Source organism: Nicotiana tabacum, chromosome 16, assembly GCF_000715075.1.
Source record: "Nicotiana tabacum cultivar K326 chromosome 16, ASM71507v2, whole genome shotgun sequence".
NCBI classification, from domain to species: Eukaryota; Viridiplantae; Streptophyta; class Magnoliopsida; order Solanales; family Solanaceae; genus Nicotiana; species Nicotiana tabacum.
This window is the reverse complement of record NC_134095.1, coordinates 160,755,807-161,016,018: the sequence shown is the minus strand read 5'-3', so window position 1 is coordinate 161,016,018 and position 260,212 is coordinate 160,755,807. Positions and strand designations below refer to the sequence as shown.

The window sequence follows — 260,212 nt, the reverse complement described above, 5'->3', positions numbered from 1 at the left end:
TATTTACAAGCATGCTCCGTTATTAAATAATACAGTATCACCCCAATGAGGCTATAGGTTGGAACAATATAGCACAGGCAGTTACTAATTCTAACGGTAAACCCTGGTTAGGGCAACTTAACCGGTAGTTCTCGGTGGATTCATTTTAGCCAAGATGGGCGTTGAAGAGTTGTGAGAAGGACCGTGGTTTAGGGTATACTGTTAAAATTATGACTGGCCAGGAGCCCAGGACTGGTGTTCTTATAATTTATTTCCTGAAGCCCCATTGGTAGCGATCATGCATATCTTACCGGTAAAATTAAAATGGTAAAATGGTATCAGAGCCATGTGAAACAAATAGTACTAGATGATAAGTTTAACACTATTTTCTTAATGAATATCATTAGGAGAAAGTCTACTGTTAAAAACAGTAGAAAAGAAGAATATGAATTGCCCCAACAATTAGATCTTCTAAATAAATGGATTATACCATTAATCAAACCTAAGGTAATATACCAGTTAGGAACCTTCGAAAAGATAGGATTTAAACACGTAGTTAAAACTACTGAAGAAACCATCACTATAGACAGTGACCATGCCACTTTCAGATTATTATCAGAAAGTGATTTAGCCCCTTATAGGGAATCACGTATATTTATACATATAGGTTTAATACAAGTTGCTTTTAAGCCACTTACTTTAAGAGGCTTACCTAAAAGCTTCATAGCAGCTCTCAGGGATGGCAGAAACCAGAATAGGAAAAAGTCTCTCATAGGGATTGTGCAAACCAGTTTGGCTTATGGTCCAGTTTATTTTAATGCTCATCCAAATTTGCAGATTCCTCTGATTGATGAAAACTCTTTAAATGCTTTAATACTAAGTATCAAATTACATGGTTATGATTATTTACCTGGTGCAGAAGTAATATGCATTTGTTATAGGATTTATTATAAACCTTTATATACTTTGAATCCTATGTGCAAAATTATAGATTTCAGAAATGAGACTATTCTTATAGAAACTAATTTTGGTAGATCTAAAGTCACTACCAGAAGACCTATAAAATGGGATGAAATAGATTTTCCCAAAGAACGGATCATAGAGGAAGCAGTGGCTCCTCAAAACACTGGTAATACTGAGGTAACAGAAATAGAACAAACCTCAAATGGGACTATTAAAATCAGGTTCAACGAACCCGTTCAAACTGATAATATCAGTTTAGCATCTAGATTAACTAGATTACACTCTTCTTATATTTCTCCAATTGATTATGTGGTAAATTTTCCATCTAGAGCATCCACATCACAAATTAGAGAAAATAACAGAATTGATAATATAAGAATTAGTCAAAGATAACATTGTCAAGTTTAATTCAGGCCCTGACCCAATTGCATCTGAAATGGATTTCTCAAATGGTGTAGATGATGGTTGAAAACCAAATAGATTTTAGTCCGAGTTCACCGGCAAGAAAAATGATTCTTGAAGAACTTTTAAAACCTAGATGGGATATTTTCAGAAAATGATTTTTTGAAAATTTTAATGAAGAATTAATACAATTCTTTAGACAAGCGTTTTATAATGACATAAGCAAGAAAAATAAGATTATTGCTTTTGTTCCTTGGTTTATGTCTAAACATGTCTATAATTACATTTCTACATTAGAAAGAGATATGCTCACTAGTGACAAAATAACCAAATTAGTTTTTCCACTACAACAATCTTTTCAAATAGGAGAAAAGGATAAAATAGTATATTTTACTGCTTTTTCAAAATTATTTGAAAATGATATAGCTACTATTACAACTAAATTTGAATACTATGCTCATACAAAATAATTATACTAATATGTATATTAGTATTCTGGGTGAACAGATTATTACAATACAAGAAAAAATGGACAAGCTTATAGCTGAAAGTCCAAAAAATTCAACAAAAAAGAAACTAAAGGTAAAGAGCAGATTGCTACTACAAGTATCCAACCTCCTCCTGAGGTAAAAGACTTTAAATTAAAAAGTCTTGATGACATTGAAGAACTTCTCAATAAGAAGTTTGGTGAATTTAAAGTTAATCCTTTAAGTTTAGAGCATATGTCTGATAAAAGTCTAAGAGTGGATGACGAGATTAATAAAATCTCTGAGAAATATGCTCGCAAACCATACCAAAAGATGTTCTATTATCCAAGACCAACCCCACAAGATGTTCTAATAGAAGAACAAGACAATGACCACTACCACCAAGGTTATAGTGGATCAGACATCTATGAATGGAGCATAGATGGCCTTGCTGATAGGCAAATTTATATGGCAGTACATAGAATGCTTGTGTACAGTACTATCTGTAAAGTTAATAAGAATACAGATAGGGCTATTGCTAAAATGATCATAGCCGGATTTACTAGTCAATTAAAGGGCTGGTGGGATAATTATCTCACCCACGACCAGCGTTTTCAAATTATGAACGCGACAAAGATAGAAGATGATAAGGTTGTTCAAAATTCTGTCTATTCTTTAGTTATGAATATTATAGAATATTTTTCTAGAAGATGGTCTGACAATAGTAGGACTATTAGGACTATGCCCCAAAATCTAAGGTGTAAAACCCTAACATCTTTTAGATGGTATAAAGATGTTTTCTTATCTAAAGTAATGGAATTACCTGTCACGACCCTAACCCCGAACCCGATCGTGATGGCGCCTCTCGTGAAGGCAAGGCCAGCCAATCAAACCCAATTCGCTTTTTAAAACAGTTAAACAATATAAAAGTAGTCTAAGCATGATTTAATGATAATAAATAGCGAAAATACAACCCGACACAACCGTAACGAGGGTGTCACAAGTCACGAGCATCTACTACGGTATAAATATAACTGAAGACCTGAAGTGTACAAATACGGACTAATGAAATGAAGAGAGAGATGAGCAATGTTGCGAACGCCTGCAGCTACCTTACTAAACTCCGATGACCCTGCCTCCGATCAGCCAAAACCCGCTACTGGGTGCATAAATACCTAAATCTGCACGCGAGGTGCAGAGAGTAAAGTGAGTACTCCAACTCAATGAGTAATAATCATAACTAAAGTATGAATGGTAAGAAATCACGTAAAGCATATCAAGGTGCCGTATAGAAGCAGTTCAAAAACCAGTAAGAATGCATTGAAGCTGTAAAAAAATCTCTTAAAACATCTTAGCTCAGTTTAAACTTCTTTGAAAATGACATTTTCAACAGTTACGCAAATGAATGCAAAACATTTAGTGCAAATAAGCACAAAAATCCGCCCCTCGGGCACAAATCCCATAGTTTAACAGGTAAATGACAAGTAAATATGAAAGATAAACACATAAAGGTTCGCTCATCGGGCACAATGTCAACAACTCTGCCCCTCGGGCAATATCTCAGAACAATAACAGCCCCTCGAGCAATCACATAGAACGGTACCAGCCCCCCGGTCAAATCACATAGAATAATACTAGCCCCTCGGGCTATCACATAGAACAATATCAGCCCCTCGGGCTCAATCTCACATCACAATGCGTACCCGCGCTCACTAGGGGTGTACAGACTCCGGGAGGGGCCTCTTACGGTCCAAGCGCAATATCAAGCCACCTTGTGGCATCATAAACAGGCCCTCGACCTCATATCAATATCAACAAGCCATCTTGTGGCATCATAAACTGGCTCTCGGCCTCATATCAATATCAATAAGCCACCTCGTGGCGTACATATCTCAGGCTCTCGACCTCATAATCAAATCAGTATCTCACCGCTGCGGCGTGCAGCTTGATCCAGAAGTATCCTCACCATACAAGCCCTCGGCCTTACTCAGTCAAAGTCACATAAGCCACTCGGGCAATAGTAAAACATGATGCTCAGCCCAAAATATTATTTGAAATATAATTTCAAGTGTTAAAGCAAAATAAACTTGGCTGAGTTTTGAAAATAGTGGAAAAATACATGACTGAGTTCAAGTATAAAGTCAAAACAGTGAGAAAATATCAACAAAAATCCCCGAAGGGTTCAAATAGTTGGCACTAGGCCCAAATATGGCATTCAACCCAATTAATGATGATAGCAAATAGTTTTTTTCAGTCAAATACGCGGTAAAATCATCAATCGGGGTGGAACAAGTCACAATCTACAATAGTACACGACCCCGCGTTCATCATCAAGCGTGTGTCTCACCTTAATATAGCACTATGATGTGCAAATCCGGGGTTTTAAACCCTCAGAGCATCATTTACAATCATTACTTATCTCGAACCGGCTAAATCTCTAGCTCGCGACATCTTTGACCCTCAAATCGGCCTCCACGTACGTTGAATCTATCCAAAATCAGAACGAGAACATCAAAATATGCCAAGGGAACAAAGCCCAAGCGAAAACAATCGAAAAATATCAAAAATCCCGAAATTAGCAAAACCCGAGCCCCGGACCCACTTCTCGAAACTCAGAAATTTTCACATCATTAGATTCCTTATCTCCCCACGAGTCTATGCATATCAAGAATACCAAAATCGGAGTTCAAATGACCCCTCAAATCCTCAATCTAAGGCCTCTTAAACTCAAGCCCAAATCCTCTATTTTAGCCCTTAGATTCCTTTAATTTCAGTCTAAATTCATGAAATACCACCATAGAAATGTGTTTTAGGTCCGAAATTTCTTACCTTAACGAAGTCTCTTGATTCTCTCTTCAGAATCGGCCCAAAAGCTCCAAGGTGGAAGTCAAAAAATGGTAGAATAACTCAAACTCACGAAATGAAATAACTTACATGTTCTGCCCAGGCCTTTATGCATCTGCGGTACTTTAACCGCATATGCGGCCTAACCACCGCTTATGCGGTCCTTCACTTAAAACCCACAATCGCATCTGCGATAAGACTTCCGCATCTGCGGCTTCGCAGATGCGGCCACTTGACCGCTTCTGCGGTGACCAGCTTTGCTTCTGCGACCAACTATCCGCTTATGCGGCGCCGCACCTGCGGTCATCAAACCGCCGGTGTGAAAATACTAGAAGCAGCAATATCAGTTGCTGCAACACAAATTCCAATTCTCTGTTAACCATCCAAAATCACCCTGAGGCCCCCGGGACCTCAACCAAAAGCACAAACATAACCCAATACCTTATTCAAACTTGCTCCAATCATCGGAACGCCTCAAACAACATCAAATCTACCAAATCACATCGGATTCAAGCCTAAGTTTCTAAAATCTTCCGAATTACACTTTTGATCAAAAACCCAACCAAACCATGTCCGAATGACCTAAAATTTTACACACACATCCCAAATGACACCACAAAGCTACTATAACTCTCGAAATTCCATTTCGACCTCTATATCAAAATCTCACCTACCAACTGGAGAACGCCGAAATCTCAATTTCGCCAATTCAAGCCTAAACCTTCCACGGACTTTCAAAATGCATTTTGATCACGCTCTTAAGTCCCAAATCACCTAACGGAGCTAAACAAATCATAAAAATTCTGATCCGAGATCATATACAAACAAGTCAAATATTGGTCAAACCTTTCAAATTTTAAGTTTTAAACTGAGAGTTGTTCTTCCAAATTCATTATGATTACTCTGAAAATCAAAAACAATGATTTACATAAATCATAATACACCACACGGGGCAAGTCATGCCCGAAAATTGGTGATCAAAGATGTAAAAGCTCAAAACGACCGGTCGGGTCGTTACATCACTAGAGACTAATAATACTCATTGGAAGTCTAAATTTATAGATTGATTCCCTTCTTTATTTGCTGAAAGGGTTAGAAAAACCCTTAAATGCACAACAATGAGTGTTGATTATAATAATTACTCATATGGTAAATTGTTTAGTATATGCACTCAAGAAGGTTTAGATTTATGCAATGAGATCAAGCTAAATCAGCAGATAAAGAAGCATCGTCTCACTTAGAGACAACAATTAGGGGAATTTTGTGAGCAATTTGCTATTGATATCCCTACTAGTAGGAAAAAATTGCATAAGAAAAAGGGTTCTCATGAAAAATAGTATGCAAAATCTCAAAGGAGAAAAGCTTTTCATAAGGCTAGAAAAGGGTTTATAAAATAAAAAAACAGGCATGTTACAAATGTGGTAGAGTAGGACATTTTGCTACAGATTGTAAAATCAAGGATAAGATTAAAGAACTTGATTTAGATGACAATATCAAAGATTCTTATATAAGATTCTTTTAAATTCCTCACCAGAAATATCTGATAGTGATAGGGATGATTCATCAACCAGTAAAGACTTACGAGTCTTTTGAAAGGAAGATTATATTTCATCTTCTGAAGATGAGCAAGAATCATGTAATAAGGAACAATGTTGTAAAACTGATGATGATCTATATAATATTTATTCTCAGTTCAAAGACTTGAATATCAATGTCTTAACCAATGATAGTATTTTAGAACTATTAAGGGTTATTAAAGACCCTGAATTAAGGTCCCAAATCATTGATAAATTTCCTACAAATTCAGAAGTAGGAACAGAGGTAGAAGAAGTTCTATCTCAAAAAGGGCCTTACACTATGTCTGAAATCATAAGACTTATTAAGAATAACTCCCAGCCTGATAAACTGGCTACTATCCAAGATTTAAGTATTGAGATTAATTACCTCAAGAAAGAAGTCTCAGAGTTAAAGGCTTCTAATATATCTTTGGATGAAAGAATTTTGAGATTAGAAAATTTTGACACTCAGATTAATAAAGAATTCAGTACTAATATTACTTAAAAAGATATTGGTGCATGTACATCTGAAGGCAAAGCTGCTAGTAAATTACTAGGAGCTATTGATTATGTTGAAGATAAATTTTTACAAAAACTTCAGTATTTTACTACTTAAAAGTTTTTAATAAAAATAACTCTTTCAATTGATTATAATTTTAAAAGAGAATTTACTGTTTTATTTGATAGTGGAGCAGATTTGAGCTATATAAAAGAATGAGTAATACCTTCCAGATATTTTCATAAAACCACTCATCGATTAAAAAATACTAGTGGTAGTCAAATAGGTATTTCATATAAATTACCTAGGGCTTATATTTGCCAACATGATGTGTGTATACCAGAAAGTTTTATTTTGGTAAAAGATATATACAATTACCTTAGAACCAATCAGGTATGATCTGAACTTGTCGAATGCGAACACCACAGCCAGCATCTCCTTTTCAGTCACATTGTAGTTCAACTGGGCTCTACTCAACGTTCTACTGGCATAGTAAATTGGGTGCATTATCTTGTCTTTCCACTGTCCTAGCACTGCCCTCACTGCATAGTCACTGGCGTCACACAAGAGTTCGAATGGTTGCTCCCAGTTAGGGGCAACAATGATGGGTGTTGTGACTAGCCTCTTTTTCAACTCCTCGAATGCTGCCCTGCAATCATCAGAAAACATGAAAGGGTGATCTTTTTCTAATAACTTACTAAGAGGGTTGGCAATTTTTGAGAAGTCTTTGATGAATCTCTAGTAGAAACCGGCATGCCCGAGGAAGCTCCTGATTGCCTTGACTGATGTGGGGGTGGCAGCTTTGCTATCACATCAACTTTAGCACGATCCACCTCGATTGCCTTGCTTGATACCCGGTGTCCCAAGACTATACCCTCTTGTAACATGAAATGACATTTTTCCCAATTAATTACAAGGTTAGTCTCTATACACCTTTTCAACACTCGGGTCAGGTTTGTAAGGCACTCATCGAATGAGTTTCCTACCACTGAGAAATTGTCCATGAACACCTCCATTATGTCTTCAACCATGTCGGTGAATATGGCCATCATGCACCTTTGGAATGTGGCGGGTGCATTGCATAGGTAAAAAGGCATCCTCCAGAAGGCATAAATCCCATATGGACATGTGAATGAGGTCTTCTATCTGTCCTCTGGTGCAATGGAGATTTGATTGTACCTTGAGTACCCATCCAGAAAATAGAAGTGGGACCTCCCTGCCAGTCTGTCAAGCATCTGATCAATGAAGGAAATTGGGAAGTGGTCTTTCTAGGTGGCCAGATTCAATTTCCTATAGTCCATACAAATTCTCCAGCCGGTGACGGTTCTTGTAGAGATCAGCTCATTGTTATCATTTTTTACCACCGTCATACCACCCTTCTTAGGAACACATTGCACTGGGCTAAACCAGTTGCTATTAGAGATGGAGAAAATGATTCCCGCATCCAACCACTTAATAACCTCCTTCTTCACCACTTCCTTCATGTTGGGGTTCAGCCTTCTTTGGTGCTCCCTAGTAGGTTTGCGCCCCTCTTCCAGCAGAATTTTATGCATACAATATGTTGGGTTGATCCCATTAATGTATGTCATGGTCCACCCAATGGCATTCTTGCACTCCGTGAGTACTTGCAAAAGTTGTTGTGCTTGCACATCTAACAAACTAGATGAGATAATAACAGGTAATGTGGAGTTAGGTCCTAAGAACGCATACCTGAGATGGGCGGGCAGTGGCTTCAACTCCAGCTTTGGTGGTTCTTCTATGGATGGCTTGGCTGGAGGAGTTTCTCTTTTTTCTAAGTGCAGGGGCTCGAATTCAAGTGATCTCTCCCAAAACCCTCTACCCTCGAGAGCCAGCACCCATTATGCCAATTCTTCCCCATTCACCTCATCTAAATTCATAAGACATGCAACAAGAGGATCCTCAATAGTCAATGTCTCATCATCTTCTTCCACAATTACATTCACGACATCAATAAGAGAACAATTGGTAAATTCACTTGGTCGTCTCATAGATTTCTACACATTAAATGTTATCTCCTCATCGTTCAACCTCATCTTGAGCTTCCCAGTTTCACAATCAATGAGGCTCACCCTGTGGCCAAGAACGACCTTCCCAAAATTATGGAAATTTCTTCATCCACTCTACAATCCAGAATCACAAAATTTGCGGGGAACACAAATTTCCCTACCTATATCAACACGTCATCCAAAATACCTGAGGGTCTTTTCATTATTCTGTCAGCCAGCTGCAACAACATAGACGTGGGTCTAACTCTTCCAATCTCTAAACTCTTATAGATCGCCAGGGGCATAAGATTTATACTAGCCCCCAAAATCATAGAGTGCCTTGGCAAAGGCAAAGTTACCAATGGTGCAGGAAATTGTGAAACTCCCCGGTTCAGACAACTTTTCAGTAACTGGTCTAGTCACCACAACACTGCATGTCTGAGTTAGAGTCACTATGGCCATGTCTTCGAAGTTGAATTTTCGGGACAACAAGTCCTTCATCATTTTTTCATAACCAGGCACCTCCTTCAAAGCATCAATCAACGGAATATTTACCTGGATTTGTTTCAATATCTCCAAGAATTTCTTGTATTGTTCCTCTTTCTGGTATTTGGCTAGCCTCTGTGGGAATGGTGTTGGAGTTCTCTTCTTCCTAGTAATTTGGGTTTTCTTTTTGTTAGACACCACCTCAACTACCGGTTCTTGGGCTGTCTCAGTTTCTTTCTCAGCCTCAATCTGTGTGTTGGTTTCTTCCTGGGCAGGCTGTACTGTCACCTCTGTCAGTTTTGCTGAATCATCTAGCTCAATGGGCACTAGTACAAGTGTCTCAGCCTGTCTACTTTCTCGAGCCCTCTCTTGTTCCAAGACTAGATCTATGCCATTATGTAGACTCACTGTCATCAGCTGCTTCGAGCCTTGATCTTTTGGATTTACCTGAGTGTCTGCAAGCAATGTCCCATGGGGACGATTATTCAAAGACATCGAGATCTGGCCCATTTGCACTTCAATATTCTTTATGGCTGACTCATGTGCATCTACTTTTTCACTCATTTTCGCATTTGACCCAATAACCTGCTGCATCATTACCTCGAGTCTAGCAAACCCATCTTCCTGTCTCCCACCATGTTGCTGCTGAGGAGAATGATAACCATGCTGCTGATTTTGGTTGTTATACCATTGTGGCCTTTGGTAGGGCGCCACATTATTGTGAGTTCGCATGGCTCCCATAATTCTATTGGTGTGTTGTGGCTAGACTGGCCTGTATGACTGATTCTGTTGGCCCCAATTCTGACCACCCTATCTCTAGCCCTCATAATTAGACACATAATTCATGTCCTCAGGGTAATGATGATGATCACTTTCTACATTCCATTAGTTTCCAATTGGCTGACTAATGCAAAATATGCATAAGCCCCCATTGGTTGTATCTACAATGTGCACTTGCTGCTTCTGCCCTGAATCTTCCATCTTTTTGGTGAGTATAGTCATTTGTGTCATTAAGGTGGACATACTTTTAGCAAGAGTGTTGGCTGGATCTAGGGGCATTGAGTGAACTACTGGAGTGATAGGTGCATTACTGGTTGTCCACCCCAAATTCTGTGCCATCTTGTCAAGCAAGATCTGGCTTTCTCTCCATGATTTACTCAAGAATGCTCCACCAGCTGAAGCATCAACATTAGCCTCCACGCTATCTGTCAGACCCATGTAAAATTGTTGCCCCAACATCTGCTTTGGAATACCGTGGTGCGGACATATAACCAACATCCCTTTGAATCGTTCTCATGTTTCTTGCAATGTTTCCATTGGTTTCTGTCTGAAGCTCAAAATTTCATCAATTTGCTGATTAGTCTTATTGGGTGGATGAAACTTATTCACAAATTGCTTGACTAACTTCTCCCAAGTCGTGATGGAATTAATAGGGAGTGAATTTAGCCAAGTCTGGGCAGCTCCTGTCACTTAGAATGGAAACAACAACAACTTTATTGCTTCCTGAGTTACGTTGGGCTGCCTTTGGATTTTGCAAATTGATAGGAAATTCTTCAAGTGCTGTTGAGGATCTTCAATGTATGACCCCGAAAATAGTCCCTTGTTTTGCAACAAGTGCAACATGTTGTTTGTGATTTGAAAAGATTCAGCCTGTATCTGCGGAACTAATATCTCTGTGGCCAAATTCTCTGTTATGGGTTGCGCCCAGTCATATAGAGGAGCCTCTGGCACAAGAGGCTCTACTACTTGCGCAGCCGAGTCTACCATGTTATTCCCCATGTCTGGTTCAGGATGTTTAGTTGATTGTTATTGTTTGTCCGGTTGGCCCGATTCAAGGCCTTGAAAAAATTCTCGGGATCTGATAATGCTTCAAACACTTCACCAGTTCTCGATGAGTTTCTAGGCATGCACTTGAACAACCAAGTTAACAAACGTTAAAATTTCAATGTATGGGTTGAAGATAAAGAAAACTGACTACACTAAAAAAATTGTATTTCTTTCAACTGTAATTAATAATACCGTTAATTCCCCGGCAACGATGCCAAAATTTGATCACGCCCAACTATGCCTTATAAAAAGGACAAAGTGGTCGTTGCAAATATAATCTGAGTATTTAGCCTAGAGTTGAATCCCACAGGGAATTAACCTACCAACTACTTTTGTCAGATTCACTGAATTCTCCGTAATCAACTTCCAGATATTTTGAATAACACTTGTAAGCACGTGATTTTAGCCCTATGAGAGAATTACTCCCAAAAAATCCAAAATAAAATAATTTTCCTTTGTGTGCAATTTTAAAATTTTTGTGGCATTTTTGATAATTATTTGTATTTCTGTCTGTGCGTGTTTATTGGTTAAATTAATAAAAAAATTACAAAAATATGTCGCATTTGCATTTAGTATTTATTTAAGTTTGTTTTACAAAATCATAAAAATAATGTACGTTGCATTTTTAGCATTTAACGTCTAAATTGTGTGATTTTTATAGTTAATTTCAATTTAAATGTGCGATAATTGTTATTTGGACAGATTTTTGAAATTATAACAGATTTTGAATCAGGGCAGTAACAGTAGTTTTAGGGGTAATACGGGAATTAACAAATTGCAGATTATTTAATTATGGTGGGGACAAGACATAATGATAAAAGCAAAAAGGAAAAGGTGGGTAATAATGTCTTCTTTTCAAAAAGAGAGAACACGGGGGCCCACTTTGACTACTTTTCAAAAGAGGGAACACGGGGGCCCACTTTGACTACTTTTCAAAAGAGGGAACACGGGGGGGCCAGTTGACTACTTTTACTAAAGTAAAAGTGTGGGTAATAATAAAAGTTAAAGGGGAAAGAGGTAAAAGGGGGTCTTGCTTTGTATATAAGAGGAGAATTTTGGGAGAGATTTGGGGGGGGGGGATAAATTTTTAAAAGAGGAGGAGAATTTTTAGAAAGAGGGTTTTTGGGGAGAACATTTTTGAGAGAGGAATACATTCTAAAAATCGGAAGAGAGAGTGATAGAGTTTAAAAAGAGAAAACAAAAACAAAGTGAGAAACGAGTTTAGTTTCGGGTTTTAATACACGCGTGGGTTGTTGCTGTTTAGTTTGTTTACATACTTTTTGAGTTTGTTCTATTGAGTTGTTCGATTTTTCTTCAAAGTTTTCTGGGCCTTGAATCTGGGTCGAATTGCTGCTGGGTTGCTGTTGTTGCTGTGTATTTACACTATGCTGCTTCTACTGATCTTCATCTTCTTTCCTTGCTTTCCAAATACCAGGTACACAAACTGATATACTGGTTCATCTTGTAAGCCACTCGAAGCATGAATGCAAAAATGAGAAAGATTTGAAGTTGTAGTTTAATGTAGTCTTTTCTTTCTTTTACTGTCTGTATATAGAAAATTATATCCGTTGTCCATGTAAACTCTTTAAACGACTCATTTTCGAAACTTGACTATAATAACTCGAAAATATGTAAATAAAGTAGGACCTTTTCTTCATTTATTTTAGGAAACGAACTTAATAGAAAAAAATGTAGTCACTATAGGTTTATCCTTTTAAATAAAATGAGACGAGGCTCGCCCAATAAAACGCACCAATTGCGGGGCCCTCAATAAATGTTTAATTGAATACTTAGATTTCGAGATGGGTCGTTTAGCAAATTTCACGGTTTTCTCCAAAGTAATAAAGTGTTAGATTCTTTAGGCATGATTTTAATAATACTACATCCCTAAACTCGGGTGCGCATTTATGCGGCCCAAATCCAAATCTCAACGGAGTCAAAACGTGTCAACAACCATGGGTGCATTTATTGCGGTGTGGTTCGAAACGCATTTTTACGACGTTGCAATTCTAAATAATAATAATAATGACAAAAGCGGTTAAGAGTTAAAACTTGCACAGTAGCGCATAATTGTATAAAATCAAATAAACAAGCCGAATATGACAGTTGAGCGACCGTGCTAGAACCACGGAACTCGGGAATGCCTAACACCTTCTCCCGGGTTAACAGAATTCCTTATCCGGATTTCTGGTACGCAGACTGTAATACAGAGTCATTCTTTTCCTCGATTCGGGATTAAATTGGTGACTTGGGACACCCTAAATCTCCCAAGTGGCGACTCTGAAATAAACAAACAAATCCTGTTTCGATTGTCCTTTAATTGGAAAAAACTCCTTGTACCCTCGCGGGGGCGGAAAAAGGAGGTGTGACAGCTCTGGCGACTCTGCTGGGGATAAACCCAGAACCACTGGTTCAGGGTTAGAAATTCAAGCTTAGATAAATTGTTATATTTGGCTTTATCTGATTTTTACATGTTTGAGCCTAATGTGCTAGATGCTGCTTTTTCCGCTTTGATATTATTTGACTGCATATATAAACTGTGCCGAACCCTTCTCTCTTCACCTCGGGGGATGTGCTTACTGGTTGAGACTCCCTATTCTTTTAGTGTCATACCCTGAAATAAGAAAGAGGTGGGACAAGTTACGAAGCCGGATGGCCTTTTGGTTCCCGGTAAGTTGCCTCCTCCTCGACTCGAGTTGTCCGCTCGGGTACACAGTCTAGTACACTAACCCAGGTTTTGAATATAGAATAATGTGACTTCATGCCGGATCCCTAGTAGGAACGCTTATTTGCATCACGTTGCATTTGACTTAGGGGACTCAACACAGGGGTTGGGTCCGTCTAGGACTAGCAACCTGAAATGAAAAGACCATTCTGATGCATCCTACTTGCTCTGTACATATATTTGTTTCGAACTTGCATGTTGACCGGTTTCTGAATCTCGGGAATGTTGGAAAATTGAAGAAAAAAAAAAAAAAATATATCAGTTAAGGAGTTAATTGATTATTTTAGAAATAAAAAATCAATGACCAATTACTGGCGAAACTCTGCCGAAATTTTGAGAAAAAAAAAGGGGAAAATGTTTTATTTTGTTTTACTAAAAAAGAAAGCAAAGAGAAATAGAAAAAAAGAGTCTTTTATTTTTGGAAAGTTGGTTGTTGAAAAAGAAAAGGATAAGAAAAGTTTTTGTTTTAGTTTGAAAAACATAAGTTGTTTCATTATTTGTTGAAAAAGGAAAGGAAAAAGAGTCTTTTATTTTTAGTTTCGAAAACAGGTTGTTTTATTGTCTGTGGAAAATGAAAAAGAAAAAAAAGAGTCTGTTATTTTTATCTTGGAAAAATAGGATGTTTTATTTGTTGAAAAGAAAAAAGAAAAAAGAGAGTCTCGTTTCTAAAAATATTTTTTATTCGCTTATGAAATGCCAAAAATAAAAATGGAAAAGAGTCATGTTTTAAAATAGTTCGGTTAAATTTGCCCGAACTACGCGGGTTTGATTCTCACCGGATGTGAGATACGTAGGCAACCCTCATCGGGTCCAACCCCCCTTTTTTGCTAAAATAGCCAAAAACCAATAAATAAATAAAAAAACGTGTCAAAATTTTAATTTTTGTCATAAATAAGTCGGGCGGTATCCAACCTCCCCTTTTGCTAAAAAATAGCCAAAAAAAATATGTCAAATTTTAATTTTGTCATAAAGAAGTCGGGTGACGCTGTTTTATCAAGACATAGCCGAATGTTCCCGAAAGGGACGCCGGAAGGCTGACTTTGCATAAACAACCACCTTTGGGTCATTTTTTTTTAAAGATTTGGTCTAGTTGACCCACACAGCCTTAAAAATCTTCGTCCCCGAGGCGTTGAAATGTCGTGTTTGCAATGTTGAGTTTTCTATTTTTGAAAAATGATAAAAAGAGTCATAAATAAGTCGGGTGATGCTGTTTTGTCAAAAATAGCCGAATGTTCCCGAAAGGGGCGCCGGAAGGTTGACTTTGTATAAATAGCCACCTTTGGGTCTTTGTTTTAGATTTGGTCCAATTGACCCACATAGCCTTAAAAATCTTCGTCCCCGAGGCACTGAAGGGCCGTGTTTGCAACACCAGGTTTTTATTGTAATTTGAAAAAAAAGAGTCAGCGGTCAGGTGAATACCTTTGGGTTTTGTAAAAAATAAGCCAAGCCAGCTTCGGCCGCGTCTTAAACCGTTCTTGCCGAAATAGCCTTAGAGTATCTTTCAATTGTCAGAAGGTTATTTTCGTAAAAGAACGGACAAGTTTGTAAAAATGTCATAAAATAATCCTCCCCGACCTCAAAATTCATGTGGAATTTGGAAGGGGCCACGTTTGCAAAAATAACCGTTCGGTTGCATTTGTCAAATGGAGAAAAGGAGCTGGCCATTTGTTTTGGAGTTTGTAAATCTTTTATTAGAATATGTGGGTTGTTTGATTTTCGAGTTTGTAGGTCATCTTCAAACTTTTGAAACCCAGTTTGTTTTAAATTGAAAAAAAAATGTTTAGTATTATTTATCTTTTATTGGTCCGAACTACGCAAGGTCTGATTCATGCGGGGTCATGATACGTAGGCAATCTCCATAAGATTCGACCACAACAAAAAATGAAAGGAAAAAATGAAAAAAAAAAAAGAAAAAAAAATCGAAAAAAAGGAAAAAAGAAAAAAAAATCAAAAAAAGAAAGATGTTGTTAATAATGAGGACCGACTGAGTCCATTCTAACCTATTTTGTTTTGAATCACAAAGAAAGTTAAGGTGGTTGGTTCGTGGTAAGCCGGAAATACAAGACCCAAAAGCACACTTTGCGGGGATCAGGCCTGATAACAGAAGCACTCGAATCCTATTGGGACTTGTTGACTAAAGTTGATGATATTGAAGCTGGCAATGGTCTGGACAATACTGATGCGAAGCTCAGTGGCTAAGATGTCAATTTTGATAAAGTAGGAGGACGCTCCGTTCCTTGGTTAGCAAGAGAGAAGCTTGTGGTGGTGTATTTTGTTGTCATTTCTATTGTCTGGATTATTCTTAGGGTTGTAATCTGGATATTGTCTTGTGTCAAACCTTCTTATCTTTTCATTTTGTCATAGCGGTCTGTTTAAGTTTTGTCCAGTTTGTTTAAGATTTTATTCTGGTTTGTTTTGTTTGTCTTGTCATTCAAACCATTTCACCGGTAATCTAATGCAAAATCCGGTCCTTTTTATTTCCAGTTTTCTTTTGTTTAGTCCTTTTATCATTTTTATTCAGCGCCGATTCTCGTGACATGACATGCGCACACAGTTTGAGCCTAATTTTAAAAGTTAATCATAAGACTCTGGGAAGGTGATCAAAGCATTTAAAGGAAATAAGAACGGTTTGGGATTATTTGAAGCCCGAGTCATGTGGAATTAGGGAAAGTTAAACACAAAGAAAACCGTTAAAAGCAAGATTCGCCAAATTGGCATGAGGGTCGTTCATGATAATGAGAGTGTCGACCAACGGTGCTTTAGAAATGACAAAGGAAAAATAAAATGTTTAACATAATTGTCAAAGTCCAGCACCATCGGAAGAGACTATAAATCTATGTTTAATTGTGTTGTTTGCACTGGGCATGTTTTGAAGACTGAAATGACGAAGGCATTTTTTCTGCTACCTAAACACTTTATCCTTCGTTACCCCTTTTGTGCCTTATTTATTTTCTTTCATACCCCTCGTTCGGAATCAGTAGCAACGAAAAAAAAGAAAAAAAAGAAAAGAAAACAACAAAACGAAAAAAAAGAAGAATAAAAGAAAAATAGAGGAAGAAAAGAGAAAAAAACGACGAAAAGAAAGGAGAGATGAAAAAAAGAAAATGATAAAGAAAAGAAAAATGATAACAAAAAAAAAGTGAAATGAAAACAAGAGGAATTGGGAACTACGTTTGACCTAATTCCTCAAAGAGGATACGTAGGCGCCTCACGGCTCGGTCATAGGGTGCATAGTGTGCATGGTGTAATAAAAAGTAAATAAATAATAATAAATAAATAATCCCCAAGCGAGAAACTGGGGCAAGGGTTGCGCTTGTTGTAAACAAATATGATTTCGAAGGTTGTAATTTTGAACCCCAAATTTATTTTGTTTTTTGAGCCTTTAATACCCTTTCTTTCTAGCCTATCCTAAACCCACATTACGGTCCAAAGAAAGACCTTCTGATCAGTCTTCAAAAGATGCCAAGTGAGACAAATGAGAGTCTTACCGGTGAACATAACATTCTGTTCCACAGCAGAAAGGACTCTAATCTCCAGCAGTGAGAGTCATACCGGCAACACTCCAAATCCCCAGCTGGAAAGTGATACAAATGAGAGAGTCTTATCGGTGAAAATCTTTACGGACACCGTAAGGCGATGAAAGCTGAGAGAAAAACCAAAATGAGAGAGGCTTGATAGTGAAAACCCTTCGGGCACTACAAGTCGAATAAGATTGAGAATCAGATGGGGAATTGCCATTTGAAGGTCTTGAAAGACGATTGAAGGCGGAGGATAGGCCACATGTGCATGTCATGACCATTAGAGTTGGTATCTACGTTTGATAGGCTTTTATTTATGGTTTCTTTTGTTAAAGAGTCGTCTTTTTCCTTTGTCTTTTATTCGGTTCCCCTTTTGTTTATCTTTCTCCTTTCATAGAAAAATTCCCCAGTAGAGTCTGTTTGGTCAGAACAAGTGAGAAATGACTTCAAAATCTGCCATCAGCTTTCCAATTATACAAGATGAGATCTGACTAATACATCCAAGTGGTATAGTCAGCAAGGAACAAGCGCGAGGCCATTGTCAAGAAAGAATATCTCCAGCAAAAGGAGATTGACAAAAGGATCAACGAGTGTCAAGAGGGATATACTTGCCAAAATCAAAGGTTATTAAACCTCAAGGCCAAGGCCCGTGGACGAACAAAGAGAGAAATGAGCATGATTTGGGAAATTCATGCGAGACTAAAAGGTCGGAAAAATGCAAGTTTCCGAGCCATGCCACGAGAGAAGAGGGATATCCCAAGCAGAAAGGGATTATCCCCAACAAATAATATCATCCCCAACAAGTTTTGGAATGCAGAGCAAGAAAGGAGAAAGGGAAAAGCCATCCCAGTAGGAGCATCACAACCAACCACCATGTTTTAAACTAACAAATTTTGTTTGATTTGAAACAGGTAAAGGAAATGGCATTGATGACCGAAATGCATGCCACAAGGGAGATTATCAAACTGGGGCAGAAAATTTTCCTTTCATTTAGAAAATTTTCTGGAAGTCAGGTACCCATTTGGGGAAGAATAAAGATAACACCAGTCTTAAGGGAAGTGGTCTTTGAACCAGTTTTACCCCAGCATAACAAGTTTCAATGGAGGAGTTGTTCCCCAGCGGATAGAACAAAGGGATGAAACTTGAGCTCAGAAAAAGCAAGAGGCCAGCATCATTCCCAACAGCCTTCCGAAGAGTGAAGCACTAGTTCTGAAGGAATCAAAATCCCCCAGCAGTGTTATCCTCGACAGCGTTATCCCCAGCTGATAACATTCTATCCCCCAACAGGTAAGTAAATAATTCCCCAACAGGGTTATCCCCAGCAGTTTCGAGGAGTCCGACACAAGTTTGGTGAAAATCGGTATCCCCAGCGGTTCCTTTCAGGGAAAGGCAAAACGAGTCTCAAGGGAGGTAGTCTTCGAAGGAAGAAGCTATGCAAAAAACAAACAAAAAAAAAGAAAAGAAAAATAAGGGAAGTAGTTTGCAGAGGAATGAAGCATCCTACTTAAAAGGAGGTAATTTTGGAAGGAGTAAGATAACATATTTACTCAGCAGAGTTATCCTCAGCAGTGTTAGCCCCAGCAAGGTTACTCAGCAGTTCGCAGTGTTATCCCCATCTGATCATCGAGATGTAGAAGCATCCTCGACAGAGTTTCGACCAAGTTTCAAGAGGGTCGGACAACCCAGAGTGGGTAAGGAAGAAAAGGAAAATTCATCCCCAGCAAAATAATCCCCAGCAGTTTCGAGGGAAGACAACACAGGTAAGTAAATAATTCAGGAAGAAGGAAATGGTTCACGCATAGGAGACGCACTTCCTAAGTTTAAAGTTTCACCCATAGGAGATGCCTTTCCTCCTAAATTAGTTTTTACCCACAGGGGAAGCATTTCCTCCTAAATTAGTTTTACCCATAGGAGATGCATTTCCTCCTAAATTAGTTTTACCCATAGGAGATGCATTTCCTCCTAAGTTTGTTTAGTTTCTCCCATATGAGATGCATTTCCTCCTAAGTTTACTTTTACCCATAGGAGACACATTTCCTCCTAAGTTTAGTTTTACCCATAGGAGATGCATTTCCTCCTAAGTTTATTTTCTCCCATAGGAGATGCATTTCCTCCTAAAGTTTATTTTCACCCATAGGAGAGGCATTTCCTCCTAAGTTTAGTTTCACCCATAGGAGAGACATTTCCTCCTAAAGTTTAGTTTTACCCATAGGAAAGACATTTCCTCCTAAGTTTAGTTTTACCCATAGGAGATGCATTTCCTCCTAAAGTCTATTTTTACCCATAAGGAGATGCCTTTCCTCCTAAGGTTTGTTTTTACCCATAAGAGATGTATTTCCTCCTAAGTTTATTTTTACCCATAGGAGATGCATTTCCTCCTAAGTTTGTTTTACCCATAGGAGATGCATTTCCTCCTAAGTTTGTTTTTACCCATAAGAGATGTATTTCCTCCGAAGTTTAGTTTCACCCATAGGAGAGGCATTTCATCTTAAGTTTAGTTTCACCCATAGGAGATGCATTTCCTCCTAAGTTTATTTTATCCATAGGAGAGGCATTTCCTCCTAAGTTGTTGTTGAAATCAGGAGTCCGCCTGGAGAATAGAGACATTCAATTTTAAATTTAGCAATCAGGAGTCCGCCTGGAGAACAGAGACATACTTTTCAAGTTTGACGTCAGGAGTCCGCCTGAAGAACGGAGACATACAGTTTAAATTTCAAAAGTCAGGAATCCGCCTGGAGAATAGAGACATCCAATTTTAAATTTAGCAATCAAGAGTCCGCATGAAGAACGAAGACACACAGTTCAAGTATTAGTTGAAGTCAGGAGCCCCCCTGAATAACAGAATGGCGATTTATTGGTTGAAGTCAGGAGCCCGCCTGAAGAGAGGAATGACGTTTATTTTTAAAGTTGTTGTTGGAGTTGGGAGCCCGCCCATAGAACAGAGGCATACATTCAGTCTTTTCATTTCAAGTGTTGAAGTTGGGAGCCCGCCCAGATAATAGAGGCATACATTTCAGTCTTTATATTTCAAGCGTTGAAGTTGGGAGCCCGCCCAGATAACAGAGGCATACATTTCAGTCTTTACATTTCAAGCGTTGAAATTGGGAGCCCGCCCAGATAACAGAGGCATACATTTCAGTCTTTACATTTCAAGCGTTGAAATTGGGAGCCCGCCCAGATAACAGAGGCATACATTCAGTCTTTACATTTCAAGCGTTGAAGTTGGGAGCCCGCCCAGATAACAGAGGCATACATTTCAGTCTTTACATTTCAAGCATTGAAGTTGGGAGCCCGCCCAGATAACAGAGGCATACATTTCAGTCTTTACATTTCAAGCATTGAAGTTGGGAGCCCGCCCAGATAACAGAGGCATACATTTCAGTCTTTACATTTCAAGCATTGAAGTTGGGAGCCCGCCCAGATAACAGAGGCATACATTTCAGTCTTTACATTTCAAGCGTTGAAGTTGGGAGCCCGCCCAGATAACAGAGGCATACATTTCAGTCTTTAATTTTCAAGTATTGAAGTTGGGAGCCCGCCCATACAACAGAGGCATACATTTCAAGATCAAGTCAGAGGACAATTTGGGAGCCCGCCCATATAACAGAGGAATACATTTCAGTCTTTACATTTCAAGCATTGAAGTTGGGAGCCCGCCCATATAACTGAGAAATACATTTCAGTATTAATTTTCAAGTATTGAAGTTGGGAGCCCGCCCATACAACAGAGGCATACATTTCAAGATCAAGTCAGAGGACAATAAAACAGAGGGTTACACCAGGAATCCCCAGCAGGAAACAATAAAACTCCCCAGCACTGGGAAGCAGAAGTTTGCAACAAGAGGTCCCAGTACAAACTCAAGTGCATGTGTCAAAAGGAAGAAAAGCACCGGAAGAAACGCAAGCAGACAAGAAAGCAAGGCAACAAGAACAAATTGCAGTCTAGCCTAGCTTCTTGTTTTCTTTTAAGCACGGTGTAACAAGGAGATCGGTAAGTAGTGGTAATAGCATGCAACAACAATAACATTGCAGTCCCACGGTAGTCCCAGCTACCAAAAACTTCTACATTAACCTGATTCCCCTTTAGCCAGGGATATGTAGGAAACCTTTGAAGCAAAGGTTCGGTTAAACCTTTTCAAAAAAAAAAAAATCTTCACACGGAGTATTCGGATGGGCAAAAATCGCTCACTTTATCTTTGCACGAAAACTCTTCGTGTCTTCGGGCAAAGAGGGGCAGCTGTAAGCACGTGATTTTTGCCCTATGAGAGAATTACTCCCAAAAAAAATCCAAAATAAAACAATTTTCCTTTGTGTGCAATTTTAAAATTTTTGTGGCATTTTTGATAATTATTTGTATTTCTGTCTATGTGTGTTTATTGGTTAAATTAATAAAAAAATAACAAAAATATGTCGCATTTGCATTTAGTATTTATTTAAGTTTGTTTTACAAAATCATAAAAATAATGTACGTTGTATTTTTAGCATTTAACGTCTAAATTGTGTGATTTTTATAGTTAATTGCAATTTAAATGTGCGATAATTGTTATTTGGACAGATTTTTGAAATTATAACAGATTTTGAATCAGGGCAGTAACAGTAGTTTTAGGGGTAATACGGGAATTAACAAATTGCAGATTATTTAATTATGGTGGGGACAAGACATAATGATAAAAGCAAAAAGGAAAAGGTGGGTAATAATGTCTTCTTTTCAAAAAGAGGGAACACGGGGGCCCACTTTGATTACTTTTCAAAAGAGGGAACACGGGGGCCCACTTTGACTACTTTTCAAAAAAGGGAACACGGGGGGCCACGTTGACTACTTTTACTAAAGTAAAAGTGTGGGTAATAATAAAAGTTAAAGGGGAAAGAGGTAAAAGGGGGTCTTGCTTTGTATATAAGGAGAAAGAGGGGAATTTTGGGAGAGATTTTGGGAGGAATTTTAAGAGATTTTAGGAGGAGAATTTTTAGAAAGAGGGTTTTTGGGGAGAACATTTTTGAGAGAGGAATACATTCTAAAAATCGGAAGAGAGTGTGATAGAGTTTAAAAAGAGAAAACAAAAACAAAGTGAGAAACGAGTTTAGTTTCGGGTTTTAATACACGCGTGGGTTGTTGCTGTTTAGTTTGTTTACATACTTTTGAGTTTGTTCTATTGAGTTGTTCGGTTTTTCTTCAAAGTTTTCTGGGCCTTGAATCTGGGTCGAATTGCTGCTGGGTTGTTGTTGTTGTTGTTGTTGTTGTGTATTTACACTATGCTGCTTCTACTGATCTTCATCTTCTTTCCTTGCTTTCCAAATACCAGGTACACAAACTGATACACTGGTTCATCTTGTAAGCCACTCGAAGCATGAATGCAAAAATGAGAAAGATTTGAAGTTGTAGTTTAATGTAGTCTTTTCTTTCTTTTACTGTCTGTATATAGAACATTATATCCGTTGTCCATGTAAACTCTTTAAACGACTCATTTTTGAAACTTGACTATAATAACTCGAAAGTATGTAAATAAAGTAGGACCTTTTCTTCATTTATTTTAGGAAACGAACTTAATAGAAAAAAATGTAGTCACTATAAGTTTATCCTTTTAAATAAAATGAGACGAGCCTCGCCCAATAAAACGCACCAATTGCGAGGCCCTCAATAAATGTTTAATTGAATACTTAGATTTCGAGATGGGTCGTTTAGCAAATTTCACGGTTTTCTCCAAAGTAATAAAGCGTTAGATTCTTTAGGCATGATTTTAATAATACTACATCCCTAAACTCGGGTGCGCATTTATGCGGCCCAAATCCAAATCTCAATGGAGTCAAAACGTGTCAACAACCATGGGTGCATTGATTGCGGTGTGGTTCGAAACGCATTTTTATGACGTTGCAATTCTAAAAAATAATAATAATGACAAAAGCGGTTAAGAGTTAAAACTTGCACAGGAGCTCATAATTGTATAAAATCAGATAAACAAGCCGAATATGATAGTTGAGCGACCGTGCTAGAACCACGGAACTCGGGAATGCCTAACACCTTCTCCCGGGTTAACAAAATTCCTTATCTGGATTTCTGGTACGCAGACTGTAATACAGAGTCATTCTTTTCCTCGATTCGGGATTAAATTGGTGACTTGGGACACCCTAAATCTCCCAAGTGGCGACTCTGAAATAAACAAACAAATCCCGTTTCGATTGTCCTTTAATTGGAAAAAACTCCTTGTACCCTCGCGGGGGCGGAAAAAAGAGGTGTGACAACACTTGGTGATATTTCTACTAACTATAACTGGAAAAAATAAGTAAACTAAAAGATAACTATGACTGAGTTGTAAACAAATAAGAGAAGGATCTAAGGTTGTGATTTCCCCTATTGATGGAATCCCTTCCTGTATGTTTCGCATAGACTTGCCTAATCGTCTCTATCGATCATGAGCACACTTACTACCGTAAATCTCTCCCAAGTAATTACGACAATTTACTAGACGCACTCTCCTGAGTTACGCTAGCTGGCTTTTATTATAGCTCACTTAGATTGCACCCAAGGTTTCGTTATCCCTAATCCCACCTTTAAACCCTCAGTTATTAATTCCTCATATACTTCGGGAGTGGTGTTGTTCAACATCTACCTAAATATGCACTCTCTCCCGTGTAATACATATTAAATAGGCACACTTAATTGAGGATCCTATCAATTAACTACAACAAGAATGTAGTTGAATAAATAGAGATTAAACTGGGCAAACTATATTAACACAACAAGAAGGTCATCCCTCAACAGGTTCCATCAAAATCCTAGACTAAATAATTAGCTACTCATAATTGTGTTCATAATAACAACAACAAAAATCATCATGAATGATAAATACAAAAGGAAGAAAGGTATAACTCGATGTCGAATTATCCTCCTTGCCTTTTGCCTCTTCTTGCCTTCAACAAAGCTATAAAAACCTTGGTATCCTCTTTTTGGGCGAGCTGGACCTCTTATAGGTTAAGTGGAATTACCCCAAACTTCCAAGTTTACACCAAAAATTTCTGCGCTCTGGAGTGACTAGCGCGGACGCGCTCAAACCGCGCTAGTGGCTGCGCATATGGCCAAGTACACTGTCCCGTTTTTCTGCTCTAACGCGGCCTCAACATTCTCTCTCTTCTTTTCTTTCTTCTTTCACACGTACTCAACTCTGAGGGGCTTCTCTTGCTTTAATTTAGCTCCAAACACTGTCCAAAGTCCTCATAAGCACAACTTGCTCCTGTAAAACATGACATTCACAATTAGAGCCATTTTATCGTCATCTAACCTTCCTAGAACGGTGAAGCATAGTTAAGTTAGGGCATAAATAGTCACCAAACTACATGAATCTAGCCTATTATCAAGGGGATACATAGGCAGTCACTTGGGTTCGGTCATATCATATAAAATTTTCATTTTCCCTCGAAACCAGAAACTGGGGCAGAATTTTGAGGAGGACCCTCAAAATTTCGGAGCAAGTCCAGCCGACGCCATCATATGCTAGAAAGTCAGAAATTGGTTAAGAAATTGGGGAAAATTTTTGAGAAGGATTCTCAAAATTCCGAAGAAGGTTCAACAAGTTTTGTTACTCGCAAACAGCCGAAGGATCATTTACCAAACTGGGGCATAATTTTTAGGAGGACCCTCAAAATTCTAATACGAGAAAGTTGTAATGTCTCTGAAATGTGTCACAGTCACTAGTTCATCTAAATTTACTTGATATTTCACTATGTTTTCTGAAATAACTCTACTTTCATCAATAAGTGCATATTTTTGAAAACTCTATTTCCGAGACAGCCATGTGTTACCTAGGGCAACTCAAACAAGGCCTCCATAATGAAGCAGAGCAAAGCCAGCAGACGAAGGCACGAACCAACCTCCCCTTACAAAATCTACAATTTTTCTTTGAGCACAGGCACGTCTAACGTAACAGTAACATTCGCAAATACATACACGCAGCAAAAATCCCTATCAATCGGGCCACCAGACACCGAATATATCTCTAACTAAGGAATACTTTACTCCTATTTGCTACGTGTTCACTGCATAAGGCTAAGCATTGCCTTCTTTTGCATAAAGCTAACCCCTGCCTCCATATATGTATAATGCTAAGCATTGCCTTCTCTTTGCATGGGACTAAGCCCTGTCCTGAATCTTGCATGAGACTAAGCTCTGTCTTCATCTGCATAAGTCTAAGCACCACCTTCTCTTGCATGAGGCTAAGCCCTGCCTCCATATCTGCATAAGGCTAAGCACTACTTCTCTTTGCATGAGACTAAGCTCTGTCTCCCAATCTTGCATAAGGCTAAGCTCTGCCTCCATATCTGCATGAGGCTAAGCCCTACCTCCATATCTGCATGAGGCTAAGCCCTACCTCTATATTTGCATAAGGCTAAGCACTGCCTTCTCTTGCCTGAGGCTAAGCCCCGCTCCATATCTGCATAAGGCTAAGCACTGCCTTCTAATTGCATAAGACTAAGCTCTGTCTCCCATCTTGAATGAGGCTAAGCCCCGCCTTCATATATGCATAAGCATAAGCACTGCCTTCTCCTACATAAGGCTAAGCACTGCCTTCTCCTTACATGAGGCTAAGCCCTGCCTCCACATCTATATGAGGCTAAGCCCTGCCTCCATTTTGCATAAGGCTAAGCTCTGCCTTCTATTTGCATAAGACTAAGCCATGTCTCGAATCTTGCATGAGGCTAAGCCCTGCCTCCATTATGTTTAAGGCTAAGCTCTACCTTCCATTTGCATGGGACTAAGCCATGTCCTGAATCTTGCACGAGGCTAAGCTCTGCCTCTTATTTGCATACGGCCAATCATATCCTCTATTTGCTCCTCTTTCGGGCTAAGCTCTGCCCTCTACCTCACAAGACTAAACCTTGTCTTGTTGATTTTAGCATCATATTATTGAATATCATGGGCTGAAATATCGCCAACTTGTCCAAAGGCGTCATTGTCTAAAGGCATAATCCTCATAGCTAGAAGACACCATACGATGGCCTGAGGATCTCTCAAATTTGCATATCATTATTCAAAGACGTCATGATTCGTAGGCACCATTTCATGGCACAAGAACATCATTGCATGGCTTGCGAATCTCCTATCTCACAATTCATGGCCCAAGACATCATAGTCTAAGGACATCATGCACCGTCCAAAGACAATATTTCATGGTCCAAAGGGAATTTGCATCACGTTTAAATTCTCGCAGTAATCTATGTACTTGCATGCATCGTATTTTGAGTTTTGCAGGTGATCCCGGAGGTAACCGTTTTTCAAACAGGGCCTTCGCTCCAGTTTCCGCTCGTACCATTTTTTCACTTTGCCATTCATAACCGATTCTCATCAGTTACCGATCCTACTCCATGATATCCAGCTATCTGCCATATAATACATCCGATACATTCCAGATTCGCAACCATAACTCTATCCGGCCTCACCCTTCGCAAAAAGGACCTTTTGATAAAACTAGCTACCATTCCTAGAATAACTCCGTCGGCTCCATTCATCGATGGGTCCAGAACTACACATGACCTAATTTCTGTAAAGCCAAGGATATGTAGGCAGCTCAGAAACCAGGGCCCGACCACTATTTTTTTCAAAACATCCCAATCAGTCAAAATTGGCAATCATTTCTTTACCCGAAAACTCTTTTATCCTTTCCGGGTAAAGAGGGACAGTTGTTGATACTCAATTTTTTCTCTATAATATTTTTTTCAAATGCATGAATGCCTTCAAAATTATGCATTAGCATCAATTGATATTTTTCCATAATTTCTACATTTTTAGGGATTTTTAATTAATTTATTCCAGTATTTTATTTATATAAATAAGTACAAATTGCATCATAAATAACTTTATAACAATTTCACGGCTTAATATTGCTATTTATATTAATATTAGGCTCATATTATTGCACAAATAGCCACATTTTACATTTTAGGTTACGATTGCAATAGCTTTGCAATTACAGCCCATGCATGCATTATTATATTATTTTACCAAAAAATAGCTCATTGTATTTTTATGATATTGAATAATTATTTTGAAGCATTTCTATGCACGAACATTATTTTTTGTAAGATGTTAATTATTTTAAAAATTATTTTATCAATTAAATGGGTATTTAACAGATGACCCTTTTTTATTTCGGACCTAGCCTAATTAAATGGCCCAATTTCAACCCCAAATCCCTAACCCACTAAGACCAGGCCCAAATCGAATTAAAACCCGCCCCCCAAACCTTTCAATCCTAGTCGTTGATTACAGAGATCAACGACCGCCGTTCACTCTTACCTTTTTAACATGAATGACCAACTAACCTAATTCGTTCTTACCAAACAGCCGCCCTAGAATCCCTAATCCTCTTTGTCCCTCTGAGACATAATCCTAACCCTAGTTGCTGCCACCCAAAACCATCCCTAATCCCTTTGATTCCTATTCGATCCATGGATTTCCATGGTTGTTTGAGACTTCTCTTGTCTCCATGTCTCCTGGTTGCTCGTTCTTGCGATCTTATGGAAATATCTCGAAGAGATCTAGTCCAGATCTTGTCCAAGACTCTCTGAGAGTTCGCCTATGGTCTGCGAGTTCTTTTCTATCAATGTTTTACGGTGCAAATCTCTGGTTCAAGGCTAGATTCTCTTTACCCTTTCCTTTTTCTTCAAAACCCTAATGTTTAGGCTTAAATTTGTCCATATCTTTGTAAATCTTGAACAATTTTGAGTTCATCACTGACTTTTTCTTTAAGATTCTCTTATTTCTCTACTGTTAACCGATTTTTAGCATTGTGCTACGAAGGGTTTCTGTTTTCCTTGTTATTTGTTGTCCGAATCTCTGCATATTTAAAGTGTTTCAAGTTTCCATGGCTGTTTTCTTTATGGTTCAATTGATTGACTATGCATTGTTTGATTGCAAACTCTTGTCCATTATTGTTTGAATAATTGACTAATTAGCCTAATTATCTAGGGTTTCATTTGTTTACTGAAGTAATTTACTGATTTCTGTTTGTTTCCCTTAATCCTAAGGTTCTTATTTACGTCTCTTGCCTATTTATGGGTTAATTGACCCTTGATTGGTCTCTGATTACCCGTGTTGCATTATGTGTGAAATTGATTACTTGATTTAAGGGTTCTAACCCTAATTGACTGATAAACCCATTTCTTGCCTTTTTTAAAATTCAACCAGAGTTATTTATGGGTATAACTCCCTAATTTTCTATCCCCTATCAATCAGAGTTATTAATTCAATCAAGCTTACGGTCGGCATAACTTTTTTGCCTGGACTGAGCTGTACGAAGTCTATCCTGAAGGATCTTAACCTTATCCAAGGCATCCTGTACTAGATCTGTACCCAACAACCGAGCCTCTCTCGGCTCAAACCATCCAACTGGCGATCGACACCATCTACCATATATTGCTTCATAGGGAGCCATTTGGATGCTCCACTGATAGCTGTTGTTGTAGGCAAACTCCGCTAATGGTAAGAACTGATCCCACGAACCTCCAAAATCAATAACACATGCTCGGAGCATATCCTCCAAAATCTGAATAGTGCGCTCGGACTCTCCGTCCTTCTGAGGATGAAATATTGTGCTCAACTCGACCCATGTACCCAACTCACGTTGTACTGCCCTCCAGAAATGCGAGGTAAACTGCGTGACCCAATTAGAAATGATAGACACGGGCACACCATGAAGACGAACAATCTCCCGGATATAGATCTCAGCTAGCCTCTCTGAAGAATATGAGACTGCCACAGGAATGAAATGCGTTGACTTAGTCAGCTTGTCAACAATAACCCATACTACATCGAACTTCCTCTGAGTCCGTGGGAGTCCACCAACGAAGTTCATAGTGATACGCTCCCACTTCCATTCAGGAATATCAATATTCTGAAGCAATCCACCAGGTCTTTGATGCTCGTACTTTGCCTGCTAACAATTCAAACACCGAGCTACATATGCAACTATATCCTTCTTCATCCTCCTCTACTAATAATGTTGTCGCAAGTCCTGATACATCTTAGCGGCGCCCTGATGAATGGAATAACGAGAACTATGGGCCTCCTCCAGAATCAACTTACGAAGTCCATCCACATTAGGCACACAAATACGACCCTGCATACTCAAAACTACATCATCTCCCACTGTAACCTGCTTGGCACCATCATGACGCACTATGTCCCTAAGGACAATAAAATGGGGATCTTCATACTGCCGATCTCTGATATGCTCAAATAATGAAGAACTGGCGACTGTGCAAGCTAAAACACGACTGGGCTCAGAAACATCCAACCTCACGAACTGATTGGCTAAAGCCTGAACATCCAAAGCAAGCGGTCTTTCACCGACTGGAATATATGCAAGACTGCCCATACTGGCTGACTTCCTACTCAAGGCATCGGCCACTACATTGGCCTTCCCCGGATGATACAAGATAGTGATATCATAGTTTTTAAATAGCTCCAACCATCTTCTCTACCTCAAATTTAGCTCCTTTTGCTTGAACAAGTATTGCAAACTCTTGTGATCCGTGAACACCTCACATGACACACCATATAGGTAATGCCTCCAGATCTTCACCGCGTGAACAATGGTTGCTAGATCCAAATCATGAACTGGATAATTCTTCTCGTGGATCTTCAACTGTCGCAAAGCATATGCAATAACCTTGTCATTCTGCATCAATACTATACCAAGTCCAATACGAGATACGTCATAATATACTGTATATGGACCTGAACCTGTGGGCAAAACCAATACCGACACCGTAGTCAAAGCTCTCTTGAGCTTCTGAAAGCTCGCCTTTCACTCGTTCGACCACCTGAACTAGGCACCCTTCTGGGTCAACCTGGTCATCGAGGCTGCTATAGATGAAAACCCCTCCACTAACCGACGGTAATAGCCTGTCAAACCCAAGAAGCTGCGGATATCTATATCTGATATGGGTCTAGGCCAGTCCTTGACTGCCTCTATCTTCTTCGAATCCACCTGAATACCCTCTGATGATACAACGTGACCCATGAATGCTACTAAACTCAAATGTCACGGCCCATTTCCATTATAGGTCATGATGGCGCCCAACACCATTGTCGGGCAAGCCAACGCGGAAATATAAATAAGTTTTCATTTTACTTTTTACCAAAATAATTACAGTAATTTCTTAAGTTAAAGTTAAAACAAGTAATAACCAATAATGTACCAAAAATAATTATACAATTCCCAAAAGAATAATCTACTAAAGTGTGTGCCAAGACCCGGTGTCATAAGTTGTGGGCAACTAGTAGAAAATACAAAAGAATAAATCTATCCTACTGTCCGAAATAGAATAGACAACAAAAACATAAAGAGGGACTCAAGTTGCTGAATGGCACAGGAAGGGAGCAGCTCATCGTGAAAGTCTCGGAATATGCTTAGGGATGCGCACCAGTCTGATAACCAGATGTACCTGCCTCAGATCCTGTACAATTAAGTACATAAGTGTAGTATGAGTACATAAACAATATGTACCCCCATAAGTATCCCGTCTAATCTCAAAGAAGTAGAGACGAGAGGTCGACTTGATACTTACTAGGGTCAAATAATATAATATGGTATTATGCTAGGCGCAGAAGTCACAAAAATTTAATAGTTGTGGCAAGAAGTAATAAGTCCCATCCTTAACAATATCACAATTAGCCATTTACATTTCAAACACTCAATAAGCAAGTCATGAATAAGGTTTCATATAGATATCATGCACACATTATGCCGAGGTCGACGACCTGATCCAATAGAAAAAGAAACTGTGCACTGCCAGAGGGTCAAATGGCGCGAACCATAGATACATCTATTTTTGCCGAGACGATCGGCCCGATCCACAAATATCAATTATCATCAGGAAAACACATGGAGGCGCATTTATATTCAAATAAATTCATACAAGTGTTCAACAAGCATATACGTTCACTTATGTTCCTTTCCAATTCTCTAGCATATCCTAAGTGATCACATTAGCAAGAAAATATAGGCATTTGCGATTATGGCATGATACAGGTCCTAAACTACCCGGACAATTAATATAATAGTGGCTACGCACGGACTCTCGTCACCTAGTGCGTACGTAGCCCCTATATTTAGTAGCAAATTATTCAATTATTACACCTATGGGGACAATTCCCTTTTACAAGGTTAGAAATGAGACTTACCTCGCTCCAAAGTGTACTTTCAATACCAAGAACGAGCCCGAACTCTCAATTTGGAGCCGAACGATCCAAAACTAGTTAAATGGGGTAGGAACTAGTCAATACAAGCTCACAAGATCGCATTCTAACTATTAAAGCAATTTCCCAACCTTAAACACAAGTTTCCTAAAATCCGACCCCGAGCCCACGTGCCCAAATTCCGAAATTTTTCGAAGAAAGTTGTTCTTTATAACCTAAGGATCAATAATATATGATTTCTACTTCATTTCATAACCAATTCCGTGGTAAAATCTAAGTTTTATCAAAACCCTAGTTTTGCTCTAACCCCTTGATTTTTTCTAATCTTTATGTGTCAATCTGCCTAAAACTCGAGTATTAAACTTAAAATAAGGGGGATAAACTTACCTCAAGGTGCTATGTGGAAATCTTCTCTCAAGATCTCCAAATTTGCCCAGTACACGAGTGCAAAATGGGCAAAAAAACTGACTGGAAGTCGTATTAAATGAAGCTCACTACTTCAGTTATTTCTGGGAAAAGGGTCCTAGGCCGCACCTGCACCCACCACATCTGCGGAAAGGAGCCTACTTCTGCGGAATCTCGCTGGGCCGTATCTGCAAGAGGCAAGTCGCATTTGCGGCTCCGCTTCTGCGGAAAAATAGCCGCTTCTACGGCTTTGGGCCTAGCCTGGCTTGGCCGTATCTACAAGGGGTTGACCGCTTCTGCGGTCTCGCACCTGCGGCTGACCAACCGCAGGTGCGGTTATGACAGATAACTGGAGCTTCAGCTCCTTCCCAAAATTTCCAATTTCACTCGAGCCTCGTCCGATTGACGCTCGGGGCTCCCGGGCCCCGCCCGAACATACCGACAAGTTTGAAATCATGAAACAAACCCGCTCGAACCTTCGAAACGCCCGAAATAACGCTAAATCTAAGATTCATCCCCTAAAACCGATTGGATCAAACTTATGAACTTCAAGTTATTCAATTCACTTCTAATGTGCCGAAACGTACTTATACTACTCGGATTGACACCAAATTTTGTGGGCAAGTATTAAATGTTATATTGGACCTGTACTGGGCACCAGAACCAACATACGAGCCCGATGCCAACGTGATCAATCATTATTTAGTTTCTTTAAATCCTTAGAATTTCAGTTTAAAATTTTTTAATAAAAATTCATTACTCGGACTAGGGACCTCGGAATTCGATTCCGGGCATACGCCCAGGTCCTATATTTTCCTACGGACCCTCCGAGACCGTCAAAATGCAAATCCGGGTCCGTTTGCTAAAAAATATTGACCAAAGTCAAACTTAGCCTTTTAAGAAAATCTTAAGGAATCAAATGAGCATATTTCAACCCAAACTCTTCCAAATCCCAAACCAACCATCCTCGCAAGTCGTAAATTAGTTAAAGAAAACGTGGGAAGTTTTATTTAGGGGGACGGGGTTCTAAAAAAACAAAAGATCAGTCAGGCAGTTATATTCTCCACCTCTTAAATAAATATTCATCCTCGAACGGACATAGAAAAGTACCTGAGGTGCCGAATAAATGTGGATATCTGCTTCGCACGTCCTCCTCGGATTCCCAAGTCGCCTCCTCGACTGGTTGGCCCCTCCACTGGACCTTCACCGCTGAAATCATATTGGATCTTAACTCGCGATCATGTCTATCAACAATGTCAACTGGCTCCTCCTCATAACCCAAACTCTCATCCAGCTGAATAGTACTGAAGTCTAACATATGGGACAAGTCGGCATAATACCTCCGAAGCATGGACACGTGGAATACTGGATGAACTCTCGATAAGCTAGGGGTAAAGCAAGCTCGTAAGCAACCTCTCCAACTCACCTCAACACTTCAAATGGGCCAATGAATCTTGGGCTCAACTTGCCCTTCTTCCCGAACCTCATAATACCTTTCATTGGCGAGACTTTCAAGAGGACCTTCTCGCCAACCATGAATGATACATCATGCGCCTTCTGATCCGCGTAACTCTTCTGTCTGGACTGAATTGTGCGAAGCCTCTCCTGAATCAACCTTACCTTGTCCAAGGCATCCTGCACCAAATCTGGACCGTATCACTTAGCCTCACCAGGATCGAACCACCCGATAAGAGAATGACATCGCCGACCGTATAAAGCCTAAAATGGAGACATCTTAATGCTGGACTGAGAGTTGTTGTTGTAAGCAAATTTTGTCAACGGTAAGAACTGATCCCACTGCCCTCCAAAGTCAATCACACATGTTCTGAGCATGTCCTCCAAAATCTGAATTGTCGGCTCCGACAACCCGTCAATCTAATGATGGAATGCTGTGCTAAGCTCTACACGGGTCCCCAACTCATTCTGAATGGTTCTCCAGAAATGGGAAGTGAACTGAGGGCCTCTATCTGATACGATGGAAACAGGCACACCGTGCAACCTGACTATCTCTCAAATGTAGATCTGAGTCAATCTCTCTGAAGTGTAAGTAGTCACAACTGGAATAAAATGCGCCGACTTGGTCAACTGTCAACAATGACCCATACTGCATCAAACTTCCGTAAAGTCTGGGGCAACCCAACTACGAAGTCCATAGTAATGCGCTCCCACTTCCACTTTGGTATAGGCATCTACTGAAGTAGGCCACCCGGCCTCTAGTACTCATACTTAACCTGCTGGCAATTCAGATACTTAGCCACATACTCCACTATGTCCTTCTTTATTCTCCGCCACCAATAATGCTATATTAAGTCACGATACATCTTCGTCACACCCGGATAAATGGAATACCACAAATTTTGTGCCTCCTCTAGTATCCTCTCCCTTAGACCATCAACATTAAGAACGCATAGGCGAACCTGGAGTCGCAAAATACCATCCTTGCCAATAGAAACCTCCTTGGAACTACCCTGAAGCACTGTCTCTCTGAGAACCGCCAAATGTGGATCATCAAACTGACGGGCCTTGATATGCCACAATAATGAAGAATGAGCGACAACGCACGCAATAACTCAACTGGGCTCTGAAATATCCAACCTCACAAGTCTATTAGCCAAGGACTGAATGTCCAAAGCTAGTGGCATCTCCTCTGCTGGAATGAATGCCAAGCTACCCATACTCTCTGCTTTCCCGCTTAAGGCATCCGCGACCACATTTGCCTTGCCCAGATGATAAAGAATGGTGATGTCATAATCCTTCAGTAACTCAAGCCATCTACGTTGCCTGAAATTGAGATCCCTTTGCTTGAACAAATGCTATAAATTGCGATGATCAGTATAAGACTCACATGACACCCCATACAGATAATGCCTCCATATCTTAAGAGCATGAACAATCGCGGCCAACTCCAAATCGTGCATAGGATAATTCTTTTCATGGATCTTCAGCTGACGCGAAGCATATGCAATAACTTGACCCTCTTGCATCAATACACATCCCAATCCAGCACGCAAAGTGTCGCAATATACCGTATACATTTATGAAATGGAAGGCAACACAAGAACTGGTGCTGTAGTCAAAGCTGTCTTGAGCTTCTGAAAGCTCACCTCACAATCATCAGACCAATGGAAAGGAGCACCCTTCTGGGTCAATCTAGTCAGAGGTGTTGCAATAGATGAAAAGCCATGCACGAATCGTCTGTAATAATCTGCTAACCCCAGGAAACTCCTAATCTCGGTCATTGAGGTAGGACGTGACCAACTCTGAACTGCCTCAATCTTCTTGGGATCCACCTTAATACCCTCTCCTGACACAATATTCCCCAAGAATGACACTTACTCTAGCCAAAACTCACACTTGGAGAACATAGTATACAACTTTTGCTCTCGCAAGGTCTGAAACACTACTCTCAAATGTTGCTCCTGCTCCCCTAGGCTACGTGAGTATATCAAGATGTCGTCAATGAAGACGATGACAAATCAGTCAATATAAGGTCTGAACACCCTGTTCATCAAGTCCATAAATGCCGCTGGGGCATTAGTCAAGTTAAAGGACATCACCAGGAACTCATAATGGCCATATCTAATTCGAAATGCAGTCTTCGGAACATGTGAGTCCCGAATCTTCAACTGATGGTACCCTGACCTCAAGTCGATCTTAGAGAACACATTAGCACCCTGCAAGGTGGTCAAACAAATCATCGATACGAGGCAATGGATACTTGTTCTTGATGGTGACTTTGTTCAACTGGCGGTAATCAATGCTCATCCACATAGTCCCATCCTTCTTCTTCACAAATAACACTGGTGCACCCCAAGGTGATACACTAGGTCTAACAATCCCTTTTGCTAACAACTCCTCAAGCTGCTCCTTCAAATCTTTCAACTCTTTCGGAGCCACATAGTACGGTGGAATAGATATAGGCTGGGTGCCTGGAGCCAAATCAATACAGAAATCAATATTGCATCCGGCGGCATGCCAGGAAGATCAGAAGGAAACACATCGGCAAACTCCTGGACTATTGGAACTGAATCAATCGTTAGAGACCCTACGATGGTATCCCAAACATAATCTAGATAAGCCAAACACCCCTTCTCGACCATATACCGAGCCTTTAGAAAAGAGATAACCCGACTAGATGTATCAACTGTGGAACCCTTCCACTCCTACCTTGGCAACTTTGGCATTACTAATATAACAATCTTGGCATGACAATCTAGGACGGTGTGATATGGAGATAGCCAATCCATGTCTAGGATGATCTTAAAGTCGATCATATCAAGCAACATGAGGTCTGCTCTAGTCTCAAAACCACAGAATGTAACCACACAAGATTGGTAGATCCGATCTACAACCACATAATCGCCCACATGAGTGGACATATGAACAGGAGTGCCCAAAGGCTTAGGTGAAATAACTAGGAAACAAGCAAATAGAGACGATACATATGAATAGGTAGACCCTGGATCAAATAATACTGAAGCATATCTACCACAGACAGAAATAATACATGTGATGACGACATTTGAGGCTAATGCATCTGGCCTAGCCGGGAGGGCATAGAATCTGGCTGGCTAGCCCCCACCTGACTGAGCGGTAGCTGGCTGACCTCTCACTGTCTGGCCTCCACCTCTAGGACGACCTCTACCAGCCTACCCCCACCTCTAGACGGTTGGGCAATCGGTGCTGAAATCATGGGCTACTGACCCTGCTGTACTGCCTTGCCCCAAAGCCTAAGGCAGTATCTCCTCATATGACCAAGGTCTCTACACTCAAAATAAGCCCGCGGTGAGGTGACTTGCTGCTCTGACGGCTGACCCTGATGGCCTGTAAACCCACTAGAAGAAGCCTGGATAGTCGGTGGACGGTATGAACTCTCCAGCATAGCACTGAAATAAGAACCAGAAGAACTTTGGGGACCTGAATACCCACTGGAGGAACCCTGAATAGCTGTCGGGAGGTAAGAACTCTCTAGCATGATGCTGAAATAGGGGCACACTGGAGCACCCCGAGTAGGTGGTGGTGCTGAATATGAGGGTCTGCTGGGATGACCCCTCCCAAGCTGACCTCTACCCCTAGCCGGGGCACCTCTAAACTCTCCGGAGAATCTAGCCTTCTTATCCGGCTGCATCTGCTCTCTACCCCTTAGATGGTAGCCCTCAATCCTCCGAGCAATCTCCACTACTAGCTGATAAGGAGTCCTCATCTCCACTTCTCAGGCCATGTTGGACCTGATGCCAGAATGCAACCCTGTAATGAACCTTTGCACCCTCTCTGCATCAGTAGGAAGTATCATCAATGCATGGCAGGATAACTCAGAAAATCTCACCTTATAGTCGGTCACGAACATCTGACCCTACTCAAGCTGCTCAAACTGATACCGCAGCTCTTCCCTCTCAGAGGGTGGAATATACCTGTCCAAGAATAGCTATGTGAAATGACCCCAAGTGATGGGAGGAGAACCTGCTGAACTGCCAAAAACATAGGACTGCCACCATCTACGGGCCTTGCCCTCTAGCTGGAAAGTAGTGAAGTCAACCCCATGCGACTCCAATATCCTCATGTTGTACAGTATGTCCCTGCACCTATCGATGAAATCCTGGGCATCCTCATGACGCTCACCCACGAAGACAGGAGGGTGAAGTCTAGTCCATCTATCCAATAACTTTTGCGGGTCACCATCCGCAGTTGGTATGGGCTCGGGCACCACTGTAGCAACTGGCTGAGCCCCATTTGCAGGTAGTGCACCCGGAGTTTGATACACTGTAGCTGCATGACCAGGAGACTGAGCAGTAGGGGTTTGTGCTCCCCCTCCTGCCTGTGATGTAGCTAGATCTGTTGGAAATAAACCAGCCTGAGTCATGGTGTCCATGAACCATAACATATGACCCATGACCTCCTGGAAACCTGATGCTGTCATAAAGTCCGCTAGAGTAGGCTCAACTGCGGGCACCTTGCCCTACTCATCAACAATAGGATCTCCCGCAGGATCTGCTAGTGGTGCTACTGGGACAACTTTGGGATGCCCTCGTCCCCTACCTTGGGCCGATACCTTCCCCCGGCCTCTACCTCGGCCTCTAGCAAAGGGGGGAGCAACTCCTCCCGGGTCTGGAACATCATCCATACGTGTCCTCACCATCCGTGAGAGAATAGAAGAGGGAAATTTAGTATACCAACCACTGCACGATAGAAAATAAATAAAGAGTAGTTTTCCTAACACCCTATAGCCTCTCGAAGATAAATACAGACGTCTCTGTACCGATCCGTAAGACTCTATTAGGTTTGCCCATAACTTGTGAGACTTACGTGAACCTAGTACTCTAATACCATGTTGTCACGACCCATTTCCATTATAGGTCATGATGGCGCCCAACACCATTGCCGGGCAAGCCAACGCGGGAATATAAATAAGTTCTCATTTTACTTTTTACCAAAAATAATTGCAGTAATTTCTTAAGTTAAAGTTAAAACAAGTAATAACCAGTAATGTACCAAAAATAATTATACAATTCCCAAAAGAATAGTCTACTAAAGTGTGTGCCAAAACCTGGTGTCACAAGTTGTGGGCAACTAGTAGAATATATAAAAGAATAAATATATCCTATTGTCCGAAATAGAATAGACAGCAAAAACATAAAGAGAGACTCCATCAAGCTGCTGAATGGTACAAGAAGGGAGCAGCTCACCGTGGAAGTCTTGGAATGTGCTCAGGGATGCGCACTAGACTGATAGCCAGATGATACCTGCCTCATATCCTATACAATTAAGTATAGAAGTATAGTATGAGTACATAAACAATATGTACCCAGTAAGTATCCCGTCTAATCTCGAAGAAGTAGATATGAGAGGTCGACTTGATACTTACTAGGGTCAAATAATATAATTATGGTGTTATGCTAGGCACAGAAGTCACAAATAATTAACAGTTGTGGCAAGAAGTAATAAGTCATGTCCTTACTAATATCACAATTAGCTAATTACATTTCAAAACACTCAACAAGCAAGTCATGAATAAGGTTTCATATAGATATCATGCACACATTATGCCGAGGTCGACGGCCCGATCCAACAGTAAAAGAAATTGTACACTACCAGAGGGTCAAATGGTGCAAACCATAGATGCATCTATTTCTACCGAGGCGATCGACGCGATCCACAAATATAAATTATCATCAAGAAAATACATGGAGGCACATTTATATTCAAATAAATTCATACAAGTGTTCAACAAGTATATACGTTCACTTATGTTCCTTTCCAATTCTCTAGCATATCCTAAGTGATCACATTAGCAAGAAAATATAGGCATTTGCAATTATGGCATGATACGGGTCCTAAACTACCCGGACAATTAACATAATAGTAGCTACGCACGGACTCTCCTCACCTAGTGCATACGTAAGCCCCGCATTTAGTAGCAAATTATTCAATTATTACACCTATGGGGACAATTCCCTCTTACAAGGTTAGAAAGGAGACTTACCTCGCTCTAAAGTGTACTTCCAATACCAAGAACGAGCCCAAACTCTCAATTTGGAGCCGAACAATCCAAAACTAGTTAAATGGGGTAGGAACTAGTCAATACAAACTCACAAGATCACATTCTAACTATTAAAGCAATTTTCCAACCTTAAACACAAGTTTCCTAAAATCCGACCCCGGGCCCACGTGCCCGGATTCCAAAATTTTTCAAAGAAAGTTGTTCTTTATAACCAAAGAATCAATAATATACGATTTCTGCTTCATTTATAATCAATTCTGTGGTAAAATCTAAGTTTTATCAAAACCCTAGGTTTTGCTCTAACCCCTCGATTTTTCCTAATCTTTATGTGTTAATCTGTCCAAAACTCGAGTATTAAACTTAAAAATAAGGGTATGAACTTACCTCAAGGTGCTATGTGGAAATCTTCTCTCAAGATCTCCAAAATCGCCCAATACACGAGTGCAAAATGGGCAAAAATGTCTGGAGCCCGTATTAAATGAAGCTCACTGCTTTAATGATTTCCGGGAAAAGGGTCCTAGGCCGCACCTGCGCCCACCACATCTGCGGAAAAGATCCCACTTCTACGGAATCTCAACTGGGCCGCTGGGCCGTATCTACTAGAGGCAAGTCGCATTTGCAGCTCCGCTTCTGTGGCTTTGGGCCTGGCCTGGCTTGGCCGCATCTGCAAGGGGTTGACCGCTTCTGCGGTCTCACACCTACGGCTGACCAACCGAAGGTACGGTTATGACAGATAACTGGAGCTTCAGCTCCTTCCCAAAATTTCCAACTTCACTCGAGCCTCGTCCGATTGACGCTCGGGGCTCCCGGGCCCCGCCCGAACATACCGACAAGTTTGAAATCATGAAACGGACCCACTCGAACCTTTGAAATGCCCGAAACAACGCTAAATCTAAGATTCACCCCTTAAAACTGATTGGATCAAACTTATGAACTTCAAGTTCTTCAATTCACTTCTAACGTGCCGAAACGTACTTATACTACTCGGATTGATACCAAATTTTGTGGACAAGTCTTAAATATTATATTGGACCTGTATTGGGCTCTAGAACCAACATACGAACCCGATGCCAAAGTGATCAATCATTATTTAGTTTCTTTAAATCTTTAGAATTTCAGTTTAACAATTTTTAATAAAAATTCATTACTCCGACTAGGGACCTTGGAATTCGATTCCGGGCATTCATCCAGGTCCCATATTTTTCTCAAAATACAAATCCGGGTCCGTTTGCTAAAAAATGTTGACCAAAGTCAAACTTAGTCTTTTAAAAAAATCTTAAGGAATCAAATGAGCATATTTCAACCCAAACTCTTCCAAATCCCGAACCAACCATCCCCGCAGGTCGTCAATTAGTTAAAGCAAGCACAGGAAGTTTTATTTAGGGGGACGGGGTTCTAAAAAAATAAAACGACCAGTCGGGTCGTTACATCAACCCTATCCAGAAGCAAAAGATCTACACGGGTCTCAGGACCCCCAATAATAACTACATACGAGCGATAGACACGATCTACAATAATAGAATCACCCACCGGTGTGGACACATATACAGGAGCACTCAAAGAATCATGAGGTGTTGATACCAAATTTTTCCCTATAATATTTTGTCAAATGCATGAATGCCTTCAAAACTATGCATTAGCATCAATTGATATTTTTCCATAATTTCTACATTTTTAAGGATTTTTAATTAATTTATCCCAGTATTTTATTTATATAAATAAGTACAAATTGCATCACAAAGGACTTTATAATAATTTCACGGCTTAATATTGCTATTTATATTTATATTAGGCTCAAATTATTGCATAAATAGCCACATTTTACATTTTGGGTTACGATTGCAATATCTTTGCAATTCTAGCCCATGCATGCATTATTACATTATTTTACCGGAAAATAGCTCATTGTATTTTTAAGATATTGTATTACATGAAATTTATTTTTTGTAAGATGTTAATTATTTTAAAAATTATTTTTATTAATTAAATAGGTATTTAACACTGTTAATCAACTTCAGGTATTTTTTAAATTAGGGTTTTGGCTTCGCAAAAGGTTTTCTGAGATCCTTATGTTTTGTTTAATCTTTCTCACATGATTATGTTTCTGGTTCAATTGACTGACTATGCATTGTTTGATTTCAAACTGTTATCCGTTATTGTTTGAATAAGTGACTGATTAGCCTAATTATCTAGGGTTTCATTTGTTTACGGAAGTAATTTACTGATTTCTGTTTGTTTCCCTTAATCCTGAGGCTCTTAATTTACGTCTCTTGCCTATTTATGGGTTAATTAACCCTTGATTGGTCTCTGATTACCCGTGTTGCCTTATGTGTGAAATTGATTACTTGATTTAAGGGTTTCTAACTCTAATTGACTGATAAACCCATTTCTTATCTTATTTAAAATTCAATCAGAGTTATTTATGGGTATAACTCCCTAATTTTCTGTCCCCTGTCAAGCTTGATTGATTACTTGATTGCTTCCTTACCTTATTTTACAATATTTACCTGCCTTGTGTTATTTACTTACACTATTCGACTCCTATATATACACTCTTGTTCTACCTTTTAGACACGAACAACAGTTTACAAACACACACACAAAAAAAACTCTGCTCTCATCTCTCTCTCTCTCTGCTACTTGTGCCCATTGTTTATCTAGTTGGTTGAAAGCCAGGACTAGACTATTGAATCCTTCTACTTTACTTTCTGCTTCTACTTCTTTAACTGGTATGCTCTCACTTTATTATCATGCAAACCCTTGTATGATTTGATTTGTGTACATCCTACCCCCAACATGTCTCTTTTATGTTACTAGATCAGTAGGACCTTCTATATCAGACTGTCTGTATTTAACTAAACCTATGTGCTTCATGCTTCTTGTTCTTAATCAGCATATGTACTGCCATTAGATTGCATGCTTCCTGCTATTCAACTTAACCTACATGACTCATCAGCATGCCCTTCTTCTGTCTTACTTGAACCTATGTGTCTACTGCAATCACATGTATACTTCTATGTTGACTAAAATAACATATCTACTGCTGTCTGATTGAACCCATGTGTGTCATGCTCACCATATGTTTATTCTTGCTTTAGTTAGACTTCTGTCACGACCCAAAATCTACCAGTCATGATGACACCTAACCCAACCTTCTAGGTAAGCCAATTAACAATTATTCAGTTTTATTTAACTTAATAAAACAATTAAACAAGAGAATTATCTAAATCTTATACATTTCCCAAGGATTGGTAGTAAAAATCATGAGCTTCTACGAATGGATTTTACAAAGCAACAATGGAAAAATTACACAGTCTATTTGAAAAGTACATAAACAGAATTTTATAGTCTAAGGCTACCGTGAACAAGAGGCAGCTACAACAGAAATGCGGGTATGCCTTCAAATCCAGCAACCATCGAATGTAGCAACATGGGCATCCGGGATCTGCACATACTGTGCAGGAAGTGTATGAGTACAACTGACCCCATGTACTAAAAAAGTAACAAACCTAACCTCATGTTGAAAGCAGTGACGAGCTAACACAGGAATGGGTCCAACGCCAATATTTCCACAACAGGTCATAACAACATAAATGCAAGTATAAAAGAGATATCTCAAAAGTAAAATACTCAGATCGTTCACAGTTCCAGAAAATGGTCATTCTTTTCAAATATCTCAATGAAAGAAAATCCCAGATCTCTTACCGAAAATGCCAAAAGTACGAGTAAGTTTGAAAACTGTAATTTTCCAAATATCCTTTCCACAATAAATAAAATATTTCATTTTTTTCCAAATAATAAGTATGAAGTGCCTCTCCATACCCACATATCAATGTATATAATAAGTCATGAATGACGTGATACTATATAGCATGAGGAAGAATGCATCTCTATGCCTGTATGTCATGTATGCATATGAATGCCATGTATCTCAGAGATGAAACATGTACTCACACTCTCAGAGTACTCAATCTCATTACCTTGCATCCTCTCTTACTAAGCTCAATACATAGCACACTAAATCACTCAGCGATGTATAATAACTGTTGCAGCATGCAACCCGGTCCATATATATATAGTCGATTATGCTCACTGAGGGTGTACAAACTCCGGAGGGGATCCTACAGCCCAAGCACTATATCGATGCGGCGTGCAACCCGACCCAATATTAATGTGGTGTGCAGCCCAATCCATATATCGTTGCGGCGTGCAACCCAATCCATATATCGCTGCGGTGTGCAACCTGATCCATATATCCTTACAATCAGGCCCTTGGCCTCACTCAGTCATCACTCTCTCTTGTCTCGCTCATGAGCTCAAAATATCATGAAGCTAGCCCGCCAACAATGATATGATGCATCAACAACAACAGCTGAGACTGAGATATGATATGAATGCATGAATATGACTAAGCACAAAATATCAATGGAAATCAGTGAGATGACAACAAGAAATAACCACTATGGGTACAAATAATATCAGCATAAAGCCTAAATATGATATTTAGCATGATTGACAGATTAATTACTTTATCACATGATGAAAACACAAATATCAACAAAATATGGCCACTATATAGGGCCATGGGAACAACAGAGTCCATTTCACAGGGTGCACGCCACACGCCCGTCACCTAGCATATGCGTCACCTCAATACCAATCACATAACACGTAGTTCGGGGTTTTATACTCTCAACACTAAGTTTAGAAGAGTTACTTATCTTAAACAAGCCAATTCCGACATCGAGCAAGCCAAGGGATGCTCAAAGAATGTCATCACGTGCATTTCGACCTCTGAACGGCTCAAAACTAATAAAAAATAACTCAAATACATCAAAAAATGCTAAAGGAACCAATCTCAATCGAAAAAGTTCGAATCTTTAACCAAAAGCCCAAAATCGGCCAAATAGCCTAATCCGGGCCCGCACCTCAGAACCCGACAAAACTCATAAAATCGGTCAACCCATTAAATTTTGAGTTCAACCATACTAGTTTCACTCAAATTCGACTCCAAATCGGTAATCAAATCTCAACAATTCATATTATGAAACTTTAGGCTAAAACCCCCAATTTCTTCTTTAAAATTCATCAACCAAAAGCTTAAATCGAAGACAGATTCATAAAATATAACCAAAACTAAGTAGAGAACACTTACCCCAATTCATATGTTGAAAAGCGCCTCGATAAATTGCCCAATTCTGAGCTTCCCCAACTCAAAATATGTTAAATGCATAAAACCCTCATTTTAACATTGTTCTGCCTCGTTCTTATGTCAAAAGATCTCGAAACTCACTTTTGATACCTCCAATGGATTCCTTGTGAAATTCTAGTCAAGATAGGCTCTTTAATCACTCTATTTGACCTTATATTGAAGGAGATATGTTGGTTTCAATATTTGAAAATAGTGCAGATTTTTAAATACGCAGCTGTGGCAATTTCGTAATTAATTTGAAAAAAAATCTGGCAACCGAATTCTTAGTAAAATGACCATAAAATCCTCATACAATGTCCAAATTTGATGATTCATTTTGTTATGGCTCCGCAATTACGACACGGATCTAATGCTTCAATCAAAATAGAAATCGGAGCTTATTTGTTCGATGTGGTACCATTTATGCTTGAATAAACGACGTTGAAACATAAGAAAAATGAGCGCAACACAACCCAAACCTATCCGAAACTAACCTGAGCCCCTCGCGACCCCGTCTAAACATACAAAAAGTTCCATATCATAATATGGACCTACTCGATGCCTCAAAACACATATAACAATATCGAAATGACGAAATGCACCTCAAATCAAACTTAATGAACTTTCAAACTTTTGACTTCCAAAGACTCACGCCGAAACATATCAAATCAACTTGGAATGAACCCAAAATTTGCACACAAGTCCTAATACATCATACGGAGCTACTCGTGCCCCCAAACTACTGAGCGAAGTGCAAATGCTCAAAACGACTGGTCGGGTCGTTACATTCTCCCCCACTTAAACATACGTTCGTCCTCGAACGTGCCTAGAATTGTTTCAAATGCCATCAAATCTCCGTGTAACCTCACTATGCACATACCAGGGGGTGATCCCATGTCACCCTATCCCATATAGATCTGATAATATAACATGACTGAAATTTTCTTAATCTAACCTAGCCCATAAGTCTTTGAACCCAATTTCCAACATCCAGAATTTTCTATAAGATCAGAATCTCGCATATACACAATGTATAGGTCTGAACAAGTTGTATCAAACCATAACTATGACCTATGACACAATCACAAGATAGCACAACTCAATACTCATAGCGATAACTTTCGACTGCAATAGTTGCTCGATAACCAACTCCACACCGGTACCTAACCTCATATCAACTAAAATCTTATTCTGAACCTTTGTACACTACCAATGATGAAAGAAACACGCAGAAACTTGTAACCACTTATTAGACCAACAAGTCATGGAACTCTCCCTCCTTCGACAAGAACTATAGCCAATTTCTAAGCCGACTTCTGATATTATCCTTCCAACTATGCTGTAATTAATTACGATAGTATCTATTCCAGGTCCAATGACCTCATCTCATCCAACACAATTATTCTAGTGACATGTCACATCAACACAATCTAAAGCCACAATCCGTGCACCAATAAGCAACAATCCAAATATACTCAAATCATGAAAAATGAATCAAACGAGAGAACTATCCCGCAAGCTTAACAAGTATTGCCACAACGAAATACTGAAAAATCCATCACCCCCATAGGACCATCACACGAATCTAACACAAAGGTTCATACCTCAACATAATTTTGCTGCAATGCGTGCCCCATCCAAACACTGATCTATGACATATACCTCAAGCCACCCTGCTCAAAATCAATAACCACTCGCAATTCGAAATCAAATACTTAAAGTACATTACCATAACCATAGAGAGCAAATAACACAATACCACAATCAGGAAAGAACATAGCCAATGTGCAATCAATCATGCAATACCCAAATACTCATCTCGCTCAAATTCCGCTACAAAGCACAAATAGAACCGCACCATATGTTGATACCCAATTTTTCCTTATTTTTTTATGTACATAGATACCTTCAAAATAGCATATACATGCATATATAAGCGTGCACAAGGTTTTTATAATTTTAAGGATTTAAATTGATTTATTTCCTTCCCTTTTATTTATTAAACCCCAATAACTATTTCCCAAATTATTATTATGGTGATTTAGTCATTTAATTTCTATATTTATGCCAAAATATATTTAATATATTTTTTATGCATTTTTATAATTGCATTTGATATTTTCCAAGTTAAATTGCATATAATTGCAATATTAGCCCATTTAATGTATAATTACATTTTATATGCGTAAAATTGGTCTCCTATATTTTTAAAATGTTAAATACCTATTTTAAATCATTTTGGTACATAAAATTATTTTCCATAAATTATTTATTATTTATTATAAATTATATAGGGGGAAAGTGGCTATTTAAAATATAGCCATATTGGCTTTCAATTGTAGCCCAAATCGAACCCCAACCCCAGCCCAATTTCAAATTAAAACACCGACCCAAGTCCTAAATCCGCCTACCTGACCCAAGACTCGCTAAACCCTGGTCGTTGATCTAAAAGATCAACGTCCCTCATAATTCCTTTCCTTTTTTAATTCTAACTACACCCTAACCCTGCCTCATTTCCAAATATCGCCGCCTTTGTATCCTCTCTTCTCTAAACCGCCCAACCTAGCCCTAGCTCCCTTCAACCGTCACCTCCTTCTCCGGTCTTCTCCGGTGACCAACCCTCAACTCTTAAGCCTCCAATGGCTCCTCTATTGCCATGCTCATCTTCTCTGAGGCCTTTAAGGGCCCTAGGCCATGCCGGCTTGTATCTAGGGTTTGTTATCTGGCTGTTTATGGCTACTCCGATATGATTTTGAGCAAAATCACATTGTATTTGTTGTGATCTTTGGGTTTCTAAACATGTTATTTCATATCTACTTGGGTTTCTTCTGAAAACCTAATTTTTGTTTACAACTCCTAGATCTGTACGATTTTTAAACAATTTGAGTCTGTTCTTTTGATGTTTTGCACTGTTGTTGAATCTCTTTTACAAAAATCATCGATTTCAAGTATTTTTTTACCTTCTTCTCAAACTAGGGTTTTCGGAACTTCTTCTACACTTCGTTTAAACCGATTCTTTATGTTTAAACTTCTATCCCTTTCATATTTTGACTGATTCTATGATTTTACTCTTTTTTCAACTCGCTTATGTTAAAAACCCTAATTTCTTAATTCCAATCTTGGGTTCTGAGTTTTGTTTGATAACGTGTTCAGTTAATCTGTATGTTTCTATGATTCTATGATTTTTGCCCTATGTTTGCTTGTTATGGTTCTTAGTTGTGGTTATCCCTACCTATTGTGTGATTTTGCCTATTTGGTTCACCAATGTTTTTGATTCTTCACTTCTCCTACCTGTATCATTCTTAGCTTACTAATTCAGACTATGCTCTACATGAATCCCTAAATTTATGTGTGATTGTTTCCCTACTCGACCTCTTAGGGTTTTGATTCTTGTCCTACTCGGCCTCTTAGGGTTCTGGTTTTGCTTACCATGTGTTTGTTCTTATAAAATGGTGCTAAATCAGTACTATCTTCTATTTTTGAATCCCTGAATCTTTGTGATTGATCCTTCACTGATTCCGCATGATATCTCTACTGATTTTTACCTTGTAGAATATTTTTTGGCCTTATTCTATGGTCAATTATGCTATTAATTGATTTCTCAAGTCTTTCCTTGAATAAAATATGCTGACCCTAGCCTCTATTACATGTTGTGTACTTGTACTATGCAGAAAATATTTCCTTATTTGTCATGTTCAGTCTTATACGATTTCCTTCCTTATTTGTCATATGTCTATTACCGTTTGAAGTTAACTCCTCAATTAAATGGAGTACTTACCTTGATTTCCTGACTGACTGATTCTGAGTTCCACAATTACTGATGGACTTTGATTTTTACCTTATTTTGCTACATGCTTTCAAACTATATATACACACACTCTCTTATCAGCACAAAGAGACGAATACTCTTGGTTCAAAACTCTCTCTCTCTCACACACACACTTAAAATTTTTTGCTCTCTTGTGTGCTACTTGCTACTACTCTAAGTTAGCCGGCTGCAAGCCAAAGCTAACCATTGTGTTCTCCTGCTCTTTCACTTTCCTTACTGTCCTCTTTACTGGTATGTTTTAGTTTCAATTCAAAGTTCCAACAACAATATGATTCTTTTATTGTTTCAATCTGTTTCTAGTTTGCTTCTATTTATGGTTTTGTTGTGAAACTTGTAGTTGATGTTTACATTATTATGTACTCCCCTTCCTTAAGAACAATATATTACCCCTCTGTGTTGTTTCTGAACATGTCTGCACCAATTATCTCTACGTGTTTACCACCATATGCTCCATGTATCCCCAAATCCCTATCACCCATGTATGTGAGTTTGTTCTTTATGTCTGATTTTGTGACCATGTCTGGTCAGTTGTTTCTGAGCATGTCTATACCAATTCCTAGACCTTTGCTTGTGTCATATGTATCCCCAAACCCCTTGACCCTTATTTTGACTACTGAAACTTGCTTTGGTTCTGTGACTAATAGCTGTGTATGAACTTGTCTTAAAGGTGACTACTCCACTCTCTTTCAAACTGCCCCTGTTGTGTTACTGAATTACTTTCAAACAAACTTACTTTTTAATAAAGTTTTTTATTAAAACCTTTCAACTTGTGTCAAGCACTTTTACTCTACTCCCAAGTCAATAAGGTTTGCCCCCTCCAGTATGTGTACTGCCTTGGGATCCTCTTGAGAACTCTCTGAACTCTGGCGTACCGAGGCTGACCCTTTCACACTACACTTATTCAATTTTGGTTACCAAGTCTAGGTGTAAGCACTCTCCGGGATCCTTGAGATCCTTAGGGAACTTTGATGCATATAGACTATGATTTTGTCTATGAAATTGGGGCATTTGAGGCTATTGGAGGCTTTTGAAATCTGGGCCTAATTGAAGACTCCCTTTAGACTAGCTTCTTATTTTCTTATTTACTTATGTGATTCATTCATATGGTCTGTAATAACTTGTAAACAAATATTTGGGTAACTAGTGAAAGGGATGGGTAGTTACATGTTTATGGGGTAATACGAGTAGAAATCATGCTCATAGGAATTTACATGTTAATCTGATTGCTTTACCAAGTAGAAATCATACTTATAGGGCTTTATATCTTGTCATCTCGCCATGCTAGAAACCATGCCTATAGGTTTCAAATAATTCCATAATAAAATCATGTCTGCAAGGTCTTAAAATCAGTTTAGCAAATAGATGCCATGATTATAAGATGTAATTTAACCTAGATTCTGTTATAACAAGTGTTTATGTATGTTTCCATGCCTACAAGCCTTTAAAATCAGTATTAAACTTATATATCATGCCTATATGGAACAATATCAAATCCTACCTATGGATCTCGCCTAAGTTTAGTTTAAATAACTTAATCCGGTTAACGTTTAGTTCACTTCTGAATTGGTTTAATTAAGTAGTTTATATTTCCTGAAATAAGTTCTTTTAAAAACTGCCTCAATCTATCATTAGACAGCATACCTATAGGATTTTTAAAGGTCTGTTTTAAAATCTGCACTGTTTTTATATAAAAATGCAGTCATCAGTATTCCGTGTATAGGCAAAAGCCTGTAGGGCGTTTTCAAAACTACATTTCTGAAACTGTTTCTATGACTTATTGCTTTCTGACCCTAACAGGCTTTAAGAAACCAATAGGCAACTGCTAAGGTCATTACTCCTGAGTTTATAAAATAATCAATTGTTTGTCTTCTGCATATTCACCTAGATAGCCTGCCTTAAGATATTGTTTAATAAAAGACCTTAATTGTGCTTGAGTCGTGCTGTGTATGTGCCTTGTTTGAGGAGGAAACTTTGAGCCCCTCTAATTGCTCCCTTTTATCTTATGTGCTAAAAGTCCTAATTGTTTTGCCTGAATTTTCACCTTTAAAACCTTAGGGGTCTATCTAGAACCACCTATAGGTAGAGGTCCTAAATCCTTCCAGGACCATTAAGAAGGGACGGGTAACAACACGCAATAGATCGTTGACCAAACATTCACTTTGCATGACCACTAAGGGGATGGGAAGGGTAGATACGGGATATGATGACTATGCGTTAATGTCACGTGTAGCCCCTTGTCAATGAGTGTTTACAGGACATTGTGTGGGATGATCCTATAGGCTAACCAACCTAGGGCTCCCCCTTTACCAAAATTCCTTTTTAAAACCTTCATTCAAAAATCTTCATCTTATTACTTGAGTTGTCTAACGTGCTTTACTTGCAACCTATTTGATTCAACTGTTTATTTATATGGACTAATTTGTGAATATAAGTTCGGTCGGGACCCATAGTTGTGGACCAAAAGGGGTGCCTAACACATTTCCCTCAAGGTTATTTCGATCCCTTACCATAATCTCTGGTAATACAAACCAATCCAAGAGTTAATTACTCTAGGTGCCCTACCGCACCATAATCCGTTAGGTGGCGACTCTTCAAATACCCAATTCCCCAAAAGGAATCAAGTTATTAACCCCATGGAATGCCAAAACCCAAACTTCCCCATCAAGAAGGGAAAACGGGTGCGCGTCACCATGTGGGCATATAACCAATGAATCACCACTCCTCATGGCATAGAAGAGTAACTCATAGATCATTTCAGAACACAAATAAGCTCAACAACAACCAAATGACACATCCCTCAACAATAGCAGTATGAAGCCAACCAATCCGACGTGGTGTAGAATACACATCCTAATTGGGCCTACCAATGGACCCCCAAATCAACTTTGGTCACCCAAAAATAGATAAATAATCCTCCGAAAGTCCACAATGACTGAATCATAACACATACTATCACCTGGCTAGCTTCGACCACACTTCACAGTCCACAACCATGCAATAATCTGCTCCTGAGAGCTCCTAATCTCCAAATCCATAGAACACATGAATCACCATATCTGATCCCAATTCCACCACCTCAATGTCTAACACATATCTCATACACGATCATCCCGCAAGGAATACTTCTATAATTCTTCTGTTCCACAAAGCAAAATTTGAACACCAGCAGTCGATCAACTAGGAGAGTGTCGCAATACCAATGAAGTACCCATAAATCAAAACACATCCCCCCTTCTGAAATATATACTCTCATCAAGCCATACCAAATAGTAATGTTATTTACCCAGTCATCTGAAACTGTCCATGTTGCCTAAGGACTCATGACCTCCCATTCAAAACTGAACCGTGATCTTACACATGCAAATCTCAATCCTACACAACACACCGCATATACTATGCCATCATACGAAAAATACGAAAACTTCATAATCCACTCCGAATCACAAGCAACTACTCACTCAATTAGCCAAGAACTTTCCATTTGATTTCATCCGGAGAAAATCACTATACATCACATGCTCCTCACGCCAGTAGAAAATATACATCTCAAACTGTGGTAAAAACTATCAAGAACTCTCCGAAACCTATTTGCACATAACCAAACCATCAGAACTAACTCTCTCTAACTCAACCAAGCCACGCAAGCCACCAAAACCCAAGAGTATCGCCACAAAACACCTATAGAAACTCACAACCTCATAAGGACCAAAAGAGCCAATCGCATCCATTACCATGCCGATCCAACCTACTACCAAGTTGTCCTAATAATCCTAGTTCCTTCTGAATTACCTTTAGATTGATACTTCTCCTTGCCATAATACCACAATCCTTAACCAAAACTCACCACACGAGACCCTAGCATAAACCATACTTCCCTAAGGCTCATAAGCGCTAAATGCTCTCTTAATCACCCCAAAAGTACCACAACTGAGATACCCACTCTAAAGAAACCTTCTACGAAACACCACAAGTCCTGACATCCTCCAATATGAATCTCAGTTTCTAGCCAAATACACATCCTGAAGATTCCCAATTGCCACGCTCAAATCTTAAATTCATTTGAACCATTCTCGAGGTCTTCCACTCTGCTCAAATCTCAATTAGACTGACCAAACAAACCGAACGAACGGTGCCCCATTAACACTCCAACATCCAAGGAAGTAACTCCACCTTAATGCAACCAAATAAATTCCTGCTCTATACACATTACATCCTTCACCAATAACAACTCAAATCGTTCTGTGATTATCATATACTCATAAAGTTTACCCAGAATTTCCTTTACTCAAGTAATCATCGATCTCACCCTCTACAGAACATAACTTATTCTCAAGTATACCTCAAACCGAAACCAATACAACACATAACCATGAAATCAACTTATTAATAACAGACTCCCCCACTTGGCTCAAAGTCATAGATCAAAACACACCATAACTCCCAATGCCTATACTTTATTACAACCATAATTTTGTAGTGAGATTCAACTAAATCCTCCATAAGTTCATGCAACACAAACCATAGAATACCTCAAATCATTTACAAATCTCGTATTCATCCTCGTAACAGTCAAGCCCACTCTCATAAGCGACCCAAACTCAAATTACAACACATAAAAGAGAACTCCCAACAACAATAGAGGGATCACATAAACCTCAGGACACTTCACAAGAGATAATTCACCTGCTTTACCTCAAGCTGACCTCTCTCTATACCCTTTCACAGTCATAAATATTACGCAATCACTTAATTTTCCTGATTCTGAACTCATATCACGACATGAAATCTACTTCACTCCTTAACTAAACAACATGAAAAGATCCTTCAACACACCCATAACTCGGGGCTATACCTCAAATCAATATATAAATCAAGCACCAAATAGTTCTTTCTACACCTCGAGCAGACCCTTCCCATTACATTCAAATCAAATGAACACATCTTGCAGTCATATCATACTCATCACGTAGCCATCCAGCTATAAATTTCCACTAATAGGGACACTATTAGACATATAAATTCAAAAGTACTTGCTCACACAATCAACACCTCTATGATCAAACCACAGTCAAAACCCGGCATCAAGTCCTCCAGACTGGACCATCATCAGCATACCGAAATTACATCTCGCACCTCTTCCATGGAATCACAACCCGTCGATATACAACTGATACCGAGCGCTCACATGCGCATACGAATGCATGGAAGGAATTCAAAGAGTCACGATTCAAACTGAATCAATGCCGCACGATAAGGAAAGAAAGATGGGAAGTATATCCTAAATGTTCTGTAGCCTCTCGAAGATCGATATGGACGTCATCATACCGATCTGCAAGAATCTACTAAACGCTTGCTCATGACTTGTAGAACCTATGAACCTAGAGCTCTGATACCAACTTGTCAAGACCCAAAATCCACCAGTCGTGATGGCACATAACCCAACCTGCTAGGTAAGCCAATTAACAATTATCTAGTTTCATTTAACTTAATAAAATAATTAAATAAGAGAATTATCTAAATCTTATATATTTTCCAAGGACTGGTAGTACAAATCATGAGTTTCTATGAATGGAGTTTACAAAGCAGCAATGGAACAATTACACAGTCTGTTTGAAAAGTATATAAATAGAATTTTATAGTCTAAGGCTACTATGAACAAGAGGCAGCAACAACAGGAATGCGGGTATGCCTTCAAATCCAGCAACCATCGAACGTAGCAATATCGGCATCCAGGATCTGCACGCACTGTGCAGGAAGTGCAGTATGAGTACAACCGACCCCATGTACTCAACAAGTAACAAACCTAACCTTAGGTTAAAAGCAGTGATGAGCTAACACAAGATCGGGTCCAACGCCAATATTTCCACAACAGGTCATAACAACATAAATGCAAGTATAAAAGAGATATCTCAAAAGTAAAATACTCAGCTCATTCACAGTTCTAGAAAATGGTCATGCTTTTCAAATATCTCAGTGAAAGAAAATCCCAGTTTTCTTACCAAAAATGCCAAAAGTACGAGTATATTTGAAAACTGTAATTTTCCAAATATCCTTTCCGCGATAAATAAAATATTTCATTTTCTTTCCAAATAATAAGTATGAAGTGCCTCTCCATACCTACATATCAATGTATATAATAAGTCATGAATGACGTGACACTATATAGCATGATGAAGAATGCATCTATATGCTTGTATGTCATGTATGCATGTGAATACCATGTATCTCAGAGATGAAACATGTACTCACACTCTCAGAGTACTCAATCTCATTACCTTGCATCATGTCTTACTATGCTCAATACTCAGCACACTAAATCACTCAACATTGTATAATAACTGCTGCGACGTGCACCCCGATCCATATATATATATAGTCGACTGCGCTCACTGGGGTGTACAGACTTCGGAGGGACTCTTACAGCCCAAGAACTATATCGCTGTGACATGCATACCGACCCAATATCGCTGCGGTGTGCAGCCTGATCCATATATCGTTGCGGTGTGCAACCCGATCCATATATCGCTGCGGTGTGCAACCCGATCCATATATCTATTTATATCCTCACAATCAGGCCCTTGGCCTCACTCAGTCATCACACTCTTCAGTCTCGCTCACGAGCTCAAAATGTCATGAAACTAGCCCGACAACAATGATATGATGCATCAACAACAACAGTTGAGACTGAGATATGATATGAATGCACGAATATGACTAAGTACAAAATATCAATGGAAATCAGTGAGATGACAACAAGAAATAACCACTATGGGTACAAATAATATCAGCATAAAGCCTAAATATGATATTTAGCATGACTGACAGATTAATTACTTTATCACATGATGAAAACACAAATATCAACAAAATATGGCCACTATACAGGGCCATGGGAACAACAGAGTCCCATTTCACAGGGTGTGTCATGACCCAAACCTATGGGCCTCGTCGGGCACCCGATATCTTACTCAACCGAGTACCGACGTAATGTATCTTTCTTGTTACATCATCATATACATGTGACATACGGGCCTAATAGGCCAACATGATCCTTTATAAGTTCAAAACATAGGCCGACAAGGCCGTACAATCTTTCACGTACACAACATATGTGTACAAGCCTCTAAGAGTACATAAATGTCATAAAGGCCGGGACAGAGTCCCGTCATACCAAACGATACACGTCTAAATCATACTAACCAAACACGCAACTCCGAAGCAAATGTAGCGCACCAACATCTCCCGCTGAGCTGATAGCCTACTTGGAGGGCTCTCAACCCGTCTATCTGGACTTGCGGGCATGAAATGCAACATCCCCAGGCAAAAAAGGGACGTTAGTAAGAATAATGTACTGAGTATGTAAGGCACATAAATAAGTACATAACAAACATAGAGGAAATATAGAGTAAATGACTCCACTTGTAAGTCTGAATAACTTTTGTAAATCATGAAACAATTATAGTATCATGCGTATGCATATGAATGTCATGTCATGCATAGGTACATGTTTCATAACATCATCAGCCTCTGAGGGCATCCCATCATATCATCTTGGCCACTGTGGGCAAAATCATTAATGTATACCAGCTGATCAGGTGGTGATTCGTATATAACGTCATAACCTCTTCTCATATCTCATATACATATACATACATATATACGCATATATAACGCCATTTGAATAATATTTCAATCACTGTGGGCAACATCATCATCATATACCAGCTGATCAGGTGGTGACGCGTATATTATACCGTAACCTTTTCCCATATCTCATATACATATATTTACATATATACGTGTATATAACGCCGTTTGGTCATGGGTCAATGCACATGTATAAATGAGTAAAATGCATGAAAAACACATAATAATCTCAATATTTCCTTTCGGATAAACTTTTCCAACTGCGTATTATTCTGAGACCCATGAACAGAAAATAATAATAATTTTCATAGGGAATTAAAAATATAGACACCCCTAATAATTTCATGAATAGAGTAATTTTTGGAAACTGTGTATTTGCTCGTTTTTTCAGTATAATTTGGACCATGCCAAAAGAAAGAAGGGATGACCTTAACATACCTGTCCCTGAAATTATTTGAACTAATTTGCTTCTGTAAAATTTACACACGAAATTTGGTTTTGGATTTTTATTGAAATTTTGGATGAACTGCTTCTGTTCTTGCTTTAGAACCAGAGGAACAAAATTGTTTTTTTTTTTTTGCATTTGAAATTTTGGACGAGTTTGGACTCTGATCTTTTACGTTTTACAAAGACAATATGTCTTTGAAATTAAGCTAAGAATAAGACTTCGACTTATCCAAAAGGAATCTAATATACTAAGTTAAACATGGCTCATTCTTATGAGTCATTAATGACTTTACACGTTCATTAACATGCAAACTCATATGACTTTGAGTCATATGTTAAATGGTGGCATACTGCCACATGGGGAGTAGGGGTGGGATATTTAATTAATTAATTATTCACTTATTAGTTAATCGGATAATATTTTGTTACCCGGTAATTAAATTAATTACATGCATAATTTAAAAATTACCACAAATTCTATTTATTTTTAAAATATTTCATATATACTTTATATATTATACTACCGTGGTCATATGGTACCTTGCATGGTACAAGTTCATAATTATTGGGTATTATCGCTCGACTCGTATTTTATTCCAAATTGACCACTTTCAACGAAACTCGTTTTCTTTAACCTGTGTACCCTCTTATTCTTCATAACACTTATTTATTTCTCGTTATAAATAGCGTAAGTACGTTAATGTCAAGATGATCTCATCTCCGAGTCTTACATCGGTTAACCGAAAACAAATTTTTAATGTACAATACTTCATGGCGCAACATCGTCGTAATTTAATATTGCGAAACGTGACATCACCGTAATATAATACTGCGGGATGTGACATCTCACTTCCGGTTTCTCATTAATTTATTTATGGCATATTTTCATGTACGAAAATATGGGGTGTAACAGGGTGCACGCCCACACGCCCGTCACCTAGCATGTGCGTCACCTCAATACCAATTACATAACACATAGTTCGAGGTTTTATACCATCAACACTAAGTTTAGAAGAGTTACTTATCTTAAACAAGCTAATTCCGACACCGAGCAAGCCAAGGGATGCTCCAAGAATGCCATCATGCGCGTTCCGACCTCCGAACGGCTCGAAACTAATATAAAGCAACTCAAATACATCAAACAATGCTAAAGGAACCAATCCCAATCGAAAAAGGTCGAAACTTTAATCAAAAGCCCAAAATCAGTCAAAAAACCCAACCCGGGCCCACACCTCGGAACCCGACAAAACTCATAAAATTGGTCAACCCATTAAATTTCGAGCTCAACCATACTAGTTTCACTCAAATCCGACTCCGAATCAGTAATCAAAACTCAAAAATTCATATTATGAAACTTTAGGCCAAAACCTCCAATTTCTTCTTTAAAATTCATCAACCAAAAGCTAAAATCGAAATTAGATTCATTAAATATAACTAAAAACCAAGTAGAGAACACTTACCCCAATTCATATGCTAAAAAGCGCCTCGAAAAATTGCCCATTTCCGAGCTCCCCAACTCAAAATATGTTAAATGCATAAAATCCTCGTTTTAACACTGTTCTGCCTCGTTTCTTAAGTCAAAAGATCTCGAAACTCACTTTTGATACTTCCACGGGATTTCTTGTCAAATTTTAGTCAAGATAGGCTCTTGAATCACTCCATTTGACCTTATATTGAAGGAGATATGTTGAGTTCAATATTTGGAAATAGTGCATATTTTTAAATACACAGCTGTGGCAATTTCGTAATTAATCTGAAAAAATTCTCGCAATCGAATTTTTAGTAAAATGACTATAAAATCCTCATACGATATCCAAATTTGATGATTCTTTTTTATATGACTCCGTAATTACGATACAGATCTAATGTTTCAATCAAAATACAAATCAAAGCTTATTTGTTCAATGTGGTACCATTTATGCTTGAAGAAACGACGTTGAAACATAAGAAAAATGAATGCAACACAACCCAAACCTATCCGAAACTCACCTAAGCCTCTCGGGACCCCATTTAAACATATCAAAAAGTTCCATATCATAATACGAACCTACTCGAGGCCTTAAAACACACATAACAATATCAAAACGACGAAATGCACCTCAAATCAAACTTAATGAACTTTCGAACTTTCGACTTCCAAAGACTCACGCCGAAACATATCAAATCAACTCAGAATTAATCCAAATTTTTCACACAAGTACTAATACATCATACGGAGCTACTCGTGCCCCCAAACTACCAAGCGAAGTGCAAATGCTCAAAACGACCGATCGGATCGTTACAACTTCTGTGTTTCCATATGAATCAGACTCATGTTTATTTCTTCTGCACTAGCATTTTATGTTCACCTCTGACCAATATGACTCCCCAACCCTACTATCCCTCTGTATGTGTTTGAATGCTCACCTAGTGATAGCTAGTAAACTAATTTGAAACTCTCAGTTACCCTGTTGGCGGGATGGCTCGAGTTCGATCCTATTCGGTGTGTGGTTCTGATTTTGGAATTGGGCTATTGTTGCATGTTATGCTTGCAACATTTTAAAGATCACCCGCAAGCTAATCTCGCCAACTTCACTGCCATGTGCGCTCTGGGTAGTTGATCGGGCACCCCCGCGAATGCTGCTTTCGGGATCGACGACCAAATTTCCATTGATGGCTGCATGTGAACTGATGTCGATTGGATGTACAGTCGGAATTCCATCGAGGCCATCAAAGGGTACAACATTTCCTAGTGCAATGTTCTCATTTTCGCCGTGGTGGCTAAGATCATTGTCAATGTGTTAAGGTGCTGATTGAGAGTTTGACATTTTTTGATCATGTAATCAAAGATACTTCAAAGAACAAGTGTAAAATAGTGTGTGTCACAAAAGTTTGTACCAGGTAATCACTATTATCCTTAGCCCCACAGTGGGCGCCAAACTGTTTATCCTAAAAATGGATAACAATTGAATTTATATATGATTTTAAGGACATGTGAATTTACTTGGCACAAAACTGAGAAAAAACGTAAATTGATATTGAAATTGACTGTAAATAGAAATAAAAACAAACCAAATGAAATGTATAGCTTAGTCCCTTGAGATAGATCGCCCTTAAACCAAACGAATATTCCACTGGAAAATGAGAACAAAGTAATAGAGTATTGAGAGATTAAGAGAATGATAGTATATTGCTTTATGTAACGTGAATGTGCTCCTCTTTACAAATGATCAACTCCCCTTTATATAGTATGGGAGTCCTACCCTTTGTACAATTCTAAATACAGTAAGAAATCACATTATTAGCTAATTAATCGGCCTCTTCCTGTTATGTTCCGAGATTTCTGCCGTGATCCTCACCCGATTGCGGATATCTTGGCTTTCCATTATTTGGCTCGACAGGTTTCCCTCGATCTTGCTCGATTTCTCTCCCGCTCGGTCTCGGTCTTGGCTAATCGCGATCTTGATCGGTCCCTGAGTCACGAGCTTGGCAATCTAACTTCGTGTCATGTCTGGTATGACATGGGGTTGAACTTTGGCCTGCCGCGCCCCGGTCTCGTTTAATCATAAAAAAGGGCAAGCCCGATTTTGACCATATACACAAATATTAACGAGACATTAAATCACCACAATTACCTAACCTGTAGAATAAAAGTTATAGAAATTAAATCAAGGAGGAAATCAAGATCAGTTCACCATATAAGAGTCCTCTTCTTGAAGTTGCATCTTTTCTTTTCGAAATCTAAAAAAGCAACAGAATGAACATATGAACATCTCATACTTACTCTATTTTGAAATAAAAAGAAAAATGCATGGTCACGACTAGGGGTGACAAACGTGCGGGTTGGTCAGATATAAGTGGGTTGTAAATGGGTAATTCAAAAAATAGATAAAATATCTGACCCGACCCGTATTTGATACGGATAAAAAATAAGTTATCCGGTAGATAATATGGATATTCATATTATCCATGGCTTCTTATATATGATCACTTTTGGAAGAATTTCTTGTATCCCAAACTTGAGGAACCCCCAATTTAAGGCTTTACAAATATAAAAGGTAAACACATTAGTTATCTGTTGGTTATCCACTTCTTAAGTGGATAATATGGTTTTATCTATATTCGACCGATTTTTAAAAAGTTCATTATCCAACCTATTTTTTAAGAATAATATGGGTGGATAATTGTTTTGTTTTAATCATTTTGTCACCTTTAGTCACGACTCAATGATAGATAAATCTTCGAGAAAAGAAGAAAAAAAGGAAAACAACTATACTGACGAATCATAGTTGCTTAATTTCTTTGTGTTTGAAGCAACACGAACTGATGTGTATTGAAGGCAGATGTGAATTCAGGATTTAAAGTTTATAGGATCCAATAGCGATTTCAGGTAACTATATAATAAAAACTAAACTCACGGTCAAATATTTATAGATATTTAATGAATTTGTAATATATTTACAGGGTTTGGTCATAAGATACACGTGAAATCATAGTTGCACTATAGCTCTACCCTGATTAAAGGAAAGAATAATGTCGATGATTGAACGAAAATCTAGGAATCGTGTTGAATTCCTGTTTTATGGCCCTAAAATACCAAAAGATGAGGAACGATCATGGCGAAAAGACAATTCTTGTTAATTAGGTCATCTTTTATGGTCCCGCAAAATTTTAAGCGATTCAGAGTTGGTCACCCAAATTCATGCAAATGGCATGGACGCACACGAAATTTTGGAAATCATCTCGAATTCCTGTTTAATAGCCCTAAAACATCAAAAACAGGGAACAATAATGCCGAAGAGATGACTATTATTCGTTAGGTCATTTTATATGAGCCCGCAAAATATTAGGCGATTCGAAGCCGGTCGCCCGAATTCATGCAGATAGCGTGGACTATGGCACATGAAAATCTAGGAATCGTCTTGAATTATTGTTTTATGGCCCTAAAATGCTGAAAAATAAGGAACAGTCATGGAAAAATGATGTTTATTTTTCGTTAGGTCATTTCTAATGGGCCCACAAAACTTTAGGCGGTTCGGAGCCGGTCGCCCGAATTTATGCATATGGCATGGACTATAGCACACGAAAATTTGAGAATCGTGCTAAATTTATGTTTTATAGCACTAAAATGTCAAAAAACAAAGAACGGTCATGGAGAAACGATGACTACTGTTTATTAGGTCATTTTTTATGGTCCCGCAAAATTTTAGGCAATTCGGAGCCGGTCGCCCGAAGTCATGCAGATGATAACATAAAAAAAATTGGGAATCATGTTGAATTCCTATATTATGGCCCTAAAATGTGAAAAAAAAAAAGAGAAACGGTCATGGAGAAGCAATGGCAATTGTCATTAGGTCATTTTTTAGGGTCCCACAAAATTTTAGGCGATTCGGAGCCAGTCGCCTGAATTCATGTAGATGGCGTGGATAACTCACGAAAATCTGGAAATCTTACTGAATTCCTTTTATGTGACCCTAAAATGCCAAAAACGAGAAACAGTCATGGAGAAGTGATTACTATTATTCATTAGGTCGTTTCTAATGCTCTAGAGAAATTTAAGGCGATTCGAAACTGGTCGCCCGAATTCATGCATATTGTTGATACCCGATTTTTTCTCATATTTTTTAATACATATATATACTTTAAAAATAACACATAAGCAGTTATAAGCATGCATACACATTTTTATAATTTTTTCTATAAATTTAAAAGCTCCAAATTGATTTATTTCTTCTCTTTTCATTTATAAAATTTCCAATAATTATCTTTCAAATTATTTTTGTGGTGATTCTTTATTTATGCCAAAATAATGTTTAAACATTTTTAGTGCATTTTTATAATTGTATTTACATTTTTACGCTAAATTGCATATAATTGCAATAATAGCCCTACTAATGCATAATTATTATTAATGCATAAAATGATCTTTTATATTTTTAAAATGTTAAACAATTATTTTAAATCATTTTAGTACACGAAATCATTTTTTTGGAAATTATTTATTATTTTTATAAATTATATAACTATTAAAAGTGGCTATTTAAAATCTAGCTTATTTTATTTCAATTTTAGCCCCCAATTTAACCCAATTACCAACCCAATCCCCAATTAAATTACCCAACCCAAACCCTGAAGACCCGATACGGCCCCAATACCCGTTAATCTCGACCGTTGATCATAAAGATCAATGGCCACAAACGATCCTTCCTAAAATAAACCCAAAAGACCCCCCCCCCAAACCCTATCATTTTACGTTACCCGCCGCCCTGAAACCCCTCTCTGTACTCAAACGCTCTCAAACCTAACCCTAATCAAACCTCACTGACACTCATCTATGACTATATCCGATGATCTCTCACCACCCCCCAGGCCTCAAATGGCCTCCCTCGCGTTAGTTTTGCCATCTCTAGGGTCCTCAAGGGACCAGGGCTAGTTGGCTTGCATCTATGGTCACTTTCTCGCCTGTTTCAGGCCATTCTAGTGTGATTCCGAGTAAGATCGTCCTATATTGACTACGATCTATGGGTTTCTTAGTATGTTTCTTCACCTCTGTGCCGTTCTCTTCGAAACCCTAATTTCTTTTTCTAAACCTCTCAGATCTTTGCAGATCTGAGATGATTTGGGCTTGTTTCATGTGAGTTTTACAACAACCTTGAGGTTCTTTACAAGAATCGTATGATTTTCAAGTGATTTTCATCTTTTTTCTAAACTAGGGTTTCTGGAATTTCTTTTACAAAATGTTTGATGACTTTTTGTGTTTAATCTTCTGCTTCTCATATGTTTTGATTGATTTTATAAGTCTGCTACAACCTTAGTTCGCTTTTACTAAAAGCCCTAATTTTTTGGTTCTTCATTTCATTTCCGAGTACTGGTACATCTGATTGTGTTCTTGCTTTGGGTTCTTGTGATTTCTCGTGATTTTCTTGTCCTAATATGCTTCTACTGAATTTCTTAGTTCAACCCTTTCACTGATGCTTGTGTTCATCCTAACTATTCATGTCAAGACCTGAATCAGTGTCGTTTAACTTTTGTTTTGTTAAAGTTATGGGGCAATTCCTGACTATTCATGTCTTGCCTTATTTTATATGCTAAACTTGCTGACTCTTTCATGACTTTCTCTTTGATTGAACCTTTGATTATTCTGAATTCCTTATTTTCTGGTTTGATTTGAACACTTTCCCTTAAACTTTCGATTCTTACCTCTCTACTCGATTTGATTGAATTACTTGCCTTAATTAATTTTTCCTTGATTTGTTTGTATTTTGCTGATTCTTACTGATTTTTTCTTAACTGAAACTTCTGTTCATTTATCCCTAATTACTTACTCTATACCCAAACCTTACTTGATCCTTTTCTTTAAATACCTAGCATGTTTTACCGTTGATTTGGTTGTCCCTTGATTAATGGAAGGACTTGCTGATTTATATGTGACTTCCCTGATTTGCTACTTAATTGATTTCTTACCTTATTTATTAAGCTTTAATTACTATATAAACCCCCTCTTATTTTTAGTTTTGAAAAATGACATAGTTCAAAAAACTCTACTCTTTACACTCTAAAGTTCTCTTTCGCTTCTGCTACTTATATGATCTAGCTGGCTGAAAGCCAAGGCTAGATATTGGAACTTTATTTGCTTTATATTCTGCACCCTTTTGTTCAACTGGTACGTCTCTAGTTAAGTTTTGAAATCCAAACCCTATGTGTTTCATTCCTGCACTAGTTCATCAGTTACGAATTCAACTTGTATTCCTGTTTACTTCTTTGCTCAGCATGTCTAAATTCTGTCCTGATCAATATATGCTTTATATTCTACACTCTTTCCTGCTTACATCTTCACCTAGCATGTCCAAACTGTATGTTCAATCCTGTTCAAGACATACCAACTATTATCTATGTCTTAACTACTAAGTCTATAAGATCCTAAGTGTTGTATGCAGTTTGTTGACTATATGTTTCCTCTATACCCTATCCATGTACCCCAATGTGACTCTTATGTGAACCAATCCTTTTATCCCCATGTGAAATCTGTTTGTTAAGTGTTCTTTTCTGAATCTGAATGTCTCTTATGACCAATTAATTGTCTGTTGTTTGGTACTCTCCTCAAATTGTTTCAGTACTAATGATTTTCAAAAGTTCTTTTCAGTCTTAATACCTTTATATTAAACTCCTTCAACTATTATGCACTCTCACTTTACTCTTAGAATACTAGGTTCTGCCCTTCTAACATGTGTACTGCCTTGAAATCCTTGAGATCTCTCTGAACTCTGGCATGTCAGAGCTGACCTTTCCACACTGCACCTAAGTTAGTTATTATTTGAGAAAAGGTCTAGGTGTGAGCACTGCCCGGGATCCTTGAGATCCTTAGGGAACTCTGACACACCTAGACACGAAATTGTCTATGGAACTTTGGCATTTGAGGCTATTGGAGGCTTGGGAAGTCATCTGGGCCTACTGCAGGCTCCCTATAGATTACTCCTATTTATTTATGTATTTTTATTCATTGGTCTGTAATAATTATTGTACACAACATTGGGGTGATTAGTGAAAAAGGGTGGGTAGTCATACATATGTTGGGTATCTTGGGTAGATACCATGCCTATAAGGTCGTGTTAATTCAAATGTGTTTACTATGTTTGCTTTACTTCCACAATATTAGAAACCATGCCTATATGATCTAAATAACTTTAATAATAGAGATCATGCCTATAGGGTTAAAATCAACTTTATAATTAGATATCATGCCTATAGAATAATTAAAGTTCAGCTTTCGTTATAGCATGTGTTCACATTCGCCTCTTTAGAAATCATGCCTATAAGTTCAAAAATCAGCTTTAATAGAAATCATGCTATAGAACTCAAAACCAATTTAGTTAAATAAATCAGTTCGATTCATGTTTGTTCATTATGAATTGGTTTAATTAATCTGTCAGTTTCTTAATAAGTTTTCAAATACGTCTTTATGTTAATACCGCTAGAAAACATGTCTATAGGATCTCAAGTTGTCCATTTAAAAACTGTTCGTTGTTTAGTGCATTCATAATCAATATAGATATCATGCTTATAGTATATCACTATTACGCCTAGGCAACCTATAGGGCGATTAAAGTCCTGCAACTATAAAACTGTGCTTTAGAGCTGCTCGTATTCACAGGTCTAAAATCAGTAGGTCTTTGAAACTTCAGTCCTAATTCAATGTTGTATACGTTCTGCTTACTTAGATATCATGTTCTAGGATTTTCTTAAATACTTGACTATTGTTTGAAGACGTGCACTTACTTGTTATATTTGTGGAGGTGAATGTGAGCCTGTAATTTGTTCTCTTTAAATGCAGTCCTAATTATTTTTCATTGACGCCTAGACTTTTATCCTTTAAAACCTTAGGAAGTTCTAGAACTACCTAAATTAGAGGTCCTAAATACCTCCAGGGCCACAAGGAAGGGACGAGTAATGCACACATAGGATATTTATCAAGACTATTAGAACGTTTTAGGCTATGACCAAGGGGAGGGAATTGGGTAGTAAGGATATGATGACTACGCGCTAATGTCATGTGTATCCCCTCATTGAGGAGTGTTTACCGGGCATTGTGTGGGGTAATCCTGTAGGCTAACTAACCTAGGACCCCTCTTTCCAATTCCTAATGTTTAAACTTTACTTTTCTCTATATATTTAACTTGTTCAAATCTTTTCCTTTTTGTTTCATACAATGTCCAAAACATGCCTTTATTTGCAAGTATGTGTTAAAATTGTTTATTTGCTAAAATAACTAATTCATATAGTATAAGTTTGGTCGGGACCCACCATTGTGGACCAAGAGGAATGTCTAACACCTTCCCCTCAAGGTTATTTAGAGCCCTTACCTTAAATCTCTGGTAATGCAAACTAGTCTAAGAGTTAATCCCTGTAGGTGCCCTAATGCACCATAATCCGTTAGGTAGTTGCTCTTTAATACCAATTCCCAAAAAGGAAACGAGTTAATACCCCCATGAATGTCGGAACCCGGACTTCTCTCTCCGTTAAGGGAAAAAAGGGGGCGCGAGACATATGGCGTTGTCACAACCCAATTTAGAATTGTGACCGGTGCTTAGGAGCAAGTGCTCCCAAGTAAGCCTTGTCGGTAATTTTACAGAAAATCGGACAGAGTTTTCCCTGTTTTTTGGACCATCCCAAAAACTTTCCTGTCTCAAATCAACAACCAAATATCCTAATATCATACCAAACAATTGACAACTTGTCAATTAACCAATACAAGTCTCCACCATAACTAAACCACCAACTAACCACTAGAAATACTAATTTATCTCCAACTATGATAAATGAGAATGATACTCAACATAAGACTATAATAACAAAAGAATACTCACGTCACAAAAATAATGACTATGGAGCGACTCGAAGAGTTCAATGAAAAGACCATAACAATAAATAAAATCTCTGTCCACGCGAACAAGTGCGAGGCTCACCGAGAAATATCAACCTATGCGCTCTAATTAACGAAATCCTCACTTGCGTCAACTACTGTCTCAGTAAAAACAATTAGCGGGGAATGAATCGCTAGCTCAGTGAGTAATAACACTTAACCACAACCGTTTTTATTGGGGACAAGTCAGAAAACATGCTAGTATATCAAACAGAAAATAGCATAAAAATGCCTTTTCAGAAACAATAAATAATTTTCAATCTCGTCATGCTTTTCTTGTAGTATAATACAATTAACAGTTCGGTAATAAGCTCGGTAACCACTGTCTAATATCTTTATTCACATTTGGGAGGTTTCAATGAACGAATCATGTAATCGGTATAACTGTGGACTTCTTCGCAAGAAGTCAAATATAACGGTAGTCCCTACTCGAGAAAAATCGGTAACGGTATGCTAGTTCTACCTTCCCACTAGCGAGGGCTATAATGGTAATCTGCAATTACAAGGTGCACCAGGTCTAACGAACCCGCCGTTAGCTACGGGATTCTTCAATGTCTACTCTCATTTATACTTGTCTCTGTAATCTGTATATACTCATAGAAAATAATTTAAAACAATATAGGGCATTTCGGTTCTGATCAAATCATATAATTTCTTTTCGATAACAGTAAATTCAAGTAACGGTAAAACAGATCTAGTGACAACGAAAATATTTAAAACAACGGCAATTTTCTCAAATAACTATTTCGGTATCACATCGAGTAAAAGACTTGTCCCACATGCAACTCAAAATAATCGGTAACATATTCATATTAAAAATTATGTGTAAATCATGCAAGTTCTGAAAACACAAATTGCGTAAGATTATTACTCACAGTACTCGTGCCGAAACACCAACTGCTTCACCTCAAGCAACTCGTACAAATTCCTCCAATCAATATATAATTACATAATATCGATCTCATGTTAATTTCCTTATTTAGGCTAATTCATAGCTATTTTAGAATACCCAATCATCTGGGTTCATGTTTGGATCTTAATTTGTGGATTTATATTTACCCCCATATGAGTAATTACTAATTTATCAACTCCAACCTATTCCAATAACTTATTACTCCAAATTTCATAAAGTTCTATTGGTTCTTTAGGAAGAAAATTCTCAATTGTGTGAATGAACTAGTGTAATTTCTATTACTCTGTAGATCGTCCAATCAAGAGAATCAAAATTAAAATCTACCAGAAGAAAAAGTTCAAGTAATACCCGTAAGAGACAATTAGTGCTTAAGATTCCTCAACAGTTATAGCTATGGCTCCAATATAGTGCACCCACTTCTTCCTCCTTCTTTTCTCTTTTCCTTCTTTCTTTCTCTGCTTTTTTTCGTTTTTTTTTTTCGTTCTGCTGAAGCTTTTGCTTCTTTCCCCTTCCATAACCCTTGTTTTGCTCTTTTTTTTTGTTCAGAGAGTGGGCTTTAGCCCTTTTGTGCTGGGATCCCTTTCCCCCTTTTTTTTGTTTTGTTTTGTTTTATTTTTTAGTTCTTTTTTTTGGGATTTATATTATTTTCTAAATGTCTAATATGCCCTGACTTAAAATATTGGGGTAGTACATCCTCCCTACCTTATGAAATTCGGTCTCCGAATTTAACTCGAGTACGTACCTATAACCTGAAATAAATGGGGATACTTCGCTTGCATATCTTTTTCTACCTCCCAAGTAGCTCATTCAATGGTATGATTTCTCCATAAAACTTTAACGAACACAATTTCCTTTGACCGTAGCTTTCTTACTTGTCTATCAACAATTGCCGTCGGCTCCTCCTCGTAAAACAACTTCTCATCAAGCGGTATAGTTGGTACTTCAAGAACATGAGATGAGTCTGATATACATTTTCATAGCATTGAGACATGAAACACTGGATGAATAAAGGACAACTCGGGAGGAAGTGCCAAACGATAAGCCACAACTCTCACTCGATCTAGTATCTCATACGGTCCTATAAACCTGGGGCTCAGCTTGCCTCTTTTCCCAAACCACATCACACCTTTCATAGGAGAGACTCATAGGAACACTTTGTCTCTAATTGTGAACACTAACTCTCTTCTTCTCTTATCAGCATAAGACTTTTGTCTGCTTTGAGCTGTAAGCAATCTCTGTCTGATCAACTGGACTTTGTCCATTGCTTCTTGTACTAAGTCGGGTCCCAATAAGTTAGTCTCACCAACTTCAAACCATCCGATAGGAGAACAACATCTTCTACCATACAATGCTTTGTACAATGCCATTTGAATGCTGGACTGGAAGCTATTGTTGTAAGAAAATTCAACTAACGGTATATAAGTGTCCCAACTACCTCTAAACTCAAGAATGCAAGCTCTCAACATATCCTCCAAGATCTGAATAGTACGTTTAGACTGTCCGTCTGTCTGTGGATGAAATGCAGTACTAAGATCTACTCGTGCACCCAATGCTTCTTGAAACGATTTAAATTGTGATCCTCTATCAGAGATGATGGATATTGGAACTCCATGAAGTCAGACAATTTCGTTCATAAATATCTGTGCATACCTGACTCCACCATATGTAGTCTTTACCGGCCAAAAGTGTGTTGATTTCGTCAGTCGATCTACAATCACCCATACCGAGTCATAACCTCTAAGGGTTCGTGGTAGACCGGTGACAAAATCCATAGTAATTCTTTCCCATTTCCACTCTGGAATCTCAATTTGTTGTAGTAGTCTTACGGGTCGTTGATGCTCAGCCTTGACCTGCTGACAAGTCAAACAACTAGAAACAAAGTTAGCAACATCCTTCTTCATACCTTCCTACCAATAAAATTTCTTCAAGTTATGGTACATTTTTGTGGATACACGAAGTATAATGTATTTAGAGTTGTGGGCTTCTTCAAGAATAGCATGTCTCAACCCATCTATGTCTGCTACACATAGCCTGTCACCCATTCGAAGAACACCATCACTTTTAACAATCATATCCTTTCTTTTACTAGCTAAGACTTCATCTCTGTATTTACATAATCGTTCATCCTCATATTGGGTGGCCTTAATGCGCTCAACTAATGAAGACTTAGCTTGAGCACAAGCCAACAATACCTCTGAATTTCCGGCACTAAATCTGATACCTGTATCTTCTAGTCTCTGAATATCTTTGGCCAAAAGTCTCTTTGTAGGGGCTATATGTGCCAAACTCCCTATAGATTTTCTACTCAATGCATCAGCTACCACATTGGCTTTTCCAGGATGATACAAAATAGAATAATCATAGTCTTTGATTAGTTCCATCCAACTATGCTGCCAAAGATTTAGATCTCTCTACTGAAAGATATACTTCAGACTTTTATAGTCAGTATAAATCTCACAAGTTTCACTGTATAGATAATGTCTCCAAGTTTTTAGAGCAAATACCACTGCAACAATCTCCAAATCATGTGTAGGATAGTTTTGCTCGTGCTTTGAAGCATAAGCTATAACACGATCATTTTGTATGAGAACACATCTTAATCCCACCCTCGAGGCGTCATAGAATACTATAAATCCTTCAGAACCTGATGGTAAGGCTAATATTGGTGCAGTTGTCAAACATGTTTTGAGTTTTTGAAAGCTCTGTTCACGTTCCTCCATCCACTGAAACTTTGCATTTTTCTGTGTTAGCTTGGTCAGTGGCACTGCTATTCTGGAGAAATCCTGCACAAAATGCTTGTAATAGCCTGCTAAGCCTAAAAAGCTGCGAATCTCTGTAGGAAAAGTAGGCCTGGGCCATTTCTGCACAGCTTCGGTCTTCTTAAGGTCTACCATAATTCCATCTTTAGATACAACATGTCCCAGAAATGATACCGATTCTAGCCAGAATTCACACTTCGAGAACTTAGCATAAAGCCGATATTCTCGCAATGTCTGCAATATAGTCTTGAGGTGATCCTCGTGTTCTCCTTGGCTATAAGAATATATCAGGATATCATCAATAAATACTATTACAAATCTATCTAGAAATGGCTTGAACACCCTATTCATTAAATCCATGAATGCCTCTAGAGCATTAGTCAGCCCGAAAGGCGTCACAAGGAACTCATAGTGCCCGTATCGAGTTCTGAAAGCAGTCTTAGAAATATCTTCATCTTTGATTCTAAGTTGATGATAACCAGAACGGAGGTCAGTCTTTAAAAAGTGGGCGGCTCCTTGTAACTGATCAAACATGTCATCTATATGGGGAAAAGGATATTTATTGCGTATTGTTATCTTGTTCAACTGCCTATAGTCAATGCACAATCTCAGGGATCTATCTTTCTTCTTTACGAATAGTACTAGTGCACCCCATAGTGACACTAGGTCTAATAAAACCCTTATCTAACAAATCTTGTAATTGTTGCTTTAGTTCCCTCAACTCTACTGGTGCCATTCGACATGGGGGTATCGATATGGGCTATGTGTCAGGTAGCAATTCAATAGCAAAGTCTATTTCTCGTACTGGAGGCAATCCTGGTAAATCCTCAAGAAATACATCAGAAAATTCTCTTACTACTGGTATATTTTCTATACTAACTGTTTCCTTTCTTGTGTCATTTACAATAGCTAAAAGACCCAAGCAACCTTTCTTCAGAAGTCATTGAGCCTTCATAAAAGATACAATTTTGCAAGTCTCTGGAACCTGACTCCCTCTTAGAATAAAACTAGGTTCATTTGGTATCTCAAGCTTAACTATCTTTGCATGACAATCAACTATAGCATATCAAGAAGATAACCAATCAATTCCCATCAGCATGTCAAAGTCAATCATATCAAGTACAATAAGGTCAGCTAGAGTATCTCTACCCTCAACCCGAATCTGACAAGCACTATACACGTATTCAACTAATAGAGCCTCTCCAACAGGAGTAGCAACTAGAAAAGGATCATTCAATAGCTCGGGTTGTCTACTAAATCTCAATGCAAAGTATGAGGACACATAGGAGGGAGTAGATCCCGGATCAATCAACGTAAGTGCATCAAATGAACAGACAGAAAGAATACCTGTAACCATTGCATTCGAGGCCTGAGCATCCTGTCTAGTAAATGCAAAAACTCTCGTCTGACCTCTACCAGCATTGCCTTGTCCTTGATTCATAGTAGCACGTTCTCCAGCACCTCGACCTCTATTTCATGTACCTATAGCACCTGAAGTATTATGAGTAGTCTGAGTTGGTGCAGCTGACTGAATAGAAGCTTGGTTGAAATTTATCGGAGGCTGAGGGCAATCCCTCAAGTGATGTCCCAACTGGCCACACCGAAAGCACTCTCCAGTTAGAACACTATATTGGCCCAAATTTGATCTACCACAAGTCTGGCAGACTGGAGTAGTGGCATATATCTGCCTAGAATTACGATGTTCGGAAGATAATGGTCCCCTATTACCTTGTCTGTAATGTGGTCTGTATGTGGACTGTGTAGACATGTGAGTCCCTATTTGAGAACCCTGCTGTTGTTGTTGTCCCTGATTTCCTACTCTTCTATTTTCACTAAAACCACCACTGAAAGCCCCTCATGTCTTGGCCTTCTTACTTAAATCACTAGTTGCACGCTCCTCACATCCCTTGTTTTCAATCTTTCTAGCAAGGTCGACTACATCAAAGTAGGATAAAGTCTTCATCTGTGGGGCTACTGCAGTGTATAGACAGCCAACCAATCCATCAACAAACCTCTGAACTCGAGCTTCTTCGGTAGGCACTAAGTGAGAAACATATATAGCTAGCTTATAGAACTTAGTGTTATATGTTGACACATCCATATCTGGAGTCTGAACCAATCTCTCAAAGTCTCTAGCATATTGTTGCATCAGACTGTCTGGAAGAAAATGATTCTTGAACAACTTAGTGAACTCGTCCCATGTTAGTGGTGGTACTCCTGCTGGCCTTCCTAGCAATACCGTTTCATACCATGTGTTGGCCATATCCTCTAGTTTGTATGCTGCGAGCTCCACGGCTCTCTCACTAGAACATCCAAGAGCACGTAATGCCTTGAGTGTCCCATCTAAGAAACTTTGAGGATCTGCTGAATTATCAGAACCTGTGAATTTTGGTGATTTCAATTTCAGGAACTCGTGTAGGGATACTTCCTTATTCCCGAAAGGCTGAGTCTGTGTAGGTGCTTGTGTCTGTAAGGTAGCTTGAGGAGCTGAACTTCCGTCCTGAGTAGGCACCAATGCCTCTAACACATTCAATAACCTTGCCACTGCATTTGTAGGTAAGGCAATAGTAGGTACAACAGTTGGCACTGGTGGTGGAGCGTTCTGAATTCCCTGCTCTTGCACTTGATCTAGCATAACAGCTTGGGTTTGACCCATGTTCCCAACTTGAGGTTGAGGAGCAGTCTGTCTTCTAGTTTGATGAACCCCAACTTGACCGCCACCCCGGGTAGCACCAAGTCCAACAGATGAGGGTGTGCGTATCCTAGCCATATGCGAAATAAATATTCCAAAGTCAATCTCAAGTTATCTCAACGCACGATCAAAAAATGAAAGAAAGGAAAACATTCCTAGATGTTCAGTAGCCTCAAGATCATAAGTATGGATGCCTACATACCCATGAACAAGACTCTACTAAACATTGCTCCATGCCTCGGCACTTAAAGCCTAAGCTCTGATACCAACTTTGTCACGACCCAATTTGGATTGTGACCGGCGCTTAGGAGCAAGTGCTCCCAAGTAAGCCTCATCGGTAATTTTACAGAAAATCGGACAGAGTTTTTCCTGTTTTTTGGACCATCCCAAAAACTTTCCTATCTCAAATCAATAACCAAACATCCTAATATCATACCAAACAATTGACAACTTGTCAATTAACCAATACAAGTCTCCACCATAACTAAACCACCAACTAACTACTAGAAATACTAATTTATCTCCAACTATGATAAATGAGAACGATACTCAACATAAGACTATAATAACAAAAGAATACTCACGTCACAAAAATAATGACTATGGAGCGACTCTAAGAGTTCAATGAAAAGACCATAACAATAAATAAAATCTCTGCCCACGCGAACAAGTGCGAGGCTCACCGAGAAATATCAACCTATGCGCTCTAATTAACGAATCCTCACTTACGTCAACTACTATCTCGGTAAAAAAAATTAGCGGGGAATGAATCGCTAGCTCAGTGAGTAATAACACTTAACCACAACCATTTTTATTGGGGACAAGTCAGAAAACATGCTAGTATATCAAACAGAAAATAACATAAAAATGCCTTTTCAGAAACAATAAATAATTTTCAGTCTCGTCATGCTTTTCATGTAGTATAATACAATTAACAGTTCGGTAATAAGCTCGGTAACCACTGTCTAATATCAATATTCACATTTGGGAGGTTTCAATGAACGGATCATGTAATCGGTATAACTGTGGACTTCTTCGCAAGAAGTCAAATATAACGGTAGTCCCTACTCGAGGGAAATCGGTAATGGTATGCAAGTTCTACCTTCCCACTAGCGAGGGATATAATGGTAATCTACAATTACAAGGTGCACCAGGTCTAACGAACCCGCCGTTAGCTACAGGAACCTTCAATGTCTTCTCCCATTTATACTTGTCTCTGTAATTTTTATATACTCATAGAAAATATTTTAAAACAATATAGGGCATTTCGGTTCTTATCAAATCATATAATTTCTTTTCGATAACAGTAAATTTAAGTAACGATAAAACAGATCTAGTGACAACGAAAATATTTAAAACAACGGTAATTTTCTCAAATAACTATTTCGGTATCATATCGAGTAAAAGACTTGTCCCACATGCAACTCAGAATAATCGGTAACATATTCATATTAAAAATTATGTGTAAATCATGCAAGTTATGAAAACACAAATTGCGTAAGATTACTACTCACAGTACTCGTGCCGAAACACCAACTGCTTCACCTCAAGCAACTCGTACAAATTCCTCCAATCAATATATAATTACATAATATCGATCTCATGTTAATTTCCTTATTTAGGCTAATTCATAGCTATTTTAGAATACCCAATCATCGGGGTTCATGTTTGGATCTTAATTTGTGGATTTATATTTACCCACATATGAGTAATTACTAATTATTCAACTCCAACCTATTCCTATAACTTATTACTCCAAATTTCATAGTTCTATTGGTTCTTTAGGAAGAAAATTCTCAATTGTGTGAATGAACTAGTGTAATTTCTATTACTCTGTAGATCTTCCAGTCAAGAGAATCGAAATTAAAATCTACCAGAAGAAAAAGTTCAAGTGATACCCGTAAGAGGCAATTAGTGCTTAAGATTCCTCAACAGTTATAGCTATGGCTCCAATACAGTACACCCACTTCTTCCTCCTTCTTTTCTCTTTTCCTTCTTTCTTTCTCTGCTTTTTTTTTCGTTTTTTTTTCGTTCTGCTGAAGCTTTTGCTTCTTTCCCCTTCCATAACCTTTGTTTTGTTCTTTTTTTGTTCAGAGAGTGGGCTTCAGCCCTTTTGTGCTGGGATCCCTTTCCCTTTTTTTTTTGTTTTGTTGTGTTTTATTTGTTAGTTCTTTTTTTTGGGATTTAAATTATTTTATAAATGTCTAATATGCCCTCACTTAAAATAATGGGGTATTACAGACGTGGACTATAGCATACAAAAATCTTAGAATCATACTGAATTTCAATTTTATAACACTAAAATGCCAGAAATGAGGAACGGTCATGGCGAAGCGATTACTATTATTCATTCAGAAATTTTTTATGGTACCGCAAAATTTTAGGCGATTAGGAGTCAGTTGCCCAAATTCCTGCAGATAGTGTGGACTATAGCACATGAAAATCTTGAGATTGCATTAAATTTCTATTTTGATGGCTCTAAAATGCCAAAAAATGAGCAACGGTTATGACGAAGTAATGACTTTTGTTCATTAATTCGTTTTCATGGTCCTGTAAAATTTTAGGTGATTCGGAGTCGGTCTTTCGAATTCATGCATGTGGCGTGGACTATAGCATATGAAGATCTGAGAATCATACTAAATTCTTATTTTATGGCCTTAAAATGCCAAAAAAATGAGGAACCGTCATGGCGAAGTGATGACTATTATTCATTAGGTCATTTTTTATAGTCCTGCAAAAGTTTAGGCGATTCTGAGATGGTCACCTGAATTCATGCAAATGGCATGGGCTATAGCACACGAAAATCTGGGAATCCTACTGAATTCTTCTTTTATGGCCCTAAAATGCGAAAAATCTAGGAAAGGTCATGGCGGAGTGAAGACTATTGTTCATTAGATCATTTTTTATGGTCCAAAAATTTTTTAGTTGATTCGTAGTCGGTCGCCCGAATTGATGTATATGGCATGGATTATAGTACAAAAATTTGAGAATCGTGTTGAATCTTGTTTTATGACCCTATAATGCCAAAAAAAAAAATGAGGAACGGTCGTGACGAAGTGCTGACTATTGTTCATTAGGTCATTTTTTATGATCCCACAAAATTTTAGGTGATTCGGAATCGGTCGCCCCAATTCATGCAGATGGCGTGGACTATATAGAACATGAAAATCTAGGAATCGTGCTGAATTCCTGTTTTATGGATCTATAATGCCAAAAAATGAGGAATGGTCACGGCGAAGAGAATACTAGTTCATTAGGTCATTTTTATGGCCTCGCATTATTTTAGGCGATTCGGAGTTGGTCGCCCAAATTCATGTAGATGACGTGGACTATTGCACACGAAAATCTGGGAATCGTACTAAATTCCTGCTTTATGGCCTTAAAATGCCATAAAAATGAGAAACGATCACATCAAATTGATGACTATTGTTCATTAGGTCGTTTTTAATAGTCCCCCAAAATTTTAGGCGATTCGGAGCTGGTTGCCCGAATTCATGCGAATGACGTAGACTATTGTCACGTCCCAAACTACCCCCTAGACGTGACCGGCACCCAGCTAACACCGCCCGCCAGGCGAACTATATCTTCATACCTTAGCCATTAATTTGTAGCATTTGATTAACTAAATAAGTATCCAAATAATCTGATAACTATTACGAACAATTAATATCTTAAAACATTACAATGAAATTCTATCCCAAATTACACACTTGACCATGGAGCATCTAAGAGAACTACGAAAGACATCATATGAATAAATAATTAAGACTTTTTCGAAGCCTCCACGAACAATGCGGCGGCTCACCTCAATAACTGAATCAACTCTAGCGAACTCCTTAGCCACTAGCTTCGTTGTCATCAACAATATCTGCATGGACATGCAAATAAAGAGTGAGTTATACGTAAATATAACCCAGTAAGATTATTGACCCGCCACTCTGAATACCTCTGGAACAAGTGTTAGAAAATACAAATATACAAAGAGCACATAAATAATATGCACATAAATTCTTTCACCATGTAATTACTCTATAAGGTACAAACAATTATTCAACAACAATACTATATATATCTCAACACAATATATACTAAGGACTTGTCATTAACGGCAGTTCAGGAAATTAACCAAACACCCCAACGAGTCCGCGGCAGCATACACAATGCCCCAAATCTACTACGACGGTATACACGATGCCCAAAATCTATAACGACAGCATACACAATGCTCCAAATTTGTAACGGCAGTATACACAATGCCCCAAATATATAACGGCGGCATACACAATGCCCCAAATCTCTAACGACAACATACACAGTGCCCCAAATCTATAACGACAGCATACACAATGCCCCGGATATATAACGACGGCATACACAATGCCCCAAATCTATTACGGCTGCGAAGAAATAATTTCTAATGCCTTAACGCCATAGCACGAGGCTACGCCACACCACAGTAAACCTTAAATCACTTATTAAACAATTTAAGCTTTTTAGAAAATAATATATATATTTGCGGCTGGTCAAAGACCACCAATTTGCCAAGCGCACGCTCGTCCCAACACATGGACCAGACAGACAAAACTTATTTTTAAAACGGGTTTTGAAAAATGCAAGCATCAAAGCTTAAAGTCTCACTTACCTCGCCAATGACAAGACCTTGCGACTTCTAGAACGCCAATGAATAATTTCTATAATTTTCGGACAATTCAAAATTGAATTCATCCCCCGGTCTAATTAATAAAAGTCTGCGCACAATTAAATGTCAAATGAGGCACTGTAATGCCGTAATGGTAACGTCCTAGAAGAACTTCACGTTCTTATACCTTTGTTTTTCTTTCTAACATACAAAGTCTAATAACTTTCATGTGATAGTTAAATTCCTACTCATTGTTCTCATCACTACTTGTTCATTACCATAATAATTTCTCCACATCCTTGTCTTAATTATTGTCAACATATATATGGTACTCATATTACTCATATTAGTTCAATACACTACTGAAGAGTAAGAGGATAGACAAATATAAATTACTTGATTACTTGGATTCTTTCTACCATAGTAAAAGACAATGAATTGTTACTGCTCCTAATTTCTCAACTCAAATTAACTTAATTATATTACCTTAAAATATAGCCTATTAACCTTGCTATGCCAACAATAATATTTAATCATCCTTTAGCCACCAATATTCTAAGACAGTAACGCCCAAATAACTCTTTCATAGATCAGTTCTTAGTTTGCAATCCCCGCTATATAATTTTACAGGCTTACGAATTATTGCTATAATATTTGGTCCTGTAATTATCACCTTAATCATTGGCTTATACACTTTATTTTGCCATCACTTTTATACTAGACAAAATAAATTCAAAGTGTATGTTAAAATTAATATTCATACCTGGAGTCCTATAAAGTTGTAAAAGATCTTCACAATAAAAGCTTTCTGAAGTGCCGTCAATATTCCCGATGTTCTTAATCTATTTTGCTTCTTCTCTTCATTACTGGAATAAGAATATTTCAATGCCCTAGTACTCTCTTAAACGTGGGCAGAAGTTGGGACTTGGGATGTCTATGCCGGGTTCTTTTATTATCTAAGCCCATGATTATCCAACCATTATATTTAATGAGACTTGATCCGCTGGCAAATTAACTATTACAATATTTTATATATTATATTAAATTCTCTTTGGCTACCTTAGTATATGACTCAGTAACTACAAAAAAAATAAAAATTAATTTTCTAATATCACAATTAATAAGTATATAAAATAATCCAGGTTATAAAACTATAACATACAAAAATCTGGGAATTGTGCTGAATTTCTGTTTTATGGCCTTAAAATAACAAAACAATTAGGAACAATCATGGCGAAGTGATAACTATTGTTCATTAGGTCATTTTTATGGTCCCGTAAAAGTTTAGGCGATGCAAGGTCAGTTGCTCATATTCATGCAAATGGCGCAGAATGTAGCACACGAAAATCTTGGAATCGTGCCGAATTCATGTTTTATGGCCTCAAAATGCTAAAAAATGAGTAACGGTTATGGCGAAACAATGACTATTGTTCATTAGGTTATTTTTTATAGTCCCGTAAATTTTAGGCGATTCGGAGTCGGTCGCCCAAATTCATGCAGATGGCGAGGACTATTGCACACAAAAATCTAGGATCGTGTTGAATTCCTATTTTATGACCCTAAATAAAAAATGTAACGACACGACTGGTCATTTTGAGTATCTGCACTTCGCTCGATATTTTGAGGGCTCGAGTATCCCTGTACTATGACTTGCGTAAATTGTCGGTATTGGTTTTCAAGTTATCTCGAATCGATTTAGAAGAATGACCTTCGAGATTTAAGTTCTAAGTTGGAAGAATTGACCAAGTTTGACTTTATAGCATTTGACCTCGGAATGGAGTTTCGTCAGTTCTGTTAGCTCCATTGGGTGATTTTGGACTTAGGAGCGCATCTGGATTGTAATTTGGAGGTCTGTAGTCAAATTAGTCTTGAAATGGCGAAAGTTGGATTTTTGGGAAGTTTGATCGGGAGTGGAATTTTTGTATCGGGGTTGGATTCTAATTTCGGAAGTTGAAATAGGTCCGTAATGGTAAATGTGACTTGTGTGCAAATTTGAGGTCAATTGGAGGTAATTTGATAAGTGTCGGCATTGGTTGTAGAAGTTGAAGTTTCAAAGTTCATTCATTTTGACTTGAGGAGTGATTCGTCGTTTCGAGGTTGTTATACATGATTTGAAGCCTTCAGTAGGTTCATCTTGTCATATAGAACTTGCCTGCAAAATTTGGCATTTGGAGTTGATTTGATATAGTTCGGACGCTTGGTTTTGATTCTAGAAGTTCTTGAAGTTTAAAGTTTGATCTTCATGCGTTTGAGTATCCAATTCGTGGTTTTAGAAGTTATTTTGATGATTTGAGCGCGCGAGCGAGTTCATGTTGTGTTTTTAGACTTGTGTGTATATTTGGTATAGATCCTTGAGGGCTCGGGTGAGTTCCGGATTGGTTTCAGAACGATTTTTCATAGTTTTTGATTGCTTGTGTTGGTGTCATCGCATTTGCAATGTTTTTGTCGCAAATGCGACAGCCACAATTGCGAACCAGCTATCGCAATTGCGAAGTCTAGGCTGCTGGCCAGAGTTCATATTTGCGAAGAACTCTGCCGCATTTGCGAACTTTTGCCTTCGCATTTGCAAAGTGAAGGGTCGCAATTGCGACCCAAGCAGGAGGCCCTCCAGTTCGCATTTGTGAGGGTCGCAAATGCGACATCTGCAACCTGTTAAATGCTGAGAATTCCGAGTTTTTGCATCATTTTCATATATTTTTAACCCTAGCTTCGATGTGAGGTGATTTTTAAAGGGATTTTCATACCAAATCATTGGGTAAGTGCCTCTAATCAATTTTCAACTATATTTCATGATTTTATAAAAGATTTAACATCAAATTCATGAGAAATCTATGAAAAAATTTGGTGATTTTGTCAAAGTTTTGAAAAATAAAAGTTTGGGATTTGAGAGTCGAATAAGACTCGGATTTGAAAGCAAAACACATATTTGGACTCGTGAGGCTATGGGTAGTCAAGACCTACCCTTGGACCCGGGGTTTGACCGGACGGGCCTGGGGTTTGACTTTTATTGACTTTTTAGAAACTGAATAAAAATCACAGCTTTATTAATTGAAATTATTTTCTCTTGCATTGTGTGATGTATTCAAGTCGTCTTTGGCTAGATTGAGCTGAGTGTCACGACCCCGGTTCGCCCTCCGTGAACCATCGTGACGGCACCTAGTCTCTACGATTAGGTAAGCCTAAATTTGCGGAAAATAACCAAACATGCGGAAGTAAAATAATTTAAAAATAGAAATAAAGCAATAACAATGTGTAAATGTGCCACTCGACATACACCATGTTTAACTCTCAACACCAAACATAAATCAAAGACCCGGAACCCCATGAATCACAAGCTAAGAAAAGAAACACTACATAGCTCTAACTCCGGAATTTGTAATAAAGAACAGAAAAGTACAAAAGGGCTAAATACTAAAGGCAAGAATAGAAAGGGACTTCTTGGTCTGCAGACGCGGCAGATGTACCTCGGAGTCTCTAAGCAGTCGCCTTCCTCAACGATAGTAGGCCTGATTAGCGGCACCTGGATCTGCACATGAAAAACATGCGCAGAAGGGGCATGAGTACACCACAGCGGTACTCAGTAAGTGCCAAGCCTAACCTCGGTTGGGTAGTGACGAGGAAGGTAAGGGCCCTACTGAGGTTAAATACAATATAAGGGTTAATAGTGTCGAACGGAACAATATAAATGAGTACAATAGTAAAATAACATAGGGTGGACAGAACAACAACAACTATATAGAACAAGGTCAACATGGAAAGGAAATACAGCTCAGCATCGATAGTAACTATCCAGTGGATCTCCCGGGATACCGTCCCGTAGTTCATCATATATATATATATATATATATATATATATATATATATATATATATATATATATATATATATATATATATATATATTCGAAGGATCTCCTAGGATACTGTCCCATAGTCCAACTCATAGTGCGCGGGGATCTACCGGAATCTCGTTCCGTAGTCCCAAATGTAAATACCCAGTACTGGGGGAATCTACCAGGTGCATACCCGTAGTTCCATATAACTGTCCAGGGGGATCTACCGGGAATCAAAAAAGTAGTCCCAAACTAAATATGCAGGGGGATCTATTGGGAATCTAACCCGTAGTCCCAAAGTAAATACACGACAACAACAGAAAGATATACAGAAATGGCAAGATTTCATATTAAGGCAACAAGTGATTCTAGCCTAGCATGCTGCACATAATTCAAGTAAGGCAGGTTAAATCAAATAAAGCAAATTAAGTCACTTAGACATGCTTTCCTAAGCTAATAATAGGCTTAATAGTACAAGAAATAGAAACAGGAAAGGAAACATACTAGTAATTACTTAAGAAAACCGGATTTCCAACAATTAGCACAAGTACGCACTCGTCACCTCATGTACAAGGCATTTCAATTACCAAATATACCAATCCTAAGGGGAAGGTCCCCTACACAAGGTTAGACAAGCCACTTACCTTGAACCGGCTTAAAATCAACTCGAAACCACGCTTTTGCCACGAGTATCCAACTCCAAATGGCCCAAATCTATTCAATTCAATTGCATATTGTAATTAACACCTCAAGTAACTAATTCTACAATTAAATTCTAAGCTAATACGCGAAATTAGGTAAAATGACCAAAACGTCCCTTGAGCCCACATATCGGAATCGGGTGAAATTTACATTTTTAGAAATCTCGTACTCTCACGAGTCTATACATAACAAGAACACTGAAATCGGAGTCCAAATGACCCCTCAAATCCTCATTTAAAGGCCTCTTAAACTCAAGCCCTAATTACCCATTTTTTCCAAATTTCTCACCACTAATTAGGTCTTTAATCACATAAAAACGAGTTATGAAGTCAAGGACGTTACCTCCAAGTGATTCCTCTCTGTTTTCCTCAAAAATCTCCCTCAAAAGCTTCAAACCCGGATGAAAATGGTGAAAGAATCCCTCAAATTCGCGAAGACAACTATTTATATGTTCTGCCTAGCGATTTCCGCATCTGCGGTCCCGCTTCTGCAGAAACCACCTCGCATCTTCGACTTTCATTAAATGCCCAAAAACCGCATCTGCGATCACCATTTTGTAGATGCACAACCGCATCTGCGGTGAACCTTCCGCATCTACGGAACCTGAAGGAAATCCAAAAATCCGCTTTTGCGGTCTCTATGCCACTTCTGTGGCTCCGCACATGCGGAACCCAAACCGCAGGTGCGGTTATGACAGGTATCAGCTGAACCAGCAATCTTTTAACTTCAAAAATCCTTCCATCAACCATCCGAAATCATCCCGAGGCCCCCGGGACCTCAACCAAAGACACTAACAAGCCACAAAACACTATACAAACTTGTACCAATCCTTAAAACGCCTAAAACAACATCGAAACCTCGGATTAATAAAGGATTTAAACCTAAGAACTCCAAAATTCTCAAAAATACGCTTTTGTTCAAAAACTCAACCAAACCACGTCCGAATGAACTAAAATTTTGCACAGATATCCAAAATGACATAACACAACTATTGCAACTCTCGGAATTCCATTCCGACCCTTGGATCAGAATCTCACTATCGAACCGGAAACTTCCAAAATTCAACTTTCGACATTTTAAGCCTAATTTAGCTACGGACCTCCAAAATACAATCCGAACACGCTCGTAACCCCAAAATCACCCAACGGAGCTAGCGAAAACATTGTTGGATTTCCATTCCGAGGCCGTCTTCACACTGTTCCAACTACGGTCAACTTTCCAACACTTAAGCTCTCATTTAGGGACTAAGTGTCCCAAAACTCTTCGAAACTCAAAATCGAACATCCCGGCAAATCACATTAGTAGAAATAAACTTGGGGGAAAGCAGTTAATAGGTGATCGGGGCATAAATTCTTAAGATGACCGGCTGGGTCGTCACATCCTCCTACACTTAAACATTCATTTGTCCTCGAACGATCATAGAGACATACCTGAAGTAGTGAAAATATGAGGGTAACAGCTGCACATATCCTGTTCGGTCTCCCAGGTCACCTCCTCGACCAGCTGGCCCCCCATTGAACCTTCACCGATGCAATGTTCTTTGACCTCAATTTTCTAACCTACCTGTCCAATATTGCCACTGGCTCCTCAACATAAGATAGATCCTTGTCCAACTGGACTGGACTGAAATCCAACACATGCGACGGGTCGCCATGATACCTCTGGTGCATCGAAGCATGAAATACCGGATGAACTCTTGCCAAGTTGGGAGGTAAGGCCAGCTCATAAGCAACCTCCCCATCACGCCTCAATATCTCAAAAGGGCCAATAAACCTCGAACTCAATTTCCCTTTCTTCCCGAACCTCATAACGCCCTTCATAGGCAAAACCCGAAGCAGAACCCGCTCTCCAACCATATGGGAAATATCGCAAACCTTCCGGTCTGCGTAACTCTTCTGTCTGGACTGGGCTGTACGGAGTCTATCCTGAATCACCTTAACCTTCTCCAAAGTATCTTGAACCAAGTCTGTGCCCAATAGTCTGACCTCACACGGCTTAAACCAACCCACCGGAGATCTGCACCGCCTACCATATAAAGCCTCATATGGTGCCATCTGAATGCTGGACTGATAGCTGTTGTTGTAAGCAAACTCCGCCAATGGAAAGAACTGATCCCAAGACCCTCCAAACTCAATCACACATGCACAGAGCATATCCTCAAGAATCTGAATAGTGTGCTCGGACTGTCCGTCCGTGTGAGGGTGAAATGTTGTACTCAACTCTATCCGAGTACCTAACTCATGCTGAATGGATCTCCAGAACCGTGATGTAAACTGGGTACCTCTATCTGAAATGATGGAAACTGGAATACCATGCAGACGAACAATCTTCTGGATATAAATCTCCGCCAACCGCTCCGAAGAATAAGTAGTACACACATGAATGAAATGAGAGGACTTGGTCAGCCGATCCACAATACCCAAATAGCATCAAACTTCTTCAAAGTCCACGGGAGCCCAACTACAAAGTCCATGGTGATCCGCTCCCACTTCCACTCCGAAATCTCTATCTGCTGAAGCAACCCACCCGGTCTCTGGTGCTCATACTTCATCTGCTGACAGTTGAGACACCGAGCTACGAATCCAACTATATTTTTCTTTATCCGCCTCCACCAATAGTGCTGCCTCAAATCCTAATACATCTTCGCGACACCCGGATGAATAGAATTCTGCGAGCTATATGCCTCCTCCAGAATCAACTCCCGAAGCCCCTCAACATTGGGTACACAAATCCGACCCTGCATCCTCAATACCCCATCATCACCAATAGTCATATCCCTAGCATCACCGTGTTGAACCTTGTCCTTGAGGACAAGCAAATAAGGGTCATCATACTATCGCTCCCTGATACAATCAAATAAAGAAGATCGAGAAACCACGCAAGCTAGAACCCGACTGGGATCCAAAAGATCCAATCTCACAAACTGGCTGGCTAAGGCTTCAATATCCATTGCCATAGGCCTCTCTAATGCTGGTAAATAAGCCAAACTCCCTAAACTCTCTGCCCAGCGACTCAAAGCATCGGCCACCACATTAGCCTTGCCTGGGTGATACAAAATAGTGATATCATAGTTCTTTAGCAACTCCAACCACCTCCTCTGGCGCAAATTTAGATCCATTTGCTTGAACAAATGCTGCAAGCTCCGATGGTTAGTATAAATCTCACAGGGAACCCCGTATAAACAATGGCGCCAAATCTTCAGGGCGTGAACAATGGCAGCTAACTCAAGGTCGTGAACAGGGTAGTTCTTCTCATGTATCTTCAAGTGTCTGGACACATAGGCAATCACCCTACCGTCCTACATCAACACCGCTCCCAGGCCAACTCCCGAGGTATCATAATAGACCGTATAAGACCCCGAACCTATAAGCAGTATCAAAATTGGGGTTGTGGTCAAAGCTGTCATGAGCTTTTGAAAGCTCGCCTCACACTCCTCTGTCCACTAAAACGGAGCACCCTTCTGGGTCAATTTGGTCATGGGGGCTGCAATCGATGAAAACCCCTCCATAAAACGACGGTAATAGCCAGCCAAACCAAGGAAACTGCGGATCTCGGTAGTTGATGATGGTCTGGGCTAACTCTGCACGACCTCTATCTTCTTCGGATCCACCTGAATACCCTCACTCGATACCACGTGGCCTAGGAATGCCACTGAATCCAACCAAAACTCACATTTCGAGAATTTAGCATATAACTTCTTCTCTCTCAGAGTCTGAAGAACAGTCCTCTGGTGCTGCTCATGATCTTCCTGACTCCGGGAATACACCAGAATATCATCAATAAAGACAATGACGAACGAGTCAAGATACGACCGAAACACACTATGCATCAAATGGATAAAGGCTGCTGGGGCATTGGTCAGCCCAAATGACATAACAAGGAACTCGTAATGACCATGCCGAGTCCTGAAAGCAATCTTCGGGATATCTGGCTCCCGAATTTTCAACTGATGGTAACTTGAGCACAAATCAATCTTAGAAAATACCCGTGCACCCTGAAGCTGGTCAACAAATCATCAATACAAGACAAAAGATAACTGTTCTTCACTGTAATCTTGTTCAACTAGTGATAATCAATACACATGCGCATAGAACCATCCTTTTTCTTCACAAACAAGACAAGAGCACCCCAAGGTGATACATTGGGTCGAATAAAACCCTTATCAAGCAATTCCTATAACTGATCTTTCAACTCTTTCAACTCAGGAGGATCCACACGATACAGAGGGAAAGAAATGGGATGAGCGCTCGACAACAGATCAATGCCAAAATAAATATCTCTATCAGGCGGCATGCCTGGAAAATTAGCTGGAAACACATCGAGAAAATCCCATACTACTGGAACTGAATCAACTGAAGGGGTATCAATACTGACATCTCTCACATAAGCTAAATATGTGTCACACCCCATCTCAACCATATACTGAGCTTTAAGAAAAGAAATAACTCTATAGGGGGCGTAATCTAAAGTACCCCTCCACTCAACACGTGGTACACCTGGCATAGCCAGCGTCACAGTTTTGGCATGACAATCAAGAGTAACATAATGGGGAGACAACCAGTTCATGCCCAAGATAATATCAAAATCAACCATGCTAAGTAACAATAGATCGACTCTGGTCTCAAAACCACTAAGAGCAACCAAACACGACCGATAAATGTGGTCCACAACAAGAGAATCTCCCACTAGAGTAGAAACATAAACAGGGGAACTCAAGAAATCTTGGGGAACACCCAAATGCGGAGCAAAATAAGAAGACACATAAAAGTAAGTAGATCCTGGATCGAATAGAACCGATGCATCTCTGTGACAAACTAATATAATACCTATAATGATAGAATCGGAGGCAACAACCTCGGTACGGGCAGGAAACGCATAGTATCTGGCCTGGCCTCCCCCTCTAGGGCGACCTCTACCTCCCCAACCTCCACCTCTAGCTGGCTGAGCAGGTGGGGTAGCAACTGGAGCTGTAACCATAGCCTGAGAATGGGGCACACTGTGGTTGAGAAGTCTGTGGAGGTGCACCCTTCCCAAGTCTGGGGCAATCCCTCACCATATGGCATGTGTCGCCACTCAAAACAAGATTTGGGAGGACGTGGTGGATGTGACTGGCTCAGGCTAGGTCTGCTGGACTGACCTCTGAAAGCACCCCGCGTAGGAGGCGCGTTAGATATCGGTGGTACATAATAAGGCTCCTGAGGTCTAGGAGGAGCTGGAACACTACTGTCTGCTGGAAGAGCTGAATGAATAGGACGACTCATATAAACCCTACCATGACGACCTGCAGCTGGGGTACGGGCACCAGAATAATGGCCCAACTCTCGAGACCTCTTGGCTTCCCTCTCCTCTTTCTCCCTAACATGCATACCCTCAATCCTCCTAGCAATGCTCACCACCTGCTAATAAGAAATATCCATCTCCAACTCACGAGCCATGCTAGATCTGATGCTGGGAGTAAGGCCCTCAATAAACCGGCAAACTCTCTCGCGAACATTAGAAACCAAGGCTGGTGTATGCCTAGACAAATTGGTGTAACGGACATCATACTCTGAAACAGTCATAGCACCCTGGCGCAAATGCTCAAACTCTGCACGCCATGCATCCCTGAGGCTCTGAGGAACATACTCCCTCAGGAACAGATCTGAAAACTAAGTCCAAGTCAATGAAGCAGTCTCATCTGGACTATCTAGCTCATAGGTGCGCCACCACTCATGGGCGGCTCCTCGAAGCTGGAAGGTAGTGAAAGAAACCCCGCTCGATCCTGAGATACCCATGGTACGGAGAATGCGGTAATACTCATCAAGAAATCCCAGAGCATCCTCCGATGCTAGACCACTAAATACAAGAGGCTTGTACTTCTTGAACCTCTCAAGCCTCAACTGCTCATCCTCAAAAGCAGCTGCCCTGTCCTCGGGCTGAGCTGGCATTGTAGACGATACAAGAATAATCTCAGGGACCTGCTCAACATGCACTCGGTGCTCAGGAGTGCGGGCGGCGGGAGTCTGTGCTCCTCCCCTGGCCTGGGAGTAGTTGCAGCAAGGGGAAACAACGCTGCCTGAGCCAAAGTGGTGTACATGCTCATGAACTGCGCCAAAGTCTCCTGAAGTGTTGGTGTGGTAGTAATAGTAGTAGGTGTGTCACGTGCCTGGACTCTGGCTGGATCCGCTGGTGGTACCTCGGTGGCAGCTCGCGCAGGTGCTCTAGCTGCACTACGTGTGTGTCCTCGGCCTCTACCCCGGCCCCGGCCTCTGACAGCTGCAATAGGGGTGCGGGTGCCTGATCATTTCGGGTAGCACGTGTCCTCACCATCTGTGAGAGAATAAAAGACAGAAGTTTAGAATGGTGATGTCAAAATATCGCACGACAAGGAAATCAAATGAAGTGGAATTTTCCTAACAGTTACATAGCCTCTCATAGATAAGTACAGATGTCTCTGTACCGATCAGCGGGACTCTAATAAACCGTCTTGTGATCCATAACTCCTATGAACCTAGAGCCCTGATACCAACTTGTCACGACCCCGGTTCGCCCTTCGCGAACCATCGTGATGGAACCTAGTCTCTACGACTAGGTAAGCCTAAATTTGCATAAGATAACCAAACTTGCAGAAGTAAAACAATTTAAAAATAGAAATAAAGCAATAACAATGTGTAAATGTGCCACTCGGCATACACCATGTTTAACTCTCAACACCAAACATAAATCCAAGACCCTAAAACCCATGAATCACAAGCTAAGAAAAGAAACACTACATAGCTCTAACTCCGGAATTTGTAATAAAGAACAGAAAAGTAAAGAAGCACTAAATACTAAAGGCAGGAATAGAAAGGGACTCCTTGGTCTGCGGACGCAGCAGATGTACCTCAGAGTCTCTAAGCAGTCGCCTCCCTCAACGATAGTAGGCCTGATTAGTGGTACCTGGATCTGCACATGAAAAACATGCGCAGAAGGGGCATGAGTACACTATAGCCATACTCAGTAAGTGCCAAGCCTAACCTCGATTGGGTAGTGACGAGGAATGTCAGGACCCTACTGAGGTTAAATAAAATACAAAAATTAACAATATAGAACGGGACATTATAAAGAAGCACAACAATAAAATAACACATGGTGAACAGAACAACAATAACTATACAGAACAAGGTAAACATGGAAAGGAAATACAGCTCAGCACCAATAGTAACAATCGGGGATCTCCCAAGATACCGTCCTGTAGTCCCATCTTTACATATCCAGTGAATCTCCCGGGATACCGTCCCGTAGTTCATCATATATATATATATATATATATATGAAGGATCTCCCGGGATACCGTCCCGTAGTCCAACTCATAGTGCGTGGGGACCTACCGGAATCCCGTTCCGTAGTCCCAAATGTAATTACCCAGTACTGGGGGAATCTACCAGGTGCATTCCCGTAGTTCCATATAACTGTGCAGGGAAATCTACCGTGAATCTAACCCGTAGTCCCAAAGTAAATATGCAGGGGGATCTACCAGAAATCTAACCCGTAGTCCCAAAGTAAATGTGCAAAGGGATCTACCGGGAATCTAACCTGTAGTCCCAAAATAAATACACAGCAACAGCAGGAAGATATACAGAAATGACAAGATTTCATATTAAGGCAACAAGTGATTCTAGCCTAGCATGCTGCAGATAATTCAAGTAAGGCTAGTTAAATCAAATAAAGCAAATTAAGTCACTTAGACATGCTTTCCTAAGCTAACAATATGCTTAATAGTGCAAGAAATAGAAACAGGAAAGGAAACATACTAGTAATTACTTAAGAAAACCGAATTTCCAACAATTAGCACAGGTACGCACTCGTCACCTCACGTACAAGGCATTTCAATTACCAAATATACCAATCCTAAGGGGAAGGTACCCCCACAAGGTTAGACAAGCCACTTACCTCGAACTGGCTCAAAATCAACTTGAAACCACGCTTTTGCCATGAGTATCCGACTCCAAATGGCCCAAATCTATTCAATTCAATTGCATATTATAATTAACACCTCAAGTAACTGATTCTACAATTAAATTCTAAGCTAATACGCGAAATTAAGTAAAATGACCAAAATGCCCCTCAGGCCCACATCTCGGAATCGTGTTAAATTTATATTTTTAGAAATCTCGTACTCTCACAAGTCTATACATAACAAGAACACTGAAATCAGAGTCCAAATGACCCTTCAAATCCTCAATTAAAAGCCTCTTAAACTCAAGCCCTAATTACCCATTTTTTCCAAATTTCTCACCACTAATTAGGTCTTTAATCACATAAAAACGAGTTATGAAGTCAAGGACGTTACCTCCAAGTGATTCCCCTATGTTTTCCTCAAAAATCTTCCTCAAAAGATTCAAACCCAGATGAAAATGGTGAAAGAATCCCTCAAATTCGCGAAGACAACTATTTATATGTTCTGCCCAGCGATTTCCGCATCTACGGTCCTGCTTCTGCAGAAACCATGTTGCATCTGCGACTTTTATTAAATGCCCAGAAATCGTATCTGCGATCACCATTTCGCAGATGCGCAACCACCTCTGCGGTGAACCTTCCGCATCTGCGGAACCTGAACGAAAGCCAAAAATCCGCTTCTGCGGTCTCTACGCTGCTTCTGCGGCTCCGCACCTGCGGAACCCAAACTCAGGTGTGGTTATGACTGGTACCAGCTGAACCAACAATCTTTTAACTTAAAAAATTCTTCCATCAACCATCCAGAATCATCCCGAGGCCCCCGGGACCTCAACCAAAGGCACTAACAAGCCACAAAATACTATCCAAACTTGTACCAATCCTTAAAACACCGAAAACAACATCAAAACCTCGGATTACTCAAGGATTTAAGCCTAAGAACTCCAAAATTATCAAAAATACACTTTCGATAAAAAACTCAACCAAACCACGTCCGAATGACCTGAAATTTTGCACATATATCCAAAATGCATAACAGAACTACTGCAACTCTCGGAATTCTATTCCGAGCCTGTGATCAAAATCTCACTATCGAACCGGAAACTTCTAAAATTCAACTTTCGAAATTTTAAGCCTAATTTAGCTACGAACCTCCAAAACACAATCCGAACATGCTCTTAACCCCAAAATCACCCAATGGGGCTAGCGAAAACATTGTTGGATTTCCATTCCGAGGCCGTCTTCACACTGTTCCAACTACGGTCAACTTTCCAATACCTAAGCTCTCATTTAGGGACTAAGTGTCCCAAAACTCTCCGAAACTCAAAACCAAACATCCCAGCAAATCACATTAGCATAAATAAACTTGGGGGAAAGCAGTTAATAGGGGATCGGGGTATAAATTCTTAAGACGACTGGCCGGTTCGTCACATTGAGCGGAGGTGAATTTGTAAAGGAAAAGCTAAATTTGAGTGTTGAGTTAGCAGAATTGAGGTAAGTATTTTGTCTAACTTTTTTGAGCGAGTTTTTCCTCCTATTTGTTATTGTTTGCTACATGCGGGGGTAATACATATATGAGGTGATGAGCATATATGTATGTGCAAGGGTTAATCATACTCGGGGGGAGGGATGGATTATGTTACATTTGTGTTTGTAGAATTTCGTGACATTCCTGCTTCATGCCTTACTTGACTCTTAAATGCTAAGAACATAATATTAGATGATAAAAATCAAGACTTAGCTTATTATAACTTGATCAAACCTAACAAAAATTCTGAGAATACATTGATGTGTCTAATTCGGTCATCTCTATGCGAAATCATTTCTACATTGCTACAACCGATATTTTGAGATGCTAGATTCCATACTTGTGTTGCTGATAAATTGTGAGATTTGTGGAAGTACTTGAATTATATGTCCCTTGAGGGTTCATTGAATCATTGTTGGCTTGGAAAGCAATGATTGAGAATTTGTGTGGAATATTCGTTTGAACACTCTCCTCAATGTTATTTATACTTCCTGCCTTGCCATTTTATTGATATTCCTATGCTTGGTAAGGAAGAGAGTAAAGCACAAAGGGTGATGTCGTGCCATTTTATATTCATTATCATGTGAGGAAGAGTGTAAAGCACGAAGGGTGATGCCGTGCCATTTTATATTCATTATCATGTGAGGAAGAGTATAAAGCACGAAGGGTGATGTCGTACCATTATTGAGAGTAAAAGCACGAAGGGTGATGCCGTGCCATATCATTTGAGAGTAAAAGCACGAAGGGTGATGCCGTGCCATTTCATTTATATTGTTATGATTGCGTATTATTGTGAGGTCATGGCACGATGTGTGCGTGCAGGCGAGGATGAGGGGCATGCATTATGTTTGATATCAGTTTTTCGTGTATACATTCATGTCTTTACCTTGAACTATTATTGTCATAATTATAGACCTGATGTGACTTGTTGCTATTGTTCTGTCATTGATCTTTATTTCAATTGTTGTTGCGTTGCTCATACCTTCTATTTGCTTAACTTGCAAAAATCATGCCTATTTCCTGCTTTTATAATTATACTCATGTTATATCTATTCTGTTGCACTTTAGTATAAGCCTTCCACCATGTTATCCATTCATGCCCTTACCTGTCAATCGAAGACCATATATTTCCATCTTATTTGTTATATTTGTACTTAGGCCTCCAATATGCTAGTTAATTGAAGTTGATATTCTTTGTTTTCCAAAGGTTGTTATTACTCACGTGCTTTTCTTAGTCTTTTACTGTTGCCACGTGTGTATCCTTGTCCATTGTTGTACTTGCATATTTCCTACTTTGTAATTTCTGCTATCCGGTTGGTTCTGTTACACGTACATTTGGAAGAATAAGTTGAACGCATGAATGGTGTTGCCTTGCTAATTGATTTGTCACTTAAATTATTTATATATGGTGAGGAAGAGATAGAAGCACGAAGGGTGTTTCCGTGCCATTTGACTTAATATCTTAGATATACTTCTCGTATTAGGAAAGATTGTAAATCTTCTACTGTGATTCCTTTTAGTAATTGTTCACTGTCTCGCAGAGTTGTGTACGGTACTTTTATCTATTATGCTTTGAAGTGCTTTTACTGTTAATCTAATGTATAAGTTATAACAATAAGCATCTTTTAACTAAAAGCCTCGTCACTACTTTGACGAAGTTAGACAAAATACTTACCAGTACATGGGGTCGGTTGTACTGATACTACACTTCTGTACGATGTATACAGATTTCTGGAGCTGAGCTGCTGTGAGGTCGGGTGCTGATTCTGAAGATGTTCGCGCATTCCGGATTTGGCTGCCTCTTGTCCATGGCAGCTTACATTTTACTATTCTGTTTATGTATCTTTCAAATAGAACATGTATTTATTTGTACCAACTTTGTAAATTTCAAGTCTCAGAAGCTCATGAGTCGTACTACCAGTTCTTGGATAAGTTTGTAAATGTTCAGTTATCTATTCTCTGTTATCTTATAATCATAGTTGAGTTGTATTTTTCTATTAGTTGGCTTACCTAGCGGGTTGAGTTAGGTGCCATCACGACCGGTAATTTTTGGGCCGTGACAAAAAATAATGTTATGGTGAAGTGATTACTATTGTTCATTCGGTCATTTTTTATGGTCCAACTAAATTTTATGCGGCTCGGAGCTGGTCTCCCCGAATTCAGCACATGCCATGAACTATAACATATGAAAATCTAGGAATCATGCAGAATTTTTTTTATGGCCCTAAAATACCAAAAAAAAGGAACGTTGATGGCGAAGCAATGACTATTTTTATTAGGTCATTATATATAGTCCGGCAAAATTAAGCGATTCGGAGTCGGTTGCCAGAATTTATGCAGATGGCGTGGACTATAACACACAAAAATCTGGGAATCATGTTGAATTCTAATTTTATGGTCCTACAACGCAAAAAACGAGAAAAAGTCATGGCGAAACGATGTTCATTAGGTCATTTTTTATGATCCCGCAAAATTTTAAGCGATTCGGACTCGGTCGCCCGAATTCATGTAGATGACGTGGACTATAGTACACAAAAATCTGGGAATCATGCTGATTTCCTATTTTATAGCCCTAAAATACCAAAAAAGGAGGAACGTTCATGGCGAAGTGATGATTATTATTTATTAGGTTATTGTTATAGTCCCACAAAATTTTAGGCAACCCGTAGCCGGTCACCCGAATTCATGCTGATGGTGTGGACTATAGAAATGAAAATCTCGGAATCGTGCTGAATTCCTATTTATGGCTCTAAAATGCCATAAAATGGGAAACGGTATTGGCGAAACAATGATTATTGTTCAATAGGTCATTTTTTATGGTCCCGCAAAATTTTAGGCATTTCGGAGCCGGTCATCTGAATTCATGCATATAGCGTGAACTAAAGCACACGAAATTTTAGAAATCATCTTAAATTCCTATTTTATGGCCCTAAAATACCCAAAAACAAAAAGAGAAAATGTTATGAAGAAGCGATGACTATTGTTCATTAGGTCGTTTTTTATGGTCCGCAAAATTTTAGGCAATTCAGAGTTGGTCGCCCGAATTTATACAGATGGCGTGGACTACAGCACACGAAAATATGAAAATCGTGTAAATTTCTATTTTATGGCCCTAAAATGCCAAGAACGAGGAACTGTCATGGCGAAGCGTTGGCTATTGTTCATGAAGTCATTTTTGATGGTCCCACAAAATTTTATGCGACTTAGAGCCGGTCGCCCGAATTCATGCAGATGGCATGAACTATAGCACACAAAATTTGGGAATCATGCTGAAATCCTATTTTATGGCTCTAAAATGCCCCAAAAAATAAGAAACGATCATGGCTTAGCGACAACTATTGTTCATTAGGTTATTTTTTATGGTCTCACAAAATTTTAGACGATTCGGAGCCGATCGCAAGAATTCATGCAGATGACATGGACTATAGCACACAAAATCTGGTAATCGTGCTGAATTCCTACTTTATAGCCCTAAAATGCTAAAAATGAGGAACAGTCATGGCCAAACGATTACTATTGTTCATTAGTTCATCTTTTTTGGTCCTACAAAAGCTTAGGCAATTTGAAGTCGGTCGCCCGAATTCATGCCGATGGCATAAATTATAGCACACGAAAATATGTGAATCGTGCTAAATTCCTGTTTTATGGCTAAAATGCCAAAAAAGAGGAACGATCATGGCGAAACGATGGCTATTATTCATGAGGTCATTTTTTATGGTTCCATAAAATTTTAGGCGATTCTGAGTCGGTCGATCGAATTCATGCAGATGGCGAGGACTATAACACACGAAAATCTGGGAATCATGCTGAATTCTTGCTTCATAGCCCTAAAATGCCAAAAAATAAAGAACGGTCATGACGAAGCGATGACTATTGTTCATTAAGTCGTTTCTGATAAATATTTTGGATGATTTGATACTGTAAAATTTTTCTTATATTGTCGGTTTAAATTGTAAACTCTTGAATAATTAAACAAAATGGTGACTCATCTATTCTATATTAAATGTACGAAGACCCTTAGCGAAATGTCGTTCACCTTTTTTACCCTTTAAAAATAGAGTTCACACTAAATAAAATAGTCATTCAAATTAATTTCCTAATAGTTTGGAATAATTATTTAATTATTTTTCTAATATTTAGGAATGTTTTAATTAATTTTCTATTATTTAGTAGTTTAAAATCAACTAATATTTACTAGAAATCTTTTCTTATTTAAAATATATAAGAAATATTAATATTTAGGACTTTAAAATTAACAAAAGTTTTACCTTATTTAAATTAACATACTTTTCATATTGAGATAATATGAATTATATTTTTTTGAAGCACATGGAACTCACTTGAGGAACAAAGAGTATGTTTATTATTTAAAACTTTAAATCAAAAGAACGCTATAAGTTATGCATTTTATTTGATTTTAGTTTTGGAAGAATTAGTTTTTAAATTTTAAAAAAGAATTCCTCTTTTAGGTTTTTGTTATCTTTTATACTTCGTATGTATTTTAGCTCATGATTACCTTTAATTATTGATATAATTATGAAACTCATGAAAAATATCAGTATTAATAGTAATATTCTCATGATAAATCTATTCAAATAATAAAAAAGACCATATTTCAGCAACATTCTTCATAAATTAAGAGAGATAATATCCAGTTGAATCTAAGTACAGTGTCACTAAATATTATGAATAAATAGCTTTTTAATTAGTTAACTATAATCCGCTTTTATAATTCAAAAAATTAAAAATGTATATGCAAATAAAAATAAATATTGCAAATATTGTTGTAATGATTTATCTAAATGCACATTGAAATTTACATGAAATGTTAATAGATTTTTATACATTTTGATAATTATATTACATTATGATACCTTCATATTGGTTAAATAATAATAATAAATATTAATTTTATGGTAATTAATTTTTTTGAAACACATGTAGTTAGGTTTAAACAATCCTCATCCAGTTAAATTTTTTGTATGATAGTTAAACCTGATAATATGGAGTCTCTTTTATTTTTTGTATTTTTCAGTTTAAGTTCCATTAAGGAATAAGATAAAATTTATATTATGTACTTGAGCAAATAGAATTTATTTTTTAAGGTCATGAAGAACATAATATTGTTACAAAATGTATTTTAGTACGAGTTAACATATTATTCAGTTATATTTAAGCCACTAATGTAAATGCACAACTCATATACCAAAGTTGATAAGACATTAGAATACTTTTGTGTGATGTACACGGTTTTTTCTGTATTAAAATGACTATATATGATCAATATTTATCATTTTCAAAAGCCTGTGCTTTTATTAGTTTTATTTTATAACTCAATTACATAAGTTAATATTATTTGTATAATTTTTAAAAGTTTATACTCATTAATATGAAGTATAGGGGCAACGCACATACTCTAAAGTTTGTGATATAAAACAAGTGAAGCTGAATATTGCGTAACTTATAACCTTTAATGCATGCCCGTAATAAGCGGACGTATGTATTCACCTTTGGCGTTAGGTTTTTCTTTTTATTTATTTTTTAAGAAAAAAACTAATCACTTAATCTATTGAGGGAAACATATCTTTCTCTCCATCTATCCAAGTAGAAGCAAACCCCTGTGGGATCTTCAAATTTAATTTGGAGAGCCACAAAAGGCTTAGTTTGTGACAAGACAGGTATATATCATCCAGGGCAAACTTTCATAGGGGGTTTCAGTTCAATCTCTTTTCGTTCCATCGAAAAATTATATTATATAAATAAGGTAAAAGTAAATTAATGCAAACGGAAAAAGTTACTCAAACTTTTTTTTACATCGTAAAATTGAATCTCAATTATCTTTGCATTTATTCAAATCTCATTATGTTATTAAAATTCCTGACTTCGCTTCTAGGTATCATTGTCGTGAAGCGGAATCTTTCAAAAAGAAAAGGCAATATGAGGCTCAACATAGGCATGTGTTTCATGGTTTTGTTCATGGCAACTCGTGTAAATAGCTTTGTGGGTATCACTTGGGGCAGGCAACAATCACAACAATTGGTTCCATCAATGGTTGTTGACTTACTTTTACAAAATAAAATTCCAGCATTGAGATTAATGACTTCAGCCAATGATATTATTGAAATATTTTCTGCTACTAATATTAGCATCTCTATTACCCTTGGACATCAAACCTTTAATTTGGTAAATAGGAAAGACCTCGCCTATATATGGGTAAATGATCGAGTCAAGGAACCTGTCAACAAAGGTGTAAATATAGTGTATGTTGTTCATTCTTTTTTTTCTTTTTTCTTTTTTTAAATCTCAACTTTTATTGCAATCTTTGTGATTTTATTATTTTTTCTTGTAATTTTTTTTAGGGAAGTAACTATTGGGTCTGAACCTTTTTCGAGATCGTTCTTTAGAGAAACTGCAAAGACCTATCAATTGATGAATGTGATAAAACTTGTACGAGGAGCTCTAAATGATATGGGTTTAGGGTATATAAGAACAACAACTTCCCATGGTATGGATGTATTAAAGCTTACAAAAATTCCATCAGAAGCCGATTTTCGCGATGATATAAAAACCCTAATGCTTGAATCATTAGAGTTCTTCAATCAAACAGGAACACCCTTTCTTTTGAACATGTTTCCAATCCAAATGGTTAGAGAAATACTTGAATGTCCAATGGAATTCGCGTTCTTTGATAATAAGAGCGAGTTCAAGATTCAAGATGGTAATATCACGTACAGAAATGCAGTGGAGTTAATGATTGATACCGTTGCATGGGCAATAACAAAAGCAGGATACCCTAATATGAAAATTATGATAGGTCAAATTGGTTGGCCAACAGACGGATATCCACATGCAAATATTGAAAATGCACGTAGATTTCACAAGGGTTTATTGAAATTTTTAGCATCAAATAAAGGAACACCTCTTAGGCCAGGGCCTATAGATGTATTTCTCCATAGTTTATCAGATGAAAATGAGTTTCGTGCTATATTTGGTGCATTTCAAAGACACTGGGGAATTTACGAAGCAGATGGAAATCCAAAATACAAGATTGATTTTTCATTACAAGATCGTGATATTTATCCAACTCAAGCTAAGGGTATTGTGACAATGCCAAATAGATGGTGTAAATTTGATGGGGACAATAGTGATAAAGATTTGGTTAATAAATATTATAATTTTGCATGTCAAGAAGCAGATTGTACACGTTTGGAAAAAGGAGGTTCGTGTGATGGATTAAGTGATGATTCTAAGATTTCTTATGCTTTTAATGCATATTTTCAAAAGGAGAAGCAAAAGGTAGAAGCTTGTGATTTTGATGGTTTAGGTGAAATTACAGCAGAAAATCCATCTGTGGGTAATTGTGAGTTTCCTATTGAGATATTGGCATTACAAGATCAAATTGGTAGAGATACTTCTATATCAATAAGAATTTGATGGAAATATCAAAAAAAATCTCATCTAAGAATCAAAGGCATCATATTTTGTGAAGAACATATGATTGTTGATCAAAGTATTTTTTCATTGTATGTCTTTATAATGGTGCCTTTTTTTTTTTTTTTGTATTTTGATAAGCGATAAATCTATAAATAACTATAAAAAGGTTATAGTGACTTTATACTAAATATATAAGAAATTAATTGCAATTATTATTTTTCCAATTTTCTTTTTTTTACTGATTATCCTTGTAAAATCTAGTATTTTGATTCCATTTGTATCACAATTTCATAAACTCTTCAAATTTGTTATCTGGCCCAGTTATTGTTGATTGTTGACTAGAACTTATTGTCTTAGTAGAATTCAGAACCCCCTATGTTTAAATCCTTGATCTAACACTAAAAATATGTGATAAAAAGAGTTGTACATATAAATTCACAAGATAAGTAGTATAATACTATTTATCTTTGTTTCGGTTTTATTATTGAGAAATTTTCAGAAACCACTATTGTTTAGTGACTATTAATTTTCTATAGTTACCATATACATAATTACTTCCTATAGCTACTATTCAGTTGTTATAGTAGTGTATTCGTTGTATTTGCGCTGTTGTATTCTGCCTAACAATCAGCATAGTCTAGATGTACGTGCATGAATTCACATGTATTCATGAATACAACAACAGAAAGCGCCTAAAATCAGGGCAGTCCAACTGTACGCACATGTATTCATCTGTTTTCGCGCTACTGTATTCATGAATATAGCAGTAAAAAGTGTCTAAAATCAGGGCAGTCCAGCTGTAAGCGCATGTATTTGCACCATGTATTCATGAATACAACAACAAAAAATGCCTAAAATCAGGGCAGTCCAGTTGTACGCGCATGTATTCACATGTATTCGCGATGTTGTATTCATGAATACAGCAATAAAAAGCGCTTAATATCAGGGTAGTTCAGCTGTACGCGCCATGTATTCATGAATACAGTAACGACAATCACCTTAAAAATATGTATGTCCAGCTGTCTAAGAGAGATGAAAAACATAAATAGCGTATTTCATGCCTCAATAGTAGTATATACCATAAATACTTATTTTGCTATAAAAATATAAAAGGTAGCTATAGAAAATAATATTTTAAAATAATTTTAATTTATAATAAATATGGTGTATATCTTTACTATAGGAGGTAAAATTCCCTTTATTATTTTGGTACAAGAAATAAATTCAATTTGGAATTTAAAAAACATTTTGGGCAGAAAGAAAAGTAAAAATTGGACGGGGCGCCCTATTTGGTCGTCCCCATTTAACCTATACCCATTTTTTTTAAAACTTTTAATTTGTACCCACTTTTTAAACAATTTCAGCCCTCTTTCTCTTCCTCAAAGTTATATCCGCCTCTTCTTTCTCAAACTTCTCCTTCTCCCTTTTCTGTAAGAAATCTGTTACGGCTATGTATATAAACTGTGAATGCAAGTTCCTTGGTGGTTGTCTGAGATTGTACAATATGGTGGAGCTACTGAATCTTTTGAATATGTCATTTTAGGAATCATTACTGTTCTTGGTAGTCTGAGTCTTTGTTGTTTTCATTTCAAAGTGGAATGTTTTTTCTGTGTTGCTTCTCTTTTACTGCATTACACGCCATTACCCTTAATCGCTGTCATTCTCTTATTTTAAAGCTGTAACTGAACCTATAAGCCAGACTTTGACTCCAACATATCATAAAGATAAATTCTCATAAGGATTTCCTAATTGTTTTGTATTTTCGAATATCAGTTGCTTAGCAATAAAAATGGCTGAGCAAAGCTGAGTGTGAGTTAGACGAAATGAGGTTGCTGCATTTAAAGCGGACGATAACATAAAAAGCTTATTTTTTCATAAAAAACTTCAGCTCTAGAGCTGAAGTTCGACAGTTACAAAACAAAAACTTCAGTTCTAGAGCTGAAGCTTACAAACAAAAACTTCATTTCGTCTAGCCAGGTAACACACACACACACTCTCAAATTCCATACTTATATATAAATTTTACGTTGTGTATTTGTATAGATAAAGTGAACTACTGTTGATGTTCATTTTATTAGGAATTGCTACTTGTTACTCGAAATTTACATATCTAGTTTATGTATATTGTATATCATGAAATTGTTTTTTTAATTCCTCCCGCTACCTGCTGCATTGTGTGTATGTGTAAATAAACTGAACTACTGTTAATGTTCATTTTATTAGGTGTTGCTACTTGTTATTCGGAATTTACATTTCTAGATTACGTATATTGTGGATCATGAAGTTGCTATTTAGTTCCACCAGCTACCAGCTCTAGAGCTGAAGCTTACAAACAAAAATTTCAGTTCTAGAGCTGAAGTTCGATAGTTAAAAAATAAAAACTTCAGCTCTAGAGTTGAAGCTTATAAAATAGAGCTGAAGTTTGATTGTTAAAAAATAAAAACTTCAACTCTAGAGCTGAAGCTTACAAACAAAAACTTCAGCAGCTGAAGTTCGTCAGTTACAAAATAAAAACTTCAGCTATAGAGCTGAACTTTAGGCCCGACTGCTAGAATGCTGAAGTTTTGTGCGATTGTCTTTGCTACTTCAGCCCCGTATGCTGAAGTTATGCGAAAAAATGGGTATACTTACAAATTTTTTTTGCAAAGCGAGCACAAGTTAAAACGTGACACAAAAAGCGGGTATAGATGCAAATGTGCCGAAAGAAAATGTATTATTAGGCCAATAGGTTTTCTTTCAAACTAATAAGCCCAAATCCTATCTAGCCGATGGGATAAGAATAATGGACCGTATAACAGATGCGAACTCCCCGTCCGTCTCTTTTTCCGGCGAGCTCCTCGGCGATGTCTATCTCCGGCGAATTCGAGTCGTAAGTTCTCTCATCGTCTCTTTAAATTTCTCTCTCTAGAATTCTTCTTCTCTGTCTCTAGTTATACAAAAACCCTAACCCCCTTTTACAAAATATTTTTTGTTATATAATACGGATTATGAATTGCCACTGTATGCTTCTTTGAGTTTTTCTATTTTATAATTTATTTGCGTACTCATTTGTCTTCTATGTGTAATTGGCTTGTAAAGTTATGATGTTTGATACAATTCGAACCAAAACTGAATCTGAAATGCGAAACTGGAGCTAAGATAAAACTAAGAAATAAGAAGAAACTAGAGATTCTCATTCATACTCTGAAAATGGAGCTCAAGCTCAATGCATATCAGATTTCAGCTCCAAAAGCGTGATTAAGGAGCTGGACTAGAAGTGACAAAATAGAGACTACAAACAGATAAATATGTAGATAATACAACTGATACATAGAAAAATATTAGGGTTGAAATGCAATCTCCCAAAAGTAATAACTAAGTCCCCCATCAGCCGTTTAGTACCCTCCCTTCGGATACACGTACTATTCACACAAGCACACACACAGTATCTACTCTCACTTCAGCTTACTTCAATGTTCTATTAAGCTGGCTTTAATTATTGCGAAGTATCTGTAAATTTATATTGGAAGAGTAAAAAGATATTAATGCCGTCAAAGATGAGAAAATTAACATTTTTTTGTGAGTTTTCAGCTTTTTTAGTTTTGGAGGTACTTAATATTTCATGCATTTGTCATCAATTTTATTCACATGGGCACTGAGTTTGATACTAGTACTTTAGGCAATGCAATAGTTATAATTTAATAGTACTCTCTCTATCAGATTAATTCTGATGGAAAAGGATATTAAAGTTATTGTTAAAACTAAAAATTTAGTTTCCTAGAGAAAACATCACGTCATTTACAATTTAAGTAGTCTAAGGAATTTGAATTCTTGAACGCGTGAAAGTTATAAACAATGAGATGATGTTAAACATTTTGGGACATTCCAAAACGACAAGAGGGACACATAAATTGGGATAGAAAACGCAGAGGAATTATTGATAGCCTACAAGGGCAATCTTCTAGATTTAGGAGAAGAGTAAAAATGTTCTTTGAGAATTTACCAGAATTTTTTTTCTTTTTAAGTAATATATGTTGCCGATTTTGCTAGGCTTCAAGCTTCCCTGTTATTGACTCAAGGTTTAAAGACGCCATACTATTTGCAAAAATGTCATGCTAGTGTGATTACAGTCAAATTGTTTTGAGTTCTCTTCTTTTGGCGCTGCTACTATTCTGTCCATCTATTTTTCGGGCAATTCTTCGGCCAGATCTATCTCCATCGAAATCTATTAGTAAGTTCACTTATGGTCTGTTTCGCTTTCTTCTCTAGGATTCCTATTCTCTGATTAAACAATAACAACAATAACAACCCAGTAAAATCCCACTAGTGGGGTCTGGGGAGGGTAGAGTGTATGTAGACCTTACCCCTAACCCAAGGGGTAGGGAGGCTGTTTCCGGGACACCCTCGGCTCAACAGAGGAGACAATAATATCAGAAAAGAAGAAAAGAATAAATCCGTAACAACAAAAGAGACCAGAAAAATAATAATCAGCATCGAAAGAGACAACAAATAAGTGGAAGGGTAATAACCCAATGCTATGCAAAATGAGAATCCTATTCTCTGATTCTAGTGAGAAAAAAAATCCTAGCCCCCTTTTACAATTATTTTTAGTGATGTAGTACGGCTTATGAGCTGCAGTGTGTGCTTCTCTGAGTTTTTATTTTCACAATTTATTTGCATTGTCATTTGTATTCTATGTGATATTGGCTCATGAATTATGATGTTCTATATATCTGCTTTTAATTATTGCAAAGTCTCTGTATACTTATAATGGAATGAGGAAAAGAGATGAATGTCGTCAAAGATGAAATTGCATGCTGTCGTCATCAATTCTATCCACACTGGCCACTTGAGTCTTGAAGTTTGTATGTTAGCAGATGTGAAAAATACTATCTTAATAATAAATACCCCTCCGTCATATATTTTTGATGGAAAAATATTAAATTCATGGTTAAAAAGTTAGTTTAATTGGGGAAAACATATTATCAAACTTAAATTTGTGTAGTTTAAGGAATATGAGTTCTTGATAGTGTGAGAGTTATATAAAAATGAGATGATGTTAAACATTCTCGGCCTTTCCAAAATGAAAAGAGGGACACATAAATTTAGATAGAGGGAGTAAACTTTTGTGTTATCATTGAACTTTAATGGCAAAATGTTACTTCATTTTGGATTGATTTATAGATCAGTTTCCCTTGGCATTTATATCTTTTCAAATTTGTAGGTCTCAAACACAACACAATAGGTTATTCTATTCGTTAATTTATTTGAGGGGTAATATTTATTCACCTTTTTTTTCCAGGGAAGTTAAGCTTGGAGAAAGCATGGGTAGCTTCTTTGTTCCACCTCCACCTATCTTTGACTTTGAATAGCTTTTTTCAAAGTTTTTCTCTTAAAACTCTCTGTAAGTCTTTCTGGCCGCTGCCTGTGAACAGATTGAGAAGGACTCATGACCGCGATCCAACTATGTGAATCGGTTGTCGATTTCTTCAAGTCCATTGGATTCACAGATGCACAAATCCAATCCGCTGTTCGTAATGTCCCGCAAATCCTCCTGGCCGATGTTGAAAAGACACTCAAGCCAAAGATCCAACTATTACAAGAATTGGGTATCACTGGTTCTGATCTGGGTAGGCTACTTTCCACAAAGGCAATTATATTAACACGTAGTGTGGAAAAAATACTAAAGCCTTGCATTGAAGTTCTCGATAAAGTCCTTATCAACGGTACTGATAATGGTGATTGGTTCCGGGTTCTGCGAAGGTGCGATTGGGTTGTTACACAAATCCCCTCACTTGAGACTGATTCCTAATATTTCATATCTGGAGAGCATTGGGATTGTTGGGTCTCAACTATCATCACTCTTGAAGAGGCAACCTCATCTTTTTGCTTTGCCTGAATCTGAGCTTAAAAAGCTTGTCTCTAAACTTATAGATATCGGATTTTCTACTGATTCAAGAATGTTGGTGCACGGCCTTCATTCGTTAGGTTGTATTAGTCATGAGTCTTTTTCAAGGAAATTGCTTTTGCTTCAGAGTTCTGGTTTCTCCATAAATGAGTGCATGGAGGTGTTTAGGAGGGCGCCAAGTTTATTCCGAAGTTCAGAGGAGAAAATAAGACTCGGACTAGAATTTTTCTTGGAAACAATGGAGTTAAAGAAGTCAACTTTAGTACAGCATCCTACACTTTTGATGTTTAGCATGGAGGATAGAGTGATTCCCAGATATCAAGTTATTCAGCTGATAAAGTCAAGAAAACTTGTGAAGAAAGAGCCAAGTTTTTATTATGTGATGTGTTTGTCGGGGCATGTGTTCTTTGAAAAGTATATATCGAGATTTACTGAAAATGCAGAGGAATTATTGATGGCTTACAAGGGCCATCTTCTAGATTTAGGAGAGGATTAAGAATGTTATGTTGAAAATTTTGCCGGCATTTTCTTTTCTTTTTTGATCTGTAAATTTTGCTACTAGGAGTTGCCTACTATTGACAAAAATATCATGCTAGTGTGATGACTATAAAGGGCAGTCTGATGCACTAAGCTCCCACTATGCGCGGGGTCCGGGTAAAAACCGGATTACAAAGGTCTATCGCACACAGTCTTACCCTTCATTTCTGTTAGTGTGATAACAATCTGGAATAAAAATGGTTGTGACAGATCTCATTATGGTTATAGCCTTCGAAAGTGCATAGTGAAGGTGCAGTCTGAACATGGAAAATACTGGATCACCTACCTAATGTCACCTTAAATTTTATTTTGTTGAGTTCACAATTCTATTTCTATTTGTTACTTTGACGAAAAATGATGCCTTCTGTGTGATATGGGAGGAGGCCTTGAACCAAATGGGTACTCACTGTTATACTCCCTTAATTTCAAAAATAATAGGCGCTATTTCCTTATTAGTCCGTTTCGAGAAGATTGACACATTCCTATATTTCTTTAATGGGAAGCATTTATGGTCACACAAATGTTATGACTTGGTTAAGATCACAAGTTTTAAAAACTTTAAAGCCACACAAATGTTATAACATATTTAAGGCCACAAGTATCAAAAAATTTCTTCTCTTTATTAAATTTTGTGTCAAGTTAAACTAGAACAAACAAATTGAAATGGGGGGAGTAACAATTAGAATATCTTTTTTTTTTTTTGGGTCTAATTCTTGGTGTGCAGAGTTATCCTGTACGTATTTTAGTATAAATGACACCAGGTAGCCACTCTAAAGAGCTGCTATTTAGAAATTAGCTAGTGCGTCTTGAATTTTATTTTTTCAGTTTAATTTTTCAAAATAAAAATGTCCTGAATTGTCCTGAAGTTAAGCTTTTTAGTTTAAAATTTTATGACAAAAATAAGTACCGAATAATCTCTAGATTGCATACCTGAGAATGACTATAGAATAACAGGAACTAATAGAATAATTAGAGTGTGTGAAAGCTAGACCCGCCGCCATCATAAAAAACAATATCATGCTAAGGAAAAAGACACTAACTAAAAAGGAAGGAGTAAAGGCTAAAGATATCATGTCAAGTAAAGCCGTTTAGATATCTATTACAAGGACAGTGTTTTGGCTGTCTCTCTTTTTTGGACTATAACAGCTGCTGAAACTGACGGCCCAGAAAGGAAGAGAAAATGAAGAATCTCTTGGAAGGGTATGATAAAAAGAACAAAGAAAAGTTGGATAAGTTTCAAATTACATAGCAAAAAGTTGGCCTTTTGCAATGATGAATGTGGACAAGAGTGTTATTTGGAGTGTTTGAAGCTTTTTGGAATCAGAAAATAAGCAAAATTACTGACTTTAAGGTGCATTATATCAGGAAAAAGAAGAAGTCTTGGGAATGTATGAACCATTACTTCATCTATATCTCAAACTAGAGAAAACATAAGATGATGGATGAAGCTTATCATGCTGGAAATTATTTTTCCTTCTAACTACTTAGGATTTGTCTTTCTTTTAATTAATGTGATGCTTATGTTTTCCTGAGCCGAGGATTTATTGGAAACAACCTCTCTACTTTCACAAGGTAGGGGTAAGGTCTGCGTACACACTACCCTCCCCAGACCCCACAATGTGGGATAATATTGGGTATGTTGTTGTTGTTGTTGTTGTTGTTCTAATTAGTTATGATTAAAATGTGGTTGTCTCAATCATATTTGATATTAAGTTCACATAGGGATATAATTTTGAGATTTAAAAAACTTCTAGTTTTAAAGAAATTCTAATTGCCTTATAGAACAAAATATATTTGATGTTTAATTTTTTTTATTTCTTTCCGTTCTTGCAAGATTTACACCCTTGGCACAACACTAAAAGTTGCCTCTGTATGACTTGGACGTCATGTGTTCAAGCCGCGGAAATAGACTCCTGTAGAAAGAAAGGTAAGACTGCGTAGATAAGACTCAATGTGGTTCGACTTTTTCTTGGACCTCTACATATAGTGGAGAGCTTAATCTTCGGAATTTGATAATGTAAATGCCCCTAAACAAAAACTCCTGGCTCTTTAAAAATAGGATGAGGACTACTTGTCTTTCCCTAATTTTTGCACTTTCTTTTCTTTAAAAATGAGTTAGCTAGTGAAGTTCACAACTTGACTTACAATGGCTGCACTCAATTTCTTCATAATCTTCACATCACTAGTCTTACCAATTGCATCTGATCCTCTGTTGTCAACTTATGTTGTCCATGTTGACACCAAAGCCAAGCCATCTCATTACTTAACTCAAGATGAATGGTATAATTCAGTGGTTGAGTCAGTTCTTGCAAACAAAATGGACTCAGATTCTACTTCTCCAAGATTGTTCTACTCATATGATGTAGTGTTACAAGGTTTTGCAGCAAGATTGACTGATCAAGAATCTGAAAAACTAAATAAATTTCCAGAAGTCATTCACATTTTCAAAGATCAGTCTAGAATCAAGCTTGACACAACACGTTCGCCGAATTTTCTTGGCCTAAACACAGGTTATGGTCTGTGGCCACAATCTAACTTTGGAGATGATGTTATAATTGGCCTTGTTGATACAGGGATTTGGCCTGAGAGTGAGAGTTTCAAGGACAATGGTATTGGTCCTATTCCAACAAGGTGGAAAGGTAAATGTGTTGATGGAATTGAATTCAACGCGACGAGTAGTTGTAACAGAAAACTTATTGGTGCTAGGAATTTCGTTAAGGGTGTTGAGAATGACTATCATCATCAATCGGCACGAGATCAAAATGGACATGGAACACATACTGCTTCAACTGCAGCAGGTACAGAGGTAAATGGTGCCAATGTATTTGGTTTTGCTAAAGGGAAAGCACGAGGGATTGCGAGTAAAGCTAGGATTGCAATGTACAAAGCTTGTGGGAGTAGTTCTTGTGCAGAATCTGATATTTTAGCAGCTATTGAAAGTGCTATAAAAGATGGCGTAGACATACTTTCGCTCTCTTTAGGATACGATGATGCTCCGTTTTATGAAAATCCAGTGGCAATTGCAACATTTGCTGCTGTTAAAAGGAACATATTTGTTGCTTCTTCAGCTGGAAATCTTGGACCTTATCCATTTTCAGTTCACAATACAGCACCTTGGGTTACAACAGTTGGAGCTGGATCACTTGATCGCGATTTCCCCGTTGAAATCAACTTATCAAACAACAAGACTTTTGTTGGTTCTTCTCTTTATCCAGGGAGAATCAGTGGTAAAAGTTACTCTCTTGTTTATATTGAAAATTGTTCTATAATGACAATCGATCGTTCTAAAGTTGAACGAAAGATTGTAGTTTGCAACACTAGTAAAATCGAAGCTCTTAGAAATGGGATTTTAATTCAGAAAGCAGGTGGTTTTGGACTGATTCAATTAAATCTTCCAACTGAAGGAGAAGGGATTAGAGCAATGGCTTACACATTGCCTTCTGCAACATTGGGTTATAAAGAAGGTATAGAGCTTCTTTCTTATATCAAATCCAATGCTAATCCAAGAGCAGGGTTCGTACGTCGAAAGGATACAGTAATTGGGAAAAAAGTTAGAGCTCCAATTGTTGCTAGCTTTTCTTCAAGAGGGCCTAATGTTGTTGTTCCTGAAGTCCTCAAACCTGACCTCATTGCTCCGGGTTTGAACATTCTTGCTGCATGGCCAGGTAACCAGAGACGGATCCAGGATTTATACCTTATGCATTCAACCTTTATTCTTTACCATTGACCCCACGACACTTTTAAACTTATGAGGTAGGAATTTTATACTTTTTGAAATTGTTGTGATTTTTCATATTGCGTGGAAGCAACCACTAATGCTTATGGTAGGATAGGCTGTCTACATCACACTCCTTAAGTGCGGCCCTTCGCCCGACCCTGCGTGAGCAAGGGATACTTTATGCACTAGTCTACCGCTTTTCTTTATTTAGTGATTCTTCACATTGTGTGTGTCTATGCAGGTGACATTTCCCCAACACGTCTCAAGATGGATCCAAGGAGAGTGAAGTTCAATATAAACTCGGGAACATCAATGGCGTGCCCTCACATAGCCGGAGTAGCTGCATTAGTCCGCGCTGTTCATCCAGATTGGTCCCCGGCTGCTATAAAATCCGCACTCATGACTACATCCACAGCATTCGACAATGCACAACTCCCTATCATAAAACACGAAGACATGGAGCTAGCAACTCCGATCAGCATTGGAGCCGGGCACGTGAACCCTGAATCGGCTATTGATCCGGGCCTAATATACGACACTGATACATCAGACTACATCAACCTACTATGCAGCTTGAATTACACAGAGAAACAAATGAAACTTTTCACGAACGAGTCAAATCCTTGCTCGGGTTTCACTGGATCTCCACTTGATCTTAACTATCCATCACTTTCTGTTATGTTCAGGCCTGATTCCTATGTTCATGTAGTTAAGAAGACACTGACACATGTCGCGGTATCTAAGCCCGAGGTGTACAAAGTAAAGATAGTGAATCTGAATTCTGAAAAGGTGAGTTTAAGTATAGAGCCAAGGAAGCTGATTTTCAATGAATCTTTACAGAAACAAAGCTATGTGGTCAAATTTGAGAGCCATTATGCATTCAACAGCAGCAGGAAAATAGCTGAGCAAATGGCGTTTGGTTCGATATTGTGGGAGAGTGAAAAGCACAATGTTAGGAGCCCCTTCGCTGTTATGTGGGTTCAGCAAAATTTCAATAACAGTAGATTATACAAATAACTTAATATGTACATTGTTGTATGTGTTATATCATCGTACCTCTAGCCTCCGAATATGTACTATGTTGTATCATCGTACCTCTAGCCTCCGAGTATGTATTATGTTGTATGTGTTGTATTATCGTACCTCTAACCTCTGAGTATGTACTATGTAGCATCATCGTACCTCTAGCCTCCGAGTATGTACTATGATATTTCATCGTACCTCTAGCATCCGAGTATGTACTATGTTGTATTATGGTACGTCTAGCCTCCCTTGTGATTTGGTAGTTGTTACAAAGACGATATCTTTATGTCTACTAAAGTATGTCCAGGTGCTAATCCACGAAAAAACAAGGGGACTATTTTGGCTAAATAAAGATAATGGAACTGAATCCAACTGTAATTTACACAGGTTTTGCTTATAAGAAAGGGTTATTCACAGAGCTGTTCAGCCTTGTATATCAGGAGCAATCCAATTTTAAAAATGAGTACAAAAAAGTACAAGGGAGTCCAACAAGTCTGGTTTATGGATTCTGCCAATTATATAAGAAAAGTATAGCTCGCATATCATAAGGTCCCGTAGCTCAGTTGGTTAGAGCGTTGGTCTTATGAGCCGAAGGTCGCGGGTTCGAGCCCCGCCGGGACCAAGGGTCGTATATATATATATGTTTTGCGAATTTTCTGCTTTCCAATATCTACAGAGGATAATCTGGTAGATTTATTGTGTGTTTTACTGTTGGATGAGGGATTTATAAGCTCCTATCAATGAAAACGTTTTATTGACGGACACAAATCGATGTTTTACTTGTCTGCCGTCCTTCCTACTGGTCAATGTCACACCCCTTTTTACCCCTCCAAAAGATATGTAATGTTATGGATTGTGGGTCTTTTCCAATTAAAGTGACAAATTCGAGTAAGGATTGTTTTATTTACAGAGTCGTCACTTGGAATTTAATTTTTTGGGTGTTCCAAGTCACCTTTTATTTGAAATCCCTATTCAAAAGAAATTTGACCATATTATTATTGGTCTGCGAAAACAAAGTCCATGTAAAAAATTCTGTTGACCGGAGAGAAGGTGTAAGGCATTCTCCGAGTCTCGTGGTTCTAGCACGGTCGCTTTATTGACTATATTTGGCTAATATTATTTTGAATAAATTGTGTTTTATTTGGTTCTCATATTTTTACCTATGCCCACTTTCATCGCTTGATTATTATTGAAAGACAAAATTACATTGTAAATAACGTTATAATTTTATTATGACTTTGCAGTTAAGGTCAAGTTACATAAGAGTGCACTCGAATTTGGAAATATGTACCATAATTATGCCACAGGAACTGTACTCATAGTCACGATAATTTATTATTGGCCGCATTTAAAGTATACCACAATATTCAAAGTAATTTAATTATTTGCTAAGTTTGGAATTATTATGAGGCTCTAAGGTTACATGGTAGAATTATGAAAAAGGTAAGATTGATTATTAAAGATTACTGGAGATGTCAATTATGCCGGGTATAGTAAGATGATGCGACTAGCAAATAAATTCTACTTATTCATTTTTTTATCTAGATTTAATTCTTGACGAAGAAAATTAATGGAATGAAATAAAAATTCATGCTAAACTCCAACGTGATCTCTACCAAATTAAGCAGTAGCTTATTTGACTTTTCCAATTCATGATTAATACTCACACCTAACATAAAGCCATAAGGACCTCACTTGACAAGAATAACTATTAAACAACATATGCACTTAGTAAAAGATTGATTCAAAACACGATAGAATTTGTCATTGATGAAACAAAGAGCAATAAACCAACTCAAACATTCATATTGATTCAATAGTTAAATAACACACCACATAATCACAACGATAATTCAAAACATGAAACTTTAGTAGAAATACTGATAAGAGCATGGAAACGAACCTGGAATATGCAACTGTTTTCAAATATATTGATAAGAAAAGATCTCTGATTGGTACATAACCTCGTTCAAAGTGAAGAGATCCAGAAACAAAAATGAGACCTTTATCGTCAACTCCTAACTGACCGCACGCCGGAACCTCGAACCAAGATCTCGTCGGAGACTTTTCCCGAACTGTTTTCACTCAATTTTTAGCGACCAAGAGTGACTTTTTTCTGTTGGTTTTGTGATGTTTGCGAGCTGGTTTTTGGAGGGAGAATCGATGCCCTTTTTTTTTAGTTTTGGAGCTGAAAGATTGGCATTAATGGAGGCAGGTTTTGCAACTATTTTGCTGCATTTTTGGGACAACTTTTGCTGTAATTTCGGGCTGCTTCTTTGTTTGTAGGTGAAGGTCTAAAGTGGATCTTGTATTTTTTTTAGAAGAAGATCGACGTGGGGAGGATGTCTTTTCTACGTGTGCTCGTTTATGTCTGAATGAAGAAGGTGAGGTTTAAGCCCTTTTTTCTTTTGAATGTGAAGGAGAGGCCAGAGTCAAAAAAGTGTGTGCTGTGCGTTATCTTTTGTGAGTCAAAAAGTGTGTGACGTGCATGGTCTTTTTGTGCCCATTCAAAAAATCACAATAATATGGTGCCTTTTAGTCAAAAACGTGATGGGAGGGAGTAAATCCAAAAGTTGTTAAAGTCCAAATGGTCCCACTAAATTGAAAAACATATCCCATAATTTGTTCTGGAAAAGATTCTCTTCTATAAAATGGTATAAATGAATTGAAGAGACTATTTTATTTTATTTTTTGGAAATTTTAAAGAATAAGAGACAAAATAGAGTAGTAGACCACGTGAGAGAGTGTAGGATTTGGAATTATATAATAAATAAATAAAATAAATACTACTACTATTACTAAATTAAAAATAATAAAATAGATATAGTAACTGTTCAATATTTATTTGGTTGAAATTTCTAACGTAGAAATCGACTAAACTAAATGGAAACAATATTTTTTTTTGCAAATTTTTCGTTCCTTTGCAAGAATAAAGTGGCTACTTAGAAAAATATAACTCTTTTTTTGTGATTTTTAATTTTCTTAGGTAAAACCTATAAAGGTGAAATAAAGATTAAATATATAAATTAGACTTTAAAATATTTATAAGTATGAAAATTTAAATATGGTCAAAAATTAGGTGCTCACAGCATACCCCTCTTTGTTTGGAAACATGAAGAGTTTTCAGACAAAGAAAATGTGAGCTATGTCACTAATTTTTGACTATATCATTATTTAAAAGGGAAGAAATAAAAGTGAAAAGAGTGCAACCGAGTCCTGGTTTTGGGCAGCCTACATATCCCGGGTTATAGGAAAATCAGGTCGCATGTAGTTCAAGGAGAATGGTGGAATGATGAGTTGAGGAGTCGAGTGAGGTTCCGTCGAAGCTCCCGTCTGCAATCTTGTTTATTACATCAAAGATATAAAAAGGTTACATTAAAGAAAAGGAAACTACAAAATCCTATCTATGTCTTCAGAAACTTGATCTTGTGTCTTGGTTGGTTCTTCATGCGGACCCTGATCTGAATCTTAATGCTTGTTAGCTGCAGGTATTGGTTCTTTCCTTTTTCAACTTCTCGGATTAAGGCGGGACATGCAAAGCTTGTGACTTCAACCATATCTTGAGCAGTCTGCATCTTTTCTCAGCTTCTGCACTTTAAATTCACTTCTTTTTGTTCTTTTCTTTATTCTGGATTGAGACTCATTCTTTTGGTCGTCTCAAACCCTGTGCCTCGATGTAAAACCTGCTCAGACACTAAAACAAACAAACGAACAAAATTTTTCTGCTCTAGTTTTCACTAGAAAAATTTCGTGAGTTATTTGTTTCTAAAATCTAAACTATTTCTTTATTTGAAAGCGATAAAATAAGAATTGTGTATCTTTGGGAGAAAGATATTAGGGAGTGGAGCCCTATATCTATAAATAACCTCAACTAGGGAGTGAACACCCTATGTTGGAGAAAGGCGACTAGTGGATGGAGACCCTATGTCTAAAAATCTCAATTAGAGATTGGAGCCCTATGTTGGCAAAATGCGACTAGGGAATGGAGGCCCAATGTCTAAAATCTCAACTAGGGATTGAAGCCCTATGTTGGCAAAAAGCGACTAGGGGATGGAGACCCTATGTCTAAAAATCTCAACTAGGGATTGGAGCCCTATGTTGGCAAAAGGTGACTAGGGAATGGAGGCCCTATGTCTAAAATCTCAACTAGGGATTGGAGCCCTATGTTGGCAAAAGGAAACTAGGGAATGGAGGCCCTATGTCTAAAAATCTCAACTAGGGATTGGAGCCCTATGTTGGCAAAAGGCGACTAGAGAATGGAGGCCCTATGTCTAAAAATCTCAACTAGGGATTGGAGCCCTATGTTGGCAAAACACGACTAGGGAATGAAGGTCCTATGTCTAAAATTTCAACTAGGGAGTGGAGCCCTATGTTGGCAAAAGGCGACTAGGGAATGAAGGCCCTATGTCTAAAAATCTCAACTAGGGATTGGAGCTCTATGTTGGCAAAAGGTGACTAGGGAGTGGAGACTCTATGTCTAAAATAATCTCAACTAGGGAGTGGAGACCCTATGTTGGCAAAAGGCGACTAGGGAATGGAGATACTATGTCTAAAATAATCTCAACTAGGGAGTGAAGACCCTATGTTGGTAAAAGGCGACTAGGGAGTGGAGACCCTATATCTAAAATAATCTCAACTAGGGAGATGAGACCCTATATGGGCAAATCATAAAAATTGAGATTGGGGATCTAAGCTACTTTTTTTTTTTTTGAATTTTTCTTCTTATCTCTTTTAGTTTTTTCAATCTTGTCTTGTTTTCTCTTCCCTTTTTTTTATTTTCATGGAATGAGTAAATGCGGGAAAAATTTGGAGGGGACTTCTCTTTTTATGGATTGTTGTTGCAAAGCTGTTTTTAGCACTTGCACATTTCTTTTTGGTTGTACCTGCTTTTTGCAAGGCTACTTTGGATTACACCTGTTTCAAGTTTTCAAATAAAGAACAATTGTTAGTTTGAAACGGTGGTTGGTTTTGTGGTCTTGATTGTTTCAATCACTCAATCTCGGCCCTTTCAACTGCAACTGGTTGCTTCCTGAATACCGACTGCATTTCTGACTCTGGAGAAACTCTGGCTTTTCCAGACTTTGTCATGATGATTGGTTGGTGGAACTCAACCTTTTCGACTTTATCTTGCCTTCGTAGGTCTTTACCTTCTGATTTCTCTTTTTTTTTCTTTTTTATATTTTTTTTTTTCATCATTTTTTTTCTTTTCTTTTCTTCGGAGCATTGGGGAACTTTCGGCTCCTCAAACTTTGCTGCAATGGCTAGTCGCGTGGGACTTAACCTTTTCCAACTTTATTTCGCCTTCGTAGGCCTTTCTTTTCTGGCTTCTTTTCTCCCAACTTTAAATTCAGAGCATTTGGGGTACCTTGGCCTTTTCAACTCTTAGCCGAGACGGTTAGCCACGTGGGACTCAACCTTTTCAACTTCATTTGCCTTTATAGGCGCTCCATTTGATATTCTCTTTCCAAGAGTTTTGGTTTCGAAGCATCGGCCGCCATGGCTAGTCGGGGTCGACTTGATGCTCGTGAAGAGGCTGGGTGCCTTTCTGCACATTAGCTCGCACCAAATGAGAACCCTATAAATCAGTCTTGCCATCCTTTCTTTGTCTTAGTTTCGGAACAATGTTAGACCGAAAGGGATTCAAAGAAAACAAACAATGGAATGAAGAATGAGTTTAAAACAAGAAGTGTCCCTTTCGGGGAAAGGAAATAAGGACTTATCTGGAGTACATGCGAACTTCAATGAACATGACATGCCTTTTGGACTGGATGCCTGGTATGTGTAAACCGTCCGACTCTTAGAAATTCATCACAATTTTTGCCTCAAAATTGAGAAACCTTGCCAGGACTCTATCGGTGCCGATGGATGTGAGGATCCTCTTTTCGATCAGGGGCGCCCTTTGCGGGTTTTCACGAGCTGACCTCTCTCATTTCTCTTCTCGCCTTACTCTTTATGAGTTTTCACTAACAAGACTCTCTCATTTTCATTTCTCTGCTTACCATCGCCTCATGGTGCCAGTATGAGTTTTCACCAATAAGACTCACTCATTTTATTTCTCTCATTTTTATTGCATCGGATCCAAGTAGCCGTATTCTTTGATCCTTGAACATTCTCACCGATTGATCGGAAAGACTTGAAAGGATTTGGGTAAAAATAATTTGGATTGAATTACAACTTTGGAACCATTCAGGCGAGATCATCGCCAGACCATTACAACATCTGCTCCAGTTTCACTTTTGGGGAAATTTACCTACGTATCCTTTCGGAATCAAGTCGAACATAGTTCAGGGAACTTTGTTTTTTTTTTCTTTTGTTTTTGTTTTCTTTTTTCCTTTCCTTTTTTTCTCTCTTTTTTTCATTTCATTTTCTTTGTCTTTTCTTCCTCTTTTTTTGTATTTTTTTTCTTTCTTTCTTTTTTTCATTTCATTTTTCAATAACACTTTTAGGTTCCAAAGAGGGTAATCAAAGAAAGGTAACCGGCTCAAAGGGTTGGCAAAAAGGATTAATGGTATTTGGGTAGCGAGAATGAAAGCCTTCGTCATCCCAATCAGAAAATATTAATGTTGCATAGGGAGTTAAGCATAATACCTTTTGATTGTATCCGCATTGATAGTTGTATCGAGGACATTTTCTTCGATGTATCCTAAATACAATGCTCATTTTGGCAAGACTCTTGTTATAATATATGGAACTTTTCCAATTTTAGAGCAAACATTTCTTCAGCTTCTTCATGATGCGGGAGGATACATCTCAGCAAGAGTTGCCCTACTTCAAATTTTCTGAAACACACTTTCTTGTTATAGGCATGAGCCATTTTTTGTTGGTACAGCTGCTTGTGGCAGATCGCAGCTAACCATTTTTTCAGCCATTCAAATCAACCATTTTAACCGGATTTGGACACAATCTTAATCCTTGATCTCGATTTCAACAAATATCCAAAAAGAGGAAATTTCAACTCCTGCTGGTATCATGGCTTCAATGCTATAAACCAATCACGTAAGGGCGGTTTCATTTGGACTTTGTTTAGGCTTACTATTCTAATTCTCTGTATATTTCATTACAAGCCTTATCTTCAATACATTCTGCTTCGTGATTCATTATTTCGGGGTCTGACAGCATTTTAGGATCTGGGCATGAAGTCCGCAAGCATGTCATGTCATTAAAATCTGCATTAATAGAACTCAAAAGAGAAGAAAAAAAAGTGACAAAATTAAAAAAAGAGACATTCCTAGACCATGAAATATTAATTTTATTTGATTTTTTTAAATTTTAAAGATAGAAGGGTTTACGTCAGAAAGTAAGATAATAAAGTAAAACATCCGGATTACACCCTGAAATAATTCGAAAGCAGAAAGGATAGCAAGATTGGCTACCGAGACTCCCGTCTGATGGAGAACTTTCAAGCTTGGCGATCGTTTTTTGGCTTTTCTTCTGTCTCGACAATGGCTGTAACGGCCTTCAGTGCCAGATCAAATTCCTCATCTTCACAAATCATTCCGACTATTGGCCCGATGTTGTGCGCAGGCAACAGATTGTTCATCACATCAAGAGCTTCTTCATCCTGAAAAACAATTCTTTCAGCTTCAATTAAATCTTCAACTGCCCTTTTGAGGGACCAACGATCCTATGTACTGTGTCCCACTGCTCCAAAGTGGTATTCACATCTAACATCAGCTCGGTGCGAGGGAGACTCGGGGTTTGGCCGGTTCGGGGCCACTGACTGCAATAGATCTAGCCTGATTAGTTTTTGGAACAAGCTTGAATACGATTCACCAATAGGGGTGAACTGATTCTTTCTGAAAGGCTCTCTTGGGCGAGGATTGTATTGGGGGTCATTTGGTTGATGATTATATGGAGCTTGGTAAGGATGGACATTTCTGGGGGGTAGAGCTTGGTTTTCTGTATAATATTGTGGCCGCGGGTAAGATTGCGCATTCATCACCGCATAGGGAGGCAGTGCCACGACATAAGCAACATCTAGATGGGGATAATGTTGTTGTAGGACCTTAGGAAGCATGTATGATTGGTTGAATGACTTGTGGCGCCCCCTCGAGCTAGAAGCTATCATGACTCCCTCTTCTCTCCTGTTTCTGTCACTTTTTTTTCAATATTTTTTTTCTTTTTTTTTCCCAATATTTTTATTCTTTCTTTTTTTTCTTCTTTTTGTTTATTTTTTCACTCAATGTTTTTATGGATATGATCGAATCCGATATGGATTGCCTACGTATGATGACGCCGCATGAATCATATCATTACGTAGTTCAGGAACAAATCAGGAATAAAGTACACAAACTAACTTTAATTTTTTTTTACTCATATACAAATAACTCCACAAAAGCTCCTAACAAGAAAAATATTTTTTGATTTTTTTTTGGTAGAAAGAAAAACTTCAAATAAAGAATTTTTGGACTTTTTTTTAAATAATTTTTTCTGAATGATTGAAAGAAAGACTTCTAAAGAAGAAATAAAAATATAATTTTTTTTTGAATTTCGACTTTTTTTATTTTATTTCGTTGTTGAAATTATTGAAAGAAAGATTTCTAAAAAAAGATATTTTTCTTTTTTTTTAAAGTTTTATTTTTGATTTTTTTTGATTTTTTGAAAGAAAGACTTCTAAAGAAGAAATAAAATATATTTGAATTTTGAAATTTTTCCTTTCAATTGTGAAAGAAAAAAAAATATTTTGGAATTCAATCCTTTTTTCTGGAATTTTTGAAAGAAGTTTTTTTTTTTACTTTTTTAATTTATTTTTGAAAGAAATTATTTTTTGAATTTTTTTTCATTTTCTAAGGAAAGATTTCTAAGAAGGGATTAAGGAAAAGAAGAATATATTTGGATTTTTCTTTTTCTTCTTCTTTTTTGGAAAATTGGGGTCGGAACCGATGAGGTTTGCCTACGTATCTCACATCCGGTGAGAATTAGACCCGCATAGTTCGATCAAAACTATGTACTTTTCCCTTTTGATTTTTATGAAAAATAAACCTTACACCTCACACAAGACTACTACAAAATATTTCTTTTAAAAGGGTTTATTTGCGCTAAACTAAAAGAATGACTCCCTTTTTTTTCTCTTTTTTTTTTAATCACACTAATTTTTAAAACCGGTCAACAATGCAAGTAAGCCTTCCAAATGATGTATCAAGTAGCACATAAGTGAACATGATGGTCTCAAAGAGGATACCTGTCTTATACGGACTCGGCCCCTGTGCCGAGTTTCGCTAATCAAATGCACGTGATGCACATAAGGCAAACCTACTAGAGACATCCAACATGAGATTTGTTCTTCTAGGTTTAAATCCTGGTGGAGAAGGTATCTAGACTGGCTTACTCGAGCGGACAACTCGAGCCGATGAGGGTTAGTGTACCGGTAGCATTGCTTTCCGGCGTAACTGGTGGTGCTCCCCGCCTAAAACATGTGTGACTAAAATCCTTCACCGGGTGACAAGCACCTCGGCTATCTCAAAGAAAGCGGGTTATGTCAAGCAAATGCCCAATTTTTAATTTCAATAAGACTCAGAGGAGTGCGTGAGAAGACAGTTTATATGTACAGTTCAATATCGAAGCAGTAAAAAGTGAATAGGTAGCACATTAGGCACGAATAAATCACAATATATACAAAATTAATAAAGCCAAATAAAAGTCAACATGTACAAGCTCGAATTCTGGTTAGTCCCCAGCAGAGTCGCCAGAGCTGTCACACCCCTTTTTACCCCTCCAAAAGATATATAATGTTATGGATTGTAGGTTAAAGAGTTTTTTCAATTAAAGTGACAAATTTGAGTAGGGATTGTTTTATTTACAGAGTCGCCACTTGGAATTTGATTTTTGGGTGTTCCAAGTCACCTTTTATTTGAAATCCCTATTCAAAAGAAAATTTGACTCTATTATTATTGGTCTGCGAAAACAAAGTCCATGTAAGAAATTCTGTTGACCGGGGAGAAGGTGTAAGGCATTCCCCGAGTCTCGTGGTTCTAGCACGGTCACTTTATTGACTATATTTGGCTAATATTATTTTGAATAAATTGTGTTTTATTTGGTTCTCATATTTTTACCTGTGCCCACTTTCATCGCTTGATTATTATTGAAAGATAAAATTACATTGTAAATAACGTTATAATTTTATTATGACTTTGCAGTTAAGGTCAAGTTACACAATAGTGCACTCGAATTTGGAAATATGTACCATAGTTATGCCACAAGAACTGTACTCATACTCACGATAATTTATTATTGGCAGCATTTAAAGTATACCACAATATTCAAAGTAGTTTAATTATTTGTTAAGTTTGGAATTATTATGAGGCTCTAAGGTTACATGGTAGAATTATGAAAAAGGTAAGATTGATTATTAAAGATTACTGGAGATGTCAATTATGCCGGGTATAGTAAGATGATGCGACTAGCAAATAAATTCTATTTTTTTTATCTAGATTTAATTCTTGACGAAGAAAATTAATGGAATGAAATAAAAATTCATGCTAAACTCCAACGTGATCTCTACCAAATTAAGTGTAGCTTGTCTGACTTTTCCAATTCATGATTAATACTCACACCTAACATAAAGCCATAAGGACCCCACATGACACGAATAGCTATTAAACAACATATGCACTTAGTAAAAGATTGATTCAAAACACGATAGAATTTGTCATTGATGAAACAAAGAGCAATAAACCAATTCAAACATTCATATTGATTCAACAGTTAAATAACACACCACATAATCACAACGATAATTCAAAACATGAAACTTTAGTTGAAATACTGATAAGAGCATGAAAATGAACCTGGAATATGCAACTGTTTTGAAATATATTGATAAGAAAAGATCTCTAACTGGTACATAATCTCGTTCAAAGTGAAGAGATCCAGAAACAAAAATGAGACCTTTATCGTCAACTCCTAACTGACCACACGCCGGAACCTCGAACCAAGATCTCGTCGGAGACTTTTCCCGAACTATTTTCACTCAATTTTTAGCGACCAAGAGTGACTTTTTCCTGCTGGTTTTGTGATGTTTGCGAGCTGGTTGTTGGAGGGAGAATCAATGCTCTTTTTTTAGTTTTGGAGTTGAAAGTTTGGCATTAATGAAGACAGGTTTTGCAACTATTTTGCTTTATTTTTGGGACAACTTTTATTGTAATTTCGGGCTGCTTCTTTGTTTGTAGAAGAAGGTCTAATGTGGCTCTTGTGTTTTTTTTAGAAGAAGATCGACGTGGGGAGGATGTCTTTTCTATATGTGCTCGTTTATGGCTGCTCTTCTAGAGTGAAGAAGGTGAAGGAAAGGCCAGAGTCAAAAAAGTGTGTGCTGTGCGTTATCTTTTGTGAGTCAAAAAGAGTGTGTTGTGCATGGTCTTTTTGTGTCCATTCAAAGAATTACAATAATATGGTGTCTTTTAGTCAAAAACGTTATGGGGATGGAGTAAATCCAAAAGTTGTTAAAGTCCAAATGGTCCCACTAAATTGAAAAACATATCCCATAATTTGTTACGGAAAAGATTCTCTTCTATAAAATGGTATAGATGAATTGAAGAGATTATTTTATTTTATTTTGAAAATTTTAAAGAACAAGAGACAAAATAGGGTAGAAAACCACGTGAGAGAGTGTAGGATTTGGAATTAAAAAATCAATAAATAAAATAAAATGCTACTATTATTACTAAATTAAAAATAATAAAATAGATATAGTAACTGTTCAATATTTATTTGGTTGAAATTTCTAACATAGAAATCGACTAAACTAAATGGAAACAATATTTTTTTTTCAAACCTTTCGTTCCTTTGCAAGAAAAAAGCAGCTACTTAGAAAAATATAATTCTTTTTTGTGATTTTTAATTTTCTTAGGTAAAACCTATAAAGGTGAAATAAAGATTAAATATATAAATTAAACTTTAAAATATTTATAAGTATGAAAATTCAAATATGATAAAAAATTAGGTGCTCACAGTCAAAAATACTTTTTTTAAGAGCCAATACGCCTGTTGACAATTACCTTCGAGCTCGTCTGGTCTCGTATGTTCATCATTAGCTTATGTTAACTTCTCAGAAGTATATATTTAAATGGTTTATTTACACCCAAAAGAAACCAGTTTTTTACCCCCAAAATGTTGTAGTGAATCATTAAGTACTACTCCATACTTCTCGGGACCAAGTTGGATTAGTCGAGCCGCAAAGCGGATACTATACACTAAGAAAACACCTTTAAATATAGTTTGAACTCTTTATTTTTTTAGCTAATGACGAAGAAATTAGACATGGTAAGTCAATACTATGCTAGATTGAGAGGAGGTAAGTCACCACAAATTTTCTGATTAATTACATAACACCATTAGCCTCAAGTAAACATAGATCAAAAGCGGCTTCTGCGGGTTTAACTAAATACATTACTTTCAATTTGAACTATTTTTACATATGCTCTCTTTATATATATATATATATATATATAAGACATGACATCCGTATCAAGAGATTTTCTACTCAGAGAAAGTAGAATACATTTTCGAACATTTTCAGAAAATGTAATAAAATCATTTCTTTAACTGAAAATATTAAGAAAAGAATTACAACTAACAACGTAAATATTGCAAGTATAGCCATAAATTAAACATTCTCTGACCGAACTAATATTGCCTAACTTTGTAAGTAGGACCATAACTAGCTAACAATTAATTTTATTGCCTTTTTAAGATGTCTTCTAGTAATTAAAGAAAATGTTTAAAATAATTAGCATAGCCAAAAAGGGACCGTAACTTCGTATATTTGAACTTTGTCAAAATTGATAGCGTTACGTAAGAGATCCCTTCAAATTCAAAGAATCCAGCACGTATGGTTTGGAAAGAGCTACAGTCAGATCTCTCAATAACAATATATCTATATAAAAATACTTCACTATAAAAGTCAAGTTTTTCGGAATCAATGTTCATGTTATGTTATAATATATGCAGAGACGGATTTAGGATTTGAAATTGGCGGGTGCCATAATTCCTTTAATGTATACTTTGTAATGACTAATACGAAATTTGTTAGAAACGCTTAATCGATTTTTTTGAGTTGATTTGGGTCAAACTAATAGGTATTTTTTTATTTCAAAATTTAAAAATTACATCTCAAATATAAAAAAAACGTGATTAGAATTTTAAAATAGGATCACGCCTTTATCATAACAACATAAGTAAAATTAATATTTTCACTGGAAAATTACATCTTTTATGTATATTAAAAATTAATTTACACAAGTAAGATAACATCTGAAAGAGAATTACATCAATCAGAATAAGAAAATTTTAAAAAATATTTTTCATAAATAAATTATACCCCATAAGCATAAATTAGATAAACTATAATTTATCATAAATCACATTTTTTTTTAAAGTAATGCTTACGAAATTATAATAATGTGATTTAAATTATATCTAACAATCATCGCATAACACAAACTTTTATGATATAACAAACAAGATGGAAAAAAAATGATCTCAATCCAGAATTCTCATTAAGACCCAAGTTTTTAATCAGAATAAGAAAATTTAAAATGATATTTTTCATAGATAAATTATACCCCATAAGCATAAATTAGATAAACTACAATTTATCATAAATCACATATTTTTTTAAGTAATGCTTATGAAATTATAATAAAGTGATTTATATTATATCTAACAACCATCGCATAACACAAACTTTTATGATATAACAAAAAAGATGGAAAAAAAATTGATCTCAATCCAGAATTCTCATTAAGACCCAAGTTTTTTAGATTTGAAAGAAGAAAACTCATAAATTTAATTAAGAGGATCGCTTATTTTATATAATTTTAAAGTTTTAGTCTCTTTTTTGAGTGTTCTTGCTAGAGGTCACATGCAAAATAATAGAATAGAGAAAAGAACAATATAAAAAAAATAATAATAAAACGACAAATAGAAAATTCGGTGGTAGACGAAAAGGGAAATGACTAGGACAAAAAGTAATAAAAGCACAAAGAAAAGAGAAAGTCAGACAAGGTTCAAGATAAATTCAACTTGAATTTTACACACAAGAAAAACTTTCAAAAAGGTCTACCAGCCATGACACCTTTGTCTAGTTTACGGTTGCGGGTGGCAAGACCAGATAATTAACCTAATTTAAGAAAATCTCAACATCGGTATATAAAAATTTTATCATCTTATCGGGTGTCATGCCACCCCTTCTTGAAGGGGTGGATCCGCCCCTGAATATATGTTCTATATAACAACACTTGCTATAATATTTAAAAATATTCGGAACAAACGAGATTGTTATAGAGAAGTTTGATTGTACTCTGTATCTTTGATGGAATGAGGCTTAATATATTATATTAATATCTTTACTATTATGTATAACAAGACAAAATTTGTGAAGAGAGTTCGTTCCTTTTTCTATTTTTAGGCTCCATATATTGTTTTGTATTCTTATCTTATTTGTTCGAAAATGACTTTGTTTTGATCAATAGAAAACAAACTTAGTTTCGTTTCCGAATTTATGGATTGAAATCATTCAAACTCACAATGCACCGCATCTACTCTAGTTGCGTTCCTACGCCAATAGCTAAGTCAAAAAAAAACGGTTACGATGTTCAAGAATATTATTGTTTGCCCTTAATACGGATAACAATTAAATTTATACTCGATTTTAAGAATCATGTATTGATTCAATACAAATAATTAAGGATGTTAGATAAATGAATAAAAGATAAAACAAATAATTAAATCAGTTGTAATGCTATGGCCCGCTTGAACTTGGATTGGGCATTAGTTTTGCCATCAACCGGGCCCTCGGTTCGGAGCCAATAGAGAATGAACAATGAACAGCAAAAAAACAACTTTGCTACATCTAGAGAGCAGTAAAAATGAAATTGTATTGCTTTGATATGGGTGTTATAATGTGTATTAAATGAAAAATGCTTTTCCTTTATATAGTAGGAGAGTTTCATCCCTAGTACAATTCAAAAAAAGGTAAAAATCCTCTTTGCTAGTCAATTACAGATTTGTTGCCGATGTCGGGCGAGATCTGTACCGTGATATCTGATAGGATGCGGATATTACGGGCCTTTGTTAGTCGTGTGTAACTGCTGTTGTGCTTTCCAAAGTCTCGGAGCTTGTTTCGGGATGAAGTATTGTCTTATCAAGTCCGGTGGCGACCGCGCCGTTCGGATGTTGGTACGAGACGTTTCGACTTTGATTCTGATCCCATGTAGTCATGTCTTCGCTTTGTTTGATCTACCGGGAATCGGGGTAAATTTGATCTCAATCCAAATTCCTACCAAGAACCGAGTTTTCTGATTTTGAAAGAAAAAAAAACTAAAAGATTTGCGATTATAAGAAACACTTATTTTATGGAATTTTTAAATTTTGGAGGTTCTTTTTTTAGTGTTCGTGCTATAGATCACAGATAAAATAATAGAATAGATAAAAAATATAAAAATTAATAAACGACAAATAGGAAATTGGAAGGTAGTCAAAAAGAAAAATGATTGGGACAAAGGAAATAGAAAGCACAACAAAAAAGAAAAGTCAGACAAGGTTCAAAATAAATTGGAACTTGAATTTTACACACGAGAAAAGCAGGCCTACAATACATGTCACATTTGTCTAGTTTGCGATTAGGGGTGACAAGATCAAATATTTAACCTAGTTTAAAAAATTTCTACATAAATATATAATAATTTTACCAACCTAGCGGGTGTCATACCACCCGTACCCTAAAGGATGGATCCGCTCCTAGTCATATATACATAGTATTATTATCCAGCGAAAAGTGTTCAATTGACCGGACTTGCTAGTGGTAGCTCCATATGTAGTAAATGTTACCAAATTTTGTCATACAATGAAAAATATAGAGGACAAAGATCTTCATTTTTACTTAATTAAGCTTCTAGGAAGATTCACATCAACTACACATGCAATTGATAAGTAGGAATAGCAACTAAATGTTGAGCTCTAGCTGTAACTAAACCAAATTTCTCAGTCATATCTAAATCTTCTGGCGCCATACCATTTGGTAGTTCCCAATCAAAGCAATGAACCAATTGCGCTAACACCAAGCGAACAATGGTGAGCCCTAATTGTAATCCGGGGCAACTCCTTCTCCCTGAGCCAAATGGTAAAAGTTGAAAATCACGTCCCCTAAGATCGATGTTGCTACCAACAAACCTTTCTGGCTTGAACTTCTCGGGTTCGGGCCAGGCTTCTGGATCTCTTCCAATTGCCCAAGTATTTACTAAAATTCTTGAACCTTTAGGTATATCAAAACCATCAACAATACAATCTTCAATGGATTCACGAGGAAGTAATAGTGGTGCAACAGGGTGAAGCCTAAAACCTTCTTTTACAACCATATCTAAGTAATCTAATTTTTCCAAATCTGATTCTTCCACCATTCTGTTTGTGCCAACTACTTGTTCCAACTCATTTTGTAATTTCTTCATTACATTAGGATGCCTTAGAAGTTCAGTGAAAGTCCAATCAATTGCTGTTGATGCAGTGTCCATTGAAGCTATTAACATGTCCTGCATAGAGAGTTTTTTTTTTTCAGTTGCTAATTAAAGTCATAGTAAGAGGTCGTTTGGTTGGAAAATAAGTTATCTCAGGATTAATTATTCCAAGATTAATTATCCCGGGATTATTATCCCACCTTTCCATTGGGATAAAAATAATACTACAATCCTGAGATTAGTTACCGCGATTTTATTCCAACCAAACGTGGGATAAACTCATCTCAATTTTAATCTCGGGATTAATTATACCTTATCCCTCGTACTAAAATTTCAGTTTTTACATAATATATATATATATATATATATATATATATATATATATGGCCGAACGGTTATTTTACTTACTATTTTGAGCGGTTACATGCGTGTAGTCGACGAATGCGTAAGCTAAAAGACTATGACTACAAGACAGGTCGGAAGTCCAAAAAGTCACAAAAGGCTTCTTGTTTGAGAAAGCATATTAAGAGGGCCAAGCCTGTATAGGAAATCCCAATAGTAAAATTTGGCATGAGATCAAAGGTTTGATTGAGAGCTATAAGTTCTAAATATTCTTGATAATATTAAAGGTAGTAAGAGTTTACGATGGGTGGGAAAGCAGGAGGGGACCCCTGTGGTTAGACTAACTAGCCTCTAAGGTTAGCGAGGTTCCTGCTATGGTGAAGTGAAAGATCTTTCACTATAGTGGGAAGAAGATAGGTGGTAAACAGTAACCCTTTCCTTGTTCGGTCTTTGGAGAGGGAGCTAGACGAGTACTTGCAAGAGAGCAACCGGCAGATCTAAAACTGCTATAGTAGAGTAGAACAAAAGTACCTCCCAAAGGTTCTAAGGTTCATGTGAAGTAAGTATTTGTTGAATCAATGATATGAATCTAAAGATTGAACCATCTAAATTTAAATTCTGAATTCTCCCCTTACCACGAAAAACAAAATGACTAAAACTAGATTAAATGAACGAGTGTGCCATTAACATTACCAGCAAAACAGCTTTGATATGGCGACGATCGAACTCGAATTCAGCTTCTCCAGATTGCATAATAGCCATCATAGTATCAACAATATCCTTGGCTTGCTTATTCTCCCTCTTGGAATCTTGAACATGTTCATCAATAATTTTCTCGAAAAAATCATCAAAAATCTTTGCCAATTTTTTCATACGTGGAACAAATCCCTGCAAATCAAACCTATCAAGAAAAGGAAAAAACTCACCAATATTTGGTGTTGCAGTTATAACTAATGTCTCTTGAATTACATCTTTAAAACCCCTTTCATCAAATTCTTCATCCATATATTTCTTCCCAAATACCATTAAACAAGCCATATTTGCACGTGATGCCGTGCAATTATTTTTATATTATCATATATTCATGGCACGAAGGGTGTTTCCGTGCATGCGAGGACGAGAGACAAACATTATATTATAATATCGTTTTGTTTTGTATACATTCATTCCTTTATAAGCAATTCTAACGTACATAATTTTCGCATATTTCGCCAATAAGGACCATATTTACCAAAAGTAAGATTTCTTTGATTATATCCAATATATTGAGCAGCTGTATTATATGGTCTACTAGCAAAAACAAGATCATGTTTTTTCAAGAATAGTTCAGCAGCATGAGGAGATGAAGCAACAATGATAGGAACTAGACCAAATCTCATACTCATTATAGGACCATGTTTTTTGGCTATTTGATAAAGATCTTGATGTAGGTTTTTGCCAATCATAAATAGATTTCCAATAATTGGAAACCCTTTTGGACCTGGAGGAAGTTTCTTTTTCTTTTTCATGAATTTGTTGTGTAATTGTTGAAGAATGTATAGGACTATTACAACTAGTGAAAGAACTTGCCAAATTGAGGCCATGGTTGGAAATTAATGTGTTTTTGCTTCCTAACTTGCAAATAATATATAGAACTTAGTTACCACCACAGAGGTAATGTGGTGCAGCGGATATGGTCGCTCGGTCTCGAGTTTGAGTTCCGAGTATGGAAAAATCCTTGGTAGGGAGCATCACCTCCGAATGGGGCCCAATCCGGCGCGAATCCGAATATAGTCGGGCTCCAATGTATATATATATAACTTAGTTACCACCAAGGAATGTGGTGCAGCGGATGAGACTGCTCTTTCATTAATCAGAGGTCTCGAGTTCGAGCCCGGAAAAATCCTTGATAGGAAGCGATATCCCCTGAATGGAGCCCTAACCGGCGCGAATCCGGATATAGTCGGGCTCCAATACGGATATCGAATACCGGAGGGAAACCCAAAAAATAAAATATATATATAGTTGAAGTTTGTTTTCAGAAGAAGACAAATGAAGTTAAGAATGGTGGTGAAAGAACTGAATTATTAGGTCCCGTGTCATAATGTCAATCAACCATATCTTTGGGATCCGCCTTCATCTGTCCAAATCAGAAATGTACAAAAGAAAATACAAAAACAAATGAGAGAAGAGGAAAGCAAGAAACTAATGGTGGAAGGGCAAAAGAAAAAAAAAAAAGAAAAGGAGTTTTCTCCCCATGTGCGTATAAAGATCGATAAAGACATCAAACTAGGACAGAGCTAGAGTATCGAGATCGGGTTCGGTCAAATCCAGTAGCTTTTGGTTCGAACTCTCTGTTAATAAATTGAATATGTATATATTATTAATTTAGAACCCAGTAACTTAGCGATTAAAATTTCGAACCCGTAAATTTAAAATTCTAGCTCCGCCTGTACATCAAACGAATAAATGCAGAATAATATGTATTCCAATTTTAATTTTTTAACTAGTAATATTAAATTATTTAATCAGATGCATACGTAAATGTACGAGTATAAATATAATATTATATGTAAAGAAAGATTCACTACTATGAATTTGATGTTTGAAATTCTCAAAGAAATTTCACAAAAGAAGAAGTATCAAATTATATTAGAAAGCATAGTTGAAGACAAATTTGAATTTTATGAGTTCTAAATTCTAGGATAATGGCATATGTTATTAGTAATTGAGTTATGAATTTAATTTTTTATATATATATTTAATGAATTTATTAATATAAATATAGAATTTAAACTAAAATTACTGAATTTAACCAGACCCATCGACTTCTAACTCCACACCCCTGTTGGGAAATATTGCAAGATTTTGCCAGATTGAAGCCATTGGTGGAATTAATATCTTTTGCTCCCTAATATACAAATAATATAAATGAAGTTAAAATTTGGTTTCAGAAAAACAAATGAAGCTAACAATGGTGGTGAAAAAAATGAATTTATGGGCTTCTGTTTAAATATCAACCATATTAATTTTTGGGAAATTTTCGTTCCTATACCATATAGGAAACTATATTACCAAATATGTTCATAGTTTGCATATTACCCGCCATGTGAATAGTACTTTTACAAAATATTAAAGGTGTTAAACGGGTGGGCCGGGCCGCTATTTTTTGGATCCGTACGGGTTACGGTCCGGACCGGTTTCGGGTTGGTTCTTAACGGGTTTAACGGGTTCGGGTTCATCCGTATAAAAATTGAACCGTAAGGTTACGGGTTGAGGGGGCCGGGCCGGGCCGGGTTTAGTGTATTTTTATTTATTTTTTTGGAATTTTGTATAACTATTGTAGATTATATTAGTACAAAGTATTAACATAAAGAATACAAGGAAGATGGGAAAAAAATGCATTTGTTGCAAGTGCTACATTTATTTTATAATTCAAACTTACAAATTGAAAGATGTACATTTTTAGCAACAAGTAAATTCAAAGGTTTTGCATTGCCTTAGTAAGTTTTTCATAATCAATATGAACTGATTGACCTTCTTCTGGAGTGTTAAATTCGGATGGGTTACCATGTGTTAATATATCTCCAAGTTCCTTGTCTTCTGGGCTATCAACATCTTCACGTCCTTGATTTCTTCGTTCCGATCTAATCCAATCTCTGAAACATACTAAAACTTCCAAAGCATTGCTTCCCAATGAGTGACGGGTGTCTCCAAGTTGTTGTCTTGCTTGGCTAAATGCACTCTTCAATGCAACAGTAGAAATTGGCACATTCAGCACGTCCCGAGCCATAGCGAAAAGAACAGAAAATTGCTTTCCATTCTCATGCCACCATCCCAACAGTGAAAATTCCTTTGTGCGAGACTCTTTTTGCTTCTGCAAGTAGAATTGAAGTTCATCAATGTTCCTGCTACTGGTTTGGGTGTTAGAAAATATAGAAAAAATATTAAAACTATCAAGGCCTTCTTCATCATCCACACTAGCAGAAGTGGTACAATGCATAGTGGGATTAACATTGCCTACAGCACGAGCAGCATCATCAATTACATTTGCATAATAATTAGATAACTGTTGTAAATAATCATTTAGCTTGTTCATAGAGACATATAAATCTGGGTTTCAGTTGGTCCAATCTCCATATAAGTATATAAAGTATTCATTAATTGGTGACAATCAAACATCTTAATAGAAGGATTTAAAACTACACCAATTAAGTAAATCGGAGGAATTGGAAAGAAATTTTTTTTGAATTTTGCTTGCATTTTTTCAACAACATCCTTATATTTTTCTTTCTTCTTAAATTCAGAGAGTAGAAAAGAAATTTCAGCTATATGTACTAAAGCCATAGTAACAGTAGGGCAATATGCTCCAGAAAACTCAACAGTAGCTGTATAAAATTTATGTAAAAATTTAACAACATCACTAATGACCTCCCAAGTACTAGTTGTTAACATACGGTTTGGATCAGTACAATGCGCATTAGCAACTTCAGTTATTGGGAATCTATATTTGTAGCAACATTTTAAAAATATATATGTATAATTCCATCTAGTAACAATTTCGTCTGGCATGAATTTGGGTTTAAGGTTGTACTGGTTTAAGGTTATACGGGACACACTTATTCTTAAATTCCTTTATTCTATATTCTCTATTATTTCCTTGAATAACATCAACTGCTCTTCTAACATGAGTAATCTCAGTTGAAAATAAATCAAGGTCACTTTTAACAATTAAATTATAAACATGACATGCACACCTAACATGAAAAATTTCATCAAGAGGTGGTTGCAAATGCAGTTTTAATATTGAAATTGCGGCATTATTGTTAGAAGCATTATCAAAAGACATACATAATACTTTTTGATTTAGATTATAAAATTCAACAACTTCACAAATAGTACTACTTATAAACGCAACAGTATGACTCTGATCTTCATTATATCTAAAAGCGATAATACGTTTTTGCATACAAGTAGTATCATCTATCCAATGACATGTAATTGTCAAATAATCATTTCCATTAACAGCATGGCCAATATCAGAAGTTAGAGAAACTCTACAAGGAATGTGGGTAAACAAATAACGTATGTATGTTTGATATTATCCATGAAGTCTAAAGATATCGGCTCTACAAGTACTTCTAGGGATACTTTTAAATAAAGGATTGTAAATCCTTTGAATATACATAATAAGATATGATGAAGAAGCAAAAGAAAAAGGTAGACAACCCAAAGCAATCATTTTTGCTAACTCCTCACGATCCTTCATTTTATCATATTTCACTAGATCTCCAGTAGTAGGGTTAATAGTTGTTTGATTTCCATCACCATCAGCGCCCCATTCTATGGGATGCTCAGTTCTCATATGTCTACTAAGCGTCCCAGTCCCCCGCTAAATTTCCTCCAGTCAAATGTTTAAAATCACATTTACAAATTTTGCATTTAACTCTATCAGTACCTTCTATTATTTCAAAAAAAAAAAAAATTCAAACCTTACTTCTTTTTCTACGATTAGTAGTCGGAGTCACAGATGGTCTACTACTAGTGGCACGACCACCACTCCTTGTAGCAACTCCAACACTACCAGCTCCAGCACTAGTAGGTGTAGCTGGTATCTCATCTTCCATTCCTATTTCATTATCTTCTATTCCAAAATCTTCTTGTAATTGTTCATAATCTATATCTATATTATCATTAGGCGATGTTTCGGAAACATGTGAAAATGATAATGGGTTATTACTATTACTACCAGATGCTGAAGGACTACCTCTTTTTTTATTTTCCCTACCAGTAACTCTTTTACACGCTCTTTTAGCAGCATTAAACATATTGTAAAAATTAAAGTATAAGCTAAAATTAAATATGCAATCAAAATAGTAAATAAGAGAAAGAGTTGGAGGGAGTGCACCGAATTCGACAATAAATTAAGCACTTGATTACGCAATTCCGATGTTACCACGAACAAACGTCAAACAAGTATTTCAATTTTGAACTTCAATTGTTCAAACTTCAAATTCCGAATGATAAAACACGATAAATTAAATTTAAGAAAAGAGAGCCAAATAAAATTAGAAGATGAATTGAAGACTTGAAGTCTTGCAAATTGGAGAATGAGAGAATGAGAGAAATTGAGATTGAGAAATAAGTATTAAGTGAAGAAATGAAGAGGGGGGGGGGGGTTGTTTATAGTTTTAGAGAAGATTAGTTTTGTAAATTGAAAAAGGGTAAAAAATAAATTAAAAAAAGGCTATTTGTGCAATTTTTTCGTTGGCCAACGGACCAATTCAAGGTCTGACCGTTGTCAACGGTTAGTGGGGCCCACCTATTTCGAAAATTAAAAAAAAAAACAAAAAAAATTCTAGCCGTTGTACCGGGCCGGTTAACCCGGTAAGAGTAACTGTTCATTGGACCGGGTTCAACCGGTCCGGTTACTCATTTTAAAATTCTAAACGGACCAACCCCTTCTACCCCTCCTACCCAGCCCAGCCCAGCCCCCTTTAACCGGTCCGGGCCGGGTCCGGGTTTAACAGGTCCGGAACCGGGTCAACCCGACCCGTTTAACACCTATACAAAATATAGACAATTCATTAAATAAGGAATCATTGTACCTGTAGGCTTCCTTATTTTTCTTCCTTCATGGAGTTTGAAAGCTTCAAACAAAATCAATTATCAAGAAACCTAGGGTCGCAAAACCACAAATGTAGCCGAGATTTCGATTTTCATTGTGTAATTTAAAATCAATTATCAGGAAATCTTCTCTCGTTATCTCAGTTCACATATTAGTTGAGTTCTAATTTTTCTTTCAACGGCTTAATTCTCTTTGACAAGTTAACTTCTTAGAAAATAAAAATGGGACGATCTCGCTTCATGTTTCATCATTTTTTCTGATTTCACAAATCAAAAACGACTAAATTTTCTACAATTCTTCTACAACAAACGCAATTATGTCCAAAATTCCAATTATGCTACAACTGAATGGGAATTGGGATAGCTACGAGAGATTTAGAGAATTTCGAATTTGAGTTTTCAAAAATCATTATTTGTTTGGATTGGGTGTTGTTGCAAATAATTGGGAATATAGTTTGGAGTTTATATCTCAATTTTGAGGGGTTTTGGTGAAGATTAGACTTGGTTTTGGCTGAATTTCAGATTGAAACTCGAAGAAAAAGAAGAAGAAGACGACATGACATACATTATATTGCAGAAATTATAGAAACATTGTAGAAAAATTGTATTTTGTTGTTTATTTATTTTTTCTTTTATTCATTTAACTATTTTATGAAAGTTGAAAAAACAAAAATTTATGATCATATCCGCTATGTATAACTGTTCGCGATTTCAATATGGAATTGAGTATCACCAATGAGAACACAGTTGCATGTTTGTGCTGTTACATTTTATATCAAATTCTGGTTGTATATAAATGTCCTACACTTTATCTACAAATAAACTACAATTTTATCTACAAATAAACTACATGTCATAGTAAATATATATCAGTATGGATTTTCATAATATCTACAAAAATTTTACATTTATTCTACAATAAAACTACATATCGTTTGAAAAATTAATATGAAATACAGAATTTCAACCTTTCTACAAATTATCTACAAACTTTCTACAAACTGTTCATAAAGAATTTATCTTTATTTTCATGTATGTTCGTCTGTAACACTAAAGTTACTTGATATGCCAACATCTCCCGTTATAGAGGAATACAACTTATCTACAACTTTCATATATTATTTCCACCCAGTTAAATACAACTACAATAACATAAAACTTACATACAAATTTTATACAATATGTCTTTTGTATATTTTGTATCTGATTTATTCATAGTAAAAATAAATTTCATACAACTAATTATATATTATACAACTTATTTACAAATTTCGTATATTATTTCTAACAAGTTATATACAACTACAATATAATACCACTTAAATACAATTTTTATACAATGTTGTTCAACTTTTATACAATAGTTAAATGAATTAAAGAAAAATAAATAAACAACAGAATACATTTTTTCTATAATTTTTCTACAATTTCTGCAATATAATGTATGTCATGTTCTTCTTCTTCTTCTTCTTCTTCTTCTTCTTCTTCTTCTTCTTCTTCTTCTTCTTCTTCTTCTTCTTCTTCTTCTTCTTCTTCTTCTTCTTCTTCTTCTTCTTCTTCTTCTTCTTCTTCTTCGACGAGTTTCAATCTGAAATTCAGCCAAAGCCAAGTCTAATATTTACAAAAACCCCTCAAAATTGAGGTATAAACTCCAAACCATATTCCCAATTATTTGCAACAACACCCAATCCAAAGAAATAATGATTTTTGAAAACCCAAATTCGAATTCAAAGCTTCAAAGCTTTTAATGGCTGTCAATGGTGGAGTTGCTGCTCTCTTTTCCTTTCCTCTTATATTACTGAAATTTGGGATTGAGAGATAGAGAGAGACGTAGAGAGAATTCTCAATTCTTTGCAACAACATCCAATCCAAACAAACAATGTCTTTTGAAAACCCAAATTCGAATTCAAAACTTTTTAATGATTGTCAATGGTGGAGAGGTTACAGATTTTCGTTGGTTTTAAAAGAGGAAATCGTGGGTGATTGAAGGGGAAATCGTGGGGATTTGGAGAGAGAAACTTGGGGGAATGAGAATATACGGTTGAGTAAAATTAGGAGACTAATTAATATCATTAAAATCCTAAAATGGTACATAAATGATAATTAGGTATATAAAAGGTAATTATATTAAAAGTTAAGCATAAATAGTAATATAGTTTACTATATGGCATAGGAATGTAAAAATTCCTTAATTTTTCGGGCCCATCTTCATTTGTCCCAACGAGAAAAATACAAAAAAGAAAAAAAAAATGAAATATGATAGAAGAATATAAAAAAGGAATGAATGGTGAAAGGGAAAGAACGGAAAAAGATTTTACAAAGAAAAAAAATAGTCCCCTCCTCTGCCTATTAAAAAATGGTTCTCCAATTCCCTTGCCTACATATTTTCATCTACAAACAATAAAAATAATTACACCTTACTCCCAAACAAATTAAAATCGCTAATATGAATTCACACTTCATTCTTTAAACTCAACCTAATCGTGTAATCATATACATTGAAGGGTGATCAATCGAACACCTTTCATCGAAAATTATATAATATATATAAGTAAAATATTATTTTTTATATGTATATATTAAATTTTAAATAACTTTCGTGAAATTCCTCACTTCGCCACTGGCTCAACATATATCATCATTACTAAAATAAAATAAAATAAAAGTAATAAATAAAGAGTATGTATACACACACTTAGTCCATTTTGATCCCTTCAAATTCAGCCTAACACGTTCATTTGACACCTTGTCGTAAACTCTTTAATTTAATGAGTTAAATATAAAAAAGGAGTTGAGAATGAAAGAGAAACAAAAAATGAATAGTGAGAACCCCGCGGAAGATCAAGTTGGTGAGCCGTGTGATGGGAAATCTTCCCGCACGGTTCAGAGAGCACTGAATTAGAATGAGATGTTTACCACCACATCATTGCATGCAAGGGGAGTTCGTTGATTCACAGATTGGTCCAACTCGTAGTTCACTTCTGACCCCGTGTTCGATAGCCTAAGTCTAATTCAAAGTAAAGGACATTCATATGCTACTTTGTTCTTATCTGGAAAATAAGTAGGGAGTACCAATTTCTGGTTTTATTTGGTCAAACACTACTGGACAAAATACATAAGTTGTCACCCGAACTATGACCCAAATCCCTGTTACACACTTTCCAGGAACGAATATTACTTTACACACCCAACCTTTCCAAAGTGTATCTAAGACACACCATTTTTTTCTTAACCAGTTTTTCAGAATATGTGCAATATCACACACCAATCAAACAGTGACACGTGTCATTTAAGAAAAAAATAAAATACAATTATACCCCTCATCTTCCTCATAACTATCATGGCCGTCTTCCTCCTCTCTCACCATCAAACACCATAGCTTCTTCCTCCACCTTTTACTTAATAACAAAGCCACCATTAATTAACAAAAATCACCAGAAAACACACCCAAAACTCCATCTTTTCCGCTGAAATTGAATCAAATTTTTTGAGCCCAGATCCAATTCATTTTTCATTACACTTCGGTAAAAAGTCGACCGCCATTAACTGTCATCGCCACAAGTCAACTATTTAAAAAATCATCCATTAATAAAATTAAAGAATGTGCAAAATCTTGAGCTAAGCTTTAATGGTTGGAAAAAATTTCGAAAAATTCTCGCTTCCTAAAAATTTGACTTCGCCATAGGTAAAGCTCAAGTTAAGCTTCTCTACAACGAGAAGAGATATAAGAAATCGTGGTATATCTATTTGCGAAGAAGGAGATCGGGTGGTGTAGCTCAAGGAGTAGCTAGAATTTTTAAAAAGGAAGAGGATGACTCAATTTAAAATTTTAAAAAACTAAAAAAAAATTGACATCTGACACAAAATTCTTCAGTTCACGTGACTCATTTGTTGGGAAAAACACGCACTATCCACGTCGGCAAAGCAGTGTGTATTAGATATACTTTAGAAAGGTTGGGTGTGTAAAGTAATATTCGTTCCTAGAAAGTGTGTAAGAGGAATTTGGGTCATAGTTCGGGAGTAACTTATGTATTTTGTCTGACACTACTGAAATGACATTTACACCAACCAATAGAAGTTAAGAGGTTTTGGCAACTAGATCTTAACCACAACCCTCACAATTAAATGGTCCCATTTCATTACAGCCTCATATATTCAATTGTACAAAATTCATCAATCTTTGCTCTTGATACTTTTGAGGAGTCATTTGATTAAATAGTTCAAAAATATTATGCTTATTCGTGCCTTTTTCCTAAAAAATTAACCCAAATAGCAAATTATAAATAGTGGCGGATGTATAATATATATATAAAATAATTGTATATAATCCATATATATCGATTAGAAACAGTAAATATTGAATCTGACTGGCTATTTGTGTAACAACTAGTTCCTAAATATTGCTTAAGATGCTTAGTCAGAATTTTGATGAAGAAAATCAAGCGTCAATGTCAATTGTGGGCATACGCTAACACCACTTAATTTTTGGTGTTCAATTGAAGAACAATTTGAATCAAATCATGAGATACCCCTTTATCTCGCCCTAATCAAGTTTGGCATGTAAATTGTATAATCTTAGGACCCGTTTGGCCATAGATTTTACCAAATTTTTTCTAAATTTTTTTTTTTTGCAAATACATGTTTGTTCATAATTTTTATCCATTTTTTGGTAAATTCCCAAAACCCAAGCTGGTTTTAGCTCAAAATATTACTATTATATTTTTTAAAAGTTGCCCCCCACCATTTATTATTTTGTAACAATGCCACTTCGTCTTCTCGGTCATTTGATAGTGTATTATGCAGTTCATTATAAAAATGATAATTTTGTACCAAATTTATTTATGTTTATAATGATAATGAATGTTATTGATGAAGGTATTGTTGGGTATTTGTGATAGTTTTTAGAACTTGTGGGTATAAGTCATATTTCATGTTTTTTCAAAAAAAAAAGTGAAATACGTTTTGAAAACTGATGTTCAAACACATTTTCACCAAACCAAACTTCACCCAAATAAAAAATTTCAAAACAAATTTGGGAATTTATGGCCAAACGCTAGCTTAGTTTAAAAGATAGCATTTCTGACTTGTCACGCTCTTTTATTAATATCCAAATTTCATGGCAGCTTTTGAGAATAAAGTTGAAGAATTAACCTAAATAGCTGCTCACACAACTGATTAAACTAGAAATAGCAGGATGTATAATCCATGTAAAATATATGTATAATCGTGTATAATTAGTATATATTATATGCATACCGGCTATAAAAAGCAAACAACAAATCTATCTAGCTATTTGTGTAAAAAATTCCATTTAAGTTCTCAGACCCTGCCAGAAGTAGCAACATGGTAAAATCTATTCACCACAAACTTAATACTGATTGGGCTGCAAATACAAGCACTGGGCTAGGGGGAATTGGTGGAGTATTCAGAAATAATAGGGGAGACTGCGTGTTGGGGTATTCGCATTTATTTTCTATTGTAATGACAAAGGTTTTTCTACTGATCCAGTGTCAGATAATTGAGAATTCGCTTTCAGCTCTTAATCTTCTTCGGGAGTCTCTTTCGAGAGAGATCCTTTACCACGCTTAACTAAATGAAAGAAAGTAAGAGAGAGCGGCCACCAATTTCTTAAATGAAAATAAAGGACTTATGAAGGGGCCGCCACATACCACAAGTATCATGGCAGAACTTCTAGCTCTTTGCCAAGGCCTAAAAATTGGCCTGGAACAAAATTTGATCCCCCTTGAGATCACCACTGATTCTGAAGAAGTGATAAGAATGATAAAGCATGGACATCTCCCTTGCATTCCATATTGATGGAGCAGCTAGAGAACACAACTATATGACATAGCTTCAAGCAGAACCAAGTAGCGAACCTCCTCGGCAAGGAAGGAGCTAGAAAGGGAATTTTTGACAGGACCGAGTTTTTGACAGTTCCCCCGATGTTTGCAAACACAGCACTGTTGTCAGATATCCTAGGAATTATATTTACCAGAAAAACCAATATCTGTGATACTAGTGATTCTAGACAATGACGATGGAATTCAAGAGAGTTTGGTCTCTCATAATAATGTAACTATTTTGAAACAGTATATATGTGTGTGTATATATAAATATATATATATATATATATATATATATATATATATATATATAATTACCCCTCTACAAGTGAATGAATATAGCTCAATGGCGAAGCCAAGAATTTCATTTAGAGAAGAAAATCAACGCATAATATATATACAGTATAAACTGACCACCCTTGAGCAGAAGTAGATCTAGTATAACTTCTGGGTTCATCCAAACCTAGTAACATTGGTTCGAATCATGTCTATGTGTTTAAAATCCAGTAAATAAGTACAAATAATAAATGTCAAACCCGAACCCATAACATTCGAATCCTGAATTTGCATTTGCCCTTGAGCCTATGTGGCTCGCCCACTGATTATATAGGTTTAGATACCAAGTGAGCAACAGTCTTCTGGTCCACAGCCTGTAAAAGTAAATATTAGATGCAAATCTTTAGAACCATAATTCTTATGAGAAATCACAACATGATATTTATTGGCTGCGACATAGTTCTGTCGATGTTATTTATAGCAATTTCTCAACTCCAAATCCTTCAAAAGTTGCTCGGTAATATACTACGATAATAGACTCTTGAATGCAGAGGGAAAATACAAAAACTTTATCTGAGCATTGCACAGACACTGGACAAGTAATTTGAGATCTTCTACAGACCTTTTGGTTTACAGTAGCCAAACCAATGTGACTAAAAAGAAAAATGCAATTGGGAAATTCCATGTCGTAGCATCGCGGAAGATATGTACAAATAATCAATTAGGAGGAGGAGCTTCAGAACTGGCAGCACCTGATATAATGTTCTATGTTCATGTTGAGAGTTTTATTGACATAAACAAGTGGCAGATTTAGCTTACACAGCATCGACTTCTGAAGGCAAAACTCCTCGAATAATATACAGGAGATCTTCTTGTGCTTCATTAGGTAGGTTCACGTAGACGAGTAGCCCATTGTGAGCTTAAAACACGAAGTCGTTCAAAGTACTCCCCCAAGGCAAGCAAGCCCTGAGCTGCTTGGTACGTATTAAGGATGCGGGACATCTGTTGGAGAGTTTCTTGGCGTAGATGATCCGCCTGTTTCCAGAAAGGCAACAGAGATGAGTCAGGAGAATGAATCAAGTATTCGAATCACGGACGTCGAAAGAATAAACTGAGTATTAGCACACCACAAAAACACATAAATGGAAGTTTTAAGAGAACTTCTATTGAAAGGAATGAAAATCCAATATGAGATACTACCTGATTTACGAACCTAACAAGAGCTTCCAACTTTTCGATGGCAGGCCCCATTTGTGGAAGAGTGTAATTTCCTTCGCCTAATCGGCCAGCTGCAACAGCCTCGGCAAGAATCTGGTGGAGTTTTACCATTCCTTGTGACAAGGCGTCTTCTGCTTGCTGACATGATTGTGTCAGGTTACAAACCTCCCGAAGTTGTTGTTCTGTCAACAGCTCAAGATGTGGTGTGAGAACCTGTAGGTTAACAGAAAATGTTGCATTAAGCACCTTTCTTAATCGAAGACAAAGAAGAAGAAAAAAAGACGATTATTCACGAGCTTAAGGAAAGAAATAACATATGTTTGGCTTTGGTGATGAATTCAACTGAATGACAAAGACAATAGACACATGGACTCAATAACGAGCGTCAGTTGGGAATTCATACTGAGGCATGCATTACCTTTAGAAGCTCGGATGGCCGAAACCCCCCAATCCACATGAAAAAGCGCTCAGCTGATGTCTTCCACATGCCAGACATGATATAGAGGACATCAGCTTTAGCAGCTGTAGCTTTCATGCGAAAGAGATCAAAGTAGTGGCTCAGATAACCATCAACAATAATGCGTAATTCCGCTTCACCAATTTGAGAATGCAAAGCACTCCTTAGCTCATTTGTTTGTCTAGTTTGCTCTTCCACCCAGTGACCATACTCCATATCAAATGCAGCAGTTCCTGTGGATTCACGAAGTTAGGTTTGAAGGGAAACAAAAAACACAAAAAACAATGTATGAAAAAGAAAAGGAAATATGTTATTAATTTAATAAATTGGTATTTTAACAGGCAATTGTGATGAACTCTAGAAAATCAAATAATTAAATAATTAGGCACCATGGCATTAATAGGTTTGCCAGAAATGATGAAATCATAGGAACTGCAAATTGCTCTCGTTTTGGTTCTATCTGACACACATTATTAATGTCTTACCACTGCGACCGTAGTTGTTTCTAACCAGCTATTCTTCATTAAGTTTCCTAGTTTGCTAAGTGATTTAGAAGAATGAGAGATACCGAGAAGGAAGCAATGACCAGAAACACTTGATAAGTAGAACAAATATGATGAATTGGAAGGTAATGAATAAGGATAAGAGTGACCCCGTTAATGTTCTAATAACAAGATACTCCAAAGCCAAAGAATTAAATGTTCATAGTAATAAGTAATGTATAAACACAACTGCAGGTGAAAGGAGAGCAGAAACAATTCCCTGAAAATAAAACAAAATATTTTCATCCTATGTTTCTTTAGTCTGTAAGTCTTATTTAAAGATCAAGCGGAATAATGTTTCCATTTTAAGTTTAATCCAACTATTATTCACTCTCAAGCAACAATGATCTAATGTATTAACTAGATCCAACGATTGGCATTTTAGGGTGATACAGTGATCTTAATATTATAGGAAAAGTAAGCAGCAAACGAAATTATGCAGAAGCTTCTTCCACTATGTACTCTATAATGAAACTAAGGTAAAGCTCTCATCTGAATTCTTTCCAAATCCAAGCATAATTTAATTGCTCCGACAAAGATCTGAGAATGAAGTTTGATTAAGTACATGACAATACAGTGTGAACCGACAAACCTGAGCTAGCGGTTACAGAGTAACTTAGCTGGCTAGCATCTAAACCACCACCTGCATACAGACCCTGTTGCAAAATGTTAGTTGATTTGTCAGATTTCTTTCGCCCTTAAAGGTAAAATATTCATCGCATTAATCAGCTAAAAGATCTCACCTTCATAAATAGGGAGAAATTCAAAAATAGCTAGATTTACAACTGGTCGTTCAAAAATAGCCCAGTTTCAAAAGTAATTGAAAATAAGCCACTTTTCATGTAAAGATAAATCTGAGCGAAAACACTGTTCAAAACCCGAAAAATACGCCAGTATATTATGCTGGAGTTCCAGCATAAGTATACTTGAACTCCAGCATATTATACTGGAGTTCCAGGATAAGTATGCTAGAACTCCAGCATAATATGATGGAGTTCCAACATAAGTACACTAGAACTCCGGCATAATACACTGGAGTTTCAGCAAGTATACCGGTCTAGCATAATATACTGGAGTTTGGAGCACCGGTGCTCCAGTCTCCAGTATATTATACTGGAGCCAGCAAAGTATATCGGTCCAGCATAATATGTTGGAGTTCATACACAGGTGCACCGAACTCCAGTATATTATGCTGGACCGGTCTCTGTTGCAGCAAAATAGTGGCTATTTTTCATTGATTTGGTAAACGCTGGCTATTTTTGAATGACCAGTCCGAAAACTGGCTATACCGTGCTATTTTTACTCATAAATAAGAATAAATATTGTCCCTATACCTGTTTTCTGGCACGTTCTAATTCTTGTTCCAATTGAATCAGCTTCAATTTACTATTTTCTAACTGCTGAACATAGGCCTAAAGTAACACAATGTAAACTTGGAAAATCAATGACACAAGCAGAGTACCAAATTGTCTTGTTTAATAAGGAAAAGTAACATTGAGTAGCAATGTTGCAGAATAAATTAGCAGAATTCAAGGAATACCTTCTTCCTCAAACGGCTTTTACGAGCAGCCTCACGGTTTTGTGCAAGACGTCTAAGTACCTGTATATCAGGTTTGGACATAAATCTTATTGCCACAAGGATTTTATACTTTTTGAGGTCTCATTGCCAAGAAAAGAATAATGAAAAAGAACATTAAGAAAAACAGGCAAATGATGAACTTGGCACTTAAAGATTTTAAGCAAGTTCTTGCCTGAAAGCAAGAAAGCCGCAAAACATATATATTGATGATATTCTTCAACATGTCATTCCAAACAAGGAAACTCCGCTACAAAATTTATCAATTCAGATGTAATGTTCCCTTCATCTCCTGTATATTTCCTCTAAAATTATTTTACATGTTTTTCTTCCATAAATCGGAGACCTTTTACCACAGATAGAATTAACTAATCAGTCTTGCTAAGCTTAGGATACTTCATCTTATTGAAAAACTCATACCTCAAATTTCTCTAATAATAATTCACATAGGAAGCAGTAAATGTAGGCATCTAAAGCTTAGCATGTATAGGTGGCCCTAATTCTGTTTTCTACTGAAAGGGAACTAAACAATTGAAAATACAAATCAATCAAAACTGCACATCTACGCGTCAGAATGTTACATGATTGTTTATCTTATCTCCAAAAAATGAATGAAAAGAAATTATCTATCAGAAAAGCAACAGCAAGGACAGCCCGGTGCACAAAGCATCCTGCGTTTACGCAGGGTCGTAGGAAGGGCCGCATCCCAAGGGAGTTTGACGTAGGCAACCGACCCTGATGCAAGCATCAGTGGCTGATTCCACGAGAAAAGCAATAGCAAACATACATCAATCTCCTTGAACACATGAACAGATGTTCTCACCAACCAAAAGGAGGCTTTTCAATTCATGAGAATGACCTAACGAACAAAACCTTCATTTTAAGATCAGTATTCTAGATACAAGATTATAAGAACAAAAACATATCTTTACCTTCTCGACGGGTTTACTTGTTTCTGGTTCATATCTGTTAGAAGTCCCTACTGTTCCATGCGAAGTGTCTTCTGTCTAGAAACATTAACTATATTAATCAGTACAATCTGCAGCATAACTAAAGCAGATAAAGTTCTTTTTTTTTTTTAATCAATAAAGCTAAAACACAAAAAGCTGTGAAAGATATTAAAACAAGAAAAGCTAAAGAGAAGAACAAACCTCGTTTTCTAGTCTTTTCTCCATAAGTGGTATCTGGTCCTCTAGGCATTTATCAACTTCTAAAATCATGGTTGCCGATGTACTTGGGAAACTACCATTGAAATCATCCCACATTCCAAGTTGATGGATCGAATCGCATATACCCATCCTTCTTGAGGCGACGAAATGGGTGTATGTTGAAGAATTCATTGTGTATGGACTGTGGTTTAAAGACACAGGTCAGCTATTGTTGACATGAAAAACTTCCATACAGAAAATGGATTGTCCACCGTGTTATCAAAGGCGCGCTTAAGCCCTGAAGCGAGGCTCAAAACATGTTGAGCGCTTCGCCTCGCTTAGCGGGCGCTTCAGTGTTGTCATGAATGCTCTAAGACATACTTTTTCTTGCCAATGAGCTTAATTCTAAAGAGGCGACACTAACCAATCGATATTTTATCGTAAATTTTTTTCAATTTCTTTGTCCATATATTTGGTATTCATGCTTATACAGGGGCGGATTTACATGGGAGGGGGTGGTTCACGTGAACCCATCCTCCTTTCCCTAAACCTTGTATAGCACCAGTAAATTTCAGCACAAAATACTTGAATTTGTATGGGTGAACCCATACTCAAGTGAACATTGAAATGCACTGGTTGAGAAGTGCACCTTCCATCCACCGGGTAGGTGGTTCGAATCCCCGCAATACCCTTTTTAAAATTATCCATTATTTCACTTTTTAATTAATAAATTGGCTACATACCCATGCTCCTGGGCCCGCAGTTTAAAGTTTCCCATGCTCTTTAGCACACACGTTCTTTTTTTCTTTTCCTCTCTTTATTACTACATAAACTGCTTCTTAGTTTTCAGTTATACTTTCAAAATCCCTAAATTAAAAATACCTCTCCACACAAAACTCTCTGGCGCTCTAAGTCTTCTGCAAATCAGCAAAATACCAACTTTTCTACAAACAAAAGTCACATATTTTTCCAGTTTCTTTATCAATCTCATTTCTTCTTTTGTTTCTTTATCTTTTTTCTTTGATTTATGAAGTTGGGTTGAAAAAAAATAACGTTCATGAAGCCAGAAAATTCAATAATGGTGTTCAAATGTTTAACATCCTTTTCCAGTGGGCTATGCAAGGGTGTTCAAAGTCTATTTTTTTTAAAAACAAGTAATAGTTTACCCTATACATAGTATAATTTTTCGGCGAACGATTGTCAGTTCATCGTACATAGCTTCGCCCTGGGTGCACCCATTCTCGTGAAATCCTGGATACGCCTCTGTGCTTATAGATATTAGTCTCGGACTATACATACATATTTGTAATTTTTTTCGATTTGTGCCTTTCTTCATTAAAGCCCACACTTCATTTGTGCTTTGCGCTTAAAGCTCCAATAAACCTTAGACCTTTTTTGCGCTTTTCACCTTTGATAAGACTGATTGTCCATAAGACAAGAAAATCTACTGATCCTTAATGAAAGCAGTCCTAATGTTTTAATCTATGACAATTTGCTGCAAAACGACTACAGATAAGCAAATTCTTGTGCAAGAAGAAGTGCAGGCGTCAAATTAAAGTAGCTTTTCGATATCCAATTTAAAATATCAAGCCATTTTCATACAAGTTTTTATATTCCTCTTCACCTCTTTGTACTATTATCATATATATACCAACAATCTGACACTACATCCCTTTAAGAAATAGATGTAGAAAACAAGTTAAAATACATGATTAATTTCATGGTTTGAATATACAAAAAAGTAAATCAAGTAGCTAAAATCCAGTAAAAAATTTAATCTTTTTCCAGATTATAGGTTCAAAACATCATATATATTAAGAAAGTTTTAATCTTTTTCAGATTATTTATATATATATATATACACACACACACCAATAAGCAATTAACATCTGCTTAATTTCTTGCCCAAAACACTTGCAATTAGCAAAAGAAAACAGTTTAAAGACCAAAGAAAAAGGGTGGAAGTTATAATCAAAACACAGTAAAATTTCAATCAACAATCAAATTAACTTCACTTTCAACCCTTTTGACTTTAATTAATACTAAATAAGATCTCTTTCATTTTCTTATTTTGTTTTCTTTTCCAAAAATAAACCAAACAAACAGTAGAAGAGAGAAAAATGGAACCTTTAAAGCCAACGGCAAAATCTTGAAGAACTTTTCCCGCTCAATTTCTCAGCTCTCTAAACATCACAAACTGAAAATCCAATCTCCTCCCAATAGCTTTTGTTTGAAGAAGAAGAATAGAATATGAAAAAAGCCAAAGTCTTATCAAAATTCCATTAGAATCAAATCCAATGAAACATAAATCCTAAAACTATTTACAATTCTGTATATAGCCAAAAAAATCAAGGGTGTGCAAGTGCAACATCAACTTATATACATACATTATATACATATATAAGCTTGTATATACATATATATTAAGCTACATAAGGGGTTGCGGGAGGGGTTAGTGTGTGTACATAGATACATACAGATATTATATAGAAATATGTAGTGTTATTAGCTTATTGTATTATTGGGTGCCTACAGTCGAATAAGATTAGAATTTTAGGATGAGAACTTATCATATTTCCTTTCTTTCTATTTTTATTTGTAGGAATCATATTTCCACTACAATATGATAGACCCACTCTCTCTTTTCTTTTTTGGTTTAACTTATACTCCCTCCATTCAAGTTTATTTGGAATTGGTATGTATATTAAAAATAGATTTTTATTTTTATTTGTTATTATACGCATATCAAGAAAAAATAATTTTTTTTCTTGTTATATCCACAGTATTTATTACTCATTTCAAATTATTTTCTCAAATTCAATAAAATACGCATCAATTAATATGGGTATCATGATAAATTATGCACTTCATTTATTATTTCTTAAGGGGCGTGAAAAGTCAAAACATGCCGAATAAACATGAACGGAGGTAGTATACAGCAATAGTATAATATATATATATTTTTTACAGTACCAATGTAATTTAAATATCAAGTTACCTGTCGTTATTTTTAATGATTAATTAATATTATTAAATAAAATTATTTGTACTTATATTTTAGGTGATTTAATTGTGTAAATAATTTTATATCGAATTTAATTATTATCTTTTTTTTGGTTTTGATGTCCACCACCCACCCCTTCACCCCCACCCCTTTTTGGGGGTTGAAATATGCGCACCAGGTCACTCTCACTCAACTTTGTGATTGCCCCTTGGGTCCTAACATGGGAATATCCATAGCCGCACGCTCTTAAGTCAGATAGAATTTAGGTTGCCTTTGGTGTTTTTGGACAATTATTTTAGGATAATGTTCAAAATAAAAATTAAAAAAAAAACACATTTTAATTTTAGGACGCGGAGTGGGAGTGGCTTCCGTGGAAGATAAGATGTGGGAGGCGAGGTTGAAATAGTTTGGACATATGAAGAGGAGAAGCACACATACCTCGGTTAGGATGTGTAAGGGGTTGCCTTGGTAGGTATGAGGAGGGGTAGAAATAGGCCTAAGAACTATTAAGGAAAGGTAATTAGGCAGGATATGCCGCAGCTGGAGCTTACCGAGGACATGACCCTTAATAGAAGGGTATGAAGATTGAGGATTGGATAGAAGATTAGTAGGTAGTCGAGCGTGTCCTTTTGTCTCTCTCAAGTCGGTAGCATTAGTGTTAATATGGTATCTCTTTATCCTTATATTGCTAATACCACCTATTGTTTGATTGTTATCTTTGCTTCGATTCCTTAATATCTTGTTGTTGTTACTGTTTGTTGTCACTGCTTCTTTTCTTCATTTCTTTAGCTGAGGGTCTATCGAAAACAATTTCTCTATCTTCCCAGGATAAGGGCAAAGTTGTGTACGCTCTATCCTCCATATACCCCACTTGTAAAAATTTACTAGGTTGTTATTATTGTTGTTAATTGTAGGACACGAAACAATCTTACCGGTGAACGATAAGCAGTAACATTACTTACCACCACCAAAGATTGTACTAGAGTGTAACGTATTCCTCTATTCTTAATTAAAGTCTCGAATTTAAGTGTTAAAAAAGAATTATCTTTAATAAAGAGCGTTTTATCCTTCAAAGTGAGTACTAAACACCGGGGAACCAAAAAATTACTTACTCGTACTAAGTATTTTTCATCAAATCAATAAGTAATAGTGTAAATTTTTAAAATGTATATTTTATTACTTAATTATCTTTAACTAGTAAACTTTGTAATTGAGTTGAGTTGAGTTGCAGGAATAGAGAGCGTGGGCAGCACGAAGTACATAGGAGCGTGTAAATGGTAGCAAATTAGGTGCATTTTTAAAATGTTAGTTGTCGCTTCGCGGGAAGAGAAGTGACGAAAGCAAACTCTTTGTCGTTAATTACACCTACTCATGCGTGGAAAAACTTTTTTTAATTAGATCTTAGGACACTAATTTACGACACTTTACAATTAAGGACACTATATTTGACGAATTAAACCTTGAGTAAACAATCACACTAATCATAGTAGAAGAAATTAAAATTATTTTCTTATTGACGAAGATAAAGTGGGTTGCAACTTTTGGCGAGGAAAATTTGTTTACGGGACGAAAGATTAAGGCCCTGTTTGTTCATAAAAATAAAAATAAAAACTAAATATAATTTAAAAATATATTTGTTCATGAAATTTTGCAAGTTTTTGATATTTGTTCGAAAATGAGTTTTTTCTAAAACTAAAAAGTGATTTTGACCACTTTTTAAAAATTATCAGAATTATTTTTCCCACTCACAACAGTGCAACATTTTTTTCAAGTAAAATACATGTTCAAACATAATTTTAAATTCCAAATATCATTTTTCAACTTATCTCCAAATACTAACTTTTTAAAAAATAACAATTTTCATATTCGAACGCCTACTAAGAATTTAATGGAAAGCATATATATTGGCCTATTTTTTGATAGAAGGGAAGCCAAAATAAGTTCTAAATTTTATTATGTATTAGTAACTGGATTCTAAATTTAAGTTCTATGCATATTTCGTGAATTTTTTAATACAATTTAGACTAAAATTACCAATTTCAATAAAACTCGTAGCTTAACTTATAGTTCCGCCTATCTTCGATGATATTGAGGTCTTCGTCTAATGAATAAATGATAATGAAATTTCAAATGACATGATATCAAATCTTAAGACTATTTAATTATTGACGACTCTAATAATTAAAAAATAAGGGGAAAACGTACTTTAAAATATAAGAAGAAGAAAGTAATGAGAAACTTAGTTTAATTAGCTAGATATTTTATGATGTTGAGGTTAATTTCTTCTAATCAATAAGTAAACTAATAAAATGGATTTTTAAAACTTTTAAATTGCAACATATTATCGATATCTTCAACTTGTTTACTGCATGTTCTCAAATTATCAAAAGAGAAAAGAAAAGTAACCATAAGAAGAAATTAAGGAGAAACTTACTTTGAGGTGTCAAGTAATCGAGAGCTTCTACGTCAAATCACAAAGTAATTAAATTATGAAATTATAAAGAAATTCTAAAATTCAAATTATGACGTGATATCAAGGTCCTCGTACAATCACAAAATAAAATACTGAAAATGATTCTGTTTTTAAACCTTACAAATTAATTATGAGTCAAAGCAATTAATTTATGTGTTTCTATTTTTTATATTGTAGATGTGAAATGCACTAACTCATTAATTAGCAATTATAAGTATGTATGTGATATTTATAAAAAATAATTAAGCTTGGATTAAAAAATTAAGTAACCATTCCATTAGTGCAAGCATGGTCTTATAATGGTCATAAAATTTTTAAAAAAAAGTTATAACTACATTACTTTTAAATTTTTTCACAAGGCAATAGAAAGAAGCCACCTGCCTACCAAATAACTGGAAGAGCTATTCTAGTGCATATATATACTAAAAAAGAAAATTAATTTATCATGCAAATTTTTTTAACAAATTTGCTGAACTTTCCTTCTGTTGCTAGCTCAGCAATGATCTAATTTTGACTTCAATACTAAATTAGTAGTTTAAAAATGCAATAAAGTGTAGATTATAGTTGGAGTATAAGTTTTATGCATGCATTAGCGATTTATACGGACAAATCATTTAAAAGATAATAGCAGATAATTTTTTTAATAAAATTAATTAATAACTTAGAATAAATAGTAAATAATATATTATAACTAATTAAATAACACCGATAACGTAAAAAGTCTATTACACTATTAGGGATTGTTTGGTTTGGAAAAGAATATCCTAGAATAGATAATACCAAAATATTGATATAAATTTATATCGATTTTAGCTAATACCAGTAATCAAATACGAGATAAATATAATCTCAAACTCTATATCGAGATTATATACTAATCTTAATAACCAGAAGACCCCTTAATGTATATAACTTAAATTCTTATTTTATTGCTATTTCAGTCCTCTGAAGATCATGAAAAGACATGGTTTTTGGCTAAAGTTGATAACGTGTGAAACAATAAACTGCACATTCTATCTCCCAAGATCCAGTGCTTATTTACTAGTATATCCTTTTCTTTTTAGGTTTTGTCTTTTCTGGTAACTAACTACTAATAAAGTTCTAAAAATAAAATCAGACGTGATAGCATTTTTAATACATAGATCTTTGTACAGTTAGTGGCTTTTTATCCATCCTAATGTCAACCTTCCCCCACTTAACGCCCCTTCAAATTCTATAGAGATGGATATAACTGTTTACCTTTAAATCGAATAACAATTAAATTTATACGCAGTTTTAAGGATATGTGGATTAATTCAACACAAATAATCCAGAATATTGGATAAGTGAATTAAAGACAAAATGAACTATCAAACCAGTTATGATGTTATGGTCTAGCCCGAACCTAGGTTGAACAGTAATTTTGCGCTCGATTGGACCCTTGGCTCGAGCCCGGTTATGAATAAAGAACAAAACAATTAAATAAGAACTTTTGCAGTAGCTAGAAAGCAGAGAATGAATTTGTATTGCTTTGATTCGTGTGTTACAAAAGAAAAACTTCCCTTTTATATAGTAGGAGAGTTTCATCCCTAGTACAAGTCTAAAAAAAGTAAAAATCTTCCTTTCTCATTAATTACTAATATGTAACCGACATCGAGCGAGATCTGCATTGTGATATCCGGTTAGGTACGGATATCACTGCCCTCTATCCGTTGTGCATAACCGTTTGCATATTTCCCGAGGTCTCAAAGCTCGTTCTGGGTCCGGGAAGCGTTACTTTATCACGCCTGATGATGAACATATCGTTCACCTCTCATGGATTCAACCTCGTGCGTCTGTGCTCTTCTTTCGTCTTCTTCACCGAAAAATCGGGGTATGCATTGTCCCCGATTTTACCCGTATACAGATAGTCCCCTCATTTTTCGGAGAGTAGGTTTGCTGAAATGATGGGAAACGATATATGAACCCCGATTTCTTTTCTTCGTACGTTATAACTAAGATGACGGGTAAACCGAAATGTCCCATCAATCGCGTTGTTCTGACTTCAGACATGTTTCAGTCACTGTGGCTGCCTTCGAATGCGAAACGTTGCGCATTGATTGTTGTTCCCCTATAAAAGCTTCAACATTTTTCACTTGTTTTACTTTCCGAATCTAGATTTTATCCCCGAACTTTCAAACGGTTTTCAACTTCTCCAAGTCTTCACTCTTTGTTCTTTGAGCCTTCATATCTTCATCTTCATCCCCATACATTTTCTTCGTACCTTTAACCCAGACCTTCATACCTTCATACCATCTTCATATTTTTCTTCAAACCTTTATACTCTTCATCAGACCTTCATATTTCACAAATCGCAATGGCAAAAACCTCCAAGTTAGTGCCTCAGCAGGCTGCTCCTTCATCTTCCCACTCGACCATAGATGCCGAGGTGGTCATTCCCATAGTGGCTCAGGAGCCTCCCGTGAAGGGCTTCATACCCGGGGGCTGCTCTATCGGGTACGATTTCAAGGTCGAGAAGGCCTCTAGCCAACAAAACCGAGGCGAGGGAGCATGGAGATACATATGCTCCACCACTGAAGAGACCCTACCCATAGTCCGAGCGGACTGTAAATGGAAGGGTAAGGATGTGGTTGTTCCCAGGCCCAACGACGATATCACTACTCACGTGAAGGGGTATCTGAGTGTTTACACTTACCCCTTCATGCTCGCCCCGGTGGACCCCATAGTCCTTGCTTACTGCAAAAGGTACGCGGTGTGCCTTAGGAAAATTTACCCGTCCTTTTGGAGGATCATGATCCTCTTACGCCATTTTGTGAAAAACACTAAAGCCCCTCGGTTCACCCTCGACCACCTACTCCGCCTATATAGTCCCCCAATATTTCGAGGGGGATTGATCAAGCTTGTTCGAGCAAGTAAGGCTCCTTTATCGAGCATCGACGAGGACCGAGACCGAGGTTGGCAAGGGAGGTTCGTTCGGGTGAAAATCGAAGACCTGATCCCTCCTGAGTTCCTGTCGTTCCCCGAGGAGTGGAGCGTATCCCGTAAGTATTGTCTTTCCTTAGTATTCCTTTCTTTTTTTAATTCTTTCTCTCATTGCCTGTGCTTGTGGTCGTGCAGCTGTTGCCCAAGTTCCTGATGCAATCCCCTGATTCAAGAAGTGGATCGAGGGGATCTGCAAGCAGATGTCGTACTCCGAGAGAGCATGGCACAAGCTTTCAGAGGGCAAATGGGAGGCTTGTTCTCATGGTGAGGTTCTTCTTTGAATAATTATAACCATGCTCTTAACTTACATATTGCTAACCTTTTCTCTTTTCTTACAGGTTTGCCTAAGACCACCGAACTTAGGCCATTGGATGAGGACGAGGATATGCCCTCGCTTGCTGAGCACTAAGAAGTGGATCAAAGAGATCTGCAAGCAAATGTCGTACTCTGAGAGCGCATGGCACAAGCTTTCGGAAGGCAAATGGGAGGCCCGTTCTCATGGTGAGGTTCTTCCTTGAATAATTATAACCATGCTCTTAACTTACATATTGCTAACCTTTTCTCTTTTCTTACAGGTTTTCCTAAGACCACCGAACTTAGGCCATTGGATGAGGACGAGGATATGCCCTCGCTTGCCGAGCCCTCCATTTTTGGGGCAGCCCGGGGTTACCGTGAAGGAGGAGAAGAAGAAGAAGAGAAATTCCTCGGGTTCCTCGAACGCCGAGGCGAAGAAGAACAAAAGGGTGGCCATCCGGTTCCGGAGGCCCAAGTAGAGAACCAAGTCTAGGGTACCAAACCCCGATTATCTCTACTGGCTTAGGGACGAGCCCGAAGATGACTACCTTTTCGTCGCTCATGGGTCGACCCTTAATGAGAGGGAATAGGTGACGATCGAGAAAAAGGATCATGAGGTCGATCCCCCTCTAACTCGGGAACTAGAGGGAGAGACGGAGGTTGTGGCCTCCAGGAAGCCCGCCCCTGCTCCGAAGGAGGCAACCGGTGTTATTGACCTTGCGGAGATGCCCTCCTATACCGAGTCTTTGCTCGAAGAGGCCCAAACGGGCAAAGAGAAGTAAAGCAAGGGAGTGTACGAACCGGACGATGACCTCAATATGTTTCTCGATGGTATGAATATGGCCGCACAGGAGGATTTTTCCTGGCTTGGTCACCAGTTGGTCCCGAAGAAGGATGTTCCCTTGGGAGCTGGTGGGCCGAGTTCGAGCCCAAAACTAGTGAAGCAATTTCCTGCTCAGAGCATGGACCCCGAGCGCAAAAGAACGATTGTTCTTTCAATCCTAGACCATCCTAGAGGATGTTGAGGTGTGGGGATAGCTAGCTACCTCTGATGCCTGGTGACCGAGAAGGACCAGACAAAGATGAACGAGGTGGTCACATCGAGCCTCTTCAACGACACGCATCAGGCGCTAAACCGGGTAACGTGTTAACCCCTTTGTAAATCTCACTTAGGTTTTTGATGTCTTCTGCTAACTTCATTATTTTTCAGGCTTTAGTGCTTCACCTTTAAAGCTTCCTCTGGTACCACTTGGAGGTTAGCCAGCTTAAGTTCGAGCTCAAAGAGAAGGTTCGGAAGAAGGACATGCATTGAGCTCTTAGTGAGCAGCAGGACGAGGGCCTTAAAGACCTCCCGATTCTCCAGGTTGAGCTGGAAAAAGCTCAGAAGGACGCCTCGACCCTAAAGCGAGAACATGCCGACCTGGTTGAGAAGGTAAAGATCTTTGAGGCTAAAAATGATCAGCTAGTCGTGGTGACTAACGACACAACTTCGCAGGTCCAACAGAAGATAGACCTAGCGGCCAGCTCCTGGCCAAGATGGACGAGGTCAAGGCCACGAACAAAGTGTGGAAGGGCAGGATGGAACTGCTGGCTTCGGAGAAGGAAGCTGCAAAGGCGGAGCTAGAATCGGTCGATAACCAACTCCGGGTGGTGAAGGACAAAACCGATAAATGGTCTCAGCTGATTGATGATCTCCGGGCACAGCTAAGCTCGACCGTCACGGAATGGGATACCATTGGGCAAGAATATGCTTCATTGAGGTCCAAACTAGATGCGACCTCTACTAAACTCGAGCAAATGATGGCCAGTAAAAGGCCGATGTGGAGGCAGTCGAGACCCCGCTTAAAGATGAAGACTAAGTACATAAATCGGTTTTCCTGGAGAGAGACCCTCAAAGAGATCCATGCCCGAGGCTTTGACATATTGGACGAGATTGAAGAACCTAGGAGACTCGAGGACAAGGCAAAGGAGCTCTACGATCCCAAAGGTCCCGAAGGCTCTGAGGGTTCCGAGGGCTTTGAGGGCTCCGACGATTCTGGCGATGAGTTGGGCCCCAGTGAAGACCAGGCATAGATGCCTTAGTATTTTTCTAGTTTTTCTTATGTATTTTTTTGTTTAATTTGATTATGTTCTATCGGTCCTTTATAAATTTATTTCAGAGTATATAAAATTTTTCCCTTTCTGGCCATACTGTGTCTTTACTTTTTAGCATCTTCTTGCAATTTCTATTTGCGTATTATTTTTTATGCCTTAGCATAAAATTAGACTTCGATGTTGCTTTTGTTTACTTGTGGCTTCAAACCCTCGGTGAGACCGAAGGTTTTTAAGATGCTTAAGTATTTTTAGACGACGTTTTTGTTGAGAGTAACCATTTAGTAGGCTTCGAATTTTCACAAGGGCCTTACTTTCTGGTTACGGACTTTGGATGTCTCCGAGCTGTTTTTACGGTGGCCGTAGCCTTTTATATTTGGGCACCACCTAATAGTTTTGGTGCCTTCGGGATTCGGTAGCACGGGTCGTCCAAATTTTCATCGGGCGATAGTCCCCGAGTAGGGGTAGCCCATGGGCTCGAACTCCCCGAGTAGGGGTAGCTCATGGGATTTAGGATCCAGGATAGAAACAATACGTAGTAACAAAGTGTAAGGGAAGTAGAAATTTCTTTCATTGTTTAGTATGCAAGGTACACGATCGAAGGCACATAAAACTTGTGCCATGGCTAGAGTGGACTATGTAGACACGGTTCATATGACCATTTGGCCCTTACAAAGAATCCTAATCACCAAGCCTTAGCTTTTAGCACATAAAATTTCCTTGTTCCCTTGCTACGGATCTTAATTCGAGGGTGACGACCCCTAGTATTCGAGGTCGAACTCGTGAGGTATCGGATACTATTGACCTGAAGCAAACGATCATTGATTCCGATTCCGGTTTGAAACCGATCTTCAAATCTAAGGTAGCATGTTTTACTGTTTCCTTGTTAAAAACCTTGCCGGAAAACACACTTCGGGACAAAACCGGTTTAAGAGAAAAGGAGTGCAACACGCACTTTCAGACCTAATAGCCACATCCGTCCTTGGCTGATTACCTATATACATTAGTACGATTTTTAACATGATTAAAAAGTAACTGAGTTCGTACCTAAGCAATAGTACTGCTTTAAGTGTGTCACATTCTAGTTGTTTGGTAGTTGCACGCCATTTGCCGCTTCGAGTTTATATGAGCCTTTGCAGGTTATTCCGACGACTCGATAGGGTCCTTCACAATTCGGGACCAGTTTCTCTTCGTTCGGGTTCCTGGTGTGTAGTGTTACTTTTCTTAACACCAAGTTCCCGACTTGAAAGTGTATGAGGCTGGCTCTTAGGTTGTAATACCTTTCTATTCACTGCTTCTGGGCGGCCTCCCGCCTTTCATCTAATAGTTCTAGGCTCGTGATCATGGCCTCGTCGTTTTGCTCTTCGGTCGCGTATTGAAACCTGAGGCTTGGTTCTCCCACCTCGACTGATATTAAGGCTTCGGCTCCGTAGACCAAAGAAAATGGGGTGACCCCGGTGCTCGATTTTGAAGTCGTACGGTATGCCCATAAGACTTCGGGTAGGATCTCCTTCCATTTCCCTTTCGAACCAGTCAACCTCTTTTTCAGGTTTTGAAATATAGTCTTGTTTGTTGATTCCACCTGCCTGTTGCCACTAGGATGATAAGGCATCGATAGTATCTTTTTTATCTTGTGGTCTTTGAAAAACTTAATCATCTTGCTGCCGACAAACTATTTTTCATTGTCACAAACAATCTCGGTCGGTATCCTAAATCGACATATTATGTAGTCCCATATAAATACAATGACTTCTTTCTCTCAAATCTTTTCGAACACTTGGTCCTCAGCCCATTTGGAAAAATAATCGGTTATGAATAGTATGATTGAGCTTTACCGGGTGCCCATGGCAGGTGACCGACGATGTCCATTCCCCACTTCATAAACGGCCACGGGGACATGACCAAGTGGCTTCTCCCGGTTGATGGATCATCGGGGCGTGTCTTTGCCAGTCATCGTATTTTCATACAAAGTCCTTTGTATCCTTCTCCATTTCGGTCCAATAGTGGCCGACCCTAATTAGTTTCCGAACCAAAGATTCTACCCCCGAATGGTTCCCGCATATTCCTTCGTGAACTTCTCTCATGGCGTATTCGGTCTCCCCCGGTCCCAAGCATCTAGCTAGCAGGCCGTCAAAGGTTCTCCTAAATAATGCCCATTCAACCAAGCTAAATCTGGCAACCTTGGTGCGTAGGGCTCTCAATTCTTTGGGATTCGAAGGCAATTTTCCTATCTTCAAGTAGTCTATGTATTTGTTCCTCCAATCCCAAGTTAAACTCGTTGAATTTTCTTCGTCGTGGCCTTTTTCTATCACCGAGTTCATTAGCTGCACTACTACTCCCCAACTGAATTCATCGGAATCGACTGAAGACCCCAAGTTAGCCAATGCATCGGCCTCGCTGTTCTGATCTAGGGGTACATGTTGCAGGGTCCATTCCCTGAATTGGTGTAGGGTTACCTATGATTTGCCCAAGTATATTCGCATCCGTTCTTCTTTCACTTCGAACTTTCCGTTAACTTTATTTACTACAAGGAGGCAGTCGCACTTAACTTCGATAACCTGCGTCATGATATCCAGTTAGGTACGGATATCACAGCCCTCTATTCGTCATGCGTAACCGGTTGCCATATTTTCAGAGGTCTTAAAGCTCGTTTTGGGTCCGGGAGCATTGCTTTATCACGCTCGATGATGAACACATCGTTCACCTTTCACAGATATCAATACGAAGGGCTCCCAACCTCGATTTCAACCTCGTGCGTCTGTGCCCTTCTTCCGTCTTCTTCACCGGAAAATCGGGGTATGCATTATCCCCAATTTTACCGGTATACGATAACCTAAGCTTTATTAGTTTAGATAATTTGGTATCATGTTCATGTTTGTGTTCTCTATATAGTACAATTTGCGGCGAGTGGATCTTTAAAGATCGACATATATAGTGGCAAATTCAAGTTCTATACGTGTAAAACTTAAATTATGAGATGAGTTAGAAAATGTATACCTAGCTCTATTTATATTTTCTCCTTGCATATACATTATAATGTATGACATCAAAGCATCGGATTTTGTCGAATCCGACAATAACGTACTCAGTATAATTATACAAATGGGGCTGGGGAAGATAGTGCATGTGTGTGTAAATTTTATCTCTATCTTGTACAGGTAAAGAAACTGTTTTCGATAGACCCTCGACTCAGACAAGCATCAAAGCTATTAGCGGATTTTATCGAACCGCAAATCTATAATTGAATCCGCCATGCATACTACGTACGATTAATATAACGTAGTCAAAAATGATATAGTAACCTTTTGTTAAAGTGTTCAAAAATGATAAGTTTTGTATACGAAAGAAAAAATAATAATTAGTTAATTGTGGGGAGAAAACATAGTATTTTTTTCTAAATCAAACGAAAAATTATCTTATTCGTGTATCAACGAAGAAAAGAAAGAACCAATTTCATCCACAAATAAAGTGGAAAGATAGTCATACCAAGAGCTTTCATGTATTAAAATCATAGAAAAAATAGAGTTGATTATACCTAAAGAATTCCCTTCAATGAGAAAGACACAAGGTCGCAGGTTGGTTCACCTTAAATAATATACACATTTAAAATTGAATGCCATATTGTTGACTCTTGTTTTGATATTAATAAAGAACCTAATACACATTTAAAATTGGATATGTGCATGATATAGAAGACCATGGAAAATTGGAAATAACCTAAGAAACTCGATGCACCATTCCAATTGTACATAAACTGTTAATTAGAAAACCAAGCATTATGCTTTGAGTAGACCGATCACCAATCGAAATCAAAATCTTTTACGTTTTAGAAAGTTAAAAAGTCTTTTGTTACTAGTTTCTTTAAGTTTAATCTTAATTTCTATTGGTAGAGTGTTAATTATGTGAGACGTTTTTAGAAAAAATAAAAAATAATTTAGACAAATACTTTTATATTAAGACTATAATCCAAGAAGTCATCTATTACTAGTTCATGTATTTCTTATTAAAGGATGAACAAAAATACTAAAGTCAAGGTAGTATGTAATATTATTATAACATTCAATAAATCCAAGATATATATATATATCTTTCCGACCGGGATCGGAAGAATTTTTCCCATACTGAAGTTTTGGGTCTTCATGAGTAGTTCTTGTCGACTATGTGATCGGGTCCAAGCCTACATTATTATTGAGTAGAGAGGATGATCAATGCAGTTTTAACCCAACTAGGTCGGGATCGAATCCACACAGAGTTAATAATTGGAATTAGGTTTATATCCAAGTCTAGATGCGGGTTTTGCTCTTAATTACACTTCCACACATGTTTGGTTTGATTTCTACTTCTAACTCTATTCTATTGATTGCAATAATTGAATCTAAGGACAATGTTTTTGTTGTTGATTTTCAAGGGTTTAAAGGGACTAGGGTAGTGACTTCCACCTAGGTGGATATCTAACAGGTAGCAAAAATTTAGGGCAATCGTGTGATTAATTGGGGTCGTAATATAGCTATCACAGCCGGGTACTCACTCTATACCTCTCAGTAGTTTGAGTGATTTTGCTCAATTTGGCTTTCTCAAGTTCAAATAGGTATTCATGCAATTCAAGTGATTTTAGCTCAAGTCGGGTATTACTATCTCTAAGTTTAACCCTTTAATTGAGGCTATCAATTTCTTAAGTTCACCCTAATTTCTTGTTAGCCTAGTTTTTCTAGATTTAGTCCCTCTTTCTCAAGTAGAAACTAAGTCATAAAGGCATGTATCAGTTTTTGCAACCACTAATTCTATAGTTCTAGCAAGAACTAGGCTAAATATCACTAACTCATACACATTCAAGCCCTAAAATTAAATACTCATCAAATACCCACACTAGGATTGGGTCACAACCCTAACTATGGGTTTAGCTACTCATGAAAATAAAAGAAATTAAAGAAGAAATGGAGATAAAATTCATAATACTAGATTAACAGATGAAAATCAAATGCTGAGAGATAATTCTAGCACAAAATTGCCCAAAACGGACTGTGCAGTTGTCTTATGTGCTCGGCTAAAACATAACTTAACCTAAAAATGTCAAAAAAATCTATTTATACTAAGCTAAAATTTTCGGACAAAAATACCCCTGCGGAGGTTTTGCGATCGCGTAATTCTTACCACGGTCACACTCTTGCTTCGCGGCCGTGTAATTCTGATCACGGCCCGCATTCTTTAATTTTGGATCTGGGTTGATGTGAGCTTCGCGGGCCACATAATTTCTATCGTGGCCGCGTAATTCTAATACGGACCGCACTTCTTGTTTTAGCTTGAAATGTGAACTCTCTGAACCTCAACAACCGCAGTCTACATAATTTCCATCGCGGACCTCGCTTCATTTGGCCTGAAAATGCACTCTCTAAATCTCCCTTTCGCGGACCGTGTATTTGTAACCGCGGCCGCATTGTGGTTTTCATGGCCGCACAATATTTGTGTGGTCCGCGTTTCAAATCTCTTGGCCCAGTCTTGGTTTTTGTTCAAATTTTGACTCCTTTATGAGTTGATTATCACTCCTTTGGCTCATTTTGAACAATCCCTACAAGCAAGTATATTACATTAGTTTCCGGGAATACCTTTACGCATTTTTGGCCCAAAACACAAGTAAAAGAGAGCAAATAATAGGCTAAAATCCCTACTTATCACTATGAGACTAGTGCAAACAATGCCTTGAAATAGTAGATTTAGTAGTATGCTTTCTTTCTCCGGGTATGAACTCCTCCCTTGAGGAAGGCCCCTGTTGTGGCAATTCAACCCAGAGGGTAAAGCACTGGAAGATAATTGCTATCCTCTTTCAAAAAGGACGGGGATTTAGGTCTATTGCTTATGTCCGATTTGCTGAGGCTACCTTGACTTTGCTCATTTCAGAGGAAAAGCACTTGGCATTCGTTAGTTATTAGCGGCATCCCATAAAGTCACCGGAATGATTGGATAATTGATTTATATGGATCCTTCTTGTGTGAAAGCACAGAGAAAAATGACATTGCCAAAAATTGATTTTCCCAACCGGACAAAACTTCTAACTTCAAACTGATTTACATAATGAACTGAAAACTCCTCTATTTATAGAAGAAAGGAAGCAGCTGCAAGGTTTTTCTTGAGCTGCTTGTAAGCTGTCTGCATGAGCTGCTTGTAAGCTATCTGCATGAGCTGCTTGCAACCTGCTTGTTTAATAAGAAGCTGATGCAAATTATTTCATTGAATTGCTTGCGACCTACCTACATCAGCTGCTTGTAGATAAACTTCAATGGAGTACTAAATGGATAAACTTCTTCAAGAAGATTATCTATAGTAGAGTATTAAATGAACATCCACAATATAATTATTTTCATAACACTTCCCCTTGGATGTTCAATAAAAGATATTGTGCCTCGTTAAAATCATATTAGGAAAAACCTAGTAGGAAAAATTCTAGTGAAGGAAAAAGAGCACACATATTTAGTAAAAGATATTGTGCCTCGTTAAAACACATACACATTCCCTACTTGCTCCACATGTAAACACGTAGCCGGTTTGGGATTGAGATTTATAGAGATCAAATATATAACTTGCATCTGCATAACCAACAAGATCTACACTACCTTTGTTTGCATAAAGTAAACTCATATCAATAGTTCCCCTTATATATCGCAATATATGCTTAATCCCATGTAACAGCCCAGCCCGCTGGTGATATTGTCCACTCTGGGCCTAGGCCTTCACGGGTTTAAAATGCGTCACTAGGGTCTAAGGCTTGTTAACTTATATACCCAACATCCCTCTTGTGTTTTGCCGATGTGGGACTCTGTCTAAAGCCTGGGGTGTTACATACACCCCCTCTTATGGACTCAACGTCCACGCTGAGGTTTGCCCCACCGCATGGGATTTGCCTAGACTCAGCATCGAGGTTTTCCCCGCCTAACCAGGATTTGCTTAAACTCAGTTGAACTCTGACCTACCATCGGCAAGGCTAACACAAGAGTGTCTTTGATACCATCGGTAACAGCCCAGCCCGCTAGTGATATTGTCCGCTCTGGGCCTAGGCCCTCACGGGTTTAAAATACGTCATTAGGGTCTAAGGCTTGTTAACTTATATACCCAGCATCCCTCTTGTGTTTTGCTGATGTGGGAATCTGTCTAAAGCCTGGGGTGTTACATCTCATTCCAATGTCTCTGTGTAGAAGAAGAGTTATATCTTGCTAGTAAATTAACAGAAAATGCTATGTCAATCTTTGTAGCATTAGAAGGATACATAAGTGCACCAATTGCACTAAGATAGGATGTTTTAGGACCAAGGAGTTCCTCATCCTCTTCTGGAGGTCGGAACGGGTCCTTATTCACTTCAAATGATCGAACAACCATTGGTGTACTCAATGGGTGTTTGTCCATGTAAAAGCGTTTAAAGACTCTTTCTGTATAGGCAGATTGATGGATAAAGATCTCATCTGCTATATATTCAATTTGTAGACCAAGACAAAATTGTTTTTCCGAGATCTCATATTCTTCTTAAGATATTCAATTGCCTTTTGGAGCTCTTCTGGAGTTCCAACAACATTTATGTCATCAACATAAATAGGAAATGTAATAAATTCTGATGTCATTTTCTTTATAAAAATACATGGACAAATAACATCATTTATGTAACCTTATTTTAGCAAATATTCATTGAGGCGATTATATCACATGCGCCCAGATTGATTTAAACCGTACAAAGATCTTTGTGATTTGATCGAGTACATTCTCGAGACTTTGAATTATATGCTTCGAGCATTTTAAATCCTTCAGGGGCTTTCATATAGACTTAATCAAATGAGTCATATAGGTTATGACTTGTATCTAAATGGCATGACATCTTTAAGTGTCTAGACTGCTGGTCCGATTCTTACAATCTTTTATAATATTTTACACTATATTGTATCAAATATAGCATCGTGGATCATTTTATATCGGTTCCTAAGCGACATAACTTGTTGAGATCTCATCACTTTCTTTATTTTCAGGTACCTGAACTTCTTCTAGAGTTTCATAAAATGTTATGTCGTGGGCATTTCTAGAGTTCATTTTCTCCTCATTATGATCATTTTGATCATTAGATCCTATTATTTTTCAAGGATTGTTACCTTTGGAACGAATAGTTTACTACGCTTCATGCTTGCAGTAAGCTTTATCCTTCAGGGATTTTAATTTTAATAGGAGCATTTGCAGCTGAAATATGATATATAGTTTTGGATCAACAAATGCTTCTGGCATTTGACTTGAATTATCTTCTATGTGAGGATCATATTAATGATAATTCGATTCATATAGCATATTATCCAGCTGTTTATTCCATCCTCTAAATGTTAGAAAAACTAACATATATCCCCAGTCTTCTTTGGGAAACCTATCTTTGTGCATTGTGATAAAGAAACTAATCATATACCACACATCAAAAGTTATTAGATAGTAAAAATATTTGGCTTCTTATCTAAAACCAATTGTGATGAGACGACTTATCAAATATTGTTGGTTTGATGCATACAAGTGTTGTTGTATGCAATTTAGAAAATCTTAGACCAACACATGAAGCTTTGTTCTGATAAGCAATAGTATAACCATTAATAGGAGATATTCAATGCTAAACTAGCTAGGATATAAAACAACATCTTCAAGATGAACTATCTTGATTTCATAATCTGAAAATTATGCTCTTAATAGAGAAAAGCAACTTCAAATACCAAACTGTAGGTTGATAATAAACACACATGTAACCATCTCATATATGCATCTACAAGTGGTTCACATGATAGGTGAATGAGCCCATATTCATCTTTTATATATTTCAAAATTCAAGGGTCTTACTCCCAACTTTAGCCGGTATAATCAATTTATTATGAAAACAAGCAACACAAGAGAATTCTTGAAGAATGTTCTAGTCCTCAGTATATGCTTATCTGAATTCTCAAATAGCTCATTTAAAAATGACAAATGAAAACTTCAAGTTTATCATGGATGGTGCTATCTCTTAGTAAACTTCTGGTTTACTATGGTATAAACTTTTGCGTTAGTAAACTTCTGATTTACTGGGGCGCTATTTTTGTATCAGCGAATTTCTGATTAACTGTAGCTACTTTTGCCTCAGTAATACTTCTGATTTACTGTGACTGATTTTGCACTAGTAAACTTTTGGTTTACTATGATACATAAAATAGTACAAATTGAAGAATAAGGCGGGTCACTTCTCACATACATATTATTTTACCCCCTATGATTGTGAAAATATGAAGATTTTCAATCTTCTAATCATTTTAGTCTCAATATAATAGTCATTTGTATTAGTAAACTTTAGGTTTACTATAACAGAATGACATATTTGTATATAAGCTCTTCGAGAGCCTTCGTTTATTATCTACAATCTAATATTTATCAAACATTACTGGTGTTATGTGTCTTCTAGACAAACAATTAGCTCTTCAGGAGTTGTTGGTATATTTTGACTATCAAATATTGTTCAGACACTTCTGGTATCATGAGAGAAAATCATAATCAAATAAATAATATAAAATAATTGTTTAAACACAAGAAAATACCTCTTCGTTTTTCCTACTTCGGGAGAAAATTTTAATTGTGTTGCTTCTTCAGGAGCAAATTTAAAATACGAAATATTGAGTATATATTCCCTCAATCATATTACCTCTTCTGGAGGTGAATTGTAATATATTTACACCAAAGTGCGTTCATGTTTACGAGCTTTATTAATATTGTCACATTCACTTCAAGGAATGGATTAATAAATATCAAAAGTTCGCATCCTTCAGGGAACAGAACATAATTATCTGAACGTGCATTAATCACACCAAATTGTGTGATAGCTTAGAACATCTTTTAAGATAATGCTACTTCATGAGCAAATTGAGGTATGTATGTAATATAGATAAATTTTCTCTAACTTATCTTCATTGTAACCATAGCAAGCCTAAGTTATCACTTCTGGTGGTCATAGGCATATACCATTTCTGATGGTTAATAAAATTTAGTTACAATGAGATATATGAAACACAACCACTTCTGATGGCTGTATATTTCAAGCAAACTCTGCTGGAGTTTAAGTGAATCATAAATTTAAGTCATAACAAGACATAGAAAATATTATCACTATCGGTGGTTATATATTTCTTGTAAGCTCTGATGGAGTTTAAGTGGACCTAATAATGTCATCCACTTTGTAATCCTTTCCGGAGATGATACGTGTCATGACCCGGACTTTCTACCCTCGAGAGTCGTGATGACGCCTACTAATGAGAGCTAGGCAAGCCAATCCTTAAATGCTTACATCGTTGACAATTACTTATTTTAAAAATTATCAGCGATAGCGTGAAAGCAACGAAATTAAATAAATAACCGGAAGACTTAAGTTTAAAGAAACTGAACAATAATGCGAGAAGCAACATATGTCTCTACCCAAGAACTGGTGTCACATTACTCACGAACTTCTAAGAGTGCTAAATACAACCGTTTGAAAGAAAATATAAAATGTTTGTCTCGAATATATGAGATAACAGATGGAAATAAAAGATAGAGGAGACGCCGGGCCTGCGAACGCCTGCAAGGCTACCTCAGTGTCTCACTGGACTGAAGGCTGACTCTCGCGCTACTGCTGCTGTCCAAAACCTGGATCTGTGCAAAAGAGCACAGAGCATAGTATCAGCACAACCGACCCCATGTGCTGGTAAGTGTCTGGCCTAACCCCGGCGAGGTAGTGACGAGTCTAGGACCAGACTCCAGATAAACCTGTACATTTATATAATATATGGCGGAAAAGTAAACAAGTAATAAGCAGTTAAAGCTGGGGAAGGGGAACATGCTTTGGCGATAGCAGTTAAAAGAAATAATAGGGAATAATAAGGAAGCTAGCACTATAACTTCTATCACAAATGAAGAAAATAAAACTTTCACTTTCAGTTTTCTCTTGTTGCAGGCGTGCAACCCGATCCCATTTCTCATATCTCGTGGTAGGCGTACCACCCGCTCCCATTTCATTCTATCTCATGGTAGGCGTACCACCCGCTCCCATTTTATTATATCTTGTGGTAGGCGTAGCACCCGCTCCCATTTCATAATATCTTGTAGTAGGCGTACCACCCGCTCCTATTTCATAATATCTTGTGGTAGGTGTACCGCCCACTCCCATTTCATAATATCTTGTGGTAGGCGTACCACCCGCTCCCATTTCATAATATCTTGTGGTAGGCGTACCACCCGCTCCCATTTCATCAATCTTGTGGTAGGCGTACCACCCGCTCCCATTTCATAATATCTTGTGGTAGGTGTACCACCCGCTCCCATTTCATTATATCTTGTGGTAGGCGTACCACCCGCTCCCATTTTATTATATCTTGTGGTAAACGTACCACCCGCTCCCATTTCATCAATATTGTGGTAGGCGTACCACCCACTCCCATTTCATAATATCACACAATCATAAGAAATCCCGAAATGGAACATAAGTAATATAATAACTTCCCGGCAAGGGAACAAGGATATCGAAATAGTCATCCCGGCAAGGGAGAATAAACTATAATCAATCTCACTTTGCTAGTACTCAGTTCAATTAATGGAAATACTCAATCATAGAGGATCATTAATTAAAGTATACAAGGTGTCATTCAAAAACACAACAACTTTCAAGTTAAGACCCACGGTCATGCTTGACACCAACGTATAGATACTCGTCACCATGCCTATACATCGTACTCAACAAGAAGCAAGTAGAAAATATGACTCAAGTCCTAATCCCTCAAGCTAGGGTTAAACCAAACACTTACCTCGATGCCTTGAACACCACTCAAGTCTCAATTATAGCTTTACCTCTTGATTCCACCACCAATCCGCTCGAATCTAGTCACAAGTTGCTTAATTACATCAATAAATGCTAAATGAGTCAACCCCAATGCATGAAAATGAGTTTTCCAAAGTTTACCCAAAAGTCAAAAATCACCCCCGGGTCCACATGGTCGAAACCCGAGGTTCGGACCAAAACTCGATTACCCATTCCACCACAAATTCAAATATATGGTTTGTTTTGAAATCGGACCTCAAATTGAGGTTCAAATCCCCAATTTTAGAAAAACCTAAGTTCAACCCAAATCACCCAATTTCCCCATGAAAATCTTTGATTTGAAGATGAAATCAGGTTAAAAGATGTTAAGAAGTGAAGAAAATAAGTTAAAAATCACCTACCAATCGTTTCGGAGAAGAAAAGTTGTTTGGAAAATCGCCTCTTATGTTTTAGGGTTTTGAAAAGTGTAAAATAACTGAAATTCATGTGTGTTTACACCCCTCTGAAGTTCCCACCGCGGACTGCGCAAGAAGGACCGCGGCCGCACAGGCTTCCTGAAGGCCTGCGGATCTATGCCCCGCGCGGACCACGACTGCGCAGCACCCACCGCGGACCACGCAAAGGCGACCGCGGTCGCGCTGGCCCCTTCAAGACCGCACGCGTTTCCTCGCGTGCCGCGCAAAAGGGTTCAGAAACCTGTCAAAATTCCTAAACCTGCAACATCTGATCTTTTAAAGCATAAGGCATCTCGGAACCTACTAGAAACTCACCCAAGCCCTCTAAACTCTAAACCAAGCATGCATACTACCTCAAAAACACCCTACGAATATATTCGTGTGATCACATCACCAATATAACATCATGAACATCGAATGAAGCCTCAAGATCCATGAAATTTCTCAGATTTTCTTTTAAACATCAATTTTCCCAATTTGGGTCTGGATCACGTCAAACGACTTTCGTTTTTTACCAAACTTTACAGGAGTGATTCAAAACATAGATAAGACTCGTGCCGGACACCGGAACCAAAATACGGGCCCGATACCATTGTTTTCTAATCAGATTTCATTTCCATTTTCTTTAAACATTTTTAGAGAACAATTTACTTAAAAATTCATAACTCGGGCTGGGGACCTCGGAATTCGATTTCGGGCATACGCCCATGTCCCATATTTTCCTACGGACCCTCCGGGACCGTCAAATTACAGGTACGTGTCCGTTTATCCAAAATGTTGACCGAAGTCAAACTTATTCATTTCGAGGTAAAAACTTAGAAATTTTCGCAAGATTTCACATTTAAGCTTTTCGGCTACGCGCCCCGACTGCGCACACAAATCGAGGCGACTCTAAATGAGGTTTTCAAGGCCTCGGAGACACAGATTTCAATTAGAAACAGGTGATGACCCTTTTGGGTCGTCACATTCTCCACCTCTAAAACAATCATTCGTCCTCGAACGGACAGAAGAAGAAAGTACCTGAGTCGGGGAAAAGATGAGGATATCGGTCCCGCATATCGGACTCGGACTCCCAGGTCAATGCCTCAAGGGGCTGACCTCTCCACTGAACACGAACCGAAGGAAAACTCTTCGACCTCAGCTGGCGAACCTGTCGGTCTAGAATAGCCACCGGCTCCTCCTTATATGACAAATCCTTGTCCAACTGGATAGTGTTGAAATCTAACACGTGGGATGGATCATCATGATATTTTCGAAGAATGGACACATGAAACACTGGATGCACGGCTGATAAGCTAGGCAGCAATGCAAGTCTATAAGCCACCTCTCTCACTCGATCAAGGATATCAAATGGACTAATGAACCTATGGCTAAGCTTGCCCTTCTTCCCGAATCTCATCACGCTCTTCATAGGCGACACTCGGAGAAACACCCGCTCACCAACCATAAAAGCCACGTCTCGAACCTTACGATCTGCATAGCTCTTTTGCCTGGACTGAGTTGTACGAAGCCTATCCTGAATGATCCTGACCTTGTCCAAGGTCTCCTGAACCAAATCTGTACCCAACAACCGAGCCTCTCCCGGCTCAAACCATCCAATTGGAGATCGACACCGCCTACCATATAAAGCCTCATAAGGAGCCATCTGGATACTCGACTGGTAGCTGTTGTTGTAAGCAAACTCTGTTAAAGGTAAGAACTGATCCCACAAACCTCCAAAGTCAATAACACAAGCTCGGAGCACATCCTCCAATATCTGAATAGTCCGCTCGGACTGTCCATTCGTCTGAGGATGAAATGCTATACTCAACTCAACCTGGGTGCCTAACCCTCGCTGAACTGCTCTTCAGAAATGCGAGGTGAACTGTGTACCTCGGTCCGAAATGATAGATATCGGCACACCATGAAGACGAACAATCTCCCGGATGAATAGAGTATCGGGAGCTATGGGCCTTCTCTAAAATCAATTCTCGGAGCTCATCCACATTAGGCACACAAACTCGACCCTGTAATCTCAGAACTCCATCATCAGCTAAGGTAACCTGCTTGGCACCTCCGCGCTGCACCGTGTCTCTAAGGACACACAAATGGGGATCATCATACTGCCGATCACGGATACGCTCCAATAAAGAAGAACGAGCTACCGTGCAAGCTAATACTCGACTAGGCTCAGAAATATCCAACCTGACGAACCGATTGGCCAAGGCCTGAACATCCAAGGCAAGCGGCCTCTCACCTACTGGAATATAAGCAAGACTGCCCATACTGGCTGACTTTCTACTCAAAGCATCGGCCACCACGTTGGCCTTTCCCGGGTGATATAGGATAGTGATGCCATAATCTTTCAACAACTCTAACCACCTCCTTTGCCTCAAATCCAACTCCTTTTTCCTGAACAAATACTGAAGACTCTTATGATCCGTGAACACCTCACATGCCACGCCATACAGGTAATGCCTCCAAATCTTCAATGCATGAACAATGGCTGCCAACTCCAAATCATGCATTGGATAGTTCTTCTCATGAACCTTCAACGGCCTCGAAGCATAGGCAATGACCTTGCCATCCTACATAAACACTGCACCAAGTCCAATGTGGGATACATCACAATAAATGGTGTAAGGCCCTGAACCTGTGGGCAAAACTAACACCGGAGCCGAAGTCAGGGCTGTCTTGAGCCTCTGAAAGCTCACCTCACACTCGTCCGACCATCTGAACTGGGCACCCTTCTGGGTCAACCTGGTCATCGGGGCTGCAAGATGAGAACCCCTCCATAAACCGGCGATAGTAGCCTGCCAATCCCAAGAAACTCCGAATATCTGTAGCTGATGCTGTTCTAGGCCAGTTCTTGACTACCTCAATCTTCTTTGGATCAACTTGAATACCCTCTGCTGATACAACGTGACCCAGGAATGTCACTGAACTCAACCAGAACTCACACTTCGAGAACTTAGCATATAACTGACTATCCCTCAGAGTCTGAAGAACCACTCTGAGGTGTTGCTCGTGCTTCTCCTAGCTGCGAGAATATATCAGGATATCATCAATAAAGACTATCACAAACAAGTCCAAATAAGGCATGAGCACTCGGTTCATCAACTCCATAAACGTTGTTAGGGCATTGGTCAACCCGAATGACATAACCAAGAACTCATAATGCCCGTACCGAGTGCGAAAAGCTGTTTTAGGGACATCGGATGCCCTAATTCTCAACTGGTGGTAGCCAGATCTCAAGTCAATCTTTGAAAATACCTTGGAACCCTAAAGCTGATCGAACAAATCATCAATCCTCGGTAGTGGATACTTATTCTTAATTGTAACCTTGTTCAATTGCCGGTAATCAATGCACATTCTCATCGAACCATCCTTTTTCTTTACAAACAAAACTGGCGCACCCCAAGGCGAAACGTTGTGTCTAATGAAACCCTTCTCAAGCAAATCCTGCAAGTATTCCTTTAACTCTTTCAACTCTTGCGGGGCTATAAGATATGGCAGAATAGAAATGGGCTGAGTGCCCGGAGCTAGATCAATGCAGAAATCAACGTCCCGGTCGGGTGGCATCCCCGGCAGGTCTCAAGGGAAAACCTTAGGAAACTCACGAACCACGGGCACAGAATCAATATAGGGAACCTCAGCACTGGAGTCACGAACATAAGCCAAATATGCCAAACACCCCTTCTCGACCATACGCTGAGCCTTCACATACGAAATAACACTTCGGGTAGAATGACCAGAAGTACCTCTCCACTCTAAACGGGGTAAACCGATAAGGCTAAGGTCACGGTATTGGCATGGCAATCCAAGATAGCATAGTATGGGGATAACCAATCCATTCCCAATATAACATCGAAGTCGACCATGTCTAAAAGCAACAAATCAACACGGGTCTCAAGACCCCCAAACACTACAATACAAGAACGATGAACTCGATCGACCACAATAAAATCACCCACCGGTGTAGACACATAAACAGGAATACTCAATGAATCACTAGGCATGACCAGGTACGGGGCAAAATAAGATGACACGTACGAATACGTAAACCCTGGATCAAATAGCACTGAAGCATATCTATCACAAACCAGTATAGTACCTGTAATGACTGCATCTGAAGACTCGGCCTCAGGCCTAGCTGGAAGTGCATAACATCGGGGCTGGGCCCCACCACCCTGAACTGCCTCTCTAGGACAGCCTGCTGCTGGTTGGCCTCCACTTCTGGCGGCTTGAGCTCCACCTCTAGGACCTCTACCTCTACCTCTAACACATCTTCCCCCGCCTCTAGCTGGCTGGGCAGGCTGTGGGACATCTGGTGCCTGTACCATAGCACGAGAACCCTGATGCGGAGAACTGCTCGAAGCTCGAGGGCAATACCTAGCAATGTGCCTCATGTCGCCACAAGTAAAATAAGCCCTCGATTGCTAGGGCTGACGACCCTGGAAACTCTGAAGTGGCAGTGCACTGATAGGTGCTGATGGTGCACTGTAAGGCTACTGATCAGAATAGTGCATCTAAGAACCACGACCACTTAGAGTACCATGGAAGACCTGAAGAGCTGACTGAAAGGGCCTAGGAGGATGGCCTCTACCATATGAATCTCTACCTCCAGACGAGGTACCACTGAATCTACCTGAATGACGGGGCTACTTATCTGACCCATGACCAACTCCCTGTGACAGAACCATCTCAAATCTGCGGGCCACATTGGCCGCCTCCTAAAATGTAATCTCACTCCCGGCCTCCTTGGCCATCTGAAGACAAATCGGCTGAATAAGACCATCAATAAACCTCCTCACCCTCTCTCTCTCTCTCTCGGTGGGAAGTATGACAAGAGCATGACGAGCTAGATCGATGAACCTGGTCTCGTACTGAGTGGTCGTCATGGAACCCTGCTGAAGGCGCTCAAACTGTCTCCGATAGGCTTCTCTCTGTGTCACGGGGAGAAACTTCTCCAGAAACAACACTGAAAACTTCTCCCATGTCATAGATGGCGATCTGGCTGGTCTCGCTAAGCAATAATCCCTCCACCAAGTCTTGGCAGATCCAGATAAGCAAAATGCAGTAAAATCGACCCTATTGGTCTCAACAATGCCCATGTTCCTGAGAACCTTGTGGCAGCTGTATAGGAAATCCTGGGGATCATCAGAAGGAGCTCCGCTAAAAGTAGTAGTGAAGAGATTGGTGAATCTGTCCAGTCTCCACAAAGCATCGGCGGACATAGCCGCTCCATCGCCGGTCTGAGCCACTACACCCGGCTGAACTGCCACCGCTCGCTGAATCGCTGGAACCTGAATCTGGGGAGCTACCTGCTCCGGAGTGCGAGTAGAGGGAGTCTGAGCCCTTCCTCCAGACTGAGAAGTGGTTGGTGCTACTGGAAGCAAACCTGCTCGGGTGACACTCTCCATAAGGCCCACCAATCAAACAAGAGCGTCCTGAAGAACTGGGGTAGCGATAAACCCCTCTGGGACCTGAGCTGGGCCCACTGGAACTGTTGGGGCTGGAACCTCCTCCTCAAAATCAACCTGAGGCTCCGCCACTGGTGCCGCTGCTCGGGGCTGAGCTCTGCCCCTACCTTGGCCTCTAGCACGGCCTCGCCCTCGCCCTTTTCCCATAGTGGGAGTTGCTGTAGGGGGCTTGGGCTGCTGAGCAGTAGATGAGGAAGTGCGTGTTCTCTCCATCTGCGAAGAACAGAGTAGAAGTTCAATTAGCATTCGAGTAACAAATTCGCACGACAAGAAAGAACAAAAGTGAAGTTTTCCTAACTCGATAGCCTCTGGGGGATAAATACAAACGTCTCCGTACTGATCTCTCAGACTCTACTGAGCTTGTCCGTGAGTTGTGAGACCTATGTAACCTAGAGCTCTGATACTAACTTGTCACGATCCGTACTTCCCACCCTCGGGAGTCGTGATGGAGCCTACTAATGAGAGCTAGGTAAGCCAATCCTTAACTTCTTACATCATTGACAATTACTTCTTTTAACAATTCTCAACGATAGCGTGAAAGCAACGGAATTAAATAAATAAGCGGAAGACTTAAGTTTAAAGAAACTGAACAATAATATGAGAATCAACATATGCCTCTACCCAAGAACTGGTGCCACATTACTCACGAGCTTCTAAGAGTGCTAAATACAACCGTTTGAAAGAAAATATAAATTGTTTGTCTCGAATATATGAGATAAAAGACGAAAATAAAAGATAGAGGAGACGTCGGGCCTGCGAACGCCTGCAAGGCTACCTCAGTGTCTCACTGGACTGAAGGCTGACTCCCGCGCTACTGCTCTTGCCCAAAACCTGGATCTGTGCAAAAGAGCACAGAGCATAGTATCACCACAACCGACCCCATGTGTTGGTAAGTGTCTGGCCTAACCCCGGCGAGGTAGTGACGAGGCTAGGACCAGACTCTAGATAAACCTATACAGTTATATAATATATGACGGAAAAGTAAGCAAGTAATAAGCAGTTAAAGCTGGGGAAGGGGAACATGCTTCGGGGATAGCAGTTAAAAGAAATAACAGGGAATAATAAGGAAGCTAGCACTATAACTTCTATCACAAATGAAGAAAATAAAGGCAACTTTCACTTACAGTTTCCTCTTGTTGCAGGCGTGCAACCCGATCCCATTTCTCATATCTCGTGGTAGGCGTACCACCCACTCCCATTTCATTTTATCTCATGGTAGGCGTACCACCCGCTCCCATTTCATTATATCTTGTGGTAGGCGTACCACCCGCTCCCATTTCATAACATCTTGTGGTAGGCGTACCACCCGCTCCCATTTCATAATATCTTATGGTAGGCATACCACCCGCTCCCATTTCATAATATCTTGTGGTAGGCGTTCCACCCGCTCCCATTTCATAATATCTTGTGGTAGGCGTACCAGCCGATCCCATTTCATCAATCTTGTGGTAGGCGTACCACCCGCTCCCATTTCATAATATCTTGTGGTAGGCGTACCACCCGCTCCCATTTCATTATATCTTGTGGTAGGCGTACCACCCGCTCCCATTTCATTATATCTTGTGGTAAGCGTATCACCCGCTCCCATTTCATTATATCTTGTGGTAGGCGTACCACCCGCTCCCATTTCATTATTCATCACATAATCACAAGAAATCCCGGCAAGGGAACATAAGTAATATAATAACTTCCCGGCAAGGGAACAAGGATATCGAAATAGTCATCCCGGCAAGGGAGAATCAACTATAATCAATCTCACTTTGCTAGTACTCAGTTCAATTAATGGAAATACTCAATCATAGAGGATCATTAATTAAAGTATACAAGGTGTCATTCAAAAACACAACAACTTTCAAGTTAAGACCCACGGTCATGCTTAACACCAACGTATAGATACTCGTCACCATGCCTATACGTCGTACTCAACAAGAAGCAAGTAGAAAATATGACTCAAGTCCTAATCCCTCAAGCTAGGGTTAAACCAAACACTTACCTCGATGCCTTGAACACCACTCAAGTCTCAATTATAGCTTTACCTCTTGATTCCATCACCAATCCGCTCGAATCTAGTCACAAGTTGCTTAATTACATCAATAAATGCTAAATGAGTCAACCCCAATGCATGAAAATGAGTTTTCCAAAGTTTTACCCAAAAGTCAAAAATCACCCCGGGCCCACGTGGTCGAAACCCGAGGTTCGGACCAAAACCCGATTACCCATTCCCCCACAAATTCAAATATATGGTTTGTTTTGAAATCGGACCTCAAATTGAGGTCCAAATCCCCAATTTTAGAAAAGCCTAGGTTCTACCCAAATCACCCAATTTCCCCATAAAAATCTTTGATTTGAAGTTGAAATCATGTTAAAAGATATTAAGAAGTGAAGAAAATAAGTTAGAAATAACCTACCAATCGTTTCGGAGAAGAAAAGTTGTTTGGAAAATTGCCTCTTATGTTTTGAGGTTTTGAAAAGTGTAAAATAATTGAAATTCACATGTGTTTATACCCCTCTGAAGTCCCCACCGCGGACCGCGCAAGAAGTACCGCGGGCGCACAGGCTTCCTGAAGACCTGCGGATCTATGCCCCGCGCGGACTGCGCAAAGCCGACCGCGGCCGCGTAGCACCTATCGCGGACCGCACAAAGCCGACCGCGGTTGCGCTGGCCCCTTTCGCGGCCGCACGCGTTTCCTCGCGGGCCGCGCAAAAGGGTTCAAAGACCTGTCAAAATTCCTGAACCTGCAACATCTGATCTTTTAAAGCCTAAGGCATCCCGGAACCTACTAGAAACTCACCCAAGCCCTCGAAACTCTAAACCAAGCATGCACACTACCTCAAAAACACCCTACGAACATATTCGTATGATCACATCACCAATATAACATCATGAACATCGAATGGAGCCTCAAGATCCATGAAATTTCTCAGATTTCCTTTTAAACATCAATTTTCCCAATTTCGGTCCGGATCACGTCAAATGACGTCCGTTTTTTACCAAACTTTACAGGAGTGATTCAAAACATATATAAGACTCGTACCGGGTGCCGGAACCAAAATACGGGCCCGATACCATTGTTTTCTAATCAGATTTCATTTCCATTTTCTTTAAACATTTTCAGAGAACAATTTCACTTAAAAATTCATAACTCGGGCTGGGGACCTCGGAATTTGATTCCGGGTATACACCCATGTCCCATATTTTCCTACGGACCCTCCAGGACCGTCAAATCACGGGTCCGGGTCCGTTTACCCAAAATGTTAACCGGAGTCAAACTTATTCATTTCGAGGTAAAAACTTAGAAATTTTCGCAAGATTTCACATTTAAGCTTTCCGGCTACGCGCCCGGACTGCGCACACAAATCAAGGCGACTCTAAATGAGGTTTTCAGGGTCTCGGAGACACATATTTCAATTAGAAACAGGTGATGACCCTTTTGGGTCGTCACAATACGTGATGAAAACAAGTAATAAAAAAATAGATGTTGTGTGCTAATACGTATACAGAGCACGTAACATAGCAAACGCTGATTCAATATACCATTATTTTCTTAGCCTTCAAATTTGTATTTCAAATCACAATATACATGCAAGTCCTCTTCAGAGAGTTGGAAATTAACAAAACCAACGTACTTTTCACCACCCCCAAGGCTCTGAATGAATTGCTCTAACCACAGACGTAAGAGTGTCGCCTTATATCGTAGATGAATACTGAAATAAAAATTAAATTTGAAGTAAGTGCTAAAAATGGCAAAGTCTCGTGCTGGTAACGTGTTATAAAATAAAAACTGTAAAGTAAATAAACCGAAGACAAGTATAAAAAGAGATTAGTATATTATTCATTTTGTATATAATGAATCGAAAACTCCACTATTTATATAAGAAAAAAAGTAGCTGAGAGGCTTTTCAGGAAGCAACTGCAAACTTAAGCTGCTTGTAAGTTGTCTGCATGAGCTGCTTGCAACCTACCTGTTTAATAAGAAACTGCTGCAAATCATTTCATTGAATTGCTTGCAACCTGCCTGCATCATCTGCTTGTAAATAAACTTCAATGGAGTACTAAATGGATAATCTTCTTCTGGAAGATTATCTATAGCGGAGTATTAAATGAATATCCACAATATAATTATTTTCATAACAATATATACTTATCACTTAGTTATAGTTAAGTAATATATATTTTAAATTTAATATTTAATTATTAAGATTAAATTATTTAATCTAGTATAAACACATGATATAAGTATCTACCATGATTATTACCCCCCACTTTTACTTTTCATGCTCCAACTTTAACTCTTTCCACCAGACCAAATTATACGTAGTATTTATCGAGGGTCAAAATATGTGGACAAAATGTATCCTCCCAATGATTATGTGGGAGAAGTAGATAGGCTGAGGACTTTGTGTTTCCTAAATATAGTAGTATAATCAATTAATTAAGATACCTGAGCATGCGATATGTGATGTGAAATGGTGTTAAGAAAATTGTATTAACGGTATAAAACGCATTAAAACTTCAATAATTTGTCTCTAATAATTTCTTTCCCTTTTTTATCCGAACCCATTGACAATTTGACATAGGAGCTCAATGGTAAAGTTAAAGAAACTTCCCTAGTGAAATGTCCATTTAAATTTTTGACATTTTCCTCTCCTTAAGTGAAGGAAGTGATGAGAATGACAATGACTCAGGTAACAATATAAAGTTTAATATTTACTTTAATTTGCAAAAAAGAATCTTCATATTATTGAAGCTACTGTCTCTCTATTAGTCAACCAAGAAACAGTCACATACTTTCAGGAATAGTAGCCAATTAATTAACTTGGTGAACAATACTACTCCTCAATACATTCCGTTTTAAAACCCTAGAGAAACATAATTTGTTAGAATGATATATCTCCTTTAATATTTTATGTAAGAAGATTGACATTATTATTTGCTTGAGCCGAGTCTATCAAAAACAACTTCGCACAAGATAAGGATAAGGTCTGCGTACACCATAACCCTCCCTAGCTAGACCTCACTTGGGAATCACACTTATATGTTGTGTTATATTGACATTATTATTTGGAGAGTCAATCAAATTTTTGTACTATAATTTTTCAATTTATTGAAAAATTTTATATAATTTCTAAATATGTAGATTTTAGTTATAAATATAAAATCAATATATGCATTCAGTTTGAAGATTAAGTACGTAAAACTTCTTATTATGATTTAACAGCTTGCTATTAATTCAAGATTGTATTACTTTGTGTATCGGACTGCCCTTTTAATACACAGAGAAACTGCATCATATTGAAGCTAAAAAGAACTTCTCAATTAATATTATGCTAAAAATCTAACACTTTTGTGACAAGTCAATTTCCATTTATGTTCCATAGTCACGTATTTAAAAAACTTATCCGTGCAGATCAAACCAATTAAACATATTAAAAATATGTATTACTTAACAATGCGCATGATCAAGTTAAATATATATTTCTTACTTTAATCTTTATCTGTTAAAGTTAAACTGCATATAAACATCGAGTATTGATAAAATTTTCGTAACACTACTATCATATATTATCATTTTAGCAAAGAACAAAATTGGAAAATTTTCCCATCTTTTCATCCTCTTAGTTTTTGCTATTCAAGCTTGTTGGGAGGTTGGTCCACTTATCTACTTTACATATTAATTTCCTAGACAAAGTGATGAATATTTCTTGCCAGTGGACTTTATTGGGTATCACCTTTCAATATACCTACATATATTTACCCCCCCCCCCCCCCGCAAACCCCCAACCCTCTCTCTCTCCAAATGGCATGATATTTATCTAAAGATAGATGCCTAAAGAATAGAAACTTCTAAACAACTACTAACATTCTTCTTTTAAGATGTATCACAACAAAGAATCTTGTTTCATTTCTCCCCTTGACCATGGGGCGAAACTATATATAATCCAGAGTGGTCAACTGAACACGTTTCGTCGAAAAATTATACTATATATAAGATAAAATATTATTGTTATTGAGTAAAAAAATAGACTATAATCACCATTATTGTAATTACTTCTGTGAGGGATGAAAAGAACATTCACCTTTCATTTCATTCAAAAGATATTCAATATCGTGAAATATCACATCGAGACTCCTAATTAATGTCAAGCTAGATTCACTAGTTTTTCTCTTTGAGATTGTCCTTGTAAACAGTCACTAGACTCAATTAAACATTTTAATTATTATTTCATATTTTAAGATTGTGCATAAAATATTAAAATTTATAAAGTATTTTCGAAGCTGTGTTTAAAAGAAGATAGAAAGTTTCGTTACAATTTTATTTTTTAGGGTGTGAAAATTAGCACATATAAACATGCACCGAAAACTATCGTGGGGTGCGTATCAAATCCTTTAAGAATATTGCAGTTTTGAAGAATTTGACACGAATGCAACAATATTTTTAGAGAGTGGATCAATGGTGATCAGGAACGAAGCTAGTGCGTAAGATACTGGTTCAGCCGTAACTAGTAACTTCAATTCAAACATTATATTTGTGATTTTAAGAAGTCCATTTAATATTGAACTCACTAACTTAAAAAGGGCTAAAAGCTCAAACCGATAAACTTCAAATTTCGACTCCACCTCTGAATTTGTACTAGATGTTTTTCTTTGTCGGAAGTAACGAACTTGCAGATAATTCCTTGTCCATATAATGAGTTGATGGTTAAAGATCCGTGTACAACATGGTTCTAACCCTAATTAACATAAATAAGGAAAGATGTCCAGCTAGCCAACTAATAATTTGTCCACTTAGCCATAAAAGATAAGATTAAGTATAACAGTTTAATTTTGCCATTGTGCTAAAATTATGTGTAAAGATACATACAATAACATAACAAGCTAAGGTGGTAGTGATACCTATCTATCAATGGATTTCTGTTAGTGATTTTCCTTTTCATACTCTCTGTTTGGGTGTAAAATTATATGGAAAAATACGTCATACTTCCCCAACTTTATGTATTTTCTTTTCCATTTTCCTCTCAAGTGCTCTCTAGTTAAGTGGATTTGTCACTAAGAGTGGCTAAGGTGGCGTCACAATATGTAAAGAATCAATTATAGAAATTCATTGAAGAATTTATTAGATTCTCACCCCCATGTTTGGATCATGGAATTATTATGATTAGGGTTCAATAGGAGCTCGATGTTTAGAACTTAAGCTCAACTATGGAGGAAACTTTGTGAAGAATGAAGAATGTAGAAGAAGGAGAAAGTCGGTTGTATTATTTTCTACAAAGAAAAAATGTGTACAATTGTCTTATATATACAAGTAATAGCTCCACTCTTAATTAAGTCAGCTGGCATAACTAACTAACAGTTCCACTAACTGTACCTAACTGTGGTTACTTCACTAACCTAACTATGGTTACATTCAAGCTAACTACATTACTGACTCTAATACCCCCCTCAAGCTGGAGGGTGCAAAATATTAAGAACTCTCAGCTTGCTCAACAGAAACACATGTTGTCATTTTCCAAGTCCCTTAGCAAGCAAATCAGCCTGCTGTTCTTTGGTTCCAATGTAGTGAGTCTGTACCTTTCCTTCTTTAATCTTGTCCCTTATAAATTGACAATTAATATCTATGTGTTTGGTCCGCTTGTGAAAAATGGGATTTGCTGTAATTTGCAAAGTAGCCTTACTATCACAGTAGATATCAACTGGTTGCTTGATGTTTACCTTTAACTCTGCAAACAATCCCAAAAGCCATGTCACTTCTGAAGTTGCTGCAGCCAAGCTCCTATACTCTGCTTCTGCAGAGCTCTTTAACACAGTTTGTTACTTCTTTGATTTTCAAGATATCAGGGAACCACCAAACTTTACTAAGAAGCCAATTACTGACCTTCTTGTATTTGGGCAAGTTGCCCAATCTGCATCACAGAAACACACCAACTTATCTACACCTTCACTACTCATTAGTATCCCCTTTCCTAGTTCTTGCTTCACATACTTCACTATTCTCATGGCTACTTTCCAATGAGACATCTTTGGTAATTACATGAATTGGCTGAGTGTCTGGACTCCAAAACTTATATCTGGCCTAGTGATTTTCAAGTACAATAATTTCCCTATCAATCTTTGATAGGCTGAGACATCTGGTAATAGCGCATCTCCCTTTGATCTTGTGTGTTCATCATATTCCACAGAAGTAAATTTCTGGTTGATGTCAAGAGGAGTTGAAATTGGTTTTGCTCCTTCCAGTCCCAAATCTGAAATCAATTGCAAGGCATACTTTCTCTGATTCGATAATATTCCTTTGTTGGATCTCAACACTTCTATTCCCAGAAAATATTTCAGCTCTCCAAGGTCTTTTACCTTGAATCTTTGGTGTAGTACTTGTTTTGTCTCTTGAATCAGTTGCTCACTGCTCCCTGTGATCAGCAAATCATCTACATACACCAACACCACAACTATGTCATCTCTCTGGTCTTGGTGAACATTGAATAATCATATAGACTCTGATAGTATCCTGCATCAATCAGTGCTTCAGATAATTTGATATTCCATTGTCTTGAGGCATGTTTCAAGCCATATAGAGATTTCATTAATTTGCACACTTTTGTCCCCCCTATTTTCTGAAACCCTGGGGTAACTCCATGTACACTTCTTCATATAAATCTCCCTGCAAGAAAGCATTGTATACATCTATTTGAGACAAATTCCAACCTTTTGAAGCTGTCAGTGCAATGACTGATCTAACAGTCACCATCTTTGTAACTGGTGAAAAGGTCTCATGGTAATCTAATCCTTCCTTTTGGCTATAGCCTTTAGCCACTAACCTTGCCTTAAATCTCTCAACCTCACCATTTTCCTTGTATTTTATCTTGTATACTCACTTGGAACCAATAGCATTCTTTCCATTTGGTAAATCAACTATCTCCCAAGTATTATTTTCTTCCAATGCTTTGATTTCCTGCTTCATAACTTCTACCCATCTGTCATTCTTTGAAGCTTCTGGAAATTCTGTGACTCTGTGTCTAATAAAAATTTTATTAGAAAGCTCCTATATTGTGTTGATAGGTTATAATAAGATACATAGTTTGACAGTGGATATATTCTAGTGTGTGCATGCTTCTTTGTCACATAGTCATGATGCCTTAAAGGTGGTTTTAAGGTTCTTCCAGATCTTCTCGATTCATTTTCTATATCTACTGTATTGTCTGCAGCTTGTACTTCTTGTGATATGCAATCAACATCCTCAGGTGTCTCATGAGTGACATTGTCATTGTTTGATGTATCAACCACAATACCCATGGCATCAGTATCCTGGGCATCCTGAATGTCAATGTGTGCATTATCCTAAATGTCAATGCTTGCATCTTGTTGATCAGCAGGTTCATCATGGGCACCATCTACTACATCATTGATTACAGTTGCTAGTTCATCATTGGCATCATCTACTACGTTATTGATCACAGTTTCCTAGTGAGCTGCATGAGCTAGTGAGTGTCTCCCCCTGTCAGGAGCTACACCAAGACTAAGAGGCAGGTGAAGAGGTGTTGTAACAGGGGTAAAAGGAGTTGGTGCAGGCTCTGACTGTGAAAAAGGAAATAAGTGTTCCTTAAACACCACATCCGTGCTCACAAAAAATTGTTTATTAGTGAGATCAAGAAGTTTATATCCCTTTTGAGATGAAGAGTGCCCAAGGAAAACAGTTGCCCTGGCTCTTGCCCCAAACATATCATTTTTCACAAGGTTGGTGGCATAACAGAGGCAACCAAAAACCTTTAGATGATCAATTGAGGGTGGCTTTCTATATAATGGTGTCTTCCCTTGTAAAACTTCACTGGGCATTCTATTGATCAAGTAAACAGCTCCTTCTACACATTCGCCCAATATCTAGCTGGTATGCAAGCCAAAATTTCAATGCTCTAGTTGTGTCCAATATGTGACTATGTTTTCTTTCTACGATGCCATTTTGTTGTGGAATATACACATAACTACTTTGATGTGATGTCTCATTGTCTGTCCTAATTATCTTTAGGACTGCAACAAATTGAGTTTTAACAAAAGAAAGGAAATGCTTCAACACAACAATCACATCACTTTTCAACTGCAACAAATATATCCATGTAAACTTTGTATTGTCATTAACAACAGTAAGAAAGAAATGCTTCCTATCATGAGTAGGGGTCCTACAGGGACCCTATACATCCATATACACTAGTTCTAATGGTTTCTCACTTCTAGAGTTATTAATAGGAAACACTAGTCTACTTTGCTTTGCTAATGGACAAATAGGACAGTCCTTATTTATGGAAATATCTAACATCTTATTTTGTAAAAACTGCATATTCTTCATGGTATTGATTGAAGCGTGCCCAAATCTTCTATGTCAAAGACTGTTATCTGCCTCATTTATTTGAACAGCAATATTTGCTTTTGAATTTGCTATCTCTTCTCCAGCTCTTTTCTGTTTCACAATGTATAGGCCACCTTCTTCTCTACCAATTCCCCTCACCCTGTCATTGTAAAGATCCTAGAATACACAAAAATCAGGAAAGAAATTGACAGAGCAAGAGAGTGCCTTGGTTAATTTTGACACAGAAAACAAGTTGAACTTGAAATCTGGGACATATAACACCTGATCCACCTGCATCCCGTCTAAAAAATCTGTTATTCCCATATGAGTTATTTTAGCCTTTTCTCCATTAGGCAAATGCATTTGATCCTTGTTAAACGAGTCTAACTTAGTGTGAGTTCTAAGCATATTTAAATCTGCAGTAATATGATGTGAAGCACCTGAATCTATGATCCATTTTCCAAAACACACATCAGCCATTAAACATGCAGTGATACCTGTCATGTTTGTTTGTGGATTAGTGGTTTCCTTGTTCAGCATCCCTAGAATCTGCTTGTATTGAACCTCCGTAAAGTAGGAACCAAACTTTGTAGCTCAGAACTGTTTCCTCCTTTCATTCCCTCTGGCCTTTTGTCTAATTCAGCATTCCTAGTCACACTGTTAGTTGCATACTTCTTCTTTCCCTTGAAGTCAATTGGATAACCATTCAATTTGTAGCAATTTTCCTTCAAATGACCTTTCATATTGCAATAGTCACATTGCATAAAGGTTTTTTCCCTCTGTAAGGTTGTCCTCGACCAACCTGCATAGCCATTGGATCTACATTCCCTGTCAGTGCTGGAAACGGATTGGATCTTTGACTTTCATCCTCAATAATCATAGCATATGCCTGATTCAAGGTAGGTTCAATAGTCTTCATAAGAATTTGCCTTCTTGCCTGCTCATATGACTCATTAAGTCCATTAAGGAACTGAAGTAACCTCTGACGATGCAGATGCTCAATGTAATCTCTCGATTTTAGGCAGTCACAACCTAGTGAAGGCACTAAGGAATCATACTCCATCCATAACTCCTTTAGTTTGGTGAAATATGCAACAACTGAATCAGTACCTTGTGAAATTGTGGCAATTTCTGTGTAATTGAAAGATACGCACTCGATTCACCTTCTCAAAACGCTCCTGTAGATCTTTCCAAACCATATGTGTATTCGATGCAGAAACAATCCCGCTAAGAAGGTCTAACGACACTGTGTTCATGATCCAAGATAAGACAATCGCATTGCAAGTTTGCCAAACTTCATGCAATTCAGCCTTAAATTGATCCTTTGTGCAAGTGCCAGTCACAAACCCTAATTTTCTCTTAGTTTGAAAGGCAATTCGCATCATCCTGCGCCAAAGACCGTAATTTTCAGATCCTGTGAGCTTCACCGGAATCAAAATTGAGCCAGGAGTGTCCGAAGGATGTACGAAGAGTGGATGAGTGTGATCAATTTTTCTTCTTTCTCATCTCCTATTGTTGAACAGAAAAAGCAGATAATCGACCTTGAAAGAGACTACATCTGAAATATGTGAAATTGCTCAACGAGCGTATAACCCAGTCATTACTGCTCTGATACCATGTTATTTTCCTGAATTTGAGCTCGATGTTCAGAACGTAAGCTCAGCTATGGAGGAAACTTTGTGAAGAATGAAGAATGTAGAAGAAATAGAAAGTCGGTTGTATTATTTTCTACAAAGAAAAAATGTGTACAGTTATCATATATATACAAGTAATAGCTCCACTCTTAATTAAGCCAGCTGGCATAACTAACTAACAGTTCCACTAACTGCACCTAACTGTGGTAACTTCACTAACCTAACTATGGTTACATTCAAGCTAACTACACTACTTACTCCAATAAATAGGATTTTGGTGGGGTTTTACCCTATTTGGATCTCATTTGCATGACTTTGTTTGTGGCTTCATAAGGAATATTTATCTCTCTCTCACACACACACATATGTGTGTGAGAGAGAGAGAAAGAGAGAGAGAGTACTTTAATTTTTATCTCCTAGAGTAATCAATTGGGATATCTAACTAGCTGCTCACCCAACCGCTTAAGCTAAAAACAATCGACAAATGTATGATTGAGGTATAATATGTGTATAATTGTATATAATTAGTGTATAATCTATGTATATCAGCTAGGAAAAGTAAATAGTGAATTCAGCTGATATTTTTGTAAAGATTCATGTATAATGTGTGTATAATCGGACATAATTCAGTCGCAAGTTACCCTTATCTTTGTTCTGTCGAATAAAATATAGCATCATCAACTTGATAGTAGAAAATTCCATTAATGACATATCTTTTAGAAGTGTACGATAATTTATCTCTGTTTAGAACTTCATCAGCAATATAATTCTAGTGAAATCCGAATCACTTGTTAAATACGACAACTCAGTTTCTACTCTTTTACATCTAAATTTTCAGTTTTTCTGGTTAAAAATTAATAGTATAACTTTATATTTTAAAATGTGATTCATCTCAAGTATTATTAATTTGACCTTTGAAAATCAAATTATTCTTTTTTGGATAAGGAGAATCCATAAGGCCTTGCAGAACTTCTATCATTTGTCTTGATTAAATATTAAAATTAGGTATGAAACGCACATCTCCACGACATGTTAAAAATAAAATATTAGAACACAAAAGAAAAAGCAAGGTCACTTTAACAAATAATCCAATATGATTTTTAATATTTATGTTACTTTTTGCTCCTTGGCAATCACATTAAACTCTAGTTTCTCTGAATGCCTCTCCTGTAGAGGATAAGGTGTATAACCAATTAAAGAATAAAGAATACACGATCTATCATTTTTAATTACTTAGATTAAATTAAACAGTAAAATATTAACTCGGCTATTATATACGAGTACTGCTTAAGATGAAGTTGCAACCATTAGACTGCAACTGTAATATTAATTTTTGGCAGTGAAAAAGTTGAAGTTTATAGCCACATTTAACCATGTTTCAAACTTAATATCATTGACTGTACTATATATAATAAAAATTGATAAATAAATTTAAAATTTCATATATATGAGAAAAAAACTCATTCGCCAAAGCCCAAGTAAACAAAAGATACGGCGATTGTTGGGCTATAAACCCAAGAAAAGCTGTTGGAGGCCCAAAAATCTCATTTAATCAATTATGAGCTTCATTAAGGATTAATAATCTTTCTAAACCACACACAAACTTAACCATAGTTAGTACAAGGCATGTCTAGAAGATTTTTTGTTTTCTTTTTTGTGGAAAGCACAATAGTTCACATAACTTACAAGTCACTGTTTAATTAACCAAAAAAAATTAAAAATTTAGTACTCCTTCCGTTCCCATTTATGTAAATCTATTTTCTTTTTAGTCCGTTCCAAAAAGAAACGATCATTTTTCAAATTTGAAAACAATTTAGCTTAAACTTTCAATTCTACCTTTTAATAAAATACTTTTATAACCACACAAATACTCTAAGTCTCGACCAGAAATTACAAAAGTATCATTTTTTCTTAAACTTCGTGCCCAATCAAACAGATACACATAAATTGGAACGAAGGGAGCAATCACTAATTATCACACCATGATAAATCAACCCTTAACTAAAACACACACTTGTCAGCATCAGCAGGGATGACACCGCTTCGTAGAATATTTTGCCATGTGTTTAAAAATATGCACAAAAAAATATATATATATATATATATATGATATAGAAATTTAATATTGTAAAACAATACAAGATACCTAAAACCAAAAAATGTAAAAATCAGGACCGAGATTTAAAAAGGTTAAAGTGATACAGCAGCGGACATATTAGCATCCAACTCAAATGAATTGATATGAGCTCTATAAAATTAGTCCAAATATCAAGGCTTTCACTGCGTACAATAGATCGTTGTAGACCTTTGTAGTCCGGCTCTTCCCTAAACCCCGCATATAGCGGAAACTTAGTGCATTCACTTTATGAAATTAGAGTAAAGGCAGTCTTGCTTCTAATACAATCAAAATCAAAGCACAATAACTTAACACTGAAGTTCATAGCTAGAATAAACAAAATATACAAAAGCGTTTCTGGCCAAAATCTATACAGTAACTTCCACATAACAAAAACCAACCTAGTATACTAACAAGTGACAACACATTATATAGGACAATAGGAAGAAAGTATACTAACAAGTGAGAACACATTATATAGGACAATAGGAAGAAAGATCAATCCACAGAAAGATGTTGTGCCGATACTTAGGATATAAATATAAGAACAAGTAAAGGGCCAATTCTGTCATTCCAGGATCAGAACTGTCTACAATACTGTCATGAATTATGTTGCGTGGACTCTCCAAAATGCTGCCCCACCCATGTCGGATCCTCCAAAAATCCACTACGGAGGATCCGACGCACACGCGGCCACATTTTCGGAGGGTCCGAGCAACATAGATCATGAATTGCTGCCAACAGAACTTAAACTTGTAATCTCATTTACGGATCTTCGCTGAAACATCAATATGCCAAGTTCCACGACGACATAAAGGATAAAGAGTAAAAGAGCATCCCAGTGCACAAGGCATCTCACATTCACGCAGGGTTCGGGGAAGAGCCGTCCCCAAAGGGTGTGATATAGACAATCTAATCTAATATAAGCATTAGTGGATGCTTCCACGGCTTGAACCCGTGACCTATAGGTCACACGGAGACAACTTTAGCGTTGCTCCAAGACTCCCCTTCAAGAAAGGATAACGAGTAAAGGGGAGGCAGGTGCACAAAGCTGGAACCGGGGAAGGGCCGTACCCCAAGGGGTGTAATGTAGACATTCTAACCTAATACAAGCATTAGTGGTTGCTTCCACAGTTCGCCCCGTGACCTATAGGTCATACGAAAACAACTTTACTATTACTCCAAGGTTGCCCTTCAAGTAAGGATAAAGAGTGAAAGGGAAATAATGAAGATAATAGAAAATGGTTATACAGATGATATGAGCTGATAACTGCTCAGAAAGGAACAAAAAGAGAGGAAAGAAAGAAACTAATGCAATATTTTCTTAGTTTTGCTTGGTCTGGAAACTGATAAAGAAAAGAAACTTTAGCACTTCATTTCTCAGCTCAGCTCATACTGTTCAAGTATACTTAACCGGCAAGGATTGTCAAGCAACAAAGTAAAAATAATAATAATAATAATAATAATAATAATGGTAAGGAAAATGTATACTAATCTAACCTAAAAAAATTGTTACAGATTAATAATATATACTCCAATATCAAAATTACTTGAAAGTGAGGAAGAACAAAAATGACATCCAGCTCATAACTTCAAAATATAAGAATTTGATAAAAGAAAGAAGCATGAATTTTCATGCAAAGGAGAGGTAACAGAATATATGGCCTTCATTCACTTTTAAAAGTCATTTATCAACAAAAAAGGCAAAAGAAGAAAATGAATTAATACCTATACTAAAAAAGGCCTAATTAGCTTTTATGTGAACACATGAAAACAAAGGAAAAAACAAAACCCGAGTTTTAGAAAAAGGATACGAATAGGTAAAATGGAAAATATATCAAAATCTTCTATTACTTAACAATAAACATCCATGAACCCTGAATCATCCTGGTTAAACAGTCAAATGATGCTTAAGGAAAAAGACTGAAAAGAAAACATACAGTCGGAAGCGTACAAGTATTTACAAACTCAAAACGGCATGATTTTGCATGCAAAGAGGGGAAAAGAGGATACAACAACAACCCAGTGTAATTTTACTAGTGGGTCTGGGGAAGGTAGAATGTACGCAGACCTTACCCCTATCGGAAGAAGATGGAGAGGATGTTTCCAAAAGACCCTCCGCTCAAAGAGGGAAAAAGAGGATACAGCCCACAAAAAGCCAAAAGAAGAAATGGATTATAACAATATCAAGAAAAGAGAGGCCTAATTAGCTCCATGGGACAAATTTAAACAAAAGAAAAAAAAAGGACTGCCACAAAAAGAAAATGTAAAAAGATAGTAAAACAACAAAATATCAAAATTGTCAACTAATAAGTACACCAGATCATGAACCTGAGATATCTGTTGATACCACTTAAATAATAGATAAAAAGGGAAGAATGAGAGAAACAAAAGAAATCAAAAAGGCACCATAGCGCAAACCTCTGAAAAATATAAGAAAACGGACAAATCCACTTCAAAATAAATCTAAAAGAAAATAAATGAGAAATTTATCCACCGAAAAAAAAACATAAGACATAAAATCTGCCAAGTCCTGTAGGAACTTGGCTTAACAGTAAGAAGTATATTGGATTATATGAAAGTAATGAAATAAGAAGCAAATGGCTACAAATCCAATAACAAAAAACCAAGCCACTGACCATAACAAACTCATCAACACCTTCAATAACTTTGTTTCCTCGTGGTCAGGCCACTATTCATCTGCAAAAATCATGCACAAGTATTAATACATTTAATAAGGGGAGAAGGGTCTGGAGTTGAGTAGAAGGCAAAAGCAAATCAAAATGACATTCAAGGCGACCAATAACATCACGAGCTTGAATGACTTTTAAGTGTAGAATTTACATGTCATACAAACACTAATTTGCTAATGATACAATAGCCTTTAGCTCAGTACAACTGAACCATAAGTTCGAAGAGTACTCTTTGGTCTTTGAGATAGTCAGTGATCAATCAACTAAGCCTCAGTTCAAAATTAGTTCAGTAGACTATATGAATTCTCTATACCCATTCGCTCACTTCATGCCCATTTTACATCAGCTATAACTAATCTAAAACGACAGTCTAGTCGCTAATTACTAAGATATACCAATTAGTGAATGCTTTTGACAGCAGAACCAGGAACACTGAGACGAGAAATATTTACAAAATCATGAAGAACTTTACATCTACCGCATGCCAAACATGGAAATAAAAATAAACACAACAGTGTTAACCTAGTCAACCTAACTTTACATATTTTCTAGCATACCAAATATGTGTAGTTAATCAAATCACTAGCAAACATGTAAGTAGTAGGTAAAAAATCAAGAAAAGTTGCATTTTCTGGAAAGACAATTCTTAAGAGTTTGTAAACATGATGAAAAAAATTTCAATACTGGGAATCTGGTATGCAAAGATCTGCAAAGTAAGAACGGAACAAAAAAACAACTTAACACAAACATAGTACTCCCTTCGTTCCGGTGACACACTTCCATTTTTAGTTTGTCCTAAAAAGAACGACACTTTTCTAGATTTAGAAAGGGTTTAACTTTAAATTTTCCATTTTACCTGTTAATGAAATGATATATAGTCCTACAAATGTTTATAGCCTTGTTTAACCCACAAATTTCAAAATTCTTTTTTTTTCTTTCTTAAATTCCGTGTCCAATCAAACAAATATTTATGACGTGTTTCAGACCACAAATTTCAAGATTCTTTTTTTCATCCTTAAAATTCCATATCCAAATAAAAGTACTTAATACGAGTATTATCAAATAGAAGACTAAGTACCACAAGTGCGATGAGTAGCCACTAGTCCCCGGTAGCTTAGCAGGTGAAGGTTGGCCAACCTGCTTATTTGGGTAGGCCTGCATTAACCCGGGGGCCACTCCCCCGCTAGAACCACCAATGCTGCTACCACCAACACCACCACCATATACCCCTAAACCTGAAGCACCCCCTCCTAAACTACCCAACATCCCACCATAAACTCCTACAAACGGATTCAAAAATCCTACATAAGGATTCACAACCATTCTACCATACAATTGATTCATCATCGCTAGATTCGGGTCCTGACCCATCATCCCCATATTCTGAGCAGCTGCAACTGATGGCGGCATTGCCAGCAGCGGGTGCTGTATAACCTCAGTCGTAATACTGGCCTCTCCGCCGCCAATTTTTGGCTCAGCAGCCTTCTTGCAGTACAACTTCCGTCCATCAAACACCTTACACGGCTCTTCTAAACATCTCTTCGCCTCCTCAACAGTTTTATAAAGAAACAAAGCATACCCTTTTGATTTCCCAGTTGTTGGATCAAACCCCATTGGTCCAGCCTCAATTTCCCCGAAGTTTTCAAAAAACAACCTTAATTTCTCCGGAGCCACGTCACGAGGCACATTACTCACGTAAATCTTCCTATTACCAAACTCCATGGTCCCATTAACGGCAGTGTCCTTCACGGCAGCCAACTTACACGTAGCCACTCGCCCGTTGATTGTCATTTGAGGTTTTTTTAATGCTTTATCAGCCGATTTTCGAGACTTGAAGACCACAAAAGCGTACCCTTTTGCCTTGCCGGTATTATGGTCCATCACGACGTTGCATTCCTCAACTTCTCCGAACTGTTCAAAAACGGAAATTAGGGTTTGGCGCGTGGTCTCACGCGCTAAGCCGTAGATGAAGATTTTCCGGTGAGTGATGTCATTGTCGGCAGCTGAATTGATAAGGTTGTAAAAGGAAGGGTGAGCTATAGCGGTGTCTACGGCTAAGGTAAGGAGTTGATCTTTAGAGTAAGGTTCGAGAAGATTCTGGAGTTTTACGGGTGCCGGCTGGTCGGAGTCCGAATCAGAATCGGGTCGGGTTGGGTTATTGGACTTGGGTATCTTTTGCTGCTTCTTGTTGTTGTTCTGTTTTTTGTCGATTTTTGAGGGTGTAGCATTGATGGAATCTGCTTTTTTGATGATCTTTCGCTTTTTTGCATTGTTTTTAGCCATAAGGAATTTGAACTTCTGTTAAAGAAAGGAAGAGAGTGAGGTTTTGGGTGATATTTTGCCTTACAGAAAGAGAGAAAAGACGAAGGGAAGAAGAGGGTAAGGTTTTGGGTTCGTGATTGTGATTGTAGTTTGTTTTTCGTTTTCTCATTTTGTTTTTCAGAAAGCAAACAAGACTTTAGTTAGTTCTCTATATTTGAGGCCCACAAAGATTGAAGGGCTGGCCCAATGATCAAACAAGACTTGGTGTGTTTTAGGTGGTGGTAGAAGAAGAAATGAAAGGGGAAGAGAAGGTATTGGGGGAGGGGATAAAATAGGTTTAGGGTAGTGTGGTGGCATGCCATGTATAGTGGCGGAGCAGGATTTGAATCTTATGGATTTGAAATTGTAATCCTTTTAAGTTACTGGTTCTAAATTAAAAATTTTGTACATATTCAATGAATTTCTTAAGATAAATATATGATTTGAACAAAAGTTATTGGGTTTGACCGAACCCGCATCCCGCACTTTGCCTCCATCCCTGACCATGTGGCGTCTATCTCACCCAAAAGTCGGGCCATGTGGATGGTCTTTTGCCATGGTGGATTTCTGTTAAAGATAAGGGTATATTTGATAAGCATGGTAAAGGTAGGATATTTTTGTTGACAAAGTATAACGGAGGAGGATAGTTATAGACTATTTAAAAGTAGAGGGGTAAATCTAACCTTTTTTCCTATTCATAATTGTTATTTGAAAATAATCCATATTTCAAAAAGTAATTGAGATATACAGTCAGACCTTTCTATAACAGTATCGTCATATATCAGTCATTCACTATAAAAGTCAAGCTTTTTATGGAATCAATTTCTATGAAATGTTATAATATATGTTCTATATAACATCACATCGCTATAACAACCAAAAAAATTCAAAACAAATAAGGTTGTTATAGAAAGGTTTGACTATAGTTATTTTTTCATGTGTAAATAAAATTTGGACAAAAATACTGCAAACATAAAAAAGCACAAAGATCCGTTTTCTCAATTTTTTCGCTTTTCTTAGCACTAACACATTATCCTGAAAGTCCTTGGACTTCTAAACTTCAAGATATTTAACATAGTCGACGAGAAATTATGGATGGACTGATGTTCCATCTCGTTTTGGGGCCTTCTTTCCTCTAGTTTATGCATCTAGATCTGCGAGAGAGATTTTTTATTCGTCTATTAAAAAAAACTCACTGAGTTCGTTGTTGTTCGATTATGTTCGTAGTTTATCGACAATAACATGTAATTGTCAAGAAAACCGATCATTCTACTTCATGAATGATCACTTATAAAAACTTCAATGATCAAATGTAAGAAAACTGATCATTAACAGCCTAAATGAAGAAACAGGAAGTATCTTATACTATATAGTTTTCTTCAACGACTCTTCTGATAATTCCTTTTGGGTTTTCGATTCACTATTTTTGGTAAAGTTGATAACATCAGACTCATAGTATACAAATACTTCTATCTTCACAAGCTAAGTTTAGAAGGAGCGGCGTTTTTTATATATGTTGAGATGTTGAACTCCCTCTAGCAGAGAAAAAGAACAAGTGATGAGAAATTAAAGTTAAAATAGTAGTGAAAATATGACTTCCTCCGATAGGTGGAGAAAGTTGTGTTTCCCCTTTTTATGAAAATTGTTTTCCTTGAAACACATTGTAATAACCAAACACAATAGAATTACTCACAAAAAATATTTACTTTCGTTATACAGAACATATCCAAACTCCAAACCAAGCACAAGTTAAAATGGCTAGCCATCATGCCAATTCCTTATTTTGTAGTTGTAAAATAGGTAACGTACACTAAACTCCAGTTATGCGCGGGATCCGGGGAAGGACCGGATCACAAAGGGTCTATTATACGTAGCCTTACCGCGACTGCCTGATCACATGGCAGCAACTTTACCAATTACACCAATGCTCCCTTCAAGGTTGAAGTACATAATAACCATGAAATTATGATTTGTTTAGGTAAAATCTGGTAGTAATATATAGGTAACATATTCTCAACGAAATTAGACTAAACACAAACAAGGAAATTAAACCTGATAAATCAAATGCTATAAGAGGTAAAGAGTTTCTCTATAACGAAAAAAGATAATTATCAATCCATACATTATAAGTTGCTACCTAAAACAACAGGCTCTGCACATGGCAACATTTGTACAGTTTAAGAAGATCTCGCTACAGTTCCTTTCTTTACACCCTTGTACAGTTACTCTATCTCCGCGGCAGGGGCATCAGGTATGTTTACCATCCGAGCCTCAGTTGACCTGCTTATAGATATATCTCAAACTATAATGTACACTGTTACAAACCACATACATTTATTTTTAACATGTTCCATCAGCAAGAGCTAGAGCCAAAGCTCTGGGAAAGAAAACAAAGACGACAGCACACATTCTAGCCTCAGTTAGCTGTACAAGTTCCTTCCTACACCATCTAAGCAGCAGAATATGACGCCAGGAAGCTGATCCTCCTCTCTGCAAAAGATATGGAGTAACATGTAATTATATAAGCACATTGAGAATGGAAATAAGCTAATAGCCTTTATTGCAACTTTGATTAAAGGTTCTAAAAACTTCAGAAAAATAAGAAGCTCAAATTAAAGACAAAATTGAGAGGAAGAGCGAAACAGAAACTGGGGGTCGGGGAGTGGGGGTGGTTGAAGATTCAGTTGAAGTTGGGATAAAATACTGATAGCCTATCATGAAAGTGGAATGATATATCAGTTTCATGAATTATAGACCAGTAAAAAATGGAACATTGGAAGTATTGTTTGTGACCCATGTAAGTTTGCAGTCATAGAAGGACTCCGAGCCCCATCACTTTACTTCACCAGCAGCCACAGACCGATACATACATGTCATTTCACCCACCAATAATTCTGAAAGTGATCTCAACTATTAGCTGTCAGAGATACAACTAATAGTTTGACTCTTTAATGATCCTCAGGTCAGGTGATTGCCAAGTGAGCAATCACATGCGGAAAACATGGCTTTCCATTGTCGGAATGGTAAATAATTCTCCTTGTGCAAGACGTCAGGATAAATTGTAGTCTTGAAAACGAGAAGGGAAACAAAAAGGCAAAAGAATACCTCCAGCAGCAACAAGTTTCTCTACACGGGCAACTATATGCTTTCCGTAAGTATATTTCTTCAGAGCATTTAGATGAACCTTGATTCGGTTGAGAATGAGTTCAAGTTGCTGGTCGTCACAAGTCTCCAGCACTTTCTGTACAACGTAGTTGGCAAACTGATCTTTCATCATTGCCTGCACATCAAATTATTCAACGATTCAACTAGTTAAAACAAGTGAAATCTTTGGTTATTGCATGATATGTTCTAGCAGTAGCACAATAACTTCTAAGCAAATAGCAGTAAAAATCATTGTCAAACAGCGCAAACAAAGACAGAAGACCTGCTATGAGATCCTTATATATTCAAACAGTGCAAACAACGACAGAAGAACTGCAATGGGATCCCTATATATCTTTCCCAAGCAACAGAAAAAGAACATAACTCTCGGGGGATAAGAAAGTATATAATTAAAAGACAAGAACCCAATCCATCCATCTGCCACACAGGCAGTGACATTAGAGAAGTGGTCTTCTTCCATCTTGCTACTTATGCAGTTCTCTCTTTTCTTGTTCCCTTAGTTTCTTAAAAACAGTTCAGATATAAACAAATTACTCTGTGTCCATATTTTTTTTTTCAAATAAAGTCGAGATTTTTCCATGTGTTTAATCGAATAATTGCAAACATACAAATCCTTTTCTTTCTTGCTTGGTCCAATAGCAAATTACCTATAAATAAATGTATTCTTTTTTATTATCGACTTTGTGTCCCTATGTTGGAGGAGAACTAGTATTTTGTCTCTTCATTTTAGTCAAGTATTCAACTATTGGTGGCTAGTCTGTAACTGTACTTCATTCTATGTTTTCCTGTCCGCAACATGTTCATCTACCTGTATACGTTATGCTTCTCTAGAAACAGATATATAAATACAAAAGAGAAGAAGTCTTCCATGTAAGTGAATAAAGAGTTGGAAGTGATACCCCATGCAAAGCACGGGTTATAAGCTTCTTCAGGAGAAAATTGGTAATTGTCAACTAGGAAATCCTGCTTTAATCTTTTCTTCTACTCCAACATTCTCCCACTTCCAGCTGTAGCTTAGGTTTCCCCAACTTCATCAGAACTCAACTACTAGTAAAAAACAAGTACCATTTTTATTTTTATAACTGCTCGATTTCAAGTTGTCCTGAGGCTATCATTTGTCTCCATCATGAACATGCAGCAGCAAGTATATAAAGTTATGGAGTGCTGACAGAAACAGACCAACATCAACTGCACTAAATGCATCCAGAAGACTGACTGAAGTTGCACTTTCTCCAATGTTTAACTGTTAACTTCAATCTAAAGGGCAGCACTGGAAAAGCATATAGTTCTATAGTAAAAGCTAAGTGCTTCCAGAAAAGGAATTATTGTATTGCTAGAGCATCTACAATATAAAACTTAAACCGATCAAACAGAGTAATGAAATCTTAGATAATCCCCTGAGAGTCAAACAGTCAGCGCAACAGAAATTTCCTGCAAGCTTGAGTATGCCATTACTGAAGAAGCATCTGAGAGAAAAACAAACCTGAAGAGGTTCATTTTCGTCAGTTGTGCCAAGCATCTCGTCTACCAAGGTCTGACGTTCTTCGGGAGTTCCGAAGCTTAAGCACTTCTCCACAACATTGGAGGCAAATTTTTGTTGGCTCATCTGAACTATCTGTCCCATCAGCTTACTAATTATAGACGAACGCTCCTCTGGCTTCCCATGTTCCAGTACATGCTGTAACAATACTTGGCAGCATTAGAGAGAGGTAGAACATCTGAGCTAAAACAATAAGAGAAAGAGTCCATCTAGGGGAGTTGATGATATCTCCCTCACGTACACTACAACAATGAGACATATATACTCATTTATCTATTGAAAGCAAATAGCAAGTAATAGTTAGAAGATTACTAAATATGGGAAAGTTGATGGCAGTATTCTAAAGAAGGACGACAAACACACATGACACACACCAGTAGTTTTAGCTCGTATACAAGAACCCATATTCAAAATATACTTGAATATTTAGCACTAAAATTGTGCTACCGTCAACTTGGAAATATGCATTAAGTCGTGAATACACATTCATTTGCTTATCAAGTAGGAGATGAGAAGAAGATGCAGAAACCCTTGAAAGAAAGATGTGTAGCAATTCAAGGAAGAGCTTCCTTATGTCAAGCAGCTTCATAGTAGCAAAATACTGAGCAATCGAGTAAAAGAACCACCAATGCTGGTCAAACAATATTTTTCAAAAACACAACCTCTTGGAATAAAGGCACGAATGGTTTTAATATTCTGCAGACAAGTTGCACCCTCTCTAAATTAGCAAACTCTTGATACTAGTCCCAGTAAGGATGTTCATGTGTAAGCTGAGAAATAGAGCAAACCTGAACAACATAATTCCCATATTGATCTTGCGCCAACATGCAAATCGATTGCATAATCTCATTCATCACAATGCTCTGGGTTTCAGGATTATGGCAATGTTCCAAGACTCTCTGTCATGAGAAAGAAAATTTAGAAACAAAGCTCATCCCGTTGATGCCATAATACCAAAAAGAGATCCACAGATACTGAAATCTTTGACCTGTATGACCCGACATCCATATGGATGAGTGGACAATGTCACAACTTGGTCATGAAATGTGGAAACAATGAACTGGATAGCTTCCTCTGGAATGCATTCGATACACTTCTGGATTACATGATTCCCATTTTGATCTCTAACACAGCGCATAACATGGCCATCAAGCTCAGCGACCATTTTAGTCTGTTGATCCAGTTCAACCACCTCTATGGCCTGAAAATTCATAGAAGTCAAAACATATGCCATTCAGCAATTATATCTCATCGGAAGAATGATTTATACCAGCTGCCGCTCAACTGAGGTTACTACATCACCAAGCGGGACCTTGGTGAAATTTGGTAACATGAGGTAGGAATAGGGATGTACAAACTTCTAATTAGAGGCACACAGGTTTATGGTGAGGAATAGGACAGAGAGACAGACCAGACGAATTCATTTTAATGTTAGAGAGGTAGAACAGTTTTTGACATGCCAAGACAAGAATATATACATACATATATATACGTATGAAGGGCATTTTCTTATATATAAAAATTTTGGAGGAATTTTTAATTTTTTTTATCAGGATATATTTGAAGGGGAAGTTATGAATACTGTCACCCTTTTAGATTAGAAGGCAGCACATGAGAGAGTTGTCGAAAGCTCTAGCAGGCGGTATCCACTCTGGTAATATAATTCTCAGTCTCACCAAGACCATTCAAAAGGCATGTAAACAAAGAAAGACGAGAAGAAAATACCATGGAATTCAGAAGTAGCAACGTGAAATTTAGGCATTAGAATTATTTCTGTATAATGACAGTGGAATAACACCAGTTCAGAATTTCAAATAACAGCAACTCGATGAACTTCCCAGTTTAAGACAGAGAAAACAAGACATGGGAGCAACCATAAATAGTGAAACAAGAACGAGATTTGTAAACATTAAAAGCCATACACCACAGTGAATCAGATCACTTAACAGATTAAGAAAACTGAAGGATTAAGGGCGAGAAAATGATAACGAGATCACTATAACTACAATGAAAAGATACCTTCCAGATCACTCACAACCATATGATAACGAAATGACTATAACTACAATGAAAGGAACTAAGATACCTTCTGGATCACTCGGCAACCATACATCTGAAGGCTAAGGGTGAGTACATGCCCATTGAGCTGGTCAGCCAGTTCTCTTATCTGGGATGCACTTCCATGTTCGAAAAACTGGGAAATGTGAATAACAGAAGGCAAGAAGATGGTTATATGACCTATTCATTTGATTAACAGCAATTTTCTTTCAATATAGCCTAAAATGAAGACATAACATGAAAAACACTCAACATAGAAACACTGAGGAACATACCTTCTGGATCACATAATTACCAAACACATCAGTCATCAAAGAAAGGGCTTGCGGCATAATTTCATGGAAGACCATGTTTTTCTCGTCTGTAGTAGCAGTCTCAAGTTTTTGTTGAATGAACCGGCTCCCATACTGGTCCGCGCTGCTCATACAAGATTTTTATTAATGGAAGTTTTTAGAGGATAAGATGAATTGGACGGGCAGTGCCGCTAGTCAAACACGTATACCTGAACTGAACGACGTGGCCTTCAATCTCTGATAGCTCAAAACACTTACTCTTATTGCTCTTAAACTCATCCAATAACGAGGAAGCAAAGCTTTCACCCAAGTTAGAAACAGACTCGGAATGCCAAGCTCCCATGACACCACCAGCTAAGTTTCTCATCCCTGATGGAAAACGCATGTTCCTTTCCCCATACCTTACAGGACTACCAGGTCCAAAAGGGGAATTTGGAAGAACTGCACCTGCCAAAGGGCTTCCTGGATATGACATATTAAGGCCATTTGCTGCGTTCCCATAGTAACCATGATTTAAGCCACCAGATTTGCCAAGATAAGGAAGACCATATTGGGAATTCTGAGATGCAAGCAACGTCTCTAGATAAGCTTTCTGAAGCTCAATCAAATCCATGTATGAAGTCCCCAAAGATTCTCTGTTAACTGTTGGGTCATTGAGAGCTGCTAGCTGAGCAGCATGATACTCAGTTGATCTCAAGTACTGCAGGTACAATGGATCCATCTGAGACATTTGCAGAGAACCTCCCAAGGTCTGATTACCAAGTCTAAGGTTCTGCAGTTCAGCTGCTGCAGCCAATAAATTAGGACCCAAGCTCAAACTTCCTCCTGTTGCTCGAGCATCAATTCCACATGCACCCACTGGGGATGCTATATTTCCCAGTACAGAAGGAAAATTACCTGGCCCAAGCTGGTTTTCCAACATGGATGGTGATGAAGGGTTTATACCATAACCCCCTAAAGCATAGGCAGAAAACGTTGAGTTAGGACTATCAATAGTTGGATATTGAAATGGAGAACCTCTTGCACAGTTGCGAGTTGGTGTAGAGGGCCCATTCAAGTATGCAGCAGAGGATCCGGCAGATTTGTGAAACTGAACAGATTCAGACTTTTTTGCATATGGATGTTGCTTCATAGGATTCTGACCATTCTGCAATCGGAAGAGGTTCTGATGATCATCCATCTCATTATGAATCTGAGACTTTGGATGTTTCCCTTCGTCTCCCCTATTGTTCCCTGATAGACTCATGCCAGACAATGCAGCAGCCAAATCAGCATGCTCACCCATATGAGATGAAACATTCTCTAGTGATGCTATCCTCCCTCCTCCAGCAGAAGGAATACGAGGACTAGGAGCTCTAGCCACAAGCTGAGGGTCAGGGGTGGTACTTCGTGACAGTGATCCACCCACGGCTGAAGCATAAGACTGAGAGCCTGATGAGCTGACATTTTGAAGGGTAGACATGCCTTGAACCTTTCCCCGAGAATGTAGTGCGTCCAAATTTGCCATCTCATGATGGAGATGAGCAAATTGGGACTCAGAAGGATCAACAAGATCATCATATGCACGGGAAGAAGGACGTGACGGATGCCTCGAAGTAGATGTTGTCTGGCTCATATTGTCCTACAATTTATTAGAAGTGTCAGAACCAGAAAAGAATAGACAGTAAGATGAAACTCCAAATAAGCCAGGACTTCACTAAGCGAGTACAAGTTGAATAAAAGAATGATAATAAGGCATGTCTCGAAGTGCTCCGAAAAACAAATCATCATAGTTTGGCAATACTTCATGAATTTAGTATGTTATTAAGAAATTCATTATATCTATTTTACAAACGTCTTCTGTAAACAAGAAATGTGTCCTGATCATTAAGATTTATTTTATCAAATAAAAGCAAGTCTGACTCGAAAGGAAGCAATTGTGCTTAAAGAAGACGATTGCCGATACCACCTAACCTTCACAACACATTAGAAGTGCCATGTTCGCAACTTCGGGATGTTAGAAGTTGCATTTTAAGAATGCTATATGATTTCGAAAGTAGCTCGATCCGCTCCACAACTAATCCAAATAAGGAGATGAAAAAGAAGTTGCAAGCTTCAAACATCCACATTAATGAGCAAGAGAAAGAATTAATTGACATTACAAAATGGGCCTTTTGCCTTCAGAAAGAGGACAGAAGAGATGGACACTCAAAAAACACGTGCGACTTGCAAATTACTGATCTTCGAAAAAAATTAAGGTGCATTAAATATATGAATCTCCCGAGTACATATTCCACTTAAACAAACTGTTGATAATTTTCTCAAGAGCAAGAAGGACTCCAAAGTGGGAACACAAATATCCAGCAACATTTAGATAACATTTTCTATCCACTAGATTGGCCCCATATAGATCGAGATAACGAAGACAATAATCTAAGGCTCAAATTAACTAGCCCAAAAGGTGTTGTTCTTAACATGCTGAAGACCAATCGGTGAAGCAAGATGCAAGAAGACAAGTAACGTTCATTAAATGCCGGTAAATAACCCATGCCATACATATATACGTGACAATGGTAGAGATACACAAAACTATACTAATACAACAGATTTTGACAGCAAGCATTGGAATCTCTATCAAAAGGAAATAAGTTTCAGTATTAACTTAACAACTAATCCCACACAAGCGCGCTATGATAAATAGTTAACACATATCAACATTCATGAATTAAAACATTTCGAACCAAAACAATAGAACTTTATCATCTAAAGATATTTCCATTTCCATTTAACCTGAATCATCTCAGCAATGCTCTTCTGTCGGCTTCCTAATCCTAATCCAGGTAATCCAATAAGTCCATCCCCGCCCCACTCTTTCCCCGCCTCACTTCCATTTTCTTCATTTTTCCCACCAAATCCTATCGGCTTTGAAAAAAGCGACTCAACATCACAACCAGCACGATTTCCTTTCCTCCTATCTCCAATCCCTCCTAATGCCGGTGAACTACCACCACTACCACCTCCACCTCCACCGCCACCCTGTAGACGCTGTGCGAACCTCCAGTCCTCCTTAGACAAAAGAGGTGGCGGAAGCCTAGGGTTTAGATTCACATTCGAGTAATAATACGAAATGTACGCTGGATCAGACCTTAACTCCTCTTCTGAAAGTCCACTAATATCACTACCATTCCCGCCGCCACTTCCGCCGCTTATCAAAGCGTTAAGCGATCCTTCGACAGTCGGCGGAGCTGAACCGCTCCGGAAAATGCTGAGTTCTCTCTCTTGATCACTCACCTCTTGTTGCTGCCGCCTTTGTTCTCTCAGCAAAAACCCTAACTCTTCGCTAAAATCGTTGCTACTAAAATCGTTGTTTCCTCCTAACATTGATCGCATTCCGATTTCCGACATCATTTTCGCATAGCTATCAGTAATCATCGAAAATTTTTACAGAACAAATACACCTCAAAAAAATCAGCAAAACTTCAGAGGTTTAGCTCAAATTAGCTCATAAACTTGATTAATTACCCAATTTTTCAGCTTAAATTAACTAATTTCATATTCAAACTTTTATAGCTAAATATATAAGCTAAAAAATTAAGCTAAACTTCAAAAGAAACCATAGTTTCAGTTGAATTTGATTGTGAATCAAAGAGATCGAAAGCAAAAACGGTGATCTCCAAGTGTTCGATACATTGTTTAGAGAGAGAGAATCAGAGTGTTCTAGAGAGAGAAAATGGAGTATAGAGAAGTGCACTGAATAATAGTGAAGTGAAGTGAGGGAAAAAAGTGTGATAAGCACGAGTGCCAGGTGAAATATTAGCCGTTCGATTATGATTTTGACGGTTGAGATTGACAGTTATTGTTCTAAGTGTTGGCTTGTTACAGGTTAGGGTTTTTATTGTTAGATTGGCTAAATTTGGTATATTTGGATATTTTTTAGATTTGTTATTATTATTTTAATTGAGATTTTTTCAGAGGCATAAAGAAATTATTTTTCTGACATATGAAGATTTTTTTATTACATTTCAATTTGGATATGAGACGGCTAGGGTTTCTACAACGTAGTCTGATGTCTTATAATCTACATCTTATAGTATCATTTTATTGAATTCTCATTTTGTTTTGAAAATTTTACTGCTAGAGCTTCCATAATATCTAAATCTAAATTAATCAGAAAGCAAATCTGAAATAACAATAATTAAAGTAAAAAGTAATAACAATTAAAGCAAAAATAAATATAAATCTAAAACATAAGATAAATATATATAAAAAGATAAGATGAGATTCGACTACCTTTATACATTCTTTTATAATGAAACTAATAATCTCAAACTCTATAAGTAAGTCCATTAACTACTCGTAAGTAAATAAATAAGAATAAGAGTTTCCACGAATGAGTGAATCAATATATATATATATATACATAGAATCAATGATAACTAATATACATGACATTAGGAGTTAAAGTAGACATAATACATACAGGATAAGTGATAAATTTTTCTATTAACAATATATTTTTAAAAAAGGGTAGAATAATAACTGGAAATACATTAGGAAGTACGTTATTGTATTGAAATCCAAACATGAATTTAACGTAATACATATAATTGCTTTCATGTCTTTATTGCTGAAATATACTATTGTTTGAAAGGACAACGAAAAGAGGAAAATAATAAGGTTAAACCTAATAATTTTGTGGTCTTGCTTTTTTTAGCGGGAGGAATAAGAATAGTAGAGTCATACTTTTCTAAAGCAGTCATCTTCAATAACAGTAAAATAATAAGGTTAAACCTAATCATTTTGTGGTCTTCTAATAGTGTTTCTCATTAAAGTGTGTAGCTAAAAATGTCCAGGTAATTTGCTCTTTGGACCAAAGAGATAAACTTTATCATAACTGCCTTTGTTATATGTACGAAACAGATTTTGTTCTGAAAAGAGTTTGTTTTTTTATTTCATGCGAAAGCACAACGTCATTTCCTATATTTAGAGAAACTCTTTCCCAGAAAAATTCAATGCCCCGTTTTTTGTGGACTAAGTAGTTTTTTCGCATATTTTTTATTGTATATTAAAATTTTTACTAAATGTCTATAAATATTTGGTTGTAAACTCAGTTATTGTTGTATATATTAACTTAAGATCACTATAAAAATTTATAGATTTTAAATCATGAATCCGCTTCTATACTAAACCACAACTTGTTTCAAATTGAGGTGTCTTACACTTGTCTTGGTTTCATAAAAATAATCTAGAATTTAAGTTTCTCATAAATTTGAAAACTCTTGCCTATTGTCCCCCTTAGATGGAATATGTTGAACCTATGTAGTATAAGTTATATGTGATCTATTAGTATTTGTGTTTGCCAAATGAATTGGAAAGTGATTAAAATTATAATGAACTAATGAAGTTGGTTCAACATTGAATCAATTAATTAATTTGTTTCGGGGTATACGTGTCGCTAATTTAAATGACAGCATAACAATTTATTTTCCTTATTTTCATTAATCAAACCTATGAAAATGACTTTTGAAAGTGTAGGGAAGACAAGCTAATTTTATTTTCTTTACCTATTACGATTGGCCATATAAAACAATATTTTTTTTTCAAACAGAAAAAAGAAATGAAAAACTTCTCAAGTTTAGTTAGGTGCCTTAACATGTTAACAAGTAGTAGAACAACTCCTCAACTTTCATTTTGTTACTGCATTTTTAGGTCATTTACCTACGAAAGGACCAAGGTAAAAGTAAAATTATGAACTCAAATTCAATGGTTATAGATTATATTTATGTTTACCCGTGAAACGGAACAGTTAAATTTGTTACGTGATTTATAGACTAACTGATTTGATCCAAAATGATAATAAATTAGGTTAAAAATAAGACTTAGCGATTAAAATCGAAAGAAATGATAAGCCTGGTTCTGAGAGCAATACCTCCGAGAACAGGAATGAGGACAATATAAAACAATTAGTAAAGTTATTTTATTTAGCTTGAAAATAGAATTTAGCATAAGTTTTGCCAAGAATTTCGTGTGGTATAATGGCTGGTGAGTCTACTACTTATAACTATACCTAGGGAAACAAGATCCTAGGATCAAGCCCCTCTTAAATTACAATAAAGGGCCATTGATGAATATGTAACGACCGGACATAAATGCAAATATTTCTTGCAACGATTATCCATTTAATGCTAGGGAATATCCTTCATTGAATGTTATATGGTGACAAACATTCGATCCACTCACGTTGATTGTGCTCCCTTCGGAGCCCACCGATGACCAATTGCAGATTTTGTTCCCGGTGTTGTGTGATGACCCAAAAGGTCATCACTTGTTTTAAAACGAAACTCCGTGTTCTGAGGCCTTGAAAACCTCATTTAGAGTTAACTCGATTTGCGTGTGCAGTCCGAGCGCGTAGCTGGAAAGCTTAAATATGATAATATGTGAAAAACGATAAGTTTTGATTATAGAATGAGCTAATTTGACTTCGGTCAACATTTTGGGTAAATGGACCCGGACCCATGATTTGATGGTCCCGGAGGGTCCGTAGTAAAATATGAGACTTGGGCGTATGACCATAATCGAATTCCGAGGTCCCGAGCCCGAGAAATGAATTTTCAAAAAAAATTATTTTCTGAAATTGTTTAAAGAAATTTGAAATGAAATTTGATTAGAACATGATAATATCGGGGCCGTATTTTGGTTCCGGCGCCCGGTACAGGTCTTATATATGGTTTAAGTCATTTCTGTAAAATTTGGTTGAAAACGGACGTCGTTTGACGTGATTCGGACCTAAATTGTTAAATTTGATACTTAATGAAGTTTGAGAAAAAGTTCTTGATTTTGAGGTTTGATCCATTGCTATTGAGGTTATTTTGGCGATTTGATCGCACGGATAAGTTCGTATAATGTTGTTGAGTTAGTATGTATGTTTGGTTAGGAGCCCCGAGGGCTCGGGTGAGTTTCGAGATGTCTTATGCTTAGAAAGTCAGATGTTGCAGGTTCAGGAAGTTGCAGGTCTCTGAACCCTCTAATACGGTCCGTGAGAAATCGCGTGCGACCGCGGAGGGGCCAGTACGGCCGCGATCGCCTTTGTGCGGGGCACGATGGAAGCTGTGCGGACGCAGTCGTCTTTGTGCGGTTCGCACAGGGTGCTGAACTGCAGGTCTTCAGGGAGGCCTGTGCGGCCGCGGTCCATTTGATGCGGTCCGCACAGGGGGTCTAAGAGGGGTATAAATAAACGGGAATTTCAGTTATTTTTCACTTTTCAAAACCCCAAAAACATAAGAGGCGATTTTTCAAACAACCTTTCTTCTCCAAAATGTTGGTAAGTGATTTCTAACTCACTTTCTTCACTCCTTAACATCTTTTAACATGATTTCAACTTCAAATCAAAGATTTTCATGGGGGAAATTGGGTGTTTTGGGTATAACCTAGGTTTTTCTAAAATTGGGGATTTGGCCTCAATTTGAGGTCCGATTTCAAAATAAATTATATATTTGGATTCGTGGGGGAATGGGTAATCAGGTTTTGGTCCGAACCTCGGGTTTCGACCACATGGGCCCGGGGTGATTTTGACTTTTTGGGTAAAAACTTTGGGAAAACTCATTTTCATGCATTGGAGTTGATTCATTTAGCGTTTATTGATGTAATCAAGTAATTTGTGACTAGATACGAGTGAATTGGCGGTGGAATCAAGGGGTAAAGCTATAATGGAAGCTTGAGTTGTGTTCGAGGCATCGAGGTAAGTGTTTGGTCTAACTCTAGCTTGAGGGATTAGGAGTTATGTCCTATTTGCTATTTGTTTCTTGTCGAGTACGACGTATAGGCATAGTAACGAGTATCTATGCGTTGGTGTCAAGCATGATCGTGAGTCTTATCTTGTGATTTTCATGATCTCGTTGTATTATTCATGCCTTGGTGACGATTTCTGTTTGTTGTGTAAAATTGTGTAAACAGTTGTGACCTATGAACATTGAGGAGCATTGGCTCAAATTGAATAACGAATTGTGAAAGTATAAGTGATAATCCAAACTCTAGAGCATTGGCTCGAGTTGTAAAGTGAATTGTGAAGTAAAAGTGAGAAAGAGAAAAGACCCTTATGTTACCCCTTTCCGGGCTATTGTTGAGTTGAGGTTCCCTTGCATTGTGTTCTTAATTGATATTACGGACGCTTATATTGATGATTCTTCGTGTTAGGTGTTGTAATGAGTTTGGTTATAGTTGGGTAGTTAGGTGTTATAACAAGTTTAATTATAGTTGATGTAGTTAGGTGTTGTAACGAGTTTGGTTATAGCTGGGTAGTTAGGTGTTATAACAAGTTTAATTATAAATGAGGTGGTTAGATGTTGAAACTAGTTTAGTTATAGTTGAGGTAGTTAGATGTTGGAACAAGTTTGGTTATGGTTGTTTCTCCCTTGCAGGGACGTATATACTTGTACTGTTAAGTTCCCTTGGATCGGGTTGCACGCTGCAATAGATACTATATTGGATCGGGTTGCACACCGCAACAGATATTATATTGGATCGAGTTGCACGCCGCAACAGTTATATATGTGGATCGGGTTGCACGTCGCAACAATGTTAAATGATAAGGGGTCAGGTTGTGCGCCGCAATAGTATTGTTATTGTATTGTTGTGGACATCGAGTGTTCTTTATTAGATTGGGTTGCACGCCGCAACAGATATTATATTGGATCGGGTTGCACGCCGCAACAGTTACATATGTGGATCGGGTTGCACGCCGCAACAAGGTTAAATGATAAGGGATCGGGTTGCGCGCCGCAATAGTATTGTCACTGTATTGAATGTAGACATTGAGTGTTCTTTCATACTTTATTAAGTTATGATATAATTGATATATTTCCACGAAGCATGTTTCCCCCTCCCTTTTAACTGTTATTACCTGTTTATATTTCCACTGTATATTATATAACTGCACAGGTTTATCTGGAGTTTGGTACTAGCCTCGTCATTATCTCGCCGGGGTTAGGCCAGACACTTACCAGCACATGGGGTCGGTTGTGCTGATACTACACTCTGCACTCTGTGCAGATACCGGAGTGGCTTTTAATTAGCAGCAGTGGGGGAACAAACCTTCAGTCCACCGAGACACCGAGGTAGCCTTGCAGGCGTCTGCAGGCCCGGCGTTTCCTCTATCTTTTATTATGTTCTATTATCTCATGTATCCGAGACAAACAATGTTATTTTTCCTTCAGACTGTTGTATGTAGTACTCTTAGTAGTCCGTGGATATTGTGACACCAGTTTCTGGGTAGAGGCATGTATTGACTTTCGAAACATTTTGGTTTTATATTTATTTTAGACTTCCGTTTAATCTTATATTCTGTTGTTATTTAACCGTTTAATTTCCTTGTTAATATAAGGTGTAAAAAGGATTAAAACAGAAGAGTTAAAGATTTCTAAGTTCGTGGCTTGCCTAGCTTCTACGAGTAGGCGCCATCATGACTCCCGAGGGTGGAAAATCTTGGTCGTGACAAGTTGGTATTAGAGCTCTAGGTTACATAGGTCTCACAATTCATGGACAAACTCAGTAGAGTCTGAGGGATCGGTACAGAGACGTCTGTATTTATCCCCCAGAGGCTACAGAGTTAGGAAAATCTCACATTTGTTCTTTCTCGTTGTGTGGTTTTGTTTCCCAATGCTAATTGAACTTCACTCTGTTCTTTCGCAGATGTCGAGAATACGCGCTTCCTCATCTACCGCTCAGCAGCTCGAGCCCCCAGCAGTAGTTCCCACGAGGGGCAGAGGGCGAGGCCGAGGCCGTGCCAAAGGCCGAGGTAGGGGTAGAGCTCAGCCCCGAGCAGCATCCCCAGTAGCGGAGCCTCAGGTTGACTTTGATGACGAGGTTCTGGCCCTAGAAGCTCCGGTGGGCCCAGCTCAGGTCCCAGAGTGGTTTATTGCTACCCCAGTCCTTCAGGAAGCTCTTGTCCGATTAGTGGGCCTCATGGAGAGTGTCACCCGAGCGGGCTTGCTTCCTGTAGCACCAGCCGTCTCTCAGGCTGAAGGAGGGCCCAGACTCCTACTATTCGCACTCCGGAACATGTAGCTCCTCAAATTCAGACTCCAGTAGTTCAGCCAGTTGTAACAGTTTAGCCGGGTGTGGTAGCTCAGACCGGTGATGGAGCGTCTATGTCTGCCGATGCTTTGTGGAGGCTGGATAGGTTCACTAAGCTCTTCACTTCCACTTTTAGCGGTGCATCTACTAAGGATCCCCAGGATTATCTAAATAGCTGCCACGAGGTTCTTAGGAACATGGGTATTGTTGAGACCAATGGGGTTGATTTTGCTATATTTCACTTGTCTGGATCCGCCAAGACCTGGTGGAGGGATTATTGCTTAGCTAGACCAGTCAGATCGCCAGCCTTGACTTGGGAGCAGTTCACACAGCTATTTCTGGAGAAGTTTCTCCCCATTACTCAGCGAGAGGCTTATTGGAGGCAGTTTGAGTGCCTCTAGAAGGATTCCATAACGGTTACCTAGTATGAGACCAGGTTCATCGACTTAGCTCGCCATGCTCTTATCATACTCCCTACCGAGAGAGAAAGGGTGAGAAGGTTTATATATGGTCTTATTCAGCCGATTCGCCTTCAGATGGCTAGGGAGGCTGGGAGTGAGATCACTTTTCAGGAGGCGGCCAATGTGGCCCGTAGAGTGGAGATGGTCCTGTCGTAGGGAGGTGGTCATGGGTTGGATAAGAGGCCTCATCATTCAGGTAGATTCAATGGTGCCTCGTCTGGAGGCAAGGATTCATATGGTAGAGGCCATCCTCCTAGGCCCTTTTAGTCAGCTCTTCAGGTCTCTCACGGCGCTTCAAGTAGCCGTGGTTCGTAGATGTAGTATTCTGATCAGTAGTCCTACAGTGCACCACCAGCTCCTATCAGTGCACCACCGCTCCAGAGTTTTCGGGGTGGTTCTTCGGGTCGCCAGGGTCAGTCTTAGTTTCCTCAGCTACAGCACTCGGGTGGATGCTATGAGTGTGGTGAGTATGGTCATATCAGGAGGACTTGTCCGAGATTGGTGGGTACTCAGTCGCAGCAGCAGGTCCCCGTGCTATGGTTCAGGCATCAGGTGTTCCATAGACTGCCCAGCCAGCTAAAGGTGGGGGTAGAGGTGCTAGAGGTGGAGGTAGAGGCTTTAGAGGTGGAGCTCAGGCCGCTAGAGGTGGAGGCCAGCCAGCTGCAGGCCGTCCTAGAGATGGAGCCCAGGGTGATGGGGCCCAGCCCCGATGTTATGCTCTTCCAGCCAGGCCCAAGGTTGAGGCTTCAGATGCAGTCATTACAGGTACTATTCTGGTTTGTGATAAAGATGCTTCAGTGTTATTTGATCCGGGGTCTACCTACTCGTATGTGTCATCTTATTTTGCATCGTATCTGGTCATGCCTAGTGACTCATTGAGTATTCATGTTTATGTATCTACATCGGTGGGTGATTCTATTGTAGTTGATCGAGTCCATCGTTCTTGTATTGTGGTGATTGGGGGTCTTGAGACTCGTGCGGATTTGTTGCGTTTAGACATGGTCGATTTCGATATTATATTGGGGATAGACTGGTTATCACCTTACCACGCTATCTTGGACTGTCATGCCAAGACTGTGACCTTAGCCTTACCGGGTATGCCTCGTTTAGAGTGGAGAGGGACTCCTGGTCATTCTACCTGTAGTGTTATCTCTTATGTGAAGGCTCGGCGCATGGTCAAGAAGGGGTGTTTGGCCTATTTGGCATATGTTCGTGATTCTAGTGCTGAGGTTCCCTCTATTGATTCTATGCCCGTTATTCGTGAGTTTCCTGGGATATTCCCTTCAGATTTGTCAGGTATGCCACCCGACATAGATATTGATTTTTGCATTGATTTGGCTCCGAGCACTCAGCCCATTTCTATCCCGCCGTATCGTATGGCCCCGCCTGAGTTGAAAGAGTTGAAGGAGCAGTTGCAAGACTTGCTTGAGAAGGGTTTCATTCGGCCGAGTGTTTCGCCTTGGGGTGCACCGGTGTTGTTTGTTAAGAAGAAGGACGGATCGATGAGAATGTATATCGATTACCGACAGTTGATGATTTGTTTGATCAGTTTCAGGGTGTCAGGGTATTTACGAAGATTAGCTTGAGATCTGGCTACCATCAGTTGAGGATTAGGGCATCCGATGTCTCTAAGATAACTTTCCGCACTCGGTACGGGCATTATGAGTTCTTGATTATGTCATTTGGGTTGACAAATGCCCCAACAACTTTTATGGATTTGATGAACCGAGTGTTCTGGCCTTATTTGGACTCGTTCTTGATAGTCTTCATTGATGATATTTTGATATACTCCCGCAGCCGGGAGGAGCACGAGCAGCATCTCAGAGTGGTCCTTCAGACTTTGAGGGATAGGTAGTTGTATGCTAAATTTTCAAAGTGTGAGTTCTAGTTGAGTTCAGTTACATTCTTGGGTCATGTTATGTCAGTAGAGGGTATTCAGGTTGATCCGAAGAAGATTGAGGCGGTCAAGAACTGGCCTAGATCAGCATCAGCTACAGAGATTCGGAGTTTTTTGGGATTGGCAGGCTACTACCGTCGGTTCGTGGAGGGGTTCTCATCTATCACAGCCTCGATGACCAGGTTGACCCAGAAGGGTGCCTAGTTCAGATGGTTAGACGAGTGTGAGGCGAGCTTCCAGAAGCTCAAGATAGCTCTGACTACGGCACCAGTGTTGGTTTTGCCCACAGGTTTAGGGCCTTATACGGTTTATTGTAATGCATCTCGTATTGGACTTGTTGCAGTGTTGATACAGGATGGCAAGGTCATTGCTTATGCTTCGCGGCAGTTGAAGATTCATAAGAAGAACTATCCAGTTCTTGATTTAGAGTTGGCAACCATAGTTCACGCATTGAAGATTTGGAGGCATTACTTGTATGGCGTGGCATGTGAGGTGTTCACGGATCACAAGAGTCTTCAGTATTTGTTCAAGCAAAAGGAGTTGAATTTGAGACAGAGGAGGTGGTTAGAGTTGCTGAAAGACTATGATATCACTATCTTGTATTATCCGGGAAAGGCCAATGTGGTGGCCGATGTGTTGAGTAGGAAGTCAGCCAGTATGGGCAGTCTTGCTTATATTCCGGTCGGTGAGAGACCGCTTGCTTTGAACGTGCGGGATTTGGCCAATCAGTTTGTGAGGTTGGATATTTCTGAGCCTAGTTGTGTATTGGATTGCACGGTCACTCGTTCTTCTTTATTGGAGCATATCCGTGATCGGTAGTATGATGATCCCCATTTTGTGTGTCCTTAGAGACACGATGCAGCGCGGAGGTGCCAAGTAGGTTACCCTAGATGATGATGGAGTTTTGAGATTGCAGGGTCGATTTTGTGTGCCTAATATGGATGGGCTCTGAGAGTTGATTTTAGAGGAGGCCCATAGCTCCCGGTACTCTATTCATCCGGGCGCCGCAAAGATGTATCAGGATTTGCGGCAGCATTATTGGTGGCGGAGAATGAAGAAGGATATCGTAGCATATGTGGCTTGTTGTTTGAATTGTCAGCAGGTCAAGTACAAGCATCAGATGCCTGGTGGGGTATTTCAGAGGATTGAGCTTCCCGAGTGGAAGTGGGAGTGGATCACTATGGACTTTGTTACTAGACTCCCGCAGACTCGGAAGAAGTTTGACACAGTATGGGTCATTGTTGATAGGCTGACCAAGTCAGCGCATTTTATTCCTGTGGCAATCTCCTATTCATCCGAGAGGTTAGCTGAGATCTATATCCGGGAGATTGTTTGTCTTCATGGTGTGCCTGTATCTATCATTTCGGACTGAGGTACACAGTTTACCTCGCGTTTCTGGAGAGCAATTCAGCGAGAGTTGGGCACCCAGGTTGAGTTGAGTACAACATTTCATCCTCAGACGGACGGGCAGTCCGAGCGGACTATTCAGATTTTGGAGGATATGCTCCAAGCTTGTGTCATTGACTTCGGAGGCTCGTGGGATCAGTTTTTGGCTTTAGCGGAGTTGGCCTACAACAATAGTTACCATTCGAGTATTCAGATGGCTCCATATGAGGATTTATATGGTAGGTGGTGTCGATCTCCGGTTGGATGGTTTGAACCGGGAGAGGCTCTATTGTTGGGTACGGATCTGGTTCAGGAGGCTTTGGACAAGGTTAGGATTATTTAGGATAGACTTCATATAGCTCAGTCCAGGCAAAAGAGTTATGCAGACCGCAAAGTTCGAGTGGTTTTATGGTTGGAGAGCGGGTATTGCTCCGAGTGTCGCCTATGCAGGGCGTGATGAGATTTGGGAAGAAGGGCAAGCTTAGCCCTAGGTTCATCAGTCCGTTTGAGATTCTTGATTGAGTGGGAGATGTGGTTTATAGACTTGCATTGCCGCTGAGCTTATCAGCCGTGCATCCAGTGTTTCATGTGTCCATGCTTCGGAAATATCACGACGATCCATCCTACGTATTAGAATTCAGCACTGTCCAGATGGACAAGGACTTGTCTTATGAGGAGGAGCCGGTAGCTATTCTAGACCGACAGGTGCGTCAGTTGAGGTCGAAAAGTTTTCCTTCTATTCATGTTTAGTGGAGAGGTCAGCCTCCTGAGGCATCGACCTGGGAGTCCGAGCCCGATATACGGAGTCGTCCCCATCCTTTCCCCAACTCAAGTACTTCCTTCTTCTGTCCGTTCGAGGATGAACAGTTGTTTTAGAGGTGGAGAATATGATGACCCAAAAGGTCAAGTGGGTCATCACTTGTTTTAAAATGAAACTCCCTGTTCTGAGGCCTTGAAAATCTCATTTAGAGTTACCTCATTTTGTGTGCACAGTCCGGGCGCGTAGCTGGAAAGCTTAAATATGATAATCTATGAAAAATAATAAGTTTTGATTATAGAATGAGATAATTTGACTTCGGTCAATGTTTTGGGTAAACGGACCCGGACCCGTGATTTGACAGTCCCAGAGGGTCCGTAGTAAAATATGGGACTTGGACGTATGCCCGGAATCGAATTCCGAGGTCCTGAGCCCGAGAACTGAATTTTCAAAGAAAATTATTTTCTGAAATTGTTTAAAGATATTTGAAATGAAATTTGATTATAACATGATAGTTTCGGGGCCATATTTTGGTTCTGGCGCCCGGTACAGGTCTTATATATGATTTAAGTCATTTCTGTAAAGTTTGGTTGAAAACAGACGTCGTTTGTCGTGATTCAGACCTAAATTGCTAAATTTGATACTTGATGAAGTTTGAGAAAAGTTCTTGATTTTGAGGTTTGATCCATTGTTATTGAGGTTATTTTGGCGATTTGATCGCACAGATAAGTTCGTATGATGTTGGTGAGTTAGTACGTATGTTTGATTAGGAGCCCCGAGGGCTCGGGTGAGTTTCGACTAGGTTCCGGGATGCCTTAGGCTTAGAAAGTCAAATGTCGCAGGTTCATGAAGTTGCAGGTCTCTGAACCCTCTAATGAGGTCCGCGAGAAATCGCGTGCGACCGCGGAGGGGCCAGCGCGTCCGCGACTGCCTTTGTGCGGGGCGCGGTGGAAGCTGTGCGGCCGCAGTCGCCTTTGTGTGGTCCGCACAGGGTGCTGAACTGCAGGTCTTCAGGGAGGCCTGTGCGGCCGCGGTCCATTTGATGCGGTCCACACAGGGGGTCTGAGAGGGGTATAAATAAACGAGAATTTCAGTTATTTTTCACTTTTCAAAACCCCAAAAACATAAGAGACGATTTTTCAAACAACCTTTCTTCTCCAAAACGTTGGTTAGTGATTTCTAACTCACTTTCTTCACTTCTTAACATCTTTTAACATGATTTCAACTTCAAATCAAAGATTTTCACGGGGAAAATTGGGTGTTTTGGGTAGAACCTAGGCTTTTCTAAAATTGGGGATTTGGACCTCAATTTGAGGTTTGATTTAAAAACAAATTATATATTTGGATTCGTGGGGGAGTGGGTAATTGGGTTTTGGTCCGAACCTTAGGTTTCGACCACGTGGTCCCGGGGAGATTTTGACTTTTTGGCAAAAACTTTGGAAAAAACTCATTTTCATGCATTGGGGTTGATTCATTTAGCGTTTATAGATGTAATCAAGTAATTTGTGACTAGATACGAGCGAATTGGCGGTGGAATCAAGGGGTAAAGCTATAATGGAAGCTTGAGTTATGTTCGAGGCATCGAGGTAGGTGTTTGGTCTAACCCTAGCTTGAGGGATTAAGAGTTGTGTCCTATTTTCTATTTGTTTCTTGTCAAGTACAACGTATAGGTATGGTGACGAGTAACTATGCGTTGGTGTCAAGCATGACCGTGAGTCTTATCTTGTGATTTTCATGATCTCGTTGTATTATTCATGCCTTGGTGATGATTTTTATTTGTTGTGTACAATTGTGGAACGAGTTGTGACCTATGAACATTGAGGAGCGTTGGCTCAAATTGAATAATGAATTGTGAAAGTATAAGTGATAATCGAAACTCTAGAGCATTGGCTCGAGTTGTGAAGTGAATTATGAAGTAAAAGTGAGAATGAGAAGAGACCCTTATGTTACCCCTTGCCGGGCTATTGTTGAGTTGAGGTTCCCTTGCATTGTGTTCTTAATTGATATTACGGATGCTTAGGTTGATGATTCTTCGTGTTAGGTGTTGTAATGAGTTTGGTTATAGCTGGGTAGTTAGGTGTTGTAACAAGTTTAGTTATAGCTGAGGTGGTTATATGTTGAAACTAGTTGAGTTATAGTTGATGTAGTTAGATGTTGGAACAATTTTGGTTATGGCTGTTTCTCCCTTGCCGGGACGTATATACTTGTACTGTTAAGTTCCCTTGCCGGGATAGTGTAGTCTATTGTTGATCCCTTGCCGAGACGGGTAACTATGACTATTGTTGACTGTATATATTGGATCGGGTTGTATGCCACAATAGTTATATATATGGATCGGGTTGCACGCCGCAACATATATTATATTGGATCGGGTTGCACGCCACAACAGATATTATATTGGATCGGGTTGCATGCCGCAACATATATTATATTGGATCGGGTTGCATGCCGCAACATATATTATATTGGATCGGGTTGCACGCCGCAACAGATATTATATTGGATTGGGTTGCACGCCGTAATAGTTACATATATAGATCGGGTTGCACGCCGCAACAAGGTTAAATGATAAGGGATCGGGTTGCACGCCGCAACAGTATTGTCACTATATTGATTGTAGACATCGAGTGTTCTTTCATACTTTATTAAGTTCTGATAGAATTGATATGTTTCCCCGAAGCATGTTTCCCCCTCCCTTTTAACTATTATTACCTGTTTATATTTTTACTGTATATTATATAACTGCACAGGTTTATCTGGAGTCTGGTCCTAGCCTCTTCACTGCCTCGCCGGGGTTAGGCCAGACACTTACTAGCACATGGGGTCGGTTGTGTTGATACTACACTCTACACTCTGTGTAGCTACCGGAGCGGCACTTGATCAGCAATAGTAGGGGAGCCAACCTTCAGTCCACCGAGACACCGAGGTAGCCTTGCAGGCGTCCGCAGGCCCGACGTCTCCTCTATCTTTTATTATGTTCTATTATCTCATGTATCCAATACAAAGTGTTATTTTTCCTTCAGATTGTTGTATGTAGTACTTCTAGTAGTCCGTGAATATTGTGACACCAGTTTCTGGGTAGAGGCATGTATTGACTTTCGAAACATTTTGGTTTTATATTTATTTAAGACTTCTGTTTAATCTCATATTCCGCTGTTATTTAACCGTTTAATTTCCTTGTTAATATAAGGTGTAAAAAGGATTAAAACAGAAGAGTTAATGATTTCTAAGTTCATGGTTTGCCTAGCTTCTACGAGTAGGCGCCATCACGACTCTCGAGGGTGGAAAATTCTGGTTGTGACATGCTGGCTGTTACTCGTTTTACCTTCTGCCTGTCTTCGGTTCGACGTGTCACGCTACCATTTAGTCATTTAGTATAAACCAATTTTATCTTATACAGATAGTCCCCCTGCTTTCCCGGTGGCATGACTTTGTGTCACCGGGAAGTTGGTGAAAATCTCTTTATTACCGGGAAATCTTTTGAAACCTTTCTGAACAGTCTCTGACGCCTGATAGAACGCACATCTTCTCGCATTTAATAACTCGAATACGTTTTGCCAGGGGTGGCCCTTCCGTAAAGCAACCACTTTAGGCCCCATATTTGTGGGAGCCCCAATTTTTTGTATACCTAATAGACTATGTATAAATTTAAAAAAGAGTTTCGTAAAGTGAAAAAGTTTGATTTCTTTCTTTAATAAATATAGAAAAGAAGAATTTGCAGCTACTATGATTTCTACAAAGGAAATTGCACTTGAATTAAATATCGAACCCGAATTTCATAAGAAATGTGTGATATATAGGAAGTAACAATTTGATGCGAATGTCGATAATGAAATTTTTCGAAGAGTCCTTTAGAGTTGATTACTTTTATACATAATAGACAAGACTATTTTTTCACTTCAAAATAGATTTGAACAATTCGAAGCATATGAAAATATTTTTAGTTTTGTATTTGGCAGTAAAAACTAAGACCACTAGATGTTGGAAATTTGAAAAAATATTGCCTTAATCTTGAATGTTCCTTAAAGCATAATAATCAGTTCGCTATTGATGATTTAGATTTATTTTGTGAATTAAAAGTATTAAGAAAAATAGTACAAAGATAAAAGTTTAATTGATACACTTAATCAATTAAAATGATTTAATTCTTTTCCAAATGCCTAAATTGCTTATGAAATTGTGTTCATAACTCATGTTACCGTTGCTTCAGCGGAAAGAAGTTTTCAAAGTTAAATTGATAAAATCTTACCTAAGAACAACAATGTCACAATAAATGTTAAATGGATTCACTATATTATCAATTGAGAAATACTTATTAGGAGTTATTGATTATAAGAAGATTATTAATAATTTTGTATCTAAGAAAAACTAAAAAATTTGACTTCAAATAAATAATTAAAAAAATTAAAAAGTTAACGCCCCTCATAAAGTTTGGCTTTAGACCTCAAAATTTGTCGGGTCGCCCGTGTGTGTTGCCCCATGATTCAGTAATATTTTCGCCGGTTCTCGAGGTAATCATGGCCACGATTTTTGCCATCTATATCTTTACTTATACTCATCTCTTTACCTCATTCACTTCCAAAATTTTCATAAGTTCATTATCCTCTTTGCACTTAACCTTCTTCTGCTTTCACCTCTCTCCCATTTTCTTCAAAAAACTCCATCATCTTCTTGCTATTATAGCTTCTTTTATTGAGTCTTCTGAGAACTCTGGACTTCTCTTTGGTGGAGGCCCAAAGAGAAGCAAAGATAAGAAGGTTGATGTCGATGTCGATCCTCCTACAGTAAGCATCATCATACCCAAACACTTGAGCATCGTCAATGACTTTCAAGAGAAGTTCCATCCGCGAATCCATGGACTTGGGTTGTTAGCAGCATGCTTGTTAGCAGGTATCCTTCCTCTATTCGCCATTCTAACATCATTGCGCCTGACCTAATAGAGCGGGTTACCTTCTTCGAGGAAGGTTTTATGTATATTTATATGTATCCCTTCACTTTGGGCCCGTTTTCTTTGAGATGGGGCTTGACCCCATGATCTTGGAGGTCTGCCATCTGTACCAGGTATGTTTGGCGCAAGTGGGACCTTCTGTGTGGCGAACGATGGCATGTCTTCGCCAGCTGTGCATGGAGACTAGGGAAACCCTAACCCCGGCATACATGATGAATCTCTACTCCACTAAAATCTTCCATAGGGGAGTAATAAATTTCAGCAGGCGTGGCCACCATGCCCTTCTTACCAGTGTGTATGATGATAGTGATCGTGGATGGATGGAGCGGTTTTTCATCATTTCTACTAGGTATATTATCCCGAACACAACTCCACCCTTCCCTGAATCATGGAGTCGTTCACATAAGTTTGTATTTTGTTCATCTATTTCCTTCGTAAAAAGACTGTTCTCCATTATTATTGACTTTCTTGTCTCCGTTATTTCAGCTGCTCGGTGGACACCACCAAGGGTTCAAGGCTTAGACCAATGGTTTTAGAAAATTTTGGATATTACAATGCCAGAAACCCGTTGGTAGAAGCAAATGGCACCCAAATATGGTGGAAGGACAAGAACCATGGTAAACTGAGTCCTTCTATCCCTTGACTCTGTATGTATATAAGTAAATTCGCTAATCATATCCTTTTGCTTGATTAAGGACTCCCGCAGGGCTCTGTCACCTACCCCGAGGTCGAGGTTTTGTCCGACCATACAGAGGCCACAAGATTGTTACAAAGTGCTCTCGCTCGAAGCGGTGCCCTCGGGTCTGCTTCCAGTGGAGGCACTTCTTCTCGGAATCCCCATCCAGAGCACAAGTGACTAAAAAGGCGGTGTTCTTCCTCTGCTAGGGATAAAAATAAGAAAATAAAGAAGGCCATAATTGAGTCGGCCGCAGCCACAGTGGTCATTGAAGATGACGGGAAAGCTAGTGATGAAGAGGCTACCCTTCTACAGAGACAACAATCCTCATCATCTCAACTGAATGCTTAACCAGTAGAGCTTTTAGTGTAACACCTCAAAATTTTAATAATATTTGCATTCTTTATTGAGCATTTTTATAACGAGGAGATATTTTATTTTGCACTTCCTAAACGTGAAATTGACAATATATGAAAATTTCTTACTTTAGGTTATGTTAATATTGACAAAGAAGCTCCATGGTGTTGCTATGTGTAACACTTAATATTATTTTGATGAATTGTTATTAAATACATTATATAATTAAGTTTTTGGGCTGCCAACCTTTTGTATTTATCTAAAGATATTAGTAATTTGGGCAGCCACATTTTTCATACTTATCCAAAGTTTAGATATTACTTTGGAAGACTTGCCTTTCCATATCCTTCTCTCTTGTTTCATGCTTGCAAGACAAAGAAACAAAACCACCTACCCTCTCTCCTTCTTAGCCTCTGAAAACTTCATGAAACCACCATAAATTTCTACTAAATCAACCATCAATATTCGTTTTTTGGTGAAGATCAAATTGCTCCTCTCTTTTGTGGTAAGTTTCTAAACTCGTTTTTACACTAGACAACTATTAGTTTTTTCTATATATCTTTTTGTACAGAGCTCCGGTTTAAGTGATTCAGGACTTTCTGAAAAGGTATTCATATATCTATAACTCTTATGAAGGAACTAAAATATAGTTTTGCTGGTATTTACCCGAAAATGGATCAGAAAGTACAGGGCAGGTACTGCCCAGATTTTCAGTTTTAGAAATACTCCATGTACTACCGTTAGTAAGTTTAGCATAACTTTCTGTACAAAATAGATATAGGGGTGATTCAAGATGTTATGAAATGCTAAAATATAGATATACAACTTTTATGAAGACTACACAGTCTAGTTTATCTGTTTAGATCTTAAAAATCGAGCCACAATATGAAACAGTGATACTATCCAGAATTTCTGTTTCAAACATCTTTGGGTAATTTTCACCAATATCATGTTTAGTTTGACATGTTAAATCACTGAACTTATTTAAATATTTGATTATATATTTAAGGTATATAAATCCTTGAAAAATCAAAGGGAAAGTGTTTGAGGAAGTGGACGGATTTAGTTTGATTACGGCGTAGACGATTCGAACATCCCCAAGTTGTGATTGAATTGTTTTGTGGTAAAACACCAAGATTTGTGTATAAACTTTGTACTATTTTTGCTTGCTGGAATATTTTGTAATAACCTGATATTTTATTTTTCTTGTCTTCAATTTATATTGTTATATTTATTTTATATCAAGTATTGTAAGATATTTGCTAAATCGCCCATTCGTACGAATTATTTGATCATTTTGCATTCTTGTTGGGACTTTGTCCTTCTTGTGGCAGTGGCTTTGTCACTCATCTTGGCATGCCTCTTGATTTGGATCTTTTGCCATCTTGACTTTGAATTTGTAGTTCATCTTAAATTATGGAACTTGTCCGTGTTAAGTACGAACTAGGAAGCCATTTTTAATATGGTTCTTGATTCTCTTGACTATTGGGTTTTGACCCTACTTGATTTGGGCCTTCGATCCATCTTGATATTTGATGATACTTAGTGTGATGGCATGACGTACCTATTGGGCGAAAAATGAATATTTGGTAAACTCTCTTGGATTGATAGTATACGCTTTCTCGACCGTTGAACATTGTTATTGATATTTGGAAACACTTCAAAGTTTGATATTTGATATGTTTGATATATTTGTTCGCTTGTTTTAAATTATGTTAAATTGAGCTACCTATGACTGAAAGGGGAATTGGAGAATTTAATGACTCAAAGCCCAAAGTTTATACGCCACTAAGCTTTATGCTTAGCGATAGTTGTTTTCTATCGTAGGTAATGTACGAGATGAAATATGAAGACGGCCATTATGAAGTAATCTTTTTGGGAGCACTTATGGAGATCATATTTGCATATGCACCTTGGTTTTGCATAGTTTTGGGACATGTACATGATATATATATATATATATATATATATATATATATATATATATATATATATATATATATATATATATATGTGTGTGTGTGTGTGTGTGTGTGTGTGTGTGTGTGTGTGTGTGTGTGTGTGTGTGTATATGCACCATGATTTTGTATAATTTTGGGACATGTACATAATATATATGTCACACTTATGTATGTTATTTGGAGGCTTGTTGAATTTTAAGACCAAAATCTTGTAACTTGAATTTGGTAACTTGTTTTGTTGTTTTAGGATGTGTTAATAACTCAAGTCTTGTAATATGCTGAATTTACACTTTGTCTTGTAAATATGTACAAAGGAGAAAACTAGTTTCCTTTTTATATACCCGATAGTTTGAAATTTATATACAATACAAACTTGCATTGATGTTGAATGAAAGTATAAATTTGTTAGGAAGTTGCTTTAATCTGTTGATTGTTCAAGAAGGGTTATATCACCTTATGTTGATATTTTGATATTGTATTTCATTTAAAATAAAATTATGAAGTGTATTTTCAAAAAAAAAATATTGCACTTTGAACCTTTTCACATGGGCCTATTTTCGCTACTAAATTATTCTGAATATTTTTAACTAATATGTTTTTAATATTTTATAAGTAGTAAATTAGATTTGTTTCCTAAGTAGCACCCTCCCAAAGGGGTTGCTACATTTAGAACTGACCGATGAAAAGGTCCAAACACTGTGGGGCGAGATGGATCTGGTAGATAATGCCAACTCCCATTGTCCTATCCCCGTTTTTGTTTCTGGTTCAAGGATTTCAAACCCTGGGCCCCTTCTGTCTTCGGTTGAGGATCAACCAACAATGCTCCCATTGTAGCTACTTCAACACCAACAACTTCATGCCCATCTAGACCAGTCGTACCTTCGCCATCAGCATCTGTTGCATCCCCTCCGCCGGTCGCATACGCCTGAGAGGAGGGTACCTCTCCTCCCTGGTCTCCTATCCACGGGAATTTGGGGCACAATTATTCTCCCCCTTCTCCAAATCCCCGAGGAAGGAGGAGTGTCACTTTCTCAGTTTTGAAGGGGTGTCATCTGTTGTCCAGGTCGGTGGAACTTGCCAACCACCTGAAGCCGTTGGCTTCAGAGAATGATAAGAAGAAAATACACTCCCTTTCTGGGGAGTACATGTTGAACAACGCCATGCATAATGTGGCAGCGGGTATCGTACTTGCTCTCTTATTGCTTATTTTCTACTATCTACTGTTACGAGGTTTCTAACTTCAATATACTTTTTTGCATGCCAACTTCCTTGCTTCCGAAGGCCTTTAGAGATTTATCCTTGATAAAGAAGGACTTATGTCCGAACGGGATCAGTTGTTGGCCGAGAAGGACCAACTTGCTGCTCGCCTTCCGGTGTTGGAGACAAAGGGTGTTAAAGCAGGTGAGCTTGAGGCATGGTTACAGCAAAGTGAGCAGGAAGTGATGGCCCACATCTAAGAAGCCACACAACTACATTCACAAATTCAAGACGCTAAGGCTATGTGGGTTGAGTTTCAAGATGTTATTCTTGCTACTGCCGAGCGCGAGTCTGCCTCGGTTGAACGAGTGAATAATTTGGAGGCAGCCTTGAGCTCCAAAATCTAGGAGGCTAATACCGCTAAGGAGAAGAGGGTTTGGATGGAGGAGAGATTCAAAAAGATCATGGATGAAAGTCGGCTCCATCTTTCTACAATCTGTGATCTCGATTCTAGCCTCGTTGCCACGAGATCCAAAAGGGATGACCTTCTGACCGAGGTTGATATGCTTAAATCAAAGATCAAATTCCAAGAGTATTCTCTCATATTTGAAAAAACATATGCTATGTATCATATGAGGAGAAAAACCTTGGAAGAGGCCAAAACGGGCATTCGATATTGATGATTGCATTGCCAAGGCCCGAGCACTGGAGTTAACTGCTCGAGAATGTCTTCCTGCTCAACCTGCCGCAAGTGACTCTTCAATCACTAGTTTCAAATTTTCGGGAACCGAGGATGAGGATGAAAAGATTGAAGATGAAGACTCAAGACCTGAACCGGCGGTTGATCTGCCCACTTCCCTCGGAGGGTGTACATGCCTCTCTCCCCCCCAAGTTCTGGCAGCGATAATGTTTAGATTTTTCTTCCTTTCTTTTGTTGTTTCTTTTGTATATTACTTATGTCGTTTGTCATTTTGATAAATAAAGAAGACTTTTGCTTAAGTATTGCGCAAATTTTATTCTTTTTGCGTCGAATTAGATATGTCTTCGGGTGTATTTTTATCAGATAGCCTTTTGTTCTAGGCACAAACTCTTCTGGAATAAACCCTTTACTATGAGGGTTTCATAAGAGAAGGCCCTCTTATGTTTATGGTGTTTTTCAAGATGACGTCTCATGTTCATTCCAACACAACCATTTGAAGTTTTTGTTAACTTTCAAATGATAACATCAACTCATCGTTTGGACAAGAAATAAGATAAAAATAAAAGGACCTCATTTTATTCCTTCTATCTTAAAAAGTACATAAGCATTTGTTTGCTAAAAAAAGAAAACTACCAATACATGTGGCTAACTTGTACAACTTGTTCCTACGGACCTGGCCGTGCAGTTCCTGGTCCCGATGAGACATTATTATTCCCGGGTCTCGTAGTCTCGATTTTTATGGCAATATTATTGTCATATCTCATACTATTCCCCCCAGTGTTCGAATGCGAAATATGTGAATTGGAATACTGAAAGTCTTGTTCCACTGGGTAAAACACTTGTGAACGGCTGAATAGCCTTTGGTTCGATGGCAAGTTTTACTTCCCATTAAGAATTTGCCATCGAGCTAAAGACTATTTAACCATCCCGTAGTGGTTTATTATTTCAATGCCTTGTCATTTAAAAGTCTTAACCTTGCCGATGACATTCCTTTTGTAGTATATTTTCCGTTTCTGCCTCGTTAAAAATCTTGCTACAAAAACCCGCTTGGGACAACAACTGGTTGAAGGAAAAAAGAGTGCAGCACATACTTTCAGCGTCTACATGATCTATCAACAGAATACCTTTTGAAGAGAGTCACGTTCCAATTGCTGGACAACTTGACTCCATCTTGATTATCCAGCTCGTAAGATCTTTTACCAGTGATAGCTGAAACCCGGTAGGGACCTTCCTATGTCGGACCCAGCTTCCCAACATTAATTTCCCGAGTGAACTCAGTCACTTTCCTCAAAACCAAGTATCCAATTTTAAGTAATGGAGATTGGCCCTCCGATGTAGTATCTTTCCATCATTTGCTTCTGAGCCACCATCATCACGTGCCAAGTCCCTGCGTTCATCAAGTAGATCCAACTTCACCAGCAACGTCTCGTCATTTGTTTCTTCGTTTGCTATGGAAAACTGTAAGATTGGTTCTCCTACTACCACCAAGATCAAAGCTTCTACGCCACATACGAGAGAGAAAGGTGTCTTTCCCGTTCTTGATTTTGCTGTCGTCTGGTACGCTCATAGCACGCCTGGTAACTCTTCGGGCCACTCTCCTTTAGTAGCTTCTAACCTCTTTTTGAGGTTTTGGATAATTACCTTATTGGTTGACTCCGCCTGTCTATTAGCGCTTAGATGGTATGGTGAAGAGGTAACTTTTTTGATTTTCAGATATTTGAGGAATTTTGTGACTTTGGAGCCTATGCACTATAGTCCGTTATTGATCAGGTCCAAGCCTACACAACTATTAATAAGAGAGGGTGGTCGATGTCGTTTTAACCCAACTAGGTCGGGATCGAATTCACATGGAGTTAATAACTAGAATTAGGTTTATATCTAAGCTAGATGTGGGCTTTGAGTCTAATTACGCTTCCACAAGTTTTGGGTTTGATTTCTACTTCTAACTTTACTCTAAAGATTGCAATAATTGAAACTAAGGACAATATTTTTGTTGATGTGTTTCAAGTGTTTAAAGGGACTAGGGTCGTGACTTCCACCTAGGTGGATATCTAATGGGTAGCAAGAATCTAGGGCAAGCTCATGATTAGTTAGGATCGTAATATAGCTATCACATCTGAGTACTCACTCTATACCTCTTAGTAGTTTGAGTGATTTTGCACAATTTGGCTTTCTCAAGTCCAAATAGGTATTCATGCAAATCAAGTAATATTAGCTCAAGTCGGGTATTACTATTGTCACACCTCCTTTTCCTACCCCCGAAAGGGTATAAAGGAGTTTTTCCAATTAAAGGACAATCGAAACAGGATTATTATTAAAGATTTAGAGTCTCCACTTGGGAGATTTTATGGTGTCCTAAGTCACCGATTCAATCCCGAATCGAGGAAAAGTTTGACTCTGTTTAACAGTCCGCGAACCAGAAATCCGAGTAAGGAATTCTGTTAACCCGGGAGAAGGTGTTAGGCATTCCCGAATAATTCGTTCTAGCACGGTCGCTCAACTATTATATCCGGCTTAATTATTTGATTCTAAATAATTATGAACCTATGTGCAAACTTAATTTTTTAACCGCTTTTATTTAATTAATTAAAGAAGATTGCAACGTTATTAAAACACGCCTCGAACCACGTCACATAAATGCACCCATGGCTTTCGGCATACTTCAATATTCTTGAGATTTGGATTTGGGTCACATAAATGCGGACCCGAATTTTGGAAGGTATATTATTAAAACAATGCGCCCAAAGCAACTGCGCATTTGCAACTTTGCGAGGGCCATGGAAATTTGCTAAATGGAGCACCACGAATTCTAAGGATCAAAACGAAGTTGGTTAAAGTGAGGGCCATGCAATTGAGAGCTTCAAAACCTTTGGGCCAAATTACTGAAGCCCAAGACTTATGGAACTGCAGCCCATTCAAGTCCGAGACATGGCAAGGTCCAAATCCCTTATGTTTAAATTAAGGAATCAACAATTCCCATGGTCCAAACTAATTACTATGCCACGACTGAATTCTAACTAGCAATGCAAAGAAACTTCGTATGTGTGCCTTACTTTTCACAAATATTTCAACCTTATTCAAAAAAATCTATTTCCCAGAATGATGCTTCTTGCGATCACTGCACATTTCAATGACCATCCAGATCAAACATCAGCCCAAACAAAAGAATGAAATCTCAGATCATACATGGAAGGAAGAATGTGAAGCAACAAGTAAGCACTTTGGTAAATAGAGTCCCATTAAATCTATGCCTATTTCAAAAGAGTAAGCAATTGACGAAATCCTAAGCTTAGTTAACCTGGGACTGTGCTGAGTGCATAGTGCCTTTATTTTGGCATGGGAGTGAAACAAACACCCTTTGAAACTAATGGAGTCATAACAGATGCATCAGGGATGCTGATTCTGGCACATGAACAGAACTTACTCTAGATGAAGCTAAATGCTAGCTAGTATGCACACTAGTTTGAGATACGCAACAGACTAATGCAACCAGATGCTAAGATATGCAGCCACAAACTAGGTGATTCATATTTTAAACAACATTCCCAATTTCCTAGCTGCCAATGCAAGCCTTTCGTTTCAGTAGGTTATGCACATAGTGGACAGAAGAATGAAGTGCAACAGCCTCATTCACAATCTGAAATCTGGAAGGAACAAGTGATGCACAACTGCTATACAACTTCTACACAGAAACTAGTCTGCTGAATCCAGCTGCGATTGGAGTTTTGCACGTCAGGCATCATAAGAATGCCAACAGGGGTCTTCTGAACTCTCAGACAAAAGGCAGCTCAGGATTTGTGATAAGAAACTCTCAATTCAAGGGAACCAATTTAGTTCATACATTTTCAGAATAACAACTTGAATTTGAGTCGTTGCTGCCACCATTGACTAAATGCATTCAATAGCAGTCCCCAAAACATTCGATCATAAGTAAAATCATATCCCCAACAAGCAGTTTATGTTCGAACTCACATTTCAGCTACAATGCATCAGAAAAATTGACACAACCTGAACAGACTTTACCCTAAAATCTCAGCTAGTTGCAAATCAATAAGAAGCTAAATTGAACTTACTAATTTAAGAATGAACTAAGCACACAAGTTACTTGGTGCTTAAACTATGGCCAGACCAACAAAATGATCGAACAAGCAGGTTCCAACCCTTAAAACCTCATGACTCTGTTTCAGTGCTCAAATTTTAGAAAAAAACGAGTGAGACGATGTTATACAACCACACCCATTACATCATTGTGTGCAATCACTCGTCCGATGTAGAATAACCAAGAAAACGAAAAACTTGAACCAAGGCCAAAGGAACTCAGGATTCAAAATTAAACAACGAGCACTGACTTTCAAGTAGTCTTAAACAAAATCATAACAAACATGAACACATGAAACAGAACCATGAGTAATGGAAAGACGGAGAAGAGATGAACCTGAAATCGCAAATCTCCTTTATAACAATTACAGACTCAACAATACACCTCTTGACTCTAAATCTTAGCGAGGTTCAGCAGCAAATCAGCAAGACGACAGTAGTAAACCAAACTCGAACTTCAATTTTATCTCCTTGGAACTCAAATCCGGATTCAGAAAAAATAAGATAGATTTGTATGCGTCTTTCTCTGAAACTTTGAAAGGATTTTTCAAAGGAGAAAACAAATTAAAAACCATCAGTTTTAGAGCCTTTTTCAACCCTTTTTCAGAAAATTCTTTTTTTGAGTCCCCCTTCACAAAATCGGATAAGGCTTCTTTTAAAGACCAATCCTTGATGAATGTGGGGCTCGAATTGAGTGAAATCAATCCAACGCCTCACACTCATCCAACATCTCGTCTCCAGAGCCTTCCAATCGTGCGATAAAACTCAAATTCGAGCGAGTGAGAGGAGAGGGGAATCTTTGGTGTCAGAAACCGTTAGAAATGGTGATGAGGAGAGAGAGGGAACGCATGAGGCGAGATTTGGGATTCACTCGCCCGAATCTAGACTGAATTTGGGGCCTGTTTCGAGCGATTTTGGAGAAGAAGAACAGTAGGCATCGGTTTGGGACTTTAGGTCTCGTCCGCTTGTTTCATTTGGGTTTAACCCATTATTTGGGGAGCGGGTCGGGTTGCATACGGGTTGGCCGGGCGGGTTTGGTGTAATTGGGCTGGGGTGGAGGATTTCAATTTGGGCTTGGACAAGAAAATTGGGGATGAGTCCAATTGGTATTGCTCTTCCTTTTATATTCACCTATTTTCAATTTTTCCAAAAATTCTCTTTGTTTTATTGTTTTTTTCAAGATTAAATAAAAATCTAAATTAATTCCTAGAACGTAATTCACCTAACAAACACTAATTAAACCCAAATGATAATTGTCACAATTAAAAAAACAAATTAAATGGAAAACTACTTAAAATCAACATTTAAAATTAAAAATGCAAATTAAACTATTTTTGTGTAATTTTCCTTTTATAAACAACCTAATTGCTTAATTAGCCCTAAAATATTAAATTAAATTCTAAATGCAAACGCACATATATTTTGTATTTTTCGTTAATTAAAATGCACAGACAAAACAAAAAAAATTACAAACAATTAACAGAAATGCTACAAAAATCTACGAAATTTGCAAATAATGAAAGAAATTATTTTGTTTTGAATTTGGGGGAGTAATTCATATAGGGCAAAAATCACGTGCTCACAGCTGCCCCTCTTTGCCCAGAAACATGAAGAGTTTTCGTGCAAAGATAAAATGAGCGGATACGAGCGATTTTTGCCCGTCTGAACACTCCGTGGGAAGCATTTTTGAAAGAGTTAACCGCACCCTGCTTCTGAGGTTGCCTACATATCCTCGGTTAAAAAGGAATCAGGTCAGTATAGTTCAGGAATGTCTGGTAGCTGGGACTACCATGAAGTTGGGATTTCACTGCTGCTGCTGCTTGCTGAACCTCCTTATTACACCATGTGAAAATAAAACAAGAAGCTAGACTATACTATGATCTATGGATTACAAAAATAATATTTATATCTTCAAACTTGATCTTGTGCTTCTTGTTGCCTCGTTGTTCTCCATTCTTTCGGAGACGTCCGTTTGTTGCCACCTTGAATTGTAAACTGAGATGTTTTCCCCTTCTTCACGTGGGTGCCTAACTGCTGCACTTGATGTGTATTCCCTGCTCTCCAGGCGGGCTCCTGACTGCTGACTTGAAATGTATTCCCTTCTCTTCAGGCGGGCTCCTGACTTCAACAAAGCAAAGAATATGAAAGCTAAACTTAAATGGTACTCCCTTGTTCTCCAGGCGGGTTCCTGACTGCTGCATTTGAAAGTATTCCCTGCTTTTTGGGCGGGCTCCTGACTTTAATTTGAAATGTATTCCCTGCTCTTCAGGCGGGCTCCTGACTTCAAAATAAACAAAGCAAAGAATTTGAAAGCTAAACTTAAATAATACTCCCTTGTTCTCCAGGCGGGCTCCTGACTTCAAGATAGACAAAACAAAGAATTTGAAAGCTAAAATTTAAATTGTACTCCCTTGTTCTCCAGGCGGGCTCCTGACTGCTGCGCTTGAAAGTATTCCCTGCTCTCCAGGCGGGCTCCTGACTTCAACTTGAAATGTATTCCCTGCTCTCCAGGCGGGCTTCTGAGTTCAACATAGACAAAACAAAGAATTTTTTTCTGCCCCAGTTTGGTGGCTGGGCACAGATGTGAGTGTAAACGTAAATCATATTACCAAGTATTACTAAGAATTTGAAAGCTAGGTCCCATTATCCAGGGGGTCCTGACAACTCTTAATTAAACAACAGTTTTAAATCTAAGTTATATCTTCTAAAGGTGTGACTTCTGCTAGATCTTGTTATCTAAGAGGGTCTTTAAACTACTCCTCATTCTCCAGGAGGGTCCTGAAAATCAAAAGTCGAGTTTTATCTTAAGAGTGACAGTTTTTATGGCTGAATTATACTACCCTACAAAAAAATTTTACGCTAGATGTTGCTATCGAATCGAAATTTTACAACTAAGTCCCATTATTCAAGAGGGTCCTGGAAACTCCTAATTGAATCCTATCTCGAACATGCAAACTTCTAAGTCAACTTATATTCTTTTGGGATGCATTTATGCTAGATTATGCTATTTCTGATCTTTAAACTAGGTCTCATTTTTCAGGAGGGTCTTGAAAATCAAAACAAACCTGTTTGGTGAATGCCTTTCTCCACGGAGAGTTTCTCCGAATCCAACGAATTTTCTGCCCCTATTTCAATCAAAGAAAATTTTGTCAGTTTAAAGTGGTGGTTAGCTGATGGCATTCTTGTTGAAGATCTTTCTACTGCAATGTTTGTTCTGACTGGCTTCTCCGAACTGGCCCTGAACCGCTTTGACTTTATGACTGACTTTCAAACCCCATGACTTTGATGAGCCGAGTGTTCTATACCCCCGCTGTTGTCTTACCTCTGACCCCTTTATCTGAACTTTTGCGTCTTCCATGATATTACCAAACTATTCCACCGATGAAGCTTCCGATGATTCCTTGTATTCCCCTCTTTCGCCGTGTTATCCTTACTATACTTTGACCACTCCGTGCTTTGCAATTTTGGAAGTTGGTAGTGAGCTTTGAAATCCTTTTCACTCGATTTGAACAAGACTGACATTGAAACATCTTTAGATAAATACCCAAAAGAAAATGAAATGCAATGACTTTGCGGGTTAAGGATAAGAAGAATCCAAAACCAGATGACTGCTACCAAAGGAGAAAGAAAAGAAACTTATCTGGGTGGAACAACTAGTACCAATGATCATGACATGCATTTCGGATTAGTCGGCCCAATCTGTCCAACCAATCAACTTTCAGTTGTCTTACTTTGTTGCCCCAGAATTCCCATGACCTGACTACTTTACCCAAACCTCGGCCTTGTTCATCCTGCGGTGCCTTGAAACAGTTATCCCACCAACAGACCCTTCTCACTTGTTGACTTTTCAACTCACTATCACCTCAAGGTACCCGTGAGGGTTTTCACCAATAAGACTCTCTCGTTTTAATTTCTCTCAACTCCCGTCGCCTTACGGTGCCTGTGAAGGTTTTCACCAATAACACTCTCTCATTTTATTTCTCTCAACTCCCGTCGCCTTACGCTGCCTATGAAAGTTTTCACTAATTAGACTCTCTCATTTTTATTTCTCTCAACTTTCATTGCCTTACGGTGCCTGTGAAGGTTTTCACCAATAAGACTCTCTCATTATTATTTTTCTGCTTGAACCAGAGTGTTGCCCCTGACATGAATTACCTTTGCTTGCTTGACCTGGCGTTTCTCAAAGACTGATCAGAAGGTCTTTCTTTGGACCGTAATGTGGGCTTTTAGACAGGGTTAAGAAGAAAGGATATCAAAGGCTCGAAACAATTCAAATGGGTTCAAAATTACAACTTTCAGAATCGGATTTCTGACAACAACCACAACTTCTGCCCCAGTTTCTTGTTTGGGGACTTTTGGATTTTACTTTGATGGGACCGAACCGTGAGGCTGCCTACGTATCCTTAAAAGGAATCAGGTTGAACGTAGTTCATGTCATAGAAATTACTTTGTTGTTGTGATCTTTCTTTTCTTCCTTTCTTTTCTTTCTCTCTCTTTTTTTTCTTCTGTTATTCTTCTTTTCTTCTTTTTCTTTTTCTCTCTTTTCCTCTTTTTTCTTTTCTCTTTTCTTTCTTTCTTCTCTCTTTTCATTTTTCTTCTCCTTTTCCTTTCTTGTTCGTTCTTTTTTTTTTTTTACTTACTTACTCTCCGCACTTGCGTTTCTGAATTGTGCCGTTGATCCCGAAAGAGAGGTATGAAAGAAAATAAATAAGGCTCAAAGGGGTGACAAGGGATAAAGTGTCTAGACAGCAGAAAAAAATGCCTTCGACATTTCAATCTTTAAAATATGCCAAATACAAACAAGTACAATCAAACAAAGAAATCATACATAGTATCTTTTGACTGCGTCAGAATTGATAGCCATTTCTACACATTTGCCTTCTATATCTGTCAAATACAACGCGCCATTGGACAACACTCTAGATACAACAAATGGCCCCTGCCAGTTTGGGGCGAACTTTCCTTTTGCTTCAACCTGATGAGGCAAAATACGTTTCAACACTAACTGACCCACTTCGAACTTCCGTGGACGTACCTTCTTGTTATATGCCCTCGCCATTCTCTGTTGGTACAATTGGCCGTGACATACTACTTCCAATCTCTTTTCATCAATCAGACTTAATTGCTCCAATCGGGTTTTGACCCATTCAACGTCATCAATTCCTGCCTCAGCAACAATCCAAAGGGATGTGATTTCAACTTCTGCAGGTATCACTGCCTCCGTGCCATACACCAATAAATAAGGAGTAGCCCCTACTGAAGTGCGGACAGTAGTGCGATAACCCAGCAATGCAAACGACAGCTTTTCATGCCACTACCTAGAACCTTCCACCATTTTTCGAAGTATCTTCTTTATATTCTTGTTGGCTGCCTCGACTGTTCCATTCGCCTTAGGGAGATATGGGGTGGAATTGTGTATAATCTTAAACTGCTGACATGTCTACATCATCAGATGATTGTTGAGATTAGCTCCATTGTCCGTGATGATCGCCTTAGGAATCCCAAACCGACAGATGATATTTGAATGCACAAATTCGACCACTGCTTTCTTGGTCGCAGATTTGAACGTTTTCGCTTCAACCCACTTAGTGAAATAGTCAATGGCTACCAGGATAAACCTGTGTCCATTCGATGCTGCCGGCTCGATTGGCCCAATGACATCCATGCCCCAAGCAACAAAAGGCCATGGTGCAGACATTGTATGTAATTCAGATGGTGGAGAATGAATCAAATCTCCGTGCACTTGGCACTGATGACATTTACGCACAAAACGGATGCAATCCCGCTCCATAGTGATCCAGTAATAACCTGCTCGGAGAATCTTCTTTGCCAGAACGTACCCACTCATATGCGGTCCACAAACTCCGGAATGTACCTCGGTCATGATAGCTGTGGCCTGTCTTGCATCTATGCATCTTAGAAATCCCAAATCTGGAGTTCTTTTATACAATACCCCTCCACTGAAGAAAAACCCACTTGCTAACCATCGAATTGTTCTTTTCTGATCACCTGTGGCCTGTACCGGGTACACCCCCATCCTGATGTATTCTTTGATATCATGGAACCATGGCTCCCCATCAAGTTCTTCTTCCACCACATTATAGTAAGCGTGTTGATCACGGACCTGAATCTGCAAAGGTTCCACATGAGCCTTATCTAGATGATGTAGCATCGACGCCAAAATAGCCAAAGCGTCTACAACTTCATTATAGATCCTCGGGATATGCTTGAATTCTATCGACTGAAACCGTTGGCAAAGGTCATGTAAACATTGTCTGTACGGTATGAGTTTCAAATCCCGTATTTCCCATTCTTCCTGAATTTGGTGCACCAAGAGGTCCGAGTCGCCCAAGACCAAGACTTCCTGGACACCCATATCCACAGCTAACCTCAAACCCAGAATGCACGCCTCATACTCAGCCATGTTGTTGGTACAATAAAAACGAAGCTGAGCCGTAACAGGGTAGTGTTGCCCTGTTTCAGAAATAAGTACCGCTCCTATTCCCACACCCTTCATGTTTGCAGCCCCATCAAAGAAAAGTTTTCATCCAGGCTTCTCAACTTGTTCCAACTCATCAACATACATCACCTCTTCATCAGGGAAATAAGTTTTCAAAGGTTCGTAATCTTCATCAACCAGATTCTCGGCCAAATGGTCTGCCAAGGCCTGTGCTTTCATTGCAGTCCGAGTCACGTAGACAATGTCAAACTCTGTGAGTAGGATCTGCCACTTTGCAAGCCTCCTTGTGGGCATAGGCTTCTGAAAGATATACTTTAATGGATCCAAGCGAGATATGAGGTAAGTAGTATAAGATGACAAATAGTGTTTCAGCTTCTGTGCCACCCAAGTTAGGGCGCAACATGTCCTCTCAAGATGAGTGTACTTAACCTCGTAGGACGTGAACTTCTTGCTGAGGTAATAAATGGCCTTCTCCTTCCTGCCAGTGATATTATGTTGACCCAATACACAGCCAAATGAACTGTCCAAAACCGTCAAATATAGAATCAAAGGCCGCCCTAGTTCTGGCGGGACCAACACGGGTGGGTTTGACAAATACCCCTTTATCTTATCAAATGCCTCCTGACATTCATCCGTCCACTTGACCGCAGTGTCTTTCTTTAACAGTTTGAATATAGGCTCACAAGTTGTCGTGAGCTGAGCGATCAACCTGCTGATATAATTCAATCTCCCCAACAAACTCATCACCTCGGTCTTGGTCCTTGGAGGTGGAAATTCCTGGCTGGCCTTGACTTTCGATGGATCCAGTTCGATACCCCGGCGGCTGACTACGAACCCCAATAACTTTCCAGACAGTACCTCAAAAGAACACTTTGCAGGGTTAAGCTTGAGATTGTACCTGCAAAGCCTTCGAAAGAACTTCTTCAGATCCCTGACATGGTCAGACTGCTTTCTAGACTTCACGATCACATCATCCACGTACACCTCGATTTCTTGGTGTATCATATCATGGAATATTGTTGTCATTGCCCTCATGTAGGTTGCCCCAACATTTTTCAAACCGAATGGCATGACCCGATAGCAGTACGTTCCCCATGGCGTGATGAATGCCGTCTTTTCTGCATCTTCCTCGTCTATCAAGATCTGATGATAACCCGCGTAACAATCCACAAAAGAACAAATCTCATGTTTGGCACAATTGTCAATCAATATATGGATATTTGGCAGGGGAAAATTATCCTTCGGACTTGCTTTGTTGAGATCTCGATAATCTACGCACACCCTGGTCTTGCCATCCTTCTTTGGCACAGGCACAATATTGGTTAACCAGGTAGGATACCGCGTGACCCGAATAACTTTCGCATCGAACTGCTTGGTGACCTCTTCTTTGATCTTTACACTCATATCTATTTTGAACTTTCTCAACTTCTGTTTGAGAGGAGGGAATGCCGGGTCAGTGGGCAATTTGTGAACCACTAAATCAGTGCTCAGACCCGGCATGTCGTCATAAGACCATGCAAAAACGTCTTTGTATTCGAATAGTGCTTTAATTATCTCCTCCCTGAGTTGAGGTTCCAGATGGACACTTATTTTAGTTTCACAGACATTTTCTTGGTCCCCTAGATTAATTGTTTCTGTGTCATTCAAATTAGGTTTGGGCTTTTCCTCAAAATGACTTAGTTCCTTACTAATTTCTTCATAGGCCTTATAATCCTCAAATTCCAACTTGTCATCACATTCAATTTCTTGTATTATTATTTCAGAGTTAGATTGGCTTTTAAAACTGGGCCGAAGATTCCTTACGCATGTCATGTCGTTGATATCAACATAAAAAGAACTATACAAAAGAGGAAAACAAAACAAAAATTAAACTAGAAGAAATGAAGGAAAAGGAACAATTGCATTTCATTGAATATAAAGATAACAGGGTTTTAACACATCCAACTGGACGGAACATAATATCTGAATTACAGACCCTGGAATAATCCAGAAAACTAAAAGAAAATCAAAACCCACTACCTAGACTCCCTCCGGATAGGAAGAGGAGTAGCCTCCCAGTTGTTGACTTTTGCATGTGGTCCCACCAATTGCACATCTGTCTTGCTGGACCCTTCCCCAGCCTGAACCATATTAACCTCAGCGAATAACCTTTCGAACCCTTTCTCCAAGCCTCCATCGGCTCCGATCAGTGGTCCAGGGACCTTTGACAACAGTTGCTTTCTGGTACCCGGCCTGACGAATGACCTGGACAGACGGGGGACTGGCTTTGGCAATGCCCATGCTTTCTTTTTCATTTTCCTATCTCTTCTCACGTCTGCGACGGTAGGGCTGAACCCCAGACCAAAAGTATGTAGATTCCTTGGAAGGGAGACTGGCTGCACAATACCTTGCAGAGATGTACCCAAACCCTTGCCCGGTACGAAACCGTTTTTCAACATTTCGACAGCTACCATGAATGATGCCGCAACCATCTTTAGAGTTGGCACGCACTTTCCTTCCGGAATTTTCTCTGTCGATACTGTGTCGGAAACCTGATAAAACCATGGTCCCTTGCCATCGTCGACCTCTATGAACGGAACAATGGCACCATTAGGCACACACAAATTATCTTTGCCATGTACAACAATTTCCTGTCGATCCCATTCAAACCTGACCATTTGATGCAGAGTAGATGGGAGTGCTTTGGCAGCATGGATCCAGGGTCGTCCCAACAACAGATTGTACGAAACAGCCACATCGAGCACCTGGAATTCCATAGTAAATTCAACTGGCCCGATTGTGAGCTCAAGCACTATGTCCCCGATTGAATCCTTCCCTCCACCGTCGAATCCCCAGACGCAAATACTGTTCTTGTAAATCCTTTCATCCTCCACTTGCAATTTGTTCAATGTGGAGAGAGGACAAATGTTCACACTAGATCCATTATAAACCAGCACCCGAGTAACCACGGAATCTTTGCATTTCACCGTCAGATAGAGGGCTCTATTGTGCTCGGTACCCTCCATGGGTAACTCATCATCAGAAAAAATGACTCGATTTACCTCAAATATCTTGTTAGCTATCTTTTCCAAGTGGTTTACTGAGATTTTGTCAGGAATGTGGGCTTCGTTCAAGATCTTCATCAAAGCACGATGATGTTCGTCTGAATGGATCAGTAATGACAAGAGCGAGATCTGAGTTGGTGTCTTCCTTAACTGCTCCACAATGGAATAGTCTTGCGCTTTCATCTTTCTCAGAAATTCTTCTGCTTCTTCCTTAGTCACCGCTTTCTTCACCAACACTGGATTATCTTTTGAGGTCTTAGCTTTTCTCAACTCTTCGGGGGCAAAGCATCTCCCCGATCGAGTTAAACCATGGGTCTCACACACTTCTTCTTTAACCTCTTTCCCTCGGTAAGTTGCTGTCACTCGTTCATAATTCCACGGGACCATCTTGCTGTTGATCAATAGGAGCTGAGTTACTGGTTTTATAATAACAGGCTCCGTGCGAACACCCTTCACGACCACAACACGTTTATTTATAACCCCTGATACCACCACTTTAGCTTTCTCTGGTTTCACTGTGACAGCGCTTGACGACCCTTTCCCGGTTACCACAACTGGCTTATTGTCTACCCCTTTCAACTGGACCACTGTTTCCCCACTGGTTACCTTTTCCTTTGAACTGGTTTCACTGGAGTTGATCATCATCACCGTCTGCGAGGGTTTCTTAGCCTCCCATCCCTTGTGTATCAACTCAATCATATGGGTCTCATGGTGAGCTGGTAGCAGATTCTGGTTGATATTTGGTGTTTCTGGGGCCTGAACCTCGATCCGATGAGTATCAATGAGCTCTTGTACAACTGTGTTTAGTTTCCAGCATTTCTCTATGTCATAGCCCAGGGCCCCTGAACAATACTCACAATTTACCGAACGATCAAGATTTCTGGGAAGGGGATTCGACATTTTAGCCTCGATCGAATTCAACATGCCCAACTGTCTCAATCTATGGAATAGGCTGGTATATGATTCTCCTAATGAAGTGAAAGTCTTCTACTTCTGCACCCTTTCATTCTTAAAGGCTTGATTGGGTCGAAAACCTATTCCAGGAGGGTTTTGTCGGCTTTTGGGGGTGGATGGGTATTTTGTGGAGCTTGGTAGGGACTCTGTAGAGCTGGCGCATGCCATTGCGCATGAGCGGGAGGTTGGGTATAAGTTTGTGCGTGATAGACAGAAAAATGGGGATCTGGCGGTAGGTAATAGTGTTGTGGTGGGCTATATGGAGTGTGGGGGTATGTTTGGGGATAGGGTCGAGGCTGGTTGTAGAATGGTGGAAGGTTCCTGCATCCACCTCAAGCTGACGACTCGATCGTTGCAACATCCTCTTTCTTCTTCTTTCCGAGTACACCCCAAGTACCGTTTTGAATGGCCTGGGCAGTTGCTTTGATTACTGAGTAACTCATGATATTATTGGACTTAAGTCCCTCCTCAACCATGCCTCCCATTTTCACAACTTCATTAAAGGACTTGCCCACTGCTGACACCAAATGACCAAAATAAGTGGGCTCCAAAGCCTGTAAGAAATAATCAACCATCTCGCTTTCTTTCATCGGGGGGTCAACACTTGCTGCTTGCTCTCTCCAACGGAACCCATATTCTCGGAAACTCTCACCGGGCTTCTTCTCAATCTTCGTCAATGACAGACGATCTGGGATAATTTCGAGATTATACTGAAAATGACAGGCGAAGGCTTGGGCCAAATCGTCCCATGTGTACCACCTGCTATGATCTTGTCTGGTGTACCATTCTAGCGCTAACCCACTCAAACTTTGGCTGAAATACACCATCAACAATTCATCTCTTCCACCTGCTCCTCTCATCTTGCTACAGAACCCTCTTAAGTGTGCTACCGGGTCGCCATGCCCATCGTACAGATCAAAGTTGGGAATTTTGAACCCCGCTGGCAACTGAACATCTGGGAACAGACATAAATCCTTATAGGCCACACTTACTTGGCCTCCCAACCCCCTCATATCTCGGAACGATTGCTCTAAGCTTTTGACATTTCTGATCATCTCTTCATGCTCAGGATTTCTGGGCGGTTTCTCGGTCTCTGCCGGGATATCAAGATGAGGAGTGTAAGGATATGGTTCTGGAACTTTGAAGGTGGGTTCAGGGGATAGTACTGGTTATCGTGAGTTTGAAACAGGGGTTCACTGGAAGATCGGTGTAATGTAGCAGGTGGAGGTGCCACAAAAATAGGTGTAATTGGCGGGGGAGGGTACATGACTTGTTTGGGTGGTGGAGCTTGAGAAGTATGGGAAGTGGTGCCTTGGCATTGTTGGTAGAGGGGAAAGGCTGGAGATGAGTTCACAGTGGGAGGTTCCTGAGGTTGGGCTGATGGTGGGATATAAGCAGGATTGGCGGGATAAACCGGTGGTGGATGCCCCTTCGCCCAAGCTTGGTACATTTCAGCCATCTGCCGTTTCAGCTTATACATTTCCTCCCTCATTGCATTAACGTCCATTTCTTCCACCTCTTTCGATGGGTCGATAATACTTGTTTTTGGTTCCTGGTCGACCATATTCAGCCTGTCTTTCGATCGGGTGTTGTAGGAGTGAGTTGCCAGAATGCCAGTCAACTAATCACCTACCTGAACTTAATATATCAAATAAACAACCTTGTTAGAGATTAGGCTTTAACAGATTGGTAACCGCACATTGGGCATAAATGCACCTAAACAGTTAACCATCTCTCTATTATGTATTTGATCGGTTGCATGCATCATCCTGGCCTTTTCTTTCTTTTTGTTGCAAACATCCCCTTTTCTTTCCTTTCCTTTCCCTTCCTTTCATTCTGGCCTCTGTTCTCTCCTTGTTTTTACTCTCTCTTATTTTCTCTTTTTCTTTCTTGTTTTTCCGCTCTTTCCTTTTCTTTACTCTCTTGTTTTTCCTCTTATTTCTTTCCTTTTTTTCTCTTTATTTTTCTTTCTTTTCTTTCTTTTGGTTATGGTCGAATCCTATGGAGATTGCCTACGTATCATAACCCCGCATGAATCAGACCGAGCGTAGTTCTGGGAGATAAGTGTGAAAGTAAATAAAACATTTTTTTTTTGGGATTTTCAGTTTTTATAAAAACAGATACTTCGATTACAAAGACTCCATACTAATAAATGCCAAAAGACTAACAGACACTAATGCAAAGACAAAATACAGACTCCGAAAATAAGCTATCATACTCCAAAGAAATACAGACTCAAAAACAGAAAGAAAATACAAACCCAACATGACTTACAAACTCTGACAAAAAATGAAATACAGACTCAAATGGAAAATCACGAGTACATCAATGCTCCTGGTGCTCGCGGGACATCATTCAGTCTCGCCACGGGCCTATGTGCAAGATCCCTTTGAAGTCGGTCCAAGTCGTTCATTATTTGTTTAATAAAGGTCATCACCGCTGCAAAGAATGTAGTGCGAGTCATATCCTCACAGATGTGGCACTTCATAACGATGTAGTCAACGATGTTTCTAATTCTCTCTCTTATGACACCCTTTTCTTGTAACAAACACTCAATCTATTGGGCCCTGGCCTCCAAAGTTTGCTCAGCTGCATAATTTTGTTCCTGAAGCTGTTGCAAGTCTATTTCTAACTGCGCCAATGTCGTATAACAGTGTTCCCTTTCAACCTTGAAGTCTTTTGCCTGCTTGATCATTTTATTTTCCGTGGCGATGACCCTCTTCTTCAACCCTGTGAGCTTATCGCCGTACCTTTCTCTCAACTGCTTAACCAGGCGTACCCATTCATCTGCGTTTTTAGCCAATTGTTTTTTAGCCTTGGCTAGTTCATTTTTTGCTTTGTTCAAATCGAAACTATAGTCACTCACTTTCTGCCTCAAGTTAGCTATGAGTTTTTCATCTCTGTCGCTTTGGGCTAGATTTTCTGTCGCTACTTTTATTTTCTGAATTTGAGCTCGAAGAGCCTCATTTTCTTTGGTTAGACTTTTCTTTTCTCCTTCATCTGCCGTAAATTGCAAGCTACTCTCGAATTGAAGTTCTCTGATTTGCTTTTCTAATTTTCCTATCGTGGCTTTGTACTCGTTTTCCTTGGCCAACCAAACCCACTGTTCTTGCGACGCCTCAACAAATTCCTGAAGGTGGGGTCTTTTGGACGGACTTCCAAACTCAATTTCTCTTATGTACCAAGCCAGGTATCCTGGTGAAACCTCACCCTTAGATCGATCAGTACACAGGTATTGGCTGTTAAGTATTGACATTCACTCCAGATTTGACGGACTGCTGCTTCATGAAATTAACCGTTAGGTCCGATCTCAACTACCTGAGCACTAAGATCTTCATCTCTCGGAACTATCTGGCATCTCCTGAGCTGCCTCAAAACTTGATATGGGACATAAGGCTGGATACTCCCGAGTCCCATCAAGAGGAAATGAGGCCCGGTGGCTGGCATGTATATGACCTCATCCACAGGAAACCATCCAAATGTCCACTCTATTTGGTTTGCAGTGATGGAACGGAGGTGCGTTACCCACTTTGTGACCCCCTCTGGCAAGCTGATACCGTCAACCCTCGTGTAAAATTCTTCTATGCATGTTTTTTCTGTCGACCCATAACTCATAAATTGAGGTCGATGGCACAAGTGTTCGATCATCCACATCTGCAACAACATGTTGCACCCCTCAAAAAAGTTTCCTCCGGCTTTGCAGGTTGTGAGAGCACGGAAGATCTCGGCTACTATCATGGGCGCGAGGGTGCTGTTGGCCTGAGTAAGCAAAGTGCTAACAACCCCAGATACTCGTATGTCAATATTTCCGTCTTTTCTAGGAAACACCACGAGTCCCAAAAAGGCCACCATAAAAGCAAAACACCTATGTTCTTCCCACTTAAGGCGGTTTCCTTTGCTGCAGATTTTGTTTTCCGGCTTGTTAAACCCCCCTACATAACCATATCTGTTGTATATAAACTGAAAAGTACAAAAACCGGCTGCCAAGTCTGGGTTATGGACCCCCTACTTATTTTCAAAGAGTCTAGGAATCTGTGCACGACTACGGCCCTTGGAGCAATCAAGTACTGGTGTCTCAAGGAATTTTAGGACTCCCAATATATCCGGCTATTTCTTCCAATGTCGGGGTAAGTTCAAAATCCGAGAAGTGAAATACGTTGTGGGCCAGGTCCCAAAATGTAACCAACGCCTTTACGATGTCTCCCCTGGGATTAATCTGCAGCAACCTAGTGAGGCCTCCCAGATATTGATTGACCGTGTCTTGTCCCGATTTACCCAGATCATCCCACCATATATGTAATTCCAAAGGGACCTTGCTCAGGACTGTTATTGGCAAATTCTGACTCGTGCTCATTCTGCACATTTATTAGGGTGGTTAAGCAAAAAATCACGATTCAATGGACTCAAAAATAAAATGGACACACTTTTTCTCTTTTCATTTGAAAATATAATCCGGTTTTGCAAATACGTCCTCCCAGCACCTCGGGGGTGAAGATTTTAAGGCTGTGTTGGCTAACCGGTAAAAACTAAAAAAATGACCACAAGTAGCTGTTCTTGCAAAACAGCCTTCCGGCGCCCTTTTTTAAGGATATTCGGCTATTTCTGACAAGAATGGCATCGCCCTAACTATTTTCAGATACAAGTAAAATTTTGTTCTTTTGGGTTACTTTTGCAAAAGGGAAGTTGGACCCGATGGGGGTTGCCTACGTATCTCACACCCTATGAGAATCAAACTGGCGTAGTTCAGGAAGATAAAACAAACTATTTTTGAAATCAAGACTTTTTTTAATTGGCAAATAAAATAAACTATTTTTGAAAACAAACTTTTTTTTGGCACATAAAACAACTATTTTTTTTCATTTTCTCAAAAATTCGGCAGAGTTTCGACACTATTTGGACATTTCAAAATAGGCGATTAACTCTCTTTAACCCTTCTACTGCTATTTCTCTTTCCTCAACTTTTCAAATATTCAAAAGCCTGTCAGCATGCAAGTCCGAAGCAAATAAATGCATAAGTAGCAAGTAAGATGTATCAGGATGGTCATTTTTCATTTTTCGTACACCTGTCCTAGACAGACCCAACCCCTGTGTTGAGCCTCCAAAGTCAAATGCACATGATGCAACCAAACGTTCCTACTAGGGATCCGGCATGAAGCAGAGTTATTCTAGGTTCAAAACCTGGGTATTTGTTCTAGACTGTGTACCCAAGCAGACAACTCGAGCCGAGGAGGGGGCTACGTACCGAGAACCAAAAGGCCATCCGGCTTAGTAACTTGTCCGAGCCTCTTTCTTATTTCAGGGTATGAAACTAATAGAATAGAGAGTCTCGACCAGCGAGCACATCCCCGAAGATGAGAAGAGAAGGGTTTCATAGCAGTTTATATACAGTTCAGATAATATCAAAGCGGTAAAAAGCAGCACTTAGCACATTAGGCCCAAACATATGAACAAAATCAGATAATAAATAAAGCCAAATACAACAATTATTCTAAGCTCGAATTCTGAACCCTGAACCAGAGATTCTGGGTTCGATCCCCAGTAGAGTCGCCAGAGCTGTCACACCTTCTTTTCCTACCCCCGAAAGGGTATAAAGGAGTTTTTCCAATTAAAGGACAATCAAAACAGGATTATTATTAAAGATTTAGAGTCGCCACTTGGTAGATTTATGGTGTCCCAAGTCACCGGTTTTATCCTGAATCTAGGAAAAGTTTGACTCTGTTTAACAGTCCGCGAACCAGAAATCCGAGTAAGGAATTCTGTTAACACGGGAGAAGGTGTTAGGCATTCCCGAGTTCTATGGTTCTAGCACGGTCGCAAAACTATTATATCCGGATTAATTATCTGATTCTAAATAATTATGAACCTATGTGCAAACTTAACTTTTTAACCGCTTTTATTTAATTAATTAAAGAAGATTGCAAAGTTATTAAAACACGCCTCGAACCACGTCACATAAATGCACCCGTGGCTTTCGGCATATTTCAATATTATTAAGATTTGGATTTGGGTCACATAAATGCGCACCCGAATTTAGGAAGGTAATATTATTAAAACAACGCACCCAAAGCAACTGCGCGTTTGCAACTTTGCGAGGGCCATGGAAATTTGCTAAATGGAGCACATTGAATTCTAATGATCAAAACGAAGTTGGTTAAAGTGAGGGCCATGCAATTAAGAGCTTCAAAACCTTTGGGCCAAATTACTGAAGCCCAAGACTTATGGAACTGCAGCCCATTCAAGTCCGAGACATGGCAAGGTCCAAATCCCGTATGTTTAAATTAAGGAATCAACAATTCCCATGGTCCAAACTAATTGTTATGCCACGACTGAATTCTAACTAGAAATGCAAAGAAACTTCGTACGTGTGCCTTACTTTTCACAAATGTTTCAACCTTATTCAAAGAAATCTATTTCCCAGAATGATGCTTCTTGCGATAATTTCACATTTCAATGACCATCCAGATCAAACATCAGCCCAAACAAAAGAATGAAATCTCAGATCATACATGGAAGGAAGAATGTAAAGCAACAAGTAAGCACTTTGGTAAATAGAGTCCCATTAAATCTATGCCTATTTCAAAAGAGTAAGCAATTGACGAAATCCTAAGCTTAGTTCACCTGGGACTATGCTGAGTGCATAGTGCCTTTATTTTGGCATGGGAGTGAAACAAACACCCTTTGAAACTAATGGAGCCATAACATATGCATCAGGGATGCTGATTGTGGCACATGAACAGAACTTACTCTAGATGAAGCTAAATGCTAGCTAGTATGCACACTAGTTTGAGATACACAATAGACTAATGCAACCAGAAGCTAAGATATGCAGCCACAAACTAGGTGATTCACATTTTAAACAGCATTCCCAATTTCCTAGCTGCCAATGCAAGCCTTTCATTTCAGTAGGTTATGCACACAGTGGACAGAAGAATGAAATGCAACAGCCTCATTCACAACTGAAATCTAGAAGGAACAAGTGATGCACAACTGCTATATAGCTTCTACACAGAAACTGGTCTGCTGAATCCAGCTGCGACTGGAGTTTTGCACGTCAGGCATCATAAGAATGCCAACCGGCGTCTTCTGAACTCTCAGACAAAAGGCAGCTTAGGATTTGTGATAAGAAACTCTCAATTCAAGAGAACCAATTTAGTTCATACATTTTCAGAATATCAACTTGAATTTGAGTCGCTGCTGCCACCATCGACTAAAATGCATTCAATAACAGTCCCCAAAACATTCGATCACAAGTATAATCATATCCCCAACAAGTAGTTTGAACTCACATTTCAGCTACAATGCATCACAAAAATCGTCACAACTTGAACAGACTTTACCCTAAAATCTCAGCTAGTCGCAAATCAATAAGAAGTTAAATTGAACTTACTAATTTAAGAATGAACTAAGCACACAAGTTACTTGGTGCTTAAACTATGGCCAGACCAACAAAATGATCGAACAAGCAGGTTCCAACCCTTAAAACCTCATGACTCTGTTTCAGTACTCAAATTTTAAAAAAAACGAGTGAGACGATGTTATACAACCACAACCATTACATCATTGTGTGCAATCACTCGTCCGATGTAGAATAACTAAGAATACGAAAAACCTGAACCAAGGCCAAAGGAACTCAACATTCAAAATCAAATAACGAGCACTGACTATCAAGTAGTCTTAAACAAAATCATAACAAACATGAACACATGAAACAAAACCATGAGTAATGGAAAGACGGAGAAGAGATGAACCTGAAATCGCAAATCTCCTTTATAACAATTATAGACTCGACAATACACCTCTCAACTCCAAATCTTAGCGAGGTTCAGCAGCAAATCAGCAAGACAACAGAAGAAAACCAAACTCGAACTTAAATTTCATCTCATTGGAACTCAAATCTGGATTCAGAAAAAAAAAGATAGATTTTTATGCGTCTTTCTCTGAAACATTGAAAGGATTCTTCAAAGGAGAAAACAAACCGAAAACCATTAGTTTTAGAGCCTTTTCAACCCTTTTTCAGAAAATTCATTTTTTGAGTCCCCCTTCACAAAATCGGATAAGGCTTCTTTTGAAGACCAATCCTTGATGAATGTGGGGCTCGGATTGAGTGAAATCAATCCAACGCCTCACACTCATCCAGCATCTCGTCTCCAAAACCTTCCAATCGTGCTATAAAACTCGAATTCGAGCGAGTGAGAGGAGAGGGGAATCTTTGGTGTCAGAAACCGTTAGAAATGGTGAAGAGGAGAGAGGGGGAACGCGTGAGGCAAGATTTGGGATTCACTCGCCCAAATATGGACTGAATTTGGGGCCTGGTTCGAGCGATTTTGGAGAAGAAGAATAGTAGGCATCGGTTTGGGACTTTAGGGCTCGTTCGCTTGTTTCATTTGAGTTTAACCCATTATTTGGGGAGCGGGTCGGGTTGCAGACGGGTTGGCTGGGCGGGTTTGGCGTAATTGGGTTGGGGTGGAGGATTTCAAGTTGGGCTTGGACAAGAAAATTGGGGATGGGTCCAATTAGTATTGCTCTTCCTTTTATTTTCACCTATTTTTAATTTTTCCAAAAGTTCTCTTTGTTTTGTTGTTTTTTTTCAAGATTAAATAAAAATCTAAATTAATTCCTAGAACTTAATTCACCTAACAAACACTAATTAAACCCAAATGATTATTGTCACAATTAAAAAAATAAATTAAAGGGAAAACTACTTAAAATCAAAATTTAAAATTACAAATGAAAATTAAACTATTTTTGTGTTATTTTCCTTTTATAAACAACCTAATTGCTTAATTAGCCCTAAAATATTAAATTAAATCTTAAATGCAAACGCGCATATATTTTATATTTTTTGTTAATTAAAATGCATAGACAAAACAAAAAAAAATGCAAACAATTAATAGAAATGCTACAAAAATCTACGAAATTTGCAAATAATAAAAGAAATTATTTTGTTTTGAATTTGTGGGAGTAATTCATATAGGGCAAAAATCACGTGCTCACAACTATCTCTAGGATTAACCCTTTAATTGGGGCTATCAATTTCTTGCGTTCACCCCAATTCCTTATTAGCCTAGTTTTCCTACACTTAGTCTCTGTTTCTCAAGTAGAGACTAAGTCATAAAGGCATGAATAAGTGTTTACAACCACTAATTCTATAGTTCTAGCAAGAACCAGGCTAAATATCACTAACCCATTCATATTCAAGCCCTAAAATTAATTACTCATCAAATACCCACACTAGGGTTGATTCACAACCCTATGGATTTAACTACTCATGAAAATAACAGAAATCAAAGATGAAATGAAGATAAAATTCATAATACTAGATTAAAATATGAAAATCTAATGTTGAAAGATAATTCTAGTACAAAATTGCCCAAAACGAAATGTACAGCCGTCTAACGTGCTCAAATAATACATAACATAACCTAAAAATGTCAAAAAGATCCATTTATACTAAGCTAAAATTTCCGGACAAAAATAATCCGACGGAGGTTGTGCGGCTGCGTAATTCTGAGTGCGGCCGCATTCTTGCTTTTGCGGCCGCGTAATTCTATTTGCGGTCTGCGTTCTTCAAATCTGGATCTAGGTTGAGCTGAGTTTCATGGTCCGCATAATTCCAATCGCGGCCGCGTAAGGGACTTCTGCGGCTGCACAATTCTGACGCGCATCACACTTCTTTCTTTTGCTCAAGTTGTGAGCTCTTTGAACTTCATGCATCGCGGTCCGGATAATTACCATCGTGGCCGCAAAGAGACTTTTGCAGCCGCACATTTCTGGTGCGGTCCGCGCTTATCGTTTAGCCTAAAAATGCAACTCTCTTAACCTCCCTCTCGCGGATCGCATATTTCTGATTATGACTGCGTTGTGGCTTTCACGACTGCACAATATTTGTGCAGTCCGCATTTTAGATCTCTTGGCCCAGTCTTGATTTTTGTTCAAGTTTTGACTCCTTTATGAGTTGATTATGACTCCTTTGGCTTATTTTGAACAATTCCTGCAAGCAAGCAAATTACATTAGTTTCTAGGAATACCTTCACACATTTTTGGCCCAAAACACAAGTAAAAGATAGCAGATAATAGGTTAAAATCCCTACTTATTAGTTATCGCAGGCAATCTTCTTCGCTATTCCAAACCGGCAATTTATGTGTTCCCATAGGAAATCGATCACTTCGCGCTCATCGATATTTTGGTAAGGACCTACTTCAACCCATTTAGTGAAGTAATTGGTTAAAACTAAATGAGATCTTACAATTCGGGGACTTGGTTGTAGTGGGCCAACTATATCCATCCCCCATTTCATGAATGGCCACAACGACGGTACCGAATGAAAGAGTTCTGCCGACTAGTGTACCAATTGTACATAGCGTTGGCACTTGTCGCATTTTTCCACGAACATCTTTGCGTCTTGCTCCATTTGAGGCCAATAGTATCCTGCTCTAACTAGCTTTACTACCAACGAATCTGCACCTGAATGGTTTCCACAAATTCCTTCATGGACTTCTCTCATCACGTAATCCACTTCCTAGGCTCCTAGACATCGGGCCAACGGGCCTTGGTATGATATCCTAAATAAATGTCCACCCATGAGGCAGTATCGAGCCACTTTGGTGTGTAGTGCCCGGGACACCTTCGGGTCTTCGGGCAACTTGCCATGTCGAAGATAGTCGATGAACTCATTCCTCTAGTCCCAGACTAGGATGGTTGTATTTACTTCGTAATAGCCATCCACACCCAATACCGAATGCATAAGTTGAACAACAGTACCAGAATCAGACCCTTTCATCTCCGTGGATGACCCCAAATTGGCCAATGCATCTTCTTCTACGTTCTCTTCTCTCGGGATGTGTGTGATTGACTATTCCCTGAATCGTGCAAGCAAAGTTTTAACTTTAATCATATATTGTTGCATGCGTTCCTCCTTTGCATTGAAAATATCGTACACTTGGTTTACTACCAACTGGGAATCACATTTGATCTCTATGACTTCGGAGCCAAGTCCTCAGGCTAGTTAGAGTCCTACACCAAAGCCTCACACTCGGCTTCATTGTTAGTTAACAGAGTAGTTTTAATGGCCTACCTCAGGGTTCCCCCAAGGGCATGATTAGGACCACCCTGAGCCCAGACCCTTTCACATTGGAAGCTCCATCCGTGAACAAGGTCCAAACTCCTGATGTCATTTTCCGACACCAGCACCGCTTCTTTAGAAGCAAAAGGTAATAACCCAAGACTAAAATTGGTCACAAAGTCAGCCAAAACTTGTGATTTGATCGCAGCCCTAGGCTTGTATTCAATATCGAATTCACTAATTTCAACTACCAATTTGGACCAGCCTGAGAACTCAGGCTTATGAAGAACATTCCACAAGGGAAAGTTTGTTACAACACTATCGGGTGGCACTGAAAATAAGGCTTAAGCTTTCGAGAGGCGACTATAAGAGCTAAGGCCAGCTTTTCGAGGTGCGGATAGCGAGTCTCTGCTCCTGACAAAATTTTACTAACATAATAGATAGGAAATTGCGTACCTTCACCCTCCCGGATTAGAACGACACTTACCGTTACTTCTGAGACCGCTAGGTATATTAGCAATTGTTCACCTTTCCCCGATTTTGATAGTAGAGGAGGGATTGATAGATAACATTTAAGGTCTTTCAAGGCCTGCTGATATTTCGGAGTCCATTCGAAATTGTTCTCCTTCTTCAAGAGTGAGAAGAAGTGATGACATTTTCCCGAGAATAGAGAGATGATCCTTGTTTTCACGGCTGCGTAAGGGACTTCAGCGTGCGACCTCATTCTTACTTTCGTGGTCGCGTAATTCTGTTCATGGTCCGTTTTCTTCAAATATAGATCTGGGTTGAGTTGAGATTCGCGGTTTGCATAATTCCAATCGTGTCCGCGTAAGGGACTTCTACGGCCGTACAATTCTGACGTGGACTACACTTCTTTCTTTTGCTCAAGTTTTGATCTCTCTAAACTTCATGCATCGCGGTCTGCATAATTACCATCGGGGCCATAGAGAGACTTTTGCGGCTGCACATTCCTGGTGCGGTCCACGCTTATCATTTAGCCTGAAAATGCAACTCTCTAAACCTACCTCTCGCGGACCGCATATTTGTGTGGTCCGTATTTCAGATCTGTTGGCCCAGTCTTGGTTTTTGCTCAAGTTTTGACTCCTTTATGAGTTGATTATGACTCCTTTGGCTTATTTTGAACAATTCCTGCAAGCAAGTATATTACATTAGTTTCTGAAAATACCTTCACGCATTTTTGGCCCAAAACACAAGAAAAGAGAGCAGATAATAGGTTAAATTCCTACTTATCAACTCCCCCAAACTTAAGCTTTTGCTTGTCTTCAAGCAAATAAGGTAATTCCAACCTCTACTAGAACAAAATGATATTTCAGCTGGCCTAAGGTGAATCAATCATGCATCAATTGGGACTAACAATTACCCTCAACAAAAATGAATTATCAACAACACCATGTTTTGACCTTTTGAGTACCATAGTTCTATCGTAACACTATAGCATCAAGAGCTGGCTTAATTTACCAAGGGAGCTCACTCTATTACATAGTTCATTGTGGAACCTAAACTCCTCCTCCTCTACTCTCCATAAGCAAATCTCACTTTAGAATGAAACACTCAAAACAAGGATTGTGAAGAGGTACGCTCATCTCTCTCAAAGGAATAACACAAGTCTGGCTCTAAGTATCATAAGCTTGCTCCTTATGTAAATCACCACTAAAGTAAGCTCACTCAACTCGAAATTATGTAGGACTTTTACGGGAATGTAATGAAGGCTTTTGAATCAAGGTAGGACTTATCGGCATATGATGGTTTCATCTTTCCTTAAGCACTTCATTTTCTCATTTCGGCTCGTACTTCTTTGAGTCATTTTCTTCTTTCTTATAGGAACTAGAGAGACATATTGTCACTCTTTCTTGCTCATGAAAATCATTTTTCTCCTTTTCTAATCATTCCATGCCTTTCATCATTGCTTTCTTTGAATCCCTTCAACTTTCACTTCCTTTTTGACATATTTCTTTTTGGCTTTTCTTTCTTTTCTTTGCATTCCCTTTTCTTCATCTCTTTTTGTTCTTTGTACCTTTTATCACTTTCACATTCCTCATTTCTCCCCCAAACTAATGCTTTTGCCAGTTGTTTAAAGATCGGGTGCCAAGAGAGGGTCATTATAGAACGGATAAAGGCTTGTAACGTGGTTATTGAAAGAAAAAGGGTTTTGGTTCAAAGGGGTTGACTAGGGATATCATATTGGTAGACTACGGAAGCTTTCAAGTTTCAAATTGGATCAAGGAGAGTCTACAATCATTTCTCAGGTCGAGCTACACTTAGAATTTCACCTAGACATACATTCAGGGCAAGTTCTAGACTTATTTGCACGGGACTTGGACTTGCAATTCAATACCTCACCTCACAAGTTGTTGGATTGTTAAAGAGAACAGAGTTGAGGGCCCGCAACAACCCTAGCTAAGATTGAACATCACAAATGGCTCAAAAAAACCACTCGATAATTGTTTTAGTCAACACAAGAGTCTAAAGGTCACAACTAGAACTATTCTTTGCCAATCAACTTGTTTTTAACCATGAGGTCGAAGGTAAATGTGTTAGTACCAAGTAAAGCCTGCTTGAGACACTTTTATTCATTACTACTATATATACCAAAACATAAAGAAAATAGACTCAATCCCTTAAGAAAGTTGTCACACCATCTATCGTTGGGAAGAGCCACCCAGTTCACACAACATCCACCTTTGGAAAGAACCATGGCATTAAGAAAACCAAAGGCTTATTGTTCATATAAAACGTAAAAAAGAGCTAACAACTTAAAAAGAAGCTACTAAAGGAAATAAGAAGCTATTCTACTAAAGAAAAATAACGAAAGAAGTTATGAAGTAAACTACGGAAAGTAAATTGAATATGTACAAAATGAAGTAAAGCGAATATATACATAAATAGAAATGAATATATACATCAAATGGTAAAAATATATACATACCAAAAGTGAAAGTAACAAATATATACATACCAAAAGTGAAAATAAAGTCAAATAAAGATAAAGAAAAATAGTGTAGTGGTTATTACATACCAAATGTCATAAATTAAAATGGACCACCCTCCAAATGAAAGATAGCATTGTCCTCAATGCTAACAATAAAAAAGAACAGGGAAAAAAGGGTAGAGAGTAAAGAAAACTCCCTATGTGGTCTCTGTCTGCATCGGGTCCTCAACTTGAATAGGATCCTCAGCATCCTCGAACTATATCTCCACATCCTCTGACTGGGGGACTACGGGGTTGCTAAGCATCTGAATCAGCTCCTCAGCAGTGTATGATATTGAAACTGGCTCCTCAAACTGGCCGGCTGCTGCCCCTGGTTCCTCGGGCTCTGCTGCATATGCTGTTGGGACTGTCTCCTCTATGAGAAGGTCCATTGGCAAGTCTCCTGCATGAGCAATCTTCTCAACCTCCTTAGCCAACTTCCCGACAAGACTCATTTTGAGTCTTTTTCATCTTCCTCACCTGCTTCCGCAGATTCTTGATTACCTTCCCATGTGCATCAAGAGTCTCCATGATCTTCTTCTGGTCATCCAGAATCTTCTTCTAGTTGTCTAGAATCTTCTTCAATGAGTCCTCCACTAATGGAGGTACCTGAAGCTCAGCTGGGACTGAAGACTGTGCTGCCACTGCACTGGATATAGTAGACAACTTTGTGGTAGCTGCATGTATCCAGTTGTTGAGACTGGATAACATCTAGGAAACCTTCAGTGCAGTGTAAGGGTAAGTGGAAAATGAAAGCACTGGTAGTGGAATAAAAATATACGGTCCAGAAGATGGAGGAGGCATGGCTGCGGCTTTAGTAGAAGTATCGGTAGCTGTAGAGGGCTCGACAACTGATCTAGTGGCCATTACTCCTGGCTACTCAGACTAGCCAGTGGATGTAGTGGCTTTACCCTTTGACTTAGGGTTGTCCGCTCCCTGGAGGTGATACCATGAGAAGGGATTTTTAGCCTTCACCTCCACATCGAAATGCCTCGGCTCTACCCCTTGATCTTGGAAATACTCAGTGAGGAAATTGGGGTAGGGATATGATCTTTTTTCTTTTTGGACTGCGTTGGAGATGTTGTAGGACATCAGGTTACCCACATTGATAGGATAGCCTACCATGATAGAAGCTACCAATATTGCCCGGGGAAGTGGAAGGATATTCTCATGCAGGCATGGGTCAAGACGGCTCTACATGAATGTTTGTCACCCTTTTGCTTCAAAGTTAAGGGTGGCTCAGAAAATTGGCACTCCTGTTGTGAGCCATGCAGGTGTTGATCCTGAGATAGCAAGTATCTCAGCTAGCCATGGGCAAATTACATCTCCCAAGTCTAGCTTCTCCAGGTATTGCACAACCTCAACCTCCTCAAACCCTATATATTTGTTCAATACTTGGCCATCAAACCGGATTTTCAAGTTCCGGACCTTCGTCACCTTTGTACCCTGTTTGATGTGGGCAATATTGGCATAAAACTCTTTGGCGAGGTATTCATTGGCATCTTTAATATGGTCGGTGAACCACTTCCATCCTTGTCTCTCTGTGAACTACTTTAGAACATTTGGATTGTGCTGGCTCAGATCTTTGGTTATGAATTATCGCTTAAGAGTGAGCGACCTTTGAGACCACCATTCCCGAAACCTGGAATATGCCTTCTCACTGACAAACTTATCATCCCACACCTCCGGCTTCCTTGATCGAGTCAGGCCTCTCATAGTTGTATCACCCCCTCTCCCGTCATCTAGGACTTCATCATCGTCATCTAAATTGATTGGAGTTGAGGGAGCAGGTGCGGAAGAGGGTTCAAAATCTTTACTACCCTCTTCTGAACCCCTAGATGAACCCTCAGAGGAGAAGGACTCATCAACCAAATGCAATCTACCCTAGATTTGTTGGGACTGAACTTCTGGCTGTGCTTTCCTAGAGTTTCCTTCAGAAGCCTCCCGGATGGGACATATTCACTAGTCTCAGAAGTGTCTGAGGGAGGAGGTTTAGCAGTCTTTTTCTTGCTAATGATATTTTGGACTGACAGTGGAATGTTGAGTTTTCCTCGATCCCAACCTCGAGAGGGTTCTACCCTCCCTTTGGAAGTATCACCTCGACCTCGGGAACGTACCATTGTCTGCCACATGCAAGTAGTGAAAGTCAGTTAGAATTGTGGTTCAGAATATGTTAAAGCATTACAGATGAAATGAAAGATAGTGCTTCTCAGAACAGGGCAGTGCAGACCACATAAAAGTGAGTGCGGTCGTGAACCGCCCATCGCGAACCGCATAAAAATGAACGCGGCAGTGAAGAGACCAGGCTCAGACTACTGGTTCTCAGAAGTTGATCAACCGCGGGCTGCACAAAAATAAGTGCTGCCATGGAAGACCCATCGCGGACCGCACAATTTTGGGTGCGACCATGAAAATAACTGACTGACTCTCTGAAGTTCAAATGCAAAGTCCGTATAAAATTAAGTGCGGTCGCGAAAGATCAACCGTGGACTGCACAAAAGTGACCACGACCACGGAATCTAAGCAACAAATAGTGCCTTGAAACTAGGGTATCGCGGACCGCACAATATTGTATCCGGCTACATACCCTATCGTGGACCGCGCAAAAATGTGCACGACCGCAAACTTCAAACCAGATAGGCACTGAAGAACGATTAATACTAGGGTTTCTCACTAATTAAGCATGATTTCTGGCAATTGAACACTAAAAGCTACTAACCCTAGCCCCCATTATGTATTTTAACACTACCCACATGTTTCTAAGCAAGATTTAAGCATCATTTTGACATTATGGCAATAATCTAACCCTAACTAAAAAGGAAAATTAAAACAAGGAGAAAAGAAAAAGAAAAAAATGAAATTAAGTCATTGAGATGAACATACCAGTTGTGAAAAGTAGTAAGAAATGAACACTTGATGAAAATTTGATGAGATTGAAAGCAAGAACAAATGCACAGTGCTTTAGGCATATGTGAGAAGTCAAGGTTTGTAAAGTGTGAATAGTTTTAGGAAGGTGTATTTATACTTTGAACCAGTGACCCCACCGACTTACCTGAGTGCGGCCGCAAAATTTTGTCACGGTACCCACTCTTTACCTTTTTGTAATTTGTGGGGTCCGCGGAAATTTGATTGCGGTGGCGAACTCTTAAGGACTTTTGACATGCCAACTTCAGAGAGTTGGCAATTTCCATCATCCAGCTGCACGACCGCGCACAGATTTGTGCGGCCGCGAAGTGTTTTCTCGGTCCGCATAATTTTGAGCGCGGTCCGCGAAATTTCACCACTTAGCCAAATTTTTTCCTTATCAATTTCCTGCACTGCACAACCAATTCCTACACACACTTTACAACCAGTTAGTCCAAAACAATTCCTAATTTAAGAAGAAAATCAAAAGAAAGAAAAACACATGAGTTGCCTTCCAAGAAGCGCTTGATTTAACATCGCGACACGATGCAAGTTATCATTATTCACTTGAAATGGATCGATGCCACAATGTGGCCATCATCAACCTTACCAAGGTAGTGCTTCACTCGGTGCCCGTTGACTCTAAAGATCTCACCATTCTTGTTTTTCAAATCAAGAGCACCAAAAGGAGTTACATGCACCACTTCATAGGGACCGCTCCACTTTGACTTTAGCTTTCCCGGAAACATCCGTAATTGAGAGTTGAATAAGAGAACAAGGTCACCTTCTTTGAATTCCTTATTCTGGATATACTTATCATGAAAGTACTTCATTTTGTCCTTGTACAAGGACAAAATAGAGTAAGCATGGAACCGTAACTCATCAAGTTCATTCAATTGCTCCACCCGATGATTGGCAGCTGCATCCCGCTCAAGGTTCAACTTCTTCAACGCCCACATGGCCTTATGCTCTAATTTAACTGGAAGGTGACATACTTTTCCAAATACCAACCGATAAGGAGACATACCAATTAGAGTCTTGTAAGTTGTTCTATAGGCCCATAGAGCATCATCAAGTTTTGACAAATCAGTCCAGTTTGCATTGACAGTCTTGGATAGAATACTCTTGGTCTCCCTGTTGGAGACTTCAACCTGTCCACTTGCCTGGGGATGATAGGGGGTTGACACCTTGTGAGTGACACCATACTTGGAGAGTAAAGTGTCAAAGGCTTTGTTGCAAAAATAAGAACCCCTATCACCAATGATGGCCCTTGGGGTGCCGAACCTTGTGAATATGTTTTTCTTCAAGAATACCACCACGCTCCGTGCTTCGTTGTTGGGTAAATCCATAGCTTCAACCCACTTGGAGACATAATCCACAGCAACAAGAATATAAGTGTTCTTGAACTAACAAATGGACCCATAAAGTCAATGTCCCACACATCGAAAATATCAATCTCAAGGATGGTAGTGAGAGGCATCTCATTCTTCTTGGAAATCCCACCGGTCCTTTGGCAATGTTCACACCACTTAACAAGCTCGCTAGCGTCTTTGTACCAGGTAGGCCAATAGAATCCACAACTTAGGACCTTTGTAGTAGTTCTCGCCCCACCATGGTGACCACCATAGGGCAAAGATGGCAAGCTTCAAGAATACCCAATTGCTGTTCTTCTGGAACACATCTCCGGATAACACCATCAGTGCAAATTTTGAAAAGATATGGCTCGTCCCAATAATAATTCAATCAGTCCCATTTGAACTTCTTCCTTTGGTTTGAAGAAAACTCATTTGGGACAATCCCGCTCACAAGATAATTATCCATATCGACGAACCAAGGCATCCTAGTCAAAGAAATGGAAAGGAGTTGTTCATCCAGAAATGAATTATTGATCTCAAGGACATCATGGGGCCTCCCCCCTCCTCCAATTAGGACAAGTGGTCCGCCACTTGATTCTCACTCCATTTTTGGTCTATGATTTCAAGATCAAGTTCTTGTAGAAGAAGTACCCACCGCATCAATGTAGCTTTTGAGTCCTTTTTACTCATCAAATAACTAAGCGTCGCGTGATCTGTGTGAACAATCACTTTGGTACCCATGAGGTGCGGGCGGAACTTTTCCATAGCAAAGACAATGGCTAAGAGTTCTTTCTTGGTCACCGTATAGTTGACTTGGCCGTCGTTCAGGGTCTTAATAGCATAGTAGACCGGATGGAATATCTTGTTGATTCTTTAACCTAATATCGCTCCTACCGCCACGTCGCTAGCATCACACATGAGATCAAATGGTAAGCTCCAATTTGGTGAGGTAATGATGGGAGTGGTAGTCAACCTATACATGAGTAGCTCAAATGCCTTCATACAATCATCATTGAACACAAATTTGGCATCTTTCTCCATCAACTTGCAGAAGGGGTTTACCACCTTTGAGAAATCCTTGATGAATCGACGATAAAACCCCGCATGACCTAAAAAGCTCCTCACTCCTTCGACGGAAGTAGGAGAAGGGAGTTTTGATATCACATCAATTTTTGCTTTATCCACTCCAATACCATTCTTGGAGATCTTGTGGTCGAGGACAATGCCCTTATCGACCATAAAGTGACACTCCTCCCAATTAAGCACCAAGTTGGTATCTTCACAACATGCCAAGACTTTATCAAGATTATCCAAAAACTCTTCAAAAGAACCCCCCACAACAGAGAAATCATCCATGAAAACCTCAGGGAAGTCCTCCACTATATCCGTGAATATTGCTATCATACACTGCTGAAAAGTAGCCGGTGCATTACATAAACCAAACGACATCCTTAAGAATGCAAATGTGACATACGGACAAGTGAAGGTGGTCTTTTCTTAGTCTTCAAGTGCAGTAAAAATCTGGTTATATCCAGAATACCCATATAAGAAACAATAATAAGCATGTTCGGCTAACCTATCCAGCATCTGATCAAGGAGTGGAAGCGAAAAATGGTCTTTCCGAGTCACTTTATTGAGCTTCCTATAATCCATTCATACTCTCCAACCGGTGACGGTTCTTGTGGGTATCAACTCATTGTTGTCACTTGTAATTACAGTCATGCCCTCTTCTTTGGGACACATTGTACCGATGAAGTCCATGAACTATCAGAAATGGGGTAGACAACCCCAGCATCCAACAACTTGATAATCTCTTTATTGACTACCTCTTGCATGGCCTCATTCAACCTTCTTTGATGTTCCACAAGGGTTTGGCATCCTCCTCCAATATGATTTTGTGCATGCAAAAGGCGGGGCTTATACTCCGAATGTCCGCCAATGTCCAACCTATTGCCTTCCTCCTCCTTTGGAGCACTGCAAGGATGGAATCTACTTGCATGTTAGTTAAGCATGAGGAAAGAATAACAGATAAAGTAGAACAAGGGCCTAAGAACTCATACCTGAGATATGAAGGCAAGGGCTTCAACTCCAATGTGGGAGGCTCCTCGATTGAGGGCTTTGTTGGTGGAGTTTTCCGGTTCTCAAGGTCCAAGGACAGTTTTCGAGGCCCATATGTATATGAACCCATTCCTTGGAAAGCATTGACACATTCTACGAAGACTTCCTTCTTATCTTCATCATGATTCAACAACACAACTTCTAATTGGTCTTCAACATTAATCATCGCACTTGTGTCATCAACAATTACTTCGGTCACAAGATCCACAAATGAACACACTTCAATGCTATTAGGTTGCCTCATTGACTTGCAAACATGGAACACAACTTTTTCATCGCCCCTCCAGAAGGTGAGATCCCCAGCTTCCACATCAACTAAGGCCTTCCCTATAGCTAGGAAAGGTCTCCCCAATATGATTGGCACCTCGTAGTCAACCTCACAGTCAAGTATTTCAAAATCTGTGGGGAGTATGAACTTGTCGACCCGAACTAGCACATCATCAATTATCCCCAATAGCCTCTTCATTGTTCGATCCGCCATTTGAAACCTCATGGATATGGGTCTTGGTTTCCCAATCCCCAATGTCTTGAACACATAATAGGGCATCAAGTTAATGCTTGCCCCCAAGTTACACAAAGCTTTGGCGAAATCAACACTACCAATAGTGCATGGTATTGTAAAGGCACCGGGGTCTTCTAACTTTGGAGCCATAGAGTGCACAATGGCACTCACTTAATGTTTCATTTTGATCATTCCACAGTTTATTGATCTTTTCTTTGTTACCAAGTCGTTCATGAACTTGGCATATCCTGGTATTTGTTCTAGAGCTTCAACCAAAGGTATATTTATGGACAAACTTTTCATCATATCAATGAATTTCTTGAATTGGTTCTCGTTGTTTTGCTTTGCGAGCCTTTGAGGATATGGTGGAGGAGGCCTTGGCAAATGAGCCTTGGCTTTGGGCACTACCGGATCCGGTATGTCTATCACATGTCCCCTAGACGGGTTCACATCATCTTGTGTCTCCTCCACATTTTCATCAATGTCTATCCTTACTTCATCATTCACTTGAACCTCATTGCATGGATCTTCATCATCTTGCATCACCACATCATCATTCATGATCTTTCTTGAGTTTGAGGTACTAGCAACTCCACTTCTCCCACTTCTTTTAGTCACCATCATAGTATGCCTCGTATTGTTTCCACCCTTCAGGTTTACTACCGTATCACTTGGTGTTGCCCCTTTAGGGCGAGTATTCAAAGCTTGAGAAATTTGGCCAAGT

The 260,212-nt window shown here is 38.4% G+C and overlaps 6 protein-coding genes, 2 long non-coding RNA genes, 1 other non-coding gene and 1 pseudogene across 17 annotated transcripts; 3 read left to right on the top strand and 7 right to left on the bottom strand.

Moving 5' to 3' along the window:
• Positions 1-69,699: 69,699 nt before the first annotated feature.
• Positions 69,700-71,992, bottom strand: LOC142170491 (uncharacterized). The gene is made up of 3 exons (XM_075232413.1): positions 71,631-71,992; positions 70,251-70,825; positions 69,700-70,109 (listed from the first exon to the last, which is right to left on the bottom strand). Exons 1-3 carry the CDS (start codon positions 71,990-71,992, stop codon positions 69,700-69,702), a joined length of 1,347 nt encoding a protein of 448 aa, XP_075088514.1.
• A 9,155-nt stretch (positions 71,993-81,147) lies between these two features.
• LOC142170805 (uncharacterized) lies at positions 81,148-118,968 on the bottom strand. Its single transcript, XR_012700387.1, has 3 exons — positions 112,361-118,968; positions 89,279-89,340; positions 81,148-81,408 (listed from the first exon to the last, which is right to left on the bottom strand). It is a non-coding gene; the product is annotated as an uncharacterized LOC142170805 (long non-coding RNA).
• On the top strand, positions 97,425-98,650 carry LOC107808310 (uncharacterized). The gene is made up of 3 exons (XR_012700388.1): positions 97,425-97,622; positions 97,752-98,118; positions 98,218-98,650. It is a non-coding gene; the product is annotated as an uncharacterized LOC107808310 (long non-coding RNA).
• On the top strand, positions 101,999-110,747 carry LOC107808311 (subtilisin-like protease SBT1.8). Of its 5 annotated transcripts, none has more exons than XM_075233542.1 (5): positions 101,999-102,161; positions 104,574-104,599; positions 104,707-107,643; positions 108,290-109,381; positions 109,676-110,747. In XM_075233542.1, the coding sequence occupies exons 3-5, from the start codon at positions 107,514-107,516 to the stop codon at positions 110,449-110,451; spliced, it is 1,998 nt and encodes a 665-aa protein (XP_075089643.1). In that variant the 5' UTR covers positions 101,999-102,161; positions 104,574-104,599; positions 104,707-107,513; the 3' UTR covers positions 110,452-110,747. The 5 variants fall into 5 exon arrangements, with proteins under 5 accessions (XP_075089643.1, XP_016488309.1, XP_016488308.1 ...); XM_016632823.2 differs by having other exon boundaries at positions 104,574-107,350; positions 107,551-107,643; XM_016632822.2 differs by lacking the exon at positions 104,574-104,599.
• Positions 111,006-111,079, top strand: TRNAI-UAU (transfer RNA isoleucine (anticodon UAU)). Its single transcript has one exon. It is a non-coding gene; the product is annotated as a tRNA-Ile (tRNA).
• Positions 118,969-126,267: 7,299 nt separating the features above from the next.
• Positions 126,268-128,868, bottom strand: LOC107828044 (cytochrome P450 71AU50-like; annotated as a pseudogene).
• An 11,171-nt stretch (positions 128,869-140,039) lies between these two features.
• LOC107782043 (TGACG-sequence-specific DNA-binding protein TGA-1A-like) lies at positions 140,040-147,401 on the bottom strand. Of its 5 annotated transcripts, none has more exons than XR_001647140.2 (10): positions 147,041-147,401; positions 144,917-145,115; positions 144,698-144,772; positions 143,730-143,789; positions 143,524-143,601; positions 142,782-142,845; positions 141,609-141,880; positions 141,173-141,403; positions 140,792-141,007; positions 140,040-140,346 (listed from the first exon to the last, which is right to left on the bottom strand). XR_001647140.2 is itself a non-coding variant. In XM_016602879.2 (9 exons), the coding sequence occupies exons 2-9, from the start codon at positions 145,103-145,105 to the stop codon at positions 140,855-140,857; spliced, it is 1,122 nt and encodes a 373-aa protein (XP_016458365.1). In that variant the 5' UTR covers positions 145,106-145,115; positions 147,041-147,399; the 3' UTR covers positions 140,388-140,854. The 5 variants fall into 5 exon arrangements, 1 of the variants encoding a protein (XP_016458365.1); XR_001647141.2 differs by having other exon boundaries at positions 140,725-141,007; positions 147,041-147,399; XR_012700389.1 differs by having other exon boundaries at positions 140,725-141,007; positions 141,186-141,403; positions 147,041-147,399.
• Positions 147,402-182,341: 34,940 nt separating this feature from the next.
• LOC142170490 (uncharacterized) lies at positions 182,342-183,303 on the bottom strand. The gene is made up of 3 exons (XM_075232412.1): positions 182,980-183,303; positions 182,606-182,784; positions 182,342-182,486 (listed from the first exon to the last, which is right to left on the bottom strand). The coding sequence occupies exons 1-3, from the start codon at positions 183,301-183,303 to the stop codon at positions 182,342-182,344; spliced, it is 648 nt and encodes a 215-aa protein (XP_075088513.1).
• Positions 183,304-189,428: 6,125 nt separating this feature from the next.
• On the bottom strand, positions 189,429-192,687 carry LOC107803667 (UBP1-associated protein 2A). The gene is made up of 2 exons (XM_016627437.2): positions 191,333-192,687; positions 189,429-190,261 (listed from the first exon to the last, which is right to left on the bottom strand). Coding segments are annotated over exons 1-2 (1,206 nt in total). The 5' UTR covers positions 192,538-192,687; the 3' UTR covers positions 189,429-190,260.
• Positions 192,688-194,625: 1,938 nt separating this feature from the next.
• LOC107803666 (pumilio homolog 1) lies at positions 194,626-203,377 on the bottom strand. The gene is made up of 9 exons (XM_016627436.2): positions 202,381-203,377; positions 199,821-201,232; positions 199,594-199,735; positions 199,347-199,454; positions 198,249-198,461; positions 198,049-198,159; positions 197,204-197,398; positions 195,661-195,835; positions 194,626-195,045 (listed from the first exon to the last, which is right to left on the bottom strand). Exons 1-9 carry the CDS (start codon positions 203,020-203,022, stop codon positions 195,005-195,007), a joined length of 3,039 nt encoding a protein of 1,012 aa, XP_016482922.1. The 5' UTR covers positions 203,023-203,377; the 3' UTR covers positions 194,626-195,004.
• Between the last annotated feature and the right edge of the window lie 56,835 nt (positions 203,378-260,212).

Bases quoted from the DNA above. Each gene is read 5' to 3' on its own strand.
- LOC142170491 (XM_075232413.1), bottom strand. From the start codon at position 71,992: ATGAATCAAGGACAAGGCAATGCTGGTAGAGGTCAGACGAGAGTTTTT. The intron at 70,826-71,630 runs GTTATCTTCTTG...ATATTCTTATAG, and splicing joins ATGCTGATGGGAATTGATTG to CCAAGGAGAACACGAGGATC. The intron at 70,110-70,250 runs GTGAGATTTATA...CCAATGTGGTAG, and splicing joins TTATCTATACAGTGAAACTT to CTGATGCATTGAGTAGAAAA.
- LOC107808311 (XM_016632821.2), top strand. From the start codon at position 107,863: ATGGCTGCACTCAATTTCTTCATAATCTTCACATCACTAGTCTTACCA. The intron at 109,382-109,675 runs GTAACCAGAGAC...GTGTCTATGCAG, and splicing joins CATTCTTGCTGCATGGCCAG to GTGACATTTCCCCAACACGT.
- LOC107782043 (XM_016602879.2), bottom strand. From the start codon at position 145,105: ATGAATTCTTCAACATACACCCATTTCGTCGCCTCAAGAAGGATGGGT. The intron at 143,602-143,729 runs GTATTCCTTGAA...GTGTTACTTTAG, and splicing joins AAAGCCGTTTGAGGAAGAAG to GCCTATGTTCAGCAGTTAGA. The intron at 141,404-141,608 runs GTAATGCATGCC...GTTAACCTACAG, and splicing joins GGCCATCCGAGCTTCTAAAG to GTTCTCACACCACATCTTGA.
- LOC142170490 (XM_075232412.1), bottom strand. From the start codon at position 183,303: ATGCCCAGTGAAGTTTTACAAGGGAAGACACCATTATATAGAAAGCCA. The intron at 182,785-182,979 runs GTAGCTCCTGAC...ATTGACATTCAG, and splicing joins ACCTGCCTCTTAGTCTTGGT to GATGCCCAGGATACTGATGC. The intron at 182,487-182,605 runs GCATCATGACTA...AATTTTTATTAG, and splicing joins ACCTTAAAACCACCTTTAAG to ACACAGAGTCACAGAATTTC.
- LOC107803667 (XM_016627437.2), bottom strand. From the start codon at position 192,537: ATGGCTAAAAACAATGCAAAAAAGCGAAAGATCATCAAAAAAGCAGAT.
- LOC107803666 (XM_016627436.2), bottom strand. From the start codon at position 203,022: ATGATTACTGATAGCTATGCGAAAATGATGTCGGAAATCGGAATGCGA. The intron at 199,736-199,820 runs GTATACGTGTTT...TTGTATGAGCAG, and splicing joins GGCCACGTCGTTCAGTTCAG to CGCGGACCAGTATGGGAGCC. The intron at 195,046-195,660 runs GTATTCTTTTGC...TATCTTTTGCAG, and splicing joins GAAACTTGTTGCTGCTGGAG to AGAGGAGGATCAGCTTCCTG.